Raw genomic sequence first — 260,435 nt, 5'->3', positions numbered from 1 at the left:
ATGGGAACAATATCCAAATAAAACGTTGCTTATTGAAGACGGAGAAGGCAGCAAAGTATTTCCGTGAGACACGAACAAACTCCAACAAAGGCAAAAAGTTGTCAGCTTTGCCTAACTGTACATCGAGAAGTAGCTGACTATCGGCAACTCTCCAGTCAATCGTAATTTACCAGTCGGCTCGTCACATGACAATCATGACGCGTTTTGATTGGCTAGATTCCTCCGAAGGATAGCTCTGTGATGCCTTCATGTGCTAGCGGACGTTTTATTTTGATACCAAATACAGAAGCGCAAACGGAGGTGGCTTAATTATGTGAGGTATTGTAATGTATCTTTATCGGATACAGGGTACATTTGAGGACACAATAGCCAATCTTTGCCATTCTACTTTGCCTAAAATATGTAATAGCTATCAGGCATATGATCTCATTATAGGAATGAGCTGAAGCCAGATTATACGGATGACTGAATGCGGTAGTGACTTTCTGGCTTTTCCTAGAATCAGATACATGGCAACATTTGGTGACGTTTAACGCTTTGTATTTACTGTTGTATTATAAAATATTGCAAGAGTTACAAATCATGTGAGCGTCCATTTATTAATTTCTTCCACAATTGCCGCAAAAATAACTAAAACGTACGCCAATGATTTAACGGAAAGCGATACCAGCATTCACTGTGAACTCAAGCCAGACTGTACTCTTGAGTTTGAAATGTTGCAAATGAACCAGTTCAAACTAGTAGCACCATTGCTGCCATCTAGTGGATTTATGCAGCCACAAAAAACCCTGAACGGTCTTACAGTCTTTAGGCATAGTGCACGTATTTTTTCCCCTTCTACCATTAAATATTCACAGCACTTATATTTGATTTTAATCTTTTTGTTGTCTCAAGTGACAGACAGTATTGAAAGCAGTGAGAGACATGCAAAGAACTCCATTTACCCAGTAATGGTTAATCAAGATTTGTCTTTATTTTCATATACAAAAGGATGACTATTCTCATCTAGTTTATATTTCTAAGCATTTTGTTTCACAGATAAAATTACCATTCGTACTGTTTTAGTGAAATCATCAACCAACATACACCCCACACACACAGTTCACATAAACAGGGAAAGTCACACAATTCAGTCAAACATCCATCCACACGACAAGAAATGAACAATGTTGACTGTGAACTTTATAAAACAAAAAAATATTTCTTTCACGGGATTCACACATGAAAAGGAAGAAAACCTTTACATTTGTCAAATATATATATGTATATATAGATATATACACACGCAATAATTGATACATTTTTTCTTTTCTTTTTGTTGAAGATGAGGCTGACTCCATGTTAGTGTTACTAATGAGGTACTGCATGAGGTAACTGGTTTTTCTGTTCAGAAGAGCTGGGTGTAAGACAGCATTTGGAGGTAACAACAGACCGCAGCAGATATCCCCTACGCGACTGCTGTTTTATTTCTGGCACAATTCGTGAAAGCACCTGGGCCATGCTCAGTTCACATTAAAAATGCAACCGTCAGCATTTCCCCCCCCAACTTATCAGGAGACTTTAGCGCATCCACGCCGTCAGGACATGGTCCAGGTGTGATGAGATGTAGTTTATTGATCTGCAGAAGAAACCTGCTAAGTCACAGCTGAGTTTAAATGTCTTAAACTATGATAGACTTAGACTATTGCTGTATAATAAATATTGCTGGACCCTCGGACCATGCACATGCCACCGCTCACATGACTCCCAATGGTGCTGCATCATCAGTCGATCAATGTAGGTACAAACACGATGATCTCCAAACACTTTAAAAATGTTAAGTAATTGTTCCATTTCGACTGATATTTTTTTTCTAGTGTCCTTTACCAAAACTGCACATCGGCAAGCATTACAGACCACTGTTAAAAATCACCATCTTTCCACAGCACTAATCAACGTACAACAGATGAGCCTGTGTGTTGTCCAATGTGGCTAAACTAGCACTAAACAAGTCTGAACATCACACCAGCAGGTTAATATTGAGGCAATACTGTTCAAAACAGGAAGCCAAATCACAAAAGGAATCTGTATGTTTTTTTCTGTTTGTTCTTGATAATATACACACTGAGCTCTATAATGCAAAGTGCAACCCACACAGCTTCTGATCCAGAGGGACCGATACCATTATTCACTGAAATTCACTGAAATCAGTAACCGCCACTCTCTACCAAAAGAAAAACAATTATTATGCAGGGCTAGTTATAAAAATTATTTAAATATATAGAGGTGGAACTGAGAAATCTCTTCCATTTCTGCAAAATGAGAACATTAATGCCCTGATTTTGTGTTATTAAAAAAAAAAAAAAGAGAGCGCAGAAAAAAAAACCCACCCCAAAAATCACTGAGCAGTGTTCGCCATCTGTGTGTACACCCATATTTACATAAATCTGCCCATCTTCTTTTAGATTTGTAGAGAATTAACACCATGAAAACTGGTCAGACTCCTAAAAAAAACAAAAAAAATCAAATCAAATCTCAATCTCAACAGACAAGAGGCCCAACCAGCAATAAAATATCTCAACTACCAAAAACACAATAAAATACATAACACAATTTGATATACATGTAGAAAAAGCCTGAGGTACTTTTCAGAATATCTGAGGTCAGTCTGTAGGAGTAAGCACCTGACGGCTTACCCAGTCAAAATAAAAAACGCACAAAAACAGAATATTAGCCTCACATTATATCGTGGATAGTAATCACATGTTAGCGTTATATTAACAAAGAATGCATGTACATCTACAAATCCTTGAGTATCCTGGAATAGTCACAGCAGCATAACGGACATTCAATGTATGGTATTCATGTTATGGTACAACTATGGCATTGCATTTGAGACAAAAGGCAACCATTTGAGCTCTCCTTGCATGACATACAGTGACTGAGGTATCTGGGAACTGGTGTCCGACTGAGTCTATTGAACACGCACTCATGGAAATTAAAAAACAGACATGTTGCTTACTCAAGTATGGCCCATGACTCTCACTTTAAAAACTTTCTATCCATCTCACATCATTTCAATTTCAGATTCACTCACACACTCACTCACACAGTTCAAATTAAGAATGTGTAACATTGCAACTTCAGACAGCATCCAGCAATGCCCCTGGCACTGGCAAAGGAGTAACTCTGAATTCAAACAAATAAAAAAACTAAAATAAAAATCCAGGAATATGTCCATGATAGCTAGCTCGATAGCTCGGCTCTTAACTTAGAGAAAATGTTCCAAAGAAGCCTACTGAATACCTGAGAGGTAGTTCCCCGAGGACAAGACACTTGCCCCAAATCCAAGTCCAAAATGTCCAATACAGCTCCCATTTAGCTCCCTCCCTTACAATAAAACAGCTGTGCTCCGGTTTTTGTTTTTTGAAACTTTTTTTTCCCGTTTTTCATTTTGAGGAAATCACAGGTTTAAAATAAGGGAGCGCACTCAGAGTTTCAAAATCGAGAAGCTTCAACCCCTGAGGAAGATGTATTTGTTGTCTAACAGTCTCAAAACGGTTCCTCCGAGGTGTGCAGCACGTCGTCTGAGGTTTGGAGCAAAAAGGTTCATTTCATTTGGCCGCAGACGATCAGGACCACGACGCGAAATACGACGATGACAACCCATGAGGTAATTTAAAAAAAAAGAAAAAAAAAGAAAAAAACAATATAGACTAACACAAAAGAAACACATGAGGTAATGACAACATTTAAGATTTGACACATGGGTGTTATCAGATGTGCCCATCGCATAGCTTATTACTACTTCAACTACAGCAGATGGATGTGTTAGTAGGATCCGACTTGAAACACACACACGCACACACACTTTAAAAAACAGGAAAAAAATACCAGTATTGGGATAAAATAGCAGCTGCATTTAAGTTGCTAGATGTATTTTTTTGTTGTTGTTTTTCTTTTGTTTTTTTATATATATGTTTTTTTAAATATTCACGAAAATCTGCTGAGTTTGGGTTTGAAAAATAAAAAGTCAGGAGCTCAGGTGAAAGATGGTGTCACCCGTTCAGGTGCTGGACTCTTTGGGAGGTAGGTCCTCGTTGATGAGAGACGTGACTAAAGAGATGGGGCTGTCTGAGGTAGTGCTGCCTATTGTCCTGGAGATCTGGCCGATGCGCTCCTCGACACAACCTGCAGACAGTCGAGCCTCTGCGTCGTGGTCCCAGCATTCCTCGATGGTCTCACACATGTGGCTCAGCCCCTGTACGCACAAAAGACAAAATATATAAGGATTTTCTTTTTGGCAGTTGCATTTGCTTATTTTTACTAAACTTGTCCATCTTCTGTTCATAATTTTAATATAAAACCCAAATCAGAGAAATCTCTAACTCTATTAATGACCCCAAATTTAAGCCATTCATTTTAAAGTTACAAAGCCACAACAAATTCAAAGAACTTTAACCTCAAATCATTGAGCTCTTCACTAAAAGGATGCACCACTTCCTGGTATTGCTGCTGAAACTGCAGTAGCTATTATGCTGTTACTCACAGGATGCTTGAGCCAGGAGTCCTTGATGACTGGACGCATCTTCTTGTGCACCACCACATCCTGCAGATCCTCCAGGGAGGGATGCTGGCCTATTTCATCCTCAAATGGCAGCATGTACTCGCCAACTGTTCCTACAAAGGGACAGCAAAGCAACAGAGTGGAAAGTGTTACGCAGAAGAAGAAAATACTGCAGTACTTTGACTTCTGAAAATTCAAAACTATTTAAAGAGTAACTTTATCCACATTGCAGCTTTGCCCTTCATTTGCTTTGCAGACAAAACAAAAACGAATCTTTACTGGCCCGGGGTCAAGCAATGTGACCTTTTCACCTATGAATGTGAAGCCACATTCCTTCACCACGTTGACTCACCATCTGTGTCGGAGCAACGGGACACCAGCTCCCACAGCACCAAGCCCATAGCGTACATGTCTATCCTCAGGAAGGAGTCTCGCTGAAAGTTGATGGCTCCCTCCAGCACCTCTGGGGCCATGTAACGCCTCGTACCCACCTAGACGGATAATGAATTTGGGGGTTTTATCCACTTAAGAATAAGCAGAAGGAAACTCCTGCAAACAATTGCATCACAGAGCCAATGCAGACAACCCCCCCCCCCCCCAAAAAAAACAGTAGTGAAGTTATTACATACCTGTCCATGAGTATCCCCAGGAGGTTTTCCTGGCTCGAACCTTACAGCAAGCCCAAAGTCACCAATGACTGCAGCTAAGTCATCTCGTAGTAACACATTCTTGCTCTTGAAGTCCCTGGGGAATTAATTTCACATTACAATGTCTTAATTAGAGGGAGGTTTAGTCACAGAAGTCAGACAAAGACTGTCATAGTAAAGATATTAAATGAGGTACAACCAGGAGAGGGCAGCAGTAAATTAAGATTTCTGTTCAAATCAAAAGCAACAGTTTAATCTTTAGTGAACTAACGAGAGTTGAGGAAATCCAGGCTGATTTTCCTACCTGTGTGCAATTGTAGGTTTAGGCCCCTCTCCCTTGTAACTGGGAATGTCCTCGTGAAGGTAAGCCAAACCGCGGGACATGGTCTCTGCTATGTGACACAACTCTGTCCAGGTCACAGTGTTGCCCTTCAGGTGATCTGTCAAGGATCCCTGCTCACACACAAAAGGATTATGAAACAAGGATTAGCAACTGCGCATGAATTCAGGCGTAGGCATAACCGAAAAGCTGTTGCTGAATCCACCAAGGAGCAGGAATTGCTTTCATTTCCATTTGACAGCAAATACTGTAGTCTGGGAGAATATAACAGAAACCCAATTTCATACTTCAAAACATCAAAAATAGCAATTTAAACATTTACCATAAAAAAAAAAACAATGACACATGCACTGATGCCTCCAACTAACCACGTTTGTATCAATACCAAGAATAAAAAGGTGCTGCAACAATCAGTCCCACTTGTGTTTAGAATTATTGTGTCCTCATATATCAGCATCACTGCAAATGCACAACATCTTGCAATATCTGACATCAAATACAAACGTTTTAAGCTACACGCTTAGAAAAAACAAACCGCCTTAAGTTTAAGCAGCACTGCCTGATCTGTTGCTTTTGGATTTACTGGAACAGCAGATCAGACATATGTGGTGAAATCTTCTTTTTAATAAAGGCTGCGATTCTCTTTTCTTGTTTTGAGGTAAACAGAGAGGCTCGCTCAATATTGGAAAACCTCCAGCGGTACTAGTCGACATAAAAGCCGTATACCTCACCATAAACTTGCTTTGGGGTTGATGTATCGGTCTGTGTGCATTCTGTATGTAGACAGAATATGTTCTCACCCTTTCATGAAACTCTGTGATAAGCCACAGCTCCGTCTCCATGTTGGCTCCGTGCTTCTCTGCAGCGATGTAACGCAAGATATTTTCATGTCTCATCCCCGGAGTCAAGAATATGTCGCGCTCATTTTGCCATGACTGCTTATCCTGTAAACACAAACCAGAGTTATTTTTAGAGCTTGAAGATGCAAAGAAGCATTCTGGAGGTCAAAAACAAAAAGGCGCACATGGAATCTAGAACAAGAAAAAAGGCGTCTCTTCATACACTGAAGCATATGACGTATATTTTTAAGCTAGAATTAATGACATACCTGAACTGGGAAGATCTTAACAGCAACATATTCATTCATTAACTGGGCCTTCCAAACGCAACCAAAGCGCCCCCTAGCTTTGATTTCTAGAAGCTGCAATGGTTTCAGACCCACCAAGGGAGATGGAGGAGCTGGCCCTGGATCCTGAACAGAAAAAATAAAAATAAATAAAAACATCTTATTCTACTGCTGAATCCACCTCAAAACATTAACAATTTCAGTGCTACAAAACACAAAAGTGACAAGCACTCCATCCTTGTCAGGACTACGTTACTGATGGCCTTACAAGTCTCACACTAAGATGAGCATAGCCCGTCTCACCTCGCTCAGGTCTACATGGCCGTAGGGAGGTTTGCGGTGGCGGTACATCCACAAGGCCAGAACGAGGGCCAGGGACAGCACACAGAGAGGCAGCAGGGAGTACACCAGCACATTGAGCAGGGAAGGTACTCGGGGTGGAGGCTGGATTTTCACTGTCAAGGAGGTACAGAATAATTACGGCATGTCAGCTGTATGACACATAAGATATGTTAAGCATCACGTTTGTCCCTCACAGGCTGTGAGAGCTGATTTTAAATTGGCAGGGTAAGAGACTGCCTGACATCAATTCTAAGATGAGAAATTAGTTAACATAGAGATTAATTTTTGTTTTATCCCACTCGATTAAAAAGCCAGAACCAGAAGAATCACACATATACATTCCCAATAATCAAAATCGGTCAGATCCAATAGCCCCTTCTTAAATATGGCGTCATTTATTAATATTAATGAGATTTGTAGTCTCATTGAAATGCAGATTCACTCCTACTAATCACAGTGGGAAAGAAGAGATCTTTACTATCTATACGATGCATTTGCCACTCACCTCGGTTGCCACTGCCAATCAAGTCGGGAAGGTGGGTGAATCGTTCATTGCAGTAGTTGCCCTCGCAGCAGCAGAAGAAGACCTGAGGGTTTTCCTCCATGGAGACGCACTCTTGCCTAAAAACAACAGATGGCGCATCAACGTTACTGTTCTAGACCCAACGGACAAAAACATTTTCTGATATTATTATTGGCTGTTAAAGTTTAGTAGTGTCAGTCTATGGTTTTCATGTATTTGCTGTATATTAACTCTAAGACAACGCAATCTAATAATTGGATCGGATATTGCCACAGATTACCTAATGCACATCTTTGCGTGGTTACTTGTACTGGTATCAACAAATATAAGGCAGGAAAGACTACATTTATAGAGTTTTTGTGTTTAGGGTGGGAAAAAAAATAATTTTTACAGCCAATTTTTCATCTTTTCACTCCTCTTAAGACAGCAGATGTTCCCAATTCCGAGGAATCACAGGATTTCTCACACTTTATGCATCTGCATATTCCTCCCATTAACCATTGACACTAAATGTTCATGTACTCAAAATTCCCCACCTGCTCCATTGCTCTTCAATTACTACAATCATTTAATGGTGCTTTTCACACAGATTAAATTGACCAGCAAATGTATTTTTTTTTCCCCAGGTTCTATTGTAATTACCCTCAGCAGCTCACGGGTAAATGAAGATTTCAGCATCTTGTACCTAAACCTACAATTTCTACATATGCCACTCTAGCTTTTAGTCACATGTTGGTAATGCTCAAATTTCACACTAACACTCAGTGAAATAGTCACTTAATTGCCATTTGGCAACTCACAACATCTGCACATTAATCTAGCAAATTATGCCAAAGTATTAGAAAGGATAATAAAAGCCACATAAAATACACATTTTAAAGCACACACACACAGTTGTGTCATGTAGGATCAATTATCGCAGCTCTCGTTTCTCCAGCTCCCCTTTCTATGCCACAAGAGGACCCCCGCTTGTTGGAAAGGCTGTGGATAGCATGTTAATAACTGGAAAGTTTGATTGCGGCACTCAATTCAATGCAGACTTCTGATAAAGACTAGTTTTAAATTCTCCTCCTCACGTACAAAATCCTGAGTGGCCTCGTGTCACAGTATGTATCTGCCATCATCAGGCTGAACTGTGTGCTGCACTGCTCACAGAGGCTATCTGGCTTTTGCACAAATATGTGTAGGCTGCAGAGAACCTTCCCCGACACAAACACCCATACTTGGAAATGATTTGCTAAAAATTACCTGGCATCTGCTTCTTAATATCTATATTTGCCACTGCTCTCACATTTATATCATTCTACAGTGAATGTGTTTTAGGTTTTGCCAACTAATCAAACAAAACAAGCAGTCTGAAGATGAATATCTGTGAGCTTGAATTGGATAAGTGGCTAATATAAATATCTGAATATATCTTATGCTTCATGCACAAGAAAATTGTCTCGGTATACCTGTATGGTTGATTGCCTGACAGCACCTTAAGCAATATGAAACTGGACCACAGTTAATCTCCTTTTCTTGTTATACGTGGTTGCTTTTATGGCATGCAACTGATATTTTCCCATGGTTTCTCTCTGTTATTCACCTTTTAAAACATCACAAGGCTAAATGAAAAAGATCCTTTAAACATTCAAAGAGCATGAGATGGTTGCCTGCTCTGCGAAATCACGAGGCCAAAGGGTGAGGTGAAAAAAAGAGATTACTCTTCCATTTATTAAACTAAAGGCGGGCAAAAACATTTTTTAAATTAGTCTTTAACAGTGCAGAGTGAGAGAGGGGCACAAAAAGATGCACTGAACTATATGCAGGTACTGAGGGAACCTTTTCTGTTGTCCTCAATGTCAGTCAGTCGTCAGTCTGGTTGCGAGCCAGGTACATGAAATATAAATGCAAATTCGCAGCAGCGAATGACCTCGCACGGTTATCCGACCTGTCATAGCAGTTGAAGTCATCCAGCCAGCAGCCTTTCTTCACCAGTTTGATAGTCCCTGAGGAGTTGAGCCAGGAGGCATAACAGTGCAGACGCTTGTCCTTTTCCCCCTCGCAACGCTCGAAGCCGCTCTGGTTGGTCCTCTCCGAACGCCAGTTATCGTTGTAGTACACACACTCCCGGGTCTCCGCTTCGCCAAGACTGTACCCTGAGAATGACAGAAAAGTCTCAGTCAGCTCACATCGTAATGAATCGAAACTCAATGGCGGAAGCACAGACATATGGCGCAGGCTACGCTCCGTGCCACGACGAAACATCGCCGAGCAGAGCCTCCATCGTCACTCTGGCACGTATCCAAGCTTGGGAGCTCTCTGTAGTAAAAAGGGAGTTCCTGTGGGCTAAGAAACTTGTGCTGAATAGAAGTTCGGCATAATCACATTAACTAAGATCTTTTCAGAGAGTGAAAAGTTAAAAAAGAAGAAGGGGAAAATTACAGAATTCAATTAGCTATAAAACAATGATATGCCCTGCTGTGGTAAAGAATCGCAGCATGAATACGTCGGCATTCTTTTTCTATAGATAAAGACTACAGACGCATCTGGAAAGACCGATAAGACATTCTTTGAGAGCTTTGACAGGAAACACTAAAGAAAATAAACTACAGTAATTTTTTTTTTTTTTTACAATAGCTGTCAGTCTTCCAGTGGTGAATGATTTAATGAAAAGGCATTATTCTCATTTCTCTTCTTGGATTTCATGTTAGACGTGTGCAGTCAGTTTGTTCCATGATTATTTGGATGGTGACTTACTTTCAGTAATTATGTCTCTTTACCACACCACCATGGATTTGAAAGGAAGCAATCTAGGTGTGACTCAAGTGTGAACTCTAAGATTTTCAGGGGGTTTAATAAAATATTGAACTAACCTTTTATGAATTAAGTTTTGTTTTTGTTTCTAAACACATGGTCTTGATTTTCAAGTAGCTGAACAAACAATTATAACATGCATGGATTCGTTTTTACCAGTACTTGCACAAAACTTCTTTGTACTCATTGAAGTCTGGAATCCATGGACAACACCAAATACTGAGCAGGTTTCCTTCCTTAGATGCTTCATTTGGACTTGACTACAGCCACCTTCAGTTGTAGCTTGTTTGTGGGTATTTTGGCCTTCAGTTTTTATCTTTATTGAAAAGCACACCCAGTTGGGCTGAGATCATGTGAATGAAATCAACATGAATCTTAAGGAGCTTGCTTCTGCAACACATTTCAGCTCACTGTTATTCTGCACTGTGAAACACTACACAATGACTTCCACAGCACAAAGTCACTTGACTGAATTTCAGTGTAAAATGTATTTCTATAGTATATCTATGAACAAACACCAACTCGATTTCACTGGCAGCATGATACGCCCACTATCTCAACCATATTTGACAGATGCCTCCTTCCTCTCCATCCTCTTCTCTTACCATCATTCCAGTAAACGTTTGGCTTTATCCAGAGTTTTGTTCCAAAACTTTCCAGGCTTTTGTTTAAAGCTGGGAAATTTGTCATGGAATTCTCAATGACCTTTCTGTTCTTGAGTCCTACACCCAGCTCAATGTCTGGATGTTGGGGAAAAAAAAAAAAATCTTCAAAAACAAAAGAAGTCAAACACTTTAACTGTCACTCATAGTCTTGCATGACTTTTTCCTGTTGCCTAGCGCATCCTTTCTTTCTCGACCCAATTCTCACTCCCACCCACAATTCTTCAAGTTACACCCTGTTGTATTTATTTATTTATTGTCAGCCAAATAATGGGCTCCTTTATTTGCATTAACACCTCTTCGGTTTGTGAATTGAGAGTTCCTCTGAACAGCTATACTATAACTATGGATATCAAAAGTCTTATCAGTTAATTACTGAGTTACTTCTGAGGCTGTGAAAATGTAAAAAAAAATAAATAAATCAAATAAAAATTGTAAATGCAATCACTCTTTTTAAACCCCTTGATTTAAAGCTGAAATTCTAACTCCAGCTGTATCAGATTGCTTCGTTTCAAACAAACTGTGGTGCTGCAAAGAGGCAAATTTTATAAAATATGTGTCCCGTGTCCTAATAATTGTTTACCTAACTGGGTTTGTGGCAAACACAAAAGCAGACAACATGGAGTACATGTTAGTCACAATTTAGCTTGGACATCCAGGCCTAATCTTTGTTCAGCGGGGGGGAGGGTTTAAAAAAAAAAAAAAAAAAGGTGCCTGTCTCTTTAAATCCCTGCCTATAGGAGCCTGCCCATCCCCCAATATTACCCCCACTAACCCATTACACACACACTCAGAGGCACGCATGCATACATATTGCTGTTCAGCAGCACACAACTGACTTCATTATAAGAAACAGGCAATGCACACAGTGGCCAGAGATCGCAGTCATTATATAAAAAAAAAAAGGTTGGAAGTAAGCAAGGTAGCAAAGGATAAAACACACAGCAGCGATGCTCAACGCTTCATTGAACCGAGATGGCATTTCTGATATCTGCGGTCACATGATCCGCGAGGACTTTTACTACAATATCGTTCCCCAACCCCCTCCCTCTGTCACTTACTGAGCTTTTACACCACAACAACATGAATTCCGCAGAAGCAGCTTACTGTACACTGCCAGTCCTAATCTATTAACCATAAAGACATTAGCCACAGTGCTGCTGACACACAAGAGAAAGCTGTGCCTCAATTAAATTTTTATTACAGTTAGAGGAAAAAAAAAAACCTAAAGTGGAAATTATTGTTTCAAAGCCCTCTGTTCAGTCACAGACGCGATACCTAGCTTAGGAAGAGGGGTTGCATGCGTTTTGGGACATTAAAAATTATCCATATGGGCTTAAAAACGCTGGCAAAAAAAACGACAAACAAAAGAAAAAAAAACAACCCTCTTGCTCAATTTCACGTGGTACCAAGTCAACCCTGTGGAGACTTCAGCAGTGGGAGACAATAACCTCGATTCACGACAAAGACCTGACTTGTGACAACAGCTGCCGTCTCTCCAAATCAAACGCCAACGATTCATACAAATCCTTACAGAGGGAAGAGTGTTTGGAGAAGGTTCTTGTTGAGCCCGTAACCACAAACAAGAGTGCAGACCTGAGAGGTAGCCTATAAGGTTTCAGGATGTTGATGCAGCTGCTGCCTTCTATTCCTGCCACAGCGAAGGAGCAACAGTTTTAAATTTGGATACATGTACAATAAAAAAAATTATAATAAGATATATTCTCCTGTGAAAATACTACGTGTGATTCGAGCGTTTAAATGAGGGAAAATCCCGAGTGTGACATATTTGTCTTTAAGGGGGCTAAACGGAGAAAAGGCGATTATGGTTGTAGAGGGGAAATAAAAATCCCAGCTGAACGAGCTGCCAACAAAGTTTAAACAACTCGCAACCGCGGACTCGTTCGCGGGTCGAAATTTCAAACGCGAACAAATTACTCACACTCCCACGAAAAAAATGAAAATAATCGCGGCGAACTGTTCGACTAAACTGTTGCAAATTCGGGACCAACAACGGCGGCTTACCTGCGCATAAAGTTCCCAGAAGAAGTGAACAAGTCAGCCATGAAAAAGACATGTTCCGCTTTAAATACAGGGCAGAGATTTCCCCCGCTTTCCGTCGCGAACATTAAAACTCAGGTGGCCCAAAACATCAGTCCAGGATCAAAACGACCACAGGCCTCCGGTCCCTCCAGCAGCCTAAACCACCACGGCCACAGCGCGTGTCAATAGCCGCGACGCTGCAACAATGTTGCAAGAAAAGATAGGGGCGATTAATTGACTGCCAGGTTGTTATTCCATTAATAGGTGCTTCATTTCGCGTCGGAAGTGGATCCAAAACCCGAATAGGAAGCCGATAAAACACCCGAGATGGAAGCTCGTTGTTTTTTAAGGTTATTCACTTGAATAGTAGCACCGCTGCGTCGGGAGGTCGGTCGGGGTTTACATGCATGTTACTGATCTGTGTCCAAAATGGCTTCTAAATGGGGAATGGGCTGCAAACAGGGAAACCCGGATGTATAAACACAAAGAGGGGAATTCAGGCAGCCAGCGAGTGACCTTAACGCGACACCGCAGATACACGCCTGAAATGACTTTATTCTTGCTTCCTGTCGATAACTATCACATTTTTTTTTTGTTTTTTTTTGTTTTTTACACATATCACGTCAGAAATACAAATGCCGGAGAGAGATGTGTTTTCCACGTCGGTGTGTGTCCCGAATCGAAGCCGATACAAGACTTGCACTTTCTGCGGTCGGGGTTTGGTTTAAACCCACCACTTCCTTGGTTCTTAACAGACAGCCTCGCATTTAAACCATAATCATAATTATTCCGAGGCTAATTGATTAATGCAACCGAAGGTATAGATGAGAATGCAATGTGTGTGGACTTTTTCAAAGAATTTTTTTAAATTGAGGATTAATAGCTAATGCTTATGAATGTGAAAGGAAGCTTGTACAAATGCAGAATTATCTCTTTTTGCTGTATGCATAATACACCACGTCGTCCTCTGTGTCAGTGTGACAAATAGCTTTTGCAGCCCCACAAGTACTTAAATAAATTCTGTCTGTATGATCTTTTATGCATAAGTTGCGGTGCTAAAATTAGCTGACCTAATTTGGAATAGCACGTTACCATAAATGCTGTTTAAAATGCGTTCGTTCTAATTACCATCACACAGTATTAAATATAAGATATATAATATGTAGAGCTACCAAGACAGAGCTAACCGTGCTACATAATGTACTGGCAACCTTTATTTTTGTTCTTTTTTTAAAGTGTGTGACAATAATCTCCCAGAGTGTTCAAATCTGATATTCTACTAATAGCTCATGTTAAAATGTTATTGTTTAACACCATCAATTTGTGATCTTACATGTTTTTGTGTCAAAGGATTAGTAAGTTCATTAACTTTCACAGTCAACAGACAGTTGAGAAGTATTTCCCTCATAAGGATTAAAGTTCATTGCTTATCCAGCTTCTCTTTTATGAACTCCCTACTTAAAAGGAAACGTGTGCCTCCATTAGAGCAAGTAGTCAAGGTGTATTAATAGTAAGGTGCATAGATTCCTTCCAAGCATTTAAGGCTCACTTTTTAAAAATTGAGGTCTTTTGTGCAAAATAAATAGTCCCGTCATCACAGAAAATCAACAGTGACATTGTTAAAATGCCATTAAGCCTTCCACAGCGGCCCCTCCACTCTTTCTCCTACTTTGACATTCTGACTAATGGCATGTTGGTGACACTCAGCCAATTTATGCAGCAAATGGCTTAGGAATAGGGTTAGCCATAGGTAATCGCCCTTAAACTAGTCCAATTCAGTGTAACTTAAGACAAAGCATTTCCTCATTAAGCTATCCTGTATTGACCCTGTAACTCAATAGAGGCCAAGAGCGAAACCTTGTAAAGATAAATGTTCTGTTGTCATGACAGTTGGAAGAGAAAGCACATGAGTGCTCATTAAAGGTCCAGCGGCCACAGCCCTGGTGTGACATTTGTAGAAGAATGAGAACATGTGGGAAATGATGCAGTGGCACATTAAAAGCATGAAACTATGAGCTCATAGTGTTACAAAAGACTGTTAATTACATATCCGTTTAAGTATACCAGCCTTTCACCTATTGTGTTGCATTGTAGATGGCATAAAATACATTGGATATGTGATGTGCATTGTCAGATTAAATTACAAGGTTTAAAAAAAAAAGAGGTTTATACTGGAAATTGTGTTTCCTGTTCTGTTTTTTTTTTTTTTTTTTTATTGTAGCATACACATCATACAAAGCATGTAGCAGATTAATTTCAGGTGTTAATTATGCCATGATCCTTAGATCACCCTGAGCGGAGTGTCAATACTCCGCAGTAAAATAGATAGATGACACTAGGTGGTAGCAGAGCTCCCAAGTGCAGGCACAGCTGCTTTGCCACCCTGTGCAGAATCTCTCTTTCTCTTTTGATTTATACACTGTATATGTAGGAAGGACACACAGTTTCTCCTGTTCAGTGCTGACTCTGCAGACCATTCACCTGTGTAGGTGCCAAAAGACTGGACATTTTCATTAGAGCGTTTTCTATAGTTGATTATCAGGCAGTAAGTTCTTTTTTTCAAACTATTACAACAATTTAATTGCCCCCCTGGATAAATAAAATTCACATACATCTATTAATCTGCGTGGGAGTGGTATTCAGGATATCTTAACTTTGCAATGGATCCATTAGTTTACGGGAAAGCACAGCACTTAAAGCAATTACCTGAATCATAGCCTGTAGCCATGTCTACAATGAAATGCGATGGTTAAGTTGGGAGCTGCACAAAAAGTGTGCATTAATAGAAGAAAACAATAAATGGAAGTAAGATTGAAGATGCTGTAGGATCACTACTTTATTTGAACCTTTAAATAATTCAGTACAAAAATAAAACAACAAGCAGTGCCAAACATTTTCTTCATCTTTATTATCGCCCCACAGAGCCACGTGTGAGATGACTTGACAGTGTAGTCGATCTATTCCCTGCAGTCACACTGACAGCGATAGTGAGATGGTTTTAAAAGTAGTTTGCAACCCTGCGAATAGACTGGATGTTGGGGTTCTCAGCCTGCCACTCCATGTGGGTGCAGTAGTTTCCTCTTTCCACGACGTACATGCGACCACGGTAGTTAGGCTCCTCGTACAACACCCACCTGTTCAGTAGCAGTGAATAAATAAGAGCTAATGGATCAAACATGTAATAAATTAGTGCAAAGAAAATCAGCTTACTAAACAGTTTCGGGCAGTATTCTAATTTGGTTGATGTTTAAAGATTAAAAACATAAAAACACATTTTCTAATTTGCTTTTGCTGAGATCAGTCGGTGTAGATAGTTTTGCTTGGATTTGCTGAGGCTTCAAGAAGTCTGGTTTTGAGATAGACTCTTTCTAATGTAATACTTGTTGTGTAATGGTGCCTCCAATAAAACACCAACACTGAAGAGACAACTGGCAGCGTATAAGTAGTGGGAGAAACAGACACCCTAATTGGTCTCTATCAAAGGCCCTTTCGCTGACTTTGAACCTCAGAACATTGTTGTTAAAGCCCCAGAATGCCCCACCTCTGAGACTTCAGAATTTTGTTCATGCCACTAACAATATTGACCAATTACATGTGAAGATCCAGTCAAACATTGCTCTTTTTCTGATCCACAGTAAATTCATTTTCTCTCTTTTTCTCTCTTTTTAAAGACTGGCATTCAAGATAACTATGTTCACATTTTCTTAAACTTATTTCCCACCTTTACTTTAATATTTATTTTATTTTTCTGTATTTAGTCAGTGTTTTTTAATAAGTCTGCTTTCCGCCAAAGAAGTAGTCCCTATTAAAATGATGAAAACATCTGTTTTGCTGTTACACTGTTAAAGACTGTAAATTTTTTATGTGTGAGGTTTAATACGGAGCAACACATTGGTCATTGGTCTGGCACCTAGAAAAGTTTGCCCTGCACGTAAGCCAGACTGGACTTTCTCTGAATGCTAGCCTTTGTTTTTCTTTTAACCCAACCTGTCTGCTTTCTACGCCTACAGAAAATTAATACAGATCATATGTATTTGTGCTTACATCTGTTTATGGAACTATCTGCCTTGTTAAGTACAACAAAAGACAAGTGGGAAAATATATTGTGTGAAATGACCTTGTAACAGGTCAGTTGAAAGTGGCCAGTTTCACAAAGGTTTAGTTCATTACTTAAGGATAATGAAGGAAATGTTTTAGGGCATGTCTTATGCGCTCTTCTCTCAGTTAAATCAAAAACTATAAATGGCCTCAAAGATACGTACGCCCCATCTCCATAAACTTTGATAGAGTTGATGCAGTTCTTGGTCAGGCCTCGTGCTTGGAGAAATGGGCAGTCGTCACACAGCTCCACGCACTGGCCAGAGAAGTTGTCCCCCTCGAACAGCTCCATCCTGTAGTGCTCTCCATGCTGGGAGGATAATGACATGCGTGATCGCTGAGTCAACAGTGTTTGACTTCAGCTCTCTGCAAACGACCAAGGCTTTCTCCTTTATGTGACAGAGGCTGTATTGTGGGCACAAAACACTTGCACCTATAGAAATCTAAAGGTTAGAAAATGTGGAGGATGAAATATAAATGCAGTTCTTTAAGCTGATTACATAAGTATCAGATGTAAAAACTTGAAAGTTTCTTTGATGATGTCTGTTATGCAAAAGTAGATCCAACATTATTACTTTGAACAAACAGAGGCGCACAAATGAGGCCACACATGTGCCCATCTGCCTGTGTTTTTAACCAACCAAATATTTGTCTGTCCCTGGGGTCTCTATCTTTTGCGCACACACACACACACACACACACACACACACACACACACACACACACACACACACACACACACACACACACACTCTTACCATCCTGATTGGTTTGCAAGATCCCATGTGATCATTGTGGGCATTCCAGCGCTGGAATTCAGGGTACTCTCCATGCTCCAGAATATACTGTTGGCCCTTGAAGTCTGGATGGTCGAAGCAGACGAAGGCCCCGCTCTCCACACGGACAGAGTTCACTCTGTTCATGAACCCTCGGTCCTGGAAGTTGTCACAGTCGCTGCAGATCTCCAGCTTTCTCCCAGTGAAACATTTCCCCTCATAGAAGACAATCTATATTCATAACAACAGTGAGGATTTGAGTATTTCCTCCTAATAAACAGTAAAAATGTTGCATATCAGTTTAGCTAACTGATATGCAAAAAAATCATCTAAGTTTGGACCGGTCATCAAGATGAATGTGATTGTGATTAACTTTTGTTGTGAAACACTGGCCTAAATCTGTGGCTGCATTCTTGTTGTGGTACTCACCTTTCCTGAGTACTGAGACATTTTCCACTGTTGGCTGTTCCAAATTACTCACACAGTATAGGAGTGGACAAATTTGGACTCCCAGATATATATGGACAGCACAGAGTGTGGCGGTATCGCGAGAGAGAAGCAACAAAAGCACAACAATGGGGGGTTTAGATATTTTGCCACATGGACAGTTTCCCTTACATGTGCCAGTGCTGATATTGGAGTTTGGCTCGGGAGGACGAAACAATAGCGGGAGAGAGATTTTGCTTTGATTGGGCTTTGAGAGTGATGTTATACTGAGGCGGAGGGGGTTGCAGGGTAATATTTGGGCTGTGTCCAGATGAGGGAGGAGATGGGGAGGAAAACAAACACAGAGAGGGAAAGTTAAAGCAGAGGTGAAAGGTTGGCTCAGTGGAAACAATAAATCTGTCATCTTGTTTTGAAGTGCTGATAGAACCTATTTTAAAATGAATATTAATGGCAGGAGTGTGTGCAAAGCAGCTCACGCGTTTTAACCGAACGAATGTTTCCAAGAGTTAGACCAGGCAGTCTATGCATGCTATGCAAGTTATTGCATGGTTGTAAAGCACATTTGTCACCAGCTTTTCAACTATGAATAGATGTAATTTGATGTGGACATACTGTAGGTAGAAGTGAATGTGCGTAATACTTTGCACTATGTAAGATATCTTAGTTTCATGAGCAGCAGCTCTGAAGGACTTAAAGGCATTTCCTTTCATTGTTTAACAGCAAGTGGCTATTCCACCCTTTTACTTTCCTTTCATTAGATTTATATCAAGAGCCGATTCATGTCAGGGCCTTGGTAATGTTTTGATTCAAATCAAATTTGGTCAGTACAGGTTAAAGAGCACTTAAACAGAGGTATTACAGGTCACACATGATCCACCTTAAGCAAACACAATGTACGTCTGACTCTTTCTGATTCTTTCTCTCTCTTATTCCCCTGAGGTACAAATGTATCTTATAGAAATAGATATATGAGGTTGAACTGAATGCATACATTGCTATTAGCAATTCTCATGAATTATAGACTGTACAGTGGATAAAAGGTGGACAGCTCGTGCTTAATGAGGGCATCTGAGCATTGGGAAACTATGACCCCTGAACACAGTGTACTCAGATGAGTGCGATGCTAAGTATATAGACTTAAAAGAGCCACAGCACCTAATGGGATGTTACCATGACAGTGCAAAGTATGAAAGGGTTTATATAAAGAGGGAAAGCCGATGTCCTCTCAGTCACTGGGAGAAACCAAGACAGACATACAGCAAGGTATGTATGTGTATATATAAAAGACTTTTTTCAGACAAATGCAGTTTGTCTTTTAGATCTTGTCAGCAGTTTTTTGGGAACATTTTTAATAACATGCATATAACATAGGTAATGATGTAGTTTTGGGATCATATATGATCTGTCAAATTTAAATACTGCATTGGGATATATGGACACATTTATATACAAACTATATAATTAAACTATATATACTCACTCAAGAGTGTGTCACTTTCTAGAGTCTTATATGACCATTAAACAATACTCAGTACAGGGAAAAGTTTAAAATACATGGTAAATGTCATGAATTAAAAGTGCTGGAATTTGATGTTTTGAAAGCACTTTGTGTCCGTGTTATCAAGCCTGTGCTTTATCTTGCATAGGCTGCAATGCTGAACAGAACAATGAAGCTGTTGGTCTTGGCTCTTGCTGTCGCCCTGCTATTTACAGCCGGTGAGTCTGTCACTGATTCTCCACTGTATAAACATAACCTCTGCTACTGTGCAACAGTGAGCACCATTTTCTTCATTATAAAGTCTTCACTGCAGTGAGCTACAACCTACACAAACCACTCTTTAACATCTAAATTAAAACTTCTAAATCCTTGGTAAATGCTATTTTGTCCCAAAATACATTTCGGCCACATTATGACAGAATTTATTCTGTAATCTTCTTTCTATTTCTTGGTTTTCAGGTGAAGCCCTGGACTGCCACCGCTGTGTCCCAAAAAGGGCTGGAGGTAGCTGTGAACTCACTGTAGAAACATGCAAACCAGAAAAGAATGGGTGCGCTTCCGCCAACTTCCTCAAAGCACCATGTAAGTTCCTCATCTTATATTTATTCCAGTAGGGAAAGGGGCAAAGAGTACAAGAAGCAAATTATGTTATATAAAAAAAGCATGACTTTGATCAACTTTCTAAGGTCACATAGAGCAGAGACACTATTCCTTGTATAATAATGGAGACTGTCGAGTGTATGTGAATTGTGTAAATGTTTAAAAAATGAAACATAACCTTTTCATCTGGCTTTCGTAGATGGCCATTACCAGAAATGCATGGATCTGGACAGCTGCGAAATGTTGAAGATGAACGCCTACATTAATATGAAGTGCTGCAGCGAAGACATGTGCAACACCTTATAAAATTCAACATCAAAGAAAATTACAATTTACTGCAGTCCAGTGTGAGTAAGGCACTTAACCCCCAGTGAATCCTGCAGACTGCAGCTGCTTCGGGGAGAACCCAGGTGTGAACACATTAAAGCAGCTATTTTTAGAAAAATATACTCTGAAGTTCCCTGGACTGAAAAATAAAATACTTTGAAAAAGCGCCTATGCTTGTCCTTATTCTTGTGTTGACACTAAGTTTCTTTTTTTTCTTAAAGAGCCAATTACTAATCCCCAAATAGGCAAATGTTAGAAAATCTCATCATGTTATACTTGCAACAGACTATTATCTGGGTTATTTCTTGTAATAAAAGCTCTTCCAAGTAGTTCAAGGTTTTACTTTAAATACCTCAATTTACTTAAAAACTCTTGTGCTACTATTAAAGGAACAATAGCTCACTGATTATCATTAAATTGGACTTATTATGCTCATATCCAGCTATATATTTGTATTTCTGGACTAAATTAAATGAAACTTCCATGAATACCAGTTCATAGAAATTCTTCTTCTTTTGTAAGAAAGTATTGTAGCCTCCCAGTTCATGTTCTAGCCATAATAAGTTGTTATAGCTCCCTCCCCCATCTCTTTAAGTCAGCCTGCGTTTGATTGGGTACATCTCACAAACAAAAGTTTGAACAGCAGATGGCTGCAACTCCTGTTCTCAGTCAGTGCTGGATACCTTAGATGTGCCTCTAAAGTGTAGTAACTGCTCCCTGGGGGAAAAAAAGAAAAAGTAAGCATGGAATCAGCATTTAGTTATTATACTGCAATGAGGTGGAACAAACCTTTATTACTTTGCACTAAATCATTACATCATTATTCTCCTTGTGCTTGCATCCTGCACCCTTTTCAATTTATTCCATCTTTTACGAAGAAGCACAAAGCATTCAACAAATCAAAACGGCTAAGTACTTCTCTCCTTTTAGCCCAAACATATCAATTATCATTAAAAGGGTGCAAACAAAGAGAAACACCCTGCCTTCCTAGTGACAAAACTCATTAGCTAACAGCCTCTGCAATAATTCAAAAACACAGCCTGCTTAGATAACCACTTTTCGTTTTAATGATTACAATCAAAAACATTTGTACAACATTTTCAACATTAGAAAATGAATGCAGATTTTTTTTTCTTTTTTTCCTTTTGGCTGACAGTATCTGCTATGAAAACAAACCGAGGGACAGAGAAGTGGGTACGGTGTGTAGATGAAGTAGAAAAAGAGATGCATATGGATGGGACCAAACAGCAGGTGATGTATCAGAAAAAATGACTGTGTTTATCTAACCATTTTCCAGGCATATGCATGGCTGATAGATATGACAATCCTCTTATCTCATTTTATTTAAACAGGGAAGGGGCTAAATGGAAGCTGCATATCGGGAAGCAAAGATTCATTGAGCCACTGCTAACTTAGTTACAGTTGTCATCATTTCCGATATAGGATTTTTCCTGATACATCTGTGATATTCTGTGTTTTGCATCAGTGCCGAGCCCAGAGACGGAGGGGCGGGTTGTGGAAAATGCAAGACAAGGAGCCACCACTTGTCCTTTTCTTTTATCAAACACATGAAGAAAAACAAGGATGACAAAAGGGAATACTGATAAATAACAGTGGAATCAGAGCCATAAATAGACAATATTGGATATTTAGGACCCTGGGGGTGGAGTCAGTTGAGGTGGAGGAGAACTGGCAGCTAGCCTTCAAGTAACGGGATATCCCAGTGCAGTGTCCTGTGTGTTGATTGGGCGGCTCTACATCATGGAGCAGGATGTTTTTCCTGGCTGCACGCCACCGTCCATCTTTTCTGCCTCCAGGATCATCCTTCGGAAAACCTCCACGGCCGTCTAAGAGAGCGCCAAACACACACACACAAAGAATGCTGTCACATGCCTCAGTACACCACGTTTGAATTTGCTCCTCATCCACTGGAGCCTCACAGACTTTAGTCACAACAGAGATCTCATTGTGTTGAAGTTGAGCACTATTGCCTCTAACTTAATTTGAAGCTGGTTAACTGACATCCTGAATATGAACTTTGCTACTCTATGTTGAGAAATATATCCAGCAGCAAACAGAAGGAGGGTTTGTTTTGTATTTCACATGTGGCTAGTTTACTGTTGTCTACTATTAGGGTATGATGGCAAAGCCGGTGGCAAAAACGGTTAGCATCAAAAGAATACCGAATAAACACATTTTTGTCTAGGGAGGATAAACTATTGTTAAAAATACATTAGTGACATTTAGTCTACTTGGAGGGAGGAAACACAGTGCTGACATATTGGTCTACACTGCAATGCAGGGGCCGTGAAAAGTGCCAAATGATAGGTCTCGAAAAGGCAGACTGTGTGGGCGCTTCAAGCACACCTGCTATTTTGGGCTGGCTTAAGTGGAATATAAATCAGAGGTTGATTGTTGACTACTAAATTCACTCTTAGCCAGTCAAATCACTGGGCTCATTGCTGTGAAACAGCTAATGCACAAAGAGCTAAGGGACTCCTGTTGAGGTTTCATATTGGTGTAAAGCAGCACAATCTCACTACTGAAGAATACTACCTGATAACCACATTTTAAAGCACGATTGGGAAAGACAGTAAAGCCCAAAATCCCTCTGATATCAACATATGATCATGCTTATGATGGGTAAAAAGCCTTTAAAGCCACAAAACAAAGTGCTGTAGGGGAGTGTGTGTGCAAAGGGATAAATGTGGCTTGCAGCATAAAAGTGTTTTGAGGGCTCAGTAAGAGCAGAGAAGTGCTATATGAGTACTAGTCCATTTAGCATTTACCATATGGCACTTTTTGCAAAAGAAAGAAGGCAGTGACAGACAGGACTGATGAGCCACTGTGATCCTACATCTCCCACATTAACAGTGCCAGTGCAATACATATCATAAGAGACCCAGTCTGATGTGTGTGCTATTGATTGGACTTTACTCTGAAGCAGGCTATCTGTATGTAATTCAATAAATAGAAAAATAGTGGAAGGTCATGCAGTGGCATTGCAGCTGCAAGACTATAATAAAGCAAAGGAGAAGCTTTTCATACTGTATAAAGCAACTATAGGCGACAAGTTATTATCTCCTGGACTGATGTAAATCAGTGCAGACTGCTTTATTTATCTGGTTTCCTGATTTTTAAAAAAAAGACATTTTATGCAGATTTAAATCCAGCTGTATAATATGCCTTTAATCACATTTCAATTCCAATGTCACTTCATACGTTCGATATTTGCTCTTGACAGTAAAGCGACTGCATATCAGAACCAGATCTTCCTGGGGTGTCTGCTTTAATGAAGTGGAAGACAAACATAAACATGTCACTTTGCATTGTCTCGTTTAAATGAACCTGTCACCTGATTGTGTTTTCAGTTACCAAAAGCCAGCTACCAAGTATAGCTTATGTATGAGGCCTTTTAGCCTGTGGCTTAGTAAAGACTGATTATTAAAGATTAATAAGTACAACTGCCATTGAAAAAATGCTGCAGGTCACAGTTTTGAAGTAAAAAGCAAAGTCAAATGTTAGTTTGAGACTCCAAGTGACACCTTTTATGGTCTTCGATGATGTGTAATACCGTGAGGTAATGGCGTTAAAGGCAAGTTTTCACAAGTTTCACACATCATCATAATGAAGATTACAACTTTACGATCGTTGTCAAGCCAGTCATACCAAACTGCGCTGGATGCTTGACAGAAGAACCATTAAAAAGTGTCGAATAAATGCCAGCCATAACTCAGCTGCTCCACAATTTCTAATTGAAACCAGCTTTATTGTTCTTTTGCAAATCTGTCTTGGTGTTACAAAAACATACCAGGAAGTCCATGATGAGGCTGTCTTCACGTTAGATTACATTTTTTCAGGAGCTCTCACAGGTCTCAAGTCATACTAGGTCACCTCTGATTTTATTAAAGTAACCTAGAGCTTCTATGAGTGGGCAACTCGATGACCTGATTGAAACACAATCCAGCACCAGAAACTTTGTCTCCACTGAGAGAAAATGCAAAGTGTGAAAATGAAGAATCCTGTGGATGTGTACCATCACTGTGCAATGAAAGCAATTCAGTAATTTTCCATCCGCATATCCTTCCATTATATCTACAGGCTTTTGCTCTACAGGGTTAGGCAAGCAGGAGCTGATCTCACTTGACACTGGGTGAGAGGCGTCATATGCAGCGGACAGGTTGCCAAATGATGTCAGGGCTGACATACTAAGACAGGTACATTCATGACTGTGGGCAATTTAAAAGTCATTCAAACTCGAATGTCTTTGTACTGTGGCAGAAAACCTACACAGTCACAGGGAGCATGTGTAAACTTCACACCTTGTTGTCTGTGAAGGTTCTCAGTCATCCAGGTCATCGTAGTCAAAGGAGCTTGCAAAGAAAAGCGTCTGGACTTCTTTAAGTTACTTGAAGACGTTTCACCTCTCATCCGAGAAGCTTCTTCAGTTCTAAAGTCAAATGGTGGAGAGTCCCATTTTTTTCTCCCCCACACTGATAGTTAAATAAGCCTTTCCTACCTGGTTCTCTTTAGCTGAGGACTCCATGAAGGCAGCGTTCCAGGATTCAGCTAATGCTTTGCCCTCTTCACAACTGATTACTCTAAAGAGCGCAAAATCACAGGGATGACAGCAGAGTCAGACCAAAACACAAATACTGTCTTTCAGAATAAAGCCACAGTCTCTGCTTTAAATATCCCACAGTATTAAATTCCTTAGAAATCTGCTTGTGTATGTTAATCCACTGACTCTGGGTTGTGTACAGTGAAAGCACAGTGCTAAACACAGCTTCCTGGCTTAGTGCAAATGGCTTCTGTCTTCATTTGGGACATGTGTGAACTAAATATTAAATACTCAGTATTTCAGTGTGTTTTACAAGAAATTTTCATTTCTGCTAGCAAATAATAAGAAACCAAATATAAATTTCCACACAAACCAAAAAAACGTGACCCATGTGCATACCTATTGTCTCGAGGGATGTACAATTTAGGTGTGTGCTAGCGCTTACCGCTCCATATGTAGGTCATTCTTGTTTCCGACGAGCATAATTGGAACTCTGCATTGAAGGAAAAAGTAAATGCCATGTTGTCATTTATGCATGATTTATGTCATATGACTTGAAATGGCTTTAAGAGCAAAATGAAAAGTTGAACTTACTGAACTTTTCCCACCATGTCCAACAGTTTTTCATGGATAACTTGTACAACTTCAAAGCTGGAAGAAACGGGAAAGTTTATTTGCTTTTCTTCAGTGCACCTCATTATGCAGGACACAGGAGATATTTAGGTTGGTTTTGAGAAGTGGAGGGAATTCTATACCTTTTATTTGATGTAACTGAATAAACCAGTATGTAGCCATTGATATCTATGGAGTAAGTCTGTGGGAAGATTGAGTATTCATCCTGGAAAAGGGATTTGAAGTGAGTACTGTTACGACACTGTTACGACACTGTTACGACACACATTAAAAAAAAAGAAAAATCAACAAAACCACTGGCAGGTTCATAAACAGCGCATTGAGACATACCTGCCCTGCTGTGTCTACAAGCTGGAGATGGTACTCTTGTCCATTTATTGTGATCATCTTAGTAAATGCTGCAAATACAAGACAACAATGTTTTGTAGATACGACAATACATTTCTTTTCTCTTATACGTATGACAAATATAGCACAGTTGTGCAACTATGCAGTACTATCCAGCTGAGTGTATCTTTATTACTCTCTGCAGGACATACAAGACACAATCCAGTTATAGATTCATCCCAATGAGCACATTCAGGACAGGAATGTCAATAGCCTGGAGATGGGTCATATTATCTACAGCGGGCATGCAATGTCTGCAGCATCTCACTGATAATGCTGGCACTTCATTTTACATTAACCATCCAGGGATTATTTATAGATACAGACAACAGATTTAAGAAGCGTAGGGTGGGACAGCATGTGAGCGAACATGTCAGGGAGAAGAGAAATAGCCTACAGATACAACCTACAATTCAGACTCAAATCTCTGGGGTGGCCGGGATCAGGTTTGTTTTGGAGGTTATGAATAACTGCAAGTTCTCCTGCGCTCCAAAATAGTGCTTTTAAATTGTCTTTAAGAAAAGTTCCCTTTCTTAACTAGAGAAGTCCCGCTGCATGCGAGTCGGAGAGAAACGTTTATCTCAACCAAACGGCACGCCGGCTGATATCTCAAAAGAAAGCTCTCTCTTTCTGGTTGAAAGTGTGGAAAGTGGTGGAATCAGCTGTTGCGGTGTTTAAATGCATTTGCTTAGAAGGAACATCACACCCTGCTGGGTAACAGCAAAGTCTTGCAAATCATTATCTTTCAATCAGAAGTCACTTAGACCATAGAGCTGTCATAATATAGAATTTAGATTTTGAGAACAGATCATACAAGTTTTAAAAATAATTTAAACATAATGTACATTTAGACACATTTAGAAAACGTTTTCTCTCATACTGCACTTTAAGTTCAAAATGTAAAATATAAAGCATAAGCTTTGTAATGTTACCACATTTTTATCACATTGAATTACTGTATTACAGCTGCAGTTAGGGCTGTGCAATATGACCAAAATCTCATATCCCGATATTAAGACATCTATCGCCCGATATCGATATAAATCACAAAAATTTAACCTTTTCTGTAAATTCTGTGAATCTCGGGCAGCTCGACTTGTGTGACGTGTTTCCAGTGGGGCGTCGTGTACCTGGAGTCGAGTATTTTAACTGATGTATGAAACTATACATTTTTAGACATAGGTTGTAACGGCCGCCGTTTTCTTTGTGAGTATTTATTACACGGCGTGCTGCGGGGAAAAGCCTGTTCTAACGTTTGAGTCTAAGGTTTATCTTTTAGCACCTGACGGCTCTTTTTTGCTTCTCATCCGTAAACACTCTGCATCTTTCACGTGATTCGGTTTATTTTGAAAAGTCGCAACAGGATCTTGAGCTTTACTGTGAAAGGTTTATGTGGAACAAGCAGACACGCGGTGGTTTTACCGTCGTTGTTGCTAACGACAACGCATAAAAACAAACGCTTGTCTGTCTGTAGTGTGGTTATATTAAATGTAAGAGAAAGAGAGAACTTTAAGAAATTAATATAGCCACTACAGTGACCATCAAAATAATGAAAAAATATTGCCGTAAACAGTTTATTTTGCGACACCACGAAACAAACGATAGTGTAGAATCAAACGATAGACGTTTTTATATGTCATCGATATATATCGTTATATCGAACAGCCCTAGCTGCAGTGATTCATTAGTAAATTCAATCAAAATTCTGTAAACAACAAACTTGCTTTTTTTCATAACAGGGTCTCTAAACCTTGTTAAAAACCCACAAAGATAAGGTGGAATATACACAGTGCGTACAAATGCATTCCACTTACTGTCATGTGTAGTACTACTACGACTCAAACAGCAGCGATTATAAAGCTACCTTGTGTTTTACGTACAACAGTTGCTGTGTGATATCTGCGTCCATATAAGTGCAGTTTAAAGATCTAATAGAGCCCAACTGATATCGGTCCTGGAACTATATCGGTGGGAGTCTATGAAATTGGCAAATAGCTAATAAAGGCAAACATGAACTATAATGGCTACAATAATAGCAAATACTTTCCCTTATTAGCTATTTTCTGATATATAGGTATCAAAAGACAATAAATGAACATTTAAAGACTAAAGAAGAAACAGGAGAAACACCCTTCAAGATATGAGTGTTGATGTTGCACATTTTGTCCACTAGAGGGCCCTCTGTGACTTGACTTTTGCCAGCAGGTGTTTGGATACCACAAACAAAGCAAACACCGATCTGAGCAGTCTGACAGAGCAGAAACGGGAAATTCCAGACTAACTGTGACAATAAGACAAGTTTATTTTAATAAGCACTGTCATGTTTTTTTTTAAATAAGGACTCATAAATAATAATACAATTAATAAATGTAAATCTGTTTGTGCTTCACATCTGAAAGAAAAAAATATATATGATGATAGATCTGATTTTTTAAATCACCAAATGTTGAAAATCCTATATTGGTCAAGCTCTAATATTTAATGTTGCATCTGACCAAAAACAGTGGATGTACTCCTGATGTAGTATAATTATAAACCAGTTATGAAAGAAAAACAACTGTCACTCCATGAAATCCTTTGGTGGTTAACTTCTTCTGTCACGAGGTGCTCTGAACAACCTTAAAGCTGGAAAGCGTAAGCTAACACATCCTCATTCCAGCTTTTCAGGTGTGAGAATTGGCTGTAAGCAAATCCGAGTGTGGGGCTGACAGTAAATGACAAATAATGAGGAACACGATGTTCTGACCTTACAGAAGATGCACCAGTAAGGATTTATTCATTGCTGTACGAAGAGCATCTAATGACAAACTGACACATTTGTAGTGCTGGGATGATAAATAAGGATAAACTTGATAGTCAGCTTTGCTGGTACACACTGAGCAGCAATGCTGAGGATAGGATATCACAGAAACAGCTATTTTGGGGCCAATACATGTAGGCTTCACTTACTGATTCACAAGAGAGACAGGGACCTGAGTTGTGTGCCACCTCATGTAAAGAGTTTCCTGGGGGAAACACGGTTTTTGTATGAATTTCAAAAAAAATCCCCACTTACTGTTTTCTATTGTTGGGTCATAGGAATCAACAAACTGGCCTTCCACAAACTGGATGGTTAAAGAGGACTTTCCTGTAAACACAGAGACGATAGTTAACCTCAGATGGAGGAAGTCAGTGTAGCAATTAAGGGATAACATCTATAGAAGTCATCATTATGATTGTTTTTGTCGAGATCAGTCTCTATGAGTGAATGTAGCCATACAATGATACAAAAAAATACAAATATAAAGCTTAATAACCGTGAACAAGCCTAAATGCGCCACATGAAGCACGTTGTACTATACTGATGAACATGTTTAGAAATCGTCGAGGTTACTACAAAGCAGGGAAACATAAACACATCACGCGTCTCTGTGGGGATATTACAGGGTTGCAGTTGGTGCTGCCTGGGCCTCCAGTCGTGCTATCTGTGTGTGCCATCTTGCCATCCTCAACATCCTTTGCTTTTACACATCACTAAATAAACCGCAAACTAAATGCGTCAAAGCCGTCGATGGTTTTTGCGTGGCATGGCACTGCCTAACATGGCACCGGGGTTAAGGGCTAACGGAAACCTATCAATAAGATCGATTAAAATCTCTCTCTTGCACACGTTATGGGAGGCCTCTTGCGCTGCTACACTCACACCGCAGAGCCACGTCTCACCTGGTGGCGCTCATTCGCCCGCCCTGAGACGCCGCGTGTCAGATGTTACTCCCTATAATTTAAGTCTATTATAGGAGGCGTAAAGCGCTCTCACGCTGGACTTGTACTGGCCTGAAAGGCCGCTAAAAATCTTGGGTCTGCGTCCCACTCGAAGCCGCCTTTCCCCGCTGTACTCAGCTTCCGTTCCATACTCACCTACGGATCTGTACCCGAGGATGGCGATTTTTCGTGATTTCGGCTGCGGCATGTCTCCTTATGGTTATCGCATCTAGTCCTCGGGGTTTACCGCAACCTCCTCCCGGAATGGCATCCAAATTCAAGGGGCGCAGAGAATGGTCATGCAGCTTGCAGATGACAGTGGGAATCCCTCTGCTTTGCTGTGTTTATGTGGATTTTGTTTTTGCGTGAAAGCTTGAAAAAATGTAATTTCAGGTCATATGAGAAAAGCATGGAGTATCTATACATCTACAATAACTGCGTCACTCCCCTTTGCGAAGTAATGAATTAGTAATTGATCCTGCGCGTTGATTGGCTACACGTAGAACACAGGCGGGGGATGAAGGCGCACGGAAAGCTCCCGTTGGATAAGGCAGCTGTCCGTTAATCAGCGGCACCCGGTTTGGACATTTTCATTGGCTGTGTCAGGCTTCGTGACGTGCTGGGTGGTCGGGCGGGGTGTCATTCATATCTTTAGGGTCAGGAAGGACCGGAACAGGGATGATGGTCCTTACTCATGTAGATGCGCAGAAGGCCGTGTGAAATGAGGCTATAAGGCATCACATGACAATGAAACAGCCTCGACTGCAATCCCACAGATTAGTAGGTTAACATAGATTAATGCTTGGAAATACTGGGGGAGAACATCAATGAAAGGAAAATTATATATGAATAAATGTTTTAATACCATTGAGTAAATTCAGGGCCAGTATTGCCAGATACCAGTGATACCGATACTTTTAATCTATGAAGGCAGCATATGTAGGGGAGAGCCGAGTGTCATGATTTAGGAGATAAATCCTCACCAGTTTGCAAATTCTGAACACATTTTAATGTTCACGAAATCACTGGGATTTTTACTTTTCACAATTATTAGTTAACGAAACAAAAACAATAAAGCACAGCTTTGAAACTGGATTTTTGGAGACCTAGATGTACCTGTCTCTAAAGGACTTTGAGTCAACTTTTGTTGTTTAAATGTGCAATAGATTATAAATAAAATAGACAGTCAGCACAAAAAGGTATACTTATGTTTGAGGTATATTTTTCATTTAAAAAACGAACAAAACAACAAAATGAAAAACTGTTCAGTGGGCTACATGCTGAGCTGAGAAGCTGGAAACAAATTCCCCATTCCACTGGCTAATCTAAATAAATATTATACTGCTAATACTGGAATCGATAGTATCAGTACTGGATCTATCACAATCTAACCTCAGAATGTTGTAAATACTGTTAATTTAAGGGTTCTGTGGCATGAACCTTAGACTAGCTGGTGGTCTGCTAAATTTGTTAAGTGCTGTTTAAGCTTGGATAATTCAATGGACAGTGTTGAAAAGTGCAACAAACAAACAAACAAACAAACAAACAAACAAAAAGATTCATACTCAGGTATGTGGACTCGATTGAAAATGACTGAAAAAGCAGCCAACGTCCAAAGAAAAACTTGAAAGACCTTCAGAAAGCCTGGAGACTTATTGCTCAATACCACTTTAAAACACATTACAAGAATATAATATGGAAACAAGACAAAGAATTGAGGGGCCACTAAAGACTTAGACTCATTACTGCAAGTAAAGATTTATTACTACTGTAATAGCGCCTGATGATTTAAAAAGCTGGGCTGCTTTTAAATAAATCCTGCTTCAGTTATCTCAGCATTGGCCACTAGATGTCCACAGAGCATCATTTATAGCTACCTAGGACTCACTGGAGTACTGCAGCCCTATGTGCACAAATAACTGTTTTATATTCCCACTGAAACATCAACTTCCAATTACTGTTTGTTTCCATCTCGTTTTTGCATCACATTTAAAATCACAAACTGCCCTGTTGCTCCACACTATCGAGTCATAAGAAGTCCCTGAACAGTGAGGCACAAGGTGCATAAATCACGCTGCACACATCCGTGATTGTTTGGGCTGATTGCATATTCTATTACAAACGCTAAAATACCCATCTCTTAATATAACTAAAACCTTAAACTAAACCGCAGGCATGCAACAATACCATAGGAACTCAAGCCGCAATTAGTGGGTTAAGTCCATCTGCAGACTGGAATTCAAGGCAGGCGTGGAGAAGGTGGTGGGATAATGAGAGTCCTCTTTGCTTTTAAAGCCGTAATGTTACTCATGTCTGCCAATCATCCCTCGGCACAAACACAAGCAATTCACCCGGTAAAGTTGGATTTTGTGGACAGAGCGCCTAAACATCAGTTTAGAAAGTTCTGGTGGCAGAACTCTTGAAATAATTATATACACTCCCAAAAATAGCAGCACGCAGGCCCAAGCTGTGCAGTTCTTATTGCCCTGTGACCGAGGAAATCCCCAGTTTCCCTGTCACGTCCTGGACCATTACTACTTAATCACAGAAATGTCCAACTCCCCGTCAGTAAGACCCAACTGTTTTGCCTCCACACACACACTTCTCAGCAGTAGAGACAAGAAATCACTGGTGTCAGCAATAGGCGATTTGTTCTGCATGACATTGGGTGTCAGAAAATATGGTGCATGCAATCACTGGACACACAAATGCCCACTCATACACACGAACACTGTCACTTTCTCTGCCTCTCCCACTCAAACACGCGCACACACACATGCTCAGGAAATTATGATGACCAAAAATAGGTCATACTGTTAATACAGCCATGGTCTATCCAGGGATTTCAGTGTGCTGACATAGACCAACAATAAATACCCCCTGCAAGAACAACAGGTGTCTGACATGATTGTTTCACTTTAATAAAAGGCTTACACGAAGCTCAGACAAATAATACATTGAGCTGTTTTAGAAATGTTGCCCTTTTTATTGCTCCGTCCCATCGAAGTTTCTTTTTTTTCTTCACACCAGCAAATTGTATCACACAGGTCGTGCTCACATCAGCAGGAAGATGTGATCAACGTGCATCTGCTGCATGTGACAGGTAATGTCACAAGACCAGTATTCAAGTCCAGTCTTGGGTGTGGTTTAAAAAAAATGCTTTTTAACTTCTAGTCTCTAATTTCTTTATCTATATGGGAGGTAGTGGGCATGCAGCTGGAGCTCGCGTTTATGAATCCTGGGTTCGTGGCTTCAGCGCCAGCCTCTTTCAACTCGCTGTGAAAAGCACCCCTGGCTCTGTTAGTATGCCAGCCTGAGCACTAGTCAGCCACATCCTCCAGCTGGGTCTGTGCCACCACTGGGCACCTGGACCCTCTCGCAAACCTCATGAAACGGAATGCATATTTAAGTAAGAGGAATGTATTTGTACGGCATATCTCTGCAATAGTCCATAGCTGTGCGATGCCTAAAGGACACCTGGTGCACCTTCATATTGTTCATCTTATTGACATTTTTATCCACCTATTGGATCCAGCTCGGCTTTTTTAGCAGACAGATTCCCACTTCAGGCTGTGCCTCAGCTGTTGGACTGAGTCCAGAGTCACACAGGCCTGAAAGACAGCCATCGTTATCCAACTCTCACAAGGTGTCATTGTAGGGGTCCAATGATTACCATATCAGCACCACATGAAACATTTATGGCTTGCTGGCAGTGATGGTCTGGCAAGCATCCTAATTTCTAGAACAGAGCCTGTCAGATCCTATTGTTTCAAGTTCTGGTGGCGTGAACAGAAAAATCATCAGCCCTGAAACTTCTGTCACTTGCAGTCAAAACAAAAATTCCAATATGAGTTTCTCTATAACACCTGACACACAACCACACACAATAGATGGTTTATTCTAGCTGGCAGTGACATTTCCCCTATTTTATTGTCCTTCTGCTGAACGGCTAAATTGCTCTTTTAACTCAAACATGCGCTACACTTGCTGTCACCGTGACTTCAGGATCAGCCCGATGATCACTGCCAACTGAACTTTTTGTCATTTCTTTTGCACATGATGAAAACTGAGATAAAATAAAAATAGCTAGAATCATCCTAAAGTTGCTATGATCAGCATCTTTTAAAAAAATGCAATAGTTGAAATATATATATGCAAAGAGTTGCTCCAGCAGATGGTTCAGACTCATTTGTTTTAGATGTAGCAGGCAGCTTTTCAGCAAAAAGCACTGATAAAACAAATAAACTGCACCAAATCACTGCCAATATCAGCCGACAGTTGGTTTAAACCCAATTAAAAATCTGAAATGTGTTAGCTACATCCTGCATTTCCCTCCCAGACTGTATCAGATGTGTTCCAAAACAGATATTATAGTAACACTAACTGATTCAGACTTTGCCTTGGCAGTACCTGAGCAAACTCAGCCCATTAACTTCAATTCTTTTCTTTAATTTAATTTTATTGTTAAACAACAATTTCCAAGGACATAGCTCTGACATTTGTTCTTGTTGTAAATGTCTCTTTGCATTTTAATGCCTTGTTAATGTGGATGTTAGATTATTCAGCGTGACCTCTTATGTTATTTTATGAATAATATTGGGTTGGAACATCCAAAAGCAGGATGTAAGAAACTGAGTTAAGAGCAAATTTGAAGGAGATTTATAGTAATAAATGAACAGCATGTGATGTGGCAGGCAGGAAGTTTTGACTCGCCATCTGGTGTTGTAGAGTGATGGGGGCTGGAGGAGCTCAGCCAGAGGTAGAGGCTGAGGCTGGGGTGCTGGAGCAAGGCAAGTGGCTGATGGCCACTGGGTAGCTGGAGACGATTGGCGAGTGGGACAGATAGGATTAATCCACAGTCAGTTGGTTTGGTGAGCTGGAGCGAGGTGAGCTGGTGCACAGCTGAACAGGAAAACCTCAAACAGAGAGCTGAGCAATCTGGCGAGAGTGGAGTGAAGGGAAGGAAATAAGATGAAGGGGAAATCGGGAAGCAGTACCAGGATCAGAGCAGCAAGCCTGGCCATAATGTTTAAGTTTTACTAGAAATCCTATTAGGACCTTACCCAAAACTTAAAATCCAGTTCGACTATAAATTGTTGATCATCATTTCCCACATTTCTCTTGAGCATGAAGTTTGTGACCAGGTCAAAACCTGTACTTCAAAAAAGCCTTAAAAGTTTATCTCTCTGTGATTTGTGCAGAACTGCATTGACTGTACAGCTGTTCTCGTTTAGCATCCAGTAGCCTATAGCAATGAGCAGGTGAGACCCAGATAGGATGCTCGGCGGTACTTCATCACCCCACTTGTTGTTGTCAAGGCTACAATTGGTTTGTACACCCCATCTGCTGTATCAGCAAAGTCACGACTGATTTGGTCACTCAGGAGCCCAGTTAGCTTTGCTCACTCTGCTTCCCCGTTGATTCCAGCCATCATTACAAATGGTATCTTTACGCAGTGGAGTTAACCCGGATAGTGCTTTCCCATGGGTGCCTTTATTATCTATTCATCATGTTGTCCCAGTTTATCTCAAGATGAATCTGGCTGCTTCACTACATATCTAACTACAGATGCCTGGCATGTGGCCTGAGGTGAGAGATTAGCAGATTACAAGATACACACTAGAGGTGTTTCACTTAGAGTTGATAAGGAAGTGAAAAATATTCTAAAAAGACGCAGAGTGTTTGTGAATTTGTGTTTTAACGCCAGTATTTTTTCAGTATGCTTGAATATGATAACAACACTTTTATTTCCATGCTGACATTTTGCACAACAAGCCAGGGGCAACGTCAGCGTGTCCAATCTGGTAAATAAATGAACATTTGTAACATTTAAATGAAATGTTCTTGGCCTCGTACACAGCCTCCGAGCAGACTTGTTGGACACTCCCTCAAATTTCCTCCCTACTAATTTGCATTGCTTAGTAGATCCTTTGTGTCACCTGGAGGTTCAGGCAGAGCGGTGTTGCAGCCAATTTCCAGATGGCAATTCAAATGTGTGACATATCCTCAATTTTTTAGAAAAATACACAGCCACATCCACAGACTCCATTAGCTGAGGGAGGAAAACATGCACGTGCACAAATGGGAAAGTGGTGGAAAGTGTCCAGTGGTGTGAATATTCACATCTGCACCTGCTGAATAATAGACGATTATCAGCTCAGGTGGCACACCGTGCAGCCCTGCTCGGGTGCTTTCTCCCATTTCGTGGTGCTAATTTTGACCGTAATAGTCAAAGGGCTTGCGAAATGCATATTTCTTGTCTCTCAGATCTGATCTTGTCTTGTATTCTGTCTTAAGAGCGAGCATATACTTCAGGAGGAGTGCTAGCTTCGAGGAGTAATGTGTCTGCAATATGGGCTCTAAAGAGCCTCGGGTCTTGGTGTGTTCTTACATTTTAACAGGGGAGAAACACCTACAGCAGGTTCTGTGGCAGTGAAACCATATATCATCTGTCATCGCCAGAAGCTTCCACAATAATGAACAAGTAATAATAGTATATATCTTGAACTAGAGTCTCTAAAGGTAGCTCATCCAGAGTCATTATTGTGCCACATAACCAGATGAGCTTTCTCAAATGAGATCATTTTTGTCGCCTTGAGGACTGGAGGGTGTAACTGTTCGCTGAGTGAATAACTCATCCTCATTTGGCGCTAATGGGACTCTGTATTAAGGTGTTGTGTGAATGCAGGAGGAATGGTAAATCCCATTTTCTTGTAATCTAAATCTCAAGCTGTTTCCACACATCTGTTCCTCTGGTGTAGAAAGGACAATTCATTTCGAAGAAAACATGCACGGGATGGAGAAAAGGAACATCTAATGAAGATTCATGCCACACATGATTATGACAGAGTGTTAGGCTACAGTGTGTTAGAGAGAGGTATGTCACGATGACATCTCTGTCAGAGACACAACCATTATTCCCTCTGTCCATCCATCCATCAACCTACCTATCTCGCTTCAGTCCCATCTCCTTCCTCCATCTGTCCATCCGTGTTGGCTTTATTCAGGTATTGAGATGACACAGTTAACCCATAATGAGGGATATGCATATGAAGCCAAGGTCTTTCTGCATATTTGACAGCATGTGTTCTGAGCCCGGTGTTGCCACTCCGGGGATGCGTTTGCACATGGGGGGGGGGCAATGGTCTGACAGTTACAGCTGAGGTATCATTTTTCATGTAAATAGAGGATGGCAGGATATAGCGATCCTGCTGTGTGTGAAATTAGCCGTGGCACACATATACACAAGATCAGCACTGCAGATTGCCTTAAAAAGACAAAAACGGGGCTATATAAAGACTTTGTTTTTTGTTGCAAGCACACACACACACAAGAAATCTACCAGTCAGCCAGTTTCTACAAAAGTTTCTGTGATGTGGGGGTATTAGAATTTACCAAAACGAAAAAAAGGAAGAAAAATTGCCAAGATGAGACATGCTGCACAAGCAGCTGCCTGAATGGCCAATGCACCTCAACAGCTCTGTTGTCCAATTCAGCAAACAGATGGTTCAACCTGTCATTCATAAGTGCTGATGTAGCCATGCTCAGAGCAGAGCCACCGAGTCCCCAGAGCAGGATATCACTGCTAACTGTCATCCTGGTACTTTGATTACTGGACTGGGAGGAGAATGATGACTAAGGCCGCTGTAAGTCCTGGTCAGACTCTTTAAGGCTGTCAAGGAAAGCGAGTTCATATTTCCCCCATAACATTTATACAACATCTTTATGGTTCACGTTATATATTGTTTAAAATAGATTATACAACATGACAAGATGTCATTTGCTGTATAGCATTCATAAAGAGCAGACAACATTTAGTAAATGTTTAAGGAAATATACTTTCAAGACTTAATTAAACTCACTGGGATGTATCCTGTGAAACATCAAGAACAGCATGCTGGTATAGTAACTATAATGATAATAAAACTATACATGTTAAACTACAGACATGCTTGCAAATTTTTATGGTTTCCAAATCATTTTCATTAAAATTTACTTTATATGTAAATGCATGACAGACAAATATAGCGTTAAAACACCAGCACCACCCTGTGTGCAAACCATCCAGCTAAAGACTTTCAGTTGGAATATGCATGTCTGTCTGACTGTGTGATTTCAACCCATGGGCTGCAATATAAACAAGCTTTTATTAAAAATAAAGCCAAAGCGCTGAAAATAAATAAAACAAGGGCACTCCTATTGCTAACAACGTGCCTAAAGCAGCGGTTCTCCAACTGTTTCTGGCAAGCTTCGCTCATTTTTTATCAGTCGTTTACAAGAAAAACGCTTTCATGCTAAATTTATGTCATGTAGCAATCAGCAAAGCTACATAATTTGTCTTCCCGTTGGTGTGTTTTACTACATAGCCCTGTTAATCCATGAGATGCCCACAACTGAAGTCGCTTACTTACTCATGTATGTATTTATTTACTTTCTGTAAAACACTATTTAGATTTGGAACTTGCACTTAAGGTAGACCTATTAGACTTTTTCCTTATTTCTGTTCTATTTTCTATTTTGGATGTGTATGATGCTTAAGAGAGCACACTCATCTCAGGCACAGCAGCCTCTCCTATCCTCTGTTCAGGCCTTCTGTTTGCGAGGTGCAACTAACTGAAATAACATTAGCTCAAAGGAAGAAGAGCTAAAATGACTTGTTTTAGATTGTGAGTAAACTGAGGGACTGTAGCCAGTACTGGAGTGTCCATGTAGGAGCTTCAAAGGAATATATGATGATGGACCAATCGGCACACTAGTTAATCTGGTCCAAAACTTGGCTACACATCACGCTTTGTGCAGCTGTGACACTGCAGCCTCTGGATGGCAGGTTGGATGGATGCAACCGCCAGAGGAACCAACAGTATAGCTAGAACTAAAGTGTTGCCCTATTCATTTAGTTTTCTCAAGGATAAAAAGCTTGACTAGCCTTGAGTATTAAAATCCCATCTGATTGGCCAAATGTAACATTTGTGTTTGTGCTGCGAACCCTCAACATGTAGTTAAAAGAGCTCTTATTTAAGCATAGAAAGCATTAAAAATGAGAAAATGCATTCTTTGGTGATATCCAAGGTTACCAGATTTTAGGACCTGCCTGCTAAGAAATCCTGACAAAGTATTAAAAATTAAGATAAGATAAGATAAGATAGAACTTTATTAATCCCTCGGGTGGGTTCCTCTGGGAAATTCGACTTCCAAAAAGCACAGCAACGACCGAAGTTACAGTTACAGAATTGTTATATATATATATATATATATATATATATATATATATATATATATATATATATATATATATATATATATATATACACACACACACACACACATATATAAATACAGAGACAAATATAAATAAAATATACAAAGGGGATAAATAGAATAAATAGGAATAAAAAATAAAAATACAAGTGAATTGCACATTTCAAGTATTGAGTCTATTGCACTGTTGACTATTTACAAAAAGTATTGCACAAGGTATTGTACAGTGAGGTGAAGAGGCACTACAGCTTAGTTGTTCCCCCCTCCTTTGTCCTCCTGTTTCCCCTCCCTCTCCCCTCCAGAGAGGAGTTAAACAGTTTGATGGCGTGTGGGACAAAGGAGTTTTTAAGTCTGTTAGTTCTTGTCTTGGGGAGAAGCAACCTGTCACTGAACAGACTCTTCTGATTGTTTATGGCCGTGTGCAGAGGATGCCCAGCATTGTTCATAATGTCCATCAGTTTCTTTAATGTCCTTTTCTCTGCCACTGTCACCAGAGTGTGAAATTAGCATTTCATTTAATATTTTGGTAATGTCTGTAATAACTCCACATTAGTTAATGCAAGTTTTTGTTTAATCCCTTGAATTAAAGCTGAGAGTCTATCATCATTTTCAAACTTTAACATTAATCCTTGGTTGCATTGCGTGAAATGTGTCACTACCCTGGAAAATAAATGGACCTAAGTGTATAACGCCTGTCTGTAAGTATAGGTTTGTGCTTAATGGATCATTTACAGTGTATACAATCACCTGAATAAATGAAGCAGCTATTCTGGCATCAAGGTCGAAGTCAAGATAAAAACTGAGATATTATGATATTTGAACTTTAGTTTGACATTTTTAAAGTTTGAGTGGAACAAATAGGTTTAAGAGAGGGCTGCTAGGAAGCAACTAAGACAAACCCTTTAGGGAAAATACACTGGGAACTTTTTACCATGGTGTGTAAGTTGCTGTGGGGTAAGACAAATTCAAAAATTGAAATGTGCTACAGTATATTTTTTCGCATAAAATGATAGACTCCTCCTCAGGGGCCACATGAATGAGATTTTGAATAGCAGCAGAGATTTCTAGGAACATGCTGGAATGTTCCATGTCCCTTTGCACTTGAGATTAAACCAGCACATAACAGAGTTGTTGCTTCATTGAAAGATGACTCAGTGTTTTTGCAGCTGCCAGTTTGAGAAGTTTAAGAAGAAACAGGGGAACATTTACAAAGGTGCGGAGGCCAACACAAGAGAAAAAAAAATGTTTGGGGACATTGCGATCGATGGTATGCCAAATATCTCACTTATTTTAAATAAAAAATTCTTGCAGAAGATAACAGCTGTAGCTTACAGTATATTAACAAAATAAACATGGTTATGTAACATTTTACAGCGTGTGTAAGCACTGGTATATTTCTGGTGTTAGGTTATGACATCATGGCACTCAGCTCATCTGATTGATCACACACAGAATCCTATCTCTAGTCCTGCTCTCCTGAAGTGGGTGGGGAGCAGTGTGCTATCTGTGGACTGGAAGAAGTGACAGGACCAGCTGGGGACTGAAATCCAGTCAGAGAGGCAGTTGGTATGGGAAGCTCGGACCATAAGAGTGCTCTGCTACAGCGGCGTGTAACTCAGCTTCGTGAGGAAAAACCTAGACAGGATTCAGTGTAGTTTCTAATATGCATCAGGAATTCTACAAGACCAAGACAGTGTAATAGTGCAAATGATGATGTTCTGCGAGGCTCATTCAAGAACTCCAGAGTTCAATCAGAGGCCAGTATTCTTAGTAAGTGATTTTGCTAATCGCATGCTAACATCTTCTGATAAGTTATAGTCAACAGAGCAATGGGTGGGAAGCAGTCCCGCACTTTGTCCAGCAAGGAGTTGAATGACATGAGTGTGAGCCAACGGAGACAGAGTGCAATTAGAGACGACCAGTCCAGCATGACCTTGGCTGCTGGGAGGATCCGAAGACACACTAGACTGCATTTTGGTTACAGCACCCTAAGTCTAGCCATGCGAGGACTAAATGAAACACCAACTGAACTATGGCAACTCCAAGACCTTCAGAAGCTAAACTTGTCAATGAACTGCCTGCGCTCTTTGCCCTCTTCCCTGGGTGCTCTTGACAATCTGGTGGTTCTAAACTTGTGGGGGAACAACCTGTCCCGCCTTCCACCTGAGATTGGCCTTCTAAAAAAACTGCGTGTGCTCTTCGCCTGTCGCAACCGCCTGAGTGAGGTACCAGAGGAGCTGGGCTCCTGTACCTGTCTGGAGGTGCTCAGTTTGGCCAATAATCAGATCACAGGCCTGCCAAGCAGCTTGGCAGCCATGCGCAATCTCACGAAACTCAATCTCAGCCACAACCACATCGCTCACATTCCCACCTGCGTCTATAGCATGAAGGGTCTGGTCTTCCTCCATCTCGCCTGCAACCGCCTGGAGACCATTGCGGACCAGATTCAGGACCTGGTTAATTTAAAAATCCTCATTGTGGAAGGAAATAGCATACACACATTGCCCAAGACTCTGTGCTTCCTGGAGTCTTTAGAACTCCTAAATGTTGACTTCAATGATCTGCAAAGCGTACCAGTGGAAATGTACTTGTTAAGTAAGCTGAGGCGGCTTGCGTGCCACCCGCTCGATAAAGGACTCCATATTGTGCATAACCCCCTTCTCAAACCTATCCAGGAGGTGCTACAAGGAGGACTCAGTGCTCTCTATAACTACCTCAAGCCCACTTGAGAGGGTACTACTGTGCATGTGTGTCTAAAAGAGTGTGCTGTAAGGGGAAGCTGCCACAAATCTGACCCTTGGCATATTGTAGTCACGCTCTGAGTTTGTTGTTACCTCAGACTGTCTGTCAGTGATATCATGATTCAAAGCAACTGCTCAGTAATAGTTTTATAAGTAATCTTTTAATCACTGACAGATTTTCTATTTTTCATGTAATGTTAGGTTATAAATAAACCAACTGTTGTGTCACATCTAAATATTTGTTAAGTAACGGGGTCAGGATGAGTAGTTCAGCTCAAGCAAAAATTCACAGGTCTGCATTTGGGTGCTGATTACTGTTCAGCTGACCTTGTTGGGCTCGCAGCAGTGAAAGACATAGGGCTAAGTTCAGCTCTCTAAGCACAGCTCTCTTTGTTGCATTCAGGTCACAGGGATCAGGTGTGTAAAGTCAGTGGAAAGAACAGCGGAGGGAGCTTAAGATCTGCAAAAGAATAAAACAAAATGCAACAGGGACTTTGTCTCTCATTAAGTGTTGTTCCACTCCATCGGGTCAGAGCAGGGCTGCTAGGGAGCACCAGCTCCTCTGAGGATTCTGGATGCTGTAACACCAACAATTTTAAAAACAGCGACAGAGAAGGGCATACAGTGCATGAAATGTACTCCAAAAACAGAATAAATGTGCACCAAAGTGGGACATATTATTCATTTAATTTCAAATAATTAGAATAAAACATGTAGTGTAATTAAAGTTGAAAGCTATTGGGTAGACTTTTGAGGTTGAACTAATTTGTGTGCATACAAATTACACATTATATTTAAAACAGTAATCACATTAACCATTTGCAAGGTGAGAATGTTAAAGCAAAATGTCCAATACTGTCAGTAGATGTCTTGTGTAAAATTATGTCTGATGCCTCCGGACACTGGACGTTCAGACACATTAAGAACTTTAACAACTCGGTTTTATGAAGTTTCTTTTAGATAGTAATGTGTAATTTGTTTAGTTTTTATATAAAAGTAACAGTATGTCTGGACTGTACATGTATAGTTAAATGCTGAAGTTTGGCTCAACCATTTAATTGTGTAAAAGAATAAATAAATTTGACTTAATGTAACCATTTTACAAAAACCTTTAAAGATTACTTCAATATTGGAATGATAACACAAGCATCAGCAGTTCATTATCAATGCAATATTGGTCAAATCACTGATTCTGATTCTGATCACTGCAAACCCAAAGCATCATCTGTGAACATGTACACTCTCTTCTCACTCCTGTGTTGTCATAATTGTGTAGATGAGGATTTATTTTGAAAGGTTAATTATTTATTCTGATGAAACCTTCTGTTTTTCAAAATAAGACTTGCTTTTTCACCCATGATGGGGAAAGCTGAGGTTTAGTATGCCTTCAGCTCTCCAACAGCCAGCAGCAAATGTCTTGTCATGAAATGACCTCGTTTTTAGTGCCGCAACAGAACACCGTTACGATGCGATGAGTTTGATTAAGTGTATTTATGCAAATGCATAGACCAGCTTTTAAAAGGTCACATTTAACCAAAGTGAAGATTAAAAGTGGAGTAGACAAGAAAGAAGAGCGACCTCTGTTGGTATATACCTGTTACTACACCAGTCAAAGAGTTTGCTGGAATAGCAAAGAGATTCACTCTTTCTCTCTCTCTCTCTCTCTCTCGCTGAGCAATGCACACACACACACACACACACACACACTATGCATTCATGATAGATGAACCCCTCTTGAATAAGTCTTTGTCCTAGATAGTGATCATGGGACATGCTGTCAAATGAAGTACCTATAAAGATATGGCTTTAATGTGAGTCAGATGACCTGAATTCAGGTTTTGTGTGTTGCTGTTACTATTCCGGTGACAATACATTATACTGTCGCATTGTCTGCTTGTGTCACTTATTCAACATCAAGTGAACATACATAGAAACATTTCTCCTCAGTAAGTAATAGATAAAAGTCTTATTTTACATCAGTAAAGTCTGGGCTCCACTGATGTAATGCAAGTAACCTCGTGTGTATTGTTAAATAAAGCACAAAACTACACTAGAAAGCAGCACGAGAACAAATTAATGCGATCCTTTCCTGTTTCGCAATCAACCTCAGTGCAGTCAGCGGTGCTAACTTAGTGGTCAGATGTACACCAGGGATTACCCATAACTATAGTTACCAGGCTTTGAAAGGATTTGCTGATCCTGTTTAATTGCTATGTGCTCCAATAACTTTGCTTTTTAATGAGACACTCTGCACGACACAACAACTGAACACAGACTGACACCGGCGGTCTTCATTCAAATGTGTTTTGCATTCATAAGCCAAAGCTCAGAAAACAGTTTAGCATCACTAGCAGCCAGGGACTTCCCACAGTGAAGGACAGCTAATCAATCTCGTATTGAGCTTTTGACAATCACGGCACGGGATAATCGCGGGGGAATTAAATGACAAAACCACTGTTGTCTGGCAGCCACATGAGGAGAGACTTAGTAAGTCTTTCTTTAGTGTGCAGTTTAAGTTCTAAGATTTATTCAGTCATACTGAGTGCCCTCACATGGGGTGAGGTGATTGGCATTTATTGACAACGCATTAGACTGCCACTTATGTCAATTACAAAGTGTCATTTAGCTCATCATTCTTATATTCAGCTGGTGTAAACTGTCCCTGCAGGAAGAGATGTGAAGGAGAATAGATTAGAGGAAGGACAACAGGTGGCTATCCATGACAAAATGCCAATATCACCTACTTGGTAACTCAGCATGTTGTTCAGAAATCAGCAGCACTGAGTTACTGTCATATGACAGCAGTCTATGAGGCCTAAACATAGAATCAAAGGGAACCTGGTCTGGCATCAATTTCGGAGGCATTTCCATCCTTCAATCAGTGCAATATCACAGCTTTTTGTGTCTTGATTTGAGAGTGTGATGAAAGAAAGATTGCGAAAGGTTACGGGAAAAAACAGGCATGCAACCAGGTACAGGATTTTTAGTGATGAACTCGAATGTGTTTCACTGCTCAAAAAGTGTGATGCTGACTATGAACCGATTTAGTGTAAGAAAACTGATCTGACTAAGAAATGTGTACGTGTCTAGTCAGAGGTAACGCTGGAACAGAGTACCAGTGAATGTCGATAACAGGTTGGTCATAGTTAGTCAAGTGTAATTCAAATTTCTTTATAAGCACTTAAACAAACAGGAGATATCAAAACAGAGATAAACCGATGTAGACGAGATCACAGGTAGGAAATAAAATAAAAGGTGAACGATAAAATATCAAATAAAAAATTCAAGTGTGAAGTGTGACTTTAAAAAACCTGATTATAATAAAAAAGTGAAAAGCATAAAAAGCTTTATTAAAAAGGATCAAATCGAGCTAAAACAACTTCTCAGCTCTTTAAATAATGCAGTTAAAGGTACTGAGATAAAGGCAAAAAATGGATAAATGATTGAAATAGATAAAAGTAATGGAAGCATTATTTAACAGACACATTTGGGACCTGGCTGGTGGTGTTACTCAGTTTTAGTTTGTTACAGCTGTAGGGATAGCTCAGACAAAAGAAGCCACTGAAGTGGGATGGGATATATTTGTTGAACACGACATAAGACTGTGTCTGTGGTGAACCACTGCAACACACCCCTCGAAGACGCACAAACCCACTCAGACTCACGCTCACGCCGTGCATGTGTAAGCACAAACAATGATGTTATCCATTCTCTCCTCTATCCAATCACAGGACTTCACATTCTCACATATTCCCATGACGGCTCTGCTGGTAATCATGCATTCCTGGCGGCATAACTGTTACAGCCAAAACAATACCAAAACACCACAAAGAGACATGTGGCATTTCTATGAAATGCTTCAGCCATTGTTTGTGTGCTTACCTAGAAAAACAACAACTGGAACCATATATCCTTGACAGCAGGGGGTCATTTTGAAACTAAATGTAGATCCATGTCAATCTGGCTGCATTTTAATTAGCCATGAAAACTGCTGGTACAAGTGAAATGGCCATGTGTGTTTATGCATGCAAAAACAATAAGGGGATGACATTGGTTGACTTTGTCATTAGCTGATCTTCATCCCACTGTTTGATATAGCAGGGGAAATATCCCAGGGTTGTTTGTACTTGCTGTCTCGGATAAATCTAATTTTAAACAAATATTTGCATATATTAAAACAGAGCATCACTACTGATTCATCGAAGCTGGAAAAATGTGGGCGACGGAGCAGCCGTGGTTTTCCTGGTCAAATAATGGAGCGCTTTTTGAATGTCAGCTTTGCTCTAACAGGATCGATGCATTTGGTCAAAAAGGACACACAAGGTGAACTGTGATGAGAGTCTAGATGGGAGAAGTTATAATAAATGAATGCATTAAGGTGTCAAGTTCAACATGCCTTCTGTGAGGATTGGTTTGTTGTAGTCCCAACTAAGTTTGCACATGTTCTGCAACCGGCATGTCTGCAGTATGATAGGAAGCATTGAGCATATATAATATGTATGGGGATGGACTAAATATTCCATATTTATGCAGGTAAAAACATCTCACTACACTTATGAAAAGTTTAATCACATCATGACGTTCATCAGCAAATGACATTTGCCTAGTTGTTCTGGAAATAGAGACGTTCAAATGTCAAAGAACTTTAAAAAAAAAAAAGGAGTGCTGGGTGGAAGTGAATTATTTTATGATTCACTTCCACTTATTTTACTCGTTTTTCAGCTTAAAGACACTGCTTCACCAACCTTACTGCGTGTCTAATTTTATGAACATTCTCCATAAAAATGGCTTTAAATCACACGAATGCAACAGTCTTTCTTACACATCACAGATAGAAGGGCATTCTGTTATAACATCCTAGCCACAAGAGGCCTAATTAGAAGTTATAATTGTAGGGTAACTTCATTGTATCTGATAACCGACTGATTTAATATATTCTATACATATTTCTGTGGGAAAACGGTGTGACATATGTGACATATGACTTTGTTTCCAATATTCTGCTTATAAAATGTTCAAGGTTAGTTTTTGACAAAGGTCTTATCGTGTCAGTATTTAGCTGTGTTATTAAATATAACATATTTATCCATCAGTCCGTCTATTATCTTGAATAAGTAATTAAAAAACAATTAGAAAATCAGGCTAGTATTAACATGGCTAACTACCCCAAAGTATCACACTAAACTAACTTCAGTCTTCGCAGCTGTTCCAAATAAACCAATAAGAGGCACAGTCGGAGGTGAGAGGAGGGGACATCCTCGTCTGTCCTCTCACTCACAAGTGCCCTCTACTGGCCAGACAGCGCGCACACAGCCGCTGCTCTCCTGGAGCTGCCGGACCACTCAATCCAGGCGTAATTCAGGAATCAGGACTCACTCACACATTCCTCCTTCAAGTGTGGAGCAAGCCGGCAAGGAGCAGCCGTGTCGGCGACAGCCTCCACTCACTCCGCTAAGAGCACGCGAAGGGACTTTAGATTCCCCACTCCTTAAAGTATAGGTGTAGGATTCAAGTTCCAGTAAAGAAAGAAGAGTTGCCAGTTAACCCCTCGGCTGGGGGTTAACGCGACGACGGCGGTGTCGACATGGATAAAGTTATCAATTGCTTGTTTGCTGCATTAACCCTGCTGTTGTCCGCTCGAGGGGAAGTTTTTAAAGGTAAGGACGATTACCTGGAAATGTTTTTCAGGTGCCGAACACATGCTTGGTCTTTAATTGTGCCACAGCCGGGGCACGAAGTAGAACTGATATGCGGGTAAAATGAGTTCAAGCACTATTTTGTGTCATAGTTTAGTTGCAGTTTGAAGCCTGTTGTGTGTCTTTACGATTTTAAATCGAGGATAAGCTTGAGCTTGGAAGTAATGCTATATGAGAGTGGCATTATATCAGACAAGTGAGCTTGGCACACAAATACTCCGTTTTTGTACAATAAACAGAACGTCACCGTTTATAGCGGAAACACTTCTATAGAAGCAGTAGTTCTCACCATCCCCGGTGCTTGTGTGCGCAATGAGCCGGTGCGCCACGGAGCCACTCCGCTGCATTCGGTGGGAGAATTTACTAAACCACAAGTTAAAGGAGTTCAGTGTTTGTGTTTAACTCGAGCTTGAGAAGTTGTTGTCTAACGTGATTAACCTCAAAGGGATTCGCGCACTACAAGTGTCACCTTGCGCTGTTGGTACGGCAAAGCGTTAAGCTAAACGAGACCTTCTGTGGTCGTTTGACCGTCAGTTTAATGTGAACTTCAATTAAAATGCCAAAGTGTCCATCTAGACATAAGTCACACTCAGTACAATGTGCGGTTTCGTGTCCAAAAGACTTACTGTGGGTAACAGTTTGTGCGTAAAGCACCCTTTCTTGCCAAGCTCATTTAGCGGTTTGCAGCCTATACGCGCAATTAAACTTCTGTGCATAGCGTCAAAGTCCATACACCTCTACTGCAGGTCATATAGAGAGTTTTGTCACGTTTTCTGTGCGTTCCTTTGCTTTCCTACACGCTAAAGGAAATGATCTGCACTTAACAGCACTGTGCGCGCCACACGTCTCCTTTCTAAACGACATGCGCTGCAGAAACGAACAGTTTAAGTTATTAAGAACTCTTTCATTTGCACGCGGTCTGTTTTTAAGTGCAAAGTGTTTGTTTGTTTAAAATTATTTTTTTATTTGGAGTTCATCTTGAATTCTGACGGATTTGCTATTTTACTGTCTGACCGGTTTGTGATTCCAGCTTCCACATAGGTACAAAAACTGCACACCACCTCAAATTAATCCCATTCATTCAGTTCTTAAGCTAATGTCAACTGCAATAAGTCTATTCAAAGCTTTGTGTAAGGGAAAAAAAGAGTTCAGGCATTAGTACCAGATAGATATGTGATTTATTGGAATTACTGAAATGATGTGGCAGTCTTTCACCTTCAATATAATGACCATAGGTTGCCCAAGGGGACTTAACATGCAGAGACTAAATTAGCCTCAACAGGGGTCATTTTTGCTGTCTGCACAATGGCATTATCTATGCGGGAAAAGGCCCATTAGCCCATATTCATGCCAATCAATGAATGGACAATGAATGTCCAGTGTGCGAGTGTTCCATGCTGGCACTGCAATTAGAGCCGCATTTGAAAAATCTCATAAATAAATGGAACAGTCTGATTTGTATCTTTGAATGTCTTTGATTGTGTATACTGTTCTGACTCTGAATCGGTGAGTGTGCTGAAGTTGTGTGATGTGTGGTTTCAGTTATATTTGGATGCTGGACTTCAGCAGATTCAACACACAACACATTTTTCAGAGAGCCTGTAGGGGGCAGCATGGTACATATATAATATGATACCCAGATGATGACGTTAAGCTGCTCAAGAGTGGAGGACAACAAGTCAGATGGATCAGGATTCAGATATACAACTGTTTGTGTAAGCACTTTGATGGAAGAAAACGACTTTGCAGTCAAATAACTACTGATTTATTTTATTTGGTCAATTTTGTGTATGTGTGTATTTGTGTGCAGCTTTTTTTTCCTCTAAACTGGAGATGTTGATCTACTCAGAGAATTGCAGAAGTCTTATTAGGTATTTTATGATAAACAAATAGCTTTTATCAAGCAAGACCAGCACAGTGGGTCAATTTTAGTGACTGGGAACTTGCTTACCCTGAAGCTCAAAGTATTCCCAGTCCATTTTTCTGTCAGGTTTATCAGTCTTGCCCGCTGGCAACCTCACAAATGGCAGATTTATTGGAGTGGGCTGCACTGCAGGTCTCCCAGTGGTGCTGAAACCATCAATAAATGTGCTCCTAATTGCATGAGTGTGTGTAAATATGTAAACCAGGAAGAAATCAATTGGATGTATTTTACTCTCTGTGGCTTGGTGACGGATTAGCCACACACGGATGGAGATGTAGAGGCTAAATATGAGCCTGAAGATGAGGCGGGAGGCATTTGTTATGGGGAGTATGTGATAACAGCTCGTGTGATAATTAGATCACTGAGGTAACCAGAGCACCGGTCGACTTCAGTGCACAGTATCAGCACCTCGTGACTGTGCAGCCTCAATTCGATCACAGAGAGCGGCCCTTTGGAAGTCTTTTAATTTAAGCATTTCAAAACAAAATCCATAATCAGAATTCCGCTGTATCATTTTCACCTTCTTCCTTCCTTGTACACCTGCACATCTGTTCTCAGCAGCAGAGGTAGAGATGAACTGCTCTTTTCTTCTACTCCCTCCTTGTTGCATTCACAATGCCCACCGGATGCTCTAGGTTCAGAGAGAAAGCAAAAAAAACAACACTATAAATCACTTGTTGGGTATGGCTAGTGCTTTTGTTTTCTACATTATGAGGACAGCTTTTTTTTTTTTTTTTTTTTTTTTTTTTTGCTTTTTTTTCCAGAAGGCCTGGCCTTTGCTATCTATACTCTGTCTCTGGACCAAGCACATTAAATTCCAGAGAGCTGTGCGCTTTGTTATGTTTACCACCTTTTCCAGCAGCCATAAAACCTGCCTTGTTTTGTGATAGGGGTGAGCCGTGTGTTGAGAATAATGTCTATGCCTGGAGAGTAAAGCTGTAGTTTGTCACCGCAGAGTGACTACTGCTGATAGCGTCCTGGTTGACCGATCCTGATTGCCATCCAAGCTGTGACTAAGGAGTAAAACAACACATTGGCTGCTTGAGAAGATAAACAGCACTTCATTTGAAGTCTGGCAATAATTTAGATAGTTTTTCACTCATGAAGTGTTTCTTCTCCCCCCCCCCCCCCCCCCCCCTCTCTCTCTCCCTCTCTTCCAGCTGACTCAGATTTAATAGAGACTTTTCTGAAAGGTGTCCTGAAGGATGGCAGTTTCTTTTGTGTGAGCCAGTGGAGAATGAAATTAAATATGCATGTGATTTTTTTTTTTTTTTTTAATTTATTTATTTTTATTTGATGGCTTCAACCAGTGTTGGAGGAGGCGAGAGAGAAGGGGGAGAAGAAGAAAAGAAAAAAAGCTGCGTGGTGATTGATGATAGTACAAAGCAGAAAGTGAGGTGTCTACATTCTTCTGTAACTTTGCTTTTCAGACACTTTTATTATGATGATAATGAAGGCGGTAGAAACACATGGATTTACTGAAGCTGTTCAAACAATGTGGGTACATGTGTGACTTCCCAGAAAAGGGTCTGCTGAGTTTGTCAGCAGAGCTGTCTTATGACTGATCATGGCTGGTAGACATTGGGGAGGATGTGTCACTTTAAAAACGAAACTTTAAGAATTGCACATATTAGAGCTGCCATATAGACACTATTCTTAGACCATCATTTAAAGTGACTGGATTGACAGTAATGCTCAATTTTTTTTTTTTTTTTCTGCTAGATAGAACATACTTTTTTGTTTTCTGTATAGAATTTAAGTACCTTATTTACATAGTATCCTGCTGCGCTGCTAGTCATTCAAAATTCAATAGTTCTATTCTTAAAAAGAAATGTAACCCCCCCAAAACTTCTACTGATGTCTTTTTTTCTCCACAGATTACTGGGCTATAGACATCAGCATATCTCACCAGAATGCAGTAATCAAGCCCAACTACTGTGCAAAAGAAAAACAAAACAAAAAAACCCCACACTTGCACAAAACCCATCTAATGCATTAGCAAGAAAGGCGAAGGTCTAATGTCAGGGACTCCAAAGAATTTCTAGACTTTAGAGCCAAACCTGGAGTGAGCAGTACACAGGAGGTTATGCAATACTTGCCACTCTCATTAGACCTATTATCAGAATAACAAAATACTGAAGTGAAGAAAGGGCACAGAGTTTGACACATTATTCAGCTTTGCTTATTCAGCCTCTGTTCTTTGGAACTTGCCAGAAGGCATGCTAGAAAATCAGTGTCTGAAGGAGGAGACGTCAGTGCACTGAAAAAGTAAACAGCATTTCATTACAAAGTACTTCCCGACTTGTGTTTAACATCACACATTGATAATGCATAGCAGTGCACGGAGAGCCAAGGATGAACCTAACTGGGGGTGCAAGTGCAGTGACTGCTGTGGAAACTGAATTGCAGATACTTCCTCATGCATGAGGAAATCTGTGTTGTTGATTATGGTGGTGTTATTTACATGCGTACTGCCTCTTTGACACTTTGTTGTCTAGACTCTGTGTGTCACAGTTCTTTATGTTTCTAGTATGCAGCACTGCACACTTTATAATCTGGTTTCTTGGCCTTCATTAAGCCCGAGGAGACGGTAGCACCAGTATGTTGTTACGTACGAAAACCAAAAGGAGTTGGCTCCCTTCTGATCTGTGCGAACTCTTAACACTTACAAACTGCTGCTATGATTTGTTCCCCTTTAAATGGCATCTCTTTAGGGTACCCAGGCTTCTTTCTGAACTTGGTAGACTAACCTTCAGAGCACACTAAAGGTGCACGTCATTGTGCTTTTGGGTTTTTGTTTTGGTCTCCCTGAGAGAGTTCAGAGCTCTTATAAGGACTCGTGTAACTGAAGAGTGCAACTGCTATTCATAAGCTGGACTCTGTATTCTGTTACTTGTTGACTCAGACTTGCTTTGTTTTTTTTATCTTGTATATTTGTGTTATAGGATTTTATAATTGTCGTTTGGTGTACTTTCTTGGTAAGGTCTCTCTCGAAAATGCGATTTTAACCTCAAGACACTTCCTGGTTAAGTAAAAAGAAAATAATCTTGAAACTAAAATGAGTTTGGGTACAGGTTGGGAGTGTTAAGTAGGGTTAGAAAGGTGACATTTTAACTTTACTGGCAACATACTTCAGGCCATTAGACATAAAACCTGTGATTTTGAACTTTGTGACTCTCAGCTGAAGTTTAGGCATAAGTAAATACAGCTATGATAAATTTCACATGCACACCAATTTAGGCACCCTAAGACATGCAGAAGAGAGTATTAGGAATAGGGACCAAAGAACAACACTCCAATTTGGACGTCCTCATCTCATTTGGTGCACTTGGTGCATTAGTCATAACAGCACAAGTTAACATGCACTTAAAAAAAAAAAAAAAAAAAAAAAGTGATGTCATACTAAATCCTCCAAATGCAGAGTAGAGGGCTTATTTGAAGTTGCCTGTAGCAAAGATTCAACGAATCCTTAAAATCCTCCTGAAAAAATCTGTTTCTTGTATACAGGGAGTACAGAATTATTAGGAAAGTTGTATTTTTGAGGAATAATTTTATTATTGAACAACAACCATGTTCTCAATGAACCCAAAAAACTCATTAATATCAAAGCTGAATGTTTTTGGAAGTAGTTTTTAGTTTGTTTTTAGTTTTAGCTATTTTAGGGGGATATCTGTGTGTGCAGGTGACTATTACTGTGCATAATTATTAGGCAACTTAACAAAAAACAAATATATACCCATTTCAATTATTTATTTTTACCAGTGACACCAATATAACATCTCCACATTCACAAATATACATTTCTGACATTCAAAAACAAAACAAAAACAAATCAGCGACCAATATAGCCACCTTTCTTTGCAAGGACACTCAAAAGCCTGCCATCCATGGATTCTGTCAGTGTTTTGATCTGTTCACCATCAACATTGCGTGCAGCAGCAACCACAGCCTCCCAGACACTGTTCAGAGAGATGTACTGTTTTCCCTCCTTGTAAATCTCACATTTGATGATGGACCACAGGTTCTCAATGGGGTTCAGATCAGGTGAACAAGGAGGCCATGTCATTAGTTTTTCTTCTTTTATACCCTTTCTTGCCAGCCACGCTGTGGAGTACTTGGACGCGTGTGATGGAGCATTGTCCTGCATGAAAATCATGTTTTTCTTGAAGGATGCAGACTTCTTCCTGTACCACTGCTTGAAGAAGGTGTCTTCCAGAAACTGGCAGTAGGACTGGGAGTTGAGCTTGACTCCATCCTCAACCCGAAAAGGCCCCATAAGCTCATCTTTTATGATACCAGCCCAAACCAGTACTCCACCTCCACCTTGCTGGCGTCTGAGTCGGACTGGAGCTCTCTGCCCTTTACCAATCCAGCCACGGGCCCATCCATCTGGCCCATCAAGACTCACTCTCATTTCATCAGTCCATAAAACCTTAGAAAAACCAGTCTTGAGATATTTCTTGGCCCAGTCTTGACGTTTCAGCTTGTGTGTCTTGTTCAGTGGTGGTCGTCTTTCAGCCTTTCTTACCTTGGCCATGTCTCTGAGTATTGCACACCTTGTGCTTTTGGGCACTCCAGTGATGTTGCAGCTCTGAAATATGGCCAAACTGGTGGCAAGTGGCATCTTGGCAGCTGCACGCTTGACTTTTCTCAGTTCATGGGGAGTTATTTTGCGCCTTGGTTTTTCCACACGCTTCTTGCGACCCTGTTGACTATTTTGAATGAAACGCTTGCTTGTTCAGAATCAGAATACTTTATTGATCCCTGGGGGAAATTATTTTTTGTTACAGTGCTCCATTTTAAACCAACATTAAGACAAGACAGACAATACGCTAACTAAGAATAGTACAATATATACATATATATATTGTTCGATGATCACGCATCAGAAGCTTTGCAATTTTGAGACTGCTGCATCCCTCTGCAAGATATCTCACTATTTTTGACTTTTCTGAGCCTGTCAAGTCCTTCTTTTGACCCATTTTGCCAAAGGAAAGGACGTTGCCTAATAATTATGCACACCTGATATAGGGTGTTGATGTCATTAGACCACACCCCTTCTCATTACAGAGATGCACATCACCTAATATGCTTAATTGGTAGTAGGCTTTCGAGCCTATACAGCTTGAAGTAAGACAACATGCATGAAGAGGATGATGTGGACAAAATACTCATTTGCCTAATAATTCTGCACTCCCTGTATTGTCAATATTCTGTTTGGTACCAGATATAATGGATCTGTTTGATACCTTTTCTGCCCTAATGGAGAGCTTGTAAAGACTGAACATAATTCCTGACAGGCATCTCTGCTTTTTCTGGCATCATATTTCAATTGGCATAAAATGCTTTCCAAGCAAAGACCCCGAATGTCAGCAGACACTTGGTGGTGGGTTTTTTTTGTTTGTTTGTTTGTTTTGTTTTGCCTTTTTCTGAATCGCAGTTAAATTCACTTCTAGCATGTTGTGGGTGGGTTTTGGCTTCAGGTTGGTTTTCAGTGAGGTGGCTGGATAACTAAGTGTCTCGTCAAAAAATACCACTGTTAACCATAAAAAGCTTTCTTGGAGCTTTCGCTGTATGTTTAGGATCTGCATTGTCTGAACACTGAATGACTGTGCAACAAAAAGACTATGATGGATATGATCATATTCATTTTGAAAGAAGGGTAAAGCTCCAATTAAAGCTGGATGCATACTGGGGGGGGAAAAAAAAAAAAAGAAAGAGTTTGAGGTTAAACCATTGGAGTATGCAGCCAGCACAACAACAAACACTGCACTGTAAGTATGGGAATGAGCCCTTTGAGTCAAAAGAAATGGTTTAAAATCTTGGATCGCAAAGTCTACCAATATGGTTCATCATATCCCTGGAGTACCACTCCACACTCAATGATTAGCTGTTGATTTGCAAGTGATTTTATTTACATTCTTGAGAGGCACTAATAGTTTGAAGTTCATTCTCGAGGCGACTGATGTGGCAATGTTATCTGGGAGCTCTGCAGCGGAATGATAATGCCTTGAGATGTAACTGTGTGAAGGATGCCGGACAAACAGAGATGCTCTAATTATACACAGCTCCTTCTTCAAATGAAGAGGATAAAAGCTAATGAATCGCACACAGGCCAACACAGGGGCTGCCTAATGAAGAGAGAGTGAGAGGCAGAGGGGCGAGTATTTGTGAGAGAGTGTGTGTTTGTGTGTTAGGGATGCTCGAACAATTCTGTGATCTCATCACCATGTCTTTAAAGAAAAGAAAATCCTTGCAGGAAAAACAACAACTTACTATGCAGCGGATCATGTTTACAAAAGTCTGCATTCGTTGTAGGTGGCTCGGAGAATCCAGGCACTCTGGAAATCTTCACTAATTAATGCTCTAAGGGTCTCAATTGTTGTTAATGGTGACGGGATGGAGGAGGGGAATGAGGGAGGAGTAGGAGAAGCATTTTAAATCAGGACATTACAGTGTGGCTGCTCAATTGATCATTAGGCCTTTTTTCTCTGCACGCGCACACAGGGCGTCAGCTCACTTTTACTCATTATCTTCAAAACAGAAAGTTGGCTCCTTGTGTTGTGAGATTCCAGTCTGTCTGTGACAAATGACTGGCAGTCAGGTGCAAGCGGTTCTACGCTCAAATTGAATTGACCTCAACCCGGGCTCATCCTTCACCTATCTTCAAAATCCGCTGTTCAATCAGCATTGTCGCCTATAACCCGGGGGTTATTATGTGAATCGAAATTGATTCTGATAGCGCTCGCTTTGATATTTGGCTCAGGTGAGCGTGCGGCCTTGACCCAAAGCCTGAAGCTTAATTTCACGTTTGCCAGATAAAGCGCCCGCCGCTCCTGCTTTGCTGCTGCAGTCACGTCGTGGAGAATGTGCAAAGTTTCTTCTGTAATTTCATGAATAACTCAAGTTGCCTCCTTCATGGGAAAGTGCTCTTGCTAACTTGGAGGAGACTCCGTTTCATGCCAAAAAGCTGTCTGTGTAGGCTGCTGCTGCTCGCACTCGTGGTGGTAGTGTAGGTGATGGCAGTGGGAGGAGGACGGGATGCTGCTACTGCTGTTTCACCTTGTCTCCTTTTATTTATTAGGATTCTGTCAAGGCTCAGGCAGTAGGCAGGTGTATATCCCTCCTCCTCCTCCATTCCCCGTCTGGGCCTTATGAGTATAACCAGGGGCAAAATTCTCCATTACTGTCAGTCTGAATCTGTTGCTATCACATTAGCGCACGTCATGCAGTCATTAATGCATTAGGCCTTGTTTGAGTGCCAGTTATTTGCATTGGCTTTTACAATGTCTATTTGCCCTTGTGCTAAAAGCTGCCTTGGCTCAGCCTATTGACCATTTAACTGTTCAATAATGAAGCGATCCCTGAGGATAAATTTGGCCTTGTTGGTAGGCTACGGTTGAATAAGGGTATTAGCTTGTGGAGGAAAAAATAAGAAAAAAACCACACTGCATATATTTTTATGGGGTTCTGAAGGGAGACCTGTAGCGAAATTAAACTTCTATTTACCTACTTGCAGAGACACCCCTCTAGCATATCATCGCACCACTAACAGTCAAGTACACTATTATCCACCCTTATCCTCCACTTCTTCCTCCCAAAGCAGAATGTACCTGATTATACTCCTATCGGTCACACTCTGGCGCCTATTTGGAGGCTGTTATCTGTTTGCGGTGGAGACTCCTCAGGGAAGCGTACAGCCGATAAGAGACTGTTGTTCTGTAAACAACCCTCTGACCTTCTCAGGCTGGGCTTGGCTCCTTTTCAAATGGGTCTCTTTTGTATTGGCCTGAAGCTCAAGTCTTCGCTTGACCGATTCCCCAGGGGAAAGTTTAATGGCATTACTGTACGCTCTACACCACGCAGGGTGGTCACACTGGAGCTGTCAGGGCCAGAGGGGGTTGGTGGTGGTGGTGGGGGGGGGGGATTGTCTGTGGCTTCAAAAGAGCAAAGAATGAGTGAGAATAAACAGCTGGAAAAGATGTACTGCTGTCTCTTGCTCAAACATCAGGAAATGAGGATGATTGTGTGAATGACCCCTGTATGCCCCTGAGCTTTGTGGAACTGGAATTATCAGATATCCTCGTTGTGTTTTTCATTTTTTTCCTCTACTGTCAGCTGCAATTTTTGTTTTTAAGCAAGGGGCAAACCTCCAATGTAAAAATCTGATGTGAGTGAAGTGTATTAATTGCTGTTCTCGGGACGGCTTGGTTAAGGGCAGCGTGACTGATGACAGCTACATTTCTTGCACTTGTTTAATATGCCGACATGCCTTAACAAATAATTCACTGGAAATCAGTAGCCCATGGCTGCACTGCAGCAAACTGTTGTACTAAGTCATTTTGGTGTTAAATACTGCTTCATCGACACGACTATTGAGACACACAGCTGCAGGGCCCGTGTTAAAGATGGAGCAAACACAAAACAATAACTGGAAAAGATGATGCTTGGCTCGAAGCTTGACTCCCACCCTGTAATCAGAGTTTGCCACGCTAAAGAAATTACAGGGCACCGGAGTCATTAGAAGTGTGGGGGAAGCTTCGCATTGCAAACGGAAACAAAGTTGAAAACACATGTTTTTGGAATAATGCACATCTGAATAAACAAACCGGTGAAAATCTGACAAGTTGATTGTAATGATAGTATGCTGCCGGCCGGGAGGATAAATTCAGTGAGTGCGACGTCTCGGAGACTTACTGGTATTGGAGCAAAAGAAGGAGTAATAATTAATGCGGAAAGCCTCAAGCTTGAGTTGGTTTTTCAGCAACGTTATCATCAATCCGACTGCCTCGGTGTCATGAATAGCACTAGACTTAGAAAATAATTAGGGGGACATGTTTATTATAATGTTAAGAAACCATCATATTAAAGTGAAATGATTTTAATTGTTCAGTTTAGGATTTTACTGTAGATTGTCTGTTTCTGTACATTACAGCTTCAAGCGATACAACCAAAAGAAACACAGTGTGAATATTTGTCTGTTGGGTGAATGTATTATGCCCACTGAGGAAACTAACATTTACCAAAAATTTTATCTTTTCCCTTCTCTACTAAGACTTTGAGCAAATCCCAAGGCTATGTGAGGATTTCTCTCTTGCTATTTCCAGATCTCTGAAAGGAACAATATTCACAATGGGGAAATGGTTTTGAACATCGCTTGTAGAGAAATTTTACAAAGAAAGATTTTGGATGGGGAAGGGGTAGCAAAAATATCTTTTCCTGTTCTATTACCCTTTAGGTTTGTTTGAACTATATCGTTACTTTCTTGTGTGTAGGCATATTAAAAAATTTGTATATATTTGTTTTGTTTTTTTTATAGGTTGGCTACATCCTAGCTAGCTAGCTACAGATGGGTAGCCATATTTGAGCTATAATAGCTACATAACAACAAATGAAAAGATGGGAAAATAAACCATTGCATATTAAACTTTGATATCTGTAATTTATAATGCGGGTAGGTCTATTTTTAGTTTTGACTGTTTTTCCTACAAGTTCTTGGTAAGTTGCTACCTATTTGTTAGCATGTACCAATTTAGTTATTGGGGGTAATAGCTTCAAATTATCATTGCATTTCAAGAAAATTTGTAATGATTACATTTCTGACCATATAGAAACATGATTCTGAGCATTTTTGTTTAACCCCTTCGCGCATAGTGGTCACTTCAGTGGACAGCTATTCAAACTTGCACATAAACACAACACACAGTATGAATGCATGTTGTCCTCCTAAGTGGACATGTTTAAAAAAACAAAAACAAAAAAAAAAACACTATTTGAGAAGTACATGTTTGAAAAAAAAAAAAAAAAATACAAGTTCAAAGACCTTTTTTTTTTTTTTTTTTTTTTTCCTCCATGCCTAAAGATGAATAAAAATACTTAAAAAATCCTGATTGTGAATCTGCTGAAACAAGGTGACAGCAGTGATGGCATTGTCGTACAGTGATTATGACACAGCATTATATCTAGTGACACAACACTCTAAGTAAAAGAATAAAATTTTAAACGAATATCCTCACATGTGGCTCTCATTTTTTCTTAGAAAGAAAATTAGGTAAAAAAAAAAATCTGCTAATTTATTTATTTTTCATTCATCAGGTCCCAATCAGCCCAAATATCAAAGAGAAATTAAAAATGCATGCCGTGGAAGAGTTCGGGTCTTAGGAGGTTAATACAAATGCCATTAGTGATTCTGCTTGTTGGTCCAATTGTTTAGCATGCTGAGTATGAAGTGTGAAACTGAGAAGAGAAAACCCGTGAGTGTACTAGATGTACAAAACTGTGCTGCTACGACTTTATCTCCAATGTTTTGCAGTTCTCAAATTTTTGGTTTGCAATGAACTAGACAAACTGGTGTCTGTTCTTAAAAGAAACCAGTTTATGATTTCTATCCCAAGTTTGTGGTTTACTTGTAAATTGAGTTTTCCCTGCAATTTGCCTTAGCCTGTTGACTAAAGTCCAGCAACAGGCTTTGGTGTCTTACCGTAACTAGGCAAATGTAGTCCCCATGTTTGCATGAGGAAAAATTAAAATCAGTTTTCATGAACTTGTATTCTGCTACAGTTAATTAGCAGAGCTCACTATGTTTCTTACTGTTTTGTGAGCCATGATCAGCTTGTGAAACTCCCAAAAGCAGATCAGCAGATCTTGCATTCAATCCAAGCTGCTCATGTCCTTGACTAGTGGTCAAGGAACTGTCAGCTTTATGACTTGGTTAAATAATTTATTGTCTGTGGTAGAATGACAATGACAACGGTAGAATGTCCAAATAATTTTCTTGTAGTATATCTACTTTATCCAACTTCATACTGACATGGACCGGATGCCACTGCATACGCAATAGTGCCCTTAGAGAAAAGAGTGGACCAAATGAACGTGAGCAGAATTAAATGTCGATGTCAGTGAATTTTTTATGTGACACCTATGCCTCCATTGGACAGGCCAGTGCGTCTCATTTCTGGAGCAGCTCCACAGCCTTATTTAGTCACTGGGAAGTTGCAGTGGCATCAAACGGTGGCCTGGTAAGGTAGAAGTGCAAAGTCTGGGTTGTGAGGATGAATAATTCACTCCCATGAGCTCAGACTTCTTGCTGTGAGACTAATATTCAACAGCACCTGTGTATCTGAAAATCTTCCACCTTCAACCCACCAGGTTCCTTTCCCTGGGGGGGAAACTTCAACCTGGCGTTACCCCAGCTGTGCTTTCTCCAAACTGCCAAACTAACAATGTGTAGCCTGGAAAGCTACAGAAGAAATACAGAGAAGTGTACAGTTACTGTTGTGTGAATGGACTCTGAGAAATACTGAGAACCATAATGAGTTTTGGGTGTACAAATGTCAATCCTTTTTTTCTTTTTTTCTTTTTTGTATTAACAGAAAAATAATGAATGAAAGAAAAAAAAAAAAAGATATCTACCAAGTCTCTGGTTAGATGGCCCCTGATTGAACTGAACATCTTAACAAAGTCACATCACCACACGATCCATTTTAAAGCTTTCTGGAGCTGGTCACATGTTCCCTGTTAGCACTCTGAGTTGTCATCAAGATTAATGCCACACGATCACAATCTTTGAAACAGCTGAATCTAACGGTGAGAGTCTTTTTCCCAAAATCAATCACGAATTTGAAACCTGAGAAAAATGTTGCTTTTTATTGTTACATTCTTGCATTTAGGAATTCTTGCAAGAACTGCAGCTACTGGCACCATTTTAATTGTCAGCTGCCCTTAAATGCACACAATAGGCTGCTGTTGATGAACTTAAACATTTTATTTTTCCCTTATTGGCTTCTATGTCTAGCAATGGTGTTCTGAAGCTGTCTTGACTTTGGTTTGAGATCAGCCCTCTAAATTTTTCTGTCTGCTTATCATTTCTACATTTCATCATTCAGCCTTCATTTCTGTAACCGTCTGAACAAAAGGCATTCAGAGGTTGACAGATCTTCCACATCCAAGTATGCGTGCATGTAGGCGTTTGTGCGTATAACACTTACACTGTGTTTACAGCGTGTGAGTCTGTGGCTGCTCACGACGTCACACGGTCTAGTGCATGGCAGGGTTGGTATTTTGTGCCTTTGTGCCGTACGTGTGTGTGCTGTGTTTTTCCTCCTTGTCCCCTGTGTGTCAGGTAGTATACCCATCTCAGGCTTATTATCAGGGTGTTACAGAAGGCGGCAGACAGCAACGCCAGTGCCTTAATGAAACCTAGGCCTTGGCTAATTGGTGACACTGTGGCGTGAGGGAATGAGAGAGGCAGTAACCAGACTGGAGGGATGAGAGGAGAGGACACCGACACTCTCCTGATCAAAATCCTGCAAATGCAAACCTCCTTCCTGACCAGAGATGGCTCTGGTAACCTGGTAACTACATTTTCAACTGGGCAGAGTTGTTCTTTTTCAATCTTCTCCTTTTCATTATACCTTGTCAAGTCTTTCATTATGGCTGTTATTTCAGAAGGGTCAAGTTTGGCAGGAATGACCCATAGTCCCTTTTTGTTTGTGGTGCTTTATCATGAATATGATCAACCTAAACTGACTCTGTAAGTATAAATTACTGAGTCATGAAGACTTTATTACTCTTCAGTGTTGTTTTTTGTTTTTGGGGTTTTTTTTTTTCTACATTAAGTAAATTTAAAAAACCTGAACATTTTCAGCTCTTTCCATTGTTTATAAGACTTCATTTTAGCAAATGCAATCGCTGTTTTGTTGACCACTTTACCTGCATGCAACCAAAGCCTGATCTGATTAATGGTATTTGAATACAAGAGGAAATACAGACAGAAACCAGAAATCTTTCAGAGCCCAAGAACTTTTATCTTGCCTACATATTCTGCATAATGATAGATCTGTTTAGAGATTAAGTGAAACCTAATGTGGCATGCTCGCAGCACTGAAGAAAAATGCGCAGTAACATGTCTTTGCAGAAACAGTGCAGTGATTATTTTACAGACTGCTTTCAAATGAACTAAATTTTTACACGTCTCAAAAGAAATGCAAATATCTGCACAAATGGACAGAAGAGGCAAGTAAATGTATGTGTGGTGTATAATTACTTTATTTCTTCCCAAAATCTGGATTAAGCCACCCTTTAACCATGTGCTGGATAATAGTGCCAGGGGTTGTCTGTAGTGCTTCCTGTCTTGCTCTGGGCTGACTGTCTGACCTGGCTTCCTTGCGGAGAGCCAGTTTGGCTCCCCAATGTCCACAAGAGCTTGAGGGCTCCTAGCAGAGTGTCAGAGCTGACCTTTCTCTGTTGGTAGGAGGAGTATTGTACAGCTGGTTTCTATCTGTCATGCCTCCAGCAGTGTTTATATCTCAGGAAAGACCACAGGGGCCTGCTCTAATGTTATGTTGGTGCGAAAGGAAACGAGGTACAGTGTGCGTTGTATTACTCAGTTGGTCTCATACCGATACTGATGGGTGGTACTTGCTTCATTTATTTCTTGCACAAATCATTATTTGTCATCGAAACTCAGAATTATATAAGCCATCTAAAAGTTCATTAAGAAGAATGGCTTACTTTAACATATCGCCGGCAGTCCATTAAGTTAAAGAACTAGGTACAGAAGCAATTTCATTCCAGCTTACGAAAGATTAATCCTAAAACTAATAGGTGTTTAAATTCCAGTTTATCCTTTATCTTCCCTGGTCCACATCTGAGGCTAGGCTTATTTTTCCTAAAAGATTGTGATTAAAGCTCTGGAAGGGCTGACCGTGTTGTTTTAGACTCTACATGTAATGACCTGATCAAACATCCCCCTGCGCTCATGGGCTGACAAGCATCACAACAAATCAGGTTTCCTTCCACTTCACTTCTCTCCTTCTGACTCAAGTGACAAACTTAGCCCAAGTCTATGATCTGGCTGTCTTCAACCACGGGGGGGAGATCAAAGAAGGCAAAAAACATTAGCATAAAAGATTATGTATGAGTTGTAATTAGTGACTGCCTCTGTAGTGACAACAGAAAAATATGTGGTTTTGGCTGGAAGATGAAACGAAGGTGGGGTGAGGCTTATAATAACCAGGTCTGAGCTTTAGCGCCACAATTTTAATTGAAGAAATCCCCAAAGATTGTCCAGCTTTTCCAGGAGCACCTGACTCAGAAAAGATAGATTAGGATTGGTCTTATTAATTTTTCTTAAATGCATTCACGCGCATTTCATTTTCTCCAAGATAATTAAAGTGTGTTACTTTGACGGCTGGCCTCCTAATTTCATATGCCCAAGTGTACCACTGCAACCCGGGCAATGCATATCTTTTAAGAGCACTTCCCACCACTCCATCCTGTGAAATTAGGTTATTTCCTCCAGATTCAATTCAAAATCATGTATAGTTGTCATATCACATCAAGGTAGTACATTGTGTTTCAGAGTGAGTGATGCAAGATTATTCCTTTAGGCTAAAATTGATTTTTCTTTTTTTTATCCTCTCCGTTCTCCACTCTGGTACAGTGGGTTGCCATATTTATTGCATGTGGAAAATCTTTCTGAGGATGTGTCAATTGGCAACACTGCAAGAGAAATCTTTTTAATGTGTCTCTGCTACAGCATGTCATTAGAGGCAATTTCCCTGCCACAAAGAGGGTCAGCAGAGGGGGTCACATTGTTTTTGTGTGCTCATTGGACCATTATCTAGAATTGGGGAAGAAGACAATTTTTGAAATCTCACTTTAATCGTTATAAGTAGCTTGGTGAGGTGGAAGTTCATCTTACACACTTGTAAAGAGGTACTATATTCAGAAATTAAATAGGACGCCCTCTGATGTGTGCACCTTATCTCATACTAATACTTGCACGCGCACACACACATGTGCACTATGGAGCACTTACAGAGGCTTATCCTCTTGTGGGAGGAGCTGACATTTACTCTGTAAAATTCACCTTTGGTTTGTGCCTGGATTTATGATATCACTCTTATCTAGATTCCATCACAATTTTTCATTACTGTTGCACGGTACCAATGTGTGACTTTCTCTCACGGCTCTTCAAGATTTGCCCTTGGAGTAACGAATGAGTTGACTGAATAGTTCAGTCAAAGTCTGCAGTATGAAATATGTTCTGTTTGCATTAGGTCTGCAATGAGGCCCCACACGATGGTGTTTGACTGGATGCCAGGCAATCCGTTGGCTGCAGTGGTGAAACATTTAAAACCCTTCGCTTAATTAATGTTTCACCCGAGTTGCTCCAATTCTGTCAATCCCTAATTCCAGGAGGGATATTATCCTTTGCCAGCTAATAAGTTTTTAAACATCTTTTCAATTTACTTGGGAATATGTAGTGATTTGCTTAACATCTTTAATATATCTACACTATTAATCTCACAGGAGAAAGTCGGCAGCAGCAGCTGTCTTGCAGGCTCGATTTTTTACCAGGAATCTTTTTTTCTTAGCTGTAATGTCCATTTTCATTCATCTTCCGGCATCACACAAACTTAAGAGCACTATCCTTGGATATAAGCAGTCTCTCAAACACACAATATACCGAGCACAGTCTTAGATTCATAGTTTGACAGCATATTTGTTGCAAGAGAGAAATAATCACCTGAACTGTCCTTAGATTGTGTGGTTCTTTTAAAATGAATGTCTTGTAAAACATTTCCCCCAGTTTGGGTCCAGAGATGGGCTGAATTCCAGCCCAGTGGGCAGGAATGATGTTAATGCTCACTAATGTTTGGCAGCACACAGTCTCACACTCGGTATCAGTAGTAATGAGGAGAACACTTGAAAAACAGCAAATTCCTCCAAACGCACCCTCTATTAGACAAATCATTTTGTTCTTGCTTGGTGTGCTTGTGCTGAACAAGTGATTTTTGGTGCCAACAAAACAATGACAAACTTACCAGAGATGTCTTAAATGATACCAGGCACAACAGTAATCCCACATTTTGTACTACTTCCATAATACTGAAGGGTGGAGCTGCATAGTTTGCTTTTTTTCTGCTTTAAGAAAAAAAAACACGAGCCAGTGTGACCTGATTTTTGGTAACAAAATCTTAACATTTTTCAGGTAGCAGAAGTTTCACAAGCACAAGTGATCTGAAACCTGAAATGAAATTTTCAGAAACAAAAAAACAAATACTTGGGGTGAAACTTCCAGCAACATAGCAGAGGAAACCACCCATGTTCCTTGCATGCTTTTCCTCACGCTTGCTGTTTCTGTGGCCCGAGGACATTACGTGTGCCTCTCGAGGCAAGGCATCTCCGGTACGGAGACAGATCTGCGGAGACAGGGAACACTTGCAAAGACTGATACCCCAGCCAGGCGCCTGCTGCCATTTAACAGTCTCGCATTGCTTTGATCTGACATTTGCGTTTTGCCATCTCTCGTCCAAGTCATCACCCCAGCTCTGCTGCTGTCGTTTTAAACTTTGTATAAGGAAAGACATGCAAAGTCTACAGATGATAGCAGATAAAGAGTACTATTCCAAAGCACGAATGAAGCCTCTAGCCTCACAGTATATATATGTCTTTGAATTGTCCTTCTTGTGCAGTAGGCCAGACTTTGGATTCTGCAAAAAATGTGATGCAGCCTTGCTCCCAAAGGAAAACACTGAGCCTGATGAGTTCCCGGCGGCCAGGCCAGGTGCTGCTTTTGGAGTCGTGGGGCCAGCGCAGATCTGTGGTGTCATGGGACGGAGGATTGACATGATAACATACCCGTACCGGCTCGCTGCGCCACCAGGCAGCACGGCCACACAGCTTAATCCTCTCTCCACGAGGGCAGAGCTGAAACACTCATCCTCTCCTCGCTCAATTCTGTCAAAACAAGGGGGTTTTGTCAGCCATGAGGGGCGTTGCATTCCTCTCCGTCCCTGCCAACGGAAGCACTATTACTGCCTGCCAATGCCCCTGGAAAAAAAAAAAAAAGAAAATATATCCAATATGCATATTATTCTAATACTAGCCGTCAGTGCCTGGAATTGCTCTGCATGATAGCATAATGAATGCAGTGCCTTGTAGGTTTCTACATAAAGCTGTTTTGCCACTTGGATGAATAATTCATACTAGCCCAGAGGCAATGAATCAGCCAGGCAAGAACTAAGAAAATTAGCTACCAATTAGTGTTTATTTATGGGAATAGTGTGTTTTACACTTAATCCTAATGCCAAAGAATGTATGTGCAAAGTACAACTTTTGGTGACCGCTTTGACCTTGATGACACAAATGAGCAGAAGAAAAGTGGGTTTGAAAGTTTGATGAATCAGATGACCCCCATGTCTCTGTTGCCTCCCCCTCCCCCCCGTTAGGTTAGGTTATTGGACTCTCTGACTCCTGTCTCAGCCAGCCTCCAGACATACAGTATCAGTCGCCCTCTCAAAGCAGATTGATTTAATCTCTCGACACATGATGTGTAAGGGACTTTGTTGATGGAAGGGATGCGATGTGAGGTTTTGATGCTGCCACCAGCGAGCTAAACCTCTGTCTCCTTGGAGCGTGCAGCCCCCCCGACTTCCGCCATCTTCTCCGCCAAGCCACCCCCCACCCCACCCCCGGCTGTTCTTAGCCCAGCGCACTGGCAGCCTGCCCAGATACATTGGTAGTCGTTAGTTGTCACTGGAATGATGTGACACATCGCTCTGATTCGCAGGGACTGTTGTTGAAAGTGATCGTTCCTGCCAAGGAGAAGCCCTCACCACGGATAAATGGACACTGAACAGCATGTGAACAGAGAGATAAAAATGGCAGAGAGAAAATAAACTAGTCATCCTTGGAGTTTAGCTCTACTTCTTTGGGGGCTGGTGGGCTTTGCAGAGGGGTTTTTCAGAGAAAGACAGATGGAGAGTTTGTGCTATCTTCTATTCTTATTACCACTTTTCTACGTATCTCTCATGTTTAAAAATATTTGAATGCTTCACTCTTGAAATTTGTGAAATTTGCTCAAAACAGTTTCTCAAGGTCAGCCAGTAGAGAAGATATCTCCAGCCAATTCAATGAAAGACAGACACGAGTGTAGGATGGGTTTTATAGGAATCAGAAAAGCTGTCAACAGGATGATAAAGGGGAGGAAAAAAAAAAAAAACCTTGCCAGAGATTCATGAGGATAACTCTACAGCGGCTGCGCTCTCCTTTTCTTTCTTTTGTGAAGCTTTGATTGTGAGGAAATATGCTGCTGCGGACGTCTCGTAGAAAGTGCTTTTCACAAGCTCCAAATGTGGAGTTGCAGAACCGAAATGAGTCAGACATTGTGTTGGCCAGAAGATAAGGGAGGCCAGGTGACAGACGGCTTCCTCTGAGCTGCAGGATAAGCTCTCTTCATGTTTTTGAATGTAGTTTTTTAAAATAGAGGGCTAGGAAGAATTGAATACAATTTAAGGACTCCTTGAGCACAGATTGGACAGAATGAGGCTGAAAAATGATTGTTTTACTGTATCACACTGACACTTGGGTCTTTTGTTCTGTACCCTGCTGAAGACTATTGAGTCCCTTGCATTATTTCTTTGTGCTGTTTTTGTTTGTTTGTTTTAGGCATAAAAAGTATATTCTACCTAATGACTTAATTTAACTCTATATTATCTTCCTAACCTGGTCAAGTGGAAATGTCGTTGTGTTTGTCTGCAAATGGGTAATTTAGGATATTAATATAACAGTCAATTTGGAAAGATACAGCCAACAAAACTTTACAAGCAAACACGTTTTTGTTTCTTTTTCTTGGATTTTGCTTGGATATTTATATATTTTAAGCGTTCCCCAGCTGCATAGATATGTGCCCTTTTGAATAAAAAAAAAAAAGCAGACAAAAACAAAAAGTGCTCCAAGAGCACAAACCTCCATCAAGGCAGTTCACTCCCTGGACAGTGTTTACTTTTAAAGCAAGAGTATTTTATTTTCTGTATATTCACTTTGTCTTCTTTGGTCTTTTAAAACATACTTGAGAAGTTTGTGATGCAGTGAAATTAAATGCAAAGTGCAGCTTTTTGTTACTGGCCCTATTGAACCCCATTTGAATAAACTTGACATAATTCTGAGTAAAATTAATTTTCTTTTTACTTTTGTGGTACATTTGTAGCATTTTTTTTTTCATTCATTTAAGTTTTCTAATAAATATCAAGTGAAAGGTTTTTGATCACATGCTTGCTTTGTTTTCCAAAAACAAAGTTATATTCATTCAGGACATTATACATGTAATTAAATAGTTATTACTGTAATAAACATTAAAAAAGTCATAATAAAATAACGTGATTATTTGGAGTCCCCTGTGTATAATTCCCTACAGGCCCATATGTTGTCAACACAGAGGTACTAAGAAACGTAGTTTTAAATAGCTCTATATAGCATTATTGTCATCTTCAGTGATACTGGACCTTTGGGCAACTTTGGCAGCAGATCATTGTGTTTTGTGAATTTTGGAATTGGGAGTAGATGGGGTAGACTCTTGTAGTTTAGCGAGGCATTTTTAAGCCGTTCGAACCATGGAACAAAGATGTTACTCACTTGAGATGATCTTCTTTACATTACTGACTACATACATAGTGCTATAAACTCTTCAGTTTGTGGACAGGCACTGCGGGTTTATGGAAACACCGTGCTGATGACAAGACCCAGTTGCAGAGTATCAAAGGCTTGAGTAAACAGCTTAGCTCAAATAAGACCATAAAAGCTCTGTGGCCCACAGCCAGGTCACTTCATGCATGTGAGTGTTAACCGCTGTGTTGCGGCACCAGCATAACCACAACAAACTGCTTTGGACTCGTAGAACACGGTGATTAAAATACTGCTTAATTTTGACTTGTTGTAAAACATTCTTCCCGTTTTAGCCGTTTGCTGTCAGATCTGGTCTCTCAGTCGAGCAATGGAAAACTTGTTGACTTATTTCTGTGTCCCTCTGTCATCTTCCATGCTATGGAGATGATGTGATTCAGTTATGAGTCATGAATTGCTGTGCTATCATGTCTTCTCCTGAAATTTCAGGGAAGACGGCTCTTGTCACAAGCCATTGTGGTTTGTTCCATCAGACTGATGTCTGAAGCGCCTATGTTGTGTTCTCAGTCAGTAATTAGCCACAGCCCTACAACCTCGATAACACAATTATATCTGTGGCTGCTACTTTGCTCCACACCCACTGCAATAATGAATGAACTACAGGTTAATGAAAAGTGTGTGTGAAATGGAAGATGCCTCTTGAAAAGTTTCACACATCTAATTCATTAAGCGCTGAAGCCCGAGGCACAATCCGCAAAATTGCTCCAGTAGTAAATTTACCGCTTACTTTGCAACTTCTCACCTTAATCATTAGAAAATTAAGCTTGTGAATGTCAAAACGAGGCACAGCTTGTAAATTTTATGCACAGGATGGATAATACATTTATGCACGCACATTTTCGGAAATGCTGCCGAATGTTCATCTTTTCCTTTCAAGGAGCAAATGTTTCTCTGAATATGTTATCATCATATTCAGATTTGTCATTTCGAAGTTTAGGAAGTTTGCAAACTCACTCAATCTGTCGGGTAAGTTAGCGTTTTGTGCATTCTTTGTTTTTTGTTTTTTTTATTTGTATGCATGTGGTTTATCCCAAGTGGCAGAGTTAGAAGATTCCAGTCTTCGTTCCTTGCAGGATCCATGTTTGGAGTAAGAACAGCTTTAATTGCTGGAGAGGCAAATTCAGAGGCTTTCAAGCCTGCACAGATTTTCTTTTCCTCTTTTTCTTTTTTACTGTAGTGTCGGGTCAGCACTACAGATGGTCATGTGTAAATTGGTTGTCGGTTTCCTGCCTAAACATCTGGGTGTTGGAGTAATATCCAGTGCAACGTTTGCTGACCATATTTTGTATAATCACAAGTGTACTTTCTCAGATTCCTCCTGCCATATGGAAGCGGGGTACACAAGGTTAAATTAAAAGCTTCCTGGTTAGTTTAAATATTCACAGATGTTAAATAACTCCGTGGTTTTCTTCCAATCTCCATCTGAGGCAACAAAATCATTATTAAAGGATCATTTCTTAAGTTTTATACACAGACAAACAGATGTAAAACCTATTCTCTTATCTTTAAATTTCATGAATATACAGTTATAGCTATAAAAAGTCAGCATCACCATCATCTCCAAGTTCTGTACCTTTTTAGGGATGCATATCAGCCACATTGTTACTGGCCCTATCAGGCTTTAAAACAGCAATCCGGATGACTTACAAATTACATCAAGTTACATACAACAACAACTCTAAAACCCACTGATTTTCACCCATATGTCCTATGGGTGAAAATCAGTGGGTTTTAGAGTCCTTCGAATGTACTGTTCTGTTCTTTTGTCAACTTCCCGAGCATGGTTCAGCACACTTTAGAAAAAAATATGACTGATCAAAAATCATATTTACCACAGGTGAGATTCGGGTAACATGTCCTGATCATAAATTTCTACTGCAACATTGATGTTTGTGTCATGCTTTCAGTATTCGTTTTAAATACGTTCCAGCCTTCATGTGTACATATAATAGGATTTTTATTTTTTTTTTCACTTCTAGGGTGAATGTCTTTCATGGTGCTTAAATATGTTGGTATGTTTCTGGCTACCAACCCTGTTTGATACCCAGCTATGGAAACCTTGCTTAAGAACCTTCTGGATTGGCTACAGATTTGCAGAGTTACTTATTTAGTTATTTGAGAAAATCAGATGCTTTGCTACAGATGCAGCTTTTTAGTGTCGTATAGGCTATAGGGAACTCCACTGGAGGTATGAACACCATTTTTCAAAAATATATTTCTTCATGAAACTGCTCACAGAAAAGGTCATTGTTTCCAGAAAGCACCATTGCTGCTGGGTTTCAAATGTGATTTTTATTTATTTATTTTTGTGTATTTCAATCACCTCAAGCAACACCTCTCTACAGGCATTCTCATCAGAACTATGGAAGATGCACCAAAAACGGTCTAGTCCAAGCATGCCAGCCAGATAGAAAATTTTGCATATTTGATTTTTAAGAACTATCCTGTAAGACCTGCTCCCTCATCAACCCTGAAGCCAGCAGCTTTTTGTTGAGATGGAGCACCTCCCCCACCTTCAAATGATCCATCCTCTGTTCATTCTCACTCTCCCACACTAATCTTACATTGCCTGGATGTTGTTTTGTGTGTATTGCTTTTTAATTTAGTAGCTTGCCATCGCCAGTGTGTGAATGTGAGTGTGAATGACTGAATGTAGTGTGAAGCGCTTTGGGGTCCTTAGGGACTAGAAAAGCGCTATACAAATGCAGACCATTTACCATTTCATTTGTACAGTGAAATTCTATCAGATGGATATTCTCTTTCTATTTTGAATTGGCAGCAATTGTAAACGTGACTGAACCTGGTGTTGGAATTGTTGTGATAAGGTACATGATGTGACTAATGTCACATAAAATGAAACTTCTCTGGTTGTTCTTGTATTCGGCATAGATGAGTCATGAAGACGTTTCATTAGTTTTTGATTTTAGTGTTAAATGTTTAATCTCCTGTCTTTTTATTTTTTTTAATGCTCTGTCTCTCTTCGTTTGTTGATCTTCTCATGCTTAAACTCCTGACAGCTACAAGCCCTGCAGCATTTGGATATTGTCCCTCTTGATTTCCGTGGCATTTCTGAAACCATGTCAAAATAGCCTAAACATGGCAGTGAGTGCTGCAGTGTTGGGGTGTGAAAGAAGCTTTGGCAGCTCTCCTTGTTTTTATGATTGATTTAGCTCCTCTAGCCAAACTGATATAGGTCGAAAGGCCTGTGGGATGGTCAAGCAGAGCAGACGGCTCAAAGTGATGTCTGACTGGATGAGACGTTTTCCTCAAATGTAAGAGTACCGAGAGTATCATGACCTTTCTGGCCATAAATAATGTAGGTTTTTTTTTTTTTTTTTTTTTTTTTCTTTTTTTTTGGGAAAGACCTGAGGAATCAGACTGACAGATTGACAGATGCCACTGTTTTTATGAAGGATCAGCCTCGAGGTACTGCCAAGAAAAGTCCGTTCCTGCGACTTCTTAGTCAAACAGTTTTAGCATATTTATTTGACAATGGTTAAAGTTTGATTTACCTACTTAAAAATGCCTTTAATGTTCAAGTGTCAATGCCAGCTGATGTATTATGAAGTCATTTGCTTCTAGTCCAAGTTTAGAGTTGCTACAGGTTTCTAATTACTGAATTCATTCTGTAAAAAAAATAAAACATGTTAAACTTCAGTTTTTCAAAGTTCACTTAAACAACTGAAAATAAAGTGCTCTGCTGCTGGTAAGAGGTATAAATAACTAACTGAAAATAAGACGCTGTGCAGTGTGCACTCACATTTACCTGATGTATTTTACTTTATTAACAGAAGCAGGTGCAACAGATTCATGAACTCCCCCCCCCCCCCCCCCCCCCCAAAAAAAAAAAAGCCGGGTATGTACGTCTTCATAACTTCACTAGATAACAGGACAGCGATCCTTTTATTTTTTTGCTTGTCTCCAAGCTAGTGCAAGAAAGGAAAAGGCTCATGATCAGACATGATCAATTATTTGGCAAGGCAAACAAGGTGTTTCTGCTTTTGCTCGCAATCGATCAGTGCAGGTAACTATCTGCATCTACAGCATTGTTGTCATTATTTTTACCCATAATAAATCAGTGTTTTTGAGTGGCTGGTGGTTAAAACCTCTGTTTTCAGCCAGTATTAATACAGTATAACAAAACGATTAGCCTTGACATGTCCAGCAGCTTGGTAGTGTGATTTATTTATTTTTTATTTTATTTTATTTTTAACCTATAAGCCCATCATGTGTGTCACTGTCCACTTGCCAGTGGTGGTAATGTTAGATGAAAGCTATTACTCACAAAACTATCACTAAAATTCAATGTGGAAAAAATAATAATTAGGAATGCTGAACGTTGATAGAAGCCAATATTTGCTTTGTTAACATGTTAAGTCGTCGTACACGTGTAGTGTCATCATTTTTTGGTTCATTTATCTCAAAAATAGATTATAAGCTGACATCAAGCTTTTTATTCATAAAGAATTTTTCATTGGTGTTTGGGAAAACAAAAACAGAGGAATAAATAACAACAGATACTTTATAAACACTCTTAAACAACTGCCATTGGTGCTGGGATGATGTATGAGTTATTGTTAACACTGTTATTGGCCCAGAATTTCAGCTCAAGTGCATCCGAAGTTAAAATTTATGTTGATGCATAATAAATAATGTTGCATTATAATTTCTTACTTGCTGTTCTGTCTGGGTTTTTAGTGTTAATGGATGTATAATTTAAAGCAAAAAACAACACAGCTCTCTAATACTGATTTGTACCGCAGTTGCCATGGCAGTGTTAGAAGATTTAAAGTTTCATAGCATATGGGTCAGACTTTAAGCTGACACTGAACTCCTGCAATGAATGTCAAGTCATTCAGAGTATGTTGTGCATTACGAGATCCTTATTAATCATGGGCATGCACAAGCTAGTTTGTCTGCTAATGTAAATAAGGTCATTCTTATGTATGATACTTTTTGTTTGATTAAAATAGCTGTGTAAATGAAATGAAACTTCTGTGTTACACCCCGGCCTAGGCAACCGGGGTGCAACGTAGAAAAACAAAGATAAGGAAAATAAAACTACGAAGAAAAACACTAAGGCTCTCCACCAAAATCCCAAAAAGTGTCTCAAAACGAATTTATTTACATCAAAACACAAAACGTCAAACTATTTACAACGGGGGGGAAGATCGCGACCATGACACACTGAAACACAAGGCTTAAATACATAGAGGGAGCAATCAGGAAAATGGACAACAAGAGGGAAACACAGCTGGGGCAACTCAGAACTGACGAGACAGGGAAACGTAAACTGAACACACTAAGATGACACAGACTTTCAAAGTAAAGTAGGAAACACATAACAGTCACGCAAAAACAACACATTACCAACGCCAAATCGTAACATACCCGGAGGAGCACCTAGACACTCAAATCCCCACACAGTTACGGCCACAGTCGTAACACCCCCTTACCCAAGAATTAACATTAACCCCAAAATGTTTAATTCAAGGAGACAGTGCTCTAAGACAGGGTGTCAGCCAATACGTTAACCTTCCCTTTCTTGTAGCTGATCTCCAAGTTAAAATCTTGCAACAACAAGGACCAGCGCATAAGTCTTTGATTGGAGTTGCACATTCGGGAAAGGAACACCAGTGGGTTGTGACCGGTAAACACCTGCACAGGCAGCACACTTGACCCAGCATAGACCTAACATACCCCCCACCCAAAAAAAACAAACATTTAAAACATACAACCCCAACGAAAAAAATGAAAAGTTCCATGTCCAGCCCATACGGCACCGGCCACCGTCCCGCAGGCGACGCTGACGACTGGACGGGTCCTCCAGTGGAAACGGAAAACCGGAGCGGGCCCTCGGACACTCCAGCGAAGACGGATGAAGGCTGGAGCGGTCCCCCTGACCCTCCAGCAGACGACGAAGGCTGAGGCGGTCCCTCGGACCCTCCAGCGAAGGCGGATGAAGGCTGGAGCGGTCCCCGGGCCCTCCAGCGAAGACAGACGGAGGCCGAAGCGGTCCCTCCCTCGGACCCTCCAGCAACGGCGAACGGCTGAAGCGGCCCCCGGGCCCTCCAGCGAAGACAGACGGCTGAAGCGGTCCCTCCCTCGGACCCTCCAGCGAGGACAGACGGCTGAAGCGGTCCCTCCCTCGGACCCTCCAGCGAGGACAGACGGAGGCCGAAGCGGTCCCTCCTTCGGACCCTCCAGCGATCCCGGACCCTCCAGCGACGGCGGACGGCTGAAGCGGTCCTCGGACCCCCCAGCGATTGGACGAGCCCCCATATGTTACACCCCGGCCTAGGCAACCGGGGTGCAACGCAGGAAAATAAAAATAAGGAAAATAAAACCACGAAGGCCCTCCACCAAAATCCCAAAACGAAGGTGTCTCAAACGAAAATATTAACAAACCCATTCACAACTATTTACAACAGACTATTTATTCACAACAAAACACCAAACTATTTACAACACGGGGGAGATCGCGACCATGACACACTGAAACACAAGGCTTAAATACATAGAAGGGGCAATCAGGGAATGGACCACAGGAGGGAAACACAGCTGGGGCAAATTAGACCTGACGAGACAGGGAAACGTAAACTGAAAACACTAAGCTAACACAGACTTTCAAAGTAAAACAGGAAACACATAACAGTCACGCCAAAAGCAACACACCGACAACACCAAAACGTAACAGTTCCCCCCACCCAAAAATCAAACATGTAACCCCAAGTGAAATGTTTGATTCAGACAAACGAAGGCTGAAGTGAAGGCAGACGAAGCTGATGGAGGCTGGAGCGGTCCCTCGGACCCTCCAGCGAAGGCGGATGAAGGCTGGAGCGGTCCCACGGACCCTCCAGCGACGACAAAGGCTGGGGCGGTCCCACGGACCCTCCCCCCAGCGAAGGCGGATGAAGGCAGACGAAGCTGATGGAGGCTGGAGCGGTCCCACGGACCCTCCAGCAGACGACGAAGGCTGGTGCGGTCCCCCGGACCCTCCAGCAGAGGCGGATGAAGGCTGGAGCGGTCCCTCGGACGCTCCAGCGAAGGCGGATGAGCAGCTCACTAGCTGCACACATGGATACGCAGCCCACCAGCTGCACACACGGACACGCAGCCCACCAGCTGCACACACGGACACGCAGCCCACCAGCTGCACACACGGACACGCAGCCCACCAGCTGCACACACGGACACGCAGCCCACCAGCTGCAGAAGGCTGGAGCGGTCCCTCGGATCCTCCAGCGAAGGCGGATGAAGGCTGGAGCGGTCCCTCGGATCCTCCAGCGAAGGCAGATGAAACTGATGGAGGCTGGAGCGGTCCCCCTGACCCTCCAGCAGACGACGAAGGCTGGAGTGGTCCCACGGACCCTCCAACGAAGGCGGATGAAGGCTGGAGCGGTCCCCGGGCCCTCCAGCGAAGACAGACGGAGGCTGAAGCGGTCCCTCCCTCGGACCTCCCAGCAACGGCGAACGGCTGAAGCGGCCCCCGGGCCCTCCAGCGAAGACAGACGGAGGCTGAAGCGGTCCCCGGACCCTCCAGCGAAAACAGAAGGCCGAGGCTGTCCCTCCAGCGATCCCGGACGAGCCCCCATATGTTACACCCCGGCCTAGGCAACCGGGGTGCAACGTAGAAAAACAAAGATAAGGAAAATAAAACTACGAAGAAAAACACTAAGGCTCTCCACCAAAATCCCAAAAAGTGTCTCAAAACGAATTTATTTACATCAAAACACAAAACGTCAAACTATTTACAACGGGGGGGAAGATCGCGACCATGACACACTGAAACACAAGGCTTAAATACATAGAGGGAGCAATCAGGAAAATGGACAACAAGAGGGAAACACAGCTGGGGCAACTCGGAACTGACGAGACAGGGAAACGTAAACTGAACACACTAAGATGACACAGACTTTCAAAGTAAAGTAGGAAACGCATAACAGTCACGCAAAAACAACACATTACCAACGCCAAATCGTAACATACCCGGAGGAGCACCTAGACACTCAAATCCCCACACAGTTACGGCCACAGTCGTAACATCTGTTTTTTGTTTTTTGCTAGTGTATGTACTGCTGTTGCTTGGTAACTTTACCCCTCAGTCTACTGTATTCTGCTGTCCTAGGTCCAAAAAAAATGTACAAAAAAATCCCCCCAAAAACCTCAACATTTTATGAATATCTCACCCAACTTGCTACACATGTGTACTAGTTTTTTCTCCCCCCCCCTTTTTTTTTTTTGACTTTCTTTCACAGGTCTGTCTGCTTATTTCCAAATGGCTCAGTGATTTAGCTCTTAAATACACGTCATCAAACTATTTTTATTTTATTTTTTTTATAGTATGTACAGTATGTTCCCTTTAGACTTTTTCTTTCTATCAATTCTGGCCTGTTAAGTGCTCCTCAGGAAGCACTTTCAGTGATTATGGCAATCAAAGCATCACACAGTTAAGACACTTGACACTTTAAAAAAAGAAATCGTAACTCATTTGTACTTAGCCCAGTATTCCTGTTGTGATGTGGACTAATTTGACCCCTTTTTCTTAAATATGGGTTTTTTGTTTAAATCGAATTAATTGTAGTGGTTTTGACGGCAGATGTAAGTGGACGTGGTTAAAGACTAGCATGGTTCTGTGGGCCTTGGCTTGAAGCAGAATTACTGAATATAGCTGTGGTTTCTGCTTTGTTCTCCAAATTTATTTATTTTTCTTTTTTAAATTTTAAATTCAATTTGATAAATTATATTTTATTTAAGTTATGCTACCATTATTTTGTGGAACCTGCACTTTATAGGAACATTTTTCTCACTGTTAATGAAAAATACTGCCAAGCAACATGATGAGCGGTGCTGTGTCTGAGACGTTTCTGTACTCTTAACATCTAATGCTCGCAGTCATTCATGGTGTGGTCGCTAAATTGTAATATTCTCCTGAATGGTACAAGACAGAGGGCGGTCAAGATTGGAAGACCAAACCCTCCCAAAGGAACACTCTGCAGGAGCTCAAGATTCATCTAAAACATTAAAGGCTGCTCTACGCTCTGTGATGTGCGAGGTTTTGATAGGACACTTAAGAAAATAGGTCATGAGCAGTCATACAATAATTGGATTTAAAAATTAATAATATTAATGAGACTGGGGGAATTCCTTTGTTTCCTTGACTTATTCATACCACTTGACTGTCTGAACTGATAACAAACCAGCTGAAAATACTTTATTCTGTTGCTCACTGCATAGAGGCTTTGTTATCTTGTTAACAGTAGTTGGATGAGAAGACCAACATAATGGAAAATGATGCTACTCCCAGTAGACAGTTATCTTGGCGTAAAACGGCTCTGTCCAAGGAAACAAAATGCACCTGCCACTTCTAAAGTTACTAATCAATACAGTGCGTCCATAGTAGGTTGTTCTCTCTATTCCCAGTTTTCATGTTAAGCTAAGCTATTTGGTTTCTTGTTGCAGCTTCATATGCAGGAGATGTATGTAGTATTGATCTTTTCCTCTTACACTCAGCTCCTTTCCACCGTTATTGTTTACACAATGACTATTTCTTTAAGTGGATTGGTCATGGTATATTACCAGCCTCATGCGATCGTACATAAATATGATTTATACAAGTTATGAACAGCAAATTACATAAATTTTGTAATATTTTGGCAGATAACCTGAGCTGAATTTAAAGTGAAACAGTCCATGATGAAATTATGGGACCTGGCATGAATGAAATCAAACACATTTAACGAGGCTTCGCTGCATTTGGCTACAACTTTCGGCTTCTGTGATTATCTTTGACTTGGTGCCTTTTTTGAAACAATCTTACTGCCAATATCATTGTGATCATGGGCAGCATTTTCACACAGTGGAAACCAGCTGTACTGTCATTTACAGAAATGGCTTTAAGCTCCCAGGATAAATTCAGGTGCATCATATAGGTTTTTCATATAGGAGAGAAATGTCATGGTAACTGCTGTTGGTGATCTCTATTCGTCTAATTATCTGCATTGTTTTAAATGTCATGTCTGTAAGAACTCAGACTGTAGTTAAACAGAGTAAGACGTGTTTCCTCCCACTTGTTTTGAGATCCACACTAAGCCCTCCTGTTGCCAAGCACAACAAGAACAAGGTGGATGCTTTGAAAGCTGGCCTGATATTGGCTCCCCCCTTGACCCAAGAGGATTAAGCTGGACCGTGAGTCTTTCCTTTCAGGTGCCTGATTTATGGGGCTTCAGTAGAGAGACAAAGGGTCCGAATGTGTTTGAAGTCTGTGAGTGAAAACCCTAAGATGGCACTTTGAAAAAGCTCCCTCTGGGATTTAAATCTCCTCAGCCACACCTGTCAAGGCAGAGCTCAGATCCTCGCCGTAACCTTTCACCTGGGCAGGCATCAGCTTTCCACCTGTGCGCCGCCTGCGTACATGCTAATCAGGGGTTCGGAGCATGACGTGGTTGTGCGGCGAGGGATTAAACGCGCTGCGTATGGCGTGATTGACGATATGTCACGACGCAGAGCAAAGCAATGATATTTCATCAAGCTGATAAGTCTGCCTGAATGCACAAGCGTTGCCTCGTGGCCTAGATTTTCCCTCCTTCTCAAGAGGGATTGATTCAACCTTTCTTTTATTCTTCTACATTTTCTAATTAGCTTTAGTGATTTCCTAATTCTTTGACATTCAACCTTGAATTATTCCCTCCTCTACACATAAAAACAAGCATTTGTTCCAGTTCTGGAAAACTAACAAAGCATGTTAATGTTCTTGTTTATTCCATGATCAAACTTAATCATTCTCTCCTCTGGAGGAAATTTCCCTTTGGGCTAATTTCTGGCATTGTTACTTGCATGTTTGACAAATTAGACTCAGGGAAACTCTGTGAGAACAGGGGAAAGCTACTGATACTGACATTAGCATTTCATCCTCTTTGTTGCACTATTCAGGCAGAATTCAAAGGTTTGTTGACTTAGTAGGTTTTGGGAGGATTGAAGGGGTTCGGTGTAAAGGGTCATCCACTGTGGGATATTGCAGCGAGCCAAGGGGTTTTTAACACTGAACACAGACTAGGATTTTATTCCTTTTCTCCTCCGAAGGGCCTCTTTTTTTGCTGTAAACCAAGGAGAATTTACCTCCTATACTATCCCCATTGATTGAAGCTCAGACCAGTGGTCCATCACACCTGGATCAAATGTGAAACCAAGCTGGAGGAAGTTTTAATTTCCAGTCTTACAGTACTGAGCCAAAACCGTGTGGTGAATCAATGCAGAGGGTTAATTCCACTTTAAACCTTCTTCACAAGTCTGCAGCAGCGGATACACATCGACAATGGGCAAAGCATTCAGACAGAGCAGCATGTTTCTTTGTTTCCTTTTTTTAAATCCACGATATCTGCGAAATAAAGTCTTAGCATTTTTCACAGCTTCTCATCACCCACGATGCTGCTTCTCCTCTGTGGTTTGAACCAGCGCAACAAATATAAACAGTGATTTTAATAAAGCGCCTTTTATGCTCTGTCACCGTATCATTTCAGGGAGCATGTTGAACACCAGAAAATAGGGAGCCAAACAAGCCTATTTCCCCCTCTCATTCAGTGCATCAACAGGCATTAAGCAGGATAGGAAAAAGCCTATTTCTCACTCTCTCTCAGGAGGGCTGAGGCACTGAGACAGACTGTAGTTCTCTCTGTTTTGGAAGCAAAAATGAGGATGCTGGGAACAATTGGAAGAGAAGCCATTGTTAACTTGTTGTCGGAGTTGGAATGAAGCCACACTCGGTGTAAAATAAATGCCACGCGCAGCAGGTACTTGTCTTCTTCCAGAATTGATTGAATCTGATACTAAATATTTGTGGGCTTTTCTGCTATCTCTTAACTTAAGTTAACCTTAGCCTCCCTTAAAACTTCTGGTATCTGTGATTCAGATTTCAATTTAGGGAAGAAAAAAGGCATAATGTTTGGTGTTATCACCACAGGGTACTTCCATGCAGACAGACCTGAAGTCCTCATTTTTATTACTTAGGGGAAAATGACAATAAGGATCTGCCATGTCTCTGAGTTAGAATCCATATTCATCTTAATTGGTGCCTGGCAGGTTTTACAGAATGGAGATGGATTTGAAGTCATTTACTGGAAGTTCTTGACAGGCGCAGTGGAAGGGAACGTCAAGCCCTGTGCTGGCATGCAGCTTGAAAATCATCTGTCAAAATTTAGCATATCTAAGGAGAAGGCTGCCTGTCATCTTCAATGTACATCTATCTGCACACAAGGGTGGATTTGATCAGGAACTATGTTGTACCCCTGATGTAAAGCACATTCATCAAGTTGATATTTGGTTGACAAGGAGGGAAAAAAATATGCAGAGAAGCCAAAGAAGTTTTTATAACGAGAGCCTTTTGAACTAAACATAGTGCCAAAGATTTATTTTTAAATAATGAATTTCTGAATGGTATTTTCAAAGTAAAATGTTCATAGCTTGTCTTAATCAGGACAACGAAAAACAGAAAGTTTTGTTCGTTTGCAGTAGATGTGGGTTGTCGGTTTTGTTTTGCAAAACATCGCTGACAAGCACATTGGCTTCTTTGGGCAGATTATCAGTGGAAAATCTACACTCCAACTTCTTTATTTCCCCCCCAAATCAATGTGGTGAACAGCGAGACGTGATTGATAATGATATTGAGATTGATTGTCTAAATCCCTTCCCACAGTTCAAAGTCTCCAAACAGATAGTGTGTGTGTGTGTATATATACATGCAATTCAGCGCAGAGATAGAACTTGGCAGGAGCTGCCAATAGATAAGTGAAATAGGGCCAGAGTGAAAAGGCCTATCAGTCTCTAAGGGGTTTAGCAGCAGGATTCTGAAGCTCTAAACTGGCCGCGTTGGAGGAAGATAGTCGACATTGGTTTTAAATTACCCAAGATTGCCTTCTGGTTTCAGTCTGCGGGGATGCCAGCAGACAAGATGTTTGTTAAAACAAGTGCAGACATTCAGGCAGATTGGGGCGAAGGGCAGACCTGTGATTTCCTGGCATGACAGAACAGGTTGGAAAGCTGGTAATTGCAGAATTGGCAGAGGGGCTAAGAAGGTCTTGCGGCAATGATATCTGCCACTGGGACTGGACCGGTGGTGTTGCTGGAAAAGGGGTCGCTATCCTCTCTGGGAGGATATTGTGTTTGATGAATTAGATCATAATGGCACAATTGGCAATGTGCTTGCTTTGCAACATGGTATATACAAGTCAAGATTGCAGAGCAGAAATTTGTTAATATACAGTCCTGCTAAAAACTTAACAAACAGAAGTAAAATCCACAAAACTAACTTTAAAGGAACAATTCTCAGTTTTCTTACAGAGTTCTATCAGTCGCCTTAGGACAGGAGTGTCGAACTCCAGGCCTCGAGGGCCGGTGTCCTGCAAGTTTTAGATCTCACCCTGGATCAGCACACCTGAAACAAATGATTAGCTCATTACCAGGCCTCTGGAGAACTTCAAGACATGTTGAGAAGGTAATTTAGCCATTTAAATCAGGTGCGGTGGATCAAGGACTCATCTAAAACCTGCAGGACACCGGCCCTCGAGGCCTGGAGTTCGACACCTGTGCCTTAGGACAAGGACACTCTTGGCTTACCAAGCAACAATCTGACATTCAGAAGCCTAGAAAATCACCACTTCTCACTTTTAGTTTTTATACAATTAAACAAAGCTTGGATGCATAATAATTGTTGAAGGTAATAGATTATTAAGAATATTTACGAAGTCTGAGACTGGGATCATCTGTCACAATCATATTAGCCTCCCAGAATTTGATGCCAAGTAATAAAGACAGTCCAATCAGAATAAACAGACTAAAGAGTTTTGATCTTGCACACAAACACATGTAGCATAACACAAGAATGCCGTGTACAATCTCACTGTGGAGCTGTATTCAAAAAATGTATATATTTTTGCAAGTATTTAATGCTTTACCACAGATGTACTGTCTCAGTATTGCATTATCACCCTCGCAGACCCTCCCACACTCCTTCGCCTGCAATCACAGCAATGTGCGCATAGTGCTTCAGTACAGTACTAAACTTCCATACACACACAGAGCTTTTAATGCTGAAAGTTTACTTTTGTTACAGGTGCACTAACAAAAGGCCTTTTAAGTCTGACTTGAAAATCTTTAGGAGAAATTGGCTCTAGCATTGAGGGGTTGAGGTATTGATTCTGGCCTCTGGCTCAGTCCAGGAAAAGATGGATAGATTTCTTTGAAATGCACTCTGCGTGAGAATATAAAGACTATTGTGTGTTCTCACTCAGGAATAAATTGTTTCATGACATATCTAGGGCCACCTTTTTTAGCTTCAAGCTGCCTGCTTCTCTTGAAAGGGGAATGTTGACAGGGTGGAGCACATTCATCTGTACTCCCAGACTACGCACACCTCATAGACGCTTTTATTGAAAGTTAAATCTCCTTCAGAGAGTTGGCAGCCTCTCGTTGGGATATCTGTTTCAGCAGCTGTCGAGGCTGATTATATGGGGGTTGTGCCACACACTGGCAGCGATATAAACCTCCTACAGAGAGAAGAACTATTATGATGCTATTGACTGATGCATTCATCTGCATGAATGTGTTACAATATGTTGACTCAGAAGCACTTGCTTGTATTGATGACATTCAACATGTGCTCTGTGATTTTTATTTTTTTTATTATTTATTTATGGCATCAACAGTGGTCAAGCCACATATTCAAGGAAGCCATGTAAAGACGAGATGCTTTAATGTTCACATCAGCAAAGAACAGTCTCACAGCATGTCAATAACAACTTGTAGGCATTATAGGAGACTTCCCAATACTGAATATGATACCAATTGGCTTGTGCAGCAATTAAAACAATTAACATTGATTCATTGCTTGTTCCACACCCTGTTACCCTGTCCTAATGACACCTTGAAATTGTCAATGAGAAAGCAGTGTAGGTTATTTCCACTCGCTCTTTTCAAATATCAAATCCAGATACCGTTAATCAGGAAACATGGCTGCAGGGAGACTGTATCACCCCTTTACATTATTATTTACCATTATATTTGTAATTTATTCTTAAACTATAGTCATTTTAATTGTTATTGTATAAACTTCTTATGTCACATGCTGCTAAAAATGACAGATTACCATCCTTGTGTGAAGTGGTGTTATAGATATAAGTTGTATTTATGCTCATGGTTTATTTCATCCACCTGCAAATGTATGGCACTGGATGTTTAGGGTTTTTAATGGCTTTGTTATTCAAATTAAATGGGCAACATGAGAATCATTAATGGAGCTGTTAATGATGTCTTTTGAAGAAGATGAAGTTTCAGACAGCCCCCTCCCAGTTCTGCTGATTTATTATTAAACACAGTGGCATTTACAAAAAAATAAAATAAACCCATTAGAATTAAATTAGAAATGGGTTTCTACTTTATCTTCTTTTAAATGGCCTTTTTCTTCTTCAGTGTTCGAAATCCTCGCTCCTCTCCCACTGACTCGGAATATATTTTTCTCCTCGTCAGCGCCATCGATTTGAATATCAAACACCAATAAAAGCCACCTCTTTGATTTGTTTGAGCTCCATCATGCTGTGAGAAGGTGGGTGGCACAAAGTGAAGGATCTTGGAACTATCGAGTCAAAATATTGATGGAACGGAGCCAGTCCCTGTGACGCTGAAGCCAAAGAATCATGTTAATCATGTTATGTTCTCCAAGTTACATCTTGGCAACGCAGGCATTTTTATTTATTTAGAGTGCAAGTTGAGTGAGCAATGGAGTACATTCTCTTTTCCAGCACCGCCTGCGTACGCCTAGAGTTTTGCAGTGTCGCTGGTCGTGGACGACCACAGCTTTTTATCAGTTACTGAACAGCTTTAAGTGAGCCGATGCATGTTAATAGCTTTGCTTAAGAGCGTACCGATAATGATTTTTAGTATTGCTCACCAAGATTCTCAGCTAGTCATTGAAGTTTTCAGCCACCTGTTACTGATGCTTCACAGTAAAACCCTCTAAGGTCTAAATTATCATTCATGAGCAGTAACTTTTTCTTTTTGGATGAAATTTAAATAGCTTATGATTTATCAGTTTTCTTTTTGAGGCAAGACTTGGGATCAATATTCAAAAGCCACTAATCACATAATGTGTTGGCAAAGGGTTACAGGTCAGAACAATTATAAGTACAGGTTTTACAGGCTTTACACACTGTAGAGAAAATACAGGAGTGTAAAATCACAAATTAAGCTGTTTTTTGTTTGTTTGTTTTTTTTATTCTTATTATTTCAGAACATTCTGACAGCAAAATAAGCAATCGCAGCAGAATGAAGCTAATCCAATCATGCACGGTAACAGTACATGAACGTCAACATGTTCAACCATACTTACTTTTGGTCCGTCCTGTCATCAGGGCAAGCAAAGGTATTGTGAGTAACATTAGTGGCTCTGCTTCACAAACATCCCTGTGTGAACAGTCTTCTATTTTGTCACTGTGTTCCATCTTTTGAGAGACGTACCTGCTGTTTGCTTATTGAATGCATGACTAATGTTTGAAGAGCAAATTCTAAAGCTTAAGATGAAATTCATTTGCATCAGAATATTGTTTTTAAAGCTAAATTGGTCTGTGACTTCACATTCAACAACAAACTTGTCAGAGTAAACTATGGTCATATCATTCACTTCATTCTTAGCAAACAGCCGCCCACTTGGCTACATATCTAGTTTAAACAGACCAAAATAGTAATATCTCCTGGACTTGTTGCCTTCCTGTAAAATTCAAATAACCTTAGCTTAATTCTGGTTTGATGTTTTAACTCATGAACAGTATTTAGTTTTCTTTATCATATCTGACTGTCTTGACTGTTACGTCTTAGCTGCTCTCAAACTTTGTAAAATGCTAATGTCTCTCCAAAGTCCTTGTAAGCAAGTCTTGCTATCCTTGTAACATCCACAATTCATAGAACCGTAGTTATATCTGTAACTCTTGTTCAGTGGTCACGTTGACATAAAACCTTGGGTATAGATTCATACGTGAAATCGAATTAAAACCATAAAAATTGGGTTTAAAAAGCTTGTATCTCATAATTTACCCAGGCAAACGCAATGTTTCTCAACACTAGCCCATTTGTGTCAGGCATTTGCAAATCATGCTTGCAGCAGGTCCAACACAGTTGGCTTGAGGTTTCCTGGTTCAGCTCTTGTAAAGCAGATGATTAGGTCTGCTAGATTTCTTTCTCCAGTCTCACCACAGCGGTACATCCTAGTGAACCGGTACCTTAAATAAGGCCTGTGTCTCTCATTAACAAGGGAATGAATTTCTGGGCAAGCTCTCAAAATGCCTCAACAATTTTTATTTTTTTTATTACCTGTGATACTTTGGCAGTCTCTTCCTTTTCTATGTCCGCCCCCTCATAAAAACAGACAAAGCAACAAATATATCATCAGCTGTTGCCCTGTGGAGCTAGGTATTAATTATCCTGTGTTCTCCTCATTTGGCCACTCATTTGCACATGTACTGTAAATGTCACCAGAGAAATAAATGGGAAAACAAAAGCCCCAGCTCGTAGCCTTTATGCAGCAGAATGTCAGAGGGAGCTTGTAAGAGATGAGATATTGGTTTTGGCCTAGCATAGATTCTGGCTCAAAGGACATTCCCAGAGGCAATAAAATTTGTATGTAATCCGTGTTTAGAAACTTATTAACAGTGTGCCAGCAAACATTCTCAGATTTGCCATTTGGATTCATTTCTGGCGAGGAGCGGTATATAATGTGCTGTACATCTGTTATCAACAGAGACCTAATGTAATCATCTGAAGCGGCGCTGTGTAATTTCTTTGCTGTCTCTGAAAATGACGAAACGTGGTTTTAAAATAGTCTTTCCAGTTCACGTTTTTGACTCTTTCCAGCCAAATATTGTTTAGGCTTTTTTTTTTTTCTTCTTTTTTTTTGTAGATTCATGAGTGGGTTGAAAAGCACTTTTGGAGGGAGGCAGCTCAACTCTCACTTCTTTGTGTGGCCTTTAAGGTGCAAGGAATAAAGGGGTATTTGTATTCATCAATCACACGCCAAGCCCGGGTGAAGCCTGGCCCTAATGGTTGCTTGCTGTCATTTTGCAAGCAGCTTGTAAAAAGGATTAGAGTGGCTTTGTGGAGTAAGAGCGCATGAACAGCAAAGTTCTGCGGTCGGCAAGGAAAATGAATCAATTTATCCCTGATGGTGGTGTAGTTTGGAAACATAATGCCTAACGATGATGGAGTTTGGACACTTCATACTTGTCATTGTGAAATTGGACTGCCGTGTTGCTAATGATGGTAATGTATGTTGTGCCTCGCCTACAACAGCAATCCTTCACTCTGTCTCACTTAAATGCATCTCATTGTCTGGCATATTACATTATGAATACCGCTGACAAAAAATAGGCGACTTTAATTTATACATTCATTCATTTGAGCAGGAAGTTAATGGAAAACTTGAATAACCATATAAATTTCTTTCTTTTGTCACAGGCGATTGTACTTTTGAGAAGCCACTGGCAGTATGTGGATACAGCCAAGGCCGAGATGATGACCTCGACTGGGAGCAGGTCAATACCAGAGAGAAGTCTCCATCAGATCCATGGATGCCCTCAGGTAAGGACCTGGCTCCTAGCTCAGTGAAGGAAAGAAATTATTCTGTCATCATACTGAGAATACTTCGTTGTGATAGGTTGCCCATTTGACCCAGTTTTATTTCAGTAGCAGTCTTCGTGACCTGGGCAGTGGGGCAGAGTCTCCAGGGGGAGTTTGGGGGCTTACACGGGATTTATACTTGTTTATTAAAAAGGTACATCAGAACTGCAAATCCTACTGAAACCTTAAGGTATAACCTATGTAACCTAAAGCATAACTTGTAAATGTAGCTACACGTCGTGTCAAAGCATCCCTCAACTTTTGCATGGCCTGTTCAGTCCTTTTGCCAAGTACCCGTGGCAATTTTATGCAATGTGGTGTTGGGGTGGAGAGCGCCCACTGTCTTATGAGGGGTGCTCGTCTGCAACAGTGTTTCGATGGATGATTTCGTCTCAAAGCGACAAACATCATGAATGCCAGAATCCAAGGTTTCCAAACAAAGCCCTGCATTATAACAAAACGATCACATCGCCTGTTAGCGGTTTTAATGTAGTGGCTGGTTGGTGTATGTGAGCAGGTACTACTCTTTAATTTTGTAAGCATTTGAAGAGAAAACAATAGTTCAGCATTCCTCACTCGTATTCCCACATCATGCCCTTAAGTTTTATTGATGTGGGATGTTGATGCGTCTTGTTTCCACAACAGTATCTGATACACAGAATCTTTGGGACAGGCACATGAACTAAAACAAAAGCAACATTTGATATCAGCGCACTCTGATCCATGTTAATTGAAGAATTCTATCTGTCGGCAACATATTGAAGTTCATTAAAATGCTTTCCCTGCGTTTTGTGTCTGCACACAATTTGTCTCTTTAATGTTCCATTGATCGCTTTTCATTTGATTTGAAATGCAGACATATCACTGCCACTGAGCAGAAGGCACCTAAAGAGTTAGACTAATGGAATGATGCTTTCTTTCTTTCTTTCTTTTTTCATCTTCTAACAAAGGTAGCATTGCAAACTAATGGATATTGTTTTCCTCCTCCTATCTGACACCTGATCTCACAAAGGCTGCATCACAGATAGATTGCACTGGGCCCCCCAGTGACAGAAGGGGAATTAATTAGCAGGTCCTCACTAATTTTAAGCAGCCAGTGCCCAGACCTGTTTGTGTGTATATCAGGATGCTGTGTGCTGAACTGCCCCAGAGAAATTACTTTCCAAAGAAGGGAAGTCTCTCCTTTTTTCCATCGAAATTGATTAATGTCGTGACACGTGGAGGCTGGGCAAAGGTTACAGTGAAAGCCTTGACCTACAAATTAACACCTCGCACATGATCTAAATTTAACATACCTGATTAAAATCCCATGTCTGGTTAAGCGGTGTCCCTGATTGTGCCTCCTAGTCTGAGTACACTTCAGACAGGCTTGTTTTCTATCTATGCATCTTGAACTGGGCCTAATTAACAGGTTGCAGCTCTTTCTCCATTTCACAGTGTGAGCACTCAACCTGCTGCGCAAAATTGTAATCTCTCCTCTTTGACCACATTGGAAGGGATGGGAAATGTAGTGTGCTTGACAGATGAAATTGTTTTACGGCTACTAGAGTGGGGGTTGATGGGTAAAAATGCATTTAGGTGAAAGCCACACTGGTGGAAAAGCTATCTCACCTCTGATTGCTGCCTTACTCTCATATCATGCTCAGAGAGAAGATTGTTATCCTACCTGGTGTGCCAAGATGGAAATGGAATTGAAGTAGCAGAGAACCGAAGGCGTTACTACCTCGGTACCTTTTTAAAATTTCTTGGTAACCACAAATGGTCCAATCAGAGGTGTTGCCACTACCGATGCATGATTTAAATGATGCTTAACTGCTTCTGGTTTACTTTAGTTTTCCAAGAAAATTGATTTCTTTTGAGGTTTAAACTCCAGTGACACTGTCCTCTGTCATTTTTAATATTATTGTTTCATTGCCCACATTAGACTTGAAATTAATATTTAATTTTTCATTCACTGGATTATCAGGTTGTCATTTTTTTATTTTATAGTGTACTGCAGTTTGTTTTTTGGGGGGGTCAAACATTGGACTTGTTCATCAGCCAGTATCAAAAGTTAAAATATTAGTGATATCCAGTGGTAATCTAAGAGGGAAAGAAATGGAAACAAAAGGAAAATATATTAGTGCTGTCAGCGTTAATCTCATTACAATGACGTTAACGCCATAACCGCATTAATGCGGCAAATCTGTTAGCGAGTTAGCACGGATCTCCCCGCGTGTCGGCAAGCTAACCGCGCTAGCGTGTTGACGGAGATTTGTCGTATTAATGTGGTTATGAAGTTAATGTCATTTTAACGAGATTAACGCTGACAGCACAAACAATATTTTGTCATAGCTGCTGTGCACAGATTGTTAATCCAAAAATTCAAGCTACATTTTGTACCTGAAGCATAAAACAGATGCCCTTTAGCATTGAGTTCCTCTTGGGACTTCCGTACACTTTTTGGCACTTAACTACTTCCACAATTTTCAGCCGATTTTCACCGTTCAAATTTTTAAATATTCTGCTATTTCTGCTAATTCCTGCTATGTCTTTTGGTATTTTTCACTATTATACTTTTTAAAATATTAAGCTTAATTTGTCCCATTGAAATGAATGGGAAACCTCTGCAATTCTGCTAAAATTTGCTTGTTTCTGAAACTTAACTACTTCCTCATATTTTCACGTAGAACAACCATTCAAACTTTAAAATGTTCTCAAATTATTGGGCTATTCAGGTATGATTCAGCTTTTTCAAATCTTTTACCGTTTTACCTTTATGCCTCTTAAAGTTTTCAGTTGCAAAATTGTGATTTTTCACAAAATACATGCGTTGTTATGGTTGCTATGCACTTGGCTTCCAGTGTGCCACTGAAGGTTTTGCAGTCTTCTCTTCATGTCCGAACAACTTCTTGCTACTTGCTCAATCTTCACTCAACTTCCACAAATTATACATCAAAACATAGGTATTTTTGCTGGGTTTCCGAAAATGTCACTATCATTGTTGTGGTATTCATAGAACTTTCGCAAATCTCCTCAGACCAACACAATGTCGGAAAACTCTCCATATAAAGTCAATGGAGAGTTTGTTCAAAATCACCGCTGCATTTCTGTAATGAGAGGCATATTCGAATCATCATATCTCCTTAACGAAGCAAAGTTAAGACATGAGGCTTCCCATATGGAAAAGATATATATAAATCTTATAAAGTTTGTATCTGTCTTGTGTGAAACTTGTATGAAAAGCATATAAGTGTGAAAACAGATATAAGATCCCTTGAAAAATTATATAATGAATCTTGTATGTTTTGGATACTTACTAAAACAATGTATGAAAGTAATGCCAAAGTGGCCACTTTCATGAGTAATCACATATAAGTTTTTACTATTTCTTTTCCGTATGGGTTGTCCCGGTATATCTTCAGACACTCGTGACGCTCACAATTCAAGAATTTCTTTCTCACGTATTACCGTTCTGAAATGAGTTGGACTTGTTTGAGGGTAGGAAATTCGTCCGTCGCTCAGATTTCTTCAAATTTCAAACCCTGGAAATGAACCACTTCTCTCGTCATAACTTTTTGTTGGATTTCCACAGAGACCTGAAAATTTCCATGACTGTTCACCAAAGCCTGCTGTCTCTTACGGTGAAAGAATGATATCGATACTCCAAATAGATTTCGAGTTACAAAGCGTTGTTTGAGGGCAAGTCAAGCCAGTTTTTGCTTCGCTCTACTCAGTTATGGTGCATTAGAAGTCAAATATCTTTAATAATTCACATTTTAATGATAAATTGTCAACACTGGAAGATTCCCCCATCTCTTCTGAACAAAACGGTGTAAGAATGACCGCTCTAGCCCCTACGGTTAGGAAATTATGGTCATTTGTTTGAGGGGAGTCGTCATTATGAGAAATAGGCTGCAATAATCCTGTGCCTCTCTGTGCTGCGTGTGTAAATAGATGCACCTGTTTTGGCGGGAAAAAGTACACAGGCTCTCTGATTGGTGGATTCAAATTCAGCAGCTCCCAGGCTGACCTAGAAACTTACTTCTCTCTCCCTGTGCATCTTTTTGCTGATTTTTTTTCATTTAACAAGTATATTTGAGGGACCCTCAGCATGTTCAGCATTTTTTCAGCTGTCCATTTTGCTTTTCCAATTTTTCTGTTTAACTTATTACTATTGTGCTAAATCATACTATTTCTGCTATTTTATAAGATTTGTGCAAAATATAGTATTTCTGCCAAATATAGTATTTCTGATTATTTATAGTTTTTCTACTAAATCATAGTACAGTATTTCTGCTTTTTATAGGATTTGTGCTAAAACATAGTATTTCTACTAAATGTAGTATTTATGCTTAATCATAGTATTTCTGCTTTTCATAGAATTTGTGCCTAATACAGTATTTCTGCTAAATTACAGTATTTATGCTTTTTATACTATTTGTGCTAAAACATAGTATTTCTACTAAATGTAGTATTTATGCTTAATCATACTATTTCTGCTTTTTATAGGATTTTTGCTCAAACATAGTATTTCTACTAAATGTAGTGTTTATGCTTAATCATACTATTTCTGCTTTTTATAGGATTTGTGCTTAATATAGTATTTCTGCTAAATTATAGTATTTCTGCTTTTTATAGTATTTGTGCTAAAACATAGTATTTCTACTAAATGTAGTATTTATGCTTAATCATACTATTTCTATATATTTCTGCCAGGTCCCCAGGCAGCCAATCCTCTGTGAGGACTGAGACATTCAAATTTTCAAATCAGGGCCTGCACGGCTTCCCAGCCAATCATATATGTGTCCTGAGGCATTCAAATTTGCATATTGGGGCCTTCATGGCTTCTAAGCCAGCCAATCATATATGTGGTCTGAGGCATTCAAATTTGCATATTGGGGAATTCGTGGCTTCTAAGTCAACAAGTCATCCATGTCATATATCTCTAAAAATTCATATTTTAATGATAAATTGTCAACACTTGAAGATTTCCCCCATCTCTTCTGAACAAAACGGTGTAAGAATGACCGCTCTAGCCCCTACGGTTAGGAAATTATGGTCATTTGTTTGAGGGGAGTCGTCATTATGAGAAATAGACTGCAATCCGGTTGTTCAGTGATGACGCGACGAATCCTACTTCCGGGTCTAAAGTAGTCTGCGTTTAATATGGCATTTGTGTTGTTAACATGTTTAATGTTATGTATTTTCTTCTATTTGATCTCAAAAAGCTCCTAAAACAGTCAGCGATCACTGTTGACCTCCCTCGGCTTTTATTACCGCTAATCATTTATTTAAGCTCAGTTTTTAAAACCTTAGGATGTAACTACAGCCCAGCCCATGCAGCAGTATATGAATGACTAACCTCGTATTGTGGATGGATTATCTCAGTTGTTCTCCTGGCTGAAGTTTGGTCCGTTTACAGCATCCTGCCATGCAATTACATTTGTTCCTGACCACCGAGAACACTCACGGTAACTTTTATCAAGTGGAAAAAAAGTTAGCTTGTTTATATTATGCTAACATAGCTGTGTCGCTAGCGGTCAGGTAGCACATCATTATATACCAGCTAGCCAAACTTCAGTAACCCTACAAACGTCACTGCTGTTTAGCTTTCTGTCTTCATTTATGTTGGAAGTGATAACAGAGCTGTACGTTTGAATTTGTTTCCAAAACCCCGCAGTCAGGACATGCTATATTGTATTTAGATAGAAGCTAGCGAGCTAACTCCCGGCTAACTTCTAACTCCGTTAAATGTCATAAATTCCGTTTTCATGGATGCCTGGATGTTAAACTCAATTGTTACACCTGGTAGAGCAGAACGCTGATCATTTTATTAAAGATGAAAGACTTTAGACAGTTTTTCAACTCACAGTAATGCCATAGTGATCGTTTGATATATGGACCTGCAGCGGAGTTTAGACCCAGACACTGCTAGTGACGTCAGACTGAACAACCGGATAATCCTGTGTCTCTCTGTGCTGCGTGTGTAAATAGATGCACCTGTTTTGGCGGGAAAAAGTGCACAGGCTCTCTGATTGGTGGATTCAAATTCAGCAGTGTGTGTGTGTGTGTGTGTGTGTGACAGAGAGAGAGAGAGAGAGAGAGAGAGAGAGAAAGAGAGAGAGAGAGAGAGAGAAGGCCTTTTAATGGGATGATCTCATTCTAAGATTCAAATTCAATATATTTAGACTGGTTGACTGAATTGGATCTTGTGTGTGTGTCTCTCTGTGCATGTGTGTTTCCTTATGTGTACATATTTCTGATTGTGTGGCTGTTATAGATTTTTTTGCTGATTTTTTTTCATTTAACAAGTATATTTGAGGGACCCTCAGCATGTTCAGCATTTCTTCAGCTGTCCATTTTGCTTTTCCAATTTTTCTGTTTAACTTATTACTATTGTGCTAAATCATACTATTTCTGCTATTTTATAAGATTTGTGCTTAATATACTATTTCTGCTTTTAATAGGATTTGTGCTTAATATAGTATTTCTGCTTTTTATAGGATTTGTGCTTAATATACTATTTCTGCTTTTTATAGGATTTGTGCTTAATATAGTATTTCTGCTAAATGTAGTATTTATGCTTAATCATACTATTTCTATATATTTCTGCCAGGCAGCCAATCCTCTGTGCGGACTCAGACACATATCACATATCAGGGCCTGCACGGCTTCCCAGCCAGCCAATCATGTCTGAGGTCTTCCGTTTCCTCTCTCGTCATATCTCAGCGACGGTTGTACAAAGAGCAATGAAAATCGCAGTCAAAGTACACCAAAGTCCGCTGATTCACCCAGTACAAGAATTATGCCTCTAGTCCACCTAGTTTTTGAGTTACACAACGTTTTGTAACTCCAAAAAACGGCGTTTTTCGCCTCTCACCGGGATCTAATTCTGACTGCTCATCACCCTGTTTTTCAAAACGGCTCCTCTCTTTCCCAGTGGCGCAGTTGGTAATGACACGGGTCTGCAAGCCAAAGATCGTGGGTTCGATTCCACCTTGGTCAACATGTTTTTTTCCCTACAAATTAATACACTGTCACAGACCAGTAATTCATATTCATCATTTATTACAATTCTGCAAACTTTTATGATTTTACCAGCTTTTCTAATATGGACCTCACATTCTTAACACTCCATGGCACAAATACTCTTACCTTTAGGCTCTGTGTATGTGTGTGTGTGTGTGTGTGTGTGTGTGTGTGTATCAATATTTCTCCCATTTTAAAGTATTACTCCTCCATAATTGTATTTCTGTTAAATCAAAGTACTTTTACTACATCTTAGTACTTCTGCTCAATCATAGTATTTCTGCTAAATCATTGTTATTATGCTATATTGTAGTATTTCTGCTCAATCATACTATTTCTACTATATTATATTTTTCTTTCTAAATATAGCATTTCTGCTATATAATTGTATTTCTGCTATGTTATAATATTTGTGCTAAACCAGAGTATTTGTGCTGTATCATAGTATTTCTGCCAAATTATAATATTTGTGCTAAAACATAGTCTTAATTTAAAATTACAATATTCATAGTTCATTACAGTGTCTCTGGTAAATCACAGTATTTCTGCTATGTTGTACTATTTTTCTAAATCATAGTGTTTCTGTAATGCTTAAGTATTTTTGTCTAAATATATTCTTTCTGTTATCTTATACTATTTCTCCTAAATTCTTGTATTTTTGAGAAGTTATGTTTCTGGTAAGTTACAATATTTCTGCTAAGTTCTGCTATGCTATTGTATTTCTGCCAAGTATTATGTTTCCTCTAAGATATTGCAGTTCTGCTAAGTTATTCCATTTTAGCAAAGTTCCTTTGCTTCTGCAAAGTTTTTACAATTTCTGCAACTTTTCAGCTTTTTCAGCTACTTTTTGCATACAGCTTCAGCTTTAAAGCATCCACACTGCATTTTAGCAGGAAATGCAAATTTTTCTAGTATGGTTTTGTTGTCCTGTATGAACTACCACATTTGTAGCTGTAACTGTGAATGTCACTAAAATAGCTTGATATTAAAATTAGTTGTTTTTTGATTTTTTTTTTTTTAACAGAGGTTAATAACACTCAGAACTAAAAGCTGCACACTCTTCAATTATGTGCCTGCAAAAATTTGTACTAAAGAATCAATAGGAGACATTGTGATGAAGGTGCTGAGGCACTGTGGTTTAGTGTTTAGACCTTACTCAAGAGAAGCACGCAGCAGAGTTTGATGTCAGCCTGCTGTGGACTCTCCTTCCTCTTACTGCAATCAAAGACCAAACTGGCCCATTTCCATGCCTGCATGTAAATAAGTACCACAACTGAAAAGTGAAATGAAATGCAACAAGAAAAAAAACCCCTCTCTGGTTACTTAAGAAGAGACAAGCATTGCTTTAAACTCTTGGTTGTTTATGATGGTCTGCGCCTTACCTAATTGCTATGTCTGGATGGAGAGACGCCTTGTTTATCCCACCATGCAGCTCTGATTGCATGCCTTGGCTCCTTTTAGTATGGTTCAGCCCAGTTTTGAGGCTCTGTATGTCTGCTTGGGCAATCCTCAGTGTGTTCCTCTCCCAAGGCCAGTGGCTGAACCCCCGTCACAACTGCCACAGTCTGCCCTGCTATTACAATAAGCCTCATCTGTCCTGAGCAATTAAAAATAAATACATAAATAAAATAATCTCACAGAGTTCTCATTCAGCTTTGGAGAATTGGATACACTTCGGTCATATTTGGGCTTGAATTGGCTTGAACAGAAGCTTTAAAGACAATAGTTGCACTTGAATAAAAGACACTTGTGGATTTTTTTTTTTTTTTTTTTTTTCTTTTTTTTCCCCCCCCTCTCTGGGAGGAATGACTGAAGCTGTGGAAGTTTCTGGTAGGATGTCCAGATTCTATTAAGCTGTTTTTTTTTTTGTTTTTTGTTTTTTTTTTTGTTTTTTTTTTTTGTTTTTTGTGGGGGGGGTGGGGTTTGTAAATCTTAGCTAGTTCGAGACTGTGTCTTCTCCGCTGGTGTCCTGGATGCTGCCAGTACTAGGCTGCTGCTCTGTTTCTCCCCTGAGACTCGTTCTGGGGAATAATAGCAAGAGGAAGAGAAAGAAGGGCCTCTAACTGAGATTAATTAGGGTTTTTGTATTCTACTAGGAACAATTGCACATGGAGCTCCAGCTAAATGACTTATTGTGTTATTCTTAACATCTGCTCTAAATATGTTGTGGAGAAAAATTAAAAAAAAATTTTTGTCTCACTGTTGCACAGGGTCTTTATTTTGATAGCACATCCTTGGTTGATAATGACACCTGGACAATGGCGAAGGATTGGCAGAATGAGGTGCTTCACAGGGTGACAATTTCAAGCAATACAGCTTACTCTTAAACACGGAAGAGTTTGCCTATTGCATATAGATAAAGGCAGATGTTTTTAAATGGCAAAGTCTTCACCTTCCTGATCACATTGCAATAAGGAGGTAATGAACTGACCCTCCGTCTTACCTGGAAAACAAGTGTTGGTTGTTGTGCCGAATGTGCTGTCCAAATGAAAGAGGGGGGAAAAAAGGCTAAGCACTTAAATTATGAGCAGTGAGAACACCCGCTGACTGAAGGGCATCAGAAATTTAATCAGAATTTAAATCACATCAGCAAAAGATGGGATTTGCTGTTGTGAAGGGAGGGGCATCATATTGTGAACATAAGCCAGTTGCTTTTGAGCCTTTCGCAACTATGTGTGAAAATCACACCTTACACACCACCAATGGCAAGGTTAGGTTAAGCTTAAGGAGAAGCGCCATTATGATTAGGGAACAGAGCAGAAAGTCTGATCAATTTGTGAATTAATTCCCAGGCATGAGAGACTAGCATTTTCAATTTAGCATGTTTGTGGGGTGAAGAAGTGTCTTGTGGTCTCAGCAAATTACCGATTTGGATGAACAAGGTTAAGAAATCATGATGGAGGACATATTTACATGTATCTTTTCTGTATCCTAAGTGATCATAACGTGAACAATTAAGGCTAATTATAGGCGAGTCATGTGTAAAGTTTCTGTTGTGGAATGGGTTTGTAACAGGCAAATGGGGCCCATTACATGACCCATTTCCTGGAATGGATTGGCAATCGAGCGTACTGCATTTTAAGACGATATATTAAGCCATTAAGAATTATTTTTGATTGGCATGCAGCAACAAAAGATGCTGCCAGGGAACATAATAAGGGTCAGTTGTTCCACCTGACTAAAGTGACGGGGCTGAAACGTGTTCCGCATGATGGATGATTCTGGGTGAATCGGTTTGACTCCGTCAAAGAGACCTGCCAGGTCTTCATATGGAGAGCCCAAACTTATTCTGTTATTTTATCAGGCTCCTTTCATGTTTCAAAGGACACAGGGAAAGTTCTGGAAAATTGAGTGGAGGCCACGGCTGTTCACATTAACAGCCTAACCCTCACAGCGAGAGCATTTTTGATTGGTAGCAGACAGTGAGAATAGCCCTGTCTTCATTGACATTTCCAAAGCGGCCGCCGTTCTTTTCTGCGGTGGTGACCTCTGTGAATTTTATTAGCAAATGAGACCTGGAGGGTTTGGGTTTAAAGAGCGCCCCTTCATTCTGATTTCCCCCACATAATGATTTTCACAGGGTTCAGGACCTGAATGGAAGAGAAATAATGAGCACTACTCATTATTGCAAATTATATCGCCTGCTCAAACCGTTACTCAACTCATAATTAATCTCAATACCATCAACCTATAGACTTTGATGATTAGAATTAGACAGTAGCGTATTTGTGAGAACTAATTTATATCGGACGGCATAAAAAAAGACTTTCCTTTCTTTTTAAGAAAAAAAATCCCTTCTTAAAGTAAAACAGCCATTCCAGCAGTTGTCTTGGGTTCTGTCTACACTTTGCGTTGTTCTGTGTCTTGGATAGTTTGTTGTTCCCACAAAAATTAAGGAAATTCATCTTTTGGGGCTTTCCATAAGAGCAAATACTCTGTAATAATTCTGTAGTCTAGTCTATGCATACATTACTATTAAATTGAACTATTCAAACATTTTCTTTATTTATTATTAGGCCCTTCTCCTAGCAGAAGGAACTTTTATGGATGGACGTGAGCTGTGGCCAACTCCTAACTGCTCTGCCAGCTGAGGGTGCTGTCAGGGCAAAGGATTAAACTAATGGAAGCCTTCCCTGGAGTATGTCCATGGTTCTCTCTGTATGGCTCATAATGCCATTAAACCACTAAGTCTGTTATTTGGGATTACTTAATGTCCAGCTGAACTTGAGCATTTGTGAGTTTACACTCGCTGGAAAAGCCTGTACTCCAGTAGAAATCATGTATTAGATTGCATAGAACTTCACTGACCAGCTACCCAATGTTTTCCGCTTTTTGTTTCACTCTCAGAGAAAATAACCCATGAACTAAGTGATTTAAAGGAGCCAATTAAAAAGTTTTTAATGTCCTTAATCAAAACAGACAACTGACTAATGAGAGAAATCTATGGAAACTGGTCAAAGAGATCGATCGAGCCCCAACCGATTCTGAACGATTTTCGTGACACCTTCTAATTAATGGCCTCTACCAACAAATTGTCTCATAATCAATGTTAGAATATGTATGAGATGCATTGTGTGATGTATGTTTTTAAATGCAGCAGCCTCTATTCAGTCAGTGTCCTTGTTAATAAATGTTCAAAATATTCCAGAATAATGAAAGTCACACATTTCAATTTCAGCAGTGTGTCCTTCATTTCCAAGGAACAGCAACATGAATATATGTGGCATCTGCAGCAGGAACACTTCAACTCCTTCTCATTCATTTTTCACACCAGTCTCCATGTTCTCCACGTACAGCCATCATTGTAATGGAAGGTGAAGGTGGCCTACATTGGAATAATAATAAATCTGTTCCTCTGAATACCTTAGACAATAGGCGAGCCCTGGCCTTTACAGAGTTACAGAGATGGGCTTAGTGTGCCGAGAGCCCTCTCCTTTTTTTAATTGGTCCTGAACACACCATTGTTAAGGTACTAGAGATGGAGAAAGAAAGGGAGAGAGAGCGAAAACACCCTTGTGCATCACTAGCACATTAGCACAGCACTAGCGCTGTGTCATTATAATTTGCTCTTACTGGCTTACTGGCTAATTATCTTGTCATGGTGCAGCAGGTCCTGCAGAGTATGTGGTCATTAAGCTCAAATGACAATCAGTGTTCTCCTGTCATCTTCTTCAACTCTGAGACGTTGACAATGGCAGTACAAAGAAGTGGCACGCTGTCACTCGAAATACAGTATCTTTACATTGCCTGGCGGTCAGTAATGAGGAAAGGGACACGTTTTCTCCTTGTGTTTGGGTTCACTGGCTCAAATCTACACAATTTGTGGGTCTCAAATTTGGTAACAGACATTGCACAGCCTCATGGCTACAGTTCTGTATCCCGGATAATGGTGAGGAAGACATTTCATCATATGCATTTATATTACTATCACTTTGATATTTACGGCTACTGTATTAAGCATAATTAAACAAGAAGTGAGTTCTTACACGTGGCGCCCATTAATATTAATATTTCATGAACTAGTAAAGAAATGCTGCTTGAGGGATCAGATATTTTCTTCTTTAATTACTAACAAAGAGAAGTGCAGTGCATAAATCCTCCAGTGCAACACTGTCACAACGTGGCTGTTTGAAATGAATAGGAAAGTCTGTTTTAATCATAGAGAAAAGCACTGGTGCCAGGATCTTTTGTCTTTGGAACATGAGCTACAACTGAACAATTCATCAACTGATTATTAGTGCTGGTTCGCATGACACCGGTTGCTGATGCCTCAAAGAAAAAATGTTGTGGGCACCTGAGCAGGCTGGTTGTTATTAAAGAGACCTTGCAGCCCTTTTGTAGAGGCACCTGATTGTTGTTTGAGAGGCTGGGGGAAAAAAGTGTCTCAAAGTCGACTTATCTCCTGCCCTCCTTCTTGTACTTTAGACAACTTTTTGCTTAGCCCCAGAAATAATCACCCTCAACACTTGAATCACAGATAAACTAAAAGTGAATAATACATTAAAAGCTCTGGAAAAAACATAGCAGCATGCAGTTCACAGTAGGGGGTCAAAACAGGGTGATCATGCTGTGCAGGAAAATCTACACCTAACATAGGAAAGACACGATCACAAGTTTTTTTTTGTTTTTTTTTCTTTAAGCTACACTTTATTTCCAAAAGTATTCACACAACCCATTCTTAATCCATAGTGTTTAACATGATGTCAGCCTACTATTTGCATCTATAAAAGGCTCCAACTCCTCTGGGAAAGATTTCCACAAGGCTAAGGAGTGTGATTTGGGGAAATTTTTGATCATTCTTCCAGAAGCACGTTTATGACATCAGACACTGGTGTTGGATGAGAACGCCCGGCTCACAGTGTCTGCTCAAATTCATCCCAAAGATCTTCTATCAGGTTGAAACCAGGACTCTTCCACACCAAACTCGCTCATCCCTGTCTTTCTGGACCTTTGTGCACTGGTGTGCAATCAATGTTTTAACAGAATGGGGCCTTCCCCAAACTGTTCCCAAACCCAGAGTCATCTATCAAATTTCTCAGCAGTCGCCAACCCCTGGGCCATGGATTGGTACCGGTCCATGAGTCGTTTGCTACCGCGCTGCGAGAGTTGAAGCTCGGGTGTGAAATTTATGGTTTTCAGGGTTTTTAGCGGTTTTTATCTTTTTTTTTTTTTTTAATCGTAAACTCTGCTTCCCCGGGTGTTTTCCCAGTGTTATGAATAAATCTTTTTTTTTTTCATTTGTTGTCGGCGACACCTTAAAGGCCTGTCTGTGAAAACATTGTCGGCCGTAAACTGGTCCTTGGTGCAAAAAAGGTTGGGGACTGCTCTTATAGATGGAGAAGCGTGATTCGTCACTCCACTGCTCTAGAGTCCTGCGCCGGCTTGCTCTAGACTACTGGATCCAACCCTTTGTTATAATACCGCTAATGAGTAGCGAGGAAATTTCATGACTGGAGTTGTTGAACAAGTGGCATCCTATCACAGTACAACACTGGAATTCGCTCCTGATGGCGACCAATCGACCAATCCAGAAAACATATGCCCGCCAAATTCAGTGATTTGGATGGATGGGTAAATATTTTTGGCAATAATGTGTATCTGCAAGTACACTCACACTTTCTAAATTATTTACTGTAGCTCAAGTTTCATAGTGCTAAAACTCTTTAGCCTACCTGACAGAAATACTAACAACCAAAAACTGAACCTTACCAGTACCAAAACACTTGTTATTTTTCAAATGCAGTACATTTTCTGGGTCAAACAGAATCAGCATTTTCTGTATTCATTGTTAAATGGGAACACTAGCACGTGCACATCATAGCACTGTATTGTTTCACTGGTTTATTTTTACAGTTCATTTATTTGTGGTAGATGAATTAATGATATAGACCCCTCCCCCACCCACCCACCAACATGCGGCAAACATGTTAAGATCATTTAAAACAGCAACTGCCTGCACCTGACGACACACAAAGCTGATCAGTCTGACTTGGTGTCATCACAACTCGCTCCTCCTCCTCCTCTTCTGCTCCCTCTCCTCTTGTTTCATTGTGTAAACATGACAGAACCCCCACTCATTATCTGAAGCTGGAGACAGATGGAATTGGTGAGCGTTACAAGTGCAGCACAACAAGACGAGTGGGCAAGCTCGAGTCATCGATGGAACAAATAGGGTTTTGTGAGAGGCTGTTAGGCTGACACACTCGGGGGGCCATCCCTGCTGATTTAGTTTGACATTATTCACCCTTTTTTAACATCATATCTGAGCAGATCCCCACATGTTAAATTTAATGACGAAGAATCGCATTCACCACAGCTCTGCCTTGCATACAGCAAGCGTTTTGCTTACAGGTTGTTTGTCTCTCCTCGAAGCAAAATGTGCCTTCGAGTCATTAGCACACTACCCAAAAATGGATTTTAACATAAACTGATGCTTTCTTTTGGCTGTGTCTCAAATGCTGTTACGATTTGTGCCATCTCATTACCAAGCCAAGCTAAATAAGATGATGACAAATAGAATGTGTTCTGCATCTCCTTGAAAGTTTGCCAATATAATAATTCTCACTTGTGTTTTATTGGCAAGAGGGTAGAGAATTAGATTAACCTTTGATATTGAACCAAAGTGATAAAATCTAAATGGGGCTTTCTTGGCAAATAGATTTCAGTTTATTGATTTCTCATCATTTCCCGTCTCTCTGTCATTGAGGAAAACCATTCCTGTCAAACATCCAGTATTTTTTCGGGATTGGTCTTTCTATGTCTTTGTATTTTGATGAATGGTAATTATAAGAGTGTTTCTATCAATCTAAAGATGAAAGCATTTTCTCATCAAAGGTCACACGCTAAAATTGTCGCTGCTAATAGGAAAGCACTCAAAGCAGCCATTTATCTGTTCTCTACGTCCCTTTATAAGATTGTTCCTTTCATTTCATTTATTAACTGCAGTGACTGCTGCAGCTCATGATCCGATTGCTAGTTTTAGTTTTATTGTCTTGGAAAGCTTTGTTTTGTTTATAACTACGCACACCAACAGCTCCAAGTTGTGTTGTCACACAATTAACAGGGACTTAATTAGTCGATCAAATCTGCTGCAACATCGTCCCAAGCCTTACGAAGCACCTCTTACATGTAGCGTGGCTGTAAAATGAAAACTTCAGAGGAAATTATTATTATGCCATTTGTTACGCAAAGCGCACACCAAGAAATCAGACACTGGTCTGATGCTGTCTTCATTCTTAGACTTTGTGAACATTATATGCAGTAGAAATCTGACTTAATGCGTAACAGGATTAATAATTAAGGGCTACATAAAATGTTTTTCTAGTACATCCATTAGTTGTTGCTTTGTTTGACTTTGGACCAAAGAAACAGACCAGATTTTTTTGGCTAATGATGATATATCACAAGTATTATTAAAAAAAGACTTTTCCAATTACTTTTGGAATTTATCATTACATTTCAGTTGAAAGACATTACAAGCCGCTCAATCAAGTGTACCTAAATACACTGTATTCAAGAAAACTGCTGCTCCCTAGATTTTATTTTTTCCAGACCATTCTCTGTAAAACCCTAGTGATGGTTGTTTTTTGTGTGTTGTGAAATATTCTGTTCAGCTTGTCAATAACCATGCCACATCCAAAGCCCTGGGATGCTAAACGCCTTATTCATTTTCTAGTGATCACTTTTAGTTGTTTACCATTAGCTAATGGTTTTAAATGCTACCTTTACTTTTACCCAATAATTTCTAGCTTCTAATTCTACATGGCTATTTCAACTGTTTACCTAAACAATTCTATTTGTTTATCCATACTTTTGATTAATGTCAAATGCTTCTGCATAGTTTTGGAAAACACATTAGCTTAACTCTTAACTCTGTTAGTGAGCTAGTTTAACCTTTCTTTACTTTTTAACTTATACACTACTTTAAATAAGTTATTATGCTTGCTCTCTATATTCTGCAGCTTATTCATGACCTTTAATTAGTTACATCTTCTATGCTAATAATATATAACAATCATTATATATTATTAGCATCATTGTAGGGTGTTTACCTTACACTATAAAGCACCTCGAGGCGACTATTGTGACTTGTAGCTATGTGACTAAAATTGGATTGCTCAAAAATTCTCACAGTAACGTCTCCCTAATCTTAGATTAAATAAATAATTTATATTAAGTTATTTAAGTTAGTACTGCAGCATTTACAGAGATCGACTTTGTACCCCTTTTTACATGACTATAGGCTAGGATTGTGTAACAAAAAAAAAAAAAAAATTAATTGACCGAGTTTCTACTGGTATTTTGTATAAAAACCTTCTTAACCCGTGATTACACTACTTGCTCATGTTGCAGGGTCAACCTTTATGATGGTGAACACATCAGGACGCTTCGCAGGACAGAAGGCCCTGCTGCTGACACCCCAGCTGAAGGAGAACGACACACACTGTGTCATCTTCCACTACTATATAGGAGGCAGAGACAACAGCCATCCCGGCCACTTAAATGTCTATATTAAAGAAAACAATAGTCCGATGGGGATGCCTGTTTGGAACGTGTCGGGTCCAGCCTCTCGCTCCTGGGGACAGGTGGAGTTGGCTATCAGCACCTACTGGCCCAACTTCTACCAGGTGAGGACATGCGGTTGAAAGCAAGTCATCTTTTGCATAATGTCTCGTTGCAAAACTAGGTTTCTCATTGTAAGGAGCCTTTGTAGTTAAGCCAAAGTAATTAATGCCCTTTTTCTGGGTGGAGCAGGACAAACCATTATTTGAGATGGTCTAAACAATTGCACAAAAGCTCATTCAAAACACCTAAGATTATTGATTTCAGCGGCTAGCTCGGTATCCATGGTAATCTGTTCTCTCTCTGTTCCATCTGAGCCTGCTCTCTTTTTCCAATTCTGAAAACTCATTTTCACTTACCAATGCACATGACTGCTGGCCGGGGCAAGGTGATTTCACACTTGCCTGGCTATTAGTCTTCACCAGGCTTGTTCCACGAGTCCACCACATGTTAATTGATGCAGAGAGACCCCTTAACCTCCCAATGGGAGATGGTCTCTTGGTGAATTATTTTATTATGGCCTGGCAGAGCTAGTCCACAGTGGAGCAGAGGGAGTCCTCCTGCTTGCTCATTGTAGCCACACTGATAACTTAGTTAACAAGGGACACCGCTGGGCTTCTCACTGCTGCATGCAGTATAGAAGGTTTAATGAGAGGCACACGGAGAAACGAAAGAAGAGGGGAAAGGCAACAGTTGAGCAGAACAGAATGTGCTGCTATTACCAGTAATAGTCACTGTTCACTGTTGGCAAGATTTTGACTTTTGTGACATAATAAAGCAAAGCCTGCCTGGTTAAATGTTTTCAGTTTGGCTCAAGACATGTAAAGACTAAAAGAGTCTGCCTCAGAAGCACAGCTTGTTGTGTTTGCATTTACTCTGCTTGTAGACCTTTTTAAGTACCAAGTTAGAGCTTCAGAAAGTTCAGACACTTTGACATTAACTGCTGCTTCTTTCTGACAAACGAATTGCAATTTCAGTGACAGCTGAACCCTTTGACATGCATGGTTACGTTTCAATAAATTTCTGCATCTAAGGTGAGTGGTTAGACCCGAGATTACTCATTTTGTTTACCAGTGTGTCGAGGGAAATTTCCAGCATCTGTTGCCTTTAAACCCAGCTTTGTTTGTAATTGTTCCAAGACTGACAACATGGTCAAATGTGAGGATGCTAATGAACTCAGCAACAGTCAAGAAAGGAGACCAGTGCTTCAAGTTGTCACTAATTAACAACATGGTGCTAATTATAGGTATCTTTAATTGCATGGTAACCTACGCAATTGTCAAAGGGAAGCCACCTGATACTTGGAAATTATTTTTTAATTACCAGTAAGGCTTGAGCATTTCAGCTTTTGATAATTACTCCTGTCAGGCTATCCCTAAATCTTTAATTGACATTGTCATTTATTTCCAGAACTGCTGATCATTGTGCAAAACAATATAATTTTCACTAATCTGGAAGCTATGACTGTCATGTGTGTGCTATTTAAATACTTTGTGCATAAGATAAAAACCTATGGTTTACCCTAAAAAAAAAAAAAGGAGTGAAAAACAGAAATGTGGTTATCCATCTTGATTTTTAATACAGCAGAGTCCACGGCAGAGCTAATCAATTCTGCTGTAATGCTGTACTTAGCCAAGCCCCTTAGGGATAACCCATGTGGCGATGTAGGCATTGAACGCTGGGTTCACTGTCTGTACGTCTGACAAATGAGAATGGTGAACTTTCCTGTGATATCAACAGCTTCGTCCCATGCGAACATTTTCACTCTGTGGGTCAGGCCCAATTATGCACTGCACTATTATTGATGTTGGAATCAATTATATCACAGCTATTAGGCAGCCTGACTGATGTCTGTTGCACAAACAAAGGATTTCAATTAGAGTGTGGGGGCCAGTTCATTTGTCTGGTGGCGATATATAGAGTGGTTGGCCTTTTAATTTCCTTTAAATTAGTCTGTAATGAGGCCATAATTGGCACCCAAGACACTCACTTTCATATTTCATGAGACAAAAAAAGAAATTTATAATTAGACAGCCTTATCTGAAGGCATCCTGCCTCCCAGATGACAATGGTAACTATCTCCGCCTTCACATTCCTAGGCTACAAAGAGAATCTCAGAGATAAATGTGTGTGGCAGTAGCAGGACATAAGTTTCTGGGTGACGCCACACATTGAACACGACCAGTAATGTATGAGTTTCACCGGAAGATTCAAGCTTGTATTTAGGGAATCGTGGCACGCCAAACATGTGTAGCTGTAGCACATGTGGTGTAATGGGTCTCTGCACCACACCCTGAGTTTGGGAAGGGACTGGCATTCTGTTTCCCTTTTTATCACGCTGCAGACCATCGAGTGCATAACTCTGACATTCTGCAAGGACGCACCCTCCGACAGGGCTTTGGACCATTTGTTTTGCAGGAGCTCTTGACCCTTAAAATAGGGTTACTCTAGTCCCACACAGCACAGTTGCACTTGTTTTTCAAGTTTGTCTTGTCAGAGATGGAAACTTGTCAACTAAATAACACTCACCACACAGCAAATGTTACAGGCAACTGTCCCTCCTCGTGTAAGAGATGACACTTTAATTTTGCACTGAAGTGATGATTTGCTCACATTTCTTTTTTTTATGTAATCCAATTCTTGTGGCAACTTCTGTAAATTTAACATCCAAGGAAACTTAAGACTACCAGCTGCCTACTTCAAATCTTAGCTTGGAGTCACTGCCTTGCACAAACTGTCAAATACAAATGGGTTAGAGTAGTTTGTACTAAGAATTTACATGCAGCAACTTCCTGGTAAGGGAAATGCTATAGTGTGTCACCAAGCTATTGTGTTAGCTGTGCAGGTTAAAGAGTAAAACAAATAGTGGAATATCTTACTAATAATGATGAAAACATCTAATATTTGTATCCTACTTGGAGTTAATATTAATTTGATTTTAGCTAACTCCATTATAAATTTAGCATACAATTACACTAATGACTTTACAGTGTAATCAGTGAAATCAAGATGGGTTTTAACTGTTTTCTCTGTTAAAGACAACCTTTTTCCACTAGAAGAGGGAAACTTTTAGGGTGGCGCCCACCTTTGCAGAGTCCCTTTTCGTGATCTAAACCTGAAGATCGGTAATGTGGAAATTGTCACGGTGACAGCACTACCTTGGCGGCTAATATCAAATGATCAGATACATGTAAGCGTTGGGTGAACTTTAGCTAAATTGAGTTTTAAGCATCGCTCTGATGTTCGGACTCTCAGCCCTCACACTCTGTTTCGTCAAGGCTCAAACTTAATTTAACACTTGCATGTCATAACACCTATCAGCTGTGACATACTGAGGAAATAATGTCGGTGGCCTGCAGCTGTGTCACCAGCTGCAGGCCGGTTATGGAGCAGGGGGCATTAGCAAGAGCTGGACTTCTTTATGCGCACAGACAGCCTTACTCAGGTGTCATTTGAAGATGTGGTCATTTGTCATTGGTGTTATAACTCTCCTTTCTCTTCCTCAGATTGTGTTTGAAGCCGTAACCTCAGGGCAGCGAGGCTTGCTGGCCATCAAAGACGTTGTGGTCCAGGGCCACCAGTGCAGTAAGTCCTTTTTTCCGTCACCATAAAAGAATATCATCAAACAGTGATTGTCCTTTCCATGACACCCTCCCAAATACCTGTGTCACTGTTCTATTCAGGGCCTGCCAGTCAAACAAAAGGCCTTCAAAGAATATTCTACAGTCAATCCAAGTGCGAGTCTCCCTCCTCCTAGCTCCTTTAAGATTTATGAGCACATAGTTGACAAGCAGAAGTGTCACTAGCGCTGTTAAATCTATCCTTTGAGAGATGGTAGAAATAGTCAAAAAAGGGGGATGAGAAACAAATCCTATCATACATTATGCTGCTTCTTGTTTGGATTCCACAATTTTTTTTTCCCCCCTCCCTTAAGGATATTCAGTAAAGTATCTCGTCAACATCTGTTCAGAATTCTGCTATCCCTCGCTGAATATAAGCAGAAGCACTTCAGAGTGCACTACAGATGTAATGAACGAGTAATCACTCGCATATTTAGAATCTTTCGGCTTCTGCTTTTTGGATAGGCTGCTGCTGTGGGAGCAGAAGCAAGAAGCCTCCTCAGTATTCTTCAGGTCTATTCTTCACTGTGCTGAGAGTCGCATTAGTCCATATGGCGCTCCACATTCTAAAATCTAAATCAATACCACAAGGGTTTTCATCAATTGATTTATGCTTTACTCTACTGCTCATAGCTGAAGTATCAAGCTCTGATTGTCAGGCACTAATGACATGCTAACCATTTGAAAGCAGCTGAATTCCTACAAATGTCATGTCAATAAAATGGATTTATATAGAAATAGGTGTTGCATATAAATGTATTTGAGTAAATCAATGAGGTCTCATGACGAGGCCTGTGTTTAAATGCGAGTCGATCAATGATCCACTTAGTGGCACTTGGGTATTCTTGAATGATAAGCAAAATGATCAGAGCAACTCATCAGTGGAGCACAGCCAATTCATTTTCTATTTATATGACCATGTGGAATATCTAAGGTGTGATTATGCCACTGGGCGGTCTGCCTCTCCTTCCGTCATTAAAGACATTTGCAATGACAATATATTATATATATATATATATATATATAGATATAGATATAGATATAGATATATATATAGATAGATAGATAGATAGATAGATAGATAGATAGATATAGATATATATATATAGATATATATGGTGCTGGATGGATTGACATGACAAAGTTATAAAGGAGGTATAGTTCAAAGACAAGGTTGTAAAATATTAAATAGAAGTGAAAGTCTTGATGATGAAAGTGATAGAATTAGCTTTTGCCAAGTCTTTAGAGATTTGGTTATGTTTCGAATCAAGGTCGCTCCACTGAAATGCCCCATTTTTCTATGCAGAATAGCGATACTAATCAAAAATGTTCTACATAAGTTATTTTCTGTGGACTATCCCAGTCAGTGAGCGTACTGATAATGAGCACAGTTGGAGACGAGAGAATAATGCTTTTTGATAAAAAAGAAAAACCCGCCTCAATCACTGGAAGAATTCAGTAAAAGAGAGTAGAAATTAGACTTTTGGCAGGTGAGAGATTGAACTCATTTTTTTGAGATTGTGTCTCATTTTTGGTGAATCTTTCTCACAAAATGATGGTAGCCTTGGGCTTTAAGGGTGTTGCGTACTGTGTGCGGTGGTGGTGGTGGGGGTTTGCTTTTCAAGGATGCTTTTCTCAGTGTAAAATCTGATAGTAGCATAGTTAAGATGTGGCTATAGAGTGGCTACTCTCGACTCCAGTTGTCAGAATCAGATCCGAGTTGTCAAACTCAGATCTTTTCATATCACCACAAAATATATTTTGCATATTGCATATTGTACAAACGTTTGCCTTTTTTCCCCCACAGTGAATACTCCTCATTTCCTGACTATAAAGGGTGTGGAGGTCAATGCCGGACAGACTGCGTCCTTTCACTGCACTGTCAACGGACGCAAGCGGGACAACTTCCGCCTCTGGCTTCAGGTACGTAAGAGATGTTGTTATCTTGTTTTGTTTTTTTACACTTCTGAAATGCATATTTGTTACTTAGCGGGCTCTTCTGGTTTAAGCTTTTTTTTTTTTTTTTTTCTTTAATAGATGACAGTTTTCAAACAATCAAGCTAAATACTGAAATAAAAATTTTGTGACCCAGCTAGAGTAACTTCCAGCTCAACGTCTTAGCAGGTGAAATCAGGACAGTAACCAGTGACAATTAGCCTTTTCAACATCATGTTAAAGCAAATATCCACTGACATCTATTTTTATTTTTATTTTTATTTTTATTTTTTTTTAAGATTGGAAAAATCACTGAGCTCATTTACAGTCAAAACTATTTAAAAAGTATAAATGGATACAAATCATAAGGAAAAAAAAGCATAGGGATCATACAGAGCACTGAGTGTATGTATGTTTGTAAAAGAAGATATGGTAGGATTTACCACTGTTGCACATTATTCATTCTGGGTGGCACAGTAGTACAACGATTATAGAAAGAAGTTTCTGGACTTGCACCTTGGAATAAGATGTAGGGAATACGGATGGAGGAAAGGATCAGTGGTTTAAAGTCTGGTTGTTTTTGATCTTTTATCACTGAACCGTCATTACTTTCAAAGCCCATACAAAGATACTGATACTTGGTTGCCACCCGTTCTTTCAGGAAACTCTTGCAGCCATTAAAATTCATTCTGTGCTCCATTTGACAATTTCAAGCTGAGACATTCACACATTGCTCTGTTTTGCCCTTGTTTGAGATTTCACCTGCTCACCAGATTCCCAGAGACCTTTGCATCTGGGAGGTTGGGGGATTAGGGTTGTTTCAGATCACTGCAGTATTGTCTTAACCTATATACACGTGGGCTCTGTGGATACTGTGTACTATATCTGGCACAACTGTTCTGCACAGCAGTCTCGAATTGACCTTGTTCTGAACAGCGAAGGTAGTGCATCTGGCAGACATAACCCTGCTGGCTCTGCTGCTAAGCACACTGTCACACATGTGATCAGTGGGAGCATGACGCTGGGTAAAGGTCCTCTGCCAGGTACTCCATCATTTTAACAAACACGTCCTCATTAGCACAGGAGCTGGAAAACAAACATTAAGTGAAGTCCCCCGATGACAGTAATGAAGAAATATTTCTAATGAACAAATGTCCCCCATCTGCCTGCTGTGAGGGGTGACAGCTGGGGAGAGCCCACTGTGTTTGTGTGTGCGCGTGCATTCCAGTGTGATAAATGTATCCCCACTATCAACCACCAATGGGAACGATAGGACACAAACAAACACGCACAAGAACAGGGGACAAGTACACTCAAACAGAGTTTTTTTTAAAAAACACAAGGTCAGGCCACTTTGCTTATTAAACCTTTCCATTTTGGAGGTTCACTTGTGCGTTTGTCTCTGTTCCAAACAGGGCATGGGTGGACGGGAGGCCCCAATGAAAGCCACTAAACCTTGGAACAACCGCCGCTTCATAGGCACTTTCGATGTGGAGAACACAACCAAGGGCGACTCGGGCCGCTACCGCTGCATTGTCCACTCAGACAAAGGGGTTGGAGTGTCCAATTATGGTGAACTAACCATAAAACGTGAGTATTTGTCCCAAAGCAGAGTAAAAATGCAAAACCGACCTATTTCAGTGAAAACAAGGCAGAAAGCGGGAATGTTTTCCATCCGCATGACCTTCATGCATTCAGCAAAGTTAACGGGAGATAAACAGGAACTGCTGCGTGTTTATAGATGAAAATGTCCTCTAAGGCAGTACTAAAAATACTAGCTTTTTATGTTGATTTGTTATCCAGAGGACTTTAATACTTCCTCTGCAAAGGTTGTCCTTGACTGAGCACAATTCCCCCTAAAAGATCACAAAGGCAAGAGGCACCAAGGTTTACAGTAACCTCACTGATATTTCACTCCTGCAGTCATTTGATATGAATTTATGGAGTCGTCCGAAACTAAATCCAGCAAGGCCTCTCTTTCCTACAGCCCTATAGCCCAGTAATGGCCTTCTATATTTCTTCACCTCAATTTTCTTGCTGTGCTCTCAATTGAATTTATGGTCCTGATTTTTTTCTCCTTCCCCTTTTCTTTTTTTTTTTTTTTTTTGTCTTCAAGCTTTATGTGATTGATAGGTTTAATCCTGGCTGTCCAGATCGAGGTCTGTCAATCATGCGAGAATGGCTGGGCCCAGACACAGCAGAGCGTAGAGGGAGATAAAGTCTCTCTGCCTGAGTGTATCAGTGGGTTTCAGTGGTGTACTCAAAGAAAATTTACTGACACATTGGAGGCACTCAAAACCACACTTGTGCATAAATTCAGCAACACAATCACTTGCACATCCTCACGCTTGCACAAACCTACACGAGAGCAATATTTTTGCTGATAACTGCTTCCAGTGTGTTACCGTGTAGATATTTTCTTCTTACTCAAGACAAACCTCTTAACCACTTTAAATTCAACAGAGATGTCACACTTCAACGACTTTAGCATAAGCCAGCTCGTTAAAAGAGGAAAAGAGGCGTTTTCACACTTATGAGTGTCCCACATAAAATGCTGATATCTCGCCTTATCGTACCAGTCATAAAACAAGTGCTTAACCCTCCTAGCAATGAGTCTGAGTTGTAAATCCTCTTTAAATGTGTATTCACCGCGCCCGTGACTCGTTTTTGGAGGAGTGACCATGGAGCGATTCTGTGGATTATGAGCCTGGTACAGTCGCACGCCGGCTCTCCCCCCCCACCCCTCATTACCATACACTGCCTTTTCCTTCAACATGAGGAGAGTGAATGCTTGATTATCCCTGATAATCACTTCTGCCTTTCGTGCCAGTGTTCCATCAGATTTATGTGCCTATGTGGAAGTGCACTGCATGTATTTGCGGATTGGCCCAGAGCTGCACCCTTCCGGTGTCCCCCCTTGTGATGAGCTCTCCTGTAGTGCAGCCGGTGGTTTTGAAAGAAGGATAATTACTTCTTGTCCAAGTGCTGGCTCTTTTCTTGCCCTGGTTAGAATCACCTGGAGCCTGCAAAGCATTTGCTGAGCTCTAACACAGTATACTTGGCAATGTTACTAACTGAACAATGCGGAGGTGCAACTGTGTCGGCACTAATGAGAATAGCCACCGAAAATCGAAGGCCAGCCAGTCAAGCTCCTCATTTTCCTCTGGCCACCTCTTCTCATATTAGGAGCAGATCAATTCTTTACTCACAGCAGCCCACTTAGGAAAGCGCACATCATAATGAGGACCTCTTGCATCTTAACAAGAGAGGATCAGGGGATGTAACAGACAACTGAAAGAAGGATTTATAAACGATGAGGTCTAACCTAAGAACAGAGAAGAGTGGCAGCCCTTATTATCGTGCTCTGTGTGGTGGATGGCAAATGGGTAGGAACGTGAGTGTGTGAGTGTGTGCATGTCTTTAGTTGGTGTGTATGCTGTGAATTATTAGAAATAACATGTAAAAAAACTTTTGAAAAGTCGACTGATGTAAGTCAAAAATGAAAAAGATTGCTTTGTCAAATACATACATTGCATTAAAAAAAATGGATGTTGGTACTGTGAATCTCTCACTGGTTTGCATGTCCTGCTTTAGCATCCTTTTTCTAGTCTAATGAGGATCATCTTTACAACATAAACATCATGTTGCATCGAATAAGACTCAAATCTAGCAGCTGAGGCTATGAACTCATGAGAAAAGGGTTTACTGAGGTAACGGATGAGTGAGCCAAAGGGCTGTTTGCCTATAGACTTCTATACGACCAGGGTCGTCACCCCTATTGGAGGATGGGTTTAAAGTGCTGCTGTTCTGCTTTTAGTTTTACCGAACAAACATTTGTCAGTGAAACTTTACAAATGAAGATTAATCACTGAATAAAAATTGGAATATAATTGACACTTTCAACAGTTTCAAGTCCTTGTATAGTGGTTCCTTTTGGTGTTTTTTTTGCATAATGTGCAGTTGTGTGATTGTGTTCTGGCAGGAAGGCAGGCAGGTGCTGTGGTAGAAGAGGGCGCAGCTGTTGCCAGGCCGTTTGCCTGTCTGGTCAACATCGCGACAACAGCTGCTCGCTGACCCCGCGTATGGTCGCCACTGTCATCTGTGGACTGTCACACATTTCCAGCTAGCACCGGGCTCAGCTCGAAGACCTTTCCAGGGCCCCGCTGCTTCAAAGCTGCCCTGCTAAGGCTTAAACATTGGGAAATGAGTTGTTAATATCCTGAAGTGTTCCAGCACTTGAGTGCATTTCATACCAGTAATCTGTTATTTTCAGTGCATCTGCTATGGCTGTTGAACAGGGGATTACTGCACCTACAGGAATTATTTCATCACCATAAGCTGCTGTTGTCTTTGTGAAGCAGTAACTTTTCAAACTTAAATGAAATGCTTATTGCTGTAATACATCATGCTGTTTAGTCTTTTGCAGAAATGGTCTCAAGTGACATCTGCAACAATAGAACTGAACCATGCAGCGCAGTGCATATGAAAGCGTGCTCTCTGCAAAGAACAAAAAATTGCTTGGATGACTAAATAGGTCTTGCTGGATGGAGTAACAGGGCTTAAGTCATTTTTATTAACCATTTGGTTACATTTTGTGCTGTGTGGCTTCTGTGAATCATCATGACTAGGTCAGCAGCTAGGAAGTTTGCCATATTTTGTGGCCCTTATTAAGGCGTTATTGAAGAATGAGTGTGTTGATAAATGTGTCAAAATCTGATAATGGTTACATGATGTGCTTTTGTGGATGCAGGATATAGTATTAAGTTTCTAAGTTGTGATTTCGGGAAATTTCTTTTAAATTTGTTGTTTTATCAAAAAGTGCTGTTCTCTGAAACCAATAATGTCACATTTGATCTTTTCAAATATATAAAAAAGCATATTTTTCTCAATTTCATCATACTGATAGTACAGAATGAGCATGTGCTGTTTTCTGTTGCTTAAATTAATCTGAACATATTGCCACTTAACTCAGTTAAATCCCTTTTAAGGGCAAAACAACAGACCATAAAAGACCATCAAAACAAGCCAATGGTTTAACTCAGATTTTGGGTCACCTTATTTCCCTGTCTGGCTCCAACGTGCCGACTGTTGCACAATGTGTAAGTGTTGAAGAAGACCTGGTGGATTATCTGGTTCGCTTTAGGTGATGTTTGACAGCAACACTAGAAGCTTGGATTAGTGGGAGTTTAGTGGGACCTGCAGCTGAGGTCACTGTGGGGTAACCATCTGCTGAGGAACAGCCTCCAGTTCTCTGTTGGACACCTCATTTGCCTGTGGACTTGTGCCTCTCCATGACAACTCCATGAGAAGCAGCCGGGTGACTAATGGTATTATTCTGTTACGTGTACCCTCATTAGAGCTGCTCACTGGGGTCGCTAGGACATGCAACTATTGTAGTATGTGACAGGGTAGATTCCTGAGCAATTCCGCAGCCGCTGGTCATGGCTCTTCTTTGACAGTTTTAGATTTTTGGTTGTACCCAGAGACCTTTTTCTCAGGGTGTTGTCTGTGTATTGCTGTTTGAATCTTCAAATGGTAATTTGAACAAAATTTTACATTAATTCAATAAAAGGAACAAATCCAATATGCATTTTATTGAAATGGAAATTTTTGCAGCCTCTGTAAATCACTGTGACCTTTTTAAATGAGATTTATTTATTTATTTATTTTTGGTCAAAAACTGGCTTAAAGGTGTAAACACAGAAGTATAAAACTACTTCAGAAGTTTCCATTGGCAACCGCTCAAATGTTAGTGCAGCAACTCCTTACCTGGTTATATGATGAAGCAGTCCTGATGTCGGAAAAAACCTGACATTTCGAGAAGCACCATTAAACAAGAAATGGCACGAGGTTTAAGTTGGATTAGGAAAATACAGATGACATAACAAAGAAAAGGTCGTCTTCAAGGTTGTCATTGAACGCTACATTTGTCTGAAAGAGAAACTTTATTTTTAATATTATATTTTCCTGTCAATTCAAACATTGAAGGTTAAAGTGCTTCTTCTCCTTCCCTTCAATTTCTCATTATTTTGTTGTTTTTTTTCTTTTGCAGGGGAGGGGAGGGGTGGACTTGTGCAAATATCTTTCCACTTAATACAACATTACACCAATATCTGATTTTACATTTTAGTTTACTTAAATAATGACAGCTACCATTACTTATAAGCTGTTTTTGTGGTGGTAATGAATTAATGCATTGTTTTAGGTTAACCTCACAGTGTTTATCTAAAACACCTGTACTGTAACTCTGGTTTATGTGCTTGGCTGCATTTATTCATGTTCGACCGTGGCACTGTAATAGGAAGCGACAATAGGAAACAAGTAGTTTGTAAAAACATTCTTCACTCCTACATTTTACATGATAAAATGTAAGTGGTATTATTGCAAAGTGTTTAAGAACCACAACAACTCAGCAATGAAGTGTCAGACTGCTTAAAGTTGCAAAACAGGGTCACATAGTGCATAAAAGTCACAAACACACTGCTGTCTCAATAACTGCAGAGTTTGAGATGTTTCTCAGCAAAAATTAATTCCAGCAAAAGAAATTGCACCAGGATCTTAATGGTATTGGTTTATGGAAAGCAAGCAGCTTGTGCTGGTGACTCATTGCTTCTGTCCATATAGTGTATGTGGTTATTCTGAATGATCTAGAAATACTTGGCGTTATCAATTAATTTGTCATAGTAGCTTATTATAATATAGTATGAATAGATTACACGGTTAATACTGAGCGTGTTTGTTTTTTAGGCCTAACAGTCAACTCTTTACCTTTAAATAAATTGTAAAAATCCGACAGCAGTCTTTAATAAAACGCTCCCAGAATCGCCTACCATAGCTGTCATAACCAAAGGCTTTTCCATAGAAGTCCTCTGATTGAAATCAATACATTGTTTAATGGGAGCACCATTTACCAAGGTCTGGGTAACTTTATTTACTCCTCTGTGAGGGGCTGCTGTCACTTTTAAAATGTATGTGATTACATGGCACAGTGTACTACTGATGAGAGATTCCATTCATCAAGCTGGAACTATTGATTGTTACAGGGCTCTTGTTGAGTACGTTGATTATTTGAAAACATGAAGATATTCTTCATGTGCTTCTAGAGAATTTTGATGTGGTTGATTTGGTTTAACAGAAGGTATTGATTTTGGGCCTCTTGTTCACTTGCAAGTGTTCATCTGCAGACTTTTTTTTTTGTGCTTTTTTACACAAACCAAAAGTACATAATTGCTTCTTTTTTTTTAATGTGAAAACTTTCCACAATTACAGTTTGATTACTTATCGTCACAAAAAAACAAAGACAAAACAACTTTTTGTTTTCCTAGAGCCCCCAGTGCCTATTGCACCACCCCAGCTGACTGCTGTTGGTGCCACCTATCTTTGGATCCAGCTCAACGCCAATTCCATCAACGGAGACGGTCCAATAATTGACAGGGAGGTGGAATACCGCACTGTGTCTGGGACCATGTATGACCTGCAGCCTGTAGACAAGACCACACACAAGATTGGCCACCTGGATCCAGACACAGAGTATGAGATCAGTGTTCTGCTGACCAGACCTCTGGAGGGAGGCACCGGAGCTCCTGGGCCCCCTCTTAAGGCCAGGACCAAATGTGCTGGTAAGGCCAAAAATTTTAATTGCTTGCACAACACCACTAGAATTTATTTTTTATTTTTTTTTAAACTTGCATGTTGTTTTGCTGCGTCAAATGAATAGGCTCATGTCTTGAGTAATACAAATACATAGGCGAATAAATGCTGACCATTATTGTTTGGATGCAGTTTGCCTCCAGGCGACATGTACCATTACCTTGTGATCAAAGTTGCTCGCCCGAGGTTGTTGAATGCTCAGTCTTTGCATAAGGTTGCCACAACTTCTTTCAGCCAGTCACTAAATTACAGTTTGACCAATTATTTTCCTAGTCAATGTCCTATTTTTCCTAATTGTCCTTCTAATTTTACTCTAGTGTGACTGAGCAAGTAAGCACTAAATTCATATACCCAGTCTTTTTCTTTGTGTTCATGGGGTAACTGTAAATTTGCTCCAGTATTTGGATACCAAAGACTTCTTCCTATGCATATCAGTATCTGTCTAATTGTAGTTGCATGCACTATATTTCCATTCCAGGAACTCTTGTAAATCCTTGGTCACTTTATCCATCACACTAGTGATGTACTGATTTAATGGTCAAACATTGGTAAAAGCCAATATTGTTGGAAAATAAGTAAGGTCACATTTACCTGCCAATGTTTCTCTTGTTGAGTCAGTTCTCATTTACATGATATAGACTGATTTCATATGTTTTAATCTGTCATTTATATTTCGACTATTTTTGTTGCACGAAAGACAACAGAGCTAAAACAAAACAAAAACCCGAACGCAGTATGAGCACTGGCTGTTGTTCAGATTGTTATTCTGGCTCAGGAGCAATTTCTCTCATCTTAAATTGTTCCGCCCTCGACAAATGGAAGCGGTTAGATGATTTTCCTCCCAAGTAAATAAATTACTTTAAAAAATTACTTTGTTTTTAATTTTTTTGCCAGATGTTGAACATTTGCCTTTTTTTCTGCATCTTGGAAAGAAGCAGCAAAGAGAACACCAGAGTCTAAATGTCAGAGGTTTAAATATAAACACCCATCTCTAGCTAGTTCTAATGACAGACTGTCACATAGATAATCATATTAAGGTGAATTTTCTTTGTGGGGACTCGACAGCCTGTTAATTTTTCAGTTTGTGAATAAGCTACAACCCTTTGCTAATAATTGTTATGGATCCAAAAATAATGGTAACATCTGTGGCAGCTCAGATTGCTGAAAACTAAGGGTGGACTACCTTGTCAAATACCAATGATGATACATTTTATCCAGGATGTTGATCCGCTATACCACCATGCTGTTCTGCTTCTGTTTACAAAATAAGCTAGACGACCCAAGATGTATTTTGTTACGCATCTTGTTTTTCTATGCATCTAATTGTGTATTCAGGCGGCGCCGTTATCATTTGATATCACAATCTGTTCTCTTCCTTTAAGACTGTCCACATTGTAAGATGTCAGACAACACCCACTAACAGTTTGAATTTAAACTTTCACTTTCGTTGGAAGAGCATTGCAACATTCCAACCCAATGGGCTTTATTAAGTTTTTATTCCCTGTTGAATTATATGGATCAACATAGTGGAAGGTCGGTGGTCAAAGCAGATCAAGCAGTTCCTTCAGTTACTGCCTCAACTTTGTTGTGTTTGTACAGTCCTGAACGTACATTTACAAACAAACCGTTCAAAAGAGCCCCCCCCCCCCCCGTTTAACGAATCATCCCCTGCATACAACAAATAGCCATCAGGGTTCCATTGTTTGCGAAGCTGCATTGTGTTTTCTCTAAAGCCTCATTGCATTTGAAGTAAATAACTGAATCTGGTAATTGCTCGACATATATCATTGCTGCTTTACTTGGTAATTATTTTTCTGTTTAGAGGAAGCCCCTGTGTGTTGTCATTGTTCCCAGCCATAGATTTTTGGAAAGGCTTTTTTTTTTTTTTTTCTTTTGCATTTGCACCTGGAACAATGGCGCAATCTTAAGTTTTTCATGGAAAAGAAAGACTGAACGCCTGTGTCTCAGCGGAACAATAACCATGACATAAGTGATTATTTGTGGTGGCCCTCAGATATATAAAGCGGAGGACAGGCCTACCACATGATTAACTTCATAACTACTTGTTTATTCTGCTTAATTCTCATTCCAAACAGACTTAAAGCTTTTTAATTTATCACCAACACAGATTGATAATATTTTTGAAGCACAGTGGCTCCTTAAATTTGGATTATTACATCGCTGCTGTACTGTGGGAATTTAAACTCAAACATTTAGATAAACACTTTGATGTTACTGTACAAATTGCCCTTCTCACAACATTAACTAGCTAAATTCCCTCTGTGTGCTAGGATGCCAACATGAGGAACAAAACAAACCGAGCCTCAGCAGTTTCCTCGGCTAATGCCGTTTGGTGTCCAGAAAAATGCTGATGAAAATTAAATTCTTCTCCCCTTTCTGCCCAGGGTGTAACCCCCCGTCTCCCTGCTGTGAAGGTCACGAGCTTGTTCATTTTTAGTCTGGTTGATAGGGATGAATGAGCCTACCTGAGTTAGGTCCAGATTCTGCAGGGGTCCTGCTCCTTTGGCCACCTGCCGTCACTGTTGCGAGATTGATGGCTGTGGCTCCTGAAGTGTGTTTGAGGAAGCAGCTCTTGATCTTGCCCAGCTCTCTGCTGGTCTGTCCCACTGACAGGCTGGGCCTCAGCATTGCTCCTAATTGAACGGTTAAGACTCACTGGGCCATGTGATACATCAATGTTGATACAGACAGGCCCAGAGACTCGCTCCCCTTCTCCCTGTACTGCTGTCTGGGGGCGCTAATGAAAATCTGTGGCCACTTTAGAGTACTGCCACTCACATCATTATTCATAGCCATGCTTTGGTCACTTCGCAAAATGAGCAATGTTTCTGATGACAAAGGATGCTGTAATTCAATCTTCTGTAAAACGGAGAATGTATAATGCAAGGACGCCACCAATTCAATTCAGAGGCAGGAGGAGAAAGGGCCTTGAAAGGTTTTCTTTCCCATGAAGAACCTTCATTACTTTCCTGGTGAACAACAAAAGAGCGTCTCATCCAAGGCTCTGTGATTGCTTTAGGGAGGTTATTTGTTGGTTTCAAGTGTTTGCAGAGTGATTCAAACTGCATTTTGCTTTTGCATATCCTCGTGTCTATGGACTGTTGACGCTGAAATTCACAAGTTAACATTTGTCATTTGCTCCTTTTCCTTCTGGCAAACATTTCTCAAGTTCAAGTTCAACTTTATTGTCACTTCAACCATATACAGTTTAAAAATACACAGTGAGGCGAAACAACGTTCCTCCAGGAACCAAGGTGCTACAAGACAAGTTAGTGCAAAAAAAAAAAAAATCTAGTAATAATATTGTGCAAAAGAGCATTTACAGGTTGGTGTGTGCGATGGTTTGGTGGTGTAGGTCAGTGTGTTTGCGCTTGTGTTGGTTAGTCAGTCCAGTCTCAATGTTTTGAGGTATTTGAGTTAAGCTGAGTGATAATGTTAGTGTATGTGTGTGTGTGCGTGTTTATCAGTCAGTCCCTTTTTGCTGAGGAGACGGGTGGCTTGTGGAAAAAAGCTGTTGCACAGTCTGGATGTGCGTGCCCGAATGCTTCGGTACCTTTTTCCAGATGGCAGGAGTGTAAAGAGTGTGTGAGAGGGGTGTGTCCGATCAGCCACAATGCTGGTGGCTTTGCGAATGCAGCGTGTGGTGTAGATGTCCTCAATAGAGGGTAGAGAGACCCCGATGATCTTCTCTGCTGTTCCCACTGTCCGCTGTAGGGTCTTGCGGTCTGATATGGCACAGCTCCCAAACCAGACAGTGATGCAGCCGCTCAGGATGCTCTCAATAGTTCCTCTATAGAAGGTGGTCAGGATCGGTGGTGGAAGCCGGGCCTTTCTCAGTCTTCTCAGAAAGAAGAGACGCTGTTGGGCTTTCTTGTGCAGGGAGCTGGTGTTGAGGGACCAGCCGAGGTCCTTCTCCAGGTGTACGCCCAGGAATTTGGTGCTGTCAACGATCTCCACAGAGGAGCCGTTGATGCTCAGCGGTGAGTGGTCGCCTCGTGTCCTCCTAAAGTCAACAACCATCTCTTTTGTCTTGTCAACATTCAGAGACAGGTTGTTGTCCTTACACCAGTCCGTTAGTCTCTGCACTTCCTCTCTGTACGCTGACTCGTCGTTCTTGCTAATGAGACCCACCACGGTCGTGTCATCAGCGAATTTAATGATGTGATTTGAACTGTGTGTTGCTACACAGTCATGAGTCAGCAGTGTGAACAGCAGAGGACTGAGCACACAGCCTTGTGGGGCCCCAGTGCTCAGTGTGGTGGTGCTGGAGGTGCAGTTCCCGATCCGTACTGACTGAGGCCTTCCGGTCAGAAAGTCCAGGATCCAGTTGCAGAGGGAGGTGTTCAGGCCTAACAGGCTCAGCTTTCCGATCAGTTGTTGGGGGATGATCGTGTTAAATGCTGAGCTGAAATCTATGTACAGCATTCGGACGTGTGAGTCCTTCTTGTCCAAGTGTGTCAGGGCAAGATGGAGTGCAGTGGAGATGGCGTCGTCCGTTGAGCGGTTATGGCGGTATGCAAATTGCATTGGGTCCAGTGAGGGGGGCAGCAGGGTCTTGATGTGTCTCATGACGAGCCGTTCGAAGCACTTCATGATGGTGGGTGTAAGTGCGATAGGGCGGTAGTCATTGAGACAGGACACAGAAGACTTCTTGGGCACGGGGACGATGGTGGTGGCCTTGAAGCACGTGGGGACAACGGCACTGCTCAGAGAGATGTTGAAGATGTCGGTGAGAACATTTGCCAGCTGATCAGCACATTCTCTGAGCACTCTGCCTGGGATGTTGTCTGGTCCAGCAGCTTTACGTGGATTGACTCTGCGTAGAGTTTTCCTCACCTCAGCTGTAGTGAGACACAGGACCTGGTCGTTCGGAGGAGGGGGTGGTCTTCCTCGCCGCCACGTCGTTCTGCCTGTCGAACCGAAAGTCTGTCTGAGCTGAAAGTGAAAAGCATTTGGTAACCATGCTGCCCTTCCATGTGAAATTTGTGAAGTTGTTTACCACTTGAGAGTCCTCCACACTCTGTAAGTGCTACTTGAAGGAAAGCAATGTATTATCAGGTGGTGCCCTAGGATCACAGCATGTTGCCCTGCATTTTGGCAACATTATTGAGAGACCATCTCACACAGAGAGACCATTTCCAGCCCACACTAGGAAGGCAGATAACCAAACCTTAAACAACTACTCATCTGCAGTCTGAGCGGTATTTGAGGTCTTGGTGGAAATTTATTTTCCCCATATTTGTTTGTTTTGTGTTGAGGTATTCACAGACTTGTATTGAATCAGGTCAAGTTCCAGCAACACTACACATTTGAAACTATTTCTACATGTGTTATCCTAAACTAACAAATGTACTCTACTAATCAGTTTGCTTAAGTTGCTGAATAAGGCTCGTGCTCTTTTTGATTAGGCCGACTTCTTGGCAAATTCTTAATTTTTTAAATGTGTGCTTTTTTTAAAATTTTCAGATATTTTGGTCATTTTTTAATGTATTTTTTTAATACAGAATTGTGCAAAAGTCTTATTTCTTTGTGTTTTACTAGGAAAAGGAGAGATAAGTGCTATGACTTACTGAAATGGCAAATATGTCTCAAGATGACCCCACAAATAAATGCTACTATAATGTTGAGGTCTGGATTCTGTTTCAGTGTGTGCTTTTTAGGGAAACTCTCGGTGACTACGTTCTGAGATGACTAATTGAAGAAAAAAAATTAGACTAATCCACTAGTCTTAAACTAAAAACACTCAGTGAGTAAAATTTGAGGACCATTTAATGGAAAATGTCAAAAACTAGTGACAAAAGCATCATAAATGAATCATGCTGCTTAAATCAACACCGTGCATTATGAACACGTTTTACTCCAAGCAATGAAGATGAAGAACATGAAAAATCTCATTCTAACAGTGTTATCAAAAAGATGAGGCCTAGATGAGCAGAGTTATGTTTCTCTACAACAGGCAGATGGCTGCATAATGTTTAGAACACAATAATTTACCGGCATTGGGCATCAATTAAAATGTAAAATAGATTAACCAACTAGTAAGTCTGTTACTGACTAGTGACAACAGCGATGATTAGTCTGCTAATGTACTAGTCACTCACATCCCCAGTGCTTTTCTATGCAGGTGTGCTTTTGTGCTTTTACTGCATTGGCAGTGTATTTTGATTCATTGTCATGCTGAAAATGAAGCCACTGTTAATTTAATGCTTTGTAAGTATGGTGGATCTAAATCTGATGGTACTTTTCTCCATTAGTAATCTTCCATTCATTTTAATTTCCATTTTTATTGGCTGTAATGCAGTCCCCAAACCGTGCCAGAGTGTCTACCGTGTTTTACAATGTATACACTCACTGCTGTATCTCTGTCCTGAGTTTCTCCATACATATTCATGACGATTTGAACCAATATTTTTATCACGCCATAGGATCTGTAGCCACCAATTCGCAGTCAAGTCCTTATGTGATGTGGCATATCTCAGCCCTTGGTGAACATCAGATTAAGCGAAAGGTCCTGTGTCAGGATTTCACTGAAATGATTTTCCCCAGTTTCTTTAGGGACCTAACTTTCTGATATTGTTCATCTACTTTAGATACTTCTGCTTTTGTCAAATTGTTTAAGGACACACTGTACATCATGCCAAGATATGCCTTCAGCTAATAGTCCTTTGGGAATCACTTTGTTTGTGGCAAACTGCTATTTTATGCCTTCCAAACTCTGTTATCGTTGTCATTTTTCATAGAATTAACTAAAGAAATTATGTAAAATGAAAGCTTTTGGCAGGCTGGTAGTAACAAAGTGCCAAAAGATAAAATTTAAAATTGGGTTGTTGTCTGTTATGTGTAGACACAACAGCAGTTCATCCATTGAACTAGGTCTATTTTATATGCTTTAATCATTCATAGGCCAGTGTTAAGTGGCTTAACAATCAGTCCTGTGGTACTGGACTGATTGTTAAGCCACTGGACTGGACTGTAAAAGAGTGGGGGGAAAAAGTCTATAAAACAAGAGCCCCAATATACAAGAAGGTGTGGATCATTGGAAAGAACGACAAAGAAATTGCACGTGGGTCAGGACTTTTGCACAGTACTGTATATATATATTTTTTTTCTTTGAAGCACTTTGCAGCTTTGTTAGAAAAGTGCTCTATAAATTAAGTTTATTAGTCAATTAATTGTTTTACAGCCACTTGAAGCTGATTGAGCCAGTGTAAGGCCTGCATGTGGCATGTTCTTTCCACTAAGTACTTATTATGCAGTGGAGATAATTTCATACTAGTTGCCATGGTAGAAAAGCGATCTGTCCTATGTGTATCATCTCCACCCTATGCCCTCCGCTGTCCCGCTGGCTCTCGGGCGCTTTAAAAATGGCAGTACATGATGTCCATGCTGGGTCCAAACACCTGCTCAGACTCCGGCTTCTGCCAACTCCACATCTCCATCTATAAGTTGTCTCCATCTGCGCTCTGATGCCACGTGGGAGTAGTCTCATCTGTTTGTTTTTACTTTGCCATTCTGTTGCACCGAGTGCTATTAAACACAAGGGAATCTGCGTTAATCAGGGATCATCCTTCGCTTAAACACTCATTTATAATAGTGGAGAGCAGGGAGGAGCTGCGCAATTATGTTCACCCTCGCCGAGGTTGGTTATTTGCATTTTGCCTCGTGGTTAATTTGTAAAAGACCAGATCTGTTTTGACGCTAATAAGAATGATGGCAGTCTGGAAACAGTATAATCACTTTATTTTTTTCAAGTGTAGTAATTTATCTCAGTGATGTGATACTGGTACAGAAATCTATGTGGATTCAAATTATGTTCACAATTCCTTGATTAATACCATTTTTACCATATTTATTTTAACAAAACTTTATTTTATCGGGTTGTGTGTTTTGAACACAATGATATAAGTATTTGTTTTTTGGAAATATAAATACAAGTAAACAGAATATATATATAGACAATAAACTATAACACCCACAATACAACATCAGTTTAATAGTGTCACACAGTGGACAAAGAGGTGTTTTAAACATGAGGACAAAAAGAAGAATGGGATCGCTGTGCCAGCAAAACAGTTAAATAAATTCCAAATATTTAAAGCATCTGATGTGTAAGACATCCACCAGAGGTCTTCTAAATTTGTACATCAGTACTCAGTAAGTTTGAAGCCAACCTGCAAACATGAGCATTAGAATCTATACGAAGTATTCAAGCAATGATCTTTCAGCACTTTCTCTACATACTGCATTACTAGCTGCTGAAGATTCACCAAACCCTCTGCAAAGTCTTTGCTTACTTGCTACCTCCCATTTGGTCACAACTCGTATCACGTTTTAAAACAACAACTGGGTTCTGTTTAAAAACTACAGACAGCAGCAGAGGAGGCTGTGTTCTTCATATACTGCAGCACCGCTGATTACAGTACATGCATTGACAAAGCTGGTTTAAGTCTTTATAGGGGACTCACCACAACACTTATTTAGAGCTAAAGCGTCATTGGAGGGTATTAAAAGAAATTTGGGACTTTTAAGTTTTTCATTTTTGTTACAAATCAGGGTCATTGAAGTTACCATATCTGTTACCATAAAGTTAGATGCCATGTCACTTTTTGTGTTGCAACCTTCGCCGATTCTCCAACCTCATGGAGAGGGGAGGGGGGCCAGTTAGGATGTCTCACTAAATATGGTTTCTTACCCAGTAATGGATTAACATACTTGAGGCATACTTTTGGACCATAGATGTTAAGAGAACTGTTGTGACAAAGACAATGGTACGATGGGATGCATGCAAATCCACATCAGAACAAGAGCAGGTGCTGGATTGAAAGCATGTAAATGGGAAAGAAAAAAGAAGAAATCTAGTGCTTACACACTGTGGGGCTTCAGGTATAAGCTCTTGGTGTCACACACAAAAGTTCATTATGGCTGAATTTGTATTCTGCTAATAAAAAGACAGTGTTAGGGCAATGTACAGTGAACAAATTATTCCAAATAGGATGACTTAAATAATGAAAGAACTTTTTGATCCTTTTTGAAGAATACTACTGCTATATTGACCTTGAAAAGTCTGTGAATCACACAAACTCTGAAAAATAAATGGATGTTACGCAGTTGGTTTCTGTAAGTTCCGCTCACAAAAAAGTACAACTTTCCTGTCACCGTCATCCCTTTAAAACCTTACAAAGTAATGAATAATGGTATGACTGATTTAGGTTAATGTTATTCCCTTTTCTACCATTGTTCAACTGTCAAAAAAAAGGCTTTGAAAAGTGCAATCTACACTGTATAAAACGGCCCCTTTTTTTTATCCAATGTATACTTAATATGTCAAGAAACCATTTATTTTGATAGACAAGAAGATTTGATGACCTGACCTGGGGATAGTTGGACTCAGGACCAGTTATATAAAGTAATTGCAAGCATTTACTACTTCTTAGAAGATGTATTGGTTTTGTAGAAATCTGTCTGGCTCTAAGAAATTCTGAGGTTAAAATTCAGCAGTGCTACAAAATAAGATTCACTAATATTCCAATGTGAAGCACTGGGTGGTCAAAGCTTTGGTGGCAATAAGTGGTCCACTAAATGTAGGGTTGGTAGCTTAATACCCATCCCTTCCATGTGCCAAAGGGTAGACACTGAACAAACTGAAGGACCTTTTGTGGCAGCGTTCATGACATTAGTCTTCGGTATGTATGTGAAGGAATGTGTGTGTGTGGGGGAAAAACAGTGCATTTCTCTATGGGCACATTGAAGATTTATATAAATTGTGACAATTTACTGTTTACCTTAGCTTAAAGAAGTGTTACAGCCTTGGATCTTCACTTAAACTGCATATTCAAAAAATAAGAGTCAGAGCAGAAAGGCTTCTGAATAGCTTTTATAAAAGCTTAAGGACACACAGAATAGGTGACATGACTTGGTTTCTCTCTCTCTGCCGTGAAAAAGTATTTTCCCAATCCCTAATTTCTTCTACTTTCTTCTTCTACTTTTTTTTTGCATATTTGTCACATTTAAATATCTCAGATAATCAAACTTATTAACCCCAGTAACTATAAAATTCATTGTTTTTAAAAAACAATTGCCCCCTTAACTACTCAAATGCTGCCTCCTCAACCCGCCCACTGTTCAGTTAATATTTTACAGTAACGTATTTATTTATTCAAGCTATGAAAAACAGGACACACTGGATTCGGTGCAAGCATTTTATTCATTGTGATGTACCAACATTTTGAGCCATTCATTGCCGCTGTGTAACCCAAGTGTGCTTGAACTTTAGAAAATTGCCTAAATTACTCTTTCAGGATCTTCTTGTAAGGAGTAGAATTCATGGTTCCATAAAGTAACGGCAGGTCGTCCAGGTCCCGAAGCAGCAAACCAACCCCAGACCATCACACTACCACCACCATCTTCGAGTGTTGATATGTTCTTTTATGAAGTGCCATGTTGGTTTCATGCCAGGTGTAATGCGATGCAAACCCTCCAAAAGTTCAGCTTGTCTCGTTAGTCTACAGAATATTTTCTGAAAAGTCTTCATGATCATCAAGACATTTTTTTTTATTGTTTGGGGGGTTTTTTTGGGGGGGGGGTTTTTTGTTTTTTTTGTTTTTTTACAAATGTGGGGCGACCCTTTGTGTTTCTTTTGGTCAGCAGTGATTTCCCCCAGGACCCCTCTGTTTTTGTTAAGGCTTTTTATTGTTGAATTGTGAACACTGACCTTAACTAATACAAGTGAGGCCGGCAGTTCTTTCGATGTTTTTTGGGGGTTCTTTTGTGACCTCGTGGATGGATTGTTGATTACTCTTCAAATAATTTTGGTAGGCCGGCCACTCACTGGGAAGGTTCACCACAGTTCCAAGTTTTCTTGATTTTCTTTTTTATTCTTTTTCTTTTCCTAGATAATAGCTCTCACTGTGGTTCACTGGAGTCCCAGGGCCTTTGTAATGGCTGTGTAACTCTTTCCAGACTCATAGTTAATGATAGATAGTTAGTCCAGACCGATAGATTCATTTCTCTTCTGTTCTTGAGTTTCTTTAGATCGTGACATGATCTGTTGCTTTTTGAGATTTTAGTCTACTTGACTTTGTCACTCAGGTTCTATTTAACTATTGATTCAACAGATCTGGCCATAACCAGGCCTCGGTGTGGCTAATGAAATTGAACTCAGCTTTCCAAAACTGTGATTAATCACACTTATCTATGATTTACCATGGGGGCAATTACCCTTTCACACAGGTCCAAGATAGTTTGGAAATAAAATAAATAAAACCATCATTGAAAAACTGCATTTTGTATTGACAAAGGTTATCTCTGAATAACATAGAATTTTGATAAATATACAGAAAACTAAGAAATCAGGATTATATTTTTTTCACAGCACCATCTATTTAAACGCCTTACGTTAAGATAAAGGTTAATATAAATTCAACTGAATGAACAAACCCTTCTCAGAAAAATGTTTGTAGTTTTCCAAATTAGAGGATATTATTGCTGTAGAGCTAAGCATGTTGACTTCATCGTTTTTTTGTCATTTGCAGTCACACTTAACTGAATCGGTATACTATATTCTGCCTCGCCAATTCTTGTCTAACCAAACATTTTGTCAACAAAGGGAGAGTGATGATCTGTCAGATGTAACTGCTATTTTTCCCGTCAGAAGCTTTATGCATGTCTACAGGGCAATTTTCCTCGGTGAGATCTATCCCTTCATGATGGTTGCTTTTTAGCTAAGGTTGAGATTAAGCAGATTTGTCTCTCGCAGCCCGAAAGGAAAGGAAAGGAATTGTTTGCCAGGCGTGTGTCTAATTAACACTATTGTTGCCTTGAGCCATGAATAGAAAGTCACTTCACCTTACTATCTCAGATAACACTGGTCCAGTTTGTCACCCACAATAGCGGCCAGTCATGTGACCTATAGGGTTTATATATTGCCTATTGCAAGGCGAATGAAAAGCCTTAGTTTGAGGCCCATTGAATTTGTGTCCTTTTGTCAGTCAGAGAAAACAGGGTAGATTGAGTTTGGGGTGTGCAGGAAGGTTATAGGAGGACCACAATAAAAGTCTTTTTATCACAGGCAGTTGGAAGTAGAATGGTGAATTGTGCTCTATTGGTGCTGCAAAAGGTAAATTGTGTTCCTCTCAAGGACACATCTTCAAACAACTGCTGTGGGAAAGGAACGAGTGTGCGAAAGATTTGCATTTATAGCCAGTTCATTATTATTATTCTTATTGTTACCATTTCCCTCACCTTCATCACTCCATCCATCTATTCTCGACAGGGAAGAATTGAAAGTCCTGAGAACAGATGTGTATAAATGATACTGTGGTGATATCCACATAAACCCGGTCTCTTTCTAGTCCAGAGCTGCTTCTTCAGCTCCTCGTAAACAATTATCTTCGAGGTTGTTAGTAACCTCTACTCTTGAGCCTCAGGAGGATGATAAATAGCGGTAGTTTAGTCAGGCTCGGCAGGAAGATTTTACGTTTTTTTTTTTTTTTTCTCTGCGGTTTTTAAATTTGAACTGAAATGCTTCTCGAGGTCTTTAAATGTTTCTATTCTCCCTGATTAATTATTCATGATCTATCTGCTGTAATTTTTGTCACAGATTTTCTCCATCCTTTTGCTGAATTATAGATGTCCCATTCCCCTTCCTAGGCATCCAACAAGCACTCACTCAGTCTGGTTGTATAACTCTAACTCAAGAACATTTCTGCGTCTACTCCTCAACTAAAGGACATGAATGTCAGAAGGGTTGCGATTTATTCCCTCTATTCCCCCACCTAGATAGCTAGATCTTGGATCTCATATCTCCTAAGTGGGTGGCTCAGAAAACACAGCAACCATTTCACAAAGTCAAGCGCTTCACTTTGATTTACACTGTGGGTAACACCCTGAGTTGAATACGACACATGTGGGTTTTTAGCGACAAATGACAGTGGCACAAGGGCCATCTGGGTAGTACTGAAGTTGAAGAATCACCTTGGTAACCTCCCACTGCTCCTGTAGAGATTGCGTCCCCATTGGTAAATGAGGGCTTGTGTTCTTCCCATTTGTAAGCCCTATCCGCAGCCATTTTCCGAGGAACCTGAACACAAAAGACAAAGTCTGCTCTGACAGGAGAGATGGGTGTGTGGGCATGTATGTGTTAAGACGGATGAGGGAAGAGGGGGTCATTCTGCCTGTCACCCTGACCCCAATCACTGCACAGCATATTGGTGGAAACAAAATGAAAGATTGATTTAACCAGTTCCTCCTCAGCTGCCTCTGCTCGTTCCATCAACTGGCTGCCCATTTGTTTTCATCCGGTTTGTAGACTTGCACTTTATTTCACCTCATGACGCACACTTGCCAGGTTTGTTCTTTTAATTTACAGTCAATGTATAATAACTGCAGGCTTCATTTGAGCTTTTTGGGGGGTTTTAAACTACTGCACTGACCAAATGTTACAACACATGATGGTAGTAAATAACCTGTATTGATTCCATGGAAATACACTTTTTTTTTTTTCTTCCATTCATAAGATTTCTCTTGTCTGTTGATTTTGTGTATATAAAAATTGGCCTTTTTTGTTGTTATCATTGTTTGATTATTATTATTACAGACTTAGTCGTTGACTGCTTATTGGCTAAAGGTTTGCAAGTATGGTATACTTATGTTTTAAGCATAATTCTATAGTGTGAACTGGTATTATATTAAAATAGTGTTTATGAATTAAACTACATTAACAATAGTTGCATTGGCTTTTAATGTACTATGTTGTTTTTCCCCCCTGATATAAACCAGAACTGAGACTTGTATATCAATGCATGAACCTAAATGCGGCTTCAGAGGATTTTTATATCTGGAACAATTAAATGATATTCATCCCCACCCTCTGGCTTCCAGTCAGGTCGTGTAGAATATTGTATCTATTAAGTGTAGTAATAAACAGCTTTCCATTGTGTCAGACGACATATCTTCAGCATGTCAGCATAATCCAAAAACTGAATATTTAGTTTGACATTTCCACACAAAATCAGTATTTCTTAGTTTTCTCTTTTCAAGCCGTTGAGCTTATTGGCATTTTGAGGCCAGCATACAGTAGCGTGGTTGTTTACAAAAACAGGAAAGGACTAGATATGCCTTGACAGTCATGAATCTTGTCGTACATCATCTGTGTTGGTAGAGAATGTCTTACTTTCACCGTCCCCTTCTCTTTAGTTCTGTGAAAAGGAAAGCATTCGCCCATTCATCTCCACCCCTACAGCTTCAGGGGGTTCATCAGACAAGGTGGCAGCCTGGCCTGGTCCGGCGCCCGGGCTCATTCGGTGGTTTCAATTTGATCCAGAGCACTGTAGGCCCCTCCGCCCCTCACACTCGCCCATCATGGCAATCTCATTTATCACTGGGCCTATAAAGAAGGACTTGATAGAGTGAGGAGCGACCACCACCATTCAATAAATCCTTGTGATTATCCACGCCTCCAAGGTGTCTGAGCTGTGTGTGCGTGTGTGTGTGTGTGTGTGTGTGTGTGTGTGTGTGTGTGTCCTGAGCATGTAAGCATTTGTCTCTGACTAATGCTTGTATTGGATCACAAGATGTCCATGTACAGTGCCTTTTAAAGTGCCATTAGTTATAATATGTGTACACACGTCAGTTCTGAGGCCTAATTTTACTTGTTGCATTTGATGGCAACAAAGACCTTGACATTTCCACCCCTTCTCTGTCTTAGCTTGCTTTCTCCAGTCCCCTCACCCACCTATCTACCCACACACCGACTCCCTCCATCTCTTCCCACACGCATGCACATACACACACACAGAGTCAAACAGTCGTTCTGTTCCTCCAGAGGATTGCATAGAGAAGCACTCTAGGAGGGTGATGGAGCTTTGATTGCCGGTTATCAAAAGCTATCATTACTGCTTGCTTCTGTCGGATATGAAAATGATTTCCTATGGTCATAGTGCTATCAGTGAGATGTAATAGAAAGAGGCAAACAAATGTGCTTGTTTCCCAGCCCACCCAGCTCAAACACAACAGAAAGAATAACAAATCAAAATAGAGAGAGATAAGTGACGGCAATACCAGGCCTGACTGCCTAGAACGGAACACGGGATTTAATCTTACCGTCATCAAGTTGTTTTGGTACCGTCTCCAACAGCTGTACTTTCTTGTGACAAGCTCCGGTTGACATGCTCTGCGAAGGAATCAGACCATCTACGGGCCATCCTGTGAAAGTCAAAGCACTCCCCTCCTCTTCCTCAGCCTGATGAGACGGTGAACAGGCAAGTGAGCCACATTGACTTGCTGGGGGTTTCTAATCACTGGGGAAACAGGCTTTTCTCTTCCCCCCCCCCCCCCCCCCCTTCTGGGTCTGTTTGCTGAGCAGGTAGATGGAAGTCTAAGCCAGCATCAGGCTTTTCTTCTCTTAATCGATGTGGATCTGATAAAGATCCCGGCTTTCCGAATGGCTCGTATGCTGCGAAGCCTGAGGAAAATCTGATAAGTAAATCGCTCTTCTGTACATATAGCCAGAAAGATGCTGAGAAACCAGACGTGTGCTGCTGTGCACGCATATGGAAACTCTTTTACACTCATAAGATGGTAAGCACACAAGAGTACACACATGGTCCCCTTTATACAGCCACACACGCCCGCACACACACATTCATCTAGTAGTAAAGTGGCTGTGCTCCAGACATGCCCAATTTGTTTCCTTTCATCCAGGACTAATGTCTTGCTCTTCCCAGGGGCTAAGTGCACCATTTGAAGCCCCCTCTAGGACAGCCAGTTGCAACATGCGGTTATTTGTTGTTGTTGTTGTTGTTGTTGTTGTTGTTTTTATAATTTTTTTTTTAATTTAATGTTTGGCAAAATCATGTTATCGCATGAGCTGCAGTAGCATGTACGCAGGGCCCAATCAAATTAGCAAGATGCAATAATGTGCTGATAATTTCTAAAAACATTATTTAAATGTCAGACTGTAATGACAAAAAATCACTAATAGTTCTATGTAAATGTCAAGTTCAAATTATTCAATTACATCGGTGAGTGTGGGGCAGGTGATAATTTGTCCACCGCTTGGAATACCAATCTGGCTCTCACTGGAGCTCATTCTGAGTGCCCTGGCATAAGATAGACCTCAGTAATTTCCTGCTCCAAGGGATGCTTTCATAGCCATTATTATAACTCTATTCCACTAGAAATATCTGCCATACTGGAGAGATATTGGAGTCATATTTTTAGTACTTTCACCCCAATGTCGCCCTGAGACTGTGATAGCTTGAGAGCATTGTGGGGAGGAAAAAAATGGTATGGATTTTCAGAGCTAGCCCTATTATTCCTTGTTGTTGTTTCTGTTTGTGCTCTTGATACTGAGCCTCTTACTGTTCAGTCAATAAAACTAAACTTGCAGCCACAGTAAACTGGGGTAATAGGCTCATCTCATCAGTTGTCATTCACGGGCCTGTGGGCCCATTTGAGAATGGCTGCATGGTCTTCATCTATTCATGAAGGGACTTATAAAGGATATCAGCCATTCAGCCTGACCTGTTCATTTCAGATTAAGTGAGGGAGGAGGATGCACAGCGTTTTTTTTCCTTTTCCTCTTTCTTCAAAGTCATCCATGACCGGGCTCTAAAACGGATAAGGCACCTTGTTGTTCATGCAAGCAATGAAGTCATTCTGAATCATGGGTTACAAGTTCTGCCACAGATCCTCTCGTTTTACTGCCTCCCTCAGACAGCTGGCATTTGCACTACAGGGAGCCAGTGGGGCAACAAACAATTAGCCTTTTCTCTACAAAACACCAGGCAGAGGCTATAGAATAATTATAAAAGCTGCTTCCAAACGGCCGATGTTCTTTTGTATCTTTCCTGCGACTTGTACACCCAAAAATAAAAAGAATACGTCTAATAATCCTACCCCCAGTAAAACAAATAGACACAAATAAATTAATGTCCCTTCTTCGTGGGGCTACGGCTGTTTCTCAGCACAGTTATATTTTCCACAAGTGCTTCCCATCCTGGCAGCTCTCCATTGGCCCGAATTAGGGTGCAGTGGACATTATCTATGATGTTCCACAAAGATGGGAGTGTGACATTCTCCTTGAACGCTCCAGAAATGAGACTAACTCTCAGTCGCTTGTGCGCGTCTGTTTGAGATTCACACTTTGGTGCATTTGTAACTCTGAGAGCATCTGGTTTAATTTGATTTCTGTGCCTGGCCACCCTGCAATTCTGTGCTTTTAGTGTAACCGTTGCCTACAGAGTGCGGCCAACAGATAGTTCCGCAAATAAAGGGGTTTAAACTTCTATTTTCTGGATGGCTCTCCCAACACTGCAATCGAGTGAAGAAGCCTATTTCTCATTGCCAGTTGCTCCCAGTTTTTCCTTAGAATCTTTTTTTTTTTTTTTTTTTTTTTTTTTTTTTTGTCTGTCTGTTTGTTTGTTTGTTTTTGGAGGGTGTGATTACATTTTCTTAAGTATCACACCACTTTTTATATTATTACTGCATTTTAGTGGCAGAGTAAGACATTCGCTGCAGAGTAAAATTCAGGCTAAGAAATGATAAAACACAAGTAAACCAACACCAGATAGCTCTATATTCTCTCAACTGCTTGTTAAGTCACGATTAAAGCTGTTGGATACGTGTGCTGAATGAGGAATTTTAGTGGAATGTTTACTTTTATTTGAACTATAGTAGCAAATCCGTCTTGAATATATCATAGATGCCATTTTTTCCCTTTTGGAAGGAGATTATGCCTTTTTGTGAGGCATCACATTTGTAGCCTTTTGTATTTCATGTACTATATACTGCACATTGACATCCCTTTCCCAATCTGCCTTCAACTGCTCTTCCTCTGTCTCCTTCAGGCTCTTCTAATGCTATTTCATCCTGTCTGTAAAAGTGCAGGAGAAATCACATCCGTTGTTTCTCCTCGTGAAATCGGCAGGCGTTCGATCTTTCATTCATCAAGGAGCCCTTTTTCCACTTGTACAGGCCCGAGTTTTCACATGTCATGACCTAATTTTTTTTGAAACCGTTCATTTCTACCTTGTAGATTTTCTATAGCACTACTCAAACTCCTGCAAGATCATTTGAAAGGATTCTCGATAAACCTTGAACATTTTATCGCAGTAGTAATACGCTGGATAGCGGAAGATAACAAAAAGAAACGTCTGTGATCATAATGCCAACAGTGTTTGTTGGTTTCTTGCTTGTTTGTTCTGTCTTTCATACAATCTGTAAAAATGAACACCGTGCTCTAGCCTGAGTCCAGTCTCCCTTCACACATCTCTAGAATGTTAAACATGGCTGCCGTGGCCGCCTCTGAATTGCTGGACTGTGTCTCCTGGGGAACGGGGAAATTGAGCTCTGGCTCTTCCTAATAGGTGGTAAAGTGTTAAGTTCCAGAGAAATGGACTGCGAATTTAACCTGGAATGGAAATTGATCCCATTACCTTGTGCTTGGGCTGCTTTCCTCCCGTAGGAAAGGAGGGAGAGAGGGAGTGCAAGAGGGGAAAATAGGTGGGGAAAGGAGAAAGAGAGAGAGAGAAGGAAGGAGAGAGAAAATGGATAAAGTGGAAGAGAAAAGGCAAGGAGACAGTGTATGTGATTAGAGGTGATAGGATAGCGGTGGGGGTTGTGTCCTGCCTGGATTGACAGGTTGGCTGACTCTGTATCAGTGTGGTGCTAATAGCTGACCGCCACTGGGCGAGATGGAAAATAGAGTAGAAAAGGCGGAGGACAAGGCAGAAGAAGCAGAGGAATGGCACGCTCTGAAGGGATGATACACCACCTGCTGAGGGTTTCCAGTGACAGACCTGTGGTGTCTTGGTGCCTTTAGTTGCTGTGAGCCCAAGTTAGCAACGGTAATGGGATTTGGCAATGCTCAGTATCAGTCTGTGCCTTTGAAATTTTAAAATATTTTCTGGAAATATGAACTATAAACAGAAAAAAGTAGTATTTTAATATGAATGAAAGTGTTATGAAAAATCGACTACTGGATTTTATTTTTTTATTTTTTTATTTTTTTTTTTGGCCCAAAGGAAAAGGAGCTTTCTCTAACCCACGTAAACCTCAGTAATTTTGATTTTATTGCATCTGGCCTGAAACACCTGGCATTTAATATGACCCAATTGATTATCTTTATGTAAGTTCACACTTCCTTCTCTTTCGATTTCGCCAGAGCCTATGCACGGCCCACGGAGGCTGGAAGTGGTGGACATCCAGTCCAAACAGGTTACAGTGCGCTGGGAACCTCTGGGCTATAACGTGACCCGCTGCCACAGCTATAACCTTACCGTCCAGTACCGGTACAGAGTAGCCGGCAAGGAGGAGACGCGTGAGGAAGTGTGTTATGACACTCAGAGTCGCGATCCTCAGCACACTATCCACAATCTCTCTCCATTCACCAACCTCAGCGTCAAGCTAGTGCTGCGCAACCCGGAGGGTGTCAAGGAGAGCACAGAGCTGGAGGTTCAGACCGATGAGGATGGTAAGTAACATCAATAGTCCATTTTTTTTTTTCTTAGCTCAACTAGAAAGCCTTACAGGGCAGGAAAAAATAGTTTTACTTTTAGATGATATTTGCATTCTAAAACTCACTGAAACCCAGACATTGCAGACATTTCTGTGTTTGTCAATGTCTATTCCAAAATGAAAGTTGTGGAAATTATGCCGACATCAGTTCAAGATACTTCAACATCATCTAGACATATTTAATTTACTTTTTAACTTCAGAGAGACAAATATTTTCTATTAATGCTTAATAATTTATAATAAAACGAAATGCAGTTTCAACATTCTCAACAGTGGAGGAAAAAAATAACCGTGCACCTCAATTCTGACTCATACTTGTGAGTTCAAGCTTCCCCATTTCTTATCCTACTGAGCTAAACACCAGTTCCATCACTGGATTTGTGATACTGACATTGGGGGTAGAGACGTGGCATTTGTTACAGTCCGATGTGTTAAATTCACTATGCAACAAATGAGACAAAATTTAGTTGCTCATAGGCCACAACAAAGAATGGAGACATGCCAGCGACTGAACAGGGATTACCAGGGGTTTATTATAATAATCATGATTTGTGTAAGTCCATGTCAGTGGTGTAAAGTGGTGCATGGGTCAATTAGCAAAAAAACAATTAAGACAGTAACTCAAAAGAAGAGATGAAGCAAGGCCTCAGAAGGTGGGGTTTAAATAGCCCTGCAGAACACTGGCCAGTTTTTCTGTCATCAAATCACATCACAGAGAGACCACAAAGCACACAGGAAACCTCACACTGGGGTCACCTTGGGTCGTAACAGTGTGTATAAATGTAAATAGCTTAAAAGTCTTATTTTCTTAAGAAATAGGCTCTAAGATTAGTAGGCTGTGTATGTGGAGATGTTGTGTCGCCACCTGTTCACAGACATGTACTATATTAGATGTCATTGTTTCAAAAAAAACAACCCCCCCCCCAAAGACTTGCATTTAATTTCTTCTTTCAATAATCTGATCTTTACTTCTCAAAATGATGGATCTGACTGAATTTACTACTGGATTCTACTGTAGAAAATTCAGTCAGTGTATATGTATGTATATGGCACGCTAACACACTTTCTCTTAACATTTAATAAAAGAAAATGTGTCTTCAACAGCTGAACAACTTGCTTTTGTTATTACAGTTTTGATGTTTCAATCTTTAGGATGTGTAGGTTCTCATCCGATTCACAGCCACAAACAAAGTCTGGGATATTCCAAATATTTTTCAGGAGAGCACAGAAGTCAGACAGTAAGCCTCTGTGTCGGATAGTTGTTTCACCTCCTTGAAAGATGAAAGATCTTCTCTGTTGCCTCAGCAGACACAGGAAATGAACTCTACAGAAGTCTCAAGGAACCCCGGCCGCCAGATAACAGGCTCAGCTGTAGAAAAGAGTCATGTCTGGCTCAGATATCTCTGGTTGGAAACTTGAAAGTGGCAACTGTTTCTCAGTATCTGACTGATATGTGTTTCTGTATGTGTATCTGTGTGCTTAGGGTCCCATGGGAGAAAGTGTACAGGCAGGGTGTAGCTCTAGTTGTGTTCAAGATAAATCTTTAAACCAAAAAAAAAGTACATCTCCACATCAGTCTCTTTCGCTTAAAGAATGAAAGCAATTCACATGAGGGGTTAAATGACTAGATCTCTTTGGCAGTATCTCAGTACAAGTAAACATTGCAGAAAGATTAAGATTCCTGCTGTTCCTGTGGGTTTACAACTTCATCTTTTCTATCCATTTCTATCTGTAAGAAAGTGTTCAGGTTTGCTGTAAAACATGTATAACAGTGTCTTGAGTAACACTGACTTCAAATAATCTTGCAAATTCCAGTTTAAAAAATTGCATTTGACGTTGGCTTTCTCACATTTTTAGCGTGCATCCTTGAAAAGCCTTTTTTGGTATGCACATTAGTTTAAGGTGCTTTGCTTAGTAAATCATAGTGGAAAGGGCTACAGCTGCTTTCATCAACTTTTATTGGCAATAATTTAACTTAAGAAAGGTGAAAAGTGTCAAATATGTGGCAAGAAAATCCTTCTGAGAAAACTTTTTAGAAACTTGTTTCAGTCCTTGAAGATTTCAACTCAGTTTTTGGAAAGCAGTCAATCAATTTCAGTATTTTAAAAAAATAAATTAAAAAACAGGTCAGTTAAAAGCTAATCCGTAGAATAAGGTAAAAAACAATTAAAAGAATAATTGAAAAACAAAACTAAAGTAAACTACTGCTTAATTCGGTAGTTATTACCACATGTACGCATTTCCCACAGTGCCTGGGGCAGTTCCTCTGGAGTCCATTCAGGGCAGTGCCTACGAGGAGAAGATCATCCTGAAGTGGAGAGAACCGGCGCAGACTTACGGGATCATCACTCAGTATGAGGTACTAACACAGTCGCTAGCAACGTGCTTAAGAAACTATCCACGCTTTCGAACAGTAAACAGACTCCTTCGATTTAGCTCATGGCTTTTTGCCTTTTGCCTTGAACACATTTAATTATTATTATTACTATTGTTATTATTATTAGACCACACCTAATGTAGGTTTATGCCAAGGACGCCTTAAATGAACAATATTGCTATTTACCTGAATCATTTTTAAAATTGATTTAGGCAAATTATTTAATGTAAATGTATTTTAATGGAAAAACCTAACTGTTCTCCATGAATTTTCAAATTTACTGTTTCACACAAAAGTGGAAAAACCAGTAAAGCACATTATAAATTTTTGATTAAGATGCCAAATTGTTGTTTTCAGTTGCATTTCAATTGTTTACTTGCTTACCTGAACAGACAATTTTGTTTCAGTGGTAGAACATTACGCTCGATTAATTTCTGAAGTCCAGTGTGCCGGCTCAAACACGGCTGTAAAAACACGGAGTCAGTTAGTAATGGTGTAATTTTTAGTTTTAGGATTCATAATATTTATTCTCTTGTTTTTATGACGGGTGGTCTAATAAATTTGTTAAGCACTGCAAAGTTTAATGTTTTCAAATCATGCGAATTAACTCCAGCCCTACTGATACAATGGGGAAGAAAATAATGTATTCATTGGATTAACATAATTATAAAGTGAGCAAACTGGGCTGACAGCAAAATTCAGCAGGTTGGTTATTGGTTTAGTTATAATATTAGTGTTCACTGATGTTCTCTTTGTTAAGCTTTCGCCCCGAGGATGGATTTTTATAACTTTGATTATCCCTTGTCCTTTGCCTGAGCAAAAGATATTAGTTTAAAATTTTTGTTGTCCAATTGGCTGCCTAGTTTACGAATTAGTGCTAATGATGATTCGTGGCAGCCTCGAGTATAGAGTGCTTTGTGTTTTGCACCAGTCGGGTACTGGTAAATGTCAAATATCAGTAAGTCAGCGTTGTTATTGTGAGTGTCTTATTCTGATGATGTTAGCACTGATGTGCTTTGGTTCAGCCTCACAAAGCTGCTATTTACGCATTAAACTATTAGTCTTTTTATGCTCTTAATTAATACAGAATCATCACAATTGGCTCTTTCAGTACCTACTTAATGTGAACTTATGCCTCGGTAATCTACTTGATGTTTCAGGTCTGTGTTTTGAGGTCATTAAAGTGCAATCATCTTGACTATGCACTGCAGTAAAACAGGTTATAATTAGATCAACCATATTAGCTCTTAGTTATAGCCTACTTGTGGAGCAGGTTAAACCCAAAGCACTATGGAAGATTTACTTTGTTCAGAGTTTTCATAATAATCTTGCTTTAAACAGGCTTTTTTAAATGTAGCGCAGTCCAAATGTGGTCAACTGTACATCTAAACTGCAAGCTTCTATCATCTTCTGTTCTTTAACACATGAATGACCTCTAAAGAATTTTAGATTCATGAACAACCCACATGCATCACAAATCAGCTCTGAGTTGTTGTTGACATTAGACTCCACCGAGCTCCTGTATGCGCTGTCCAGGAGCTTCATAGTCTTGAATAATACAGTCTCCAGACACACTCACACTATATGTACGCATTGATCTTAACCAGCTTAAGGTGGAAGTAATCATCCAGCCTTTCCCACAGATTGATCTTTCTCTGTTGATTTTCCTTCCTGTCCTCGCTTGCACACACTTGGTATTTTGACTAGGTTATCGAGCATCGACAGAAATGTTCCTCACTCACGGAAAGCCGATTGAATAATCCAAATAGAGTTGCTGCATATGTTGCTCCATTTATTGCCATACAATAAGACGACTGAAATGTAAAATACATTTCCCCTCAACAGCACAGGGACATCTGAATCAAAGCGGAGAGATCTAAAGTGAGAAGCATAACAAGACCTTGTTTATTCAAGTGTGTTTAGTGGAGTGTTATGTCTCGCACACGGCTGCATGGCACTAAGAGATGTCAGCTGAGAGCAGGAAAACAATGTCCATAGAAATGGTGGGTTTCCAGTACACTTAATTGCCTTTAGAGCATCATGTTTTAGTTGTTTATCTTTTTAAAAATTTCATAATACAGGTAAAAGCATTTAGAGCCAATAGCACGGCTGCAACGCCACTTTGTCAGGTTCTCGTTTATATTGAGGCGAATGCATTTCAGTTTATGAACCCACTCCATCAATTACATGCTGCAGCTATTATTTCTGTCTTTAAAGCCTTAACAGCATTGTAATGTGCCTAGTAAAAGGAAAGCAATAAGTCACTGACATCCTGCCATTTCCAGGTTTTAATATACATTAAAGCATTATAGATTTTCTAACCTCACCTTGAATCACTTTTATCAGCTTTTATTTTAGAAGAAAAATGGAATTTAATGTAATTTTCGACATAGATCACCAAATCTTGGGGCTTTTAACTTGGTATTGGTCGTGAAATATTGTAGAGAGCAGCCACATGATGTAGTTTGAGCAAAGTACTTGGTGACAGTGGGGAGGAAAACCTCCCATTTAATAGTTAGAAAGCTGCAGTAGAGCCAGGCTCAGGGAGCATGACCATCTGACTCAACTAAATGTCAGATAGTCATGTTCCTCTCTCCTCTTATTCAACTTGTTAAAATAAGAGGAGAGATGAAGGGGGAAAAACGTTAAGCACTGAAAAACAGACTTTATGCACTGTTCAGGTTGGGGAGTAACCACAGATTAGAAACACGGTGCTGATGAGGCAGAAATGTGTGCAGAACGGAGAAATGGAGGAAGCAGAAAGGAAGAGGTACAAACTGTGGGGGAGAGAGAAGACACAAAGTTAATGACATGCAATAGTGGCAATATAAATGCAAGGAGAGTGACAGAGAGGAAAGGTGCTCGGTGTAAAGGGAAGTCCCACTGCAACTTAGGCCTATACCAGCATAACCAAGTGATGGTTCAGGGTCACTTGGGCTGGTCCTGACTATGAGCTTATCAAATTCATCGGTGTCGAAAGAAGAAAAAAAAAATTAAGCCCCAATTTAAAAACGAGGGAGTGTCTGCCTCCTAAACCTCAACTGAGAAGAGCTCCATAAATAAAGACTCTGCCTCCCATTTTACTACAGGAAACACTAGAAACCACAAATGCATCTGTACTCTGAGAGCCAAGTACTTTAATGGTATTTGTGGCATTTAAAATAAATTTTTTTTTAAGGATTCAGTATTTTAAAACTCGCATGGAGAAATGGAGAAAGGAAATCCAGTAAACAAAATGGCACGGGTCCACACTGGAAAATTGCAAAAGGAGAAACCAGCGATGATGAAGAGAAACACAGGACACATGAGATCGCCTGAAAATCCCACAGGCTAACCATACATTTGAGGGCTTTACTACAAAGCAGCATTCAGATCTTAGCCGGGCAGCTTTTCTAGGTCGACTTTAACCTGGATTTCACATTTTTTCAGAGGTGATTTTAATTCACTGAGGTACATCGCCATAGTAACAAACTCTAGACCTACGTTCAAGATTAGAGAGAACAGGATGTTAAAAAGAACAGTCTACAAAGAATATAGATACGTATAAATGAATTGATGTTTTGTTGGGTGATAAAAGAACAATTTCTGTTGATCTGTAAGGTTCTTTGGCAAATGTTTCACTCTGCTGTCTGCAGACCTGTCCGTGTTTGTGACTGGCCCTATGCAACCAATGTGACCACTAACATGGGAACACTCATAGCTACATTTGAAAACCCGGCGTTGACTTGACTGAGTTGATGTATGTGACCACTGATGTTTGGCTAAGTGAAGCCAGATAAGAAAAAGGATGGATATGTTGAGCTTGCTTCATAGTACTGTGCCCTCGGTGAAGAAGGATCATAACGTGCAGATGAAAATTAGATAAGAGGGTAGGAAGAGGACAAAAACGCAAAAAGCTACATGAGATAATCTTCAAAATCAGTCAGAAATTTTGGAATTAGAAATAATGACACAATAATGACACAGGTGGTGGTAGCAAAACAAGAAATGGAAGGAAAAAGAAACGAAAAAAGGATCATAACAAAGACTATGATAGCACTGTTCTGTTAAGATGTAAAGAGGCTTGATCGTTTAGGGCCCCATAAGTGAGGAGTAGGATTTAAATGTATTACATTCTCTGGCCTTCCCAAAGATCCAGTGTAGGGTTTAATATTCACATCACTTCATTTAAAAAGGGATGACAGACAAGTAAAACCTAGAAAGCCGCCGACTCGCTCCAGGTGTCTCCCCTCATCCCACATCCCAGTCTGGTTTTAGAAAAGTAACCCTGAATCTATTCTGCCTGCGTTCTCCAGAAGTTGCTTCTTATAAGTCAAGACCTTGCTTTGATTTGACATTATCAAAGAACTCAAAGTGAAATATATCTAACAAGGCTTGATATCAAAGAGACTTCAGCCCCATTCCTTTTTTGACCAGTGCTCCGTGAATGCTATTTTATTGACAGCTTTTCTGACAGACATGAGCCAACATTTACTGAAAGATATACAGCAGATTTTCTTTTAATTTAAATTCAGCGGCCAATCGTGGCAACACGAACTATTACAAAAATACACTGCATTGTACTAAAGTGTTTTTATAATGTATATTTGACTTATTGTCAATTAAAACTCAACTGATTTTTAAGTGTTTTTTCACAAACAAAATTAAACGAATAGAATTTATGTTCCATTGTTATTTTTGCTTTTTTTCAGAGGTGCTATAGGCATGTCTGTTTATGTCTTTATACGGTCATTTACCTCTGTCAGACACATCTAAACCAGTGTGGTCTGAAAACCGGGATATATATGGTCAAATGGGCCAGTTAATCTTCTTGGATAAGTTCTATTATTTGTTTTCCGTGAGTTATGTTATGGTTTTAAAAGCCTGCCCATATGCCCAGTGTTGACAAGTCATTCCAAATTCCTCTCCTGTAAAGTTATGATATAGGATTTGGCATCACAAGCTCATTTTGGAGACAAAGACTAAATGAGAAAGCCTAGAAGCATTTCAAAACTTGATGGACACAAATTATGCAGCACTCCAAACTCCCTTTGTGTTCCTTAATTGGAATTATAATGGAGGTTTTCCTTTACGAGCAGAGGCATTTTCTTAAAGTGGAACTTTACAGTTATTCAAAATGGATATTAGCAAAAACACTCACCTTAATGCTTCCCTCCAGAGCTCCCTGCTTTCATTAATGGAGAAGGAATACATTAAGTATATTTTCTCTCTCCTTGAAACCACAAGCTTGCATCAGCTTTGCCTTAAAAATATGTACCTATGCTTTTACAGACAATACTAACCCATATAATGAGACAGCGTGTCTCCACAGACCTTTTGTACTTCCCTAATTTTGGAAATAAGCATAAAACCTTGTTGACAAGTCAGAAGCTCATGCACAAAGCAAGACCTTTCAAAAAATTGCTTGAAGCACTGGCTTTAGAATTAAATCCAAATTCCACAGAGCTTTTTTGCATTACATGTGCAAATCATTTCGTCTGTTTCACTGGTGGAAGGCAGCATCCATTTGTATTTGGTGAAATGATTGCATTATTTACTGTATGGGTATTCCTAAATAGGGTGGTAACTCAGGGTCACGCAAGTGAGGAAACGCAGCATGAGACTTTTAAAAAATGCTTCTTGGCATTTTAGACTTGCAGAAGGGAAAAAGACTGGAAAAGTATGATAACACACACACCGCGACTGGGATGCAAAACCGCAAAACGGTAAGGACGTGTACATGATTTAGCTTGGTGAGTCGCTTAAATGCCTAAAATGCAAAATGCGTTTGTGGTATGAATACCAATCTTATTCATGATAAACAGTGCTGAATGCGGAGTACCAGAGGCCACGGTGAGAATGTAAATTTTCTTCCTTCCTAGATTTCCTACAAAGCGGTGAGCTCCTTTGACCCTGAACTGGACCTCTCCAACCAGAGTGGGAAGGTTGTGAAGCTGGGTAACGAGACCACCCACATGTTCACAGGCCTTTACCCGGGATCTACGTATTCCTTCACCCTGCGCGCTAGCACAGCCAAGGGCTATGGCCCCCCTGTCATCACCCAGTTCACCACCAAGATTTCAGGTCAGTGGGGTCAACAGCAAGACCTGTTACAGTGTGGACGATGCCAAACGAGCAGTGTACTGCTTATTGCTTCTAGAGGTCTTATGTCAAAATGTGTGAAAGCAAAATGTTATTTCCTTTCACTCAAACAAACTTGGATTGTTGTGTACTTTGCATGTACTCTTATATTTTGTAGTTCTTTTTTTGTTCTAATTTTTGAAAACTGATGCTTTTTTTAATGTTTCATTTTGCAAATTGCCCAATTTAATAATTTATTTTCAAAAGCAAGCAAAATGCTGACAATTGCAAAAGCAGCATCTGATATAATGTAAATGTATATAAGCCAAGCTGATATAAAAACAGTCCCTACAGACATTAATGGTTGACTGTTTAAAATTACCGTTGTATGATATTGAAATAAAATGTTGCAAACATATTAAAACAGTTAAAAATGTAACACAACCTCATATACAGTATAATTGCTGTTATGCATGAAGGTACCGCGTGTATGAGGTTGTGTCATTCAGTGTGTCACAGGGTCAACTTCGCGCTCGTTGGTTTATTGCCAGGCTCGTGAAAGAAATGGATGCCTTTTAGTCAGGAGATTGATGGGAAACTGAGGTGCTAATCTACAGTGGGGCAAAAAAGTATTTAGTCAGCCACCGATTGTGCAAGTTCCCCCACTTAAAATGATGACAGAGGTCAGTAATTTGCACCAGAGGTACACTTCAACTGTGAGAGACAGAATGTGAAAAAAAAAATCCATGAATTCACATGGTAGGATTTGTAAAGAATTTATTCGTAAATTAGGGTGGAAAATAAGTATTTGGTCACCTCAAACAAGGAAAATCTCTGGCTCTCACAGACCTGTAACGTCTTCTGTAAGAAGCTTTTCTGTCCCCCACTCGTTACCTGTATGAATGGCACCTGTTTGAACTCATCATCTGTATAAAAGACACCTGTCCACAGCCTCAAACAGTCAGACTCCAAACTCCGCCATGGCCAAGACCAAAGAGCTTTCGAAGGACACCAGGAAAAGTATTGTAGACCTGCACCAGACTGGGAAGAGTGAATCTACAATAGGCAAGCAGCTTGGTGTGAAAAAATCAACTGTGGGAGCAATCATCAGAAAATGGAAGACATACAAGACCACTGATAATCTCCCTCGATCTGGGGCTCCACGCAAGATCTCATCCCGTGGGGTCAAAATGATCATGAGAACGGTGAGCAAAGATCCCAGAACCACACGGGGGGACCTGGTGAATGACCTGCAGAGAGCAGGGACCAAAGTAACAAAGGTCACCATCAGTAACACACTACAACGGCAGGGAATCAAATCCCGCAGTGCCAGACGTGTTCCGCTGCTGAAGCCAGTGCATGTCCAGGCCCGTCTGAAGTTTGCCAGAGAGCACATGGATGATACAGCAGAGGATTGGGAGAATGTCATGTGGTCAGATGAAACCAAAGTAGAACTTTTTGGTATAAACTCAACTCGTCGTGTTTGGAGGAAGAAGAATACTGAGTTGCATCCCAAGAACACCATACCTACTGTGAAGCATGGGGGTGGAAACATCATGCTATGGGGCTGTTTTTCTGCCAAGGAGACAGGACGACTGATCCGTGTTAAGGACAGAATGAATGGGGCCATGTATCGTGAGATTTTGAGCCAAAACCTCCTTCCATCAGTAAGAACTTTGAAGATGAAATGAGGCTGGGTCTTCCAACATGACAATGATCCAAAACACACCGCCCGGGCAACAAAGGAGTGGCTCCGTAAGAAGCATTTGAAAGTCCTGGAGTGGCCTAGCCAGTCTCCAGACCTCAACCCCATAGAAAATCTGTGGCGGGAGTTGAAAGTCCGTGTTGCTCGGCGACAGCCCCAAAACATCACTGCTCTCGAGAAGATCTGCATGGAGGAATGGGCCAAAATACCAGCTACTGTGTGTGCAAACCTGGTAAAGACCTATAGTAAACGTTTGACCTCTGTTATTGCCAACAAAGGTTATGTTACAAAGTATTGAGTTGTATTTTTGTTATTGACCAAATACTTATTTTCCACCCTGATTTACGAATAAATTCTTTACAAATCCTACCATGTGGATTCATGGATTTTTTTTTTTCACATTCTGTCTCTCACAGTTGAAGTGTACCTCTGGTGCAAATTACTGACCTCTGTCATCATTTTAAGTGGGGGAACTTGCACAATCGGTGGCTGACTAAATACTTTTTTGCCCCACTGTACTTCTAAGTCAGGACTATAAATTTTATTGTGTGGGTGCATAAGGTGAATGTGTTCACAATCTCTGGGGATGGATTATAGGACTTTATATTGTATATTCGTTGGTAAAAAATTGAACATTATACAAAATGGTTTTACATTGTGGTTTCAAAATGACTACATTATCTTGCATTTTATAGCCATGTAAAGCTAAATTTGTTACAGTTATACATTTATGTTGAATTTGTAGCAGGATTTATGCCTGATGAATGCATCTCCTATTATAATATTATATTGCATATTATATTATAAACTAAAACAAAACTTCTGCTTGGTTTCCTCTTTAGCTCCATCCATGCCAGCATATGACCAGGAGACCTCTCTGAACCAGACAGACAGCACAGTCACTGTGCTGCTTAAACCCGCACAGAGCAGAGGTGCCCCAGTCAGGTAGGCTCTCACAATAACACCCACAAGCACACAGTCAAAAAAAAAGACAAAATGGCATATTAAAATATCATCAACAGCAAATAGCTATCAAAGAGCCTGTATTTATCAATGCCTCATCATGAAGGAAAGTTGCCAGGGAAATTCAGTACCTTACTTCATGTATCTGAGTTTGTTTGTTTGTGGATTTTGATCCTGTGAAAGAGAAGCACAGCCTTTGAAGATCAGAACAAAGCTGGGGTAGCCGAGCCTAGCTTCAGGATCTCTTCCCTTTGCACTTGTTTTATGTACCAGACTGCCCACCCGGAGTCATCACAGGCTTCCGGGGAAATGTAGGATTTTTGCCTGCTTGATGCAGCATTTATTAGTCATTGTTAAAGAAACGGTACAGTTGTTTTGTTCAAATGCCAAAAAGTCATGATTAGGGTTTATGCAGGCCAGTGCAGGGTTCTGGCAGGAGTTCATCTCGCTTGTTCTTCTGTTATTTTCCAATTGTATTTGTTTGGTTGTATTAGTGTACCTCAGCTCTGGAAGCCGGGACAATCAATTAGCCTGGCTAAGTGCAAAATTAAAAAATAATCTCCCCACTGGCAGGAACAAGATATTAAATGTTAATTATTGAGCTTTGGATTCCAGGCAGGTGGATGTAGCTTTGCCTTAAACAGATGGGTGCAGTATTGGTCTTTCCATCTATCTGCTGAGCTCCTTCTTTAAATAGTTGGTACTGGCCAACTGTGTTGGGGGTGCACAGAATAATAAAACATCTGACTAGCAATGCCCAGGTAAGTTGCTTTGCCAGGCAGTACATCAAACACAACTGAACAGTGGGAAGCCAGAACAGGTTCTGTAAGAACAGGGGTAGGTTTGGGGTTGCTCACTGGATGCACGCACTGTCATGCACCCTTTAGAAGTATGTGGTGAATTAACATTCCAAGTTTTCCAAAGGAAGAACCTATTTTTTATTTTTTATTTTTTTTAGCACGGATTTATATTCTTGGCCAGTAACATATTGTGATTCCAGCCACCAGGACTGAGAGGAGTGAGTGGGAATGAACACTCGGGCTTGCTGTAAAACTCAATTTTACACCAACTCATCTGATTCCTTTAAAGATTACAGCCAGGAGATCTTTAGTCAGGCTTGTCAGCTCATGTTTTGCCGTATGTGCAGCTGCCCAGATTAATGCCCCAGCGCCAAACAGAGGGGTCTGAGCAAGAATGACAGAGTGATCACTTTTTAATTTTCTCCCAGGTACACTTCAGAAGGCCTTATGCAGGCTGCCATTCTTTCAGCTGAGTAATTACAAACCCCTAATTATAATTAACAGTGTGTTGTGAATTGGAGCTTCCATTCATTAGCATGCTGGACTCCTCTTTTTGTTTCCTGTTGGAAGGCATGTGCACCTCAGGAAAAGATGAAATGGATTGGGCTTTGGAGATAGCGACTTTAGTTTGAGACCCATTCTGTTCTGAGCCACAACTGTGCAGTAATGCTTTAAAACTCGCACATTCAGTGCTTGTTAATTATTAAATACAGAGAAAATAGCGTGTTTTGATAGAGACGCTTAGTTTTAAGGATTATATATGTTTAATGAGTCTCAAGACAATCCATTAAAAAAATTCATCAGTAGAGTTCAGTACATGGCACAAATACACCTCAAAACTAATTGAGGAATCCTTTGATCACAGCAAAGCCTCTTCATGTCTAAACTTTAGAGGTTTTCAGGTACACGCTTCTATTCCCGCTTTCTCACTTCTCTTTAATCTCACAGGACGTAAAGGCCAGTGCACTGCCTGTTCTGCCTTCATGTGTGCGTCCAGTGCTTCGATAAATAAGAAATGCAAAAGAAAAGAGGTGGTGTAGGTTAGCAAACAGGGGAGATTATGATGCCGGTCCAAGACAAGATACTGGCAGGCTTTTGAAGGTGTTTTCCACCCCCAGCTCAAGTGACACACGATGCCTTTGAAATTTTAAGGTGACTTTAAAGTAGCTTCCATTCAGAGGAGTTGAGTTAGGCGGTCTTTTGGGATCTCCTGTCTGGACAGTAATGATAAATGTACTCATATGAGTCTCCCAGACTGAAAAAATAACAACCTCTCTAATCTCTTTTGGGTTAGAAGGGTGAGACGGCTAAGATGCGATTTAAAGTTAAGGTTCGTCGAAAGCTGCAAATATGTCCAAGCACCTGGAGAAACTGGAAGAATGGCCTGAAGTCATAAACTTCTGAACTTGGCTGATCCAGTCAGTCTGAGAGATTCTGTTAATCAAGGAGTTAAATTTCACACTATAGTTACTTATTTTTGCGCTACTGCTCATGTTGCAGGAGTAGCCATCTTTTCTAGAGTAGTGGGTGGCTCATTTTGAAATTGAACACTTTATGAAATCAGTTTTAAAGCCCCTGTGAAATAAGGATTTGACAAGGGACAACACTGATCCACAGCACTACAGAGCAAAGCAGCACGGGGCTTGATTTGATAACGCAATCTTGCATGCTGATTGAGTTTAGGAGGTAATAGAGCTCCCGACATTTGAGTTTCTAACAGCAGATGTTTTGCTGTAATACAGGAAGGGGGAGCGCTCTGGAAGATCACACGATAGGTTAAAAAGGAAGACATAACAGACAACAAATGTCCATTTCACTTCAGCATCCTGCAGTCATGCTGACGTCAAATCATATTTCAGATGGATCTGGGCAGACGTTGTCACTGCTGAGGGAGGCAGTCGATTTTTCATTTGTGTAATTGCTAATCGGTATAACATTTCCAACTTGGAATTTGCTTCTAATCTCTGGGGATGACACGCATAGCCGGGAACAATTTTTACCAGAGGGGACACTGTTTCTTTAAGAGGATTAGCGAACTGTCTATCAGTCATGTCGCGTTAAACTAATGTTTGCAATAGCCCCTCGTCAGGGCCAGAATACGCCTCCTCACACCGTAACATCAAAATAGATGTGTACATGTTGATGCAGACATAAGTGATTTGAGATGCTTTCCTTATCATTCATGCCACTAAATCAGTCCTCTCTTTCTGCCATAACCTTTGCCTTGAGCAAGCTTAAATGCATATGCATAAACAGAAAAATGTATAATATATACAAATTTCAGTTCCATATTAAAGTAGGCCGGGTTCCCATATAGTTTTTACCCTGTAGCATCAGATTTTCTTTACTTCACCACGGCCTGAAATCAGTTAAAGGATTTTCTACAGTACTAAAATAAGCACTAACTTTCTTTGATCACAGCAGAGCAAACGCTAATAGCTGTGCCTAAACATGACACAACTCAGCGCTTTTTACGATTTAATGGCAAATGTAATCTATGGCACTTTCTAATTTGTTTGCTTTATAGCTTTATGGACACCAGGGAAATATAAAAAGTAAGAAGACAGGGGTACAGAGGAAGGATGCTGGGTCAGGAGAAGTGTGTTACTTACAACCACTCTTAAATCAGACGTATACTGTAGAGCCAGCCGATTAGCATTAGAGTGAGAGAGACAGTGATTGAAATGCTCCCCATACCCCGTTCCCTCAACTACTCAAACTGCCCAGAGTTCTCCCTTTATCAGCCCACATGAAAAATAAATCAGAGTTTCAGGTCACAATCCAGTCGATTTCGCCATAATTGGTTGGCGTCACATGGCGACAGAGCTGAAATCTATCGGACAGCAAGGCTGGAGGAGGCCTAATTGGTGTCAGTTCAGGTTGCAGTGCTACACCAAGAATACAGGTCTGCCCTGCCGGCCATTCTGACAGACCACTTTTAACGGCTTATACCATTCATCTGGTACAGCTTTTCACTTCATCCTTCCTTCTCTCTGTCTTTCCATCTTCTGTCGGAGAGTAAATTTCAATGGCTTTGGCATTAAGCATCATTACGCTTGTGTTGAATACATTTGAGATGTCAGTCAATCCATCTGTGGCATTCTAAACTTTGAGGCAAAGATCAGCTGATTAGGTTGTGGTATCCAAAGGTCATGCCACTGTGAAATTACAGCATTTTTATGCTTTCCATGACTGGGGTTGTTGGTCTGTACACAGGCCACGCCAATTCTTAACTTTTTAAAGTACGTGGACTCAAAGAATTGGTTAGATTTTCATAGTAAATGTTTAAAGTTTGTTTATGACTTTGCAAAACAATTGTTATTCTCAAGAATTCAAGAATTTTTACTTACTATAAAATTTCACACAAATGTCCTGAAACTTGAACTAAACTACTGTGCAAAAGTCTTGAACTGCACCTAATTTCTTTATATTTTGCTTCCACAGAGCAGGACTTCCTTGTAGTTTTTTTCCTAATTCCTTTTTTTTTTTTTAATGGTTTTGTCCAATCCCTCTCCGTGATTTCTAAAGGTCTTTTAAAGTTTTTCATTGAACATTGGCTGGTGTTTCACTCATTTTTAGTCCAGCCCTCATACCTGATCATTTTTGGATAAATACTTTTCGGGGGGGTTAAAACCATCTAGCAAGTACTAAAAAGGATCCTAACTCAACAAATGAATGACAGTTGTCTACATGTAACAGACAACTTGGAAAAGAAACCATATAAAATGTTATATTTAGGTACTTTATCACAGAGAGCCTGATGGGGGAAAACATGTAGCTTGTTGCAATTGATTTAATGGAATCTACAAAAACTGCAAATCATAACTTACATTGACAGACTTAAAATGTCATTTTTTGCACTAATAAGGTGATTGCCAAAGAGCTATCAGCTGGCAATTTTTTTTTTAATCCCAGCATGGTGTGCACTGTGTCCTTAAAAAGTTTGAGGAAACTGGAAAGTAGAAGACAAAACAAGTGACAGCCCTAAAACTTAATTTCCAGGAAAAAAAAAATTCAAATCCTTAAAAGACCTGACACAGGACCCGAGACATGGTTCTGACCTTCAGTTGATTCGTCTACTGTTCACCGTTCGTCAGAAAGGGCCTCAGTAGCAGGGTGGCTGTCAAGAAGCCATTCTCATGGAACGGAAATGGGGACAAAATGTTTGAGGTATACCAGATTGCACAATAACTGGACTGGCAATAAGTGGCAACATGTCTTACGGAGTAATGAATCCAAAATTGGCATTTTTGGGTTAAATTATTATCAGTATGCATGGGGGAGGTCAGGGGAATGAGGTACAACACAGAGTGTCTACAGTCATCTGTAAAACATGGCAGAGATGCATTTCAGCCAATGGTTTGGGGGATCTTGTCAAAACTGATGGAATTATGAAAGCAGAAAAATACCATCAAATTTTCATCTACCGTGCAATACCATCTGGAAATCCACTGATTAGCAAAGCCTTGATATTTCAGCTGGCAATGATCCCAAACACAATTTCAATGCAATAAAAGCATACCTTGATAGAAAAACACAGAGCATGGATCTCAACAGTATTGAAGCAGTGTGGGATCATCTTGACAGAGAACGCAACAAAAGGCAGCCAACATCCAAAGAAACATTTCAACTGTCCTTCAAGAAGCCTGAAGGACTACTTGAAGAAATGACAGGAAAGCTTGCCTTTGAAAATCCAGGCCGTGTAGAAGAATAAAGATGGTCATACCAAAAATTGACTTTCAAGTTTGTTAGGATTAGACAAACTTTTGTCCTTTGCCTATACTGTAATTCCATTTATGCTTGCACCTGTACCAATAAGTCATTGCACCCATTTCTCATTTGTCTGGAAAAAAGTGGAAAAAAGAAGGCTGGCCCTAAATTTTGCACAGTACTGTAAGTTAATATGATAAAATTGCAGTACTGCAACATTGACTACTTGTAGCTTTCATACTCTTTCCTGTCACTTTGGGATTTTAGTTGATCAAGTACAAAGAGAAGCGGACGTATCCTTTAATATGTCAATTAAGCATTCAAAATGAGCATATATTAATATTATACCCCCCTTTTTTTTTTTTCTTTTTTTAAGTACTTGGAGTACGTGGGCATTTTGCTTTAAGTGATTATACTTTAGTAAATGATTTGAAGGCCCCTTCTATCATCAATGTGAATGCAAGTTTCTTGCAATTCCCCCAATTGGTATATCAAGAGAGACATGAGCTACAAAGGATTTTTGTTCTTGCTACCAGAGCCATAGTTGTTCATCTGTTGTAGTTTTTTCGGTGCTCATTCATGTCATGCCAAATCAAGGAAATGACTAAATCACTCTGGTCTGTCAAAATGATTCATGATGTAAATTGTGAACTCAGCATGAGGTCACAAGGTGTCAGCTGCTCAAGGGCATATTTACATGCTTGCACTAATTACAGAAAAAAGGTTTTTAGAACAACGTGTATTTTTGCCACCATTAAACTCATGAGTCAGTTTTGCATTTAAGCCGTTGCAGTGAAAATGGTATAGTAAGTGTTCTACTTTAAATATTTTATAGCAGGAGAGCAGTTTAGCACTGACACTCTTTTAAGTAAAACCAGTAAAGGAGGTTTTATTGTCTCCATCAGTTACAGAGAAGAACAAAACTGTTTTATTAAATTGCAAATGTATTGTGCGCTAGATTTCGGTTTCTTGGTGCTGTAAATATTCTGTGGAGAAGAAGCACTGAATTAGATTTCCACATTACAAGAGTTTTTACCCTTGGAACCTCATAGCCTTTGGCACTTGGTATTTTGCCTGAGGAAAGGAAACCAGTTCTATTCATACTGTGCCTGTCATTAAGTCGTAGCACAGCTGCATCATCATATCATAAGGAGCCACCCAGGGAGAGCCAGCGCTAGTTTTTTGTTTCACTGTCTGCAGATTGATTTGGAATATAAAGTACTAATATGAGCGAGCTGAGAATCAGTGTACATGCTACAGCAAATATTTACTGTGAGTATAATGTGTTTTATTTCTCCAAAGGAAATATGCAGACGTGCAGTCCTTCATGGGTTATGTCTTTAAAAACAGATAGTTATCCATCTTACTTGATGAGTAATGTGACTGACAGCAGAGATAATTAGAGATTAAATTAATTATATTTAAAACTTCATCGTCCTATTATAGTTCAAATCAAATCGACAGTGTTCTGGCTGAGGCTTCCATGAAGTCTAATCATTTATTTCTCTGCTGTTCTGCAACTACTTAAGTGGCTCCCGTGTACCGTCTCCACCTGCCCTTTGACCTCTGCTCTCAATAGGGGACAGTAATTAAAGCCTGATTTCTCCTGCAGACTCTCAGCAGGATTAAATATTTCATCACCTCCCAACCCAGTGCTAAATAGGAGAGCTCCAAGGAATTGGGACACACCCACTAAGAGCAGAGGGGGATTTTCTAATGACACAGCAAGCATCTTATGATAAACTATAGGGTTAAAGAGCACATGCTGTACACACAAAGGGGATACTTAATCATCCAGTACCAACCGCGGGGAACAATTGATCATCTCCAGGGCTGTTTGTACTGCAACTGCACAGCTTAAGAGTACAACCACAACAGTGCAGCTATTTTTCTTTAAAAGATATTTCTTTCCACTTGTTGTTCCTTAGCCTAGATTATTACATGTTCAGGGTCACCAAAGCTTTACACCTCGGTAGGCACTAATATTTCTTATGGCACAATGCAACTGAATAGATAAATTGAATTCACTGTTAGATGGTTATGAAGGCTTCAGGATGATTGTATTTTTCATATAGCCTTTTTAGTTAAACTCTTTTTAAAAAAAGGCAGATTAGTAATTTATCATTTTCTTATCTCAAATTCTAATCAATTAATATTTCATCTAGTATTGTAAGTTTATGCTTGGTTAGAAAGCTGTATCCAAAGACTGCAGTGCCTTGCATAACACTAACTGCTAATTAGATAGTAACACATACATTAAAACATAGCCCTATTATTTCAGATGCATTAAAAGGGTTCTGAAACGCACTGACACTATACAAATGCTAATGAAGTCCTGTTCAGCGACTCAAATAAAGCTGCATATCAAGTTCACTCTATCTACAGTGTTGCTACTTTCTCATGGTAACCTTGGATAACTGATCAGTGGTTTTACACAGTGGGATTCCTAGACTTCCAGTATAGAGGGGGCAATGAATGCCTTTCAAGCACTGCAAATGTTGACTTCAAAATAGTCTAATTAAATTCTAAATGAAGTCAGATGGCAGACAAAGCAGGTAAAATGAAGAAGGCAAGGAAGATTTGTGCTACCAGATATAAACACATCATATGTAAACTATATCCATATGTGTTTATGTCTTCAGGTATAAAATGGGCTCTTAGTTCTTGCACCAACATACTGTGCGTATACTCTGTCCTCGTTTACAGTGGTTTCTAGATTCTGTGTGAATTGTTAAGTGTTTACGTCCATTGTTTTCTGCATTGCAGTCTTCAGTCATAGCTTTCATCACCAGCCTTCAGTGGAATAACACATGTGTTAAATTGCCTGTATGATGGTCCTTGCAGGAGAGCATGTACAGTAAGGAAAAAACCCCACAAACTCTAGAAAACAGTGTGGGACTCGTGGTCCTGTTTAAACAATAGGCAAACGATTTATTTATGTATTTATAAACACGATGCAGTTGCGAATAAAAGCTCTTAAACCAGCTCCGCAAAACTAGAGCTCCACCATATTTCATTCATTTCTGAAATCCTTCATTCATAGAGCACACAAACTTTGCTCCATCGTCTGTGATAATGCGTTGTTGGTTCTTTAGCTCTTTTGCAAATGGATCACTAGTTCCCAATCATGGCTGGTTATTCTGCGTGGCAGCTGTAAACAGACTCTTTGTCACTCAGCGACTCAATGGATTTAACAGGAGGTCCACTTCAGATGCGCGATGCATACTAACATGAACGTCTATAAGACAGTCAGTCTCCCCCTCAGGCTAAGTGGCCGGCTCGGAGACAATGTCATCCCTGTCAGAGTCACAGAGGGCTGCAGGTTTGATCTAGCTAAACACAAGACTTGGATGGAGAGGAAATGGAAAGAGCCGTTAACCTTTTCATTTGCTGAATAATGAAAAGGCAAATAAATGTCCCGTGCCACCGCTCATTTCTGTTGGCCGGTATTTTTCAGTCTTTTATGTTGACTTCACTTTTAAGAAGGGATTTATATAAATAGAGTTCTTATTTAGTCGAGAAAAACAAGTAATTTATTGCTGTAGCCTTTACACAGCAGGCAGACAATCAATTAGTTGTAAATATGCTTTAATGCATTTGTAATTTATTAAATAACATTAATGGTATTGTTACTATAGCTGATTGCCCACATGTAAATGCATGTTGTGCTCACTAGTTTTACACTACATCACTAATTAATAATAATTGTAATGATAATCATAGTCATAATCATATTTATAGTAATATATCTATATATATATTCATAAATGGCATATTAAGGAGGACTAATGTTATATGAACTAAGTCCTCGCTAATACTGTAACTTACTGATACCTTAATGCTTAATAGTGTGACATTATAAAGTGCTATTAATGCATTTAAGTAAAAGGGAATGTATACATATCTGACAGACATTGCAAAACCAGTGTAATATTAGTTTTAATCCAACAGAAGTTCTATTTAAATAACTTGTTATATAATTAAAGTTAGAGAGGATAAGAACTTGGTTTGCATTACATAAATCTCTTATTTCTTGTCTAAATGAGTAATGAGTAATTTCTGGAGACTCAGTTCGCTCTGAGATTTGGAGCTTTGCAGCATGCATGTTTGTGGCTTTCATAAAGAGACAATTTTTACACTTTATAAAGCAAACTGGCAAAGCAGAAAACTGTCTGTATTGCCAGTTGAATTCTACAAGAGCCTGCTTGGCCCAGTGGAGTATGTTAATTTTGTTTGTCCTGCATTTTCAGTGCGTACCAGGTGGTGGTGGAGGAGGAACGTCCACGCAGAGCACGAGGGACGGCAGAAATTTTGCGCTGCTACCCAGTTCCCATTCACTTCCAGAACGCCACGCTTCTTAATTCACAGTACTACTTCACTGCTCAGTTCCCCGCTGCTGGCATCCATTCGCCCCAGCCCTTTACTGTGGGGGACAACAAGACCTACAATGGGTACTGGAATGCCCCTCTGCTGCCACAGAAGAGCTACAGTATATATTACCAGGCGGTCAGCACAGCCAATGGGGTGGGTGGCTGTCATTTCTTATTATTTTATATAGCATTTTCTGCACTATAGCTAAACCATGGCTCTAAATTGAACTTGACTGGCAGTTAAACGTAATCAAGTCCTGTAATGACGACAATAACGTGCCTGTGTTTGTGTATTTCCATCTTACCAACAGCAACTAGATTTTTACATCGTGGTGTTACTACTTTAAGGTTGGGATGAGAATTAATCAAATATTAGTTTTCAATAGTGTATACAGTAGTTACCTAAAAATTACTGTTTTTGTTAACCTAAAATTAGTCAATCATACACTTTATGAAAAAAGTGTCACAAGAGTTTCTCAGCCATACAAACCTGAAGAAACATGAAGGTCCGTTAGCACAATTTTTGTGCTGATGTTAATATTTGGACCTTTGCAGTTACTGAGTCTATGGAGCACTGGCAACTTTTACTTACTATCCTCCTCAGCGCTCTGTAATCCCTCTGTAATTTTACACGGTCTCCCTCTTTGTAGGGTTGTTAAGTTGTTGAGGTTCTTTCTTTAACACTTTTACTTTAAAATTTAAAGCTGGTTGTAAAATATCTTGGAGGGAAAAATATAATAAATGGACTTGCTGCAAAAGGGTCTGAATTAAATTTGAAATGACCCATTCCTTGAGAAATGTATATAAAGACAGACTGCGTGGCTAGATACTTGATTTTATACCACTGTGCCAATGGGACTGAAAGCACCTGAATTCAGAGATTAAGAGGGTGTAGCTCAATATTGGCCTATATTGTGTATCTACAGTAGGATCTATGGGCTATGATGTTGCCATATTTCCACAGTAGTTCAGAACAAGCAAACCAAACACTGGCTTAGAATGGGACTTTTGCATTTCTCTCATTTTTAGCTACCACCATAGGTTTTCCCGAATGCTTTGAAGTAAAGGTGGAAGGTGAAGTGAGAGGTATTCAGATGGATTTGCAAGTTGAAGCTATGCTGCTTGAGTACTGAATACTTTTACTACCTCCTCCGACCAAAGAATGACTGAAATGAAATAAAAATTCGAACTTGTGAAATTCTTTCTCCATTTGAAGCCTTTATGCGACACAGTGCCCTGCCTTGTCTCAGTGCACGCACAATACGCTTAAAGGACGCACAAACACAACTAAACGCTAAAGACAATATAATGATCACTGCCTAGGTGATTCAAAGGAATTAAGGTACTAAGCATAGTAACTGCTCACGTTGGCAAGCACATGCATGGCAACCTTGCCATTTCACACAGCTTCTGATAGGTGCTGCAGTACTCTTGTGAGTTTACTAACGACACTTTGTGTAGTCTTAATGGTCCGCAGCAGGGTCAGGCTTGGAATGCAGAGCTCTGTGTCGTGACATGCCTCCCTCCATTCCTGTGGCCCTCTTCTCCTGCCTTTTGCTATGGAGCTCTATGCCAAATACCAGACAACTCTTTGATCAACAGCATTTAAGAGCGGCAGTTGTCCCAGTGGCAGTTAAGTGTGAGAGACAGGGAACAACAATAGGGGCTACCAATCGTACAGGTCGCAGCCTCTGTCATCAAGTGGCATTTGGCAGGGCTCTCCCTCAATGGAGCCGCAGCAGACAGCTCAATGGCAACTTCAAGAGCCTTGCCGATTGTGGTCCTGAATGAGAATCACCATAAACAGTCTCCTTGAGAAACACCAGCGTGTCTTTAAGGAGGCAATACAAATAGCATGTGAGCCTGGGCTGAATCCAGTTAGAAAGTTTTGCTCTTGAGAGTAAAGCACTGGCAGTCTGAAACCTTCCAGGGTGAATCAGTGAGTCGGATGTATTGTCTGACGGCGCTCTTCTTTGAACAAACAAAATGATAGCGTCTGTGTTGATACAGCATAGAGCTCTGTCTCCGTAATGGAGACATCTCTGACATCATTTTTACATTCAATGTTTTGATTCACAGTGGGCAAATGCACTCTCTTTTATTAAGCCTTCACTGTCAATAGATGGTCCTAGAAGCCTTTATTAATGTCTGATGATTTTGGTATGATTTGTTTGGGCCTTTTAAACAAAATTAGCACTTAGAGAAGGTGTGCGCCATCCATACCTAGAATTTTTTTCAGCCTTCTGTTCAAATAAAAATCAAATGTGACTTGCAATGTTGCCTTTAATGAAATAACCATCTGACGGCTTAAAAGCCACAGTAATGGGAATGCACATGCACACAGGATCACATCTTTCTTTCTTCTCCTTATTATGCCTCTCATGGCCTCCCTCCCATGTGGGTTCATTGCTCATTGGACAGTTTGGCCGGGACAACACAGGGACACAGCACTCATGTCTTTTGTGCTGTATTACTCATTGCCTCCCTGTTCGTCTCATGTCCCTTTTCTTGTAAACCAGAATATTGTTGACAACAAATTTCACTGCCAACAGCGAGAGCAGTGTTTTCAATTTCTTTTTCTTTTTTTTTAATGTTGTTGAAGGCTGTTGTCAGAGCTGGAACTTCATTACATATTCAGAAAGTCTCCCTGACGTGTCATTTTTGGAGCTCTGCATGCTGGGTTGGTGTCGCTTGTCACAGGGCTCTGGTTTCTCCACAGTGGCTGACCACCTTGAGCCGCAAGCTGCCGACAGATCGCTGTTGGCTGACAAATCAGCAGCTCAGCACAACTAATCTGTGCTGTGGGCCCTCTCGCTTAACTGCGTTTTGTGTCACAGTCATTGAGCTCAACAGATGATAGGGGACAGCATGGAACTGTCCTTGCTGTTTTGTTGTAACTATGGGTTCTTACATAGGTGTTGTTGCTGCTGTAAGTCTGTCTTTGTGTGTGCGTCTCATAATAACCCATTTCCCCATCTCTTTTCCTCCTTTTTATTTATCTCTTGGTACAGGAAACCAAAATCGACTGTGTGCGAGTTGCCACTAAAGGTAGGACCAGATCGGTTTGTGTGAATAGAGATGTTTACGACATGTACTTCCTAACGTCTCTTGCATTTGAATTCTGGGAACTAACAGAATTAACGTGTGTTTTTTTTTTTTTTTCTTTCTAAATGACAACAAAAGTGTGAGATGAGACAAAATTGTGTGATAAATGTAGTCAATTTATCGATTGAAGCGTGTTTTCCGTGACTTGGAGGCAGCCTGTGTGCCCACGGAGGTCTGTAGGTACTTAGCTATGCTGCCTCAACGTCCTGCTCCACACATTAGGGGTGATGAAGTCTAAGCACCATTGATCTGGGAGCAGAATTGATAAGGCCAGAGGGAGCCGTAGTCACACTCTGCTGTGGGCCGTGGGAGGTCCTGTCACACGCCCTGACAGTCTCTTATATTGTGTAGTTTGCATGCAGCCCTGCTATAGATTTCTTGGTGGAGTTCCAGATGTCTCCATCTACATGGCTCAATAGGCAAAAGCCAAAGAGTTCATGGGCTGTGGAATTTTATCACCTGTAGAAATATGCTTTAGTGCCCTACATTAGACTCATAAAGATATTACAGATATTAACCTTTGTGAAATTATTGCTTCTGCAGACTTGGTGGAACAAACTAAAAAAATCCCTGCTGTTACTGCTATTTAGTGTCTTTCTTGGAGGTGTTGCATGATGATGGGACTTGTGTTCAGTGTGGCCTGTTTCTCTTTCTTTGTCTCTTTTTACTGCATGCCCTCCTGGATCCACTGACTATACACAGCCGCCATACTCGTGACTCAGCTCACAACCCCGTACATCCGCATCGTCCCAGCGCCTGGTGACAACCAACTAACAGGTCCGTTATTCTCTCCACAGCTTGGTAGTAGCGCTCTGGATTTGAATTCATGGGTGGGGGCACTCATGATTCCCTCAACAGGAGGGGGGGGGCAACAAGTGGAATGTTGCATGTGTGCATTTTTTTGTTTATCGTCTTACAATTTGCATAAAGTCATTATGATTAAATCAAAGACTTGACGACGCTGCCTTCTACCTTCATCTCCTCAGAATTACTGGACATTAAAGGCCCGTTTGAGGTGCGATTGTCATTTGATGTGTCAATGTTGGGAGATTTTTGACAGGAGTTAATCCCCTTTCATGAATATTTCTCATTATTTCTGGGAGATTAAGGGAGAGTCGGTGCTGGTTGTTGCAGCTGTGACAACTGCAAACACACAAAAGGAAGCTCAAGTGAAACTATTTAAATTCTGCTCAGTTTTTTACTTGTTGGTGCACAAATCGCCCAAGTTCACTGACAGCACAGAGTTGCGGTAGGGTGACGCACAGCCCCCCCCCTCTATCGAGGATTTGTCACTGACGGCGAGATTAGCCTCTAACGGTATATTGGTACAAAATCAGCTCCATCAATCCAGACATGATGATGTCACCCGTCTTGAAATCCTCCACAGCCCGGGCCTTAAAATTGTATATTTTTAAATAAAGGCACTTGGTGGCTGTTGATAACGACACACCAGAGGAAGAACAATATGTCACAGCCGGCCCGGGATGGATATTTAACTTTTTGATAGGAAGAGAAAATGGCAATTCTGGAGAGAGAAGGAAGCTCACTCTAAGATATTTGACATAACAATTTGTCATTCTAAATTTACCTCTGGTGACAAGGAATAATGGTGTTGTTGAGGTGGACAGTTGTGATTCTGGCAGCATTGCCTTCTGAGTGCTTCTTATCACTTCTCAAGGAACAGATGCTGTTAAAAACAAGCTGTTTTCTCCCACATCTTCCTCTCTCTTTGTGCCTCTCGTTGTTGGCTATCTCCTTTCAGGCTAATATTTAATGTTTTTGTTATTTCAGTCATTTTTATCTTCTTGGGCATTATCTTTCCCGCCCTGCGTCTTACATTTTTCTACAGCCCAGCAACCATTTGCCTCAAATGTGATTAACCAAGGGTAAAGATGGTATGCACTTATCTCTCTCAGTGCAGCTTGATCCACAGAGCGCTGATGTCCACTAAGGGCAGAGCTAGAGGTGGTCTTTAGGACAATAGGGAGTCACTTGCTGTTAGGATTAGCATTAGTCTTTGTTTGTACTAATATTTATGGTCCTTGGAATATTGGTGCACTGATTCCACACTGTCAAATCAGTGAGAAGATATACTGAATATATAGATTAGTACTTGGGTATTGGCTTAATGTGGCACAACATAAAATGGTCACGAGATGTGCTCGAATCTGTGCTCCATTTGTTTGACTCTTATCCATCACTGTGTTTTTCAGGAGCAGCCACTCATAAGCCTGATGCAGTGGAGCCCGAGAAGCAAACTGACCACACCGTAAAGATTGCAGGGGTCATCGCCGGTATCCTCCTCTTTGTCATCATCTTCTTAGGAGTGGTGCTGCTCATGAAGAAAAGGTAAGCTTTTTTTTCCGTCCCCCTCCCCCCTTTTAGTTTTTGAATGACTATTTCAGATTTGTGGAAGTGGCTGAACTTACTTGCAGAGCACCAACAAATAAGTAGTTTCAGTTTCATCAGTTTGTATATTTTTCCCTCAAACAGTAGCATTGTCAGTGTCGTAGTAAATAATTAATTTGATTATGTTGATACGCCCCATTAAGGCTGTTTACAGCCATGAGATACAGTGTGCCATGAAAAATTAATCCGTTTCCACGGCACCCTCAAACAAATGTGCAGCGCCTCAGTGACACTGGGATGGGAAAGAAATATGTTTTTGAGTGCCGTGGTACGGAGAGAGGCGTGAAGGAGATAAGAAAGAAAATGTGATGAAAAGCTCAAAATCAAAGAGGATGGCCGTATAACTGAAGGCTAAGTTTACATTAGCCCCGGACCCAATACTGGAGAGAGGTCTTCTGTACATATCCCAGCAATCAGGGGAGCTAAAGCTCAGCAAATATCAACCCCCTTTTGTCCACGGCGAGGCTTAAAATAATACAGTGCCAGTTTCTGCAGAGATTTCTTCATTCCCAAGTAAAACTTATTGTGCGTTGCATATAATTTGTCCTTTTGATATGAAATTGCATGTCTCGAATTCAAGTCTAAAGGTCAGCACATTAGATCAAGTAGATGTAGCTGAGTGGGAAGACATAGTTATGCACTGATATAATCACTGTGTTTCATGTTTATTTTTGACGGTAATATAAGATTCTTCATACAGCAGGGCCTTTCTGCGTAGCACAGCAATCAGTGGGTGGGTGTGAAAATCGGCACACAGTAATGGAATTGTTTTCAATTAGCCTTAATCAAACCGGAGATGGAGATGACTTCATTGGTTGAATTTTGTGTAATTTACCGTTATCAACAGGGAATCAGAGTTGTGTTTAGACATTCAAACGTCTCATTAAGTTTCAACCTTGGAGGTCAGATATGGTAATTTTTTTTATAGGTGTATCAAATTATGTGTTCATAAAAGGGGGTTTTGGTACTGTACTGAGACCCCTTACCAAAGCATGACATGACTCCAAGCGATCACCTTTGCCCTCACGATCACTAGTTTACCTCCACGTATGCCACCATATCTGATTTTGTTCATTTCTTCTCTTTTTTCAAACATTAATATATTTTTACTTTTTCTTTCCTTTTCATTCCATCCCCTCCCCTCCTCCACTGCTTAAATCCTACCACCACCCCACTCGGCAGAAGAACCTATCACTCCTACACTTACTACCTGTAAGTAACCACTTTGTGTAATGTTAGTGCCATGCTTCTCACCCACACACTGTTTCCCATGCATGCAAAGAGCCATGTCATCCTCCTCCTGCCCAGAGCTATTACAGAGGCCCAACTGTAATCTCTGCTGGAGGAACGGAGGACGCCACTCCAATGCATCTCCACACGATGAACAGATCACAATGTATGTCACATTGGCTCAACTTCTGATGAAAAGAAGAAAGACACGCCTACACCCCCACAAAATAAACCTGCCACAGAGATGTTATTGCAGACGTAGTTTCTGCCAGATTTATAAGGAGTTTGTTTATCAAATGATGATGAACTTAACTGCCTTAATGATTGTACTGCTGCCGAACTCATCTTGTGAAAGAGAAGAAAAAAAAAAAATCAATCCAGCACCACTGCTTTTTTTTTTTTTTTTTTTTTTTTTTTTTTATTGAGTGTGAATTTTTCATTTGCCTCAAATGATTTCGTCTCTGTTGACTTGTCAAAGCTAGATTTCTTTTTCTTTTTCTTTTCTTTTTTTTGAAGTGCTTATCGCAGTGCATCTACACTTCAGTTGTGCCCAGAACTTCAATGAGCTAGTCCAAATATTTCACTTTTTCTAAACTTTTATATACTCTTCAGATGCAATTGATAACTCTGAGCCTGATTAACCACACTTGTAGTTTAATTACCCACAAATTTTGAACATCGCTAACATGTTGACTTTATCGATTTGGCTCCATGTGCATGTGATAATTTGTAGTATTCTTTACCCCCCACACCATCCTGTCACACTTTCATCAAATCATCTCAAATTTCTCATGCTTTTTCTCCCCCCCCTTTTTTTTTTTCTTTTTTATCCAGCATGGTTTTTGGACCTTTTTTTATTTTGCGCAACCATCCCATTGATTCTATGGTGATGGTGGAGTTGTGTCTTTAGCTAACAAGATGCTTGCATCACTACAAAAAAAGCTGATGTGATCATAGAATATCTCTCTATTCTATTTCAATGTCTCCGACATCACAAAACAATAACTGAAGCGCGCCTTTATGCGCTCTTAATGTAACAGATGATTCCACATCACACTGCTGAATGGTAAAGAAGCTTATTCTGCAGCTCTGCTTTCCCTGCTGTAGCTCATAGGCTCCCTCTGTAGTCTTTGTGATGGATGCCGACTAATCTGTCTTGAGATGACTGTGATCAGAGAAGAGAATGGAGGCTGCCTCGCATCAAAGAAAATCTCAGAATACACCTGGAGATAATACAACCCTGAATACTCCGAGTGTCACTCATTTTAGATCACAGCTGTCTAGAATGGAAAGCCCCAATGACTTAGAAGAGTAGTGCCTTCAAAGCTGAGCGCACACATCGGCCAAAGCTAAGCAAGAAAATATTGGTTGCTGTGAAATCATCAAAATAGCAGTTTTGTATTCTTGGTATTTTATTGTTACTTACACGTGTTCTTCTCTTGGTTTGATGCACATTTTTAAAAGGAGGAGAATTTTATCAAAACAGCCGATTCCTTGCCAAAAAAAATGTCAATGCAGTTCTTCAAGAAGCGTACAACAGAAGCACGTACAATGATTCATTGAAATGCTTCAATTAATCATTTTACATCAGAAATTTAGGATTTATTAGCAAATTTTGGTGATAGTGGTGTCATAGTGATGCACTTTATTGTGTTTGCTCTGATTGGCAGGTTCCAGGTCACTTAAATTAACACATTCCACCAGTTTACTGGATGTGTTTAGAAGACAGCCCATGTTAAAAGCTTTTGGAAAATCCCTTCAAATAGGCATTTTTTTCCCTTAGTGTTGATTTCTGTGGCAGTGAGGTGATAGTGGAATGCCAAATGTTGTGACTCCCCTCTAAAAGTGTCAAGATAACAACATGATATGAGGCTAGTAAAGAAGGATTAATGGTCCCCTTGAGAAAATGTGCTGTATATGCTGCAATATAGGCATACATAACACTAGAGGAAAAAGTTTTTTAATATAGATACAGAGAGAAAGAAAGACAGGTATACTTTTTTTTTTTTTTTTTTTTTCCCCCCCCCCATATTTTAACTCTTTCGCAGGTTCATTGCAACAAGTACATCGCCTCTGCACAACTGCTACAATGAAACATCTACAACGCTGCGAAGGCCTCAGAACATTTTCTTACAGAATGCATATTTATTCTTCAGTTGCTAAAGAATATAATACACATTCAGAAAGTAATATTCACATGACAAAAAAATTAATGATTTGACTAACTTTTTAGTTTTTTGTTAACATATGTTATCGAAAGGTATAATAGGTCATCAGTTAAATGCATAAGGATTTTAAACACTAGGCCTTCTTTACTATGTGATGTGTGTGATGCAGCTGTGGGCAATGAGTAGCTGGTATTTAAAATGGAAAATATTTGAATCGATAGTACGGCTCCCAGTCTGCCCCCCTCCTGTGTATACCTTTCGTGTCATATGTCAGCGAAGCTAGAATGGAACAAAGCATTTCCCATGAGGGAAGTGCATATTCATGTCAGCTAATTGGGAAGAACTCTTAATTATTTATTTTTTTCCTGGAGTTATGTGAAAGCTGAAAGGTTGCATCTCACTGCTGAGGTGTTGTGTAGGGAGGCTTTATACGCCTCAAGCAGTCTAAGCCCAGCTAACAAACAAATATAACTCATATGCTCAATATTTCCAAGGTTTCTATTGTCAACTTAATAAAAGACTGCATTTTTAGACAACCTCCACTTGAGCAGTCTCTGAAATTCTGAAGTCTGCTATGAGCTTGCAACACCTCTACAATTGATGAAAACCATTAATGCTCTCATGCATTCATCAAAGTCTTTTAAAGGCATGAGAGCGTACGGCACTCGCCAAAATATGCACTTTAGGTATATTGCCAGAGGTGGCTGGGAGGGCTAACACGCAGCACATCAATCACAGTGCTCATTAGCAATGCGGTTACATGTGTGATCAAATATATGACCGTTCTTTAAACAAGTGGTCATACCGGCCGCTGTGGCTGCTGCTGGTGGGGACAGTTGAGATCAATTGGCGTGGTGCAATGAGGGTGGTTGGGTGTTGTTACACTGAGCATGTAACATGTGAAACTTAACGTGTCTCTTTACACTTCTTCATCGAAGAAAAAAGCAAATGACTGTTTTTAAACAATTAAAAAAGAAAGATATAAGTTTTATCTTTGTTACTATACAAATATATTACAATATATCAGTTTAATGTGCCAAACCAATGATAATCTTTAACTAAATATAACATCAAATACTGTGTTGGCGCTTAAATTTCAAAATCCACCTCACAAGCTGCACAGCCTGCCCTTTAGTTTTGTTTGCATAAAGCATTTATATTATTTTTTTTAATGTTGCTGCAATTATTTTATGACAGATTTTATAGTTTAAAATTTGATTAAATATTGTATCCAACTGTAATTCCCCTCAGTTCTACAACACAGTCTGCACCAAACGGCACAGCTCCAACAACAAAAATACTGATAATATGTTAATCTATCAATGATAATAGATGCATAGTGACTGTTTATTGTTGGTAAATAATAAAGCAACCTGCACGCCACTTTCCCTGCCAAAATACCAATCTGTCTCGCAACATTGTATTTACGAACGAGAGAGTAAGCTCTAAATAGTTGGTAGTTTGTTAAACTGTAATAACTATATGGATTTCTTCATACAGCAAAATGGGAAAGACACATATGGAGATGTATAAATCATTGTCCCAATTCTTCATAAATCTCATTTTTCATAGTCATCCCCACTGCACTCGATGTCAGAATAGGAGGCCTGCTAAATGTACAATGTATAACACAATGTGCTCAGGGCAAACACCTTCATTAAACCTTACAAGTCGAACATGTAGCAAGAATCACATTAATTGGTACAAGCCTTGCAGAGTTTTGCACCTACAAGCTCTGCATGTTGATGAGGAAGAGCACCTCGAGCAGGCCGAAAAGATGTCAAGCATGGAATGATGGAGTTTAAATGATAGATACATTATAAAACGCCGAGTCACAAAACATCTGTTCATCCAGCATAGTAAAAAATGGCCACTATAGGTTTTGGAAATGGTGTGAATGTAGTTTGCCTATTAAAAACTGGTGTTTTTTTTTTAAATTCTAACAAATTTTTTGATAAACTGGTATATTTCAACCAGTGACAGGTGAGATGGATAAGTGGCTGGATAGATGGATGGGCTATATACGCTTTTCAGCTACAACATTAAAACCACCTGCTCAGTAATGTTTGTATCCCCTTTGTTTCACCTTACCATACCTCAGCAAAATGTAGGCAAGAGCATTGGCTGTGACGTTTAGATGTTTGCTGCAGTTCAGTTAAGCATGAGTTCAGAAAATAGCACAGGCTAACAATAACAATTTTGCTATTGTTTTCTGGAGAGTGCCTTTAAAAATAAAACGAATCCACTATAGTCGGAGTGGCTTGCTTGTGACTGGGACATTTTAGCGCTAGCAGAGTGGCTTGAGCTAGTAAATAAAAATGGCACACTTTTAGACAGCTGCTTATTAGCTTTGTTTAGGGCGCACCACCCAGCATCTAGACGGGCATTATGCAAATGTGTTGCATGTTGACGTAGGTCCGTATTAGGGGAAAAAAGGCTGAAGTGCTAATAGTGTTTTTAAGCATTATGTGATGTTTCAAAGTCCCATCAGTCGGACTTACTTTTTCCAGCACATCTCTCAAATACTTAATCTTGAGAAGTTAACACCTTGAACTCTTTGCCATGTTCATTCATATTAAGGGTCTCCTGATGAAAAGGGCCATTCATATCAAGGAATAGAGTTATGTAATGTTTGGATGTGTACTTTTATATATGCAATGGTAATGAGCTATTTGGTTCAGGTATTATGGCTAATCAGTTATATTTACAGTTGGTGAATATTTTTAATATACCCTCTTTTTTTTTTTTTTTTTTTTTTAACCAATGATGTCTGCTTAGCCTTGAATGAAACCATTTAGATTAAGAATCTCTTTTGTAAAAATAGCCTGTGCCCAGAAAAGCAGCAGTACCTACCATGTTTTTTTTTCTAGCTTTATTTGTCATTATGTTGTTTTGGTTTCTGAATGAGTAGGAGCAGAAGCACCGTGTGCTGCTTCTGTGTTTTTGTTGCTTCATTCTTTTTTTAGTTTCTATAGATAAAGGGCCCCTTAGAAAATTTAATGAAGAGGCCCTGTCATTGTTTACGTTTTTTCGGACTTGATAGAGTAATTGAAATGAATTGTACATTCAATGAACAGTATTAAGTCTGTTTTTGATCCTAATACCTTTACCGATAGATACGACAACCTAATGGAAGTTTGCTTTGTAGATGAAGAGAAGTTTGAAATGAGACTCGGTGCAAACAGCTACCGAAATGCCCCCACTGGGTTAATCAAAGATGCTTCTGTTGCCCCTCCCAGCTGGATGTCAGTCAACTAAAACGTGCGTACACACTCATCCACCACGAATGTGTGTGTGGATCTTTTAATGAAGCCTTCTTTGTCCCAGTGTCAAAAGGTTTAGGCTGATCTGATGCTGAAATGAGGCCGACCATGCTGAGCTTGAGGTTTTGAAGCTCTTGTTTTAGAAGTCGCAACAGCGTCACCTCCCACAGAACACACATTCTGGCAAACATTTGCAGACATAAAATTTGTGCCGCGGCCTTTTTGTTGTAGCTGAACTCACGGAGTTGGGAGCTGTGCTCATTTAGATCCTAGATATGCCAGGCTTGTCATGTACTGAACCAAAGACAATCTCTCTAATGAGAGTTGCCTGATATAGTTACCTGGAGTGTTTGCACTGTCTTTACTTCTACAAACACCTCTGCCATCTGTATGTCTCAGCCCCCTCCCATATGCACATTTATTTTGGATTTTATTGTTGGGCATGCCTGCAAGTAATCACTATCATTTTTTTGTTGACATTGTTCCATGTGCAGCTTTACTCCAACTCTCCAGGGATAAAATAAATGGTCACATTCATCAACACCCAAAAACACTCCAATATACACTTCCTTATACTATCTCTCTCATCATATCAGGCCCTGTAATCTAGTCATCTATCATTAATTTTTCCCTTCTTACAAATGAGGAAACAATAGCATGCCAATTAATCTTCATCAAACACCCACGGTGCCTTGCAAACATCCCAGTATTGCTGGTGCTTTTCTCATTTTGGCACTGGAGTCTGTGCAGCCTCGTTTATCTTCAGCGCTCTCTCTTCAACTGTTTCACAGGCCAGGAAAGAGGAAATCCAAGATTTAGCAGGCTCAGAAATAAGAACAGTGATACAGTATTAAAACCTGGATTATAGTTGTTCTTAATAGTCTTCTCCATGAGTGCACACAGTGCCGAATCTGTCTTAATATTGCCTGGGGTATATGCATCCCCCTGCCATCCTCACTCTTCCTTATTGCAATATGAAGCTATAATGGGGGGAAAAAAGAGACAACACTGGTATTTTGTTCCCAGCTCTAATTGCAGATTGAAGACAAAAAGTGGGTCCAGCAGACACAAATGTCACTAATTTGTCACTTTGCTTTCTGAAGAACGGATCCACTATTAGCCTCACGTCGCGGGCTTCAGAGCAAATGACTGTTTGAAGGCAGTGGGGGCCTGTTGCCATATGGCATGAGACAGCGACAAAATTGAATAAACAGAGGAGATTTGCGAAAACAAAGCAGCAGGAGTGCATCATTAGACAGCAGTTGTCCGTGAGAGAGACTGCAATCCAAATAGGCAGAGGGGTCACGCAGAGAGTAACAAAGTGCGAGGATCAGTGTGAGGGCTGCCATAGTTAATTCTTACACTACTTGCTCCCCTCCAGCTACAGAGCAGTGGCAGGCATCAGATATGGCTGTTGCTGCAGTATGTTCCCACTCTAGCTGTTTGCCATTCCTTTGTAGTTCATCTTTTGTGGAATTATAGGAAAGTTAACTCATCCGGGTGATCATGTGATTCGCTTATGTGAATATCCTTTTTAATCAAGGAAGTCAAAGGTCAAGGTCGGCTGCAGAGAGCAGTTGACTCTTTGTTTGGAACAGATTTTAAAAGTCCAACTTTTTTATATATCTATATATTTAAATTGTATAAAATCGTTTCATGCACATAGAAGGTGCAACTCACTGATTCCAGAAACACATTGTCATTTAATTCCTCTGTATTTATAATACCCAGAATGGAAATAAGAATGAGTTGAGGAATAAGTAAGCACAAGTGGTTCATCACACCGCATCATGTTTTAATTACTTTTCACAGCTCATCAAAATAAATAGTTTCACTTCTTAAAAAGGAAAAAAATTCTACAGCTGTGCTTGCAGCTACAGCCTGACTGATATATCAGTGGATAATAGCTACTCGTTAACTGTATACTTATTTATTAGCATCGGATGAACTAAATTTTAAAACCAGAGACATGAGAACGCCCTTCAAACATGTTGGAGGGATGTTGTATAGTCGTTCCACCAAGAGGGCGTTTTGCAGTTCTCATGTTAGCAACACCTGTTTGGAACAAGCACAACAACCAGCTGATCCAGCATAAACAAGTCATCTATGACTAGTAACTATAAAAACAGTTTTGTTTTAAACTGCATTGTCAGAATAAAAAGAAATTTTGGCCGAAACATCATGTTTTTAAATCACTAAATATCAGTGTTGGTCTTAAAAATCCTATATCGGTCGAGCTCTACTACCAGCCGTGAGATGTGAGCCATAGTGAAGCTGGTGACATAACTGCTAACATCAGTAATACAACATGCTCATAATCACAGTCATGCATGATGATGTTTAGCACCATATATTAAGTGTTTCAACATCACAGACTGGATATGAAGAGACAGCTTAGCATATGAAGCTAGGTTGACGCTGCTTTGAATTTGAGCCAAATTGGGGCTTAAAGAATAGCTTTCTTTTGGGTGCCATGTTTTCCAGTTGGAGCCAGAACCTTTCATACATGGGTGGAATGGGGGGTGTAACATATAAAAAAAAAAATGATTGGAGCACATGGCTAACATTTGCACTACTATAATGGTATGTTAGTACATAAAGGCATCCAAATAAATGGTAAAACTGCATATGAAATTTAATAAACGGATACAGAATTGCACTAAAACACTAAGTATGTCATACGGCTGTCTGTTCAAGGATATTTTTTTTACTGCAGTCAAAACAGCAAAAGTCTTTAGTATTTGAGTGGAGGTTGGATTTGTTTGTTCTTTGGGTAAAACCAATGCATGTCCATGTACAGTATGTGGATTTGTGCACACAGGTTTTGTACACTGTGCATTAATGGTGTTTGATCAGGGACAGATTGCTCGTAGGCTCTAGCGCATCAACTCAAAGTAGGTCAATAAAAGCAGGTTGACTGTTTCAGTTCACTGTTCACATCTCTAATTCTTTCACCCCAAAATACTCCAGCTAATTTTAAATCATCAGGGCCTGATGTATTTGGGTTAGAGAGTCACACCTTTGCACATTCTCCAGGATTCATATTTCACTGCTTGGGGAGAAAACATCTGGTTCCTAATGAAACCTAATGTGACCACAGCTCAGGGCACATTAGCTCACCCATCTCATTATATGAATGAGTCATCTCTACTAGCTTCATATCAGATCAATGTAAGCTGTGTCATTTCTGTTTTTGCCTCATCAGTTTTATTTGTCTCCTCTTTGAAGGAAACTGGCCAAGAAGCGCAAGGAGACACTGAGCAGCACACGCCAGGAGATGACAGTGATGGTCAACTCGATGGACAAGAGCTACACAGAGCAGGGCACCAACTGTGACGAAGCACTGTCCTTCATGGACACACACAACCATACGCTGAACACCCGCAGCGAGTGTGCGCTCACGCTCAATGGCCGCAGCGAGTGTGCGCTCACGCTCAATGGCCGCAGCGAGTGTGCGCTCACGCTCAATGGCCGCAGCGAGTGCGCCCTCACTCTTAACGGCCGCAGCGAGTGCGCCCTCACTCTTAACGGCCGAGGTAAGACGGCCCCACATCGGCATACCTCCCTTTTTATGCGGTTACACTCACAGAGCAGGGTGGAAGCAATTTATTAGGTTTGGTCAGGTGGGAAAGAAATCAGACTTGGCTGCACAGGAAATATTCAACCTGGGAAAACCTGAAAATGTTTTCCTTGGTCTGCTTTCCAATGAACTGTTGATTTAGAAATATTTTCAAGAAAAAGACCTGAAGTCATGTCTCCGGTAAATATTGGAGTTTTGAGGTTGCAAAAGACATCCTTGCATTTGTCCTTAATAATGCTGGTATCAGAACTAAGTGGTGAGACAAGGCGGTGCAACGTTTTCTCAATAATATAAGAAAAAAAAGTGTATAAAATAAATTTTTAATGACCAATCTTAACATTAGGGATTATTTTTGCTTTAATATGCAATATTTGTAGTCAGCATAAATGACATTACTTTATGGCTCTTGTGAAACTGCCTGTTGTCCCTCTACAGGGAAACTGCTGTTTCAACTCAGCAGAAGAGAATTGGATATAAACATCTTTTGATATGATTTTGATCAAATTGTTTTTTTCCTCTCTAGTGGAAACTTCCTTCTTTAGAACCCCTCGAGGGTTTCATCCACCCTTTTCAAACATTTCCTTTTAAATTGCTTCAGTTTCTCTAATTAATTTTTGTTAAATTAATTAAAATTCCTCTGAAATCTGCAAACTTACCATTTCAGCTAACTGTCACTAATGCCCACGCTAGTTCAGTTGCAGAAATGGTCATCCAAACGCATGTTAATAGCCTGAAGCGAGCCTTGTATTGAGATCAATATTCAAGACTTCTTGAAATCCCAACGCTGACCTTAAAGCTTATCAGCAGACATTAGAGCTCCAAAAAATCCGTCGCGAGGTCCCAAACTCATGCTGTTTCCAATTCATGACAGAAACACATAGCACGTACTAGATGGGCTCTGGTGTGATAACCTGTTCTCTCTGTCCCAGGTTAAAACTAATACTTTGTTGATGGACGGCTCTGCTAAGTCTGCACCCAGGGCTTGACCTAGTATAATCCCAGTCAAAACCATCAGATTAAAACTGCACAGCAGCTTCTGTCTCCACACCCCTGCAGGGGCTGAGCCCCAAAGATGCTTTGACCTTGATTAACTGTCTGTTAGTGTCGATGTTCAAATCTGGCCCCTCTGTCTGCCAGCGCAAATGATTTAAATGCATTATTTCTCACTTTGCCTGTCAGTTGAAAGCCCTCTCACACTCCGTGACCTTACGTTATTGTCGGTCGTGTCGTTTTGGCTCAAAACATCATCGCTGACAGATTATAGTCCTGAACATACTGCCTGCGTAAACCCCGTCGGCGTAGCATTTCTGTTGACGTTGCATGAGGAGAAAATGACAGTCTTAGGAGTAAATGTCACTTCCTCCATGGTTTGTGTGACTATTGTTCTACTCTGGCCCCTTTGCTCTATCTCAATGTCAAGCTACCTAATGATGATATCTTTAAAGCAACTGACTGATCTTTAACTGTTTTTTAAAAGTAGCTTTAAAAACTGAATTATTAATGCTTTTGGAGATTTGCAGGCATTCATGGACTTTAGAAGACTTGGAAAAAATGTGCAAGTTAAACGTGCTTTTTTTAACTTTTTTTTTTTTCATTTTTACTTTGCAAACTTTTCAAAATGAATTTTGCGTATATAAATGAGACAGAATAGATTTCATAATCTATGTTTACTAATATTGATCATAATTTAGACATGAGGATTTTTAAAGGAAAGCTTTATTATTTGAATGTAATGCAGGTTCCTTGCGGCCTCTGGCTTTGTGAAATTGACAAAATAAGAAGCAACTTGTAGCAACTTGTAACTTGGCGAATGCCGTAAAAACACAGCAGCATGCATAATGCATTAGGCTGTTTTAAAGAACCAGAAAAATGACGAGGATTGCATGCAAAGTCTACAAAATCAACCAAATCAACCTGGACTCCACGAGGTTAAGTGCAGTTTATTTCTCATACTTGTGTGCTTTGCACGGCTCAGCCCAAAACACAAAGCCACATATTTTCTCACCTACTTCTTTTGGTGTCGCCAGTGCAGTTTCCATTTAATTTCGTCAAGGTCTCCTAGATTTCTGCTTCCATCACAATTTAGTAGATGTGAAAGGAATTTTATTTGTGTACTTAAAGTAGCTTTTCCCACAGGGTAAGTCAGAAACCTCAAAGTGATCCTTTATAGCACATGCAAATTTCAAAAGCAAGACTTGTAAAGTGCATTATTACACTGGAATTTTACTGCAGTGGGAGTTGCTTCCACGATTAATAACTCTAGATTAGACTATTAATGCCTTTTGTTCTGTTCTCTTCCCCCCCATCTGTAGCTGGATCATCACCGTCGTCCTTCACACTACCAAAAGCCAACACTCTCAGTACTTCTATCCCCACCAACTCATACTACCCAGGTAAACATATTCTATTTCCTCGTTATAATCCAGTATGTCAACACAGAACTGCTTACTGCACAGCCTAAGTGGTGCTTTTAACAAATGATGAAATGAAAAGGGGAAAAAATAGAAACGCCACAATAAATAAATAAGAGATGAAGTTTTATGGGCTCTTTTTTTATGTAAATTACAGCCTATTTCTGTAATGTGTGGTATGAATTTACCTAATAGAGTTGCTTTAAAAATTAGAAAACGATTTTACAAATGAGAAAGCAGCTAGATTAACTTTAGATGGCTTTACACTCTGCTACATTTCTGGTTATGTTTTATATCACTTTGCCAAGATGGATTTTAGCAGTTTAATTATGACTTCAGTTTATCCCAAATAATATCCATAATTGAGTGTCTTATGTAATCAGATCACAGCCCATTGATTAAATGGGGTAAAGGGCAGCTAGATTTATAATCAACTAAAGTTACTGTATAATTAGCTTGAATTTAAAATATGATCGGTTTCTTGTTATGCTGCTTGGCAAGAAACCAAAAAGCTGTCCATTAATTTCTGTTCATGTTATTTTTGTGCGTTATCTTTAATTTACTGCAACTCTTTTTTTCCTCCTCCAACTTCTGCGATTGTTTGGGGGTTTGAGCAGATCCCTTTGTGCCAACTGCTATCTTAGGTGAGACACAATTTTTCCTTTTGCCATTGCTGTTGAGTATTTATTCTTATCTCTATGCTAAAGAAAATGACCGTGCATTACATTTGTAAGAATGCTGTTTGAACACCTAACTGTGAGGCCAAAGAAAAGCACAATTTTTTATTTATTTTATGTATTATTTTTTTGTTTCATTCTTTTCTTTTGGATGGCTCTTTTACTAAAGATGGCTTCCTCACTTCCATACCTGCCTGCTGCTTCCCCGTCTCCTCCTCCTCCTCCTCGTCTCCTATTCCTCCACCCTTCCCTAACTTCTTCCCCCCTCCTCTCCCTTCCTGTCCAACGAGGGGGCTCTCCTGGGCTGAGGCTGGTTTCACTCCATCCCATCCGCATTGCGTGTCGTGCGTGTGATGTCACATACGTGTTTGACCTCTCATATGCATGGACAGACATGTGGACTGGATGTGGGGGAGTGTCTAAGAGGGGCAACGGGGGCGGGGGGCAGTTTGCCCCGGCAACTGAGGCGACAGCATGCTGGAGCCGTAGCAGCTGCACTGAGACACAACAGGCAAAAACTGTGTGAGAGGGAGGCCCAAAAACGCTCTCACTTAGCCCCCACAACCCTCTCCACCTTTAGCCAGAACTTCCAAAAGCAGGATGCGTTGAGTCTGAACATTTAAAGTCTAGCATTAGCTGTGCTGCCCTCCCCTCCCCTCCCCTCTCTCCTCACTATGCATTAAACTCCCTTCCTCCCCTCCCCTCTGAAACGACAACCTTTTCTATTATTCTTTTTAATGTCGCTCCCTCTGCCTTTGGCTAACTGCTATTGACCTACTTGTTTTTGTTTTGTTTTGTTTTTTTCCAGTGTTTATTCGTCTTGTTCAGTGATAAAATAGAATTATAAAAAAGCATTTTGTTCTCCTGTTAATTATTACTGGCCTTTGTTGAAGATGCACAACAGCCCAAAGTGCGGCATCTTACACGAGCAGATGCATTTTCTACCAGCGAAGCCCGCAAAGTAGCTACTAAGTGGGGCACTAGGAGTGTAATAATTTAATACTCAAGGACAAAAAGAAAGATGCAATAAGCAGCTCGACTCCAGCTTCACCACAAGCACCACTGCTGCATTTTTGTTGTGTTTTTTTTCCTTTTCACATTAGTGCAACTTAAAGCAGTGTCTTTCATCACCGCTCTTGTGACAGCTGCTTATGTTAGTTCCGCATTTAATGAAGCGTGAAACGATTAACATAAAATTACAGCAGCCAGAAAAGGTTACATGCTTTCGGTTTGTGACACATTCAGTCACGGCATTGTCTCATCATTCGAGGTTAATGATCAAAACTGATTAGATCACAGAGTATCGGTTGCATTTCTGATTTCATCGCGCACTAGTTTTAAAAAAAAAAAAGAGAATGAAAATGGCACAAATACAGGTGTTACCCCCCGAGCACAAATGGAAATAAAATTATAGCAATTAGAGAGAGGAATTCAAAATGTCAGAACGTTTAAAAAAATAATTAGCTTCATTAGCGTATGCAAGTCGGCGATCTGAAACAATTGCAGCTTCTTTTTTTTTCCCCAAAGACTATCATTATTTTTTTTTCCCTTTTGAATCCATGACTTCCTTGTTTTGTTTTTATTTTTTCTATTTTTTTTATTTTGTTTTTTTGTTTTTTTTTTGTCTTGCACTGTTGAAATTGCCCCATCCATCCACTCAACATCCCCCTTGACTAGGCTTTTATACCAAGGCAGTTTGAACTGAGAAGGCATGTGATCTTGCCCTGTAGAGTAGCTCAAACACTACTGTAACAGGTTCTCATGCTGGATTGTTGCTTATCCCCTCTCTCCTGTTTCTTCTCCTCTCTTTCTCTTTACATACGTAACCTCTTATGTATCTGCTATCTAAAAAGTGCCCATTAATGGTAAGTTTTCCCAAGTGGGCCCTGGGTTGGGGGAAGGAGACGGTGTTTACTCAGACAGCATGCCGACAGTGAGAGGCTGCTTCTGACACGGGCATTACGACATTTATTGCATGACAAGTGGACATGTTAGCATCTCACCCACCCTTCCGTACCGTGCCACCAAGCCACCATTAGCTTAGCATGGTCAAAGCAAACACAGTGCCCCATGGCAGCATCACCACATGCATTCTCCTCCCATCTCCGCTTCCCTCTTGGGTTCTGTGTGTTTTTTGTTTTTGTTTTTCTATTTATTTGAGGTTTGGTTTTTATTTTATCTTATTTTGTTCATTTTTCGGGGAAGTATGGGTGGCAGGGGTTGAATCCACGCTGTGTCTGTGTGATGCTTCTGAAGGTGCCTGCTGCAACATGCTCACTGTGGCCCACCGCACCCCCTCACATCCTCCTCCTCCATGTTTTTGGACACCCTCCATCATCCGCTGGCTCCCCACAGCATCTGTGCCTTATGTCTGCCACTGACTGGATTACAGTATGAAAGAGCTGGAAATGGAGTCTCAATATGAGCTTCAGCCCAAACCAGCATGTTGTACTGCCAGTTAAAAAAAAAAGAAAAAAAAAAGGAAAAGTTGTTGTTTTTACAACACATTGATGGGGATTTTTATGATTAATGTATAATGTTTCTCACAGTTGAGAGCCACTGCTGGTAACAATGTTAAAAGCTTGTAGCATAAGGGTTTCACTTAGAGGATCTTGTTTTTAAATGCCGATGGACTCCTGTACAGTGCAGTATTTTCCAGCCACACTGAGACAGATGGACCTAAACCTTCCCACCACATGACTCATTCTATTACTCAATGATGTTGTGTTGTTGTGACCATCCATAACAAACAGATTACTAGTCGAGTTGTTGGTCAATCTGGAGGGTGGTGACATAATGCTAACCAGTAAATGAGCTAATGTGCCATCTGTTAAGGAGAACAGTTGTAAGTCAGATATGAACACCTAACATTAAAGCTAGATAAATCAACTTTATATGTAAAACAACTTCAAAGGAAACCACTTTCATTTACTGCTTCGAGCATTATGTCACCCGTATGTATCTTACAGCGATAAATTGATGACCTGTGATGTGACTTTAGCTCCTATTTCCTCTTGCTGACCCGCTCCGGCCTCTCTGTCTCTTTGTGTCCCACAGATGAGAGTCAGAACATGGGCAGCGACACAAGCAGCTTGGTCCAGTCGCACACTCACTCCTTGAGGAAACGGGAGCCCGTCGACGTGCCGTATCAGACGGGTCAGCTGCACCCGGCGATCCGCGTGGCGGACCTCCTCCAGCACATCACTCAGATGAAGTGCGCAGAGGGCTACGGCTTTAAGGAGGAGTACGAGGTAGGAAGCAGCCCAGCTGTCACCTCCCACCATTAAGGTTGCAAACCCAAATAAAGCCTGGTGATAGACTTGTAACATCTCCACTGAGGTTCTTGAATGGAAATTTTTATCAGTCTAATACGAGGCCTCATCTGTGTTATGGTGCACAGCCCCATGTCTCTTTCGCTGTCTCTCTCTCTCCCCTCTTTTTTTCTGCCTGCCTCTCTCTCTGTTTTGCACCGCACAGCAGAACTGTTTTGTTTCTCCCCAGATGCACTTTTATGATAAATTGTTAATGTACCCTGTCTCAGTGTGTTTACGGTGTGATTCGTTTTGTTGTTCATCTGTTCCTTGTTGTTTGCAGCGATTGTGCATTTTGTGTGCATGAGTGTGGTGGGGGTTTTTTTTGTTTTTTTTTTGGGGGGGGGGTTTGGTCAAAAGCTGTGTCCCAATTCTCCTTGGAGACTCAGCTGTAGACCAATGCGAAATGCACAAACTGCCTGTGTTAGACCGCGTCCCCTCCTTCACCTGAAACGGGTCGGATTATGCTGTTGCATAGTACTGGTAGCCTACTGCTTGTCGCGCAACAGCATCAGTAATCTGTCACTGCGCTTCTTACTGACACCAAACAAAAGATTTTCGCCCCATAAGGGCATCACTCTCATTTCCTCGCATTAGAGTCTGGCAGGGTTTGGCGGCACTCCAGCCCTCCTTGCTGTCCCTCAGCACCACACCAGTCATCCTCAACTCGCCCCGACGCCATGTTGTAACAGACTGGCTTCGAGCTAAATCCTTCAGTTTCAATATATTATCCGTATCAGTTCGGCCTCTTGTCACATTTCTCTCTTAACGACCCTCACATTTGTTAACGTTCTCAGCTTACTTCTTTCTCTTACTTTCTTATCTATACCTCCTGTGTTTCTTCCTTGCTTTCCTTCCTCTTCTCTTTATCTCCCACCTTCTCTCCATCAGCTACGTGTCAGATTTATTGGTAATTAACTCCCCACATCCCATTCATGATTGTGGAATGAAATAACGTCGTCTCCCATTGCTACCTTCAGCATCCGATCATTGAGGGGTTTGGAGTGCTTTGGGCTGCCTTCTGGGTCTAATCCGTTATGGATAAAGGGAGTTTGGGGTCCACGTGGCCAACATTGCATGGATTAATAGCAGTCGATCAACAGAGACGTAATATGGAACAACTGGCTGCTTACCCTGCTGTCACCTTATTGTCCACAGGCTGTTGCAAAAAGTCCTGTGGGGTGCTTAAAGTGTGCAAGGGAGCTCATTCTCACATGGCTAGAGCGATTCATTTGTATGTTTTGTTCCACTGCTGTCTTATAAATATATATATCTCTATCTCAATCTGTCTTAAGGTTAATGCCCTTTTATTTATTTTTTTAAAATAACCGTTTATTTTTCATGATGAGATTGGAGCTTAGTGCACCTCTAAACCTGTTGACTTACACTGTACTATATCTCTCTCTGACCCATGCTTCTTGTTATTCTGTACGTTAACTTTGGATCAGATAAATGAGGTAAGAAAAATACTTTTTTTGTGAGTTTATTTATTTATTTTAGATTTGTAGATTTATATCACAAACCTGACAGGATCAGTAATGGTTGCTGGCTATTTTTAAGACCCTGTGGGATTAAAATATCACCTTTTTTTTTTGGATTTAGTTTGAAAAGGGCATTTACCAACAGATGTTATGCAGCATTATCAAATTATCTGACAGTGTTCAGTTGGTGAAATATGTAGAGCAGTGACATTTTTCTGTTTACTTTTTTCTTTAGCGTCACTGTGAAATGCTTTTTCTTCCCGTAGTCAGACATTGTTAGCACCACAAATCCTCCGCAGCTTGATTCTGATGTTTATAAAGCTTTTCAAAAGCATACTTAATACCCTATCAGTTATTAAGAGCATAATTTTTATAGTAAAAGTGCAATAGTTTGAAAGATAAATGGAATACCAATGTATAATTAAAGTGGACTGATCAATGATATACCCAGTCCAACAAAGTACCAAATTTAATTCTAAGCTCGGGCTACCTTGTGGATGTATTGACTGGAAATTGAATGTTACCATTAGAAGGGACACGATAAACACTTTAAACTTTGCAAAAGCCATGTTGTATACTTTGCAAAAGCTTTATAAGGCCGTGTGTGTTACAGACCTAACAAAGCATTTTGCATGTCCAGCCTCCTGCACCTGGGTGCACATTTTCACCGTGCAAACAGGAAGCAGAAACAAGTTTCAGCGTCATTAATGCTGCCATGTCATCACTGTTTCACTTGTGTTCGGCCTGTTTCATGTCGACAGAAATGTGTTGTATCTAGCCTACTGTGAGAATCCTGAAATTCTTTAAGCTCCAACCACAAATGAACACTAGTCAGTCTGAATGAGCCTCCTCTCCTCACATAGTAAAAGATTAATTAATACAGAAGCAACTCACTAAACGTTCCTGCTTCTGTTCGACCATCCATGTTTTCTTTTGGGTTTTTTTGTTTCTGATTTGTTTGTTTTTTTTGTTTTTTACTTCACCATGGTGTGTACTTTGTGTCAAATGTTTTATCCCTATCCACAGAAATTACTCTGCTTTTCACATACGGTTAAGTAGTTCCAGACAAAGAAACAGCATAGCGGAATAACTGTGCAGGGACTGGAGTGCAGCAGGTAGCCTGTAATTAAAAACATACTAAGTTGGATTTCTGCCAGTGGGAATAATTGAGGAAGGTGAAAAACTACCTGCAGACAAGCTGCAGTAAAGTACAATTCATCACATACCTTTTGCTACTAAATACTTTTTACAGGTGGAGCCTTCAGTTGTTTTTCGATACGCGTCGGGCGAATAGCCATTTATTCCCTCTATGTGCATTTAACCTTTAAATTGAAAGCCTTCGTGTAATCTCTACCTCTTGGGACATTCATTATTTTACCCCCATGAGAATTCATGATCATAATGGCTGGAGGAATATGACTGTAGCGGGGTCACTCAGATTAAGAGAGAGCTATTTTAAAGTTGCCAGGTAACGCCTTTGTGCTTGAGGATGATTTGTCCTTACAGGCTTGATATTAGACTTGTATCCTTCACACCGACAGCACGACATTGGCCTGTGCGTTTCCTCAAGAAATACTGCCACTGGAGGAGGCCTTTATAATCCATCTTGGGGACATGCTTCCATCTTCAGTGGAAGGATGGAACATATTTTTAGCATATTAAAGCTGTTTCTCAGTGAAATCACTAATCCTTAGGACTTCATACAGGAATATGTCCTTGTGTGGTCTCTGAAAGGCCTTTATATGCTAGACAAACTGCCTGCTGCCTGCCACAGCACTGAGATGAATCGAGCCATCAAGTCTTAGAGCAGTGATGATTGAAGACGATGCCTCCTACTCCTCACTAAAAGGAACTCTCAAACAGTCTCTTTAACCTCCGTTAAACGTTCCTGAATCTTTATTTGCAGATGGTCTGCCCCGTAATGTATTACCTGACTTTTCAAATGTGCATTAGCTTACTTTCAAAAAGACAGAAAACCATGATTTTCTGCAGGCTAGTCCGCTCTGAGCCGGCCCCGCCCGCCCTTGCTGAACAGCGGTGGACTGGCAGTGTAGATGTATTTTCATAATTTGGCTTAATTGTGCCTGGTGTGCCATCAGAATGGAAATCTCCCCAGTGAGAGATGATAAATATTTCATGAGGGTAATCTGAGCGGAGCAGTTTTGATGTGTAGACGATGAGCTGGCTTTATTTTTCCCCGCGACGAGCTGATTGAGTCCTTCAGATGAGGGAGACAGACAGCCGCCGCGGTTGCTCCGCCCAGCAGAGCGGCACATGGGGAGAGGTTTGAGTGTGACACCCGCTGCATCTGCCCTAATGGCACTCGCTGTTTGACACAACTCCCCGGGATCCACCATCCTCCCTGTGTTTCCTGCCTAATAACACTGGGAATCTATCTCTTTCTGTGTCTGTTGCCAGCGCTCACTTCCTCCGGTTTTGTAGAGCTGAAAGAGAAAGAATGTATTCTTTAGCCTGGTTATCATTTGGAGTGTTCACACATGACACAATGTTTCATCCCCCCCTCTCTGTCCTGTTTTCTCTCCTTTCAGAGCTTTTTTGAAGGACAGTCTGCGCCATGGGATTCTGCCAAGAAGGATGAGAACCGCATGAAGAACCGATATGGGAATATTATTGCATGTGTGTACAAAGCACCTCCTCAACGCTCATGAATTTTTGTTCTCATTCTTCTGCCTGATTTATTGGCCAGGCTTGTGACTGGATGACTATAAGCTGCTCAAACCGAGTTTTATTATCAGCCAACGAGAGCAGCCTTGACCTTTCCAATCTACTTTTATATTCATCTTCCTTTACCGTCTTTACTGTTATGAGATATAAGCCTATGCAGGATATGGCACACAAAGCTTATACCGTGTTTGGAAAAAGAAATGTTGATTTTGCAATTAATCGCTATAAGAGTTCAGTTTAACCCTCTTTAATAACTGATGCCATGGAAAAACTTTGAAGATCTACTTCTTCTGACTCACATCAGTTAAAGGGGCATTGCACAACTTTGGAACAAAAATGACGTCAGCTATCCACAGTTACGAAAATGTCATTTGAAATCAAAAGTTAAGGCTCTGTGGTTCTCTTGCCATCAATTGTTCCCCACATTTAAAAAGATTATGCTGCACGTGTATTATTTTGTTGCTACTAAATTTTACTAAAGTAGCAAGTTTTAAGGTCAGTGACTTAAGAAAAAATGGTTTAGACTATGATTTTGTGATTTTTACCTGATGATAGGGTGGTGGCGGTTTTAATGAAGACTGTCACGTAAACGCTGTCTATGAGACATGTTGCATTTTTACAGCACCAATTTCATTTTTGCCTCTGTATGATGCCAGTCTAACCATGCTTTTATTGCTCTATCACCCCCTCTCCTCCTCTTATAATTTCTCTCTATTCCTTTTTACTGTCTGTCTCTCTGTCCCTCTCCCCCTTTTCTTCTCCCGATGCCCTCGTTAATATGATTAATTCAACACTGGTTTCTTCCTCTCTGCCTCTCTTCCAGATGATCACTCCCGTGTCAGGCTGCAGGCCCTGGAGGGGGAACAGAGCTCCGATTACATTAATGCAAATTACGTTGATGTAAGTACACACACCAGCCAGCGCCACCAACGCAAAGGTCAGTCCGCTTCCTCTTGGGGGGGGGAGAGGGCGCGCTGGTGCCGCCGTCACAGGGGGCCTGAGGGACAGTGCAGCCCAGCCGCCTGTCCATCAAAGCTACAAGCACACACACAAACACACTGCCTTTATTTGACTTTAGAGGGCTGCTGTATCACTCTGTTCATTGGATATATTAAGAGAAATGAAGATCAGAGGCTGACAGCACTGGGAGAGAGAAAAGGCAAACCCGCACAGAGGGGAAACTGAGGTTATAGTTTTGGACTTTGCTTTGAACAACATTATAGTTGAGAACCAAAAAAAAGAGAGAGGGAGTGAGGTTTCACAGATGATTACTTAGTAAAGTTATAGTGAATAAAGCTGAAATAATACACAGAATTTCAAATAGAAACAAAGCACATATACAGACAAAAAAAGTTAAAGTTGTTAGCAAAGCTTCGAAAACTGTTCTGTTGCTTTTGTAACACTGGAAACAATGTTCAAGATTAACAATCAAACGGGTTGCTGTATGTAACTCAATTTACTACAATAAATAATTCGTGTGAGTTTTTCTAACCCGCACAGCCCACAAACCAGGCGGATCTGATAGCTCATTATTTATTTGCTGTGGCAGAATGTGCCTGGCCTGGTTCCCACAGAAACATATTTTTTGCCTGGCCTTGCCTTTGTAGGTCCACTCACAACCATTTATCTGCTATGAGGTGGGTTTGATGCAGTGACTTGCATATCTGCCTGGGTCTGGTTGATGCTGGGTGTAGGCTTGGTCTCGACTTGTTGATAACACCCTCTGTAAACTAAACTGAGAGGTTCCAGCATAGCATTAGCTGCAACAGATCAGCTGATGACCCTCTCTATATGTGGTAGATCGTCTCTAGGCTGCACTAGTTACGTTGCTTTCACCTACAGTCACACAAGGGAAAATGGTGATTGAAAACCATGGTTTGACCAAAATTATTGCAATCATGTGCAGCTGTGTGCCTTGCGATGGAAATTAGTTACCTCAACTATTTGCAATCAGTCCCAGACAGCAAAAAAGAAAGAAAAAAAAAAAAAAACCTTTACCAATCACCAAGTTTTCTTGTGCATGGAGTTTGCCACCCTGTTTTTTCCTCTAGTGCGAATGGGGCCTTAGCCTGCCTGCAACTGTTTCATATCTACAAGCTACTTTGCAACCTGCCTGCACCCTAGATCTGAGTTAATATTATGCCTGCACTCTTCTGAAAAGAGGGATTTTGCTGCTGTTCTCTTTGCATCCGGCTGAAAGTGCAGTAGGTCCCAAATGAGAGCTATAATGTAAAATATAATTCAAATAACATTCGTCTTTTGAGTCTAGTGAGCCTTACTGAAATGTCGTTTCTGATATTAAAGTTTGATGATTTATATGTCTACCTATCCACTAGGGGTGCAACGATATTCGTATCGATATTGAACCGTTTGATACAGTGCTTTCGGTTCAGTACGCATATGTATCGAACAATACAACATTTGTAAATTATTTTATCAATTTTCCTTCTGATGATGCTGTCTGTGTTGAGCGCTCAGTGAATCTGTGTTCGACTACTCCGCCTAGGCTGCACTGTCCAGCGCAGATCCACTGAGCGCTCAACACAGACAGCATAGTCAGAAGGAAGAGCGCAGGGCACCTCCCCCACCCTCATTCAGATCTGGCGTTTGGAATTATTTTGGTTTTCATGTGAGGTATGACCCTGAAGGTAAGCAAGTCATGGACTAAAGTAAAACAGTATGTTGGATGTGCCACGCAATGCTCAATTACATTGGTGTGAACTAGTGTGCTAGCGCAGTTAGCTCGTTAACGTGTTGGCCGTCTAGCCCCATGCACTGAGCGATTGGCGGTAGCTCGTTAACGGAGATTTGCCGTGTTGTGGCGTTAAGGTCATTTCAACGAGATTAACCTGAAAGCACTAGTGGGAACACAACGAATATGACTGCACATTTACGCCGACATCATCCTAGTGCAAAGACAAGTGGAAGCAGACAAAAAAAGCAAGCATGCTACTAACTTTAGCCGAGTCATTTAGACAGCTGTTAGCACATGATTCTCCTTATGCTGCTGAGAATATAGCCCAGAAGAAGCGGATAGTATAGCTTTTATTTTGGAAAGAGCCATTTCTCTGTAATAAACTCTCTTTTCCAAAGATGAGTGATTCCTCAATCAGATACAGGGCTTGCAATATCGCTAGCCCGACGTCCCGGAGCTAGCGATTTTTTCAGTCGGGCTACCAAAATCTATCTCTGCCCTGCCCGTCGGGCTATTGTAGGAAAAATATATGTCAATGCTTTTGCATTCTTTCAGAAATGTAGCTGGGTAATTATGTCATTGGCATCGGTGAGCCACTGTCAATATGTGACATATTGAAGTCGCGTTTGAATTTGCGCTTGTTTTTTTGCTTTCACTTTGCAATCGTGCGAGTGATGATAATTTGTGCACCAATTCCTCTGACATCGTCTTATTAATCGTTAGCTTACTATGGAAACATGACAAGTGAAATCTCCCGCAGCTTACACATGTGAGAGGTTGATCGCGCAGAGAATCGCTGAGCTTATGTGAGTGAGCGTGTAAAAGCATTTCAGTTCTGCTGAGCCAAATAAGACAGGTCAGGGTGAAGAAGTGACAGCCAAAGAAAAGCTTACCACAAAACGGAGAAGTTATGACAAATCAGACTATAAGGCAAAAAGAAAGTGCAGCTTTATGGTTTCATGGACAAAAGAATTTCTGTGGCTGCGATATGACGAGCTAAATAACCAGGGCTGCACATAAGTGGTCCGCAGGTGCGCATTCGCTGTCAAAATAAAAAACACGCACAAGGGTTAGGGTTAAATTTAAAAACTGTACTTTTGAGTTAAAATATATATTTATAATTTTAATAAATGACAAATTAAAAAGGCATGAACATTTTTTTGTATCGAAAAAATATCGAACCGTGACACCAAAGTATCGAACCGAACCGTGAATTTTGTGTATCGTTGCACCCCTACTATCCACGCTTGTCTACTTCATAAGACATTTGTAGCAAGACAGGAAAGTCCCTGTAGTGTTATATTTACTTATTCCAGAGAACAGTCGTTAACATAATTTTAGGACTGCCACGACTGCCGTGGGTTGTTATTCTAGCGAGGAAAATCTTCACAGATTGTATTTGATCTCTCTGCTTGATATCTGCATAAGGCAGCTGCTGATTTCGTTACTCTTAGATGCTGAAAAACTCTCAAGGACGCCCTAAATTAAAGTAGACACAGCAGTATCTGCAGAGGTTCGGTTACACTTCTTACCTCAGGGAAGTCCTTGCAAAACAGCTTCTACATGCACTGGAATGACTTGGCATCCTGTTACAGTAAGTAAAAGTTATTAAAAAGTGGCGTCAGACATGGCTCAGGTTTTAAACAGTCCTAACTCACTTAGCTCACACAGTATAGAAGCTCCTGATCTGACCTGATTTGCTCTTAATAGCAGTGTTAGTAGCAGGATGTGACCAATCACTGCAGCTCACTGGTCTCCTTAGGCAGATGCTTCCACTCCATGTGTAATGGGCTGGTGATGTACCTGACTCCCTAAGTGGTTTTTCGCTCAGGAGAGAACCCTCCCTCGGTCTCCCATCTTCTCTTCCCCCACCCCTCTAATGTGGTAATTTGTAATCTCTTGTTACGCCTTCAAACATAAATTCATAATGCAAGGTGTGCCACAGCAAATGCAGGGGGCTTAAATTATTTACCTTTCCCACCATTCAGTTTATGGCCCATTATGCTGCAAAAAGTGGCGCTGCGGAGAAGACGCTCGCAATAGAGAGGGTCCCATTATAAGATAAGAATATACGCATATTAAAGAGAGCCCTGATTGAAACGGATTTCCATCCCTCTGCCAGCTTCATTGGAAAAGTACTTAGTAGAAATGCAGGCAGATGGGTAATGATGTTTTTGCTCTTCAGAAAGCTTTTTAACCCATCTAAAAGCTTGTCCTGCCTAATAAACTCTTATGTGTAGAACATTTCCCACAGTGTTTGTTATTGTACTCTATAACACTGCCGATTATTCCGAGCCATTCTGGTATGTTTCCTTTCTCTCCAGCTGATTGAGTATTTTCATAAACCTTTGGAAGGCAGAGGAAACGTAGTGTAATAGCCTGTTTGCTGTAGAGTCATGTGTGTACATATGGGTTTTTGCTGGGTCTCTTAACTGGATATTGGGGTGATGCAGTGGTTCGGTGAATTTGCAGGCTTGTGCAGAAATCACTGTTGTTCACAAAGCTCCTCTCTCCTAAAATGTGTTCATGTTCACTGACTGCTAATTTGCCTCGGCAGAAAACATCATCTGATTCACATTACGATTTTATCAGTGTAACCACAAAATGATATTTAGCAAAGCTGCAGACTCGTTACTGAAACAGTACCTACTCCCCGTCTGCAAGACTATCACCATCAGCATACAGTAGTTTGATTTTCCAAACTTTTCTGAATCCATAACGACTTGAGCCATAAAACGGGATGAGCTAGCTTTTACAGTATTTAAGCAAGTCAACAGGCTCTAACCCTCATCGAGTGGTCTTGTATCCTAAAGCTAACAGCACATGGGAGAAAAGAAGCAAACTTTAACCTTGTGTCTTAAACATCCAACCACCCATCCTTGCTGGCTTAATCCTGCAAGGGGCTTGGGGGCAAAAATAAGCAGAGGGGACGACTGCTTATGGTAATTTGGTTAAACAATTTTTTTTACTGTGAGGTGCTCACTCTGTATGTTTTGGCACACAGATCTGTACATCTGTGGCCACTTTAAACAGCTCAGAAGTGAAACTTCTTCCCACAGGTTTGGGACCAAGATTTCAACAGTTCAACGCAACATTTCCCTTTTCCTGTAACAGACTCAGCTTCAGGTAAAAGGATCCAGTAAAGAAGGAAGAAGGAAAATTTGGAGAAAAGGGAAAACACATAATCATGAAATAAAAGTCAAAAGATGTTTTATTTGGGGTGCTGGGTGTATTTATAACTTTTTTTTTTCTAACTTGAAGGTATTCGTGTGAGTCTTCAAAAAAGATTTAAGAATATGATCATAAAAACCTAATAATTATAATAATAATTCAATTTTAAAGGCCTTAGGGATTGCTTGGCATAAGGGGCCTCAGGGCATTTTCTTTGCTTTTTTTCCCCTTTAGCAATATGACTTATTTGTAGAATTTGTAGGATAAGGATGTTACATATTCTAGATTGAGGGAGGGGGGGGGTGCTAGGGGGAAAAATGTGAAAATATCACTTACTCTGTTTTCTCCTAAATGTATTTGGCAAAGCAAAAATTTCCAGGTAATAGGGATAGGTATTCCAGATTTGCAAAAGTAGGCTATCTAATGATATTCAAATTGAAAATACCAGTTCATGCCCACAGGCAAAAGCACTTCATGCTGCATATTTTAGACATTCCATTCGCCAGCTTTTCTTACTGGAAAGAATTAATGATCACTGTAATCAGCAATGCAGCAAAACACAGGCGGCACATTTAATTCCTGCTCCTAACTTATGCAGCCCTGGAAAATAAAAGTACTTTTTCCAGTTAATAAGAGCAATATTGACATTTCTACATCTTTACCTTCTCGTGTTAAAGATTTGCTCTTGCGTGCCTGCTATAACATGCTTACAGAAAGCCACGAGCCCATTTATAGTAAGCGTTACTCACCTGACACTCACTGTCAGGGCCCTTCCTTTCTTTCCGTCTCTCCCTCGCTAATCCGACAGAGCATTGGGCCTCCACTTTACTTGACAGAGCATACATGAAAGCACAAACAAATCTCCTCCTCAGTCCAGAGATAAAGAAGTCATTAAAAATGGAGGACAGCTGAATAGCTGGAGGAGCCCTGTGGATGAGTGAGTGAGGAAAATATCCTTTGTGTCTTTTCTCCCTTCATTGGAGGAGCGTTAATCACAGTCCAAGTTAAATTGAATATGAGTGAGATAAGCAGAGCAGCAGGGGTGGATGGGAAGTGGTGGTGGTGGTGGTGGTGGGGGGGGGTAGACAATCAAGGGGAGGCTGGGGCGGGGAAGAGCCTTTAAGTCCTAATGTTTTGTTTCCTGCCTCATATCTCTGGAGAGAAGACAAGGAATTGGACAAATAAAACTTGAAGGGATTAGAGTAATCCGTGAGACTAGGGGCCTATTGTGAAGATCAGTGCTGTTAGTTGTATCTTGGGGATTATCAACACTTTGGCTGCTTACTCCAGAGGTGTGCCGTATATAGAGTGTATGATGGAGAGTGTTTTTTGCATCTTGTATCTAGCAGCATCCATCATGAGCTTTCAGTCGTGCATCTTGCAGTTGGATGTTGAAACAAAGAGCTGAAAGGGTGTGCAGTGGCAAACAGCTGGCAGAACTACAATGCAGAGTATTTCTTGAAAGCAAGCACGCAAATCTCTCAAATAATTCCTCTTGCGGCGGAGCGGCGTAGAAGCGAGAGTTCATCTTGGCTGCATAAACGCAGGGCATCTGAAACAAACAAAAACAATGCGTTAACTGGGATTTCTATACAGGTCAAATCTGTTCAGTGATGAATGTGATGGTTCGCATTGTAGGAACAGACTGAGTTTGCATGCAAAGGTCAAAAAAAACCAACTAAATGTCAAGAGCAGTGTCTTTTTTTCTTTTCTTTTTTTTTTTTAGCCTCTCTGCGCTGGTCTTTCAGAAGTAGATGGAACAAAGTGATTCTTATATTCTCTCCTTTTTTTTCTCTGTTTGCAGGGCTACCACAGGCCAAATCACTACATCGCCACTCAGGGTAAGAATAAAAAAACTTTCTAAAAATTGCAAGACTAGATTGGTGTGTGTGGGCGGTGAGAATTTAACGGTGTCTGTTTGTTTGGGCAGATGGATGTGTGCAGGTGTTTACGAATATCTATCTGAACATCCCCGTCGTTGTTTACATACGCTCTTGCAAACTACTCTTTGATGCTCAGTCAGGTGTGTGCTCGGGGAGTCTGGTGCCTCTCGGTGTGCACACGCAAACGCACGTACCTACGCGCCTCTGAGCAAGCGTAGCGGCACGCTTTCTCGCTGTCTGTTTCCATCCCGTCGGTGGTGTGGGAGCCATTAATCAGGCAGTCTGGGAGTAGGCTGAATAAATAAATGGATTAGCTGACATGTACAGGCGCATTTTGTCACTGTGTTAATCTGGCCGGCAGATTCGCAGAGTGAGGAGCACTTACCGTGACCCCAGAGGTTAAGTCTGATTGATGGTTAATTGTTATGAATTTTGCATCGCGAGCCTCACTCCCACACAACAGGGCAGCATGCATGGGGATTTTACATACCACTTAAGAAAAAAAAACAGTGGAAGAGAGGAAAAAAAAAAAGATAAAGGCAGGGGTTTTTTTTATTATTTTTTTTGCGAAGAGGCTTTAATGGATTCACAATCTGCTTTGGCGGAGCTGGGAGTTGCATAATTACCTGTTTATTAGTGCATTGCCTCTCTTCCTCAGTGTCTCAATTAAAACAACGCTCTGGTTGCTCTTACTTCAGAAAGAGAGAGCATACTAATCAGGCAGTGGTCGCTCTGTTTGCACATTTGTCTGTATGAATGGCACCTAGTTTGAACTGCCTCGCGCTGACCGCTGAGTCCAGCACTCGAAACTGAGCTGTCAAGTGTCGACTCTCTCCTGTGCGCCTCGAGTTCACCAAAACAAGGCAGTATAACTGGCAAATTCAACTCTGAAAGAGTTTCATCTGGATTATTATGACTTCTATAATTGTCCTATAGTCATTAAGAGCATTCCAATTTTCATTAAAAAAATATGCATGAGGAGATCAGCAGTCAAAGAAATGTTGCAAACAAGGCCCTCTCTAAGATGGAAAGCTCGAGAAGCCAAACGTGTTTCCATTCAAGTTAATTAGCCCCAGTTTTCTCATTGAGCTTGCATAATAAGTCCTCATTTTCCATCGACTGTATCGCAAGCACTGGGTAGATCCATCCAGTACGAAAGCGTGGAGGTGTGTGTGTGTGTGAGAGAGAGAGTGTGGAAACATCTGTATTCTCTGGGAGACCAAGCCCTTTTATAATTCATCATCAGCTCCGGCAGACTGACAGGAAGGAAGCCTCAGTCTGCTGACACTGAAGCAAAGAGCAGCCAGAGATGATAGGAAAGCCAGACACAGACCTGTCTCTCTCAGCCAGACAAACGGCATACTGTAGCACCTGAAAAGAGCACCTGGGCATTGGCACACTTGCTGAAAATGAGGGAGTAGTCTTCCTCTCTCCCCCAGTAAAGTTTTTCAGTGAATGACACTTCCACTCAAGTCCACTGGGACCAGCAGTAGCTCAGGAAAATGAGACCCGCAATACTGCTGGATAAGCTAAAAAATCTTTGTCATAAATTGGTTGTGGAGGTGGGTTGCGGTGTGCTTAATATGGCAGACAGGTGGGATAACGTTGTCCCCGTTCTATAATGCTATAAACTACAATGACACTCATTAGTTTGGGGTTTATTGACGAGTCCCTTTGCTCTGTCAAGGTGACAATGGCAGGTAGAACAGCTGTCACTCCATAAAAGCCTCATCACCCAAGCTCTGCTCCTCATTATGTAGGTCAGTCTCTCATCCAGAGCTTCTTTTTTTCTGCAGCAATACAATAACTGTCTGTCAGTAATTCTCTAACTGCAGCTCACCTACTTAGCAGATTGAATGTGTGCATGCACCTCAGCCCTCCCATATTGACGCCTCGCCTCTGTCCATTATTATGTCCTGCAGATCGCTTTAAATACTGATCTGACATGAGCTTCCTTCTAGTGGAGACTGAATTACACTGACACCGGGGATGCAAACAGCTGCGATAACCCCCTGCATCCTCTTGGTGATGTGGAAAATATTCATGACATGGGAAAGGGTTCAATTTCATCAAGCTTTCCCCCTCCGGTCTTCTCCGCTTTCCCCTCCTTCACAAGCAGCAAATGTCACCAGGAGCCCAAAAGTTTTATTATTTACAGGTTAACATCTCAAAGCCCAGCAGGGGAGGTGTGGGGTTGGGAGATGGGAAGAGAGAGAGAGCAAATCAATGATAAGCGAGTGTACATTATGCCACAGCCTGCCACATGTAATATTAATGGGCAAGAGGGGAACATCACCTGCATGTTTGTCTGTGAGTGTCTGTGTGAACATGTTGATCAGAAATTTTTTGCCGTACCTGGCTTGGGGATTCTACAGCTGTCACACTCTTTGCTTCTGAGGAGGTGCAGGCCTAGTCCCAAAACACAGCATCAGCTGCAGCAGCGTTAGCTCTCTGACAGCTGGAAGTGAAGCTCCTACTTGTGTTCTGCCTCTGTGAAGTGCCTCTTCCAAACTTCACCAACTAGGCACCACACACTCTGTACTACAAACAGTGCGCTCTGCTTGTATTCTTCAAGTGAGCTCTCAGACTGATTTCTCTGAAAATATTCTGTGGCCTAGTCTTTGAGAATGTAAGCTTTCCCCTCGGTACAGCTAGCTATCAAGATTATTTGTTTGTGTCGAAAGTGATTTTTTTTTTTAATAGTGTTTGTTTGTTTGTTTTCTTGAGACTTTATTTTTTTATCTTAAAGGTACCAGAAATTAATTTTGATTGCCTGAATCTGTATTTTAAAAAGATTGTTCAAATTTGACAGTACTGCCACACTTGCTCTCTTGAACAAAAGCCAAGAGGAGGTTAGCAATGGTTAAGTACAGTGCTGTGCAAGTCTTAAGTTACCACTGATCTCTTTATAGTTTCTTTGGAAGAAGCCAGGCTTTCTCTGTTTTGTTTTGTTTTTTTAGTTTTGTGAGAAATAGTTCTCCAAGCGTTTCTAAAGGTCTTTCAAAGGTTTTCTTTGGGCACTGAATACATTTTTTACTCATTTCAGTCCAGTCCTTGTACCCGACAATTTTCAGAGAAATGTTTTTGTTAAGCATCTTAGCACTGGCCTATGAATAATTCAAGCATAAAAAGGACCTAACTCAGGGGATGAACCACTTCTGTGTCTATGCATAACAAAAAAGTTGGCAAAGAACCAATTTTAAATTGTAACTTTAGGCAATTTTTTACAATTTCCACGTTAAAATGTTCCCATTTCTTTAGTTGACAGGCATAAAATCGTGTTTTTATGGCAAGCCTAAAATACTATCTACTGATTGACCAGCATCTGAAAGTCATGTTCTTAAGAAAAAATCCATCAAAGATCTGGCACAGGATCTGAGAGATGCATCTGCCCCTTCAGTTGATTTATCTGCTGTTGTGAGTCCTCATCATAAATGGTCTTAGTCGAAGGGCAGTTTTGAAAAAGCCATTCTTCAAGAAGAGAAACTATGAGGAATGGCTTAGGTATCCCAAATTACACAATAGCAGCTCTGAAAATCAGTAGCAGCAGAGCTTGTGGAGTGATGGAGGAGGTCAGGTACAAAAAATGAGTGTTTACAGAACAACAATGTGTAAAACACGATGTGGGCTCTGTAATCATTTAGAGCTGTGTTTCAGCCAGTGGTGTTGATGGTCTTGTTAAATTTGGTGGACCTGTGAACACATAAAAGTAATGAGATCTTGATCCAACATGCAGGTTCATTCAGCATCCCAAACATGCACCTATAACTTGGCAGGAAAACATACCATTGAACACCATCAGTCTTTGACCTCCCTTGAACTCAGTGTTATTAACAAAAGGCAAACAAAAGGCCAGCATCCAAAGAAGAGCTTCAAGTGTCTTCCAGAAGCCTGGAGAACTATTGTTGAAGACTACAGAAAAAAGATGTTGAAGAATAAGATACCGAAATATTCACTTTAAAGTTTTTTAGAATTGCTTTATATACAGCATTTCCATGGATATATGCACGTTTCAATACATTGCAGCACATCTTTCCCATTTTCCTAGAAAAATATAAAGAAATGAGAGGGGGGTTCAAGACTTTTCCACAGTACTGAATAGCATATACACTGGAAACAAGAGGAAAATATCTGGTCTCATTCAAATATTCAAAGTTTAGCTGCCACCACTTTAAGAGAACACTAACCAACACACTGAAACTTCGTGTAAAAAGGACGACTTGTTGCCAATGAATTGATTCACCTCACAACTCAAAGCTGATGTTCTTCTCACAAGCCAACTGCATGTGCTATTTCTTATCTGGCACCCGTGTAATCCAGAAAACATGATTCCTATTTAATGTAAATAACTGTCACAAGCATCAACAGCAAACATGAACATTGTGGTTAAGGTAATGAGGGGGTTCTGGTTAAAATTTGCAATGCGCTCGCAGTATCATGCTACAGAATAAAGAAAAGAAAAGCCTGAACCTGTCACCCTTAAAATAGAAAACAAACTGTACTGATGGAAGTGATTTCTTTCAGGACGACAGCGTCCTATCAGCATCAGATACAAAATGTAAGTGAATGTTTTTATGCAAATTAAAATACGACATTTTTGCTAGTAGAATTGGCTGTCACCAAATCTAAAGACCATTGAGTGACTTTGCAAAGTAATATTAAACAGTGCTTATGAAACAATTGTGTTCAGTGGCTTCAGTAGAGTTACAGATACTTGGAGAATCAGTCAGTCAAAAGTGCAGCAAAGACATTCAGGCTGCATGCTGTGGCCCAGCACCGCCTATGGCTAAAGAAAAGAGGTGCTTTCTAGACATTTTTTTAACTTACTGAAACAGGTTTTTGCGAACTCGATAATATAAAAGCTCCACTTTTACGGCTCATTGACTGCAGTGGCACATGTCAGCTTACAGCAGCAGAAATCTAGGATTTTAAAAGCATGCTATTTTTCAATGGAGATTGGTTAAGAAACCAATGAGTCTAAAATAAATTCTTTCCTCAACATTTGAAACTGTTCACCCGTTCTGTGTGAAAGTTGTCAAATCAACTGTGTTAGCGATTCCTTTGTTCTTGTATATCTACTTATCAAGAAGCACACTCACTTCCTCATGGGTGTCATCAAGTTACAGTCCAGGAAGCTATCTGTACCCATTCTCCATCTCTGCATTCACAACAAAGCATAAATTGGTTGGCTTAAGCTTGGCAGGAGCCTCCCATTGGATGGTTTATCATATAATGCCAAGTAGTATTGTGTTACTGAAGTCCTACACACCAGCTGTCCTGCTTCTCATTCTTCCTCTCCCAAACTTCTCAGCAATGTGCATCTTTCCTCAGGGACAAGTGTGGGAGGTAGCGGAGTGGGTGGCTCAATCAGGTTGGGTAGTTATCGTAGAGACGGAAACCGAAGTCCTACAGTTAAATCGAGATATACCACCACATGCAAAGCACAGGAAGTAGGGGAATACAGATGGAAGTTATGGAGTAGCCTTGTTCCAACTCTCTAGCTGTCTAGTTGATAGATCCTATTTGTATTTTTACTGTAAAAGCACAAACAGGATGGAAATGTGTTCGCAGAAATGATGGTTGGTTTTGAATCATTTTTTGTTTTTGTTTTTCATTTCTTTAAAAAGTCTTTAATTTAATTTATCTGCTTTTAGAAATAGATGTTTTTAAACTCTGTCAAACAGTATTGCACAATTAAATGTATGACAGTGAGGATGTGTTTAGGCACCCCACTAAGCAGATCAAACATGGCTTGATCAATCAAGTGAATAAAATGGTGATGACACTTTGTTGATGTCCTGAGGGAAATTAGGTTGTTGCAGAAGGCGTAAGTCAATAAGAAGCACAAACAGCACAATGATAGGATCCAGGAACTGCTGCAGCTCCTCATACTAAGGCAAAACAAATTAGTAACAATACAATAGAAATATTCAAATGTGTTTTTATACTAGATTCTATTTTAGCCCGTAATGATTTCATAATCGCTGTAGTTCTTCATTAAGGTTTCCCAAATTGTTGTTAATTTCTTTTAATTGTGTAGTTAGTGGTTTTATGATCATGGCACTCAAGCCAGATACGAAAGCCCGTATAGCTATGCAGTAGGGAGAACAACTCTCTTCATGCCCACCTTTGTTGTTGTTACTGCTTTTTATATAGATCTTTCCCTGGGTGTCCTAGTGATCTAGTGCTTACAGCTGCAGGAGGCATAAATCCAAAAAGTGAGATTTTTTTTAAATAGGAAAACCTTTTCCTGCTACTATCCTCTCCCTTCAAGGCCATGCACATGTTCTTTATACACACTAAAAATAATGCTTTTGGCTGCATAGGGGATCTGAACCCTACTTTCCCAGGTGAAAGTCATCTGCATAACCCACAACACAAATTTCCCCAATGACTTTTTCGTTTTTTCTACTTTGTACTGCTCACCTTATCTGGTGTACAAGTCCTCTGCTTAACCAAAGTGTTGTGTCATGGACTAGACTCTTTAATTTACTACTAAAGTGAAAGGAGGTGTAATGTGCTTCCAGAGTAACCAACAATATCTACAATATGCTAAAACTTTTATGTGTTCCTTAAGATACCTTTAGGGTACATCACAGGTCAAAGTATCCTTGTTTCCTAACTGGATAACAGTTGTTCAAATTTGTATGAAATTAAGTGTATCCTTATGCTTCCATAGGAATTGAGAATGTAAGTAGCAGCCAGGTGCTGCTAATCAAATGCACTTCATGAATTCTCTCTAGAGCAACATGGCTAATGTTTATCAAGTTACGGCTGAAGAAGTTGTGGAAAAACTTCCTCTAAACAGATGAAACCAAAATGTGATGTTTGGTCATAATGCACCACACCATGTTTGGAGAAACTCAAATACAGCATATTGGCATAAATGCCCCATACCCATCATCAAGCACGGTGGTGGAGGGGTGATGATTTGGGTTTGTTTTGCAGCCACAGGGTCCTAGGCACCCGGAAGTCACTGAGTCAACCATGAACTGTTCTGTTTAGTAAAATATTCTATAGTCAAATGTGAGGCCATCTGTCTGAGAGTTTTGGGAACAGGACAATGATGCCAAGTATCACAGCAAATCTACAACAGAATCAAGGTGTTGCAATTGTCCAGCCAAAGTCCAAATGTTGTAAGAGAGCTGTGCATAAACAAATGACCTCAAACCTCAGTGAACTGAAGCAATGTTGTGAAAATTCCTCCATAATGATGTGAGAGACTTACAAAGCCATACAGATTTACTATTTTACTAATTGCTGATAAAGGTTGTTCTACAAGATGCTGAGTCGCGGTGCGTACTTTGTGCATTCCTGAGGAAAACTTTCTCTCTTTTTTTCCTTTTCTTTCTTTTTCATGACTTGAGTTTTTACAGGTTTCAGTGGCCTAATGTTTATTAAATTTACCTGCCACATAAATGACAACGAAGAAAACGCCAGCAGCTTGTGTATCTGCCATGTTTTGTCTTAGCTTGTGCCTGTGTGTGTCTGCATAATTTGTTATGTCTCCAGGTAATTCGGGCCAACTCGGGAGAATGCACAGTTGTAGAGATTTGCATTCACTAATTAATTTGTCAGAAGTAATTTTTTTCTACTTGGTGCTTGATTAAAACTAATATTAATAATTTTAATTAACCAGAATAATAATTAAATTCAGCCCACAATTATTGCTCAGTGAAGTTTTAAATATTGGAGGCATTGACTGGCTCTCTGCTCATTTATTTTGATGTTCACCAGACACATTTGGGTCCGGTTCGGTGGAAAGGTTGGTGTTGAACAGATGAGATGTAGTGGTAATTACTTTGAGCTTTGCCATACACACGCATGTGCGGACGCACGGAGAACAGCAGCCGTTGGGCTCATATTTAAATTTGTGATTCGTTTTCCTTTCTCGTTTTCATCCGTGTTTAAGCTGTGTGTTGTAGAGTAAGCACTATGTGATGAATCTGATGTAGAAGCACCATGAATAAATTATACCTGACACGTCTTTCAGCGCTAGATCCGTGAAGTGAAAATGCCCTGTAAACTCTCTTGTTCCAATATGTCAGTAATACCACCAAATTTATGTTTGGAAGTTAATCTGAAGAAGAAGCTGACATTACTGATGAGAAAACATTACCCACAGTATGCACGTCAGCAGTAAAGCGCATTACCAAATTTAGTGATAGATGGTCCATTGTGGCAAACAAATTCTTCCACTAATAAATATGAAAATAAACTTGGAGACATGGAAACTTGGGTAATTGTTTTAAGGTACACAAATTTACAATCTGCCGCTTGCCTGTTAGAATGCATATTAGAGTTCAATGGTCCCCTGTTAGTCATTAGTAAACACTTACAAATGCTTTATTCTGCACTACCATATTCTACAACTACTGGACTATTATCTAAGCGTTTACCCTAGTGACCCTCTTGCGTACTAATCATTGATAGTTACAAAGTTTTGTGCCTGTAAGGTGGTAATGCTACGAGTCCTTTCTCTGAAATGTCCGTTCTTATATAACAAAATGGCAAACTGCAAGTGTTAATATTATCCAAATAACCCTAAAATAACTCTGAATATATCTTGCAGTCTAAAGTGAGGCTCGCTCATAAATAATTCTGTAGCCTAAGACTTATTCTGCAGTAATTAGGAGGGGGAAACTCTTAGGTAATGGCCTCGTGGTTTAGGAATATGGCCATGCAAAATAAAAGTAGTAAGTGCACTTTATCGACTAATATGAGCCAACATACCACTAATAATAGCAATAATATGCAACTGATTATTGCTCATATATGAACCACTGAAGGTTATACATTAACGTGTTTTTGGATGAACCAGATTAACCAGATGTGTTTACAAGATGCCAAACTTGTAGTTTTTTAAAGGGTACTATTAATGTGTAACATGCGTTGAAGCCCACAGAGATTTGTTAGTAGTTAAGGGAAAGAGCTAGACTGCAATAAAACCTGACTGAAGCCTCAACACCCCAATACTTGTGTGAAGCTATTGTAAGATATTTAAGGTAGGTTTGGGGGGGAAAAAATATTTGTAAAATGTAATTTCCTCTCTATGTCTCTCCTAGGCCCCATGCAGGAGACGGTATTTGATTTCTGGAGGATGGTCTGGCAGGAGAACACTGCAGCTATCGTCATGGTGACCAACCTGGTGGAAGTGGGCAGGGTGAGTATTTATGACACGTTCACTTGAACTGCACATCTCAAATAAGATTACCTTGCCCCCAGTCGACTAACAGCCTGATTGTATTTCAAGGCAAACTGAGACACCTTTTGTTATTATCTTTGAACATCAGTCCCCAGATGTTTGTGTGCACGCACGCGCTGACTTAGTGAGGCATGGGACTCGTGTGCCGCCAGCTCTTTTTTTCATCTATCTGATCAGTGAGAAGTGAGAAGAAACTGATTGATGGCCTTCATTACCAGAGAGGCATCCAGGCGTCTGACTACTGTTTCATCTCAGTGGCTCTATAACAGGAGATTAGACTCCGCTGAAGCCGCCAGCTCCTTCCAAGCTCCTCCGAGCAGAAACATCTCTTAATGCTGTCCTCACTGGACAAAAGGGGACTGTTATTGAGTAGTGAGGACAGTTCATAATGTTCAAACTAATGGTAAAGCCTTGACTTTTCTTGTTCACTACAGCATGTGGCCTGCCTCGGGGGGGGGAAAAACCCAGAGCCCTGCTTCAGTCCTAATTTGTTCCACTTAACTCGCACTTTAGTTCCTCCTGGTTAGGTTATAATCAAGAGAAAATGAAGGTCTTAACATACAGTGTAATGCTTTGACTGCCACGGGATTTTTCTCTAAGAATTTTAAATACACTGAAAGCCCTTTTAAAAAGAGGCGCACCTTGATTTTGCTGATGTGCATTTTTGGTGGGGCTTAAATGTAGCAGAGCTGATAATGATTCATAGCCCCATCTCTAGGTACCTCATTAGGCCTTTCCTCTAGAGTAGCGGAGTCCAGCCCACCCCACCCCGCACCTTCTCCACACCTGCTTAGTACTCGGCGGGCCCCGGCCCTCAAACCGTCTGTTATATGATCCTTGTCCAATGGCGGGCGGTAGGCACAGTTGGTCACAGTGACGGTAGCTCCACAGAGGGCCCTATAAAATCACTCCACCGTATCACAGTGGGCCATCTGCTCGGCACAGTCACTGATGAACTCTGGGAAATCCTGGCACACACACACACACAGAAGCACACGCAGCCTCTCTCCCGCTGGTTTCAGACAGGGGGGCGGTGCTCGGCACACTTTAATGTACGAGAGATTTGGTTTGGAAGTCAGCGTGCTGATGTGTGTGATGAGGTGATGCTCCATGTGCTTCTTTTCTATACACTCTATCCATATGAGTGAAGACGTGTAAGACCTGTGCACGCTCGTCACGTGCTCATAAGTGTGCCCGCACAAAAGAACATCTGTGTCTATGCTGGCATATTTTAGCCCAAAGGCTAATTCCCCCCCAAACTAGGCGCCTGATAGAGTGATCTAATAAGGTAATGGCTTTTGCCTAACTCAATCTGGCTGGAAGCGGACGGTGGATTTGTGATTGTCATCAGGGATTAGTCATCAGGGGTGTCAGAGAGAGGGACCTCCAAGTCCCCCTCTGTCTGTGTCATTCCACAAACCAAAATCTCATTTCATTCGTAATCAGCGCATAGACGCCAGGAATGAAAATTGAATCTACTTGTGGCTGATGTCGCATTTATACCTCATCAAAAATGATCATTCTCTGATATACCTCCGTGATCTCAATCTCTATTACCAGCCTTACTTCCCTCTGTATCAACAGTTTAATTGGGAAGGGGGGGGGGTAATTTTGCGCTCTTATGATACCTAATACAAGTAATATTTCCAGTGGGGTGTTTTAGATTTCTGTTGGGAAATCTGTTTTAAACAGCTCAGGGTTTATTATTTCATATCAATATTGGATTGTCATTATATTTCCCTCATTTAATTGTTGTACACATTTTTTTTTTTTTTATGTTTTATCCTATTTCACCACACTGGTAGTCAATTTTTTAAGGTGGAGAAATCACATACCCCCATTGCACCTACACTGTTCTGTTCCAGGTTTTTGCACAGTCCACCTTTAGACTCATTTTCACATTATCGACATGAGAATGAAAAAGCAATAACGTGCGAATGAACTCTCCCATCGATACATAAGATTCCCATTTACAGCAGATCCTTGACCGGGGGCCGAAACTAATATGAAGCAAATCTCATTTTGATTTGAAAGAAATGCTTCAAACGCTGAAATATCAGGTGGCAAATGGGGGCTAATGTTATGTGACAATTATCTTTATTGGAAAAAATGATGGCCTGGCAACTTGCAGAAATTCTAATATGAATGTGTGCAGTGAAGCATTGTGAATATAAATTCATTGCAGTTAGCATACAGCTTGTGAAGATGTTGTGTCAAACACTTGGTTTTGTCACTCTCAGGTGAAGTGCTGTAAGTACTGGCCTGATGATACGGAGATCTACAGAGACATCAAGGTGACACTGATAGAGACTGAGCTGCTGTCAGAGTATGTCATCAGGACCTTTGCTGTAGAGAAGGTACACTTTAACCTTTTAAACACTTTTTTCCAGTTATAAATACAGTCATAACTTTTCAGATGTAGCTTTCCTACCTGAATAGCTGGAGAAGGACATATATATAAGGCTTCTCTAGCACTTTATGACAATGTTTATTAAATAGATGGATGGATGTTTAACATATATTAATATGCAACCTAACCTAATATAACCTAATAGAATCATTTCTACCTCTCGATTTTTCTCTTTAACTATTGTTTATACCATATAAAAACTCCTAATTGTTACATTCTACTGTGACATTTTATAAAATCTTCAGGCAATATCCATTCAAAGAATAAACACAAATACTAATATAACATAGAGGAATATACTGTTCTTTATGGTACATGCAAAGTGCCCAGATAACTAATGCAGTGCATATTGTATAATATCAGCATGACAGATAGCTGCTACAGTAGGTGAAGACACATGGCTACACTGGCCTTAAACATCCTGTTCATCGCTAGATTAAACTTTGTACAAACCTTTCTTGGATCTTGATGAAGAGTGTGTTGATATTCAATTCAACCCGTATTTACTTTGGAAAGACTTCACACATCCATGTTCTTCTCACTACATTCTCTTTTGCTTTGTGTGCTTAAACTGTGTTCCTCAGAGAGGAGCTCATGAGATCCGGGAAATCCGACAGTTTCACTTCACTGGCTGGCCGGACCACGGTGTGCCATATCACGCCACCGGCCTTCTGGGGTTTATTAGAAGAGTCAAGTCCAAGACCCTGACCAATGCCGGACCCATGGTGGTTCACTGCAGGTTGGTGTGCACTCAGACGAAGAACTCTTCTTGATACTTGTGTTTTAGCTCTAACCCATGTGTACCTATTTTTGTGATTTGCGTATTTTTATACAATAGTCATTAGACTAATAGCGGCTCAATGCAGAAGTTACATATGTATAGCTAAGTACTGCCTTGTGGCTGGTATGTTACTTACGTTTTCATTCAGTCTTTTAATCCAAGAACTAGTCCCCAAAACTGGGTATTAGTAACTGGGACAGTATCCATGGAAAGATGTTGTGGTGTTAAGGTTTTTAAATATCATTTGCCATTTTTGGTGTTTATAGTACTGTGTACACAACAAGCAAATTTTGATTCACCTCTACTGTACTGTATATTGGGCTTAATGTACACTACAGTGTAGGTCACAATTATGGGATCGTAATAACTGCTAAAACATAAATCGTAATGTAACATTACATAAATGAGTGGTTTCCAACAATCCTTGTCAGGTGAGCTCACAAACCCCTTCTGTTTACCATTTATCATATTTACAAGCTTGGATAGCAAGTTAGCAAGCTAACAATTCCCATTATTTTTCCATCCTTCACAAACAGATATACATTTATCATTATGAAATTACCTTTTTATCCATTATGTTCAGCCAGTAATCATTTATTCATTTTGTTAGCAACTGTTAATCCATAATTTTAGCTTATGTTCAACTGGTGGCCCCATTTTTACAATAACCTTCATTGTTTTAATTCGTTTTAGCTAGCATTTTAAACTAGTTACATTTAGCTAATAGTGAAACAGTGTTTCAACTAGGTATATTTTAGAAGTTTCAGTGATTTGTTCACATTGTTAGCCAACAGTTTTTGCTGTTACTATTCCATACGTAGCTATTTAGTTTGTTTTTTATCTGTTTTTAGTAATTTAGGCATCCCTATTAGCTACATGCCACCTAAACCTAATGTTAGCTTTGCTGCTTCAACTTGTTCAGGTCCACTTAATTCTTTAATTAAATTGTAATTTAATTTTTTTTAATTTAGTTGAGCTGGTCTCCCTGTGGTGCTTGGTAATCACTGCATTAAATAGCCAATTTGAAACATAAGTGACCTCTGGGCACTCTTAATGTTGGCAACAGATCAAGTAAAGCTGTTGATGTGAAACCCTAGTGTGCTCAACTTTTTATTGTTAGGGAAATCATTTAATCTTATTCCACCTCATAAAAGTTATATTTCTTTAAACTTAAAGCAAAAAAAAAACCAAACCTCACTTCTCATGAATAAAAATCCGTGTCTGTCCGCAGCGCTGGAGCCGGTCGGACAGGCTGCTTCATCGTCATTGACATCATGCTGGACATGGCGGAGAGAGAGGGCGTGGTGGACATTTACAACTGTGTGAGGGAGCTGCGTTCACGGAGGGTCAACATGGTTCAGACTGAGGTACTGTACGACTGGTTTAAACAGTTCTCCACAGAGACATCACTAAAATACAGAACTGCAGGACTGCAGCTTGACAGGTTTTGGTCCTCAAAAGTGGATTAACTAGAATCAATAAATAATTCTTAGATTGAGCCCCCTGCTTCTCTGGTCCTGAACAAATGCTGAGAATTCATACCAGCCAGAAGCAGTGTCATTAAAAGAATGTTTTATATTTGGAACAAATAAATCATCGCCTGTCATTTATTAGTCGTTAATTCTGTAGCTTAGGTGATCCACAAGAGGTTTTTAAGCATTTTCCCAGTGACTGATGAGGCTCATTATTTTTGTAAATGCTGTATAATACGGTAGTTTAATGTTTTCCTGTCATTCACTTTCAAGTGCCAGTTCAAGTGTAACATTTTTCTCAAACAAAGATATGTTCATTATGTAATTAAACAATCCAAATAATTAACATAATCTGATGTTAAGCAAGTGCTCTACTTGTTTTAGTTTGCTTTTAATATTATTTGAATTATATTCATATTCAAAGCTGGCATATTTATGTCTAGAACAGGAGTGTGGATTTTATTGTTACAATTCGCACTACTGTTACATTTTTAATGATAATTTCTCACAAAGGACGTTTACTGGAGTGCACACCCTAACTATTCCTCCAAGTGGTAAACACAAGTGCTTGGCAATATGCGTTGTAATAAAAGGGTTTAGAGTGTTGAGGATTTGGCTCATATTGATGGTTTCAAAACATCCCTGGCTCATCCTATAGTTTTACGCTGATGCGGACAACCGAAAGACTCTGTGCTTTCCTGAACACCGGCCATCTGGAGGTGTCCATAGTCTCGGTGAATGCATCATTTCACCGTAATTCCCTTTAAATCACAAGCGTCATTGGATTTAATGGGCAAATGTTTCATTGCTGACGTCCGGATTGGGATTTGAGCAACTGGAGACCAAAGGCTGCTCACCCTGAGTCACTCTCCTCAAGTTCAGTGACCTTCAAATTCTGTGTATGTGTCTATTTTCCCTCACAGGTGTTCTGGCTGGTTGGCACAGCTCCTCAGCCCCGCGGCCACACACCACCATCCTACCATGCTTTAATTTAACCACGGAAATGAAATGCTTTGTTGTTGTTTACATATTATGAGCTCAGATAAGCTCTATCAATCTGCGGATTGATAGAGCTGGTCTTACTGACCCAGGCAGGGATAGTCAAACTCTGAGGTCAACATTTCACATTCTGCTTTAGACTTAACAAATGGCAACACATGTTCCCCTTTCAATCTGTAAATCTGACCCCTGTGCATGTGTGTGGATTTTGGTACAAAGTGACAAGGAAGTGTCAGCTGGAAATGTCACTTCAGAATAGATTTGCATCAAGCTGTGTCGCCATGTCCACTGCTTGAGTGACTGACTGAGGAGGAGGAAATGTGTTACGATTTTATGTTTTTCTGACCGCACGCTATTGAGCACAGTGGGTGTTGGGTTTTTTGTTTGTTTGCTTGTTTTTGGTTTTATATAAGAACTCAACCATTAACCTTCCTGTGACGATGATAGCAATACTCATGAGGAAATCCTAACCTTGATAAGTTCACTGAGGTTTCATAGGATCCTAAAAAAACATGGAAAAGGTCAAGTCATTCATGAAAATATTTTCTGCTAGACTTCTAAATATTTTAAGGTTTTGAAAATGTCATACAATTCTGGGTTTTATAAGAGAATTAAATAAGCTGTGTACCAAAAAAATGCAAAAATATGTATTGTAACCTTTGAACAAAGACAATGACAAATATTAGACACAGAAACTGCCGTGGGGGTAAAGCATAATCCCAGTAAGGTCATGGAAAGGTCACTGAATTTTTCTAGCAAAAACAGAGGGAAACCCTGGCTCACATATTTCTGCTTATAGCAGTGGTAGAAATAAAAAATAAAACTTTCTTTTTTTGGGGGGGGGGAGCTTGTCTTCTGTCATAAGTCATAGATGCCTGATGGATGCGCAATGAGGATGCTGTTTTTTTCAGGAGCAGTATGTCTTCATCCATGATGCCATTTTGGAGGCATGTCTCTGTGGCGACACCACCATTCCTGCGAGTCAGCTCCGCTCCGTCTACTACGACATGAACCGCCTGGACCCGCAGACAAACTCCAGCCCCATTAAAGAGGAGTTCAGGGTGAGGAGCTATTTAACGTAATTAGACACATACAGTGTGTGCAAATTCATGATGACACATTATCTGAAGCACGAGGCTGCTTTAAACAAATTCTGTGCATAAACGTACTTTATATAAATAGGTGATGCATCTAATGTATAGTTATATGAAATGCGCCACCCCACTCTAAGTTTTATCCCAGTCACTTCAGGGGAGTCGGAGCTATCACTAATGTAACTGATCAAAGAATCGCATTGTTAATTACCATATCGGGAGATAATTAGCGCACTCAAAACCCAAGTGCCTACCTTCCTGCGTCAGTATGACACCATGTAATTCTGCTTCAATCTCAAAGACACTCAATATGGTGACTCCCACGCTGCGGGTGGAAGACTGCAGCATCGCCCTGCTGCCTAGAAACCACGAGAAGAACCGCTGCATGGACGTCCTGCCTCCGGACCGCTGCCTTCCCTTCTTGATCACCATTGACGGCGAGAGCTCCAATTACATCAATGCCGCTCTGATGGATGTAAGGGTCAAACATTTTACACTTTTAAGTCTGTCTGCTTGCATGCTGGTTCAGATCATCTTGCTGATTTCATCGCTGTAATTTTAAAGTGGTAAAGTAGCACTGAATCACAAATTGGTGAAACTGCAGCTGCCTGTATTTGTGTATTGGAACCTTAAAATGTTGCTGATTTGAAAGCAGGGATTTTGCATTTTTTTTTCCGTAGAAGTAAGACCTACGACATGTTGGTATTTCAGCCTGCTATACAATGCTGATTTTTATGTGACTTTTAAATGTTGCTAATTTTTATAAAGAGTATAGTAAGTCAAAATTCAGATTTAAGTCTTGCAATCTTGACTTGAAATTTACTCATTGAGACTTTTAACTTGGACTGCAGCCACCTAGGACTTGAGTTAAGAGCTTCTGCCACAGAATTAAGACTTCACAACATCTCTGAATCGCTGTCACTTCTAATTAAGCACTTATCTGTCAGTATCTAAGAAACATCAAAGGAAACAATTGAAAATGCTATGTCTAGCAATTCTTAAGGGGACCTAACAAAGAACACCTTGACAAGGTACATGCTCGCTGATGGACTTTTTGGCTCCTGCTGGGATTGAGCAGGTGACCTTTCAGGTACAGGATTGTCTCAGTCCCCACTGGGCTACATTGGGGAGCCAGAAACCACATTAAAAGTGCTCTGTCCTAAAATAATCTCCCTAGACATGGAATCTCCATTAGAAAACTGCTCTAAGCAGGAAGTCTGGTTGAGAGACGGAGGTCGTTTTAGAAATGGTTTTATTCTTGACAGTGTTGCACAAAAGCATGCACTTGGTCTATTCAGCATCAGCTCTTTCTTTTTCTTCTTCTTCCCTCCCTCCAGAGTTACAAGCAGCCTTCTGCATTCATAGTGACACAGCACCCATTGCCAAACACAGTAAAGGACTTCTGGAGATTGGTGCTGGACTACCACTGCACATCCATAGTAATGCTCAATGATGTCGACCCAGCACAGGTAAACCCGACCCAGTACATTTGCTTAAATAAATAGCAAGCACATGAAATCCTGAAGGAAGAATCTTAATGCAAGAATTTTACTCACAAACAAATGAGACATGAGTTCTTTCATGACAGTTTTTTTTTTTTTAATCTAAAAGTTGCAAAAAGGACATTGATGGGAACCGATTGAATGATTACATTTCACAAACCCAGGGAAACCCCGAGGGATGTATCTATGTTAGAGAAACTATATATTTGTATGAATACTGAATATGCTTGAAATAAGGTATATACTGCAGAGTGGAAGGAATAGGACTTGCTGTAAAAGTAGACGAAGAAAAGAAGGCCTGTGGAAGAGACTCCAGATTTCTCAGCCCGAGGCTCTGTCATAACACCCGGGGATCAAAGCCTGAAGCCAGGCTGCTCTCCCCATCCAAATCCCCTTTCCCTAGGTGACTGGCTGGATAGAAAAGGCCTTTCATTCAATATTCTCACTGTAGCCAGCCCGTCAGCAAGCCAAGAAAGCAGCGCAGGTGGGAAGGTAGGAAGGGGGTGGGTGGAGGTTGAGGAGTAGATGAAGGCGAGGGAGGTTTACCATCTTCTCCATCAACATCTTTGTTTTTGCATCTGTTGAATTTGTCAAGTTTTGATGGGCTCTAAAAGGAAGGCGGAAAGCGGTGCTTAAGCTGCCACACAGACAGCATAATGTGCTTCTGCTTTTGTGTGTAAGAGACACAAAGTAAGCAACTATTTCCATGTCCGTCTGGATTCCCGTGTTGAGGTCTGTTATTTGCATTTCTCCAAGATGGTCCCTTTTTTCTCCCCCTTGATTGTTTATGACTGTGGCATGCATTTGTGACATGACATGTCTGTCAATGTGAGACGTGTCCATCTGTGTGTAAGCTTCCATTTGTCTGATTTAGAGCTCTGAGGCTGGCGACTGGCTCCACAGGTGCAAGTTCTTAACTGGGCTTTCTCTCATAAAGGAGCGGAAATGGAGGGGTTTTTACTGCTTTTGCGAGGCCATCCTAGAGGGTTTCTGCTCAGTGCACAAGAACAGTCAGTCTTAATATTGATAACTGCCACTTAAGACTTGTAATTAGAGTTAACTGCTGATTAGTGTTTATTTGAAACAATCTATTGATTGAATATTGATTAATCAGTCTTTTACTGCAAAACCCAAGGTAGCATTGCTTTGTCCATCTGACACTGCAAGAGCTTGTAATTTGTTATTTTACAATAAGAGATCAGAAAGTCCATGCCCATTCCAAATTTGACTCGTCTCTTGTTCAGGGTCGACTGCTTATGAAACCCTGCACAGCCTCTAGGACGATTGGTATCTTTATCAGCCCCTCAAAGTCCTGGTCTGACACCCACTTGCTTATTTGCATCTGCAATTTTACCACATATCCAAACATTTGTGTCCACAATCACTGCTGATAAGAGCTGGATTTCTGACTATGCCCCAGATGCCAAACAGCGGTTTTCAGAGAATGAAGCGAAGAGAATAAATGTCCTCGCCTAAAGATTGAGCATCAAGTCAGAGTTTACATATGAAGGGCTGTTTACCATAAATGCCTCCCTAGGGTCAGAGAAAGGCATGTGAGAAGGAAGATGATTTAAGGGCACTCTATGCCGTAGCAGTGCTAGCATGACACTGTTGGTCCATTCACATTGCATTGAAAAGGCCACAGCAACAAATCTTCACTCTACATCCACCCTACTTGCCAGATTTCCCAGCCTATCACTTTGTTCTCTTCCCCAAAAATAAAAGTTGAATGGTGACTATTTTGACCCACTGGTGGAGATCCAGACACGTTATAGACAAACAAGTGCAGCTATTTAGAACAAGACATCCGCAGAGTGATTTAAAAGCAGTGTCAGCGCTAAAAGTGGTACAAAACTACCCAAGGAGACAGCCTTGAGTGGAAATGGGTGTGGCCACAGACCTTTTTTAACTGTCTCTTGCAGCTTCAGCCTAAACATATAAAGTTTATTTGGCTGGAAATGATGTATGTTAAAAGGATGGAATAATTTTGCTGAAAATGAAATTTGTCAAGTTTGTTGGTGTGAAATGTTTAGCCGCTTGGGCTGTAGGAATATACCAGAAAAAGGACAGGAACAATACATTTCTTTCATCAAAAATACAGGCAATGAATTATCTTTCCATCAATCAATCTTTTGATGATCTTGCCTTTGATGACATTTTTCATCTTAGACATGAATCATGTTTTTTTAAACTGCTTTTAAGGAACAAAGAATGTGCATGTTTTCTAAAGAGGGGCAAAAGAATTACCCAAAGATTTTGAGAAATTTCAGTTGATTTGTTGAACAAAGGGTTAGTTGATTAGGAGAAAGCTCCCAAACTTGGAGAACACCTGTGTTTAGTTTCTGCAATATCAAAAAAAAAAATTTTTGTATTGAATGTTCTCAAATTTAAAAAAAAATGTTCAATGTTCAATTTTAAAAAGAAAAGTACTTTGTATTGAATGAATTCACCTCTTTTGACTCTGCCTATTGTACCGTGTCACTTTGCCTTCAGACTTAATTTTTTTTTTTTTTTTTGCAAGTGTATAAAAGGAGCTGACATCAGAGTCACAGTCTTTAGTCAGTATAGTTTGGATCTGAAACTAATAAGTCATCTTTCCTTTTCTTGTGTTTCCCTTTGTTGATTTGTCTGCGTGCTGGTGTACATGCATTTCTCTATATGTGTGTATGCGTGTGTGTGTATGTGCACATGCCTATTTGGTTTAGTTGTGCCCACAGTACTGGCCAGAAAACGGAGTCCACCGCCACGGACCCATCCAGGTGGAGTTTGTCTCCGCTGATCTGGAAGAGGACATCATCAGCAGAATATTCCGGATCTACAATGCGGCTCGGGTACGGTAACACAAAATGGACAAGCTACAAACAAAAAAAGCATTCTGTGTGATCAGCCTGATGTGTAGTTGTTGGGGTTTTTTTTGTTTGTTTTTTTCTGCTTTGCTGCCCATTTATTTGTAACTTTTGAAACTTGTTTGTCTTCCCTGCTGTGAAGCCAATTTATTCTGTGACTGCACACCTCACACGTCCCACTCATACGTCGGCCTGTCCGTTCAAGCTGTGCAGAGGCAGAGTCATTGTGCTCTTTAACTATGCCACTGCACCAGTTGACTGGATGGAGGTGTGATTGCCACAAGTTAATTGTCTCTTAGACAGCTTGAGAAAATTGTCACATGTAGTTAAAAAAAAAAGAGGAAGCAGAAAACAGGTTTTCCCGTCAATTAACACATTTTGGGTTGAACAAGAACACGGCGATGCTGAACAAAAACTACCAACACATACTTCTTATAAGTGGAATCTAATGTATCCGCAGCACAATGTGCAACTTCTTTTTAAAGGTGACAGTTTCATTTGCATCATTTTTGAAGTGGCCAAAAGAGGATAAATTATTTCATGCAATGAGTCAGAAAAATCATAAAAAGAAAGACATTTGCTTTTATTTTGTGTCTCTCGTATCATCCTGTGACACCCTAGATTTATTTTGAAGTGAGCCCCATATTTAAATTATTTCTAATAAAGAAATAACTCTTGTTTTTTTTAAATGATTTAAATAAATATCACAAATCTAGTTCACTTGCATTTTTCTGGAATCGTGAGCGAACCCTCAAAGAGAGATATCTCACAACATGGCGTGTACTGACCCTTTAACTTTGAGCTACCAGACATCACTGCACAGACAGGCACCTGACCCATGCCGGCATCACCTGCAGTCACCTGTGTAAGCTGTTTATCCCAACAGCCTGCTCTCTGTTGTCAATAATCGCTCCTCATATTAACGTGCTGTAACATCCTCTGGCCGGCAGAGGCACCTACAGCATGTTAAGTGCACTACAAGCTAATCACACATGATCGCGGACAAGTGTTATTGATCGATATGTCTGAGTGTGATTTAGAGTGTCTGTATCCTAGATTGCTTAACTATCTGTCTCCAGCAGCAACTGTGCTCATCTATCACCCTGTCTTATCTGCACGCTTATCTCTTCAGCGACTCCTCGCGCCCTTTAACCATCTCTATCCAGCCTCTGATGAAGCTTAGCTTCACCCTCCCTGCATCTTTACAGTCTGATTGCATCTTTATACAACAGCGATTAACTCCCTCCCCCCTACATATGTGTATTAACCTGGGATAACTGTTGTCCTTCCCCCCCCTCTAGCCTCAGGATGGCTACCGGATGGTGCAGCAGTTCCAGTTCCTGGGTTGGCCCATGTACAGAGACACGCCCATGTCCAAACGCTCCTTCCTCAAGCTCATTCGACAGGTGGATAAATGGCAGGAGGAGTACGACGGGGGAGAGGGACGCACTGTGGTCCACTGTCTGTAAGTTTCCAACTTCATTCCCTGCTGGTATTAAAAATGAAACATCTCCACCTACTGACTGAAAGCCTTCACTGCATCAAAACACACCTCAGCCTTTTGTGAGCCTTTAGTGTCAGCTTTAGCTTTCTTTTTGAACTCTTCTTGGATGACTTTGAAATTTTTAATTAACTTTTTTCTCACAACCATAGGAATGGAGGCGGCCGCAGTGGGACATTCTGTGCCATCAGCATTGTGTGTGAGATGCTTCAGCACCAGCGCTCTGTGGATGTTTTCCACGCTGTCAAGACACTGAGGAATAATAAGCCCAACATGGTGGACCTACTGGTGAGGGACACTGCAGGAGCTGAAAACTTGATATAAATGCAGTCTTCATAAATCAGAATATTGTTTTAAGTTTCTCACAGTACCAGTTGGGAATCTACAGCAATCTAGGTATAATGGCTGAAGAAGCAGAGAGAACAACATATTGTCTTTCTGCGCGTCCAAACCATCTCAGCCTTGGCTGTCTAACTTTCTCTCCAAAACACTCAACCTGTGCCGCCTCTGACGTACTCTTTTCTAAACTTGTCTGTTCTGGTCACTTCCAATAAAAATAGCAACATCTATAGCTCTGCCAGTTCATCCTCCTGTCTTCATGTCAGTACCACCATCTCCAAACCACACATCATAGCAGGTCTCACTACTACCTCGTAAACCTTCCCTTTCACTCTTGCTGCTACTCTTCTGTCAAAAATCACCCCTGATATTCATCTCCACCCACTCCACTCTGCCTGCACTCTCTTCTTCACCTCTCTTGTTCGCTGTCTGTTGTTTTGTACGAATGACACCAGGGATTTAAACTCATTAATCTCACAAAAAAGTAATTAAAAAAGCTACTTTCAGTTACTGCCTTAACTACATGGTGTCAACACAGCAGTGTTACCTTCAAATATTTCATTTGGCTTTACGCCCTTCCTGATATTTCCCAGTTTGTGTGTCCTGGGGCCTTTCACTTGTGCATTACAACTGACAGTGGACCTTTATGTATGATATTTTGGAACTAAAGAGCAAAATTATTTTACTTAATTATGACTTCAATAACTAACTATTTTGAACTTTTCATCTGATGCCTCCTCTCTGTAATGCGTGCATCAATGAATTCAATTCAGTTTTATTTATATAGCGTCAAATAACAACAGTCACCTCAAGGCCCTTTATATTGTAAGGTAAAGACTCTACAATAATACAGATCCCTCAACAATAAGATGACTCCCTATGAGAAAGCCCTTGGCAGTGACAGTGGGAAGGAAAAACTCCCTTTTAACGTGAAAAAACCTCCAGCAGACCCGCTCTGTAATTTTAACTTCCTCATTTTGCAAAGCTAGCTAGTGGGCTGTCTTGGATCATTTGAATGGCTACTTCTGGGCCCGTGAGTCGTAAGTTTGACAACTCTCAACATAAACTGTGGCAAGATGTCAAAATTCACTTATATTAATACAGCTTTGAAGCCTTCGTCACAGAAAACATCAAAAATCAGGAATCAAAAATCAAGAGGACACACTAAAAACACTCAGCTCCGGACCATATTAAATCAACTCATATTTATTCAAACGTTTTCCGCCAGTGGAAGAGGAAGTGATGCGTTATGCTGCTGCTTGTTGCAACTTTTATGAAGAAGAAGTATCTGACAGTTAGTTTCCTCTGCCGCTGAAGATTGTGAAGATGGTGATCGCACGATTAGGGGTCCATATATCTGCATCTGTGACGCGTATTCTATAGTGACAAGCAGTAAAGCAATAAAGTCAATACCTTCTCATCCGCTTGAATATGTCAGTTATTTATTAGTTTCAGTCTGGTGCAGAACTGAGATTGTTTAATGTGCCGAAAGCCTCGACTTTAAAGTCCCATTGATGTTTTGTCAGAGTTATAGGATTTAAATGGTATGATTATCAAACAAACAACAGGCCCTTTGGGAATAGCAAAAATCCCCAGAGGGCTTGTAGTATTCATTTATGACTTAGGAGACACTAACTTTATGACTTGGGAGACTCAGGCCAACTCCTGCACATCTCTAATGCCTCTGTCTGTTTCTTCTTTCCTGCTAGGACCAATACAAATTTTGCTATGAAGTGGCACTGGAGTACTTGAACTCTGGGTAACTTGGAGCTACCGCACCCAGCAGGACTTCTTAATTCGGGACATTACAGACAACTGCAGCTCACATGTGTGCATTATGCTAAGAGTGTGTGTTACCGACCCGACAAGAGTGACGTGCACACATGACCTCCTTTGACCAGCTCTCTTCCCTCTTCTTCTTCTCGATCTAGATGGGAAAGTTAGCAGAGTTGTACAGTGTTAAATATCATAGAATGTTTCAGTCACTACAAGCTAAGGAAGCCAGCAGAGGTGCAATGAGTTTTTTTTTTTTTTTTTTTTTTTTTTTAAATCCTCTGCAGTGAGCAGCCTTCTCTCTGGATCCCTACTTTTCTCCGTCTCTGCCTGTAGTCCCGTGGTTGTTGCCTTGATCCGCATTGGACGACAAGCACTGAAAACACTCCAGTTTTCCGTGGAATGCGATACGCTGTACATAATGTAATGTGTCCATTTTAATCTCTCAGATTTTTGTTTCATGCAGTTCATTATTAAAAGTCATTAAATGCAGGAGCTCAAAGCCTAAATGTTACTAAATGTCCTGTAAATTTATGACTTTCGGATGACTATTGCTTCATACTGTATGTTGGGGACAGCTGGCTCACATTTGCTTACCTTATTTCCTGTGCAGGGATCCAAAGCTTTATTTGCACTTCCATTGAATTTCTTGTTGTGCATATTGTACATATTTCTGTAGATTATTTATTCGCGGTATGTACTTTTTTTGTGACTCGCAAGTAAGTGACAATCATATGTTCTATAGGTTTGGTTTATTGATTGTATTGTGTGCTTTTTTTTTTTTTTTTTTTTCAGTCATCTTGTATGACGGAGCAATTCCATTGTAAAAAAAAAAAACAAAACAAAAACAAAAAATGATTATATAAATGTATCTACAATATAAAAGGTGGATTATCTATTTTTGCCTCGTTTCTAAGGGGAGCTGGGGAGGATGGCATTAGGGGAGCATCTGTTGGAGAGATGAGGGCACTACAGGTGCTATCCAATGTTAGCTTTTTTATTTTATTTTTTATGATGATGATTTATCTTAACTTGTTTATATATCAGTTCAGTTTAAAGCACAGTCGCATGAATATTAAGATAGTTTGGTTGGTTTTGAGCAAATAGACGATGCCCATAAGGTTTCAGAGGAAAACGAGATTACGGTAAAATGCTACAAAAATATAATTATAGCAATGATTTAATAGTTCAAAAGCTAATTATTTTTCTCATTTTTCACAGTCATCCCTAAAATGCTTTTATTAACGCGTTGGAATAGAATGGTTATATTTTGGGAGTCTTTATATACGTAACATACTGTGTGTATACAAAATAAAGATTATTCAAAGCCCTCTTAATAACACACAAATCAGCTGTGACAAAGCTCACTCTGAGAAACTTGTCATTTCTTTATTTTAACCTCCTAGGACCTGGCGTCCACATATCTGGACATCACATTTTGGGATTTCTAGACCAAAATACCAAATTTTTCTCTACAAGGGCCTGATATCCACTTACGAGGACATTATACTGCCACTGTTCTATCAAAGTTTCAAACGAATGTCCGCATATGTGGCTCTCATTTTTCTCAGCAACAAAAATTAGGTAAAACAAAAAAATCTGGTAATTCTTTGTTTTTACATTCATCAGGTCCCAATCAGCCCAAATAGCAAAGGAAAATTCAAAATGCATCCCATGAAAGAGTTCGGGTCTTAGGAGGATAATATGAACTTCTGTCCTGTACATTCATGGTCATAACTTTCATGAACTTTTGTGCAGTTCGTCCCACATGAGATCTCCTGTGATGGGGGGAAAAAAACACATATTTTAAAAATCTGTCAAAAACTTCTTTAAAAGATTTACTGTATTTACCAAATTAAATTCACATTTTTATACACAGAAAACATTCAAGCATAACATTCAGCCGCTAAAACAATTTTTATGTTCAGGAATGAAAGTAAAGATCTGTAATTTGGCATAATTGTTTTTTGTAAAACAATTGAAAGTTTATGGATAACTATTTCATGTTGGTATTAAAAATATTTCAATTTAAGAGCTTCGACATATTGGAGCATTAAGATTTTTTTTTTAAATGATTTTGGTAATTACTGGTACTGTTAATTTAATGTAACTGTGACATAAAACTTACACCGGGTTGTAGTCTAATAACTTTAAGCACTCTATGTGAAATGATGCCAAATCAAGTTTTTGTAGTTTGCTCATGTTTATTAAAAACAGCAGAGACAAAAACTGAAACATTTTAGTTTCTAAACAAAATGAAACTTTGTTATTGTAATCTTGTGTTATTTAGTCTGCATCTGTTGATACAGTAGAGTGCTGTGCAAAAGCTACCCCTTATTTCTTCACATTTTACTAAGAAAACTAGAAATACATGCAGCAGTTTATTCAAATATGTGCAAACACACATGGAAATAAGTTTGAAAGTGTCGTTCTCCAACAATATTTCGTATGACCACCTTAATTTTATCAACACAGCCTGAACACACTCAAAGGTTTTCTTGTAATTTGTTTCAGGACTAGTTCTCCAGGCTTCTTGAAGGACATTAAAAGCTCTCCTTTTAGTTTTGGCTCTGTTTTTTATTTATTTCTATTTTCTGTTCTGTGTTAAGATCCCACACTGCTTCAATAATGTTGAGGCCCGGGCTCTGGAGAGGCTAGTCCATGATTGATGTGTATTTCTATCCAGGTATGTTTTTACTGCACTGGCTGTCTGTTTGGGATTGAGACACTGCCAGTGCAGAAAAATCATCTGATTATCTTGAAAAAATCAAGCTAATGATTACACGATAAATCAAAATCTGACTATATTCTTCTCCAACAATTCCAACAATTTTGACATTTTTGCAATACTCCTGATTTTTATTTAATGTATTTAATGTAAGTACAAAACAATACAGACAGGGTTCTGTATGTGTCCCAAAACTGATTTGAGACAGTTATCTTAGACCATTTCCACCTTTGGTTTCATCTGCTACCCATAAAACTAGGTTTTGCATTCACACAACCTTTCATAATCCTGATTCAGCTGCCACATTGGATTACAATAGAGTAATCTATTTAATTTCATCATTGATTGGTTAATTGACATACTGAAATATTTTCTTCTTGTTCCAGCTCAGCTCTAGTGTGATGGTTATATTGTGTAGTGGTGTAGACGTTACATCATTTCCAGACTCAAAAACCTTAACCTTGAACAAATGGTAAATAAATGGTAAATGGCCTGCATTTGTATAGCGCTTTTCTAGTCCCTAAGGACCCCAAAGCGCTTCACACTACATTCAGTCATTCACCCATTCACACACCCATTCACACACTGGCGATGGCAAGCTACATTGTAGCCACAGCTGCCCTGGGGCGCACTGACAGAGGCGAGGCTGCCGGACACTGGCGCCACCGGGCCCTCTGACCACCACCAGTAGGCAAACATGGGGTTAGTATCTTGCCCAAGGATATTTGGCATGCAGCCAGGAGGCAGCCTGGGATCGAACCACCGACTTTCTGATTAGTGGCTGACCTGCTCTGCCACCTGAGCTACAGCCACCCCTGAGCTACAACAAATGGCTGAATCTTCTCATTTAGCCTGTGCACACGCTTCTTTTGAAAAAAGTTCTTTTTGAAACATTCTTTATATTGAAATAATTTGAGAAGTTGAATTTAAAAAGCAAACTTTCAAGCTGCTTGACACCAAATTTTCAGCCTTTATGCAACCTGACCAACTAGAAAAAACCTGAGTTTGTTTCCGTTTTAATCAAAGCCTGACCTAGAAAAAGCTTGTCAAGTATTTGCCGCAGTGAGAACATTCAAACGTATTACGATGGGTTTCAGAAAGTTAGTTCCTTTGCTTTTACATGTAAAAGTCGACTCGCCTAATGGAAGTTAGGCAAAATGTTTGCCTCACCATATGTTAGAATGATCTGTTGATAAATGGCATTGATTAAAATAAATACATTATTAACATAAATATCCAAAGATACTTGAGAGCGGTGTTTCCAAATCTTTGAGGATTTAGGGGCAAGTGTCATGGACATCCAACGTTACACATCTAAGATAATTTCAAGTAGAAATTCTTGGTCATTATTTATTCACTTACAATGAAGGTTAATTTCATCAGGACAAATCTAGTGCCATTAATGTCTTACAAATCTGGAGCCCTGGTGCACATTTGTGCCTTCTGATTCATTCTTTTGGGTCTTTCTCCCTCTAGTGGTGTCCTAGAGAAGTTTTCCAGAACTTTTAAAAGTCGTTCATTTCCTGGCCTATTTGAGTTCAGCTATATGAAAGCACTAAACACAGTTTTTCTAAACAAAAAAATCGCTAAATGTGGGCACAGATGCAGATCACTTTCTGTAAAATGGCCAAACGGAGCACTGGCCACTGGCACTCCAAGTGTGATGAAAAACTTTTAACATTAAGGGTGTGTTTGTTGATGTTGGGTTTGTTAGTTTTTTTTCATTTACCAAAACTAGATCCAAACATTTTGCTTCACAGTCTTGGTTTATTCTATTATTAAATAAACTATAATTAAAAGATTGCTTAAATTAAAAGATTACTTGTAATATAGAAATATAAAGATTTTACTACCTTTGCAGTAATTTATGTTTTTGCTGAATAGAACTAGTAGTTGATAAAGTATGCAGACATCCTGTACGATGAACAAATATTATGTACTATATCCAATAGATATTTGCAGAATGCACCTACAGTACAGATTTTTATCAAATACAAACGAAATACTGAGGAAGAAAACATGAAGTCTTAAGTCTTTAAAAGTCTGAGAATGAAGGCTTGGTGTAATAGTCGTCTGACTAAAGTTAAGCTCTTTTTGTATTAAAATATCTCTGCAAACAATTTTAGATTTGAGTAAACATGAAATCTATCACACACTCATTGCCTCCATATCCTGTACCACATGATTGCGTTGCACAGTTTACATGTGGCTGTGACCAGTTCAACTGGATCAGTTTAAAGGCTCAGTTGGGTCTAAATTAGGGGAACATCAGGCACTGTTATAAAGGTGGTCAAAAGAACGCACGTTTGCTTAACTACCCATATTTTTGAGGCATTCAGTGGGTTTCACAAGAAACTAACAATCTTAAATAGAAGAAAAAGCAGAATAATTCTTTCTGCTTTGCACTTATGGGTCATATCCACAGCGCTGGAGGTGAAGTGATCAAAAACGTTTTGGCTAATTATAGACCCTAAAGTGTAAAAATTCAAAGCAGGGATCTGAACTCCTGCAAACAAGCCAATGGCCCCCTGCTGGGAAAAAGACCCTATCCCGGTGTCCACCCGACACAGACTTGGAATCACTTGTGTCAGCAGTTGTGGTAGTTGTTGACTGTGTGAGCTCAAAATGACAAAATAAGATAGTAACATGACATTGCCTACATGAAACCAAACTGTGTTTCTTACAATTGTGGCCTTGGAACTATTTCTTTTTTACTTTGAGCCCAGTGAACTTAACAAGCCTGTCTAATTTATTCATTTCCCAGACTCTTGTTTCTGCCAAAACATCATCATTAAGCAACAGTATTAAAAAATAGATAAATGAACTTGTGTGTAATAAAGCACAAGCTGTGTTATTCGACTTTTTGTAGACATCTTTTTTTATTGTATCTTTGGACTGGTTGTTCCAATGCTCCAGTAACTCTGTTTTTAACACCATAGTGCTGTGAAGTGTTGGTAATTCCCTTTGGAAACGTCTGCATGAACACAGACCTAGATTAAAAAACAAAAAAATCTGGATTAAATGGTCAGAATGACTATAAGAATGGGAGAACCCTGACTCAGTCTGCAGGAGGGTTCCTCAAAGTATGTCTAGTAAGACTTCGCTGTTGGGAGTTTCCCATGATGGACTCTGACTGAGTGTTTCTTCTTCACTCACCTATTTCTCATTTTTGCTGTTTTTACTCTGCATTTAACTATAAGTTATTTTAAATGTCTGCCTCTCTTCCACAGTGTGTCTTTTGTCCTGTCTTTATTCCCTCACCCCCAACAGGTTGAGGCAGATGGCTGCCCCTCCCTGCAGTGGCCCCACCCGGCAATACTGTCCTATGTTGGTAATGATTCTAATAAACATGAGCACAAGAGAGAAGCTTCAAACGGATTGTCCTGGACTTCAAAATCTTATTTGGTTTTCATTTGTCCCTTTATTCAGTGATATCAACCTTAATAGCAGAAACTTAAGTAGGCATATAGTCAAAGGAGCTTGCAAAGAAAAGCGTCTGGACTTCTTTAAGTTGCTTGAAGACGTTTCACCTCTCATCCAAGAAGCTTCTTCAGTTCTAAGGTCAAATGATTTAAACCACTGGGGATACTCCCACTAGGTTTAAATCTGGAACTCCCCACCATTTAAATCTGGGACTCTCCACCATTTGACCTTAGAACTGAAGAAGCTTCTCGGATGAGAGGTGAAACGTCTTCAAGCAACTTAAAGAAGTCTAGACGCTTCTCTTTGGATGGGGATGGGGCAAAGAGCCACAGCACAGTTATGTTAAGGACCAGGGGAAAATATGTAGAGTCATAAAGTTCAATGAATGTGGTTTATGACATATATGAGCCACTAAAATTCTACTTTTACATGGTTAATAACAGATTTATAAATTTGAGCTGAAGGTTGTGAAACGGCATTACACGTGCCAAAATACCTTCGACCACAAGAGGTCAGTCAGTGGTTCTTTTAAGTTATTCTACTTCTCCCTCTCTGCTCTTCTGAAATAAGGTTGCTTTAACTGAGCATACATTATGCAAACATGATGCATCTCTTGGTAATTCTACAGTTATTAGTCCCCGAAATAAAGCCTTGGCTAATGAGCAGCTCGCAATATTAAAAACCAAATGCAGTTTCCATGTTTCCTCCTTCATGTACTACAGAGTAACAAACACAAGACACAACAACATCTCTGTTCCTAAAACGTGTGATATTTGGTTTTAATTGCCTCTGCAATCACGTTTTTTGTCTCTGAAAAGCCCCAGCAGCTCCTCAAAGACCGTCTCTTGGAGAAAAAGGAGGAAATCTTTGGCACATCTTCATGGAAGCTGAAGATCTGATCTTTTCCTCTTACAGAATGTTCCAGCTGGTCTGGGCCTGCAGGCACTGTGGCACCAGAGATGGTTTCATATTTCACTGCAAGAGTGCTGGTGAATTATTCCTGTGTTTATCCATGGAGACGGGGGAGCTGACGAGCTAGAGTGAGGAAGGGAGGAAGAGGGAAGAGACTCTGGGCTGCTCCTGCTGCTGAGCCTGTATACGAGTGGAGCTGCTGAGGGAGTCAACACCAGATGCTTCCCGAGCTAATGTCCAGAGGCAAAGGCACAACATATGGAAACGTGAACATGGGAAGTAATCTGTCCAGCAATTTAAGCAACAGTGGTCAGGACCATTTGTGGCCACAGAAATGAATGGAAATCCAAAATAAGAGATAGGTAGATTATCTTGGCAAAGTTCATGAATGCGCACACACACACACACACGAGTCAAAACAACCAATGGGACTCTAGTGACTATCAGTACAGTACAGTATCAGTGAGTATTAGCACTCAAAAATCTATCAAAAAAATAAGCAAGAGAAGCAAAATCTCCAGAAAGAGATTTATAAAGTGTACAGACAGAAAAAGATGCCAAACTATTACTCAAAGCATCAGAAACACCTAAAAAAAAAAAAAGCAAGAGATATATAAAAAAAAAAACTATAAAATGATCAAAACCACATAATTACAGAAATGCAACTTGAAAACTATCAAAATAACTGCAATGAGATGTAGAACAACTACAGAAAATCAAATAAAGATTCAAAGAAACACAAAGCACCAAAGAGATGTAGTAGTTGTGATCTAATGACTCCAAATCACCACAAAGAACATATTTGCCTAGTAGAAAAGTGAAAGAAAGGCACAAAAAGACGCAATAGGTGCACAGAGTGATGCAAAACAAACACAAAGGGAGGCAAAAGTACACTTAAAATATCAAGAAACATCTAGAAAGAATCAAACCACCACTAAAGAACATAAACGAATAAGAAGTTATGAGTAAAAAATGTATCTTTAACCCAAATATCACATAATTTTTACATTTTCTAAACCTGGATTCAAAATCAAGGTTGCAGCTGCAGCCATGTAGGCCTGCTTGTCATGGCAGCACTTATCCAAGAGATGGCGATGTAGAGCAGCATATGCTGTCAGCCGCACATCATCAGTGAAGTTCAAGAGCAGCTAATGGAGGGAAGTCTTCACTCTGTTTGTGAAATGACCTTTAAACCTCATTTTTGCTTCATTTCAAACATTATATTTCTTTGAAACAACTTTGGCAGTTAAACAAAACTGAATAGAAAGTCATTTGTTTAATTTTGACGATGTTTGCTTATTAAATTAAAAAAAAGAATTTAAAAAAATTACGATGTTTGGATGTTGACACTAATGATTCAGCATTTCTGCATATGTGCAATAGATGAAAAGGAGGATATAAATGGCATATAGATTTAGAATTACGCATACTGAATTTGTTAGCATATTATCTCACACCCAGTCTCATCTGTGCTGATGCAACAGTGTAATGAATAACCCCATGAATAAATAATCACACTGCAATTGCCTATAAAAAATTAAGTGGTGTACTTTCTTATAATCGAGATGCTCACTGAATTTCATCCAAGTAACCCTGCACATGCAGTCCCACATGCGCTACTGCAGAGTTTTGCACACGTGCGTGCACATCCACACACATCCACACACACATATGCAGCACAAGTGCAGAGTCACATACAGGTCAAAGGGTAGCTAAAGCAACTGGAGCACAACAGCCTGTTTATATCTCCGGGGACGAGATTATTCTCTTTTTTTTTCTCTTGCTGCCTTCATCGCTTTATCATCCACGCCCCCTCCTTTGCTTCACTACAGCGAATAATTGCAGAAACCGGACCGTAAATCTCCGGGAGTGCAGAAGAGGACAACCGCTTAACTTATCCCCTCTTGACTTTCCGTTCTACGTGTTTGAAGTGACTGCAACAGAGAGGCCTTCAGGTATGAACTGAACAAAATCTAAAAATACATGATGTTGAAATTCCTAATCCTTCCTTGTTCTCCTTTGGAAAATCGTGTAGCAGCTGTTTTGAACTGTCTTCATTGTATTTGCTTTTGATTGCAGCCCAGTGTTTTCCAAAGTGGAGCGAGCAATCAATCAGTGGAGCAGCTCAGCAAACAAAAAGAGCACCCCTGTTGAGCTCTCACATCTGAGACAAATCCATATCTCATATTTCCTCCATTTTCATGCAGATGGAGGGCAGAAAGGGGAGAGTAAGATGTCTCCGCTCTCGTGACACTGTTCCTATTACTCTGACAGTTTGATGTGATTGCACTGTCAGCCATCGGAGTCTGCTGGTACTTTAATATTCTTGGTTAGCTGAGCTGGTTAGATGAGGAAAGGTTTGGGAAGCAGTGTTCCTGGGCATAGACTCATCATACATATTTCAGTAGCTTCAGACTACATATTTTAACCCTTTACAGCCGATAGGAGCGGGCACGCTCTGTTTTGCGTAACTATTTTTAAATCCCGGTAGCTCTGCAACCAAGTAAGCTAGCGCAATAATTTTTTTTGCATATGAAACTGGAGGAGTTGTACTTACATCTTATGCCATCAGCTTGTCCTAGGTCACAGTTTCCTTCCACATATAGCTTTGCAAAAACTGTATAAAAATCACTTGCAGCAACAAAAACATGATATTCCAGAAACACGCTTCGCCGATCCATCAGCTGTTTGTAACACTTCCTACGTCCATCAGCGCGAACTATCACATGACCGCATGACCTGCCCGAAACCGGAAGTGACGTCATTTTGCGGAAATGTAGTTTTTTACGATCGGGGCCTTATGAGCTTGTGTTTTACTTGTTATGTGTTTTAAAAAGTTATGTTTGACTTTATGACTTTCTGTGTCGTTTCTGGGATGCTTAAGACTCATATTGCACTGCTGGAAATAGTTTATTTTGATGCATATGCTGTTATTTTGCAAATTTGCACTATAATATTTATTTTCGTTTTTCCTGCAGTATATAAAAATTGGTGTATTTCAAAAATAAAACTATGAAGACACTCAAAATAAATTTCCTGTGGTGGGAAACTAGTTTGTGTAACTTTTTTGTATTTACAGTTTTGAGGGATAAGCCTCTTAAATTTCTCTAACTAGAAATATATGTTAAAAAAACAAAAACGATTTTCAATTTTTTTGTAGTTTATTGCACTTTTTTGCAATTTATGTAATTACTATGCACCTAATGCAGACATATTATTAAAGTTTGGGCTATAATGGTTGTATTGATGTATAGCAACTTGAAATGCTCCCAAAAATGGCTCCACAGCATGTAAAAATATAATATAAGCTCTGGCGAACTTGGTTCTATGGTAGGTCTTAAAGGGTTAAAAGCTTCAAGCTTAGTGTCAACCCACAAGTGAATACCATAGTTTGTTGTAAGGCTGGCATATTTCTTTTTTTTTTTTTTCTTTTTTTTTTGCTCTTTTGTTGTAGTTCCAACAAGCAGCAATGTTGCAGCAGCACCCACTGGTTTGTGATCCCAGATTTTCAAGCATACAAGACCTCGAGATACCTAAATTCCTCCACTTGGGGGCAGCGACTGAACCCTGACCCAGAGTGGTCACACTGACCTTTTCCAGCCAAAAATCATGTCCATTGACCTTGAGATGCTAATTCTCTTTCCCACCAATTCTCACTCAGCTGCAAATCACTCCAGTGTAAGCTAGAAGCCACCACCTGCTCAAGCCATAAAAGTACGTCATCTGCAAAAAGCAGAGACGAGAGCTTGAGGCCACCAAGGTGAGAGCCACTTGGCTTTGCCTAGAAATGCTGTCCATAAAATTTATGAACAGAATCAGTAACAAAGGGCAGCCCTGCCAAAGTCCAGCACCCACTGAGAATGAGTCCAACTTATTGCTGGCAATACAAACCAGGCCAGACACCGCGATACAGCCATAGGATACCCCAAGGGATGCAGTTAAATGCCTTCTCAAGTTTGACAAAATACGTCTCAACAACTCCCAGAAGGATATGTATTCTAAACTGACATTAAACACATGAGCACAGGGGCAAAATCCCCCAATAACATAGCACCTGGGATCAATGGGGCCTGGAAAAATCTTCACAATAGTGAGATGGTAATTCATGGAGGAATCCAGAACACCCCAGACTCTTTCCCTGTGGGTGTTAAGCTATAAAAAAGAAAAGCGCAAAGCGTGTCAGATTGGTGCGCTCATTATCTTTTCTCCACTTTTCCACTTTTTGTGAATAATATTTGTGCAACAATTTTTTCGAAGCCAGAAGGGACCTATTTGTATGAAAAGGCACTTTATACTGTAGGGTAAAGAATGTGAAATAGAAAGAAAACCCCAAAACTCAGATGACCCCCTATAGACAAGCACTTAGCAACAGTGGAAAGGAAAAACTGCCTTTTAACAAGAAGAAACCTGTGGAAGAGCCAGGCTCAGGGAGGGGCAGCCATCTGCCCTGACCAGTTGGGGGTGAGGGGAAAGAAAAGAAGAGAAAAAAATTTCAGTGGCCATTAACTGGGATATTCGCTTCAGAGGCTGTGACCATTTAAATGTGTACTTTAAAGCAGAGCACCTAACTATAGCATTCCATAGGTATTAGTTGACATTTGGAGGTGGCCACCAGTGGCTATTGCACACTTACTGTACTTGCTTTGTGCTGCCATATTTAATCCTTTTCACCCCTGACACACACACACACACACACACACACACACACACACACACACACACACACACACACACACACTTATGTTTTTTTTCACATTTTATGACAAAAATCCTTGGGACCCATCAAAAGCAATCTAATTTCCTGTAACTCAGAGGCAAACCGATGACTTGGCCCCTATGTTGCCGTGGCAGCCAACAGCCCCACTCTGCATATGATCAGTCTGTTGCCATAGCAGCCCTGTGGAGCTTTCCTGCCAGTCAGTCTAACAGAGAAGACGAGTGAACCAGCGGTGCCCCCATCCAAAGAGGCCTGCACGTCTTCATCTGTTGCCATGGCACCGTAATAGCGTTCTGGATAGATTTGGCATGGCAGGGAGTCACTTCCTTTATCTTCCAACACATTATATTGAGCTGAGCTCTCTTACGTTCATTACTTACAACATGGTGAGCAGACAAAGGGAGCCGAAGGGGGAGAAAGTAGATGTCAGAAGACAGAACGGATCTCTGCTTAGATGTGCAGTGTGCTCATCGGGTGCTAATTAGGAGATACATTGAGATGGTGGATGTTAGAGACATGCCTAACAAGGTAGCCTGGAGTGGACGCTCCAGCTGACTCACTTTGTATCAGAATGAGTGGATATGTGGAGTCATATCTAGTGCAGTCACGGTGAGTATGTACCAAACCAGTTTAAATATGTACAAGCAACAATAGAGCCAGGGATTTCATAAATCCAATTTAAAGGCAGTGTTAGGAATATTTTTATGCAAACATGACATCAAATGAGAATGCGAACATTATGTGACAACGTAAAACAGGTTTTTTGGGGTGTGATCGATATCTTACAAGTGATGATTTTGGTCTAGGATTGCTGCATGCCTGTTTCCTGACAAGCTCACAATATCAACTTTAAAAAAACATGATGATGTAACTGGGGCACTGTTTAAGGAAAGAAAGGTGTTTAATTTTTTATATGTATTTTTTGTAGCTTTGAGCACTAGAAAGGAAATTCTAATCTTCCCTGTATTGGCCTGGATACAGTATAAAAAAAAGAAAAAAACATAACACTATGGTTATTGTCCGTGAGGAAGCGAGAAGCCTGTGCATTTTTGTATATGAGGATGCCTGTAAAATTAAGGGTGAAAAATGAAATATGATTAAAAACAGTGTTTTCCCAACAGCTTTTTTATGTGTGAAGATAAAGTCTTTGAGGCTTTGTGGTTTAATTACTGACAGTCAAAGCATGAAAGGTGTATTACATAACTGTTCACCTTGAGATGGAGTATTGAGTTTTCCAGGTTTGGATCGTCATCTCTTCATCTAATTACACTAAATGAATTTACATCACTAATCAAGATGACTCCATGCAACCTTATGGAGGCTGTCCTTGATAACACTGTTACATTATTCACCTTTCATCAGTCGCGCAGCTGGTGGAAACAGAGATGTTAAAGGGCTTTGGCACAACCCAGCCAGAAGTGACATTATCAGCTGAACATTCTTTGCTATGGATCCTCATGCTGGAGCTAGACTGTAAGTACTGCCAGCTTTTTCCTGTGGTAGACCATGGCAGTGCTGAGACTAAATCCATCTTCCCTCACCATGTGGTAACCTCAAGAGGATGATGACTCACGGTGGCTTCTGTAACAGCCCCCCCTCCGCCAAGACCCAGTGCCCCTGCTGGCACTTGTCCTTTCAGCAGAGGAAGACATGTGACTTATCAGAAACGGGCTGCATGGTGTTGTCTCACGTGGCACACCATGTCAGCAGCACCTTTGTAATGTCAAAGAATGTCTAGCTGCTTCTTGGTTGAGTTTCCTCCTCCTGGTCTTGCAGTTCGAGTCCTCTGATAGACGCCTTGTTAAGGTCATGGTCCTCATCCTGAGACTCACCAGACTCTGGAGAGTGTTAAATGTCACTTTAAGAACCTTCCAGTGTCGCGTTTTCTATATCTGAAACTGAAAATTTAACTAGTGTGGAATGGGAGACCAGTGCTCAACACAGCGGCATTCAGTCTGTTTTCCCTCAGGCCAAGGTTAAAGAAATAGTTTGACATATTGAGAAATAAACTTTCTTGCCAAGAGAAATCAAAAGCTTAATACCGCTTTATTCGATCCCCGACTACGATCTCTATTCTTAAAATATAAAGCAAGTGGTTATAGTTCAGCACAACTACTAATGTGGCCTTCTTCTAAATATCTCTAATTAACCAGTATTATATTATAAAAAATTTTGAGGGCAACAAAATGATATTAGTGTAAAAACTGCATGAAAGTCTCCTTTTTGTAGTGACTTTTAGTGTCAGTCGCTTTCAGTGAATACGACCTCCTTGTTAAACAAACAGTTTCTTCCTAGTCTTCTGCTGAGATGCACAAAGCTATGCACCGTCATAGCTTTACCCACAGTTGGCATCTGACATCAAAATCACAGCTCAGCATCATTCAGCCCCTATGTAGAATGTGCCCACAGTGTTCGTTTCAGCCTACGCAACTCTGTGGATATATGTATGCCACGCTCTGCATTTAATCTCAGCGTGCACATCTATCCATCACTATGAGCAGCAAATTCACATAGACCATCAGATGTGTGTGTTAGTTTTAAGGAGAGTGTATTATTAGGCCATTCTGTCTTGAATCATTTCTTTCCCGTTGTTCAAGGCAGCATCTGGCGTAACACTCCTTTGTCCCTCAGTGGGAATTGCCTTCAGGAACTCAGCCTCCACCTTAAAGGAGCCATTTAAGCACTCCAGGCAAATCTGTCACCGATGGATGAACAACAGCAGCTGACAAGTAGATAAAGCCTCGCTGATCAGCAATAATGGACAATTGAGTGGAAAAATGATTGGCTGTGGTGAAAAATGGTGGGGTGGATTGTAATGCAAGTCACAAAGTACTGACGTCAGGGGTACAATTTAGTGTTAACAATTGATCTGTCCAGTTCACAATGTTTGGATAACTGAGTGTCTGAACACTCAGTGCCAGAGGAAGGATTAGTGCTTATTCAAACAAATCCAAAAGTTAGAGAGAGACTGAATAAAATAAACCAAAAGATAAAGATGTAAAGGAAATGATGGATGGATGGATGGATGGATGGATGGATGGATGGATGGATGGGACAACTGTAAAAAACTAACAAGAAGGCATGATACTCATTACACTGGCACCTCATTGTTAATGTGGCCACTTGGAAGCAATAGAGTGGAGCAGGTTGTTACCATATAATTGCTTTTTAACTTATATAATGAATGAAGGGATATATGGTCTGTGTCTGCCCGCATGTTTGCCCTGTGATTGACTGGTGACCTATCCAACTAGTGTACAGATTTCAACAGCACATCTCAGTTTTTCCAGATGATAAAGCAATTCTGCTGTAATAAATGAAAGAAATATTTTAGCGTGACTCTTTGGGCTTCAGTTATAAGACATAAATGTGTAAAATAACAGAAAATTCTGGTAGCTCGTTGTCTAGATGGCCCTGTAATTATAAAACAGAAAGTTATTCTATTTATTTGTGAAAAAAACAGGAACTTTACTGTTATTTAATTATTTATTTATTTATTTAATTACTTCAGTGTAATATGGATAAACGGGGGAGATTTTAAGCTTTTATGACTTCCTTTACACTTTCCAAAGGCATCCAGTGGGCCTGATTAGACTCTTTGCCGGATCGATTCTGGCCCCCGGACCTTATGTTTGACACCCCTGCTTTAGAGTATAATTACTGTAAGCAATCCATGCACATTGTCACATTGTTCTCTCATTTTCATTTGACAAATTGATCTTATAAAAGGAAGATGAATTATAGCTTCTTTAAATGAGATCTGCAGGTCACTTCCTGGCCATTGATTTTTCCTTAAAGAAGATTCATTGTTAACGTTTACAAAGCACAGCAAAATGCACAGGATCACTGACATAAAACAAACTTAAAGCAGACTCAGAGCACATAAGCAGACATTAGGCTCTGCCCTGCCTGCATCAATAATGTAGTTAAAACAATGGTGTGGATCGGTCATTGTCCCGCTACACTCCACTGTTCGAAGTGGGTTTTTTTGGGAACACAGGATAGTGATGAGTAGGCATTCTCGCTGGACCATTTGATCTTAGGCCAGTGTACAGACTGCTTTGTTGCTCTATTTTCCTTTCCTTTCCTGTTTTCCTGTCTCCCACTCTTGCTAGAAAAAGGTGGCAGTGGGTGAGTGTACACTATGTTCGAGTAATTTAACACAACATGTTCCGCTGCGTGCACTCATAATTTTTGGAGCCTTTTTGGCAGTGGGTACTGTTTACTATGATAGCCAGGGCTGTGATAAAATTGTTATGTGTGTGTTGTTTTTTTTGTTGGGTTTTTTTTTTAGCCTTTTGGGCTCTGTTTTTAGGAAATATAACAAATAACAAATGTCAGACATCAGAGATTCTGGTCTCACATGTCCTAGCCAGATAACCAGCATAACAAAGCTGACTTTTACCATGTAAAATAAGAAAACCTACTGTTGTCAGCTGTGGATTTAGCTGAGCTACATGTTCATGCTAACATGGACATTGTCAACATGACTTGCTGAAGTTCAAAACTGAGCAACAGAATGGGGAAGAAAGGTGATTTAAGTGACTTTGAACATGGCATCGTTGCTGGTGCCAGACCAGCTGGTCTGAGTATTTCAGAAACTGCTGATCTACAAAGATTTTTCCACACAACCATCTGTGGGGTTTACAGGGAAAGGCCAGAAAAAGAGACTATATCCAGTGAAGGGCAGTTCCCTTAGTGATAATGTGTTATTGATCCCAGAGGTCAGAGGAGAATGGCCAAACTACTTCAAGTTGACAGGTAGGCAAAAGTAACTCAAACAACCAATTGTTACAACCAAAGCAGAAGAGCATCTCTGAACAGGCAGTATATTGGACCTTGAAGATTGGAAAAACATTGCGTAGTCTGGTGAGCCATGATTTCTGCTGCAAAATTCTAAATTTAGGGTCAGAATTTGATGTGAACAACTTGAAAGCATGGATTCATCCTGCCTTATATCAATCATTCAGGCAGCTGGTAGTGGTGTAATATGTGGAGAATATTTTCTTGGTAGATTCTGGTAAGCATTTTTGAAACACCACAGTCTACCTGAGTATTGTTGATGATCATGTCTATTTTTTCATGACCACAGTGTAACCATGTTTTGATAGCTGCTTCCAAAAAGATAGCGCACCATGTTATAAAGTTTAGATAATCTCAAACTGGTTTCATGAAGTTCTAGCTATGCTAGCTAACAAGCTAGAACATAGCAACTAGGTTCCTAGTACATATCATGTAACATTTTGGTGCAGGTTTTAGAGTATGTTTACAGAGATTTAGGATGTCTACATTACATGTTTTGTAATATCTGTTCTAACTTTCCTAAATGTCTCCTGTGGAAAATACCCTCCACCTAACAAAAAACAAGTAAAACCACAAATTTTCAAAGAACATTACATCCACTCTGGAAACTAAGCTATATTGAAAGCAAAAAAATAAACTGAAACAAAATAAAAAGTAACTAGAAAATACAAACTATAATCTCTATGCCCTGTGTGAATTTGCTCAATAGTCTACTTCCGCATTCTTTTGGGGTGTTTCAGGGACCAAATAAAAAGGTTTTGCCAGATTATTGAACTCCAACATCTGTAAGTAGATAACTATAACTAACATTTTGATTTATATATTGGAACACTGAATTAAATATGTGTATGTTATATAGGTCTTTATGGTACTGAAACATGCTGTTGGAGCACAGGAGAAACATCAGCGGTTAACAACCAGCTGATGAACATGTCTGAATATTTAGCTGCTTTAGAAACAGATATTTCCCTCAGGAGTTGGTGCACTGCAGACCAATAACAGCTGGTAGGAAAGTGAATATTGGATTTACTGTTATCATTTAGCCGGAAAGCACAATCCCAAACAGAAGCTAATGGTAATGGATATCAGCTGGCTGTTAAAATTTTCACTGTGCTTTTTTTTTTTTGATGTTATCACTGAAAGCACTTTACACTTCACGCCACACACACTCCTATTCATAAAGAACTAATGATACATTAGTGCAGTTTCCACATCTTGCCCAAGGACACATCAACATCTATAGTTCCAAAGTTGAAACTACAGATCTTCCGATTAGATTGTTCAGCAGCCAGATACGTGTTGGACAATATGTGTGCATTGTGTTGACAGCTGTTGATGGGCTGTCCCAAGTGGTTAAAACATCAATTAATGTGGGTTTAACATCGTTCAGAAGCAGATGGAAAGATTCCTGTGATGCTCTTTGGTTTTCTGCGAAGCATTTTGTTTCTCCACTCAAAATGAAATGTACTACATGAGTGCAGCCTTATTACATCTTCCTCAAAACTTTCTTGCTTTGCTTTGAGCGTTTCTCCATTATTATCCTTCTAATGTCAGCTTTTAATAACGAAGAATAATGACAGTACTGGCTGTGCTTCTCTGAGCCTCACAGCCAGTAATCAGTATTTATTCTGTATCTGTTACATGCTTGTGTGTTAAAGAGAGGTCTGAATCTATGATCCCTTCGCTTTGTCATATTGTCCATTTAAAGTTGTGATGAAAACGAAGGTTAAACAGGTTAGACTATTTTGCAGTTGTGGCTGAAACTGATTATCCGTCCAGATGCACACACAATGATATACAATAGTAACTCCATTCACTCACTTTGTTGGCAGAAGGAAAATTGCCGTCCTCTGAGTATGCTCGGACAGTTGGGATTTCAACTGTCCTTCCAGCAGTAGAGGTTAATTTGCCCGATAACACAAATGAGCCTGAGGCCTGCAAAGGCTTAATTCATTGGGAAATGTTGATTAAAATATTAGCATATGAAAAGATGAATGACCTCAAAGATTCTCTGGATAAAAGCAGTCAAAAGTGGTTGTGTTAGGTCAGCCACTGAGATGAAACCCTTTTGATTGGAAATACATTTTCCGGCTGTTGCTACACAACTGGGAATGTTGTGATGGAGATAAGTGATTAATGTGCTAAATATATGCACTGTAGGATCGACAAGGAAATTGTGTTTCTAAACAATCCGTGTTGTCAAATTTACAGCATATTCGACTCTCCAAAGTCAAACTAATATAATGGAGTCCTTTATCCCAGCAGTCATATCTATCTATCATCCACTGCTGTTTGTGTCACTCAATCTGGTGACTCACAAGTCTTTTGAAATGATTAAAGAGCTTATCCAAAGAAGAAAAACACTTTGGGGAACAATTGGCTTGTTGGTCTCCCATCGCGGCACCTAGTCTCCAAACTTTCTGTGCCACAAAGTTGAGGTAACACTATATGTGTTACACAACAGAAAATAGAAATAGGAGTGGAGCTGTGAAAAAGACAAACTGGCCACATTAGCCTAAAACCCATTTATAGGATTGTGCTAAAATGATGAAAGGCTTCTTTTGCCATAGCCTGCATGTTTTTGAGACTGTGCTCTTGTTTTTTGGGGGGGTTTGTGTGTGCGTGTGTCCGTTTTCCAACATAGCGTTCTAGTTTCCTCTCAACTTTTTTGTTTTGAATTCTTCCATAAATCAAGCAGTGTTTGCAGTCATATCGGTACTTTTGCTTTCTCATTCTGCAGCTTTTGACTCACCTGAGAATGCATGACGTAACCGAAGGTCACGTAGCCCTGTGCGGTCAACGCCAAGATTCCTTCCACTTGGTTTACCTGCTCAGGTAATATCGTGTGACTGCTGCTGCTGTATCCATAGCAATGAACCCCTGCAAATGCCCTCGACCCAGGCTCCTCTGACGGGCTGATTAGCATGCATGGATGAGGCCTGAGCCCTTCACTGATTGGTCCTGTCAGTTCCTGGCATGGGTTCTGTCTCACCCCTGCAGAAGACCCAGCTGGCTGTATGCTGCCCTCCCATCAAGCTCACGCCTGCTGCATTCCACATGACTGGACTTGTCCTCCAGGACCCAGAGAACATGCTCCTATACAGTGAGTGTCAGTGCCAGCATGTCTCACTGAATCACATGAACTGACGGTTGTCTTTCTATGCATGTAGCACAAACTGCAGAAGTAGAAGCTCTAAATCTGCAAGAGAAAGAGGGTTGCTTTGACAGTTGTGCAGTGCAATAAATATCAAATGTTCTTATGTCATCCTATTTTTTCCCTGGTTTCTCTGGGTGAGCTCTTTTCATTATCTCCCCATTCCATTTTGAGGGGGCGACTTCTAAAAATGTCAGCTAAAGAATATGCTGTGTACAGCCTGTCAGCTATCACTTTTGCCCTCTCATTTGATTCTCTGTTGCCTCTGTCCCAGCCCTCCAGCCTAGATAAAAAGGAACCTCTTCTAAGGTGTTTTGCGAGGCATTATGAAACGGTTGCCATGGATACCCAGTCTGAACAGGCTCCACATACAGGCAGCAGAATAGAAAATGACAGATGCAATATTTCACATTTCAGAAATTCCTCTTTCTCTCGTCAGCACACAGGCTGATGGACTGTTGTGTTAAAAATGCCAAAGATCAAGACCCTAAAAATAGGTCTGCCGGGCGATGTTGTGGTCCTCATTTGAGGCGCTGCTTGCTTCGTGTTCCACAGTGACTTGAATGGTGTTTTCCGCCTCATTTTGGTTTTTGTTGTTTCTCCCTGAAGAGATGACCTATATTATCTAGGATGGGAGATCAAAGAAGGCTTCCTCACTGATCTTATGAAGCTCGCGTCTTCCAAGCCCCGAGAATTAGTCCAGATTGCGCAACAGCCTCGCTCCCCTGCAAAATGTGGCCATGAAGGCAAACACTGCATGGAAAAACAGCTTCTTTTGTAGTTGTTCAGCCTACAGGGTTCATGATCCTGCAGTTTAGGAATTGCACAGCTTTTTGATGTTCAGGATTGTAATTACTGCCTTTTCTTTAGGTAATGCATACTCGGCACAATTCTGTTTTGTTGCCCAACTGATAATCATATTCAGAGAAAGTTGTGCATAAACTAGGGCTCAATATATGCATTTACTTTTTGAAAAACTTTGGTACAACTCAGTTCAAACTTAAAAGTTGTCCGAATTTTGTATCTGGGTCTGTTTTATCTTGCAAAAGACACTGGGTCCATATTTTACCCATGAATTCCCATTAGTGTTACAAGCTGATGATATGTGAGCTAATATTGGCCTCTATCCGAGTCCTGGGTCCTTGCTCGCCTATTAATCAGCCATTTACACTATGTGGAAATGAAACAGGGCCACCAGTGGGAACCAGCTACCTGCTGGGAGCAAGCATTCACCTGCTGCTCTCTATTCACACCCTCTCCTGATACTTCCTCATCAATTTATTGGTCTCTCTTCCTGCGATGACTGGGCGTCTTGCTCCATTTCCAGCGTGCTGCATGATGTCAGTGACGCATGGCTGCTGAACATAGAACCGGACGGACCCGAAATGCCCATATGTCTCCATGACCTGTATCAGTCTTAGCGCTGTCATGCATCTCATTAGCCACAACCACAATCTGCACATGGACCCAAATGGTCATTCATCAAATGGAGGTCTTCTCCCAACAGCACCTGAGTAGTGGTGCCGAAGATGGTTACTCTGGGAAACTTTGGTGTGATTTATGAGGAGGCCCAACATTCCCATGTTGTGGAAGATAATGAACATAGTGGCTCTATGGGCCAAGAGACTGATGCGTCTGGAGTTAAGCTTTCATTGCAATGGGTTTAGGTAAAGAGTAGAAATTCAGCTTTTTGACCCTGTTTATATACCTGCAGCAATTGGGGAGCTTGGTGGATTCATTGAGTTCTAACAGATAATCTAGTCAAACGATAAGTCTGAGGATATTTCATATTTTCTTGGAAATAACAAAAAAATGGCAAAACCCACAAAATATATAGATGCTGCTAACAACTATTGATTATGTGGCAATATTCTAATAACTTAGAGCTCCACGAATGTAGCTAAACTAGTTAAAAACATCTATGAAGCACATTGTTGCTGGGGGTTTGTTTGTTATAATGAACATGGGCAATGTAATTTGTTTTGTGTCCACCACTCACCCCTCTGCTTTTGTAGCTATTTTTAGAGAGTCAATTGTGTATTCACCTGCAGCTGAAAATAGGCCCCTTAATTTTAGTATGAGTAATGTTTTCTAAAGGTCAGTGCCCAACGGTTTAAGGAGATTATTTTTCAAAGAATTAAAAAATATAATTCGTGTTCTTATTCTGAATATATTTTTGTACAGGCCAGTGGGCACTGGTTAGGGATGTGAGCCCTAAACATTGTTGCCTTTTGTTTTGATTGGATTTGATTTGAAGAAAAAAATCCTTTATCCTTTAATCACTGAGAGCTCAGATCAGAAAAAAATCAGCTTAACTGATGAACCATCATCACTCTTGGTCATCACCTCTAAGAGCTAGAAATGTGGCATGACCTGATCTTTTGAACTGACTCCTAACTTCAGGTGTAATTGTGGCAGCATTTCCTGGGGGCAGCTGATCTCTCGCTGCGCCCACATTCCAAGTTCCTACATTCCCAATTAACTTATGAGACCAAGCTAAGAAAGAAATGAACTGAACGCCCCGCAGCTCCTGAAACTGCTTCAGACGGATCTTTTAGTTGTTAACCGGCATATTACACTCAAAAAGAATGTTGGATGAGGAAATGGAGCCAAAGGACAAAGTGAATGTCTTCTTCTGTGCTGTGGCTGTGCAGATACAGTAACAAAGCTGGTTATGTTTCAGTTGCAGAAGCGCTGGAGCTATTTTTGACACTACAGTATATGAGAGCTTCTCTGTGGAGATACTTCGATATGTGAGAGATGATGTGGGGTTTTTTGTTTTTTGTTTTTGGATAAGGATCAGAATGTTCTATAGAAGCAGATTTGTTAGGGCTTGAATAGAACTGTATATGCAGGGCACATCATTCATAGCAAGCAGGACCGGAGGCTGGTGTTTTAAATAACCGTGACAGACATGATATGATCACTGAGGAATAAATTGAATTATTGAATTACTGCTGATGGAAGACCCAGTATTAGAAGACTAAAACATAGCGAAAGCTCTATATCGCTCTTTCCATCCCATCTTTTTACTTTTTACTTTTTCATATTCCTTCATTTCTTTCCATATGTAGTGAAAACCAGCTGTAATTTATCACTGTGCTGTAGGTGAATTTAATTACCTGGGGAAGTCTTGATAATAAATGATTAAGTATGCAAGGGCATAGTCATTAGGGAAAGTTGGGAAGTCTGCAGATTTTTTTAAGTAGAAGTTTCTACAAAAGTCTGCAGTCTGCTCTTTTTCCTTGTGTTACAGTGGAATACATCTTTGGCGTGGAACACATAGATTGAAGGCGCTGATAGTGGATCCCATCCCATCCTCTATTTGAGACAGCAGAGTGAGCCCAAACTTTATTTGAATTCCCTGCATTTCCTATCTCGCCTGTACTGATAAACAGCAAGAAGAGAAAAAAAAAACCCCTTTGAAATACAGTGCAATCAAAAAATAGAGAAAAGTGTCAGGCTAAACTTGTGAATCTGAGAGTGGGATCTCAGGCTGATTACTGATTGGAATGAAGTGTTGTTGAAGGGGGGTGTAATCTCTTGAAAATGAGATCGTACTAGAGAATTGATGTGCAGATAATGATGTGAATAAGTGTGTTGACTGCAGTGCTTTGGATTGCATCTGTTGCTATCTTTAAAAATAGATAGCAACAGATGTATATTTAGAACATCAACGATTAAGAGATGCAGGAGGTAAGTATTTCCTCTTTTTTTTTTGCACCAAGCTGCTTTCAAAAGCTGCTTAAAGTGACTGAATTAAAAGTGTAACCACATCAAGACAAGAGATGCTTTCACTTGCCCTTAAAAATAACAGACACACAACTTATATTCAATCAAATATTCAATAAATCATGTTAAGACACGATCTGTGCTGATTCTTTTGCATCACTATCTGTTGACTTATTTTCATGGAACATCATATTTTGGAATGTTTGTTTGCAGTAGCAGGATTTTAAGTCTCTGTCAGAAACACTGAAACGTCTGTTGTGTCACTGTGTCTTACTATACCACACAAGCTTAGAGCTATACAGAAATCTGTTCCAGACCTACAGACCTACAGTGCACCAGTCAACACTGGGGATTAAAGACAGCTCTTTAAAACCCCGTCAGATTATTTACCATGTCTCTGTATATTTCGACTCTGACTGCGGCATGCACGCTAGAGTTTTTTCTCTGTTCCTTTCCTCTAATTTATGCCATAAACAAAACACATTTCTGGGTCATAAATTTGCAGCCAACTCTCTGGAGCATCAGAGCTGAGCTTTGTTATGTGTGCTTCCTCTGGCCAGTGTAGAGCTGCTGCCTCTGTCTCCAGTCTCACATCACTAAAACACATCTGGACTCTGTCATATTTAATTTTGTTAAACACAAAGACACAGCATATAAGCAATTATAGCAATCTAACCCAACTGGGGGGAAGGTAAGGATAGAAAACCAAATGATAGATGATGCATTTGGTGTATTTAAATGTGGACTTCAACTCCACTATGTGCAGTTTTAAACCCATAGTATAGTAATTCACTCATGCATGGTATTTCTGCTTGTTTAACCACATGCAAATGAAAAGCCTGGATGACAAGTTGCAATTGTCATCAAACTCCCCAAACAACAGTGCAAATACATAAATCAAGGAAAGTCTCATGGTGCAGAATCTTTGTCTTTCTATAGAGGTAAGAAATCCTGAAAAATCTGGAGGTGTTTGCAGTATGATAACAGCTCTCCCCTTTCTCGTTACTCAATAATCACCACCAATGGAAATGCGGTTGGCCCGCCCCTGCCGGTCTATTGTGAATCTGCGTTCAACTGGGTACCACTCTTCCAGCCTTGGCACCAAAGTGGCGCACCACGACATGCACAGCTGAACGAGGAGTGCGCCTTTGAAGATGTTTGATTGCCAAGCTACAATTTCTGGTGAGAGACGCGCTGATTTACGATTTTATTTAATCTGCGGTTTTTATCAGGCGGGCTATTTTTCGCGCTTATGAAGCGGGTCTGATTCCCGGTGTCGAGGTAGAACGAGGTTTGTGAAGTGGTTTAATTCTGCGACCGCCTCGTTTAGGTTGGTAGTATTTGTGAAAATCGAGTAAGTCGACATGAGTTTTTGATGTCAGGAAGGCGGTAGACTCAGAGCACTGGGCACTGGAGTCCGTTTACTTTCATTTATGATGCTGCTTTTTATACATATATAAATATTTCGATTGGTCTTCCTGATAGCACGCCTCCTCTTTCAAATGCACGACAGATAAAAATGTGTAAATAGAGCACCATTTCAAATGCGGATCGGCTCATGCCGCTTAACTTTTTTATGGTCGTGGTGTTGCCAATAGATACCGATTTCGCATAAGTTGTGAAGGCAAAGCAGGGAGAGCCGAAGGCATTGCTTGCTATAATTTTTTATTTACGACACAACTCTGAATTGTAGTTTCAGTTATGAAACCACGAGCTTCGTCAGGGCCGTGGAAGAAATATGGATGTTTGTCATCTGTCTGCACCTTGTGAGACCCCCTCCTCCTCCAATACCGTATTTGGCTTTGTGTTGGAGCGAGAAGCGTGCGTCGTGGTTCTGGGCATTTTCACGGCACCCCCAGCTCCACGGCAGCTCGTGTTTGCTTCACGGGATTTTTTACAACAGAAGGGAAACAGATGCGCCCTAATGTCAACAGCCGATTACTCACGCAACATTGCGCGAAAAATGCGCCCCCGCAGCTCAGACGGACTGAGCGTTAAGACCACCCTGGTCTCCGTTTTGCCACACGAGCTGGGGGGGTTTCTTTTTTGGGGGGGCGGGGGCGAACCGACGGGTTGGCAGCTTCCTGTTCAGCACCGCAGACAGAGACAAAATCCGACTTGTCCACACCCACTTTTGGTCCACGTTACCGCTGCCCTTCTCTCCCCAAACATAGAGAGAGTACCGCCTACGCCTTATCGGTTTTAGTGCAGGTTGAGTTGCTCTCGCCCAGGACGTATTTTGAGTGGTTATTGGATGTGATATACACTGAAAGTCGCTATAAACAGCAGCTGAGTACCTGTGTGATGTTTGCTGAAGCTCAGGTGCAGAGGTCCGTGCTCTACTTTCGTTGGAACAGCATGTAATAACTTGAATTATAAAGGGATTTCGAAGGCCATCGTGATTATTATTTTGTCCCACGACAGCTTTTGAAAACGTCTTATTAAATGGAAGGAGTGTCATGAATAAGTTATTCACGAACCCAAGGTCTAAGTCGTACACAGTCAGGCGTGATTTATAAAATTAAATATCTAGCTATAGACACAATCAGACAGGGGCTAGAATCTGTCTAATTAATCATTCTTATCCTCTGATTGTTATTCACCACATGTGGTTGGTGCGCATCAGCAGATGTCTGTAATCATGATAAGTGTTGGTGGCTTCGTTGCCCTTTGAACCAGAGCTTCTACGATCAGTCAGCAGTGGCTGGTCTGCGTTGCATAATCGTAAAAACCCCAAACAAATTTAAACATCCTACATGGCTGTGTTGCTGTGTAAACACATGGCTAATAGCTCATATTTGCCTTTGTGATGTGGTGTGTGTGTGTGGATGCAGTCATGTTGAAGCACAGCTGCACTGGTTGATGACGAAATGGATTTGGGTGGAAAGCAGGAAGGGATAGTGTTTTATGGGAGAGATTGGTGGAAGAAATGAGAGGCAGAGAAAGAGAAGGAGAGCAAGAAAAACAGAGTGAGGTGGAGAGAACATGCCTGCTGGCCTCCTGTCTGGACACATTACATTTTCATAGGCTGATATCGCACCGGCACAGCTGAATATAGATAACAAGCACTTCTTGTTCTACGCTGTCAACTTGGGTTTTTGTCTGTCTTTTGCTTACGTCTTCAGATTTGTAGATCCAGCAGCAGCAGATGTATACTATCTTTTATTTAGACTCCTTCTGATGACTAATATTTGCCTCTGCCTTTAGTCGGATTAGTGCAAAGAAGCAGGCTAAATAAACCTGTTGCGTAATCTGAGATTCAGGGCTGGATTAAATCACTGGCAGACCATGAAAATTAGCCATGGCCCTCCTTTAGGTCCTCCTTGGACAGATTTTGTTGCTAATATCTTACTAGTATTCCACCTCTGATATTTTTTTTACACCTTAAAGAAATTCTTGACGAGAATTTGATGAAAAATAAAAACATGTCTGTACAGCAGATACACAGCTTGAGCAAAAGTTTTGAAACAGGCAACTTCATTGTACCCAGTAGTAATGAAATCCCTCTGCCAGGTTCTCTAAAGCTCACCAAAGAATTAACTTCTCCCCATGCTTTACACCTTTCTTCTAAACTAACCTTCACATTTTAGCATTTTTATATTTTTAGAGTGAAACTAGATAAATGCTAAGACTCTTATCGTTTGAGCTTACCGAGATCTGACTTGTAGTAGTATGCAGTATGCAGTAAACATCCTCTCTGCTCTCTCCTCAGGCTTATCTTCTCTCTCTTTTGTTTTGTGTTCTCACAGACTGAGTGACAAGCCTGTGGTGTAGTCGCCACCATGATAGCCACGGGTGGCCTGCTGCGCATGAACAGGCGCCAGGATTCGCTCCGATCGAAAAACCGAGCGGAGAACAAACGGAAGAGGAAATCCAAGAAAAAGAAGAAAAACGATGTGGTGGTGGTGAAGGGCAAACTCAATCTCTGCTCCCCTGCTGGTTTGGTGGCCGCTGTTGGAATTATAGTTCTTATGGTTGGGATTTCCATGGCTGTACTGGGCTACTGGCCCAGCCAGAACCAGCAGCAATACCAGGAGCGCCGCAGAACCGGGGGATTTCACACCAGCAGGATGAGCTATTCCAAAAGTCCTCAGATTACCTCCAACCTGACCCGTGGTGAGCCTTCCTCTGGCCAATCAAATCTGTTCAACCAGAGTCATTCTAACACCAGTGTTTCCAGCCCGTCCCGTCACTGTGGCTTTTTCTGTGACTTCCTGGATAACTATTTGTATTCAGACAACCTGAAAGTCTTCGGACCACTTGTGATGGGAATTGGTATCTTTCTCTTCATTTGTGCTAACGCCGTCCTCCATGAAAACCGAGACAAGAAAACTAAAATCATAAACCTGAGGGATATCTACTCCACAGTGATAGATCTGCACAGCATACGATCAAAGGAGTACTCACCTCTGAACGGCATGGTGAATTACACCCAGTCAAAGAGTGCAGAAGGGCCGTCGGGTACATTCCCAACAAGTGGGATGCTTACTCGCAGTTCCTGGCCCTCCACTGGAATCACTTTCAAAGGTGAGTTAGATGGCGAGGAGGTATTCAGACGCTCCTCATTGGTCAGCAGGCCTCGTAGCTTGTCCAAAGATGTGCAGAGCTTCACAGAGACTGTCTATAGCATCTATAAAGACTACAGCAATAGCAGTGAGCAGGCACCTCAGCCCCGACAATGGGAGACCACCTCCATCGTCACCTCTTCTGTGAACGCTTTTACCCTGCCAGTAATCAAACTGAACAACTGTGAGGTGGGGGAGAAAGCAGAGGCAGAGGGATGCTCAAAGGAGGAGGTTGTTATAGAAGCTGCTGCTGAAAACATAAGTGAGGAGGGACAGGCCAGCAGCAGCAGCCAGAGAGACGTGATGTACGGTAAGCAGAAGGAGGCTTCGATCATGGACTCTCCTCCTCCTCACCGGAGCCACGAGGACACCGACACAGGTATCCAAGAGGGGGTGCCGCAGGCTCAGCGTCAACCGCAGAGGCCTCAGCTGTTTCCGCCATCTCCTGTTGCCAGGGCAATGGGTTCACGGCTGTCGCTCAACTCTCTCACGGATCAGCCCAGGCCAGCACGTCGCTGCAGCTTGTCTGTGTCTGGGTGCCGTCAAGGTGACAGAGCCAGGCGGTTCAGCTACCCCCGTCTGGAGCACTCCAACAGCAAGGGCTACATAAAACTGAATGACCTGGGGGGTGAATCCTTCGAAGCCCCCGACGCAGACACTTCTTTGGTGGCCCCTAAACAGGAAGTAGCAATGGACGCAGCAGCGGCGGAGGAAGAAGCTCAGGGACAGGACAATTTGGCGACACCGAGCACCTCTGGAGAATCCTAGGCCTCTTAAAACTCTTTGATGTCTTGTTATTTGCTTCGCACCCTCTTATGTGATTGCTAATGGGTGAAGCTGGCCATTAGAGAGGAAAGGAAACACGGAGAGTAAGCAACTAAGGACTATTGAAACATAGCCATGAATACTCAAGAGCAAGACTCTTTATAAATACACCAGACCAACAGTTCAAAATTCAGATGTAATTTTTCTATTTTTTCAATGTAGCAAGAGCAATACTAAAGACTTGTAAGGAGATTTAGAAATGGTTTGTAAAAAAAAAAGAAAAGAAAAGAAAATTTGATCAGATGAGGGTTTTTTTTTCTTTTGTATAAGAGTAAGGCAAACATTGTAGCTTGTAGAATTGCCAAAACTTTCACTCTGAACTACTGTCCAACATGTCATACTGTAGCATTAACATATGCCACAGATATTTAAATAGTCTAGATTTGCTTCTCTGCATTGTTATGTGAATACCACGTGAATAGGTGAACTGAACTGAATCTCAGGTAGATGTCTGGCTTAGGATCGGGACCTTGAGGACAAGGTCTTCCCTATGTGCACACACTTGTTTATATGAAACATTCATGGTTTAATAAATTTGACTGTAACACCTCCATTGGGTCTAATAGATGTCTTTGTGTGATATTAGATTAAATGCCACGAATGCAAAATGGCTTGTTTGCTCCAAATAGTTTCACTTGCGTTAAGAAAAATTAAAAGGATTAAAAAACTGGAAGTCGGACTATGATTGATTGTGTGGCAAACGTAGAGACTGTATGGATTTTTTTTTCCTGGACTTTAGCCGTACTTCTCATTACTGGGAAACACTGCAGTGGTATTGATGTTTTATTATTTCTGCCAGCTGAACCGAGACCAGTGACCTATAAGTGACCTTTACAACAGTCTTCTTAATAATTGTCTTCACTATTACAAAGGGAAGTTAACAGCTGAGTATCTGCTCAAATGGGTGACAAAATAAACAGGGAAAAATAAAATGGGCGTTTATTGATAATAGTGACTGTCATAACTGTCAGTGCCCAATAACTCACCTGGTTGAGCAGGTGACCCGGAGGTCAAAGGCTGCTGTATAGGGGTCTGAGCACAAGTCTAGATCAGATAGTTTCCTGTGTGTCATTTCCGCACGATCTCTTCTACTGTATTGTCAAATAAGGCCTCAAAATGCTAAAAAAAAATCCCCTGAAAATCATGTTCAGCTGAGATCTGGCAGATAGATGCTAATCATTCAACAATCCCTTGACTTCATCATAATCTGCTACTGTACTATTGTACTTTTTAACCTCACTGCAGTTATAGATACACCTTTAAGTTGTGCACATAAAATACAATAGACTTACTCTATAGCCAGCCCTATATTTTTTTTTAATATAGTTACTTATATGAGATAAATGCATGCCTTGTACTGTTGTAAATGCATATTGCACCACTGCCACTTCACTGTGTATACAGTGCTGCGCATCATAGAGCCAGGCCCCTTTCTTTACATTTTGCTTCTAAAATGCTTTCTTGTATTTTTTTAAGAGATCTTGAGCAACAGTTCTCCGGGGCTTATGAAGGTCGTTCATAAAAGTGCCATCAGATTTTGAATCTACCATGCAATACCATCTGTCAAGTGTCCGATTAGCAACAGCTTTGTTTTTTGTTTTTTCAGCATAATGATGATCCAAACACACTGCCACTGCAGTAAAAGCATGAGTGAACACTATCAGTCATGCATTGGCCTCCCCAAAGCCCGGACCTTAACATTACTGATGCAGTGTGGGATCAAATGTCAACCAACAGTCCTTCAACAAGCCTGGAGAACAATTCCTTAAGTATACTTAAAGAAACAGACAGTTCAGAGTTCAGGCTGTGTTGAAGAGTAAAGGTAGCTATAGCAAAACGTTGACTTTCAAGCTCATTGGAAGTACACAGACTCTGTTTTTGCCTTATACACATTTCTATGTATGCTTGCATCCGTTTCAATAAATTCCTGTGACTATTTTTATTTTCTTTGTTAAGTAAAAAGAAATAAGGGGTACTTCAAGACTGTTGCACAGCACTCATCTTCCAAGTCCTACATATTGTTAACAGTTCTTACAGGATCAGACAAAAAGTCCACTTCGAAGTTTGCAGACTATTCACGAGAGGAGCCAGCGCAGCTCAGCCTAACGTGGCCATCTAGTGGTCATGTGATGTTTGAAAAAAACAGAAGAAGAAGAAGAAGTACAAAAAATAAAGCGACCAGCAGGTGGCACTGGGTCTATGCTGGTTGAGTCGTGGGCGTGCCCGTTTATGAGCACCACGGGGCCGATTTCTTTTTAGAGGCAGGAGGGGGCGGGGTCAGCTCGCTCCGTCTCTGGGAAGGTTTGCCAAATCTGGCGCTCACAGGTGTGTGATCCCTTTCACCCGGACGAGACCCACGCAGGGGATTCCTGGTCTTCGTAGCGCTCCCTGACCAACAGCTGGCGTTTGGGGAGTTTGTGTCCCCTCGCTGAACACTCAGGTAAAGTGCTCGCTTGTGTTTACACTGTTGTTTAGTTTGTGTGTCGAAAAACGGGCTGTCACTATATGAGCACGAGCAAACTTAAGTCGGGTTTTTTTTGTAATTAATGCAGCATTAGGATGTTATATGTGGTTGTTAATATTTCTAAAGGGCTATTCTCGTCGTCTGACATATCTTAGTAATGTTCTGTTTCATTTTTCATGTCTTTTTTCCGTTGCAATCACCGGGCTTTCCACCACAACTTGACCTGCTGCTTTCCCGGCGATCTGTTACATTTCAAACGGTGAGTACAAGTGTTTATGGGCAACAATGTGAAACACACAGAGAGACAAGCACAAGGAATAATTTGGAGTTAGAACAAAATACGTTTCAAGCGGCAGCCACTTCACACATTATACTGCAGAGTAAAGGGCCAAACAGACGCGATCAATACTTTACCTCGCTTTATTTTGAAAATCTAACGTGACGGAGCATTGAGAAACTTCTTGTAACAGCTGTTTAAAAGTGAAAACAAGTCAGATCCATTTCTTCCCGATACAAATACAAAGCCCTCGATAAATCTAAGTTCTGTGTCACACTTTTGACTCAAGTCTTTTACAATTTGCTGAATGCGTCTATAATCTCCTCATCAGCATTTTTCTCGGGCTATTTCTTAACTTGTTTCTTCTCATAACTGCTGAGGAAGCACTTCTTGTTTTCTTTGACACGCACACACACAGACACACACAGACACCTGATTAAATGTTTGCTGGGCACAGACAGGCTATTCGGAAAGGGGAAATTGTCACAGCATGTGTTTCCTCTCCTTGAAATAGAGAAGACGTTTCTGTTATAATATTCTCTTTCATCTACACTGAACTGAACATTCATCTCATGGCATTGTTAATAGGGAGGTCCATATGGCTGCAATGAAATTTTATTTGATATTTAATCTTTTAGATATGTATGTATCTTAATATGGGACAGTGCGTTTTATAGTGCCATCTGACCATTTGCGCTTGAGTAATTTCCGCAGTTTTATAAGGTCGAATGATGAGTTTGAATGTACAGGACTGAGGAGATAACACCGGCCAAAGTCCGTGGGACTTGTCTTGTTCACTTGCTTGTGTGTGCAGTCTTTGATGTTTCTGCGGATGATTGGTAGCATTTTGCTGAGGCTTAACATTTCTTGTACCCCATGAGCTGGCTTGGACTGGCCAAAATGTTCTCACTCTGTCATACCAGAGGAAGTAGTGTTATTTAATTTTGTGTCTTTCACTGATATGTTAGCGTTGTCGTTAAGGACAACTTGGACCACAAAGAATGGTTGGGTTGTTTTTGGGGGGTTTTTTTTGGTTTTTTTTAAACCCTTCTAACTAAAAACACATTTTAGCTGATTTTTTTTAAACCCATTAACTCCTATGAAATCGTTTCTTTTATTATCATTATTATTATTATTATTTTACTTCAGTAGTATATATTTTGTTATTTTGGTTGCTTGGGGTCAAGTTAACATATTGTTTGTTTTTGTTTTGTTTTTTCAACTTGTTAGCTAACAGTTGTTTTACATACCCAGTCGTCACAGTGGATCATTTACACTGGTGTTACATTTTCTGTGTACACAAATATGCGAGCTTCTGAGTAACATAAAATTTGCCTTCAGCCAACCAGCAAGTTTGTCGTGACTGCGTGGAGATGTTTGTTTTCTTGTTATGCATGGCCAAAGAATTGGAGAGTATAAGGTCTGTTTGACTTCTTTCAGCACTGTTTTGGTCTCTACCAACTGCTGGATGAAATGGCTGTCTCTATATCCAGCTGCAGATGGTGCCCAAGCAAAGCTACTTTAGCGCTAACATTCCTGTCAGGATAGGTAAACAGTTTGCATTCTGCAAAGGCAAATAAAGCCTCAGCGAGCTTTGGGTGATAAAACTCTTTCAATCATTTGCTAAAAGCATCCCTCTCACTGCTGCATTGTTTTTATTTCATACATTGCTATGATGATAATAATACAGCCAGTTTAAATATTCAAAGCAGGTAAAATAAGTATTATTTATGAAAAGTTTAATCCACAAAATTTTTGCTAATTTGCTTCTTCACCGGGAATTTGTAAGTTTGTGTTGACCACTACTTTGAGAAGATCACCATATAGAAAAATCCAGACATGTGCACCTTTTGAAATGGCTGATCTTTTCTAACTTTGGCAAAAAATGTGCAAAAGCTAATAAAACTATTAGGAGAGGAAAGTTTTCCAGGACCTGTTTAAAGGATGAATTCCACTTAAGGAAAGGCATTAACTCCAAACAAGAGTTTTCCAGCATGCTCTTCCTCCAGCTCTTTCTGGAAAAGGTACACCGTAAATTGAAAATGGCAAGCTGCACTTACAGATTAGCCAATAAAACATTGTCTTAGCTGCTGTGATTTATGTGACACAGCTGGAACATGGAAAAGGCTATTTAAATGTGTTGGGTGTCCATGTTGCTTGTTGATTTTTTTTCCAAGTTGGACCAGTGGAACATGGGAAGGTTGTAATTACAGGCAAGCAGCTGGGAAATTCCAAATTGTGACCAAAACTCCAAAGCTGTATATTTTTTTCAAACATGCATAGTTCATGAGATATTAAGTCTGAGGATACATTGATGTTATAATGGAGTAGTCCTTTAGAGTTCCCCATGTTGCCTGTATAGCCTTTTGAGAATCAGAGGATTTTCTATAAGTTGTATTAAATTTTATTTTTTTTACTTTGTTAGCTGCCTCTACACTATATACAGGCAAAACCAGATAAAATCTCTTCATCGTGGTTTAAAAAGAGTCATTCACGTCACACATCTAAGGCTTTAAGAGCTACACAAAGACAGATTTCTTACTGTTGTTTTGATGTAATGTTGTAGCTGATGAATCCTATCTCTGCCTATTCATCTTAGGAATTTACATCAATGCTGCTGTCAGTTTAGTACATGATCAATAGCACTAGGTTTGGACTGCAGGAGAATACATTATTTTACCTGCTGCTCTTTGTTGCTGTGACTCATTGTGCTGCTGTATGAAAACCAGTGGAAGGGCTAGGTGTGTGACTCAGAAGTAAGAGGTTAAAGGTTAAAAGGAACAGCCAGCAAACCCTTGTTGTTATAACGATTCATAGATAAGTAAGGCAAAGGTTGGAGTATTGTCTGTGCACTTTAAATGGAATGAAATGGTTATTACATTAAAGCCACAACTTTCCCATGGTGCACATGCTGGATTTTAAAAGCTCATATTACATTATCTTTGTGGAAAGCAATATATGCTTTTGAATACTGTTATACCAAAGTGAGTGTTTCAAATCAATCTATTTTTGCAGTTCTAGTGAAACTTGGGTGCTTTTGAATAGTGAGATTGAATTCTAATACAAAATTGTGAGTTTTTATATATCTATATCTCGCTCTCTCTAGATAGATAGATAGATATAATGATCAAGGGGTTGCTGTCGCTCAGATCATCAGCTAATTGAAAAGTCAGTGGTCTAATCCATGGCTTCTTTAGTCTGCACATCGAAATATCCTTAAGCAGGATCTGTGTTTCTCCCTCAGAATCCATCAGAGTGCATGTGTGTGTGTGTGTGTGTGTGTGTGTGTGTGTGTGTGTGTGTGTGAGAGAGAGAGGAATGTTGGATAAAAGCTCTTGTCTGAATGTATGTGACTGGGTGAAAGAGCCCTGTAGTAAAAACAACTTTTAAGTGCTCAATTGAGTAGAAAAGCACTACATAAGTACCAGTCTATTTACAGTTTCGATAGCAAAGTGTTAATCAGTGATAATCACAGACTTTGTGCCTTCAGGTGTACAGTCTAGTTCAGTCTATTAAAGCAAGTTGAACCCAACGCGTGAGTGCAGCGCTGCTGTCTTCAGAGGCTGGAGGAGATAAAACGTATGACTCAATCTTGTTGCAGTGCGTTGATAAGCTTGTTGGGAGCATTGTTATCTCCCAGCATGCCCAACCACTTGAAAGTGGTCTGGAGCGGTCTTTGCCTTATAAAGCCGTAGTCTGCGCGATGGCACCCTGAAAGTCACAGGCAGCAAAGAGGTTACTCTTTCAGCTTAACCTCCAATGGGATGCTGGGCAGGACTTCCAACAGTTTACATCAGAGTAAAGCTAAGACTCTTATTGGATAGAATATTTTATATTCGGTAGATATAAAATAAATTCTTCATATTTTTGTTAAGTGGGTTTCTGCGCTTGAGAGTTAAATGATTTTAGATGAGAAGGTTGACTCTAACTCAAATCTTGAATCTGTTTTAGGCTAACGATGCTACCTGGTTAGCATTATTTAGCACAAATATTCAAATTGGTAAGAAAGGCTCACCTATTCATGAAGTATCCCCTGGTTTTCCTCTGTCTCGCAGAAGCACTCCAGGAAATAGTCTAGAACATCTCTCCTATAAAACCACAGCGCAGGCTGCTGTTTTTAATCCTAGCTTTCTGTACCAATTAAACAAGAGCTCCTTTGCTAATTATTGAGCTTCAGAGGTGTACAGACAGGTTAGCTTCCCCTGCCCCCACATTCCAGCCTTTATGCTATATTAAGCTAAGCTCATTGACTTTTGATGGCAGCTTCATAATTATTGCAGGTAGATTAAGTTTCACATCTAACTCTGGCTGGGAAGGGGAAAAAAGAGCTTTTCCCTTTGAGAAACAGTGTTGAGTGCTTATTGGAAATGTTGGTTTTCATGAAATCAACACAGATAAATATTTTAGATTTAATTGCAACAGTTGAGAGGAAAAAGTGTGATTTATTGTAGACCAGGCTGGTTTGGATTACATAGTCGAAATCCTCCTTAAAGTGCTTTGTTTTTCACGAATTGGTATCCACAGCAAAGCCAAAAAAGGAAGCTTTTTTCTCTCCTTGTTGCCACGTGCTGCACACGTGCCGCCCCTCGCTTACTCAGACAGTTCCTAACCAAAAGTTACTTGATGGGCAAAACTGTGAATTCCAAAGGTTGTAAATACAGCCCTCATTTATGATGCCTCGAGATAAGATGTGCTTCCTACATGCAGAAAGCAAGTATCTTATTATTACTTCATTTTTATTTCTTCTTAATCTGCAACGTGTGCCTTTCAGCCAGAGCTGAAAAAAGTGTAGGAGGTGTAGTGGAATGAGGGTGTGCGCAAAGTGGGGTAGGGGGTTGATTTGGAAGCTTTTGCCCAGTGTGGGGTGTCAAAATCAGACTCTAATTTCCATTGTGTGCTTGCTGACCTGCAGCCCTTTGGGAGTGAAGGCATTTGCAGCTGAGTTGAGCTGGACAGTAGGGGATGGTAGTCGTGACTGGTTGGAGGTGAAGTTCAGCCCATTTGATTTGAGTTCATTCAGTTCAAAGTGTAATTTACAGACGAACTAACGCAGTCATAAACTCTCAAAAATGCATTCATAGTTTGAATAATGGAACTGTAAAAAACCCTATAAAAGCCACAGATTGCAATGATTAAAAATGCCTTTTTATCGGAATGGTTCAGGTAAGCATAGAAATATCATCTAGTGAAGTGTTTCTCTTACTGTGTTTGAAAACCCAGCAGACAAAATGGAAAGTGATCCTGTGTTTGGCAAACAAAAAACAAACCAAAAAAGGCACATTTTAGAGTAGCAGTTATTTTCCCCCGGACCTGGGATTTGCTGAAACTGCTGGAATTTTCTTTCTTCTTTTTGTAATTGGATCACACGGGTGATTTGCCAGGTTCTGTAAGGGACATGCTTCAACTTAATTGTACATTGATGAAGTGCCAGCTTGCTTGTTCTGACCACAGTACTGTAAATTGGATTGCTGTAATGAACTTCATGAGGTTCCTGATTATAGAGAATGAGCATATAGACATATTTATACTTAACAAGCTTTACAGTGTGAATTTTAAGGAAAAAGTTTTTTCCTCAAAAAACTAGGGCTTGTAGTATTACTTCTCACTTTTTTATGTTCTTGTGTTAAATGAAAGTGAAATGTAAGAAGATCAGCTGAATGCAACTTCTATTACATTTCAGTTTTGAGTCAATTGAAATAAAAGAGACAGTGGTAGAGTTGTTAACTATTGTTTTTTGTCTTATGTTATCTGCTTTTGTTCATACTTGTTTTGATTCTAAGAAAAGAAAAGATTTTAGAAGTAAACTGGGTTCAAGGTCAGGGTTCTCAGCAGACGACCTGCACGGGAACTCGGTGTCTGTACACAGCAGAAAAAAGTGAAGAGTTAAGCAGCCACATAAGCTAAGTCGAGTCCACAGATCACATGTTGGCTGTCTTGCGTGGTATTAATCATTTTGCTGACCAAGGGCTGCTCTAGAGACTTGGAAGAGTCACCGATGTGCACTCACTTATCTGTGAGTAATTATATGTGAAGATAGAAAGTCACAGCACAGTTAAAGGCCAAGGCTTTATTGCCTCAGATTTAAATAACCATTGAGAAAGGGTGACACACGCAGCCTGTTTTATTACATGTTGAGCTAACAATTATATATTAAAAAACCCCACAAGTGTTTAAATATTTTTCTGCAGAACAGTTCTGTTTACCTTCTGCCTTCTAATGGATATGGACTTAGAATTTTTTTTGGATTTTCAAAACAATTGAGACAGTAACACATTTTGAACATTGCTTTGGAACTTCAAAACTGGCTGTTAATTTAACATTAAATCAGACCAGTCATGGATTTGTGAAAACCCTGCCTACAATAGATACTCTTCCACTTTGAGGAGCTTGTTTTAGGCTACCAGCTGACAAAAACCAAAGGCATTCTGACAAAGCCAGGCTGACAAAGCCAGCATATTTAAGACCTAGTCTATACAGTCCCCTGTTCATGTTGAACACTGAAGCAGATTTACTGCAGTAGCAGAAGACCGCTGAGTTCCACTTCTGTGAGTTAGGAATGGGAAACTGAGGCTACAGTTCATACCAGCTCACCAAAGATGGACAATAGAAGGTTGTCAATGTCTCTTGATTTCTTAGTCCTGATTTCTGACCCTAGGGTCAGAGTTTGGCATAAACAATATGCTGCTGCTGGTGTAGTGGTGTGGGGGATATTTTCTTGGCATTTTTTAGTGTTTAAAAAAACAAGATGTGTAAACGCAACATCCTACCTGAGTATTGTTGCTGACTTTGTCCATCCCGTTATTATCACAGTGTGCACATGATGGTTGCTTCGAGCAGGAAAACTCACCATGTCACAGAGCTCAGATCATCTCAAATTGCTTTTATGACAATCAGATCACCCTACTCAAATAGCCCCCACACTCGCAGATCTCAGTCTGATAGATATGTTTGGGATATGGGGGAACAGGAGATTTGCATCATGGATGAGTAGCTGCCAAATCTACAGCAACTGTAGTACTATCATGTCAAATGGAGCAAAATCTCAGAGAAGTGTTTCCAGCAGCTTGTTGAATCTGCCATGAAGAGTTACGGCAGCTCTAAAGGCAAAAAAGGGATCCAACCCAGTATTAGTGTCTGCTTTAACAAGGATCAATTTTCTGATGGTGTATTTTGGTCTCTTTTTTTGCTGTGTGGTAGCCAAAAACCACCTCATGAGGTGTTTAGGGGATAATCCCCCAATGTCACTACCATCACAGACTGTAACAACTTCATTACAGAACTACCCAAAATATATTTAAGCTACTCCCTACCCTCAAATATGAAAGTGGGAGCAAGCAAGCAAGCAAGCAATTTATTTATATAGCGCTTTCAGATCAGCCACGAGCTGAACACAAAGTGCTGTACACTTGACATGCCAAACATGATACATTGAGCATGTTAAAAAAAATGAGAAAAATAGTAATAATAAGATAAGATAAGTAATATATATATAAACACATTTAAAACAATAAAATCAGCACATTAGATTAAAACAATAAAATCAGGGTCAGACTGTGTCATAAGCCAAAGAGTAAAAATGAGTTTTAAGACGTGTTTTAAAAGTGGACAGTGAAGGGGCCTCTCTAATGTGCTGGGAAAGATTGTTCCACAGATTAGGAGCAGCAATAGAGAAGGCCCTGTCCCCTTGAGGATGATTGATTTGAAACAAGTTTCATATTTTATCTTCTATTGGCAACATTTTTTTAAGTAGTTTTTCATGACCAGCAATAAAGTACTGTCTGTTTGCCTTTGTTAAGCAGCTTAAATGTTCAACATTTAACCATTTTTATTTGTTATCTAATGACCAAGCTCCATTACATTTAATGCTTCAAGTATTCAATGTGCATTGATATTTCCTGTAGGGACAAGCTAATATGCAAGCTCTCATCCCTTATTTTACTGCATTAAAGTCATACCGCCGCGACCCGCTGGCTAGACAGGCCCTGATGAGCAATGTCTGAAACAATCAGTCTGGTCATACTGCGCCAGACTCCACCAGCTCTAAATGTAGATAACCATTGTTTAGCTGGACAGAAAAAAAGATATTGTAGCTAGTTGTTACAGCCTCTTGTACACTATGTTTTCTCAGAGAGCCTCATTGTGGTAATGTGCACAACAATTTGTTTTGGAAGCATAAGCTATAGTACTCATTACAAAAACAAGACAGGACGTGAAGGGGAGGGCGTGTAACAGACCATCACTGATCTCCACTGGTGGTAAGGGTATGTGACAAAAGCAAATCCTTTCACTTTTTTGTGGTTAATGGACATATCACTTTAACACTCAGGCTGGTAGCCCTTTAAGTTATTACATTTATTACATTTACATTTATTATATATTACAGGTATTACATCATCTCCTAACTACACAAGTAAGAGTTGTTTGAATAAAAAGACTGTATATAGTGTAGTTTAATTACTTTACTATATCCACTAAATATAAAACATTGTTTTATGGTTTTGTTTTATGACTTGTCCACCGAGAGACTGAATGAGGAAGCAGCTGTCTGCTTTCTGTATATAAGTGTCACTGTGTGTTGTTCTGCTATGTGGAAAGCACGCCCACTTTGTCACTGTCACTATTTATGTATGAATTCAGCAGAAAGTTCTCATTAGTGTTCACGACTGCATGTTTATATTTGTGTAGCATATTGTAAGTGTGGGCATCCAGCATGAAAGCAGTTCAATGAAAGAAAAGTCAAATGGGTGATCGAGTTGGGTCAAATTCCCACTGGGAGGCGGGAGGCAAAACCCACAAATCCCCAGAGGGAACAACCCAGACTCTAATTAAGAACTCGCTTTTATGTCTGTATTTGTGAATGCACACAAACCAATATGTATGCCTGGGAGAGCGCTGCAGATGTGCGTTTGCGTCGCTGCGTTCACATCCTCATAATTTCCTTTTTTTTTTTTTATTGTGCCTTAGATTGTTTTTCAGTTGGCAGTGGATGATATAGAGATTATCTAGCTTCAGCTCTGTGACAGAAGTAGTATTTGAATCCTTTATGCAAGTAAAATTTCTACTATACCACAGAGTAAATGTCCTACATTGTCCAGAAATATTCATGGAAAATGTACTTGAAATGTAAATAGTGGAAGTGCTTGTCGTGCAGTTCCTGTCAGTGTTATATTTCTGGAAAATGATACTGATGCAAAAACTTGTTCCTGTGGATGGTCAAAGTGAGCTTTTTTTAATGGTGGTGACTATTTTAACCTGAAGCGTGTGTTTTAAGCTTATTACTGCTTATATATGTTGAATATCTGTTGCGGGGTCCTTACCCTACAATATAAAGTGCCTTGAGGTGACTGTGGTTGTAAATTGGCTCAATATTAATAAAGTTGAATTGAAATACTAGTCTGCAAAGTAACTTTAGCCGCTACATAAATATCAGAAAGTAGAAAAGTGAAACACAGTTTAATGTACACTGTTGAACTGAGATTCAAGTCGCCGCTCTGTCTAGACACATTTATATTATACGCACGCACAAGATTCTGAAATGTTGATATAGAACATGGCATAGTGATAATGTTTATGCTTTTAATTCTTGGAGCGTGACCTATGTTGGATTTTTGTGGCCAATCCTGTTTCTGTAGCCTAAAAGCATTCTGATATAGATATTTTCAGTTTGTGTCTCCAGCTCTGTATCTAACAAGCAAGACATTACTTTACATCACGAAATGGCACATATAAGATAAGATAAGATAAGATAAGATAACTCTTTATTGTCATTGCACAGTCATACATAGTACAGTAGTACAATGAAATTGGAAAAACTGTCCTACGTCGGCACTACATATAACACAACACGACACGATATGACACATCACAACGTAACAAACAACACAACACAGTATATTAACTTAGTATAAAAAAGAAGAATAAGTGTATGTGTATTGCACACTGTTATTATTGCACATTAATTATTATTGCACCTTGTTATAAATATAAATATTATTGTTATCGTTTTAAACATTGTTACCTCCCCCTAAAAAGTCCAGGGAGGTATCCAGTCAGGTCAGCTATTTACATTGATCAGGGCTATTGCCCTGTTGTAAAAGCTGTCCTTGAGTCTATTTGTTCGGGACCTCAGCAGCCTGAACCTCCTGCCAGACGGCAGCAGCTTAAACACCCGGTGTCCTGGGTGTGTGCAGTCCCGTAGGATGCTGCGTGCCCTCTTGAGACAGCGAGTGCTGTACAGGTCCTTCAGGGAGGGAAGAGGATGTCCAATGATTTTTTGGGCCATGTTGATGACCCTCTGGAGTGCCTTTCTGTGTGCTGTGGTGCAGCTGGAGAACCACACACCGATGCAATATGTCAGCACACTTTCAATGGAGCAGCGGTAGAAGACGGTCAGCAGCTCCTTCTTCAGGTCCATTTTTCTGAGGATTCTCAGAAAGTGGAGACGCTGTTGGGCCTTCTTTAAGACCGCAGAGGTGTTAGAGCTCCATTGGAGGTCTGTGTCTATGTGCACACCCAGAAACTTGAAACTGGAGACCCTTTCCACGCACTCCCCGTTGATGCTGACAGGCTGCAGCTCGGACTTCCTCCTTCTGAAGTCAACTACCAGTTCTTTTGTTTTGGTGGTATTGAGGTCCAGGTTGTTGTCTGCACACCAATCTGACAGCCTCTGAACTTCAGCTCTGTATGCAGTCTCATCTCCCCCTGAGATGAGCCCCACCACAGTGGTATCATCTGCAAACTTGATGACTGTGTTGTCTGGGTGGGAACTAACACAGTCATGTGTGTACAGAGTGTACAGTAGGGGACTCAGTACACAGCCTTGTGGAGAGCCGGTGTTGAGGCTGAGGGCTGAGGAAAGATGAGGCCCCACTCTAACTCTCTGTACACGGTCTGAGAGGAAGTCTCTGATCCAGCGGCAGGTGGTGGAAGGAAGTCCAATTTCCAGCAGTTTATCTATTAGTCTGTCCGGGAGTATCGTATTGAAAGCAGAGCTAAAGTCAATATATACACGAATGCCAATATTGGTGGAATGTTTTTTTCCAGTGTTATAAAGATGATATTTTTGGCAATGATTTGTTATTTGTGTTGTAAACAACAATTGCCTCTATAACACATTAGGTAAATGAATGGAGCATATTGGTGAACAATATAGGCTTCAGAAATTGTTTTTAAAATTTCTTTATTTTAAAAATTTTTTAAACAAATAAAAAGGTCCACTTATGAGATTTGGTTGCTGTGTGCTATGCTTGGCACAGTAGTTTGTTTTCTTTTGTTGTTGTTTTTTTTTTAACAAAATTGTTTAATGAATTCTTGACCATTCAGTTAAAAATGGTCCTACTCACATTGAAAACTCAATTTTAGATGAGACTTAATTTCGATTAATTTAAACAACTTTTGAAATCTATCCTGCCCAACTCTTTAATAGTCAGTTTATTTTAGAAATTTTGTATCTATTTTGAAATATTTTTCACAAACACATATAATAATTCAAGTGATTATAAAGGCAACAGATTAAACCATTTTGAAAATTACATGTTAGAGCAACGGGGTTGTACACGCTAACATGGCTTAACAGATGACATACATATGACAAGTAAATACTCAGGACCGCAGATGTATTTTTTATTAATATTTTAAATGTTTGTAGCATATGTTTGTTTTAAATTGATTTGTTTTATGGTAACAGGATTGCAAATAACAGACTGATCACTGTTAGGGCAAAGTGCTTGTAAAAAATAAATGGTAAATGGCCTGTATTTATATAGCGCTTTACTAGTCCCTAAGGACCCCAAAGCGCTTTACATATCCAGTCATCCACCCATTCACACACACATTCACACACTTGTGTTAGTGTTTTCATGGGGAAAGATGCTAGCAGTGGAAATAAAGCAAGGAAACTTGGAATTTGATTTGTGTTCTTTGGGGAATATGAGTAAGAGTGTTTTGCCTTGATTGGAGTGGCACACTCCATCTAGCCAGAAAGTACTGGAAAAATACGAAATATGTCAAAGAGGGCCTTTAGTGTCCCCATGGTGTTAGCACAAGTTGCATGTCTATCACCGTGTTGTCTCTTCCTTTAAATGAGTTCCGGTAACAGCGCTGCAAAATTATTCTTTAAAATATCTTGATGTAAAAAAAAGTGTCAACTATTTTTAAGTGGATTTCTAAGTCATTTTAACATCCTATTTGGTTACAAAGAAGTT

The 260,435-nt window shown here is 40.3% G+C and overlaps 9 protein-coding genes and 1 long non-coding RNA gene across 15 annotated transcripts in view; 4 read left to right on the top strand and 6 right to left on the bottom strand.

Annotated features, from left to right (window-relative positions):
* Window positions 1–171, bottom strand: part of LOC309693280 (rho GTPase-activating protein 29-like) — a 31,432-nt gene extending 31,261 nt beyond the window's left edge. Inside the window, exon 1 of the mRNA XM_082512354.1 lies at window positions 1–171. This exon is cut by the window's left edge and continues 23 nt beyond it. The gene's annotated coding sequence lies outside the window, so the exon portion shown is untranslated.
* A 777-nt stretch (window positions 172–948) lies between these two features.
* LOC309694414 (activin receptor type-2B-like) lies at window positions 949–13,632 on the bottom strand. The gene is made up of 11 exons (XM_082514492.1): window positions 13,011–13,632; window positions 9,458–9,665; window positions 7,507–7,622; window positions 6,963–7,114; window positions 6,642–6,785; window positions 6,334–6,477; window positions 5,498–5,646; window positions 5,176–5,290; window positions 4,899–5,037; window positions 4,529–4,659; window positions 949–4,240 (listed from the first exon to the last, which is right to left on the bottom strand). Exons 1-11 carry the CDS (start codon window positions 13,060–13,062, stop codon window positions 4,046–4,048), a joined length of 1,545 nt encoding a protein of 514 aa, XP_082370618.1. The 5' UTR covers window positions 13,063–13,632; the 3' UTR covers window positions 949–4,045.
* A 2,214-nt stretch (window positions 13,633–15,846) lies between these two features.
* On the bottom strand, window positions 15,847–18,419 carry LOC309694393 (gamma-crystallin N-A-like). Its single transcript, XM_082514463.1, has 4 exons — window positions 18,332–18,419; window positions 17,885–18,133; window positions 17,291–17,436; window positions 15,847–16,162 (listed from the first exon to the last, which is right to left on the bottom strand). Exons 1-4 carry the CDS (start codon window positions 18,350–18,352, stop codon window positions 16,027–16,029), a joined length of 552 nt encoding a protein of 183 aa, XP_082370589.1. The 5' UTR covers window positions 18,353–18,419; the 3' UTR covers window positions 15,847–16,026.
* Window positions 18,420–19,547: 1,128 nt separating this feature from the next.
* On the top strand, window positions 19,548–20,942 carry ly97.3 (lymphocyte antigen 97, tandem duplicate 3). The gene is made up of 4 exons (XM_082512433.1): window positions 19,548–19,612; window positions 19,996–20,065; window positions 20,307–20,429; window positions 20,647–20,942. Exons 2-4 carry the CDS (start codon window positions 20,002–20,004, stop codon window positions 20,751–20,753), a joined length of 294 nt encoding a protein of 97 aa, XP_082368559.1. The 5' UTR covers window positions 19,548–19,612; window positions 19,996–20,001; the 3' UTR covers window positions 20,754–20,942.
* An 876-nt stretch (window positions 20,943–21,818) lies between these two features.
* On the bottom strand, window positions 21,819–30,570 carry rheb (Ras homolog, mTORC1 binding). Its single transcript, XM_082513422.1, has 8 exons — window positions 30,253–30,570; window positions 29,411–29,482; window positions 26,299–26,366; window positions 26,091–26,173; window positions 25,930–25,986; window positions 25,781–25,828; window positions 25,294–25,375; window positions 21,819–22,621 (listed from the first exon to the last, which is right to left on the bottom strand). Exons 1-8 carry the CDS (start codon window positions 30,302–30,304, stop codon window positions 22,529–22,531), a joined length of 555 nt encoding a protein of 184 aa, XP_082369548.1. The 5' UTR covers window positions 30,305–30,570; the 3' UTR covers window positions 21,819–22,528.
* A 10,424-nt stretch (window positions 30,571–40,994) lies between these two features.
* Window positions 40,995–42,142, top strand: LOC309694392 (uncharacterized protein). Its single transcript, XM_082514462.1, has one exon. The coding sequence runs from the start codon at window positions 41,184–41,186 to the stop codon at window positions 42,081–42,083; it is 900 nt and encodes a 299-aa protein (XP_082370588.1). The 5' UTR covers window positions 40,995–41,183; the 3' UTR covers window positions 42,084–42,142.
* Window positions 42,143–47,325: 5,183 nt separating this feature from the next.
* On the top strand, window positions 47,326–217,521 carry LOC309693838 (receptor-type tyrosine-protein phosphatase mu). 4 transcript variants are annotated; one of them, XM_082513413.1, is made up of 34 exons: window positions 47,326–47,752; window positions 87,681–87,803; window positions 104,706–104,980; window positions 108,422–108,500; window positions 110,343–110,458; window positions 111,886–112,060; window positions 117,796–118,089; window positions 137,304–137,612; window positions 139,906–140,015; window positions 145,895–146,096; window positions 148,641–148,743; window positions 158,522–158,795; window positions 161,653–161,689; window positions 162,449–162,523; window positions 163,960–164,095; window positions 165,338–165,367; window positions 174,045–174,352; window positions 176,709–176,789; window positions 177,425–177,451; window positions 180,542–180,735; window positions 184,826–184,913; window positions 185,785–185,861; window positions 192,632–192,668; window positions 201,776–201,873; window positions 204,156–204,272; window positions 204,910–205,064; window positions 206,338–206,473; window positions 208,495–208,638; window positions 208,973–209,146; window positions 210,009–210,140; window positions 212,879–213,004; window positions 214,321–214,484; window positions 214,673–214,808; window positions 216,569–217,521. In XM_082513413.1, the coding sequence occupies exons 1-34, from the start codon at window positions 47,680–47,682 to the stop codon at window positions 216,620–216,622; spliced, it is 4,659 nt and encodes a 1,552-aa protein (XP_082369539.1). In that variant the 5' UTR covers window positions 47,326–47,679; the 3' UTR covers window positions 216,623–217,521. The 4 variants fall into 4 exon arrangements, with proteins under 4 accessions (XP_082369539.1, XP_082369540.1, XP_082369538.1 ...); XM_082513414.1 differs by having other exon boundaries at window positions 208,489–208,638; window positions 212,891–213,004; XM_082513412.1 differs by having other exon boundaries at window positions 208,489–208,638.
* Window positions 74,176–77,328, bottom strand: LOC309693840 (uncharacterized protein). 3 transcript variants are annotated; one of them, XM_082513418.1, is made up of 3 exons: window positions 76,962–77,328; window positions 75,997–76,795; window positions 74,176–75,170 (listed from the first exon to the last, which is right to left on the bottom strand). In XM_082513418.1, exons 2-3 carry the CDS (start codon window positions 76,778–76,780, stop codon window positions 74,749–74,751), a joined length of 1,206 nt encoding a protein of 401 aa, XP_082369544.1. In that variant the 5' UTR covers window positions 76,781–76,795; window positions 76,962–77,328; the 3' UTR covers window positions 74,176–74,748. The 3 variants fall into 3 exon arrangements, with proteins under 3 accessions (XP_082369544.1, XP_082369545.1, XP_082369543.1); XM_082513419.1 differs by having other exon boundaries at window positions 74,176–75,946; window positions 75,997–77,328; XM_082513417.1 differs by having other exon boundaries at window positions 75,997–77,328.
* LOC309693843 lies at window positions 217,376–227,039 on the bottom strand. Its single transcript, XR_014272743.1, has 2 exons — window positions 226,253–227,039; window positions 217,376–218,410 (listed from the first exon to the last, which is right to left on the bottom strand). It is a non-coding gene; the product is annotated as an uncharacterized lncRNA (long non-coding RNA).
* Window positions 227,040–241,116: 14,077 nt separating this feature from the next.
* On the top strand, window positions 241,117–246,158 carry tmem200cb (transmembrane protein 200C-b). The gene is made up of 2 exons (XM_082512452.1): window positions 241,117–241,283; window positions 243,851–246,158. The coding sequence occupies exon 2, from the start codon at window positions 243,884–243,886 to the stop codon at window positions 245,432–245,434; it is 1,551 nt and encodes a 516-aa protein (XP_082368578.1). The 5' UTR covers window positions 241,117–241,283; window positions 243,851–243,883; the 3' UTR covers window positions 245,435–246,158.
* Window positions 246,159–260,435: the final 14,277 nt, after the last annotated feature.

Source organism: Aulonocara stuartgranti (genome assembly GCF_965226115.1).
Source record: "Aulonocara stuartgranti genome assembly, chromosome: 18".
NCBI lineage: Eukaryota > Metazoa > Chordata > Actinopteri > Cichliformes > Cichlidae > Aulonocara > Aulonocara stuartgranti.
This window is presented reverse-complemented; position numbering and strand designations above follow the sequence as displayed.

What these genes read in the sequence shown, in the direction of transcription:
- LOC309694414 (XM_082514492.1), bottom strand. Translation starts at nt 13,062, where the DNA reads ATGTCTTTTTCATGGCTGACTTGTTCACTTCTTCTGGGAACTTTATGC. An exon ending in GATTGGCAGTGGCAACCGAG is followed by an intron (nt 7,115 to 7,506) that starts GTGAGTGGCAAA and finishes CCTCCTTGACAG; the next exon opens with TGAAAATCCAGCCTCCACCC. An exon ending in CCGTTGCTCCGACACAGATG is followed by an intron (nt 4,660 to 4,898) that starts GTGAGTCAACGT and finishes GTCCCTTTGTAG; the next exon opens with GAACAGTTGGCGAGTACATG.
- LOC309694393 (XM_082514463.1), bottom strand. Translation starts at nt 18,352, where the DNA reads ATGTCTCAGTACTCAGGAAAG. An exon ending in TGTCTCAGTACTCAGGAAAG is followed by an intron (nt 18,134 to 18,331) that starts GTGAGTACCACA and finishes TTATGAATATAG; the next exon opens with ATTGTCTTCTATGAGGGGAA. An exon ending in AAAGTTTATGGAGATGGGGC is followed by an intron (nt 16,163 to 17,290) that starts GTACGTATCTTT and finishes GCTACTGAACAG; the next exon opens with GTGGGTGTTGTACGAGGAGC.
- ly97.3 (XM_082512433.1), top strand. Translation starts at nt 20,002, where the DNA reads ATGCTGAACAGAACAATGAAGCTGTTGGTCTTGGCTCTTGCTGTCGCC. An exon ending in CGCCCTGCTATTTACAGCCG is followed by an intron (nt 20,066 to 20,306) that starts GTGAGTCTGTCA and finishes CTTGGTTTTCAG; the next exon opens with GTGAAGCCCTGGACTGCCAC. An exon ending in CAACTTCCTCAAAGCACCAT is followed by an intron (nt 20,430 to 20,646) that starts GTAAGTTCCTCA and finishes TGGCTTTCGTAG; the next exon opens with ATGGCCATTACCAGAAATGC.
- rheb (XM_082513422.1), bottom strand. Translation starts at nt 30,304, where the DNA reads ATGCCGCAGCCGAAATCACGAAAAATCGCCATCCTCGGGTACAGATCC. An exon ending in GACATGGTGGGAAAAGTTCA is followed by an intron (nt 25,829 to 25,929) that starts GTAAGTTCAACT and finishes CCTTCAATGCAG; the next exon opens with AGTTCCAATTATGCTCGTCG. An exon ending in CCTCAGCTAAAGAGAACCAG is followed by an intron (nt 22,622 to 25,293) that starts GTAGGAAAGGCT and finishes GCGCTCTCTTAG; the next exon opens with ACGGCCGTGGAGGTTTTCCG.
- LOC309694392 (XM_082514462.1), top strand. Translation starts at nt 41,184, where the DNA reads ATGGGTGGGAAGCAGTCCCGCACTTTGTCCAGCAAGGAGTTGAATGAC.
- LOC309693838 (XM_082513412.1), top strand. Translation starts at nt 47,680, where the DNA reads ATGGATAAAGTTATCAATTGCTTGTTTGCTGCATTAACCCTGCTGTTG. An exon ending in TTAATGCAAATTACGTTGAT is followed by an intron (nt 185,862 to 192,631) that starts GTAAGTACACAC and finishes CTCTGTTTGCAG; the next exon opens with GGCTACCACAGGCCAAATCA. An exon ending in CCATTAAAGAGGAGTTCAGG is followed by an intron (nt 208,639 to 208,972) that starts GTGAGGAGCTAT and finishes TCAATCTCAAAG; the next exon opens with ACACTCAATATGGTGACTCC.
- LOC309693840 (XM_082513417.1), bottom strand. Translation starts at nt 76,780, where the DNA reads ATGGGGGCTCGTCCGGGATCGCTGGAGGGACAGCCTCGGCCTTCTGTT. An exon ending in TCATCCGCCTTCGCTGGAGG is followed by an intron (nt 75,171 to 75,996) that starts GTCCGAGGGACC and finishes TCTTCGCTGGAG; the next exon opens with GGCCCGGGGACCGCTCCAGC.
- tmem200cb (XM_082512452.1), top strand. Translation starts at nt 243,884, where the DNA reads ATGATAGCCACGGGTGGCCTGCTGCGCATGAACAGGCGCCAGGATTCG.